Source organism: Equus przewalskii, chromosome 15, assembly GCF_037783145.1.
Source record: "Equus przewalskii isolate Varuska chromosome 15, EquPr2, whole genome shotgun sequence".
NCBI classification, from domain to species: Eukaryota; Metazoa; Chordata; class Mammalia; order Perissodactyla; family Equidae; genus Equus; species Equus przewalskii.
In genome coordinates, this window is record NC_091845.1 from 42265288 (window position 1) to 42477372 (window position 212085).

At 44.2% G+C, this 212085-nt stretch overlaps 4 protein-coding genes, 3 long non-coding RNA genes and 1 other non-coding gene across 10 annotated transcripts; 5 read left to right on the top strand and 3 right to left on the bottom strand.

The window, feature by feature from the left end:
• Positions 1 to 10790: 10790 nt before the first annotated feature.
• On the bottom strand, positions 10791 to 27031 carry CCR9 (C-C motif chemokine receptor 9). The gene is made up of 3 exons (XM_008526424.2): positions 26851 to 27031; positions 20491 to 20535; positions 10791 to 13167 (listed from the first exon to the last, which is right to left on the bottom strand). The coding sequence occupies exons 2-3, from the start codon at positions 20509 to 20511 to the stop codon at positions 12079 to 12081; spliced, it is 1110 nt and encodes a 369-aa protein (XP_008524646.1). The 5' UTR covers positions 20512 to 20535; positions 26851 to 27031; the 3' UTR covers positions 10791 to 12078.
• A 1386-nt stretch (positions 27032 to 28417) lies between these two features.
• LZTFL1 (leucine zipper transcription factor like 1) lies at positions 28418 to 80910 on the top strand. Of its 2 annotated transcripts, none has more exons than XM_008526423.2 (10): positions 28418 to 28585; positions 67839 to 67963; positions 70193 to 70387; positions 71537 to 71597; positions 72694 to 72765; positions 74272 to 74337; positions 74424 to 74501; positions 76454 to 76630; positions 77433 to 77536; positions 78588 to 80910. In XM_008526423.2, the coding sequence occupies exons 2-10, from the start codon at positions 67887 to 67889 to the stop codon at positions 78604 to 78606; spliced, it is 849 nt and encodes a 282-aa protein (XP_008524645.1). In that variant the 5' UTR covers positions 28418 to 28585; positions 67839 to 67886; the 3' UTR covers positions 78607 to 80910. The 2 variants fall into 2 exon arrangements, with proteins under 2 accessions (XP_008524645.1, XP_008524644.1); XM_008526422.2 differs by lacking the exon at positions 28418 to 28585 and adding an exon at positions 63083 to 64020.
• A 7142-nt stretch (positions 80911 to 88052) lies between these two features.
• On the top strand, positions 88053 to 90514 carry LOC139076156 (uncharacterized). The gene is made up of 2 exons (XR_011527473.1): positions 88053 to 88225; positions 89807 to 90514. It is a non-coding gene; the product is annotated as an uncharacterized lncRNA (long non-coding RNA).
• A 6916-nt stretch (positions 90515 to 97430) lies between these two features.
• Positions 97431 to 139149, top strand: SLC6A20 (solute carrier family 6 member 20). Of its 2 annotated transcripts, none has more exons than XM_008526421.2 (11): positions 97431 to 97887; positions 113837 to 113977; positions 115734 to 115825; positions 118331 to 118558; positions 121737 to 121847; positions 122824 to 123065; positions 123962 to 124124; positions 128721 to 128925; positions 130852 to 131011; positions 133752 to 133917; positions 135771 to 139149. In XM_008526421.2, the coding sequence occupies exons 1-11, from the start codon at positions 97431 to 97433 to the stop codon at positions 135918 to 135920; spliced, it is 2115 nt and encodes a 704-aa protein (XP_008524643.2). In that variant the 3' UTR covers positions 135921 to 139149. The 2 variants fall into 2 exon arrangements, with proteins under 2 accessions (XP_008524643.2, XP_070433256.1); XM_070577155.1 differs by lacking the exon at positions 97431 to 97887 and adding an exon at positions 111600 to 111856 and having other exon boundaries at positions 112152 to 113977.
• LOC139076158 (uncharacterized) lies at positions 123512 to 131006 on the bottom strand. The gene is made up of 2 exons (XR_011527475.1): positions 130401 to 131006; positions 123512 to 124207 (listed from the first exon to the last, which is right to left on the bottom strand). It is a non-coding gene; the product is annotated as an uncharacterized lncRNA (long non-coding RNA).
• A 5693-nt stretch (positions 139150 to 144842) lies between the features above and the next one.
• SACM1L (SAC1 like phosphatidylinositide phosphatase) lies at positions 144843 to 205917 on the bottom strand. Its single transcript, XM_070577157.1, has 20 exons — positions 205690 to 205917; positions 189513 to 189610; positions 186632 to 186706; positions 185288 to 185415; positions 182332 to 182481; positions 179812 to 179871; positions 178862 to 178895; positions 172932 to 173033; positions 170775 to 170860; positions 169872 to 169958; positions 169288 to 169356; positions 159752 to 159831; positions 156820 to 156918; positions 153908 to 154046; positions 151626 to 151695; positions 151436 to 151508; positions 150575 to 150668; positions 150364 to 150456; positions 149604 to 149661; positions 144843 to 146699 (listed from the first exon to the last, which is right to left on the bottom strand). The coding sequence occupies exons 1-20, from the start codon at positions 205719 to 205721 to the stop codon at positions 146563 to 146565; spliced, it is 1764 nt and encodes a 587-aa protein (XP_070433258.1). The 5' UTR covers positions 205722 to 205917; the 3' UTR covers positions 144843 to 146562.
• On the top strand, positions 205904 to 207886 carry LOC139076157 (uncharacterized). Its single transcript, XR_011527474.1, has 3 exons — positions 205904 to 206211; positions 206554 to 206731; positions 206829 to 207886. It is a non-coding gene; the product is annotated as an uncharacterized lncRNA (long non-coding RNA).
• On the top strand, positions 206137 to 206209 carry TRNAR-ACG (transfer RNA arginine (anticodon ACG)). Its single transcript has one exon. It is a non-coding gene; the product is annotated as a tRNA-Arg (tRNA).
• Positions 207887 to 212085: the final 4199 nt, after the last annotated feature.

Sequence of the window (212085 nt, forward strand, 5' to 3'; positions counted from 1 at the left end):
TCCACCGGATGAGCTGCTGCCCTCAGCTCAAGTGTCCCCAGCCCTCCCACAGTGCTCACGGAGCGCTTTGAGCAAAGAGCAAACTCCACCGGAGTAATGGGGTGGGGGAAGAGGTCATGGATGGCCTAAAACCACAATTAGTGGATCTGTGGTACAAAGCTGGGCAAGACTGCCAGGCCAAGGCAGCTGGCAGAGGGAGGAGTTCACAGTCCCACTGCAGCTTACGCTGCTCGTGCTGGGTCAGCAAAGAGCCTGGACACGGGCCCCAGGGGCATGTCCTAGTCCCTCCTTGAGTGGACAGACTGAGCTGAGGCTGGGCAGTCCACCGCACTCACCCCACACCCTACATCCGGAGATGACAGGGCTCCTTCCCTGGAGTGCCCCCTGCCTCACAGAAAACCTCCCAGCCCGCCTTCCCTCCACCCACCTTCCTGCTCCAACCCTCCCCCTGCCCAGAGATTCCCCTGTGGCTCCTCTTTAATCAGTTACTCAGGAATAATTTATACTTCCTGGAACAGTATTATTCCCTCAAGGGCAGGGACCATGTTGCATTCATCTTCATCTCCTTCCTTTCCGTCACCCCCACAGCATCAAGCACCATGCCCAGATAGGAGAGTACTCAACAGTTACTGAGTCAGCGAGGGCACCGGTCAGGCCCGATGCCTTGGTCAGCTGTAGGCCATGAACAATCCCACTGGCCGGCTTGGTCAGGGACAGAAGCTCCTGAAACTCCCATGGCAGAGAAGGGCAAAGGGCAAGCCTATGGAAGGAGGTTTAGGGAAGATAGAGGGGAGCTGGTATCTCGATCCTAGCCCCCTGCACTCCCTCTTGTGTTAATGACTCCCTCAAATTAAGCCTCATACTGTCCAGTGACCAGGTTAAGTAACGGAAGATCGCTTTATCCAAGTGCCCAACAGCACAGCAGAAGGATTTCTTTGTTAATAGAAGAGTCCCTCCAGAGGCTTGGTGGCCACGTGGGCTGGGGGCTGGAAAGAGAACCGACAGAGACACATGTAGAGGTGAATGCTGCACCTGGAGTTAGGGTCTGGGGACCTCCATGTCAGAATCCCCACTGCACCCCACCCCACCCGCTAAACCACTGAGTAACCCAAGGGGACCAGAGTCTGCTCAAGGTTTTCCAAGCCCCACACTCAACTCCCAAGAATCCTGGCCCAACACAGCGTCTGCAGGCTCTGTGTCACTGAGAGGCGCCACGCCCGTCTGGCCATGTCAGCCCAGGGGTGCTAAAGGATGTAGAGATTCCCCAGATGACTCAGAAGGACACTCTCAGCAGGGTCAGCCCTTTCGGTTTGAAGATGCGTGGGAAAAATCTGGCAAGAGGAACCAGCCACCCACACACATCTGAAAAGCAAATAGATGGTGAAACTTCTTGCCCGAGATGAGAAAACGGACTTTTTTGGAGGGAACAGTTGAAGCTGAAGCCATCAAAACCCAGGGGGAGAGCATAGCTATTATGAAAGCTGTTCAAAGTGGGTTAGGGTTGAAAGAAAGGTCAGCCTTTTACTTTTCCCACACCCGTTTGTTTCTGAAGAAAGATGCTGAAGCCGAACAAAAGTGTGATCGCCAACCTCTGGTCTTTGATGTGTGTATCCTCGTCCCTCCCCCATCCTCTGAGCTCTATGGGAGGACAGAGACTGTTGTGGTTTCCTCACACCTTCTGGCACATAGGTACTGAGGTTATCTCAGAGCTGGTAGCCCCATCTGAAGCCTGGAATGAATTTTCTTCTTAGCTAAAAAATGAACAAAGTGAGACAGGCCTCGCCAAACCTGAGCTGTGTGAGTGTCCTTAACAAAAGGAGAGCCTCGTCGCTAGACCAGGTTTGGCGCTGGGCCCGTAGCTCCATAGAATCTTCAAAGAGGAGGTGATTTCAGGGGGGCCTCGCCAGCTTTCCACTCCCAAGAAGGCCCCTGACTGAGCCACAAGGAGAGAAGGAAGCTGTTCCTGGGAGGCCTAAACATCCATCGGCCAGGTCAGTGGGGCAGGTCAGTGTCTTCTCCCTGGTCTGAGAAAGGAAGGCCGGTGAGGGGAGTGGCTAAAAGGATAGGAGAGCCAAGAAGGGGTGAGGAAGGAGGGACGCAGGGAGGGCCTTCCTGGAGGCTTCGAGGAGGGCTGGACTGGAGGCTAGATTCGCAGAAGCCTCCTTTCTCATTGGAAAAGGGTGCAGTGGGGAAATGGCAGTGTTGGTGGGGCCAAAGCCTACCACCACATCCGGTAGAGGCAACATTGTAGTAGAAGTGAGACCTGGACCGTTTACCGAACAGGCGTCGAAGGCAGTGACTGCAGACATGGAAAAGATATTCCACTTTGTTCCTCTGTCTCTGAAGCTGGCTTCAAGGCCTCACATGCTTTCACAAACAGGCCCTGGGGAGTGGCGGCAGCAGCAGTCCTCCCGAGAGACCTTTTGCACAGGAGACAAGATCCACGTGTGGAATCCAAGGTCTTTGACAAGACAGCTCTTCTCCACCAGCAAGGACCCCACAGAACTGTTGAATGTGCTCAGAAAGTAGACTGCATGTTCATGCCCTGGAAATGACTCTGGAAGAAGGAAAGGGAGCCAGGATCCATCCCGGGTCAGGCCTAGTCTCTTCATTTATCAAGGGTTCAGATATCAAGCTATCAGGAAAAGCCCAAGACTCACTGAGGGCTCAATTTTGCTCCAGAGTCAAACTATTCATTTATCAAGTGTCCATAAATACAAAGCAAGTAGCAAAGAGTTTCTCAGAAGAAAGTCCCCTTATTTTGGTCACCTGGTGGCCTATTACAGTGCAGAGTCATGGACACTACCCATATCAACTCTGGTTCATCAGGTCTGGTTCATTTACAAGTCTGCCAAGTGGTTCTGGTGGAGGTGAGCCATGGACCACGCTGAGAAGGTCCTTGATGATCACTGCTGTGTCACCATTTTGGTTAGAACTTGAGGAAAGGGGTAAAATGAGCTAATGGATCTGTCTCCTACTTTAACTCTACCAGCGACCCTGAGATCTTGGAACCAGGACTTCTCCCTCAACCCACTGGCCCAAGCACTGGGAAGCAGTGATGGAAATTTCATTCTTGGAGAGGAAGATGCTTCTAAATGAATCCCCTGGTATGAAACTATTCTACAGGTAAAATCTTTTTACAACCGCATTTTATGGCTTGTATTTGTATTCAAGGGATATGTTGCTAACTGGGAGACCATTTGTAAATGGAAAAACATCCCGTTCCCCAAATCCAAAGTAGTTCCACACATGTCCAAAATTTAAGAATTAGAGGAAGAAATATCAGTTTGGTACCTACAGATATGGATTGGGGGAGGTCAGGTTAAACATGGATCTCTAAGCTGGTTCATACACAGAATTCAGAAGGTCTGTGCACTTGGATGGGGGAAAAAATGTCATCTCTCCCCTAATGTCTAACTAAAATTTAGATCTTCCTTCAATTACGAAACTAAACAACATGCCACACTAGTATATATTAGCAAGCCCTCTGACTTTGTCACCAATGGAAATGACAGATATTTTCATATTACATGACAGTTGTTGCAGACTCTCAAAATACCTTTTATGTTCATCTCCACTTCAATATGAAGGTTGTCATTAGATCTGCTTGTAGATTGTATTTAATGCATTAATAAAGAGGCTTATATATTACTAGTTCACAAATTTGTTTTAATATTTAGAGAATTGTATTTCAATATAATTTGTTTCCTTTGTAATCCTATATATTTTATTTTATTCATTTTAAAATATTCTGAGAAGGGGACTGTAGACTTTATCAGATTGTCAAAGGGGTGCATGAGGCAAAAAAAAAAAAAGGAACTTTGGGTTCTGGCAAGTCTTTATGGAAAAGAAGAGAAATATCAGTTCATTGTAGCACTGGTTTACTAATAAAAATAGTAGCATATATAATTTAATAGCCTCTTGCCATAAGTCAGGCAGCTTTTACAGATGAGGAAACCAAGACCCAGGGAAGTTGGTAAGTCCGAACCATTTATAGAACCTGTCACTCCTCCTGCACCAAGTGGAGGCGGCTGTGGGAGTGGTCTTCTCTAACGCAGTCTCGTTTCACTGGAACGTAGACTATCCTATGATTTAAAAAAAAAAACCTCTTGCATAAACTGGGATTTTCTATGGCAGCCCTTGACCTTCAAACCCTTACTGTGTATCATCCTCCACACAAAAGGCTGTATCAGTTATTTATTGTCTTAATAACACTGTGTAACAAACAGCCTCAAAACCAGTGGCTTAAACCAGTAAGCATTTATGTAGCTCACAGACCTGCAGGCTGACTAGGGGCCTCTTCTGGACTCACTCACGCTGGGCTCACTGATGTATCTGCTGATCTTGGCTGTCCTCTCTTGCGTGGCTGAGGGTTGGCTGGCTGCTGGCTGATCTTGGCTGGCTCACTCCTCTGTCTATGGTCAGTTGGTTGGTCAAATGAGGGCTGGCTGATCTACCATGGCCTTGGCCAAATGACATCGCTGTGCTCCACTTGGTCTCCCACCCGCAGCAGAATGGCCCAGGCTTGTTCAGGTGACTTCTGGGCAGGACTCCAGTAGAGCGAATGAAGTACACAACCTTGTGATGCCTAGTCTCAGAACCGGCATCACTTCGACTGTGTTCTCTTGGCCAGAGCCGGGCGCGAGGCCAGCCCAGGTCTGAAGTGCAGGAAGCGGGACTCGTCTTGGTGTGAGGAACTGCGAGGCTGCTGTGTAAAGGGTATGAGGACAACAAGGAGTGGAGAATTAGGGCTGTTTCTGCGATCGTTCTACCACAGCATCAGATCATCTTCCCTTCCTGCATTTATCTTTTCACCCCAATTCTCACCGTCCTTCCGGAAAATGCTTGTCTTCTCATCTCCCTGGCTCTTTCTCTCTGCACATTAGTCAGCCAGGCAGGTGGGAGATTGAGTGATTGGGGTCATTGGAAGACAAGCTAACTTACAGAATAGCGGCTTGTGGTGGTTTTAAAACATGACCCCAAAGTTATTTGACACTCTTCCCATAAGAGGTGGGGTCTGTAGCCACTCTCCTGGATTCTGGGCCAGCCTGGCACTGCTCTGACCCATGCGGAACAGACAGAGTGACATCATGTGACTTCTGGTGCCAGATCAAAAAAAGACATGCAACTTCCCCCTGGTTCTCTTGGACCCTTGCTCAGGTGAAACCAGCCATGTAGGAAGTCTGAGTACTGTGAGACCCATGCTGAAGAGGTCGTATGTGGGCGCCCTACTTGGCAGCCAGCATCAACTGCCAGTCATGCGGCCTGACCCTGCCAGTCAAGCTTTCAGGTGACCACAGCCCCGGCCAACATCTGACTACACCACATGAGGGACCCCAAGCTAATGCCCAGCTGAGCCCTTTCCAAAGTTCTGACCCACAAGATGGTAAGCACAGTAAAATGGTTACTGTTTTATCTGCTAGGTTTTGTGGCAACAGTGACTGGGACACAGCTGAACGGAGTATAAGCAAGTTTGTAAAATCGCCTCTTTCGTTTAATTGTGAATGAGCCAAAAAGAGAATGCCATTTCAAAGAAAAACTTGTTTTATTGGATTACCCCTTATGCTTTATCATAGCAGATCTGACTCAAGTGTTGTCTACACATTCTCTTTCCACATTCTCACTTCCCATTTGCTCCTCACCTATGCCTCGGAAGCCGCTTGTATCGAGGCCACCACAAGCCTTCATAGGGCCACAACCAGAAATGCTCCCTGTCCTCATCTTCCTCAGCCTTTCAGTATCTCTCAACAGAAGTGACCACTGCTCCTTCTTGACCTCTCTCTTGCTTGGCTCCCACACTACCCCTCCTCTCCCATTTCTCTTACCTAAATGGTGGCTCCTTGGTCTCCTAAGCAGGCTCCTCCTCTATCCAGCCTCTAATAGGAGGTTCCTAGAGCTGCATCCTGGCACCACCCCCCCGCCTCTATTCTCTCTTGATCTCAGCACTTCCCGTCAGCACAATACCATCTTCATGCGGAAGGCCTGCAGATTTGTCTCCACCCGGGAACTCTCCTCTGAGCTCTCCTCTCGCATGGATAGCTAGGTGCCATCTCCACTTGGCTGGTTCTCAATGGAGCTCTGCAGATGCTTCCTGGGATTCACCCAGAACAGTCACATCATTGTGTTGGAGCTGAAAGACTGAGAACAGGCTTCTTGGTGTTCTGTTTATCAACTGCTGTGTAACAAATTACCCTAAAACTCAGTAGCTTAAAACAATAATAAGCGTTTTGTTACATCTCATGATTTTATGGGTCAGGAATTTGAGCAGGGCGTGGCTGGGTGATTCTTCGGTTCCATGTGGTATTGATGGAGGCCACTTAGTGGTATTCAGCTGATGGATGGGCAGGTCTTGTTTGTGAGAAAGGAGCTAGGGAAGATAGAGGCAGGGGACAAGGTGTGGGTGAGGGGGAAAGCCACCGCCAGGTGTTCTATGGCCCAGAAGTCTGCCCCAGCTTGGGGGCAGTGTCCTTGGACCTGCACACACGCATATACCTACATAGGAATCTGTGACTCCTTCGCAAAGGATTTGAGGCTCCACAGCTGTATGTGTTTGGGGAGGAGCCTAGGAAAGGGAGCAGGTAGGAATCTTCTTGAAACTGTGAGAAGGATGACGTCGTCCTTTGCTAGTGCACCCTCATTGCCCACTTTCGAAGGAGGGGTCAGCAGGGCCTCTGCTGACACCTGTCATCATTTAGAGTTCGCATTTAGTGGTATCTGAGAGAGTGTTGGCCAAGCCTATGCCCGTCCATCTTTGCATCCCCTGGGACTCGGCCTCGTACTTGGCAAATTGTTGATCCAGCCTCCAAAGCAATGGCTGGTTTGTCTGACCGTGGCAGGCAAGGTGGGATGGCATCATGCACAAAAGCCAAGGCTTGAGGACCAGATATACCAGGTTCATGTCCTAGCCTTACCAGTGACTAACTGCGTGACCTCAAGCGACTTACTTAACATCTCTGAGGCTCAGCCCCTTCATCTGTAAAACAGGGTTAATTATAGTTCCTGCCTGGCACAGAATAAACAAGCAGGGGGTGATGGCTGAAAGGTCCTGAGGGGAGACTGTGTCAGTCCTGTATATCACGGGGCCTGGCACGCAATTGTTGTGCAAGATCTCTTATGGTTGATTTAAGACGAGACAGGGCCTGTGCTCCCAGCCTTCTGAGATGAGTTCTGTGACTGATGCTTACCATGCTGCATAGCTGCTGGACACCCCATGCTGTTTACCCATTCAGTCTTAAATGGGCTCTTGGAATTGGCAGCCCCTGGTGAAAAGATTGTTGCCGGCTGACTTCTCTTTAAGCAGACACTGAGCTGGAGTTTGCGGTGCAAGATGTTTACTAGGGATCAACACCCATAAAGGGAAGTGGGAGGAAGCAGGATTGGGCAGAGGGAGATTAAACTGTGATGCAAATCTGACGAACCTCGGGTAGCCTGGCAGGAAGCTCTGGAGCAGACGCTGACTGTCGGAACGCCCCATCAGGCTGATTTTCTCTCTCCCCTGCCTCTCAGGCACTGGGTGCGTGTGGCCTTGGGTGACGAGGCTCTGGCCAGGGCTACTCTCTGCAGCAGAGGCAGACCTTGAAGGAACTGGCAGCTGGAGATTATGTGCTGACCACATTCCCTACAAGTTCTTTCCTAAGGGGCGATCCAGTTGGTGCATCTCCATTTGACCACTGATATTTCTTAGTTAGCTTGTGGTAGCAAAATTGAGTGTGACAAATAAGTAGATCAAGAGTGGAAAGAAACTCATAAAGAGTCACATGTGGGAGAGAGAGATTTGCTTGTGTTTTGTAGGCTTTTATAATATAAAAGTCAAAGAAAGACATTGAATGGGACATTAGCTATTTAGTTTGTCTGTACCAATAATATATAAATGATCAGAGAATACTCGCTGTCCCAAGAGGATGCTGGGCACAGACCTCAACTGTAACAGGAGGGGCAGATGTATGGGGAGGAAGAGACTGTATTGCAGAAGCACCATAACATCTTGGTTGTGATGATAATTCTAAAACCATGGTATTTATTAATCACACACAGTAAACAATTTGTCAAAGGAAGAGAGAGATTACTTTTGAGAATCTAAAATGTGCAAGGTGAGGGTGCTGGAGGCCATGATTATTTCCCTTCTTTCAAAGTCATTTAGAGCCCCTTGACCAAAGTGTCGGAGAAAGAGGAACAGCTCTAGTGGAGCGAGGTCAAATCCACCAAGGGGCAGAGATGCTCAGGCACTCAAGCCGGGGTCAGGATGCCTTTGCCCGTGCTTTGACCTGGACCCCATGGGAAGCTCTGACTTCTGAAGCCAAATCAGAATTAGAAGACCAAGCACACCTGTTCAAAGATTACAAACACAGAAAAACCATCTGGAAACATGTGACAGCTTTTCATTTATTGAAGAAGAAAGTCAATGTCCAGAGGTTTCATGCTGCATGACAGCCTTCGCTGTGTATTTAAGCCCATCATGGAAACACTGCTGGTAACCACCACACTGAGAGGGTGGTAGCCTCCAGTGAAGGGCGACCGGATCAAAATGGAAGGAGCTCACTCGCAGCTGGTTGCCTTTTCACACAGGTCTATTTGTAACAACTACCATGGGCAAATGGAAGAAATGATAACCACACACCCCTCTCACAGGAATGGGCAGGCAGTAATCCGAGCCACTCGCCAGCCATGGGAAGGCATTGGTGTCCAGTCCTACTCCAGCCAGCCCCTCCCTTGACCACAGCTGCATATAGGTCATTACTACCTGATGACATTACTACCCTAAGGACGTAATGTCCCGTTGCTCAAGGTTTCAGATCTTTATTTCTTTGAAGTTTTTTGGCAGCTGATTTTTGATACACAAAGAATAAATTTGAGGAATCACTAATTTTAAATTTTAACAAATTTGTTAGTTCTATATATTGTGTCTGCTACATACAAGGCATTGAGTGCAGGGTGAGTGTATTTGGCACATACCAGATCAGGAACACACACAAATCTGCTTGTCCAAGGGCTCACACAAAGAGGCTGCCATGTGTGCAGCTTATCCTGGGAACTCTCTACAAACCAGTTTATAAGCCACTCAAGGACACCAGTCTCGTGATTCTCAGCCAAGGGGGACCACCTGAGAGAACCTTTCATGCCACCTTCCGATATCTGAGTTCACGTGGCACTTGGCTTTTCCATATTGCTACACTGTAACCATCTTGAGGGAAAGGGCTATTGTATTCCTGTTATAAACTCAATGACTGGAAAAGGACTGGCTCATAGTATATACGCAAATGTTTGCTGAATGAATGAGTGAGTATTCTGTAGGCCTGAAAGACGGTCTCAAAAGACCAAACCTCTAGCCATCCAAGCTGACTACTTCAAAACCACAAAGCCCACTTGAATATGCATGTTGCAATGTGTGGACTTAAAGTTCATTTTTTTAAAAAATTTTTTTATAAAAAAGCTAATTTCTTTCTTGCTAATGAAAGCACATCATATTTCATTCAGTTTCTTAATTTTTCTGATTTATAGAGTTCCAGTAAAATGTTATGATATGCTATAATACTCTTTTTATTTTAAAAAATACTCATGTAGCATATTTTCTAGAAATGTTGGTCAGGTCACAACTTCCTCATGGATATTCCCGTGTCGACTCTCCCAACGTTTTTATCTTAAGATAAACCTGTTACTGAAACCTAGTTTAATTTGAATGTAAAATGGTCCTATTTATGCAGTCATTTAAAAACTAAGACAATTTGCCAACAAAGGTACTGAAAATCTTTAAAATATAGTACGTTGTAGCGCGTCTTTAATCCTACACTGAGTCTGCGTCAGGACTGAGAGGGTCCAAGAACAACAGTTGGACCCTAAAGGAGCTAGGCATGAGCATCGTGCGTTAGTGTGCAACGCAGGGTTCGTAGTTCTTGTGGTGTTCCCACATCTCCTTTCTTAAAAATCAGAGGGGGAAAGGCAGAGTCCCTGGCATTTTTTTTCCAGTAATGTACATTGGCCGAAGTCTTCTTTACCTATAAACCCCACTAAGTCTCCATCACGTGTCCCTGAGCTAACTCTACGCTGAGTGTAGATTCAACAAGTACAATCATGGCTCACCCTTCCTCCTTCCATCCCTCCCCCCATTCTCAGCTCCACTGGGACTCCCATGGCATAGAGTGTCAGAAACACAGGATCCAAAGGGCATAGAATGGAAAAGCCAAACTCAATTGTGTTCTCTCCACCTGACTGCACAGTGTTATTTAGGTTTGGCCCATGCTTATTGCTCATGCTTCCACGTTCCTCAAAAGATATCTGGGTCTTCTCCTGGAATTGGTGACCATATGGACAGCTCTCGCCATAGACCGGCCTAGGAGAAGTCATCCTCCCCTTGAGTGTAAGCGGTGCTTGCTGTCCTGGGGCCCACGCTGATGTGCTGGTCCCAGATCAATGCTTACTTGCCCCCACTGTGCACCACAGGTAGCATGTGAAGGTAGTGAGGCCTTTGTATTCCCCCGGCTCTCCCTGCTGCTGCCCATTTTCTACTCACTTTATTTCTCCCTAACATGTACTCTAGAAGTGGGCAGGGAGAAGGATAATGTGGCGGAGTCCATTACTTTTGTGTCCTCTTTGGAAGGGATGGCCTTGGCACTGAAACCAAAGTAACTGACAGCAACCTGGGAAGGTCAGATGCTTCCTCTGGAGCAAGTGGCAAAGCTGGGGTGGTTGATGGCGCCGCACTGATAGTCATCCCTGGAAATTCCACTGGGCCAACTGGGGACACTTGGGAAGTGAGTTTGACCAGAGGACAGAGAAAAACTGGCCAGCCAAGGTTGTCTTAAGGTATTTTGGAGATTTTATTTCCTTATCACAGTCTCTTATTCTTCATACTCCAATATGGCCATTTGACCTATAATTATACACATTTAAAACACAGAGATGGCAAAGAAAGTGACAAGTCATGGATATTTTTAAATGGTCATTTAAAAGCACTTTTCTAATATATAAAATGTCTTTAAATGTGATAAATTTGCCAAAGGGCTAAAAGAAAGACACAAAGCAAAAGTGAATTATACTACTTTTTTTTTAGCCTAAGATCTAAGTTGAAAGCTTCTCAACATATTAACACTGTACAGTACGAAAGAAGAAGCGTGGAGGCAAATATCACTCCAGCAGCCTCAGAAACAAGAAGGCCAAGAGGCCAGCCCGTTTTACAGGGAGCAGACAGAGCAGACCGATACAAAAGGCACCCGACGGAGTGAGCCCAAAACAGAGCCAGGGCCGGTCCCACCAACTCAGCTCTTAGTCTGCCAGCACCGACTGAGAGGACTACTTCCACGACACCGGTGGATGGGCTGAATCCTTGCCCAGGTCAACCCCGGAGCCGGGTGTGGAATCACAGAACCTCCAGCAGGACTCAGAAACGGGTTGAAGCCAACAGAATCCAGATGACTTGCTGGCATGGTCAGTTGCCCCAGGGACTCACTGATCAGTCCTGTCAATAGGTTCAAAACAGGAAAAAGGACCCTCGCTGGCCCAGAACAGATCAAGGAGACCAGAGGGGAATTAAATCTCAGGTTGTTTGGAAAGATTCTAGATCAAGAATCTATAAAGCCTGGCCTGAGTATCAGGCCCCAAAACCAGAAATTCTCCAAGATGGAAGTTTCCATGAAACCTTGTGCTTTCATGGACTATGGCAGTGGCCAGTGCTTCTGTGTCCCCTCTTGTAAGGGGTGGCATCAGAACTGAACCCACAGCAATTCGCAGTGCACTGAGAAAATCAAAGACCCCTCCAGAGGTCAACCATGTTAACACTCAGGCAAATGGCAGAGCCAGGATAGTCTGCAATGCTGTTCGTTAGTCCTCCTTTGAAAATTGCAGTTATTACAGTTGGGAGCCAATCAGCAGTCTCCTGGGATGGCCGGTCAATTTTGAAAACTCTGGCTTGGCACATTCTGACCAAAAGTAATAATGTTGTCCAAATTCATCTCTTTCTGATTTTTTTTTTCTTTTTCTCACTTCCTTTTCCTTCTTTGGTTTCCCTTTGGTCCTGTCAGTGGGGAAGCTGTATCCGTATTTCTAATTACTTCCGAAAGGACCACCCACCTCATAGACAACCCCTCAGAGGGAGAGAGCTCCCGAGGTTGTCTCCAGCAACATAGAAGACAGCTTCAAGCTTCCCTCTCTCCTTGTAAACGAAACCCACTGAGCCTGGCTGATGCAACCAAAGTTCTTCAGGGTTTTCACAAGATCCCGGCGGAATCTCTCACCCACAAAAACATAGAGAACAGGGTTCAGGCAACTGTGGAAAAAGGCAATGGTTTGAGTGACCTGGAAGCAGATGTCAATGTTGGTGGAAATGGCACAACTGGAAATGAACATGGCATAGGCGTCAATGGTCTGCACCAACAGAACACAGTTATAGGGGAACTGAGATAAGATGAAGACAGTAAGGACAGTGATGGTCACCCTCAGGGCCTTGTGCTTGGATGACTTCTTGGCTTGAATGAGAGTGTGAATAATGATGGTGTAGCAGCAAGCCATGACTACAAAGGGAAGGAAGAACCCCAGGATCACCTTCAGGGTCAAGACAGTCGACTTCAGTTTGGTACTCTCATCACTAGGGTAAACCATGGTGCAGATGGTAATGTCAGATTCCTCCTTGATTTGGCTGTACAGGATTTCTGGGATGCAGAGCATGGCTGCTACCACCCAGACAGTAAAGCAAACCATTTTGCTGTACAGAAGCCTTTTCTGCCTCCAGGTCTGCGCTTTCATGGCCTGAGCAATGGCGATGTACCTGTCCACGCTGATGCACATGATCAGCAGCACACAGCTGTAGAAGTTCATCTTGTACATGCTGTTTACCACTTTGCACATGAAGGTCTGGAATTTCCACTGGTCAGCAGCAGCAATGGCCCAGAAGGGAAGAGTGACAAGGAAGAGAAGGTCAGCGATGGCCAAATTCAAAAGGAACATGTCAGTCATGGTCTTCACTCTTGTGCAGTACCAGTAGACAAGGATGACCAGACTGTTGCCCAAGGCACCCACGATGAACACGAGCCAGTACAAGGGTGGGAGGAAGTAGCTGGCGAACTGCCTGACGTTGTTCTTCTTACAGAATAAGTCAGTGAAGTTGAAGTTTGCATAGTCATCCACAGAATATGTGGAGTGATAGATGTAGTCTTCGGACATATCAAGGTTAAGCATCTACAAGGAGACACAAAACGGCATTAGGTCAAGGACAATCTTAGAGGTCCTGTCTGATGGCAGAGGCATGGAGCACTTGACCCTTCCAATCCTAAATGGCTATGATAGGACAAAAGAAATATGTCTGTAGAAAGTGGGAATTCTGAGAGCATCCGCTTAGATCATAATGGATATATTTATTCCACAAATATTTGTTAAGCACCTACGATATATCAGGTGCTGTATACATGCTAAAGTTACGGTGGTGAATGAGTCAGACGTGGTTCCTGCTCTCATGGAACTTACCTACTCGTAGAGGGGGCATACAAACAAGTGACCAATTACAGGATGCGTGATGAATGCTCTGACAGGGTAGGAAAGAGTGCTTCAGGACCACTGATGGGCACGAACTTTTATCAAACTAAGAGAAGGAATCTGATCATCCCTCTCCCCTCTATACCACCCTCCCAAAAAGATCCTCAGGGCTCTTAAACTTTTCTGGGTCCAGATCCCTCTGAGTCTTCTAAAAGCCCTCTACTCCAGAAGCACCAACATACATGTACACACATGCGCACATCCACACGTACACACTCACATTCGTACACTCTCACATCCATGCACATACACAAGCATCAGAACAGGATACATGATTTTCAGAGTCCCTTATTCAAAATTTGTTAAGAATTTCAAGAAAGCAGAGGAGTAAGTCAGGCAAGTGGCACTTCTAAGCACGGAGACCTGTGCAACTGTACAAGTCGAACACCCATGAAGCCAACCCTCACAAGTACACATACGTACACACAAACACACAATGAACACACGCATTTACAGACACACCCACATGCGCACAAACATGCCTACACTAACGCTGACATGCACACATGTGTACACTCACACATATTCACACTCACGTATACCCACACTTTCAGACACATGAGCACACACCTTCACAATGAGCGTGTGCACACGCACGCGCACACACACACACACACCCTCATTACAATTTCAGTGGGTTCCGGCCCCGGAAGCCATCCTAGAACCCCTGCTAGGGGAGGAGGAAATAAGGGCTGGAGATGAGAACTCAGACAGGAGCCCTTGAGACAAGCCTGGGATGGGAGGGAATGGAGGAGAGGGCTTCGACATGGAGTGGAGACTCGGTCCTGCATCTGCCACTTCCCAAAGCGGTGCTCACAGCTCCTCAGACGCCCTCACTCCCCACCCAGAGCTCCCCGTAGGGCTCCCACATTCCCCCAGGGACCACCAGCTCTAGCTCCCTCGCCCTGAGGCACACTCCTTGCCAAATCTCATCTCTACCTTTATTTCTCTTCAGGCAAATGCAACAGTTGTTCAATTCGTCTGGATGCATTTGGACTAGAAGTAACCTCAAATCCACAATCGATTTTTATTCTGTTTTACATATTAAATATTTAAGTATAAATATTTAGTTTACATATTTAACTATTCATAGCGAAATAATACAATATCCTCTGCCAGCTTTCTGTTAGCTGGGTTCTCCCCATCTATATAAGTTATAATTTCCATCTGTTTCTAATAGCTTCAACCAGCATTTCCCAAACCATGTTTGGGGTGGAATATGAATGGTTAAATAGTTGAGAATCTCTGCATATCGCCTTCTTTGAAATTCACAATGCCTGTGAGCGCATCCAAGCCTCTGAAAAGGCCTGCAGAACTTGTTTTATTTTAATGGCACATTAGAGTAGCAAAGATTCTGCTAAGTCCTTCAGAAACTTTTGAATTTTGTTCAACAATGTTTCCTAAACGTATTTGAGCATGGGACCTCTTGCGTATGTTTGTTGAGTGCTTATTAAAATATCAGGACACACTGAGTTGACTGTTAAACGGCAGTAGGTGTCAAGAGGCTGTTGTCTCCTGACTTCTGAAGCTCTCATCAAGACCTGAGGGGCTGAGTCCATTCCATTTGGGCCCTGGCTGGTAGGAAGTACCAGGAGGACCCCAGGGAGGACACCCAAGTTGACTTGGACTACAACTAGGAAAATCTGGAATCTAGTCCAGACTCTGCCTGTAGCGTGTGACCAAGAGATACTTCTATTGCAAAGAGGGGGACCCTTGGGGACTGGATCTAGGAGATGGCTCTTTAGGACCAGGCAGCTAGAAATGGCCCGCTGCTGGAAGAGCTGAGCAAAACTCTCCCTGTTTTCTGTGTGCTTCATCCTCAGGCCTGATTCATCCGTTCTCAGTTTACATTTAAAGATTTCCCTTCCAGCCTTGGCCATTGTCTGGAAAGCGAGTCTGTTGGAAGGACAGAGCTCATGGGTGATACATATTTTAGTGAAGATGCCAGGAGAATTTGGCCAAAGCTGGACGTGGGTGCCAGGCATGGTCATGGCCCCCTGGGAAGGTCATCCCCTAAGAGGTGGGGTCTGAGTAGACTTTGAGCAAAAAGAAGCACTCTTAGGGCGGAAAGAAGAATATGAAGGGCGCGGAGACCCAAAAATGGGGATCACTGTAGATGTAAGAGGTTGGGAGGATGACATTTTGGAGAAAGTCAGTAAAACCATGCAGACGAGCAGGTGTCAACTGTGAATCCACATGATGAGTAGGCATGAAACTGCTTTCATAGGGGTTTGTTTTTTCACTTTTTTTTTTGGTCAGATAGCTTTAATAGACTCTCACATGAGACTGAGCCCAAGGCTGTGAGGTAGGGAGGCAAACAGCATCCCCATTCACAGATGCAGCCCAAAGGGTCTCACAGAGGGGACCTCAGGCAGTCCCAGTGTCCCGAGAGACCCCACTGTCTCCACAGCCTGGTGGAGGTCACCGCATCCCGCCTGAAGCACAAGGAGTGTGTTTTCTTGTTGGGGGAGGGTTGGAGGACCCAGTGCTTCAGCATAGAATTACATTTAGTTAGGAACTCCCCAGACATGTTTTAAAAGTGGTTTTATTTACTCACAAAAAAACTGAATTTGTATAAATTTTGCCAAGACCGCATTTGTTGAGAAGACCAAGGTGAGCCTATACCATCTTTACAAGTTCAAAGCTTTGGCCATCTTAATGAGGCTAACAGAGCAAGAGTTCACGTCCCAGGCTAGAGGAATCCTGGATAAACATGTCCCACTCCTGTCAGGACTCATGGTCATAGCTTTGTACATGCCTGCTGGGTAAATGTCCTCTGGATCTTAGACACAGAATCCTTTGAAAATCTCCCAGGAGATGCACATGTCAATATTTACCAATGTGTCTTATTCACTACCTTTGGAATACCTGCTGCTATATTTAACCCTTGAGCTTCCAGGTCAGGGCAGGTCCCTTTTTCGCATGACGGACACCAGGCTTCCAGGAGGAATTCGGAGGTTGCAAAGCCAGTCCTTCCAGCCTCCTTGCTCTCGGTGTTGTGTCCTAGAGACACTGCTCTTGCTGGAGAAGCTACCTACCAAGGCTGTTCTCACAGCCTGGGCCAGGAAAAGATCTGGAGAGAGGATGAGCAAAAGACCTGAAATCCACACACTTTCTACCCCATGTTCCCTCCGAGAGCACACGCTGGAGCCATCTAGCGTGAGCACTTCATAGAGTGACTTCCCGCACGCTGCCCTGGCTTTATTCCCAGGGTCTGCAGTGAGGTGAGATCTAAGGTGCTGCCCTGTGCAGCCCACTCTCTCTGCTGAGGGGGAGGGGTCTCAAGGGTCTTGTCCGTATAGCCCTGCGTCCTGCACATTAAGACCTACCCTAGACCTTTATTTGGCATTTAAATCCACAGAAGGTATAAAGAAAGACTTTTATCTCTCTTGAAGAACAGGTGAGGGTTTTTTTTCTCATGAACCATATGAATTTTATGACTGATCTGGATTCCCTTTTTAAATTGGGAAGCTCAGCCAAATTTATAGCCCAATTACAGTAACCAGACAAGACCTTTTAGACCAGCACCGTCTACTAGAAATATAAGGCAAACCACAGGTTAAGTTTGCATTTTCTAGTAGCCACATTAAAGAAGTAAAAAGAAACAAGTGGAACTCATTTTAATAATGTATTTTATTGAAACCTAACATAGCTAAAATATTATCCTTTTATTATATAAGCAATATAAAAATTATTGGGCTATTTTACATCCTTGTGTGTAAACTGAGTGTATTTTACATGACAGCACATAGCAACTGGAGCAGCCACATTTCAGGTGCTCAACAGGCCACATGGCTGGTGGCTGCCTCACCAGACAGCACAGCTTTAGGATGGAACCCCAGCTCTAACTCCTCTCGGTCTTTTCTCCCTATTCAATCAATTTCCTCTGACCCCATTTTAATTTACTTTTTTTTTCCTGTTCTGTTGTACGTGTCCTCCTAAAGTGCCTCCAGTCTGTGATGGAACATGAAGTGGGCAGGGATAGGGTTATACAGGGCCCTCTTGTTCCTAGAAAATGTCCTGGCCCTCCTCTCTGAAGGGGCTGACCAATTCTCATTCATATCTTATTGAAATGTCTAGAAATATCCTTACCGAAGGTTTCTCTTACTGTGTTTCTTACCAAACTATGTCGTTCTCAGACCTTCTTAAAAACATGAAGTCTTTACCAAAGCTACACCACTATTCACAGATGTCTGAGCAGGATGTCAATTCTTCTTTCGCGTGAGGAGTGATCAGTGTTAGGGGAAGGAGAGGCCCGGACCTGGCCAGGACGGCGTCTTTGTGAAAATGTGACTGTCTCATTCCTGCCTGGACTGAGACAATGGCACGTTTACAGTGTAATTGTTCATTCATCCCACAAATACTTACTGAGCGCAGTCTATGTGTCAGGCAAGGAAATGACTTCCAAAGGACCCCATTCGTGTGGATGATGGACACAGAAATGGAGCAGGACACTGGCAAGCTCCCCAGCCCCGGGCCGGGCCCTCCCGTGAGGCCGGCAGATGGGCCGGGGTGAGGTGGGCCGGGAGAGCGCGAGGCCTGTTTGCTGCTCGCAGGTCTTGACGGCAGCTCCACAGCTCAGAGCCAGGGCAGCACCGAGCCAGGGCGCATTGTGGGACAGCCGTACCACTCCTAAGGAGTAGTAGGGGCTACTTAATTTGGGGATTTATTTCATTTATTTTGGATGATTTTTAGCATTTTGATCAAGGGAAAAAAATTCGTGCACAGCAGTCATAGATTTGAGTAAAGAAGGGAATGTGTGCAGCAGCGTGCCAAGTGGCCAGCCCAGGACTCGGCTACGGGGGCTGCCTCCTCCTTCTCACACAGGCTTTTGTTTCTGCTCGGGATAAAAAATTTTGAAACCTCAACAGGTTTAGAATGATTTTGAGATCTTAAAGACCACCAGGTCCAACCCCCTTGTCTTAGAGAAGATGAGACAGAGGAGAGGAATAGAAATGTTCTGCACGAAGCCCTCAGCCGCTGGGGGGAGGTCAAGGTCAGGCCAACCCCCACCCTCTCAGTCTTAACCTGGGGCACTTTTAACCCCTTCGAACCCAAAGCCCTGCTCTCCATGTTCTGATGTTGTCGAAGTGGCCAGGACAAATCTGAGCTGCAGCATCTGGGTGCCCAGCACTCGGGGCGCCCAGACAGAGCAGCTGTCAAGTGCCATTCCCCCCCACCTCCCCCGAAGACTATGGAGCAGCAGAGGACACCTGGCGCCTTCCTCAGCCCAGAGCAGCCAGGAGCTGCCTTTCGCTGGGGGCAAACCTCAGTGCACAGCCAGGGCAAGGGGCCTGCCTGTCCACTGATGGCCCTGGCAGGCTCTACCCAGTACCACAGGCCCTGGCTCCCATGCAGGTGTGTCCTCCTCCCCTAGGGAACCCTTGGACTCGGAAGCAACAGCCCAAGCATCCAGGGTTGTGCAGCTACTGGAGGAGGAAGAAGGTCTCCAGAGCTTTCTGAGGCCTTCCTCACTGACTCCTGTTATCTCTGGAAACCTCCACCAGCTCCAGGCCCCCTCATTCCCACCTCTGAGAAGAGGACAGGGCAGAGGGCAAAGGCTGTGTCCCCCATTCTTGCCTAGCAGCAAGGTGGGTCCCTGGGTAGAGGGATGGGATAAGAGGGAAGATGGGGGCAGGGCAGGAAGTGAATTCCTTAGGAGCAGTGGCAGTTGGCGTTGGCAGGAGCTGCTGCCAGGACACTCTACCCTACACTTGGGGAAGTATTAAACCCAACAGTGAGACTTGATTCTCGGTGCCTTTGACATTCATCCACAGGAAGCCACCCAGTGAAGCCGAGAGCGCTGAGAGCACCCTCATAGCCATTTCCCAAAGAATGTGGGAGTCGGGGCCACAGTGGTCCCATCTTTTCTGCATTTAAATGGTGCTGGGCGCCTCTGACCACAGAAGGTCATTATTGGGGTGCATTTTTTTCCTCCATGGGGCTGCCTTGCAGAGTTTGGATATTTTCCAAGATCCCAAATGAGAAGACCGAATGACGGACAGTCTCCAGAGCTGCCCCGGCTCTGCCGCCCCAACCTGGCTGTTTCCACCGCATCAGGGATGAAGGGCAAGTTCTAACTAAGGAGAACGGAGGGGTCTAAGTCCGGTCAGGAAAATAGACTTACCTCATTGCCTCACCAGGACTAAATTCATTATCTTTTTTTGTTGTTATGGATATGCGACTGTACATATGCAATTCTAAACATCATTAGCATAGCATGAATGATTTACTTGAGGTCAACCATTCCAACCACAGCTCTCCACAGACCAGGGAAACCTATAATGTACTGAGAGGGCAGTTTGTTAGCTCCGCTAAGATGGCTTGATTCCAGTTATCTACATGTAAAACTCAGATTTCCCTTTGAGAAAAGCAAAATTAAAACCTTTCAATATTTTTGTGAGGCATTTATGAATATAGCAAAAGCATAAGAATTTTATTTGATTCTATAATTGATTACATTTGGCTATAAAACCACAAATGATTCTCTGGGTAATGACTTCACTAAATTTTGTTAGCCTCTTTGTCTCTTTCTGAAAAATATATACCATTATGTGTTTTTTGTAAAGCCTTCGTAATGTTACGTAAGAAATACAACTAAGGTGCCCACCATCGGTCTTTTAAAAACAAATTAAATGGATGCTCTCTTGCCCTCTTTTGTCTGAATTTCAGAACAGGCACATGGAACTAAGCACATCCTAGTTAAAGATCATAAAAATCCTTACATATTAATAAAATGCAAAATAGCATTTTCCTCTGCCTTCACAACATACCCCTAAGCACATCTGGCGCTCGGCGTGTGCAAAGCCCTCTACACAGCGCATTGACCAGCCCTGTATGGAACACTGCTGAGCAGAGATCTTACCCTGGGAAACCACACAGAGAAATCCTCCCCCACAGTGGATTCCTTCCCACACCCCCAAATGAGGCCAGAAGAGAGTGCATTTTGAGGAGCGTGGCTGTACTCACTGTGAATTCTGTGGGGGCCATGGTGGGTCAGATGCAAACTTGCTTCTGGAAAGAGAGGACAGAAATAAAAAAGAGGATTGACTTGTCAATGAATAGTAATAAACACCTAAGATGGAGATTCAATGTTAAATCTGTTTGTTCTCATGAAAAAAAAAAAAAAATCTCAAGCAAGAGTTACAGTCTCTGTCATAGTGATGTCAAGTCAAGTGGTCTAGATTGCAAAATCATCTTGTTTGTTTCCATAGAAATAAAAGACCCCTCCTCTGAGAACCCTGGGGGCTTTACCATTTGCCCAGCACGTCCGTTTCCATTAGTTCATTTTCTCTTGACTCAACTTCTCTATCAGGGTCTGTTTTGCTGAATGCCCCCAGCCCCCCATTTTATCAAGCAGGGATTCCTAAAGATCACAGGGCAGCAGTTGATTTGAGAATGCTCTGGGCCTGGACTCCACAGGGGAAGGGCGTCTGGGTAACCAGGTACAGGAACACGGGGGTGGGGTGGCTTCTGCCAGCATTGGGGTCCCTCTTCCAGAGGGGCCCAGCACCCAGCGCCTACCTGCACGCTCGTTTACAAGCTCAGGGCAGGAAAATGGGCCATATGTTCTCTGTACCCCTGACTCCAGCAGGAGAAGGAAGATCCAGGTCTGTTTACCAAAGCAAAGGTAGTGCCCAAAGCAAGGGGCCCCGAGCTGACTGAAATAACGCTTGCTGTTGTCTCCACGTGTTTCGAATCTCTGTAAAACCCACTCCTATTGGACCAAGGGAACAACAGCCTGACTCTCTTCAAGGAAGGGGTCTGTGCCTGAGCCAAGCATTTCCTTTTACCCCTCTAGGAAGTATATGTCAAAGAAAGATGTCCAGCACTACACTCCGAGGTTCTAGAAGAAACTACACTCCTTCATAAATCCGTTCCTAACCTGTTGTTGTCCTTTCCGTAACACAAGGTCACGGCTCACCCTGCTTTCTGAAAGTGCAGTGGTTTTCAACACATCACTTGTGTTGAACGTGTGGTACAGCCAAGTTGGGAAACCGTTTTTCAGTTTCTTAAAAAGTTAAATATAAACCTACCCTGTGATCTAATCATCCCACTCCTAAATATTTACCTAAGAAAAGCGCAATCGTATGTCCACACAAAGACGGACTTACGAGTGTTCCAAGCAGCTTTATTTGTAATAACCAACTACTGGAAACCAGCGAGATGTCCATCGGGTGTCGTGAATGGATAAGAAACTGTAACATCCATACAATGGAACAGGAATGAGCGACGGATACACACGGCAACGTGCATGAATCTCAAAATCATTATGCTAAGTGAAGAAGCCAGACAAAAAAAAAGTACATACTGTGTGATTCTACTTATATAAAATTCCAGAAAACACAAACTCATCTACAGTGACAGAAAGCAGCTGAGTGGTTTCCTGGCAGAAGGGAGAAGGGGAGGGCAGGGCAGGAGTCCAGGAGGGGTGCCAGGGCGCAAAGGAGGCTTCGGAAGGCTCACTGTATGCAGTGTGATGGCTTTACAGGTGTGGATGTACGTCAGAGCTTAGATTCTGCACTTCAGATATTTGCAGTTTATTGTAGTTGGACCTCAATAAAGTGGTTGAAGTGAAGAAAGAGAAAAAAGCGACATCTGATGAAAACCTTCTGGGTTTCTTCTCTCCTCAGAATCATATGTAGCTGTTAGCAGGCAAGGGGAAAGGCAGCCAGAGCTGCCTCCTGCAGCCTTCCTGCCAGCAGCTTCTCAGAAGTGCCTTGTGCTGTTCTACAGAAACTGAGGGCTCAGGATGAACCCGTGGTTTCTTGTTTTGGTTTTCGTTTTTGTGAGGAAGATTGACCCTGAGCTAACATCCGTGCCAGTGTTCCTCTATTTTGTAGGTGGGACGCTGCCACAGCATTCCTTGATGAGCAGTGTGTAGGTCCACGCCCAGGATCTGAACCCACAAACCCCAGGCCGCTGAAGCAGAGCATGTAAACTTAACCACTACACCACCAGGCTTGCCCCTGAACTTGTGTTTTTTAAGAGTAGATTAGATGAGATTGATGGATGGCTAGATAGATAGGTAGACAGCTAGGTAATCTGTGTGTAAATGTGTATGCGTTTGTGTCTCACGTACGTATTTCCTGGCTCTGTCTGCGGAGAGGGCCTAATAGCAATGACACAGTAGAATGAGCACCTAGTGCCCAGATCTTGGTTTCTAAATACCTTTCTCCACCAAAAGGAACCAGGACTCCTTGGAGAAATGTCTGATTCCAGAGCTAGGCAGGGAAATGACAAGACTAACCTGAGCAAGAACATGCTCAAAGGATCATGAAGACTTATCAAAAAGACAGAGGAGCCAACTTGACAAGGCTCCTACTAGCCAAACTGAGGCGATATGAGCATCAACTTAAATAATGATAGCAATAATTATAGCACAGTCAATGAAATGAAGATTCATGAACCCATATTGAGGAACATAAATGAATAAATAAATAAATGAGCAGAGAAAGCTCTTCTTATAGTGCCAATTAATAAATATAGAAGGAATGATGGAATTAGAAAAGTCACCAATGGACGCTGAAGTCAGTGGGTGAACATTTGATGAGGAACATGATATTTACCTCATCTCAAAGGATTTCCCCCCACATACATATTGTCCCATTGACTTTATCATTGTCTCTCTCCCTATTTTTTTTTTCTGAATCATGCTCTAAAAAAATGAAATATTTTTTTAAATGCCCAGTTAAGTTTGGAAGATCTCAACTCAGCTAATTTACTACAGCTTGGGGAGAAGGGGGTATGGGTTTGGAGACATTGATCAGAAAACATTTCATGTATTTCTAGTACCTGTGGCTTATGTCACCTCCTTTTTACTTACATGAAGAGACTGAACATTAATCAGATAATATCTGAGAAAACGAATTCCCAAAGAAAGAAGCCGCATAAAGAAGAAAGAATGGCTTTGGCTGTGGTTAGTTATAACTAGTTTTAGGTTGAAAATAGGGATTGCTGATAATGATAAGGATAAGTTTGGGAAAAGACCTCTACACTGCTGTGGGGAGTATAAATGTTTGTGACCTTTTTTGGAGGATTAATCCAAATCTGGCAAAATTTACCAAACATAACAGCTCTGACCTAGCAGTGCACCTGCTGGGAACGTGCCCGACTGGCATTCTCACAAAAGAACGTAAAGGTACATGTACAGGCATATGTTGCAGCCTCTTTTTTTTTTTGCAGAACAAAAAAACGGGAAACAACCTAAATATCCAGCAACTGGCAATCTTCTGATACATCCATTCAATAAACCACATATAACCAGTAAATAGAATAACATAGATCTCACACCAATACAAGCAGGTCACCAAGATAATTAGGTAAAAATGCAAGGTGTCGAAGTTATGTTGCATGATCTTTTAAAACATATATAACAGGTTACACACTTCGCTGCTGGTCAATACCGAAATATTTTCTGGAAGGAACTTGAACAACAATGACCAGTGGAAAGTGAGACTTTCATTTTTTCTTTTAGGTTTTGTAAACTATTTAAATATTTTACTTTGTGCATGAAATTTTATTTTAAGAACTATCATAAAAATAACTTCTCTGCTTTTTTGTTTTTTTAAAAAAATTAAGTCCCAGTGCTCTTTTGTTCCTTATACCTGTTTGCAGAACTTGTCCAAAGGAGGAACTCACAGCCTCCTCCAGCCAGCCTGGAAAGCAACTAGCACCAAAAAAACAAGTCTAGTCATTAAATTCGCTGAGGCTAATTTTTGAAATGTGAAATACAAAGTTGATCTTCCTTCCATTATCAATGTGTTCCTAGCTCAGAAAATTTGGAGACAGCCAAAGAATAAAAATGAAACCTGTTCCTCCCTAGACGCCCCCCGACAAAGACACTGCTGGCGGCCTTTCTATTTCTCTCTACTCTTTGTCAGAATACTTTTCAAATATTTTCTTCCACAAACCCCAAAGTCTCAGAGAGTTTCGTTTTCTTCTTGCCCCTGAGAAGGAGGGAAAAACACAGGGTTGGGGGGGAACCCACATATGACAGAATATACTGAAAGCAAGGCACCTCTCAACGGTCTGTTGGGAGCACACTGGTGTTTGACTCAGCTCTGCCCCAAATCTCTCCCCTCACCACTCAGTGTGGCCTCATTATGGGCCCTGCGGCTGCTCAAATCTGAAAAGCCTGCCCCTGTTTTGCAGCAAAGTGGGGTGAGGTGGGAGGAAGCACAATGGACAGAAGTGAAAGCCCCCGTCTGTCCCTTGGTCCATCCCTTTCTGCCTGTGGGACCTTGGCAAGAAGTGGCATGCCCTCCCTGAGCCTGGGTCTCCTCGTCTGTAAGTGGAGGGGATAGCCCCGCTGACTGCAAGGGCTTGTGTCGAGGGTCTAGTGCCGTGCTGTGCTTGACTGCTCTTTGCAGAAGTCAGAAAGCTACGTGAGAAGGAGGGAACACTCTTCATCCCACAGCTCACTTACTCAGAGTGCCTTGACACCTGATACACTTGCTTGGCTTAAACACTGTAGAAGACAGGAGCCATGTCCTCAAGAAGCTTGCGCTCAGGTACAGTAGATACGTCATGGCTGCAAATACCAACAATGGTAAATGCTATGAAATGCTTTGGGAATTGGGAGAAGGAAGTCGTGTCACCAGCACTGGGGAAACCCAGGAGTGCGTCATTGAGGAGGTGACATTTTTACTGGCCCTTGAAGGCTGGAGAGCATGGGGACATGCAATGAAGGGAGAGAACACTGTTCCAGGGCAGGGAAACATATCAACGAAGGCAGAAAGGCCAGAAAGCGTGAAGTGTGTACAGGGGCCTTGGAGGAAGAGGAAAGGGAGACAGCTGCAAATTCTCCAAAAATGGAAAGTCCCTATTAGAAAGTTAGCCTGGAACCCGTTACTATCCAATCGTCATTTTTCTATTCTCTACTGTCCTTAAGTAAGCAACCTGAAATCAGGATGGAGCCACTGTGGATGCAGCAACTTCCCACATCCACAGCCCCCACTGCTCAAAGTAGCCCTGTGAATGGGATACAGATACCACTGTGAGTCAGAAGCGCGGGGCCTTACTTTGGTCTTTATCCAACTGGCTACACAGAGACTGAACCATCCCTTGCATTTTTTGGTAGCTCTGCTTTCTTCACCCTGCACAAAAGCGGGGGCTCTGAGCTGTCTATGAGACCATCAGCTCACCAAGCTTGGGTCAGGTGCCCCCATCCCACCTCTCAGTAGTCACAGCTCTGGGCTGGGGGGCTTCCCAGTGCGAGCCTGTGAGTGGGATGCACACAGGGGGCTTCAGAGCAGATAGACAGATATTGGAAGAGAGAGGCTGTGGAACTCCAGGTGTTGAAATGGCAGGTTAACTTTGGTTTGTTCAGTGAAGGGAGGGAGGAGACGGGCTCTCACAGACCGGTTGCTGGACCCGATTTCCAGTTCAGCGCTCACACCAACTCACCTGACACGCCAGCCGTCCAGGCAGCAACGGTTAATTGAGGACTAAAGAGGGGGCATGTTTAAAGGACGAACAGTACTCCCTGATGAGTCATTTAAAGTTAAGTAGCTTTGCTTTGTTCTGATTAGAAAGGAGCATTTTTACAACGTACCAAAAAAAATCCCGAAAAAGCAAACATATGTAATGAAGAAAATAAAACTCCTTAAACACCCCTTTACCTGGGTTAGCCATCGTTAACTTTCTGAGATACATCCTTTTAGACTTTTACTCTGCGACACAACCTCACACACACACACACACACACGCACGCACACACTCGTAATGGTAAGGGAATCAGACCCCACAAGCAATTTTCCATCTTGCTTTCTAGGGACCAGCCTTTCGTGGACCGCTTTTAATGCTAGTTCCACATGGAGCTGTGTCGTCAGATTGGATGGCTGCTGAGTATTCCATTGTCTGCATATGTCCCAGTTCATTTAACCAGTCAGCTCTTGCTACAAAGTTTGCTAGTTTCTAATCTTTTCACTGCGACAAAGAATGCTGCCCCATACATCCTTTCCATGGGGCAATCTCTCAGACCCAAGGACCTCATGGGGACTTCACTCTCCCAACCCATGGCCACTTTCTTCTCACCTGTCCCTAGCACCTGCTTCTCCCTCCATGAAGGTACAAATCGCAGACCAGGCTGCCTTGAACCTAAGCTTCACGTGTGTGGGTGGGAGGGAGGCTCATTACTCACCCTGGAAGCCCGGGAGGGCACCAGCTGATCCGCCTTTGCCTCCCTCGCCATTTCTAGCAAAGCACCTGATGCTCATGACCACTGAACAAATGAGTGAAAGCTTGGATTCTAGGAGCCGTCGTGGCAGCACACAACTGAGGGCACAAGTGACACCGGGACAGAAGAGGAGGGAGGGAGATACTCACGGCGGAGGGCAGCGTGAGAGGCTCCGGGAGAAGGCGGCCCCACCAGCTGTGTGTCTTGGGGAGACGGCTGGCTTGCTCTCTGCCTGGGATGAGGGATAAGCCTTCTATGAGTTCTGAACAAACAGCTACCCAGTAAAAACACCAGAAAGGAAGCCAGGCCACCCCTGCCTGTGCTGTCACTGGTGGGGTGGCTCAGGAGGGTGGGGAGTAGGGAGTCACCAGCTGCAGCTTCTAGCAATCAGCAGAGTTGATGATTTGCAACTAGAAATGGAAAGCTGAGAATTGCAGGGCTAAGGGAAACCATCCTCTCTGAAGATGCATGTAGAGACTGATAATGTAAGAACAATTTCTTTTCCTAGACAGCACAGCTACTTACAGCGAAAGCCTTGTCAGGCTTGCTAAAAGTGTGCATTCATAAGCTTTCTTTGAGTGGTGGTGTCTGAACAGGCCTGTGAGGGATTAGCATCCCCAGCACTGTCCGTCACAGTGTAACCTTTTTGGCCATGACAGATGTACCTAAATCCTGGAGCCGTGCCATCCAATACAGTAGCAACTAGCCATGTGTGCCTATTTAAGTTAAATAAAATGTAACTGGTTTCTTAGTCACACTAACCGCATTTCAGGTGCTCAACAGCCACATGTAGCTAGTGGCTACCACAGGTATAGACTATGCCCATCATCTGTGAAAGCTCTATTAAATGGTTACTTTAGAAAGTCATGTATGTGACACGTATGTAGGGACATGGAGTGCTGGAGAGGCACAAACGCCTTAAAATTGGCATCAAATATAGTCAGATTGTATTTTGACATGACCACTATACATCAGATACATTAACACTGATAATACATTTCATCTTATGAATCATGGGTGTTTAGATGAAATTTTGAAAAAGCCTAAACATACAAAATGTTATATTTTTCATGAAGCTCACAGGTGAAGTCTTCCTAGCCAAGACTATGGGGGGGGCCCGCGATGACAACGGCACCCCCTGCGTCTCAGGGCCAGGGGCTGTGCCTGGCAATTGAAGGGCATTTAGGGAATGGTTGTGGGGTAGAAGCTCCAGTCCACAACCTGCACCGTGGACGACAGCAAACACCCAAGTTGATCCTCGTCGTCATTATGACGAAGGTTTCTTTTTTATATTTGTTCTGGGGGAAAATCACAACAACACTCCAGTGGAGACGGATTTCTTCTTTTTAGTGTATTGATTGTCCTGTGGACTCAGCGTGGCTCTCCCGCAGAGCGGCCCTCCCCATCAAACAGAACAAAGTGATACCTAAGATGCAGTTGGATTTATTTTCTAAATAGGACAGGCCAATGAATGGCCCCTAAGAAAGGCACAGACTGTGGGCAGTAAGAACGAAAGTGAGGGTTGATTCAGCAGCCTTGAGAGAGCTGTGAATTCCCTTACCTTGTCCCACATTCGCTGAGCATTGTGTCTAAAATGGTACATAACTGAGAATCAGCCAAATGCTCTGGCCTTTCACTTCTCCCTCTAAGTTAGCAATTATTGACAGAACAGGAAGCGGCAATGGAGGGGAAAAAAATGCTCCGTTAACTGATTTCTGGCTGTCTTTGGCCAGGGAAAGCCGTGAATTTTCTCCTTCTTTGTATTTGATTGGGACCTGGGAAAGTTTTCAGGAGGCTGGGACACACACGATAGTTGCAAGAGGCCTGGGCAAGGAAGATGCTGTACTTTCTACCTTCTCTTGGCTTAAGCTGTGTCATCACCAGGTAAGGGCATTCCGAGTAGATACTGTTTGTCCATCAAATGGTTGGGTGAGGTGGGTGGGAGGAAGGGAAGCAGGGGAGGAGGTCAGGGAAGAAGGGAAGGAGTAAATGCGCCGTTGTGGGAAGACCCTCTCCGCCATGTGGTCCCCCGTGGTCCAGGTGGGGATGCTTAGGCAGCATCAAGTTCTGGAAGAGCTGCTTTAGAACTCCCAAGTCCCCTCCCCTGGGATGCAGAGAGGCAGCACGAGGCTGGGGAGGCAGGAAGATATGACGAAACAGTAGAGAGAACTTCTGATTTCTCAAAGAAGCCTAGGATAAATGTGATCCTTTTTGCTGTCATCCAGTAGAAATTCATTCCTTGGAGGGAACTCCCATTCTTTGTTTTCTGTGCTGTGTTTCTTTGCAGGTAGAATTCAGATCAGGGTGATTGTAAGAGGTTGCAGGTTCCCTTTTATAATGGGTATTTCCCTCTGCATTCTCACCCTACCAAAGGTGAGTTCCAGAGGGCAGGGTAGTGTGTGTGTCCCCTCTGGGTCCCAGGGCCAGGTGCTGTGCTTGGAGTTGAGGGGCGTTAGGGAATAATTGTGGAATGAAGCTGCAGTCCACAACCTCTGACATGCACAACAAAGGAAAAGACCCCAGATTTGTCGGAGGGGCCAATGGGAAGTGCCGTGTCTGAATTCCCTCTTGCTCGTTCCCACGTTCCAAGTGTCTGACATAGTCTCTGGCAGAGAATAAGAGTTTTGCTTCTATCTGCTTCTTTTCAGATTCTCCATGTTTAAGACTAGATTTGTAATCTTGTTCTCCTCCTTCCTGAGCCTTTTGTACACATTGGGAAAGTCATATTCCAAAAACATGTTGGCATCTTGGAAGAGGACGATGTTAGATTTCTACTCTTCATTGAGTGATGCCTTATCTTCACTTGGGAAGTCCAGCATGTCTTGAAGGAGTTCAGGGTAGCTTGGTGGGAGGGTCTGATAGAGTCAGGTACAAGGAGTCCCAGGGTCAAACTTCCAAGGAGTAAAATCCATAAGGACTCTTCTTTGCCCACTAACTCCATGAGGACAGGGGTCATGGGGACTTGGCCATGGTTGCAGCCCAGCAGAACGTTCTGAGAGTTTATTAATAATCTTTTGACTAAATTAATGGAAAAAAACAAACCTCCCTTAAGTCCTGGGAATCTAGAGTAGTGCTATTCACTAGAACTTTCTACAATGGTGGAAATGTTCCACGTCTGCACTGTTCGATGCACAGCCACCAGCCACAGGTAGCTAATGAACACCTAGACTGTGGTTAGTGTGACTGAGAAACTGATTTTCAAGAAATTTTATTTAATTGCAATTGGTTTACATTTAAATATAAATAGCTACATATGGCTGATGGCCACCATAGTGGACAGTACAGATCTAGACTGATCCATTTTGAGCAGCTAATATTTCTACCTTAGCAAGAGTAGCTAGGATGGCTCAGTCTATGACACGAACCAAGGGCAGCTGGCCCATAGCAGAAACACTCTCCTCTCCTCCAGGGCAGAGGGGCTTGAATGGGGAGCTCCTCCCTCCCCAGGAGGCTTAAAGCCAGCACAGGATTTCACTCCACTGGTTTTCTAGGACACCTCTAGATTCTTTAAATTTCTCGTGTTTTGTGGTTAGCAGTAAAAATGATTAAAGGTCAAGAATGAACAGAAAGGAGTCATTTTTGCTAAATTCATTTACAATGAATAGCCATCGAAGGTTGGGAGGCCAGTTAGGAGGCAATTGTCAAGAGAAGGAGAAGGGGAGAGCATGAGTGTCCACCCCCTGCAGCAGCATCAGGAATGGAAGGCGGGGGGAGAGCGTGGCCACGTGACCTGTGAGAGCTGGCAAATGAGGTGCTGCAGGAGCGGGAGAGCAAGGCCATTTGGAGGCTCCGGGAAGACTTGGGCACTTTACTAGAGAGGGGAGGTGAGAGGAAATGTTGATTTTGGCAGAGAGTGATGCATTGAGCATTGGTTGTGATGTGCTTGAGGTGCTGAAGTGAAGGTATCTGAAGCTCAGAGGGGAGGTCAAGAGTTCACCGTGCAGCCACCAAGCTCTTGCAGACATGAGCTATTTATAAGGGAAACAAGTGTCCTCCACACCTCCTGAGGTTTTGTGCTCGCAGCATGTGAATCGTTAGGCTCGTTGCGGGATTTGTAATTTTATTTGCCTCCCCTATTAATGATAGAAATCTTCCTTCTGCCCTGACACACTTTATCTCACTGGAAGATCTTATTCGAGTTCTTCATTCAACATGTAGCTGTCAAGTTTCTACTATGTGCCAGCCCCGATCTAAGAGATAGGGATGTGGCAGGAGACAAGACAGGTGGTATGAAATTAAATGACAGAGAATTAAAGCAGAGAGAGATGAAGGAGTGACTGAGGGGCCTCCTTCGCACTGGGTGGTTAGGGGAGGGCTCACTAAAGAGGTCACATTTAGGACCTGAATTACAAGAAATTCCCATAAAGGTGACGGCTGGAGGGCCGGCTCCGTGGCCGAGTGGTTAAGTTCGCGCGCTCCGCTGCGGCGGCCCAGGGTTTGGATTCTGGGCGCGGACATGGCACCATTCATCAGGCCACGTTGAGGCAGTGTCCCACATCCCACAGCTAGAAGGACCTGCAACTAAGATATACAACTGTGTACAGAGGGGGTTTGGGGACATAAAGCAGGAAAAAAAAAAAAAAAAGGACTGGCAACAGTTGTTAGCCCAGGTGCCAATCTTTAAAAAAAAAAGGCGACGGTGGGGATCACCATTCCCAGCAGAGGGAACAGGCGGCAGAAAGAGCTTGACGTGTCCAAGGATGAGAAGACCAACATGCTGGGGGACAGAGAGGTGTGAGGAGTCACCAGAGAAATGGGAGGGGCTGGAGGCCGGGGTCCGTAGCTTTGATCTGATGCCAGGTGCGATGGAAAGCCACTGAGGGATTTATGTAGACTAGGACATGATCCAGTTTCCATTTCTAGTAGATCCTGGGCTGCCGTGTGGGGAAACTTCAGGGAAAACAGCCAACCCTCATGGTTTCTCTGCAGCGGGGGCTCCCACTGGCCGGGACCAGCTGACTGAATTAGAGCTTCCCCTTGCCTGGGCCACCGCGGGAGCCAGAACCCTCAGCCCTTCCTGCCACTGTCCCTTCTCCCACTTCCGCCTCTAGGGAGGCATCAGGGTGGGTTCAGAGCGCTCGGATCCCTCCCTCCTGCCACCCTACATGGAGCGAGAGCACCATGCTAACTGCCGGGAAACTTTTAGTGATGATGACAGCTAGACAGCAAGAGGTGCTGACAGGCTTTTTTTTCCTTTCTTATAAATAGACTTCATTTTTTAGAACAGTTTTAGGTTCACAGCAAAATTGAGTAGAAGCTACAGAGAGTTCCCACATAACCCGTGTTGCCTCATACATGCCACCCCCTCCACTATCAAGATCCCGCACCAGAGTGGTACTTTTGTTACAATCAGTACACCTAAATAGACATGCCGTTATCACCCAGAGTGCATAGGTTACTTTCGGGTTCTCTTTTGGTGGTGTACATTCTATGATTTTTGACAAATGTGTAAGGCCATATACGCACATTATAGCATCATACAGAGTAGTTTCACTGCCCTAAAAGTCCTCTGTGCTCTGCCCATTCATCCCTCCCTCCCTCCCTGCTAACCCCTGACAACCACTGATCCATAGTTTTGCCTTTTCCAGAATGTCATATAGTTGGAATGATACAATATGTAGCCTTCTCAGATTGGCTTCCTTCATTTAGTAATATGCATTTAAGGTTCCTCTATGTCTTTTCATGGCTTGATAGCTCCTTTCTTTTTCAGTGCTGAATAATATTCCATTGTCTGGATGTACCACAGTTTATTGATCCGTTCACCTCCTGAAGGACAACTCAGTTGCTTCCAAGTTTTGGCAATTATGAATAAAGCTGCTATAAACATTTTTTTTAAAAGATTGCACCTGAGCTACCAACTGTTGCCTGTCTTCCTTTTTTTCTTCTTCTTCTCCCCAAAGCGCCCCCCTGTACATAGTCGTATATTGTAGTTGTGAGTGCCTCTGGTTGTGCTATGCGGGACACTGCCTCAACATGGCCTGAAGAGCGGTGCCATGTCCGCACCCAGGATCTGAACTGGTGAAACCCTGGGCTGCCAAAATGGAGTGGGAGAACTTAACCACTTGGCCATGGGCCGGCCCCTGCTATAAAAATTTATGTGCCAATTTTTTTGTGAACATAAGTTTTGAACTCCTTTGGGCAAATACCAAGGACCGTGAATGTTGGATCACATGATAAGACTATGATTAGTTTTGTAAGAAAGCACCAAACTGTCTTCCAAAGTGGCTGCACCATGTTGCATTCCCACCAGCAATGAATGAGAGTTCCTGTGGCTCCACGTCCTCACCAGCATTTGGTGTTGTCAGTGTTCCAGATTTGGGCCATTCTAACAGATGCGTGGTAGTATCTCACTGTTTTTTTAATTTACATTTCCCTGATGACATAAGATATGGCGCATCTTTTCATATGATTATTTGTCATCTGTATATCTTCTTTAGTGAGGTGTTTATTAGGACATTTGACCCATTTTTTCCATCAGGTTGTTTGTTTTCTTATTGGTGAGTTTTAAGAGTTCTTTGCATATTTCAGATAACAGTCACTTAGCTGATGTGTCTTTTGCAAATATTTTCTCCCAGTCTGTGGCTTATCTTCTCATTCTCTTGACATTGTCTTTTGCAGAGCAGTTTTTAATTTTAATGATGTCCAGCTTACCACTTATTTATTTCATGGATTGTGCCCTTGACGTTGTGTCTAAAAAATCATCACCATTCCCCAGGTCATAGTTTTTCTCCTGTGTTATCTTCTAGGAGTTTTATAGTTTTGTGTTTTACATTTAGTCTATGATCCATTTTGAGTTAGTTTTTGTAAAAGGTGTGAGGTCTGTGTCTTGATTCATTCTTTTGCATGTGGATTTCCAGTTGTTCCAGCATCATGTGTTGTAAAGACTATCTTTGCTCCACTGTATTGCCTTTGCTCCTTTGTCAAAGATCAGTTGACTATATTTATGCGGGTCTATTTCTGGGCTCTATTCTGTTCCATTGATCTCTTTGTCTATTCTTTCACCAATACCACACTGTCTTGATTACAGACAGGTTTTTAACTTGAGGACTTTGAATGACCCTAAAAATGAGACCATTAAACTTTTAACTCTTCTCTTCTTTTCCTATACAAAATGTAAATAAAAAATGGACCCCCATCCATAGCCTCACTCTGCCCCCAGTTTTCTCCATCATGTTGACCATTTTACCCTGCCCCTGGTCCCATACTTGATAATTTTTTCAAAACATGGAAGTTCAATGACTGGTGTTTTCAAAAAGTCAGAAAATTTCCACAGCATTAAAATAGCTGTATCAAAATGTCCTCAGTTTCAAAATGGCCACATCAAAACAACCACAACAAAAGGTCAGGTGCCTACAGTGGAGGCCCAGAGAAAGGCTTCTTGCAGAGGGGCAGTTGACCTGAGACCTCTGGGCTAGTGTCTCCTCTTTGTAGTCACACACCCGCCGAGCACACAGACCCTTATAGAGTTCCTGCCTGCTGGGTGCAGGGAAACACGAATTAAGACCCCAGCACAGCCTTCAGATTGTCACAGGGTTCTACCTTAGAAATAACAATGCAGTTTCCAATATTAACCACATTTGGAAAAAATATGCCCACAAAAACAACATATAACAGCCTTCCCAAGCTGAGTGCTGCGGCCCAGCAATGTGGGTAGGTCTTAGCAAAGGGTGAAATTCTTTGAAAACAGTCAAAGCAGCATATCGAAGGTTCTGAGAAGTCCTGCAGCAAAGATGTCTACTTCCTATTTTTTAAACTGGGAATTCATTTTTCAGTAGCGTCAAGCATTTTATTCGGTATATCTCAGGCTGTCGGAGTTGGGACCCCCATTCTTTTCCCTTTCTCTGACATGTCTTGCTGAACCTTTGCCCCTTGTGTTTGTGATGACAGAGAGGGAGGCAACTGCTGTCTTGGCTTCTACCTCTGCTGCGTGGATCCAGGGGGCTCTGAGGAGAGGCCGGGGCACAGTCCCCCTTCCACTGCTCAGTCTTGCCTCTACCTCTGAGACGGCCCGTCCTTCCTTTCTGTTGGCCTCCGACATTGATCTCATTTCTCTGTCTGGTTTAAGCCTCCTACTATCTACCCAGTTTCTCAAACTTTCCCCCCCACCCCGGGAATGGCCAAGGAAGAGAGTGAAAGGTCCAGTTGGGCAGAACGTGCTGGATGACTGCCACTTCCTGTGTGACCCTGGGCAAGGCACTTTCCCTACCTGTAAGATGTGGGGATGGCACCCCCTCAAAGGGTTGCTGTGAGGGCACAAAGGGGTAACATGGGGAAGAGCCATGCCGGGGATCTGGCGCTCAGCACGTGCTCCTGAGCGGTACTTTCTATTGAAGGGTGTCGTCATGATGTCATGGTGATATCTGGGGTCTGTCCAATTCTGCACTTACCTACACGGTGGCCTCTGTTGCAGAGCCTCAGTTTCCTCTTTTGTAAAACAGGACATTAACAGCTATTCCCCAGGGTTGCTGTCAGAGTTGCTATCTGAGAGTTCGGCACTCAGGAGGTGCCAAAGCAACAATGCTGTCCTTGTTTTGTTAAAAGATTTCATTTCTAAACACAGAGAACTTCAGTAAATGACAATGCGGGAACATGATTCAAATCCAGCACATTTACAGGCTTGCGCCCTGGGGCCTCCTTTCTGACAATCTTTATACCTCATGCTTCCAAAGCCCCTTGCTTACGGCTTTCTCTCCTGTTCCTGAGGGTCAGCAGCTGAGACTTCCTCTTCACTGTGATCCCCACTCTTCTCCAGGGATAGAGAGGATAAATAAATGTCCTGAGCACCCATTTTGTGCCAGGAGCTTTACAAACATCATCTCATTTAAACCCCATAATAACTATAAGATAGAGAGTGTGTCCTTTCTGAAGATGAGGAAACCGTCTTTGAGCAGCAGCTAACTGAACTGCCTAAGATCACAGAGTGAGTGGTAGCCGGGATTCAAATCCAAGTGTGGCTGATTGCAAAGGCCATTCTCTTTTCTCTTCCCCTTCCTGCCTACGGTACGCATCCTCCAAGGAGACATTTTGTTCCACAAATTTAAATTTTTACACTAAAGCTTTTCTTCACCCAGAGAATCAAAAAGTAGAAGAATAAAAAGCCTTCTTCTCTGAGTCACACTAAAAACAACAAAATATCATCAGTACGATATTTTACAATTTGCAAAATAATTTTTACACATTTAATCCTTACCACCACCATGGGAGATAGATATGATTTTCATATTTATATTGTACAGATAATAAAATTGAAACTCATAGAAGTCAAGGGATTTGCCCAAGGTCACACACCTGATAAGTGGTGGATCAAGATTTGCATCCAGGCCTAATTCAAAATTCTGCTCCTCTCCCTTTGCCTCAGTTGCTGGGTTTCCCCCAGATACACAGCAACACAGTCAGCATTTGCAAATAGCGTGTTCGTTCGTTCATTCATTTACCCAAAACTGATTTAGTACCTACTATAGCCAGACGGTATTCTAGGTACAGGGAATCCAGTAGGAGACAAAACAGGCAAGGGGCAACTCCCACAGAGCTCACATTCAAGTGCAGAGAGACAGGAAACAAACAACATAAAGTGAGATAAGTGATGCGTGCTCTAAAGGAGACAAGCAGGCTGCACCCCTTGCCTGTTGCTGCATAACAACCCACTCCACAATGTAGTGACTTCAAACAATGATTATTATTTAGCTCATGATTCTGTAAGTTGCCATTTAAGCTGGTTTCAGCTGGGAAGTTCTTCTGGTCTCAACCAGCCTCAGCTGACCGCAGCTGGGTCTGCTCAGGTGTCTGTGGTCACCTAACAAGTTGGCGAGGGGCTGGCTTTCTCACATGGCCTTTGCTCTGGTCCACATGGTCTCCCATTCTCCAGTTGGCTGGCCGAGGTTTGTACACATGGTGATGGTAAGGTTCCAAGAGAGAGCAGAAGTACACAAGGCCTCTCAAGGCTCTGGGCTCAGAACTGGCACACTGTCACTCTGTCACATTCTTTTGGTCAAAGCAAGGCACGGGTCAGCCCGGATTCAAGGAGTGGGGAAACAGACTCCACCTCTTGATGGGAAGAGCTGCCAAGTCCATTTGAAAAGGAGTGGATAGAGGGGGACTGTTAATTGGGGACATCAGTGAAATTAACCTACCACGCAGGGTGATGTGATAGAGAGTTAAGGGAAGGGAGAGGATGGAGCTGCTTCAGAGGAGGGGAGAGGGAAGGCCTCTCTGAGGAGGTGACATTTATGCTGAAGTATGAAAAGGAAGAGCCATTCCAAGAGACAGGAAAGAGCCTCCCCTAAGAAGAAGTTGTATACAAGACACAATCCCCGTAGCAAAAGGGCCACACCCTGCACACAGACCTACTAGACAGACATGTATTAAACAGAAGACAGCAGGTGCACAGGAGAGCAATGCAACACAAGCATAGCATCAAAATGCTCATCCCTTTGCCTCCCTCCACCCCAGTGGCCCCAAATGGCTGCCAAAAGCCTTTTTTCAGTGGCCATTTTCATGAAATAGTTTTGGTTCCTTAGAGAAAGATGCCTCCTAAAGTAGGGATGTGGGAGAGAGGAGGAAGAAAAAGGATTACAATGAAGAATGAAGACAGAGGAGAATGCTAATAAGAAAGGGGGAGGAGCTGGAGAGAGAAGGGTAGAAACACGTCCAGCATGTGGTGAGCCCTTGATAAACACCTGTAGAATCCATGAACGGACAAGGTTACCATCCACTGCGTAAGATAAAGCAAATACCAAACAATTAATATAAGACAGAATAAGAAACTTCATGAGGTAAATATATAGATACATTCATATGTATATGTACATACACATAGGGGTGTGTGTGTGTGTGTGTGCACATACGTGCACAATGAAGGAAAAAGGGAGATAAAAGGAAGCAGAAGGAGACATCTCTACTGAGGGGAGCAGAGAAGCTAAATGGCTTCAGAAGCTTGTGTTACGATTTGAGCAATGAGTAATACTTCAACAGGTTGCATGTAAACCTATGGTGAGAAGATTGTAGGACAGAGGCAATGGTATTCTAGGAGGAGTAAATGGCTTGGGGAATGCTCATAGGCAGGAATGGTTTGTTTTTGTTTGAATTTGGGGAAGGATTAAGTGAGTGGGTGTAGGGACGTCTTCCAGAGAAAAGAGTATTTCATAGAATAGCTGTTATGGTGAACTTCTGGAGGAGAAACAGAGGATTATTTTGAGCAAGACATTGTGGGAAGAAAAGAAAGATAATTCAAAACTCCAGGAAAAACAAAAGGCTGTGTAAGAAGTGAAATATAATAACAGTTCACTACTTGGTCTTGATAAAAATTCTAAATAAAATGATATTGTAAAGATGGGAAAGTAAGTGAGGCTGATGTGGGAACGAAATCTTCATCTATTATAACAAGAAGTAGGTGAATAATGTCTAAGATGGATTACCAAAACATACAGCTCAAAGAATGATTTAAAAACTTCCAATACAAAGTGTGGTCCGCAGACCAACAGCAGTATCACCCGGGAGTTTGTCAGAAATGCAGAATCTCAGGCCAGCCCCAGACCCAGTGAGTCAAATCTGCATGTCACAAGACCCCCAAGGGATGGGTGTACTCAGTAAAGTTTGAGAAGCACTGAAAAGTTGGTTTGGGGGATGGAACTGAGAGTGGGGAAAAAAAGAGCTAGGAATTTCTTGTCTTAAGCCTTCAAAGTATTATTCCTTTACTTAGCCATGTGCATGTTATTTATTACTTTAATTTTACAAGTTTTTAATGGTTAAAAGAATAAATACCTGGGTAGAATGCGGTCCCTTTCTCACTAATATTTATTCTCCCTCACAACTTAATCTAATCCTGGCTCTGGCCCTCAGCTTTGACTAGGGTGACCTTTCTAAGACATCACAGCTAGTACCACCCAGGACTTCAGTCTCACTTGCCTCTAGAAGCTCCCTGGACAGAGGTGGTCCCTCATCTGCCATCTGCAGACTTTGCCATTAGAGCACTTCTCAGAGTTTTCTCTAACTCTCAGCACTCCCCTCCCCCAGCAACCTGAGAAGAGACCACAGCCACAAACCGTCTTCAACACCTCCCAGCATCTGTTTTTTCTCCAATTAAAGGTTTCTCTGGCAACTTATCTCTAGTCCAGTGGTTCTCAAAGTCTGTTCCCCAGACTAGCAGTGGCCGCAGCAGCATCACCTGCACCTTTGTGAGAGCCGTGGGGTGCCTCAGACCCATGGAATCAGAAACTCTGGGCACAGGCCCAGCAATGTGTGCTTTAACAAGCCCTCCAGGGGGCCTGCTGCTCACCAAACCATCCCCTGTTCTACTGCTGGGTTGGTTGGTTTCAAATCTCGCCTGGGCTCCCCAGGAGCATCTCAGTGATAGCTTCGGCTTCCCAGCCACTTTCACAAAGGATGGAAACACAACCTACTCCAAGCCTGTTTTCTAAAAATGGCTGGAGCCCTTCCCTGTCAAATCTTTTTAGACAGTATTTTAAAACCGAGGGTTAAAGGGATTATATCACACATATCCCGCTCTTTGCTCCATACCACACCCCATCTTTGAGGTTTATCCTTGTGTTTGCTCCATGGCCTCATCCGCATACACGTCAGAATCAATTACAAAGTTGACGGCTCTCCGCCAACTACAGACGGACGGTTCTCCTGCCCCCTTCCTTCTCGGCTCCTCTGCAGCCCATACGTGCCCATGCTCTCAAGCCCCCAGACTTCAGCTGTCACCCAGGAAGATGCCCTGTGGAGATAAGTTCCCTTGTGGTTGAAGATGAGTCAGTGAGCCTGGGCCTGCCACTCCGTGCCACCACCTGGCTGCTCCCCTGTCTCTGTCACTACCATGAGCGATGAGCCCTTCAGATAACCCCAGACGAGGGCTACAGACTTACATCACTTCTTGATGAGCAACCAATGAGAGCGAGCTCAGATCCTAAGCTCCCACTGTAGGAAAGATTTCTACAGGAATGAGTTGACCTGGGATTGCAAACCAAGCCTTCTGCAGAATAGGAAAGCCAGATTTCAGCTGTTGGCTGGAGATGGCCCTTCTTGTTACTAAGCATCTGGTGGAACTACTTTTCCTTTCTTTGTCTTTCATCTTTGCTGCTGCAATTTTCGGGGGCTTCACTCCATTTACTAAAGGTGTGTGGGCGTTAAAGTCACGCTATGGAAAAAACATCACATACACACACCACAGGCTTTTTTTCTCCATTTCTCTGCAAGCAGATGCTTTTATGACTTTCTGAAATAAAGAAAACTGGCTGTTACTACTTGCTTTTTGCAGTTTCTCTTAGAAGTTCTGCTCCTACAAACTCAAAAGAAAAAGACGAGTAACTCCAATTTTTAAATCTGCAGAAGTATGAAGAGGCGGTACCCAGATGGGGGAAGAAAAACATCTGAAAAGATGCTCTATCTAACTAGTCATCAGTGAAATGCACGTTAAACAAGATTTTCACCCTTCAATAGACAAATCTTTACGGGTTTGAAATTGGACATTGGGGTGAGGAACCAGGAACTCTCACACTCATGAGAGTGTCTGAACTGGTTCATCCACTTTGGGAGGGGATGATGGCAGGATCTGTTAACATATAAGGCTTGCATCCCTATGTCGCAAACATTTTCCAATAGTATTCCCTTTAGAGAATATTCATGTATACCCTCAAGGAGGTATGGCAACAATGGTGCTTGTGTCGGTGAAAAAGGAAAAGAACTTACATGTCCATTAATAAGACGATGATTTCATAAAGGATGGTATATCCAATCTATGAAATACTATGCAGCAGTGAAAAAGAATGAGGTGGATCTATGTGAACTAACAGGAAAAGATTTCCGGGGTATTTCCCTAAATGAACAAAGCAAATTGTAGATGATATATTCAACATAATGGTATTTCTGATGGAAACAACCAAGTGACATTATCTGTCTAGCCACAAATGCACATTTATAATAGCAGACAAAAGACTTTAGAGAGATTTATACCCAAATGGCCACACTGCTTATCTCCAGGAAGAAGTCAGGGGTTGGTGGTAATCATTGAATATTCTACTATGAGAGTATATTCAGGAATAAATTGCATAATTGTGTAATTAACGTTAAACATTTTAGGATTCTAATAAAAGTGTTTCTATCTGTTAAATACATAAAAAACGTGTAACTTCTCTTGAATGTTAAGTAGACTTGTATTTGTGCAAGTATATGACTACTTCTTTTTAGAAAGTTACTATAAAACCATCCCATTTGTCCAGATCTCTCATTGTTCGTCTGATAGTTAAGAGCAAAGATAGATCCTCTGTAGGTTCAACCACAAACACACATATACACACACACACACATAACACACACACACACATACCATCACTCATCCTGGGCATAGCAATTTCCACCCCATGCCACATTGTGCTAACTTTCAGGATGTCTAAACCACATCCAAGCAGGCCTTTCTGATTAGCTGATAGCTTTGTTTCCAGGCTTCCGTGCCATCTGATTGTCAACTCATAATTTCAGAGCTGCCAAAACCAAGAGACACCTGACGTGGTGGTGGTGCCTGGGTCTGTGGGTGTAGCCTGACAGCCAGGCACCTGGTTTCCTGACCCCAAACCACACAGCTCCCCATGTGGCCTCACAGGCACCTTTGTATCATGCTGCCCTGTCCCTCCCACCAGCCTGAGCTTCAGAGCAGGCACCGGGGAGATGGGGAGAGGCCTAGAAGGCTGCTGATCTGACAGAAGTTACCTCAGGAACGTCTTCCTTACGACCTTCTGATCTATACTCCATTTAATGAGACAACATTATATGATGGGGAGACATGGAGATTTGGAGGAAAATGTAAAACCAGATGTCACAGGGACTCAAATACTTTTCTTGGCATAACCACTCTCCCTCTCTCTCCATGGGCAGACCCACTGAAGAAGCCAAATGACAAGGCTAGAGGAAATGGCTTTAGACGAGAGGTTAGAAGATGATGTAAATGTCATCTTAGGTTCTCCCAGACTTTGGGGTGAACTTTCCTCTCTGGATCAGACATAGCTGAATTCCTTTTTATTTCAATGAGATGAAGATTTTAGGGCACCAAAATCAAAGCTTTCCTGGGGTCTTCATTCCCTGCCAAAGCTGTGCCAAGCCCCCTCCAGACACTACCCACGCTGCTTCCAGCCACTTTCCACAAAGGAGGGGCTCCCCGATGAGGCGAGCAATTGTAGGCTCAGAGTTGGCCACATTTCTTAAAAATTCGAGGTGGCCCAGAGGAGATATGCTTCTTTTTATGGCTCTGTTCCCTCCCAGAGGAGGACAGAACTTGTCAGCACAGGGTAACATCCAGCCACTTACTTGATCTGGTACAGTGACCACATTCTCCAAGAGAAACATAAAGAAGTAAAAAAAACATGATGTGTAAATGAAGAGGAACTTTAAACTGATACCACAGACATGGCCTCTTCTTTGCCCTGTCTTCCAGGAAGGTCCTCATGAAGCTTGGACAATAAAAATGGATTGCAGTCTGCCCATCCTATGATCTTGAGGGTCTCCCCTGACAAACATACCATGTCAGCGGGCATGGCTGCCTAATGCATCCCTCACACAGCAGGGCTGACCTTGCCACTGGCCTTTAGCCAAACCCCTCGATCCGCGAGCAATGCTGGGATTGCCTGTCACGGTCACCTGTGTAACACTCCCTTCTCCATGCCTCCCTGCCTGACCAGCCCGTTTCAATGCACACGTGCTTTCTTTAGCTCTTCAGTCAGTGTCACACAAGACTGCTGGCCTGGGGCCCACTCTGTGTCTTCTCAGTGACTCTGTGTAGCTCCGCTCTGGCCATGATGTGTACATTTGATGGCTGACTTGATGGCAGTGCTTTTCAAACTTTGATGGGCCTACAAGTCACCTGGTGATCTTGCTAAAATATGGATTCTGAGTCAGCGGGTCTGCCTGGAGCCTGAGAGTCTGCATCTCTAACAGGCTTCCAGGCGATGCCCGTGCTGCTGAACCAGTACCGCACACTGAGTAGCACGATGTCAAGTTTGGGAGATGCGGGGAGAAGCCTTGCGTCATCAGAGCCTCTCGAACAGAGAAGGGTTGTCAGGGCCCGAAGAGAGAGTGCACCTGACAGGCCTTGTACGCTGTGGTGTGCAGGGAAAATGGTGGCTGTAATTATTACTTTATATTATATAAATTCTATGCTTACTTTGGATTCAGCGAGAGCTGGATTTATCCCTCTCACCACTTATTAAGCAGGGGTTGAGCACGTCACTCAGTCTCAGTTTCCTTAGCTATAAAATGGGAGGTTAGCATTTAAATAAAGGGATTTTTGCAGAAATTCTGAGTCAATGTATAGTTACATATTCACCTTCTTTTGTTAATCTAAATGAACAAAAGCTGTTGTGTGTGTGTGTGTGTGTGTGTTTAACTCACTAAACATTTCTGCTAGGTGCTGAGAATCTGGAACCAGAACTTGGCTGAAAATCCACTCCAAAACTATTAAATCAAACAGCTCTGTTAAAAGTCATCTTGATTTTCTAAGGTTTACAGAGCTTCTTAAGAAACCCTGAATGATTTATGGTTTGCTACCACAACTATATGAAGCTCGTGGTTTCAACCAAGTTTCACTCACTCAACCCTGAAATTCAGCAGAAAGCTGGGGAAAATCCACTGGAGAGAAAATTGCTCCTCTGAATCCTTCTGATCACCAGAACTATCCAGGGCCAGAACTTGGAATCCACTCCATTGGGCCAACATTTATCTTTGGCTCTGATGAGTATTCTAAGGAGGTTTAACTAGGAACAATGTAAACCCCAGTGCTTAGTATTTAATTCCAACCCACTCAAAAGATTCTTCAAGCCAGGCCGACGCATAGATTCAAACTGGCAGATCACAAGAAAAGGTTTTTGAATTGAGGGAATTTAGAGGGAGCCATGGGCAATTCTGGCACAAGAATGGCCCATAAGTACCCGTCATTACAATTTGCTCCCTGCCCAGGATGTTGCAAGTTCTCCTTTGGCATTGTCTCCATTAATCCTCACCACCACCTTGAGATGTGGAGACTACTATTACTCCCATTTTACAAAAGAGGAAACTGAGGGAAAGAGAAGTTAATTAACAAATGGATTTAAATGATGGAAAATTTAACTATCTTATTTTTATCTGCACGATGTAAAATTAAGTTGTTAACCTGCTTAATTGGATCCATTCATTGTTTTGGAATTGCCCGGTCATAGCCACAAGTCTTCCATGATATACCCAAGGGTTTATACACAAAGCTGAATATCACGGTGCTATTGATTATATTAAAAAATTGTAAACAACCAAGTCTAAAATCAATTACTGTAGATCCAGACAGTGGAAGGGTGTGCAGCCACAAATATATTTTCAAAGAATTTTTAGTGACATGAAAAATTCTAATGACATAATATGCAATAAAGAGGGTATGGTATTTACACATTCATTTATTGATTCAAAATAGTTACGGAGCACTTGCTTTTCTGGCAGAGGGCTGGGAATACAGCCGGCACATCTGGCAGACTTGTCCTTGTAGAACATACAGGCTGGTGGGTATGAAAACTTCTTGGAAGAAAAAGACCCCAAAATGTCAGCAGTGGTCTCTCAAGGGAGTAAAGGTGCTATTTATTTTTCTTCTTCATTCGTACGGAATTTCCAAATTTTCTATAATAAACATGTATTACTTTTTTTCCCACAGATTCATTGAGGTATAATTGGTGCACAATGAACCATGCCTATTAAAACATGCAACTGGATAAACTTTGATACAGTACACAGCAGTGAGACATCACAACAGTGACCATAGTGAGCATAGCCATCACCTCCAGAAGCTTCCTGTGCCCCTTTGTAATCCTTTCCTCTCCCCCTACCTCTACTCCCCATTCAACCACCAATTTGCTTTCTGTCCCTGTAGTTTGGTTTGCATTTCTAGAATTTTATATAAATTGAAATATATACCATGTACTCTTTTTTATTTGGCTTCTTTCACTCAGCATCACTATTTTGAGATTCACCCAAGTTGTTGTGTGTATCAATAGTTGTTCCTTATTATTGCTGAGTAATTATCTGGCTGTCCCACAGTCTGTTACCGTTCTGCATCTGGTGAACATTTTGGTTGCTTTCAGCTTTTGGCTATTACAAATAATGCTTCTCCAAACATCCATGCCTTTACACACACATGTATTTCTTTTTCTCTTAGGTAAACACCTTGGAGTGGAATGGCTGGGTCATGTGGTCACTCTAAGTTTAATTTTTAAGGAACTGCCAAACCGTTTTCAAGTAACTATTGTTTTTACATTTCTACCAGGAGTGTGTGAGTTCATATTGCCTTCTTTTTAAAAGTTACATAAAATAAATGAATATTTGCTGCTGTAAAAAGAAAATACGAAAAATTAGGCAATACATAGAGTAAGAAAAGCTAAAGTTTCATTTTCTTCCGTTCCTTTCCTAGTTCCTCATACATATTTATTATTAAACGTTTGGTGTGTGTTCATCCAGAGGCTTTCCTTTGGTTGTGTGTGCACATGTGTGTGTTTGCATGCACATGCATGTGCGTGTCTGTACGTCGGGTTCTGTGATGCCTCTGGCTCTGGCTTACTCTCTGCACAGTGAGACCTGGAGAGCTTGCCTTGCCTGGAGCTCTACCCCCACCTCCTGAACTGCTGCTGAGTATCCTACTTCAATAATCAGGGGAGAAAGTGATGTTTAACATGGTTAGAATTTTATTTACCCATCCCATGAAGAAGCAGCTTTCTTCAAAATTTTAAATTAACATGACACTTGATGAAGGTCCTTGTTCTCCCCGTCACTGAGGAAATGCTGCCCATGAGAAAGGATCGCATTTCCTTCGGTTGATCCCAGGCTCCTGGTCGCACCACAGGCTTGACCGCCCTTCCAGAGAGGGAGACAATATTCCATGACAATGTGATGGGCGACCATAAGGTTTACACGGCTCTGCCATCACGTTCCGTGTGTGCCTCTCCCATGTCTCAGGGAGCAGAACTGCCTTTTCCGGTCTACCGTCTGCTCCGGCACTTGGTGAGGAGGCTCATGCAGTTTAGTCATTCTGAAAAGGGCAAAAGGGCTTCAACTCTTCAACTTTCAGTTTTGGAGGGGAATAAAATTAGAGGTTTCTTTTTATCATGTCAGAAAATTTACCACATCTACCCAATATGGAGAGAGAAACTACTCTCTTGTTTAAAACAGACAATGATATAATCCATGCCTGGAGAGCTCTACAATTTTCTGCTGTCTCCTCTACCGTGTTTTTCCTCTTATTTTCTTTTGGCGGTCACAAAGCTACCGGGACTGCGTTAGATGGCACCTCCTTATCCCTCTCTCAGCCATTCTCTGGGGGCTAAATCATTTACAGTTACATAAAATTGGGACCATATGTGAGACCATTATATATCCTGCACTTAACATTATACCATAAACATGTTTTCATGTTATTAAATATTAATCCAAAAGTTAAATTAAATCCAAATCTCATCTGTTAATGACTTCACAATATTTCAGATATGGACATACCATAATTTATCTAACTATTCCGTTATAGTGGATCAATTTTTACTAGTAGACGAAGATTTTGAGTAGTACTTAGTGAAGAAAAGTTATAAAAATCATAAATTGTGATCAGTGGAAATTAGATTCTGGTGGCAATATTAAAATTAAGTTAGTTATCAGGTCTTGAATTTTTTTTTACTTATTGTCTTATGGTAATGCCTGCCCCATTATTTTGAACTGTTTTCTGCTACTCTTTTTCACTTTACTCACTTTAAAGACTTTAATCTTTAGAAAATGTACAGAATTTTTACTCATATCTGATAGCACATTACTGATAATTACACATGTATAATCTAATAATTACACTTTACTTCCTAATCTCTGAAAGTGTGGTTGGTTAAAAGTCTAGGTATGTTCAGCCATTCCATAGGGGACATGAATGACACAGTCTATTTCACACAGAACATCCCACTGTGTGTCATCTGCAAAGAATAAATTGGAGACATCATGACATTATCCTTACATACCTCAAAATGCATTTCTAAAAAGTAACACTTCCCTATGTGGCAAAAAATAACACTATCATACCTAAAAATAATAATCATTCTTTAACATCATCTAATAGCCAGTATAGAGTCAAATTCCCCAAATGTTCCTCAAAATGTCCTTTATAGCCTTTTTGTCCAAACCAGGAACCAGTCCCAGACCACTCCTTGCACCTGGTTGTTACATGCCCTCAGTGTCTTTTATTCTAGCCTCTAGTCTCTTCCTTCATGGAATCTTCTTATTGTAGCCACTAGACGTATAAAACCCCCCTGCCTCGTGGTATCATTTTTCTTGTTCCTCTCTCCCATGTATTTTCCAGAAGTTACATCTACAGGTTGATTAGATCCCAGGTAAATATCTTTGGTTAGACTGCATCTCAGGTGATGCTGTGACATCAGAAGGCATGACACCTGAAGACGTGTAATATCTGGTTGTCCCATCATTTCTGAGGCTAAGATCAGCCATTAGGTTAGGGTGATGGCAGTCTGATCCATCTGTTGTACAATTATGTTTTTCTCCTGATGACCAGAACCATATCGTTGTGGTGTTACTTTGGTTCCATATGAATGTCCAGGTCCCATTGACCATTCACCTAATATCTTTAACACAAGTTGGTAGTCCTTTCTTGGGTCTGCATTCTCATTGGAATTGCAAGATTATGATTTTCTTTTTTGTGTGTAAGGAAGATTGTCCCTGAGCTAACATCTGTGCCAACCTTCCTCTATTTTGTATGTGGGATCCCACCACAGCATGGCTTGATGAGCGGTGTGCAGGTCCACACCCAAGATCCAAACCCACAAACCCTGGGCCGCCAAAGTACAGTGTGTGAACTTAACCACTACACCACTGGGTCAGCCCCTAGATTATGATTTTCTATCATCCTTCTACATCTAGCTGGCATTCTTCTGTTAAATAATTTTATCTCATCAACTGGAGCTATTTGGTTACCCTGAAATAAAGTTCCTACTGGAAAGACAGTAAATGTATTTTCTCTTTAATTACACAGTTTCCAAATAAAGAATTGGTACTAGCAGCCTCAAAGGAGTTTCTTCTGACTTTCTCCTTTTTGAATATCATTATAGACTCATAACTTTTCATATATTCAATGGATGTGTTTTTACTGAATTTTTCTTGGCTCCCATGATAATACTGTTTTCATCAGAACCCAACGCAGCCAAAACTGAGTTTAATTTAAAACCAAGTTTCAAAACAAGAGTGGTTCTAAATATAGCCTTCACACATTGGAAAGAGGAAGCACTACTTTCTAAGAGAACAACAGCAAGATAATCTAATACATTATTGTTATCATTCTCATTCTCATTCGTGTTCTCTCCTCATCTTCACCATGTGGGAGAATTCCAAACATGCACCTGAACGAAGGCTGCAAGCTGTGCTGGTTATGCTCACTGACTGCCAGCAGTTTAGATGTGTTGCTACTAATGCAGCATGGATGTACCCATATTCAAGGTCAAGAGCTAGTTGATTGACCCATGCTTGAAGATGCTTCCAAGCCACAATAGGCAACTTAAATTTTTTTTCTTAACGTGCAGCAAGAACCCAGTCTAAGTTCTCTTTCTTCCTCACATAACAGATAGTAGAAACAAGAGCATCAGAGCCCAGTCTCAGACGGCCCCCTCAGTCCATCATGGTTTCCCCACCACGGTTTGTGGGAGAAATGATGCGGAGACCAGGCATTGTTGTTGTTGTTGTTGTTGTTAAAATAACTGTTGAGGGGGGCATGTATGCAGAATCCCCTCTCCTCAACACCCTCCATGGTCTGCAGGTCTGCGTTTTGATTGTGCTGTTCTGTGTCACTCCTGGCCCCTTCTCTGGGGAGCAGATCCGTCTGCAGAGAGGCCACCACATCTCTGCTCCTCACCCGGTGCATGACGGTGCTTCGTTCTCCTTCAGCAAAGGCTGGAGCGTTCCCCCAGGCTGCTGCACACGTCCCAGCAGTTCCAAATGGAGGATGCACAGGCTGCAAGTCATCTGTAAGTTTCTCCAAAGGAAGAACAGAATTTTAGAACCAATTCACACAGTTGTAAGACTCACTTTACCTCACAAGAGCAGAGACCGTATCTGTTTTCCTCACCAGTGTGACCCCCAGAGCCTAAGACAGTGCCTGACATATATATCTATCAAGTCTCAATATACATTTGATGAACAAATAAATGAACTTGATTATGAAAAGTCCTTAACTGGGTATAAATAATTTTTATTCTTTCAGGAAAAATGAACTCCATAAAATGATAATGCTGGGGCCTACCCAGTGGTATAGCAGTTAAGTTCACGCACTCCACTTCAGTGGCCTGGGGTTCACAGGTTCGGATTCTGGGTCTGGACCTATACACCGCTCATCAAGCCATGCTGTGATGGCATCCCACATACAACCTAGAGGAAGATTGGCATGGATGTTAGCTCAGGGACAATCTTCCTCAAGCAAAAAGAGGAAGATTGGCAACAGATGTTAGCTCAGGGACAATCTTCCTCACAAAAAAAAAAAAAAAAAAGAAAGAAAAGAAAGAAAGAAATGAAACTGATAATAACTGCCAGATAGGAAACACGATGCTTTGATGGTGGCTTGGTACCTTAGCAAGCCACATGGCTGTTTTGGATCTCAGTTGCCTCCAAGATGGGTTTCTAATAAATGATATGAATGTCCCTCACAGCTTTTAGCTTCTACAAATAGATTTCCTTTTTAGGTAGAAAGTGAGTAAATTCTTCCCCTAAGTTCCACGGAGAGGTGTAGTTGGTGAAGCCTGAGAAAGGGGTAGACTTCAATCAGTCGTATGCTGCAGCTTGTAAGAAAATCCAGTAGCGCTGGGTTACCATCTCACCTAGGGTCTTACTCATCTGCGTGTATCTGCAAATAAGCAGGCTTGACAACACACACACACACCCCTTTGCAAATACAATTCACTCATTGGGAGGGTCAACCTACTCACAGGACTTTTTAAAATAGCCTCTGCCCCCTCCTCTGCACGTGTTGGAGCTGTAGTAAACGGTTTTTATCTGAGACTAGAGCCAGTTGGACAGACCTTTCAGGAATAAGGCAGATGTGTTTGACTGGCTTCTGGCTCAGAAAAAACAAACACTCAGCAAACCAAATAGCACTTCTGGGCTTTCTGAGCTTTTGCATTTTAATCAGTGTTCTTGATTTTGCTCACAAGCCATCTTCCCTTTTAACATTAAAAATAAATCTTCCCTTGAACTTTTGCCCTCTGAAGTTTTGATCTCTGAAGGGTTGTGTTTTTTTTCCCTTTTTGCTTCTTTGCATTCTTTCAGAATAACTACAATACCCGCAGGGGGTATCTGTACTGAGATGAAGCGGGTTTGGAATAAATGCTACCCCCAGCCTCTCTCTGGTTTCCCGGAAATGCAGCCGCCTCTCTGCCTGAAGCTCGTTCCTGCCAGGCCAGTACTTGGACCCTGTGCTGAATAGTGGCGCATTTTGTTTCTTATCTTCTCTAAAAAATAACCCCAAATAAAAGACCCAGAAGAAATACGCTCAAATGACAGCCAAGCAGTAAACTTTTGGCAATGAACTGGACCAGAAGTTGGGGGGCAGGGGGTCATTTAAGCTGAAAATCTCCTGGCAGCAGGAAAAAAAGTGGTTTTTAAAATTAAGGTGGGAAAAGATGAAACTGCTTCGCGTGTTGTAACTAGCTCAGCTACTCCGTATCTATTACGTAAACCCCTCGAGCTGAGTTTCCTTGTTGTGCCAGCCTTTACGAGACCAGAGACCTATGGTCCACAGCCCCCCTAGAGCTTTATCAGGCCTTTGTGATCCATTTTCAACATGACTTGTATGTTCCATGTGCACGGAAAGTCTCATAGTGAACTTTTACTGAAACAGATGAGCCTGGCCTAAGTATTTTGACAAAATCTAAAATAATAAAAGATTAATTTCAGGCAAAGAAGTTCTTTGCCTGCCTAAGAGAATTATTGAAAAGTAGATTATTTGAGTTTGCTGATGCTACTGTTCTCGTCACCTACAAAAAGCATTTATTAAGATAAGCTCGTGATAAATGCCCATCCACCATCTGAATTACCTTAGGATTGCAAAGTCCTTTCCTTTTTCATTTCTGCTCTTCAAAAACACACACACACACATTCGTGCACATGCATATACACATACACACATGCAACCATTCACACATGCCCATACACTTGTACACACATAGACATGCCCATGCACATAGCCACATGCATATGCACACACATACATGCGCACACATACACTCATGGACACACACTCTTCTTCCATTCTCTTGGCACAGTTTCTTGAATAAATTATTACTTGTAGGTGAAAATTTTAAAATCTACATTAGATCTTTATTTTTTGCCTCTAAAATAACAGTGGCTATTCATCATGCTGTGATCATTAGAGACTATTAGAGCCATTTTCTGTGACTAGTATATAATTAATATATCATTCTATTTCAAGTTTCCAAAATTCTTATTTTTCGCAAAGGAAGTGAATTTTATTTCAATTCTTTATGTTATTTAATAGGTACCGCATGTACTGTTCTTTGTGAAAGATCCACATTCATTCATTTATTACTTTTTGCCCTCTGAAGATGAGAACTAGTCCATTGGTATTTTTTGGTGGTGAAAGATAAAAGTACCAGCATAAATTAGAGGCCCAGAGAGCAAAGACAACCTTCTGATGGGTGTGAGCGAAGTAGAAAATGTACACGAGAATTTTAGGTTAATTAAAAGTTGAAAAACTATCTCTGCCTAGCAAATTTTTAAAAAGTACAGGAAGAGAATAGTTCCTATTTCTGCCCCGCGTGTTGCGTCATTAACTCGCACTGTCCAGAGAAGCAAGATCTTGCATTTTCTTTTTAAGTTCAACTCTTAGAGCCATTTTTACTTTTTCCTGTAAAATAACTCTTACAAGGAGCAGTACCTCCGAGTGCATCCCTCTCTCTCGGAGAGCTTGCTAGAGGCCAGTCAGTGGGTTTGTCACAAGTTTGGTGAAGCAAACCAACCACCTCGGAAAACCACGATTTGTAACTTTGTGAGCAAACACCGATTTCCATAGTAAACATCCCAGAACACATATTTGCAACCTCAAGATTCAAATCAACAATTCTTAGAATTATTTTTTCAGTGATGACGTTACAGGGAAACTATTTGCTCTTTTAGTAAAGACAGTCAAGTTTTTGGCGATGAGATAAAATAGGAGTCCAGATTTAACAAAGTTTGCTGTCCTTTTCCTTCGGATCTAGACAAAGGCACTTTCAATGCCATCGTGTCTATAGCTTCTCCTCTCCATTCGCTTTGATTTTTAATTGTTTTAAATTAAGATTTTTTTTTTAGTTTTTGTTATTATAGTATACATAGCATGTAAGTACAGTTTACAAAATATGGCATCTGATTTTAACTTTAATGAAGGACAAAAAAAAACATATTAGTGGTATTAATAAGTTATCTCCATAACACTAGGTGAAAATGTAAACAAGTGTATTATTTGGTTCACCTGTCACTTTGAATAATTCTCTGTCACCATGTGTATACCCCAGTGGTCCTGTACACTAGAGTCCCCCAGATGGTCCCTTGACTTTGGAGGTGATGTTGAAGGGCTAATTCATATTTGGCTAAAGTACTTACAAGCACAAGTCTCATGGGATCTTTCAGAGTACAGAAGAGCAACACAAAGTAATTTTATTGTGAAACATCAGGTGTTTTTTTCTTGGCAACACACTCTGAGAGTTGGTAAAAGAGCCAAATACAGTAGCGTTTATTTTTAGTCTGCTATTCATATACTTATTCTTGGAAATGGACAAAAATTAGCTGGTATTTTTTTCCTGAAAATTGAGTGCGTAAAAGTGTGAGATCCCTGGACAGGCTTTTAAAAAAAAATTATGGCACATTAATTTAATCCATTTCATAAGAAAAATGCAAAATTAGTGGGCATTAACTGAACCTATTGTGTCAATTATCTTACAATATATGTAAATCAAACCATCACGCTGCATGCCTTAAGCTTGTATCGTGATGTATGCCAATTATTCCTCCATGAAACTGAAAAGAATTTTTTTTAAAACAGCAGTTCCTTGGTAAAACGATCATTATGATTAACCAATTTGAAAAAATCACAAAACACTGTTTTTTACATGTCAGAAATGAAAACTAAAATCAAATAGCCTTTCAGCCTATTTGCGCAATAACATCTCTAGCAGGGTTGGGTTTTTTTAACTTTCACTTTAAATATTTAAATATGAGTTTTAGCCCACTGGGCAATTTTGTTGGCTTGATTAACTTACAGGTTGGTGTAATTGATATACTTCTCAATTCACAAAGTCAGGTGTGCAAGAACCATCACTTTGATTTTCCAGGATACAATTACATTTTTATTTTGAACTCTCATTTCATGGGGAAGGAGGAGAATATCCAACAATTTGGACCCACCCACCCAAAATTCTGCAATTTTCCATGAAGCTAGTTTAAACTCCAGTAAGAGAAAGCTCTGTAAATTGACAAGTGCTTTAGACACGTCAGAATTATGGCTTGTTTGCTGTTGATATTGCATTTTTTTATTATTATTCCAGTTAGGAGGAATGGGATCAGGGAGAAAATATTAGAATGAAGAAGAGGGGAGTGGTGATTTTGAAAGCTATTTCAGGAGATGTAATCCCAAGATAACCAAAACCAGCAGGAGAGAAAGGAGAACTCATGGAGGACCCTGATCATCTTATTGGTGGATGGCGATAGAAGGATTGGTGATAGAATGGGACCAAGACAGACTGGTGGATTATCAGTTCTCCTTGCATATGTTGAATTTAAGTAGCTTTGGGGACACCCAATTGGAGAAAACCAGAAATCTCCTAGAAATATTAGTTGGGTATGCAAGTGAGAAGCATGGCTTGAAGGTGTAGATTTTTTTCCCCCTGAGGAAGATTTGCCCTACGCAAACATCTGTTGACAAATTTCCTTTTTTGTTTTTTGGGTTTTTTTTTGTCTGAGGAGGATTAGCCCTGAGCTAACATCTCTGCCAATCTTCTACTTTGTATGTAGGATGCTGCCACAACATGACTGACAAGTGGTGTAGGTCATGCCCACGATCCGAACCCACGAACCCATTGAACTCCAACCACTCGGCCACAGGGCTGGCCCCTTGAAGATGCAGATTTAGTGGTCATCCTCATATGTGACAGATGAAACCCTGGGAATGAATGAAATTACACAGATAAGGAGAGTACAGTGGTAAGACAAAGCAGCTGAGGAGAGACTTTGAAGGGACACCAGTTTTCAGGGGTGGGCAGAACAGCAATCAACCATGGAGAGTGGGAAGGGACAGAAAGGAGAGAGCAGAGTAGCAAAAGCCCAGGAAGGTGTCATGAAGGAGGTGGTTCATCCTGTGAGATGCTGCAAGGCTGACTGAGATGCGGTATTAGATTTAGCAACCAGACCACTTGATGGCTTTGAGAAGTCTGTTTCAGCAGGGAGGAGAAGGAAAGTGCCAGACTGTGGGGTAACTGACAGGTGAAGTGTGAGCAGTCAACAGGGAGCACTCTCTCAAGGAGTTCAGCGATAGAGAGAAGGACAAAGTTAGGGCAGCCAATTATAGGAAACATTTGGACAAAGGCAGGGCTGGTTTGGGGTTAATATTTGTCATAGTTCTCTTTCGTTTTTAATGTGGAGGAGACTTGAGCATGATTTTAACTGAGGAAGGATCAAAGAGAGGAAGAAAATGAAGATATAAGAGCTAAAAAAAATGTCTGAAGGGATAAGTAATGGAGTCGGGTCCCAGCAGAGGTGGAAGGGCTTGGATGGGGTCATAGCTGGCCCTGGACAAGAGTTCCTCCTGAGAATCAGTAGGACAAGGAGAAGAAGGGACAGGGGTGTCTAAGAGATAAGACAGGAACCTAGAGTCTCTGTGTAGTCCCCAAGATACTTACCATCCGTTTAATAATGTTGTCCTCTATTTCTGGAAGGAAGGTGGCAATAATAAACTGTGATAATCATTGTTCTCAGAGTAAGTCACACCAAAATTGATAGACACCTTTCCCATAAAAGACGCCCCATAATGCAGTAAAGAAAATTAGCCTAATGCGTGTAAGGTTCCCGTGTGATGTATTTTTGTGACCAAAAACATATGCCAGCTTCCCGTTTAATTTTGCTAAAATATCAGCATCGGACCTGCCCAGTGAACCTAATTCAGATCGGATAGAAATTTTGACAGGACCTCACCAAGGCCAAGCATTCCTGCTCACTCAAACAGAGGTCAGGAACGGGATTAGGAAACAATCGCAAACAAGCAAAGTCCTCCCATTGGCTCCACCCACCCTATCTCCAGCGGGGAAGGCCTGGGTCTGTTCGGCCATCTGGAGAAAAAGGAAGCGAGCTAACAACAGAGGGCTGCAAGCAAAGTGAAAACATCTGAATGCTGGCAGCAGCGTTCGGAGTGAAGAATAAAGAGGAAAGGGGATGTTCCCTTGGGTAGTCTCCATCCAGGTCTCTGGGTGACCTGAAATTTCTGCCCCATTTCTTATTTAAAGAGAACAGAAATGAGGCCCGGCCCTTAGAAGGACAGTGCCTTGATTGTGGTGACCACATAAAACAATGGCAAATGTAACAAAGGGTGTTTTCATATCGGCTTTTATTTTCTCTTTCTATCGTTAAATTACAGAAGTAGTGCCCGCTTAATAACGAAATTCAAATTACAGACACATATAGAAATCCATCCCCCCACCAACGCTGCCTGTTGCCATCTATTACCCCTGCCTGGATCCGGGTAAAGAAATTTATTGCTTTGCCTTTCTGAATTTGTCTGTATGTGCATTTCTAAGTAAGTAAGTGCCGTCTTACTATGACTACTATTCTCCGACTTGATTTGTCATTTTATTATATATTATGGACATCTTTCTATGTAAATGCACATGGAGTTTTCTTTGTTCCTTTTGACAGCTGCAGAAAATTCCACTTTATTGCAGCATAATCTATTTAGTCATTCCCCCAAAAGAGAAACATTTAAACTATCTCAAGATTTTCACCACTCAAAGCCACAGTAAACATCTCTGTACACACTTCTTTGCGCTCTTTTTTTTCTTAAATAAATTCTGACGAGTGAAGACAAATCACTGGGCCAAAGGGTGTGTGCCTTTTCAGTTTTGAAACTAATTTCCAGTTTGTCCTCCAAAAAAGCCATACCACTTTATCCTCCTAGCTACATTGTTAAGGTCTTTCTCCTCGTGCCCTAGGCAATACTGGGTGTTAATAATCTTTAAGTATTTCCTCACTTATGATGAAAGGACTCACTTTGAGCAGAAATGCAGGAGCATCAAGGGAGCTTATCCTAAAAAAGCAGAAGGGGAATCATCTGTTGGGATTGAAGAGGAGGAAGAAGGATGAATGCTTGAGGACTAGGAAAACTTTAGGAGACAGCCACTTGGATGAAGTGGAACAGGAGCTGACCCTGAATGTCTAGGCAGCTGTGAAGCTCAGAGAAAATAGAAAAAAAATTCAAAAAGTTTTTATGAAGCCAATACAGTTCATTATGTGACTTTTCTGGCTTGGGAGCAAGACCGAAAAAATGGATGGCTGGATGGATTTAAGGTTGCAATTGATCAAGTTGGTGTTGTAACAGAGAGTCAACTGGTGAGAAGTAGAAACTTCTCATGGTTGAGTGACGACGTGGAGGACCAAGAGCAGTGACTCAAGGAGAAGGGATGATGGAGCAGAAGAAAATAGGTCACAGTTAGGTCACAATCAGGTCAGAAGCAAAGTTTAAGGAAAGTGAAGGAGCTGAAGCAGTGTTCAGATAGTCAGTGATGATCAGAGAGGGTCATTTCTGAGTTTAAGATTTCAGCAGTGCAATGGAGCTAAAGTGAAATAGGGCTAAAGGTTGCTGGCGGCAGCAGGCAGAGCCAAGACAAAGTGGTGCTAGATGGGTGATCATGAGGGATGGCAAGACAGAAGTCATAGGCCTCAATGAGTATGTTTGAATGAGTGAATGATCCAGAAGTTGGTGGAAGATGGTTGATGGAAGACAGGCAGCAGTGGGTAACTAGAGACAAAAGTGGTTGAGGGAAGAGTCAGTAAGTGACTATGAAGGATGACTACCGGTCCCACCATGGGTATGCGCATTGAGGGGAGGAGTGGTAGGAAGAAGGAAGCTCCCTCTTGGATAAGGAGTGTCCAAGGAAGAAGCGGAGGCTCTTAAGACATCAAGCAATAGAATGTATATTCCACAAGGCACGGAGGAAGCTGGAGAAGGTAAGTGTTGATTAGGATTGCTAACAAGCAATTTAGGGACCCTGAAAGGATTGAATGTGGATTAGCGAGTTTGGGAATCAGGGCATCAGAAGATGGCTAGAAGGATGGAATGGTCCATGTGGAGCTTCCAGGTGAAGGTGTACTGCTGCCCCGCCATGGCTGTGCTGCCAGGAGCTATGAGAGTTAGATGACTGAGCCTGTCCATTCTGTAGGGGCTGGGAGACCAGGCAGCTGGCTGCTGGCCTCTACATATGCATCTTTCCCCACTGCTCTAGCAACTAGCCACATGACCTTGCAAAAGTTACCTACACTCACTAAGCCTCTATTTTGTCCCTTCAAAAATAAGAGTAATCACAGTACTCATCTTGTGGGGTTGTTTTGAGAATTAAATTAAATATTGCATTTTAAACATGAAGCATTTGTTACTGAAATACAGTAAGGATGCATTAAATGACAGCTATAATGACTCACATCACAGAGAGTTTAAAAATATATATCCATTTTGAAGAAATGGATATACATTTTAAATTCTAAGTAAAAAATACACTGGGTATATGGACAGTCTCTCAAACATACACAGAACCTTCTTATGGGGATACAAGCAGAGATCCTAGTAGAAAACTAACCCCATGGTTTTAATGGTTTCTCTCACACAAAATCAAATGTAGAAATTCATACTTTACTTTAAATCTCTTAAAATGAAAAATTATTTCTGTTCTATACATGCAGATATTAAAGTTTGGTTTGTCTTCTGGTTTACACTCAGGTCTCACTATTTTTAAATAAGACCAAATTATATCAGATAAGAACAATTAGGGACCTTTTATCTCCAATTGAATTACTAAAGGTATTGAATCTGTGAGTATTAGCAGTTCAAATTTATCTTGCACAAGTTTGTTCGTGGTTGATTGAACAAAGCTGTCCCCACCACCTTTCTCTAGCTGTACTTGACGGTACTGGGTAAGCTTTGCAGGCTGATCAAGTATGGGCCAAATAGAGTCGCTCCACTCCTGGAAAGACATGCTCCCCTTAGGTTATCACCAGAGCCTTCGGTGGATGTCTTAGCCTCAGTGGTAGCAGTAAACCAGATGTGTGACTTATCTTTATATCTCCTTGGTTTTTAGTGTGGGGTTGGGTTATTTTTTCCCTTTAAAGGTGGTTTGTTTTTCTACTCGTGACTTATTCACCAACATTTTGAGCAAAGCGTTGACATTTTTGGCAAGATTAACTCCTAAAAGTAGATGCTAACCTAATATTTAAGCTCACGCCAGGCTGCTTCAGTTTGTTATGTTCCCTCTGCCCTTTGTACCTTGCGTTCCCAGCTGACTCTTAACAACCCTTCAAGATTCAGTTCAGGGATCTTCCCTAGTGCTTTCCTTGAAGCCCTAGATTAAGCTAAGAGCCCCTTCTCTAGTTTCCCCAAAGGTGACCACATTATGTGGACATGACCTTCTAATGGGTCTGTCTCTCCTTCTCCAGAGTTAGAAACCTTGAGAGCAGGGACGTTGTTTCAATCATCCTTGTTCTCCCAACATCCAATAGGCATTTAAGACGAAGGGCCTAAGGCCTATAAAATGTTTGACATCTGAAATACAATATTTCAGATATACTGTAATATACACTAAAATATTGTGGGCCCACCATATGAAAAGAAAACTACAAAATCTAAATTAGTAATTGTTTTATGGGATATCTCAAAATGTGATATTAAGTCAACTAATCAACTAGCATTCAACTCATAGTTATATAAAAACATAAAGATTAAGTCACAAGAACTAAACAATTTATTCTCAAAAACTCATAATTATAAAAGTTATATAAACGATCCAGAAATTACATTTAACATGGGAAATAGGGATAGCTGAATGTGTTTGACATCATATGATACACTTTCCAAGAGAAGGCATGCCCAGGGCCAAAAACAACCCACAAACCAGTGTCTGGAACTCAGCAGGAATTCACAAATGTTTGCTGAAATGTTCTTGTTTATCTTCAATTCAGTTCTTCAAGCATTGCTCAGAGCTTATTACGGCCCAGCCCTTGCTGGGGGAGCTCAGGTTGATCATATAATAAAGATTCCTTCCTTCAAGGAGCTTGAAATGTAGTAGTAGGAAAGGCAAACAGCTCAAACTGACTAAGAGTGATATTTCCTTTTGCCTTCGTTCTATTTAACCATCCCATTAAGAAAACTTCCATTCATGAAGACAGCTTACACTGGGCCATTCAGACTTTCCAAAGGGACTACCACCCCACCTTTGTAAGCAAAACTTGCTCAGCAAATTTAAGTCTGTTTTCCATTTTCTAAGATGGGATGCAGTTGGTGAACGTCTTTACATTGACAGTAGTCCAGGTACACATTTAGCAAAGATCACAGATCTAGGAAGGCCCACATTCCTGAATAAGACACTAGTACAGGTACTCCATCATTGTATACCTCTTTTTGAAATTTGACCCTTGAAATAAAAACATGTCTAAATGTACATCTCTGGCCACTTCTACTGCCTCACCTAATGAAAATTCTGGTTCCTTGCTCAGGACAACCTTCTTTCCCTCACAATCATCATGCCCACCCACAACTCTTCCACACACCTTTGAAAACCTATCCCAAATTCCATTGCCGTGGGGAAGACTCTCCTGAACGTCTCCTCTCCACCTTCAGTAGAGGCGACCTTTCCCTTCTCTGAACTCCCATGCTACTTATTGTCTGCTTCGAGATTGTTTTGCGAGCTTGCATTTTCCCTTGACTCGATTATAAGGCCATGTTTGAAAGGGACAAATCACATCTTGCTCATTGTTCCCTTCCCATAGTGTCTTTCATGCATTCAGTTTTCCATGAACAATTGCTGCACAGAAGGACTGAGCTTGTGGGTCTAACTCAAACCCATTTGTACACACGAGCGTGTGGAATAAGCATTCGGCAGACATCACCATATTTACAATAAAGTCTTCTTGTACTTCACAAGAAGGTACTTCTCACAACCAATTCCTAACTTTTTTTAGGTAGACTTCACTTTTTGATGACTTTAGTGTTTGTTTCCTTTGGGGTGTTTTAATGTATGGAGATTTATCAGTAAAACTAATCTACATTTGGGCTAAGAAATTACTGTCATCCACACAATCTTAAAGGGGGTTGTAGTATTTTATGGTGAACCACTTCCTTGCCTGACCTCCTTTAATGCATGTGATAGTGATTTCACTAATAAAATTTGTCAGCACCCTCCAGTACTCTGCCGATCACTGGAGCATTGTGAAACCAACCGACTGAGGGAGCAAACAGCAGAAGAACTGAAAATAGCCTCCTGCTCACTAGAGACCCACTCAAATGCCACAGCTCCTACAAAGACACTTTCAATCCTGGGTCCTTCCCTTTATTTTAAAGTCTTGGCTACTTTCTTACTTGTAACGGGGCAGGGTGGGGGAAGTTGGAGGGGACCCTGGTAGTATTACATGCGAGAAGCCATACTCCAAAGGCTCTGCCTTCTTCAAGATAATCCCCCCAAATGATTTTCCCCTAACCATTGCCCACCTACTACCAGTTCAGTGTTTCTCAAACTTTCCTCTTTCCCATATCACCTTCAAGGTTCTTGCCTTTTCTGTGCACCGCCTGAGCTATTTTTCACCCAATCATTTTCTTTGTTATTTTCTCTTTTTACTTAAGGAAAGTTTCACCTTAGTCCCCTCAACCTCACACAAAGATCTATAGAGTAGGGGAAGGTGGGGCCTCCTGAATCCTTCCCCTTCTCCCCCAAGATGCTCACTCTTGGCCACAGAACCTTGCACACAAATCGGGCTCTGTAAATAGTGGCAGAATGAGTGAATCTGTCAAAAGTGCTAAGGAGACCATGATCACCTCCCATTCCTCCTTTTTCCTCGTCTTCATTGTAAACACCCCGAAACTAGTGCTCCCAGTGTTGACTGGTAATTTATAAACTCATAAGAGTCTCATTTTGTAATAACCTAAAAGGACAGAGTTGATCCTCATTTTATTTATGTTGAATTATGCTAAAAGATATATAATGGCCTTGTCTGTATGCCTCTCATCTAGTCCTTCCAAACTGACAGACACACATACATTTTTAAAATTGTCACAGCGATTAAAAAAAAAAAATAGCTCACTACTAAAGTAGGGTGGAGCTGTTCTCCCTCACAGCTCGAGCTGTTTACTTTGGTAATCAACCCAAGCTAGTAAACAACCTGAAGCACAAGTTCAGCCTTTTCCTGAGCCAAATTCATCAATGTAAGACCAAAATACATGTTCATATTTGCTGACACTGTTTAGACAGCTTATGTAACAATATTCAACTCAGCTGGGTAGATTGGCTAACAGTGATATTATAAAATCCTTGGAACAGAAGATTTTAGATTTAAAACAGAATTTTAAATTAAAATAACTAGCTGATGCAGCTTTTCAGAACAACTTTAAAAATCCCAAGCCACAAACATACTCACAAATGAAATATTCACATTATTCACCCACTGCTTTGCTCCCCCTGCATTAATAATACCAAACGAGGAGTTTGACTGTGGGAAAATACACTTAAGATTCCTAGAAATGCAAAGTGATGAACAACTTTGTTTACTTAAATGGCTTAAAAATGTTTACAAAATCCCTTCATCTTGTATCCACAACACCTAGTAAAGTGACCTTCTCTTTATGTGAATTCAGCAAAGGTCTGGTAGTGAGAAAGAACCAAAGGTTGTGAGGATTAACTATTGGAATGGAATATGTCTAGTCCACAGTGGGCACTAAACAGTGGCAACTATGGTCAAAGTCCGCAAACACTCACTGAACAGAAATGTGAGAGATGGCATCAGAAAGTAGAAATTTACCTGAGCTTGGAGGGAGTGATGCTGGGGGGGAGCATTGAGGACCATCCCTCCATGCCTGGGAGGGCTCCAGGCTACACACAGGGGAGACTTCTCAGCTGATCTCGTCCCTGAGGCTTGAGATCCTTCCAAGGGCAGCTGCCTGCCTGTCATCCCTGGATTATCCCAGTGAAGGACTCCCGACTGTGCCCCAAGACTCTGCCGAGCCAAGTGCAAACTGAGGAACTACCCCTTGTCCCTCTGCTTCTCAACAGTCATGGGACACTCACAAGCTCCTCTAAACAGAGGGTGAGGGGCCTTACATCCAGAAGGGTGGGGATAAATTTGGAAGAGAAAGCCCTGTCAGCTCTATTTGGGTGGGACTAAGTCATCAAGAAACTCTTGCCGATAATCATGAGGTTTGGATCCCGGACGTGGCCTGGTGCTTCTGTTACTGGGCAAGACGATATACTCTTCTGAGCTGCCTTTCTTCATCTGACAACACTATTTCCTTCCAGCTCTTACTTTGTCTGAATTAAAAATTATCCGTTTAAATTATTTCCGTTTTACTGTGTTGACCGTTTAACTGACAAACAGGTTTTCCTTGCTGTACTTCCTTTTCTAAAGACATCATCGCTTCATAAGTTAGCTTTATTCTACAGAACTTATCTTCTACCACTTTGTTCTGGCAATGAAAGTTTCAAATTTACAAAGTATTGAGCTCAGTTCTTCGGATAACTCCTCAGCTTTGTGCATAATTCTGCATATCATTTACATTGAATAAAATGAATGTGGCAAGAAATGAAAAGAAAAATGAAATTCTTGAAACCAGAATACGATTTAAGACCCAGTGTCCCAGAATAGTTCACACCTGCTTTCTGGTTTTGCTCTTGAAAACATATTTGTATTAGTTTCATCACAGACTTAAGGGTCAGATGCCCGCACGCAGCCCTCTGAGGTCTTGCACACGTGGCTTTGGCTTTCAGTCTCTTCATCCATAAACCAAACAGGTGGAACCAGGTCTCTAAAATCCTTTCTAGGCTTTTAGGTCCCAATTGTGATCCACTTTAAGTCGCACTGCGTAGCGGCCAAAATCAACAAAAATCCAAAAAGCCTTATCTAAGTTAGGTACCTGTTCATGAGTCGGGGCCAACGCCAAATTTCTCTTCTCAGTTTTAAGTTTCCCAGATTCCCAGAAAGCTCCCCAGTCTGTACTCCTTTTCAGTGTCTATCGAGCTAAGCTCACTTTTTAGCTTCTCGCTGCCTCCCCAGTGACTGTATCTGGCTCGTGTTTCTGTTCTCTGAGCCTGCTGAAATGCCCACTTAACCGCCTGTGCTTTCACCCATCCAGCGCCAAGCCCCCGGCATTCGGAATAATCTATCTCCTCCTCCACCTTTGCCTCTTCTAGGACAGTGTTTTTCAGAGTGGTCCGTGATCACTCCTGGAGTGTCAGTAAAAACTGCAGCTTCCAAGGACCCAAGTTAGACTTCCTGATTCAGAATTTCTGGGGGTGAGGCCAGGGAAGCATCTATTCCACAAGCTTCCCTGGGGATTCTAGGCATAACAGTTTGAAATTCACCTCTCTTTTACCGACTCCGTTTGCAATTATTTTTAAGGGAAAAGGTGCTGTATTAGGGATTTTTCCAGGAATATCAGAGAAAAAGGGACAGAGTGAGGCGAGAATCATTCAAAGCTCTATCCAGGGACCTGGCAGCGCTGGCGCTGGCGGCCTATCTAGGCCAAGAAGGAACTCCCGGAGAGAAGAGAAATAAGTCTGGGGCCCGCGCAGCTGATGCCACGTGAGACTGGTGAGAGGTCGGGAGTCAGCGTCCAGGCCACAGCCCTCTGGGCCGCCAAGGCGCGGGAATTGAGGGACAAGCCCTTCGCAGCAACCCAGACTCCGCGACTCCGCCGCGCGCTGGAGGTTGGGGGGCCCCCAGCGGCCACTGCCCTCTGGTTGCCATTAGCAACGGCGACCGGCCCCAAAGACAGCGTGGCGCGAAAAGGCGGGACTTCCTGGCTCTGGCAGTCAACGCGCATGCGGCGGTCGGCCAGTCACACTGCACTTCCTGTCGCGTGATCTTGAGGACCAATAAAAGTGCATGGCTCCGGAGTCACGTGCCTCCGTTCCCAATAGCAACCGGAGGCTTCTAAACAACGTGCCCTGGCGCCCCAGCCTCCAGGTCCGACTGCCCTCGGTGATCCGGGCCTGGCGAGTCTCCGCCTGGGTTCTCCCGCTCCCCTGGGCTGCTGACGCCTGCCTGCCGCCATGGTGAGTAGCCGGCCCGCTGGCGCTGCACCGCGCCGAGGAGAGGGCCGCGGCGGCGGCTGGAGACACGGAGCGGGGGCCCGGAATGATGGCGTGGCCTGCAGCGGATCTGAGGCCGCTGTTGGGCCTCCCTGAGAAGGGGAGGCTGCGCAGGATGCAGAGGCTCGGTTAACCTCGGCCGAAGCCCTTCCGGGATAATCCTAGGTGAAGCCCTCTCCTAGCTGCTTCGCTCCGCCGCGTCGCTTCATTCCTCGCCTCGGCCTGGAGTGCCCGGGCCAAGTCACACCTCGCAGGTGGCTGGTGGAGAGAGCTGGAGGGAGCTCGCTGCCAGCAGAAGGCGCAGGGCGGGATTCTCGTTCGATTCCCCCAAAACCAAGTTTTTACACACACACACACACCACCCCCACCTCGTTTGGCAGCATAAACAATGACGTGTTAACGGGCCGGGGAGGAGAATGTGATCGAATCCAGCTTTCTGATGTGAGAGGGACTTTAAGAACCCAAGCCCCCCATTTTACAGCTGAGGAAACTTGGATGGCATTTCTTTTGGCCTGTTCAAAAGAGGCCACATTTTCTTGTCTGCTGAAACATATCCCATTTATCTCTCCAGCAGATTTAGCATGCCGACTTAAATAGCAACCGTACTTAGAACAGTGCGCAGTGCTGAAGCGTTCGGGAAAAGGGATGAAACCAGGGTTGGGGGCACCACCGAAATGGGCCACTGAAATACCTCAGCAACCGGAATTCCTATTTAGCCCACACTGTGTTCCAAGCACTCTCTTGCAGCTGAGGTTACAACTGTGCACACCACAGACCATTCCCTACCCTTCTTGAGCTTAGAGCTGGTCCCACTCATTCTCTTGATTGCCCTAAAGTATCACGAACAAGAGGAAAAAATGATGATGGTAATCTTACCCCAAAATTGACATCTGTTCCCATTCTAGCTTCTGTCATTCCTTTCTGTCAGTTTGCTTAACAACTGAGGCTTTGGAGTCAGGCTCAGGTTCTTCATTAGTAAATGCAGATAACAATAATTATGCTAAGGTTGTTAAAATGATAAATGAGAATGCATATAAAATAAATAGCACAGTACCTGTTAAAATATTAAACACTCATTATATGATAGGTTTTATTAGGTTGTGCTCATTTTTATCATTACATTTCCTTATACTCTGCCCTCCCCCTCAGTGTATGGCACAATTTCAGGACACTGACTTGGCCATGCTCTGGTAGGATTCTTGCTCTATGTTTTTAGCTCTTTTTATTATTTTAATAGAATATTTCTGCCATAAAATTTAAACAAATTCTGATTTCCCTATTTGGATGCCTCCATTGTTTCTAAGTATCTTAGAGCTGATCATCATATCTACCTGTCTCATTTAACAGATGGCAAAACTGGTGTCAATGAGGTTAAGTGAGTTGGTAACAGATGGTTGCATAGCTAGATTTAAACTTGGTTTTTAATCCAGTGCCTGTCTGCTTATCCCACACATCAACCTCTTCCTTTATTTCTCGAATGATTTGGCGCGTGTAAATGGAGGGTACGTGTGTGCAGACGGGGAAGCACAGGTTTGTGAATGCCATCTCCTGAGCTGCTGAACTCAGCTGGCCCATTTCTGCCTCCTTTCTCCACTCCCATCCATTTTAGAGGAACTTTGCTGTCTTTTGTCCTAATGTTCATCCTTCTCAGTTTCAGTAATTTTTTTTCTTGGTCTTAGGACAGTCTTAATTCTTCTTGAGAGGAGAGAAAATAATTAACGGATATGAATCGGCCACTTACTCTACCTAAGGCACTATACTAGGAGCAGTGTGGTGTAAGAAGTGATTCATACCCTCACGAGCTTAGTCTAGTTGGAGGAGCAACACCTGAGGAAAAAAAAAGACAACTGATAGTACAAGGTAGTAATCAGCCTGTGGTAGTGCCAGATAAGTAGCAGAGATATGTGCCAGTTTTTGGAGGAAGGCATGAGTAGAATTACTGAGGGTATCTTGGGAGGCTTCACAGAATAGGTAAAACAGGTTTGGCCTTGAAGGATGGGTAGGAATTCAGTGATGAGCTAGAGCATGCTTGTACGGGCTGGTGAGAGCCAACTGTGTGCATTTCTTCTCACCTCTGCGTTCAGTGATATTATGTTGGTGGCTTGAAATCAGTCATGGTGGGAGTATTTATGCCAAGGAAATCAGCACGGGCTACAAATCAGAGTTTTATATCCTACCTCCCATCCCCAGAAAGCATGTTGCTAAACATTTACCAGCATACCACTGGGTAGGATTCCGATTCCGGAGTAGGAATGGAGAGGTACTTTTAGTCACGATCGGGGTAAAGGGAGTGACAGTCTAGGTGGGCAATGTGAAGTCACGCTTCAAGGCTGAGGAGCAGACCAGTCTGACGAAAGTCAAGTGTTCTTACAGTAGAGTCCTGGGAGACAGTGGTAGAGAAAGAGTTTGGGGAGTTTGGAAGGCTTATGAGTACAGATTTAATGGGTACTATAAACAATGAAGAATGATTGAGGATTTGTGTTTATGGGGATTTTTTTTAGCAAGTTGTGACGTTGTTTTGAGATATTTGCAAGTGGTGGGAGATTTTTGCCCATACTTATGTGACTGTAAGAGATGACATTGTTTCTCAAGTAGGTGTTCCGTTTTTGGTTTTTCAATGCCTGGTGGAAATCTGCCTCGTTGTGAGTTACCCTTTAAGTTCGTTTGTCGGGCACACGTTTATTGTGTGCCAGGCACTGTGAGGAGTCCTGGGGATTCCTCAGGGAACCAGAAATGGCAAAGTCCTGCCCTTATAGACTTACGTTCTAAGGAACTTGAGACTGCCGAGGGGAGGTGAGGATGTGGATGCGGAAAAGCTGTGGTGAGGGAGATCATGCCTGAGGACCTTGGGGTCGGCCTCCGCTGTACTGGAGACAGCCCTGTGTGCTGAGCGTGAGAGGTAAGCCTGACAAAGAGGCTAGGAAGTTAGCCCTTTGTCTCCCATAAGAAGGCTATGAGAGACCGAGTTATTCTAAAATAAAGGTAATTCTGACTCATTTAGCCCTACATCAGATGTTCAGTTTTACAATTTCCTTCTTTAATTTTCAGAATAGCTACAAAATGAAAAAGAACTTCATTAATCTCCAGCACAGAATTGTCAAGCTCTCACCTGGTTTACAATCAAGACCAATTAATGGCTATTTCAAAAGCAAATAGATTTTTTAAAGCTGTATTAAGTAGGGTAAGGTTAAGGTGCTTTAATAGATATCCAAAAACAGTAGCTTAAAGAATACTGGAGTTGATTTCTCTCTCACTGGACAGCCATGTCACTGCTCATCTCAGAGGAGTGGGTTGGTGCTGCTCCACGACGTCGTTTAGATACAGGTCCCTCCCATCTTGCTGCTCCCCCAACCCCCAGGTTTCAGAGAAACAGGGTGTGGCAAAGGTGTGCCCCATGTCTGAAGGCTCAGGCTTAGGAAATAGCACTCATCTCTTCCGCTTACCTCCATTGCTGAGAAGCAGTCATGTGGCCACACCTGACTGCAAGGAGGGCTGGGGAATGCCCTCTAGATGGGCAGCCATGCACCCGGGAAGAAGGGAATGCCCTCTAGACGGGCAGCCATGTACCCGGGAAGAAGGGAATGCCCTCTAGACGGGCAGCCATGCACCCGGGAAGAAGGGAATGCCCTCTAGACGGGCAGCCATGCACCCGGGAAGAAGGGAAGAGCAGAATTTAGTGGACATCTAGCAGTCTCCACGACAGGATGTCCTGGATGTTGTCATTGTTGGTCCCTTTATTACATCTGCAAGACTAACAATTACATTACTTTTCTCTCTTTCAGGCAGAATTGGGCCTAAATGAGCACCATCAAAATGAAGTTATTAATTATATGCGTTTTGCTCGTTCAAAGAGGGGCTTGAGACTCAAAACTGTAGATTCCTGCTTCCAAGACCTCCAGGAGAGCAGGTACCAGAGGGCTCCAGAGGACTCCAGTGAGGACATGGGTCCTCTCTGCTAGCCCGTTAGGGGGATGCCGTAGCAGAGGCCGTACAACCCATTGCCGGGATTGTCATGATCAGTCATTCACAGAGGGCAGCTACACCAAGCCTCGTGGATTGTGAACCTCAAGAAACCGGATTGTGGTGGGAGCACTCTATTAGCAGACACGCACATATGATAATTATGGGATTACAAAGTTTCCGAAGGGCAGTGAGGAAATTGTGAAGTGCTTGTGGGTTAATGATTGACTTGGTGTATTAAAGATTCTAGAACTTTATTTACTTGAGTTATTATTTAAAAGATTAGAGCCATATGACATGACAACTAGCAAGAAAACACCTATGCAGTTCATATTGAAGAATTGGGGGAGGGGAACACAGGGGGAAACCGTGGAAAGGTTCCTGACGAGTACCAAGATTGTTAGTTGATTTGTAGCAAAAGATGATAATTAGTTTGGTTGGACCAATAATGGAAGATAATTAAAGTCCACAGAAAATTTATGTTTGATCTAGAGGATAATAGGGAAACCAAAGAAAAGGACTGAAAGAGACCTCAAATTCCTTGGGGATCAGACTTCAGCACACTTAAATGTCAAGTAAGACATAAATGAAAGAGAGCAACAACTGCCCTAAAGCCGTGAACTTCACTCAGTAGCAGACCAGCTACTGGAGACCGTTATCTGTTCAGCCCATTGATCTAACCTGGTAATCTGGTTTCCCAGCCCCAGCAGATGTCAGCGACAGTTTAACTGGCGAGGCTGTGGGACAGCCAGAGAGGGTACTTCATTACTCACTTATGCATCTGGGTACCTTAACTGCTGTTCATAATAATGAACTTGGGTTGCCCAAAGAAAGCATATTTTTTAAGCAGATTTGGTATGTTCTATTAAAGAATATAAAAAGATTGTTAATATATTTAATAAGGACTTTCATCAAAAATATAGTTTTGGGGGCCTGCTCCATGGCCTAGTAGTTAAGTTTGGCACACTCTGCTTCAGCTGCCCAGGTTCAGATCACAGGCGCAGACCTACACCACTTGTCAGCCATGCTGTGACCCACATATAAAATAGAAGAAGATTGACACAGATGTTAGCTCAGGGCGAATCTTCCTCAGCAAAAGAAGTAAAAGTACAGTTTTGATTTTTTTAGAATAGCTAAATTCTGCTGGCTAAGTGAAACATTAAAGAATGGTAAATCAAATAATATTAACTGAGTGTAACTGTGATAAGACTTTGGTGCAGTTCCCGTTTGTCCTTTTGGGCATGAAGAGGAAGATAAAGCTGAGGCAGTCGCTCCTCCTCTGCTGAGTGTCTGATGGCTAAGAGACGGTGAGGGTGGAGGAGGGGAGAGGAAAGGACTGTGTTACTGTGAAACTGTCATTGAAAGTAGGCGCGCACAGAAGCTTCCCCCAGGATTCCGCTGTTGGGCGTGTTGCCGAGATTGCTGGAAATGATTGTGGGGTTGAGTCACCCCCAGTGGGACCATGGGCATGTCACCTCCACCCTCCAAGCCTTTGTTCCATCTGCAAAGTGAGGGGATTGAGGAAGACGGTGCTGACATTCCCTTCCAGCCCAACCTTCTCTCTGTGAGAGCGGCTTTTTAACATTGTTGTTGATGATGTTCATTTTTGTGGAATGGTTAGTGGTCAGTGGAGCTTTGACTCCATTAACGATAAGTTAGGTTTTTTCTTTCGGGTCTCAAGAATGCTAAGAGAAGCAGTATATAATTACCATTGATTTTCTCGTAGGCATTTACTAACATATAAATAGTTCATACAATTATTGAAATCCTAGACAAATAATAGAAAGGAGAAATTACACTTTTCAGGTGACTTTTGAAATTACTAAAAGTGATAAGACTAATTTTAGGGGAGATTAAAGTAAAAAAAAATTTTAACTGAAAAACTAAAGAAAAAACCAGATAAATTGGGGAATGTTTCTGAGCATGTGCTTGTATTAAAGGATGTGCACATTTGAAGAATGAGCCACAATTTAATTGTTTAGATAGACATCAAAAATTAATTGAGCTTAAATTATTTTCAATCTGTTTTATTAATAAAGAAGCTGGTTCCCAGAGGGATTTTCACTATAACCCTTTAATCCTTTAGATGACACGAACGTGGGTTTCTAAGTTGTGTTTTATTTTGTAAATGGTGTTTGTGGTTTATCCTGAATTTTTGGATCACGGTTCTCTCCAGGCTGGTGGAGGAGACCTTCACCGCAGACGAAGTCTCGGAAGTCCTGAACGGGTTGCAGGCTGTGGTCCACAGCGAGGTGGAGTCTGAGCTCATCAACACAGCCTATACCAATGTGCTGCTCCTGCGGCAGCTGTTCTCACAGGCTGAGAAGTGGTACCTCAAGCTACAAACAGATATCTCTGAACTTGAAAACAGGTAATAAAATTTGTACCTGAAGTTATGACTGTAGAGGCGCAAGCTTGATCACAGAAGTTAGCAAATGCCTTTGCTGCTGCTTTTCTTGGGGCAGGTACGTGAGAAAGTTCGGGTAGGGTGGTGGCAGAGCATCCAGTTACTGAGTGATTTCTTAGGTGCCACTCACATCCTCTTCCAAGTTCTGTTTCTACTGCTCCTGGGTGTTTTAAAGGCCTTTCAGATGTAGGAAATTGCTTTTCAGGCCTTTATTAATAATTCCTTACAGTATCTTTATCCTGATCAGTATTATAATTAACTCTTTAGAGATAAATCAACTAAGAAATAAAGACTATGGAACAGTTGAAAAATTAATTCAAATTTATCAGTCCAGTAGTATTGGAAGTTTATAGCTAAATATTTGCATTTAAAAGTATACACATCTTTTAAAGATGAAATAGGAAGTGAAGGAGTATGGAAGGAAACTCTATAATTCACCAACTGTCAGGAGGTGATTGGTGAGAAAACTTTGAGAAACTGACCTATGCAGAAGCTTAGAGGAGCAGTTACGCCATTCACTTTATAAGCTTTCGTACAGTCAGCTCTCGTTTACCTTCGCAAACAGAAGGAAATGATCGGGTGGATCACCCCCAAACCATCTGTCTTTCTTGAGAATTTATCATACTCTTTTTCAGTAGGTATCATGAACTAATTCCATTTTTCCAAGACTACTCTATTAAAATCAGTTTGTCTTTCTTGAACATTTTTTCGCTAACAATTATATTATATAATAGAGCAAGCGCCCTATAGCACCTCAAAAATAGAGTTGACTACAACTTTCCAACACATTTGTATTAACATTGTGGTTCAGTTCTAGCAATTATATTGTATACTCAGTAGGTACAAAATACCAGGTGCTGTGATGTTCAAATTTGAGTCCACGTGGTTTGGATTCTCAGCTATAACTAAATATCCTATGTAGTTATATCAGTAAAGATATATCAATGACATCCTTGATAATAACTAAATACCACTTTTGATATGAAGTTTTGTTCATCTTGCTCTGCTCTCTCTGGTGTGTAATAGATTGGTACTAGTGATTTTATTTTTCTTATGTGTGATACAAATCTATTTCAAATAAATATCTTCTCATATTTGCTTTTTATCTTCAAGAGAATTATTAGAACAAGTTGCAGAATTTGAAAAAGCAGAATTTACATCTTCAAATAAAAAGGTAATCTTTGGTCATTCTAAGTCCATATCTCAATAGCCTGTATTTAAAATCTTGAAGTCACTCAGAGCATTGAGAGGCTGAAATGAGAACTCTCAAGGAAAAGCAGTTAACTCAAGAGCAGAATTCAAAGACTGCCTCTCAGATTTTTAGAAAAAAGAAGAAAACCTTTGGGAGTAACTATGAAAAACTGTTTTTGTCTGCTATCTCACACACACACGTAGGCGAAATCCTTGTAGTCCGTCTGACTCCCAGATAAAGTCTTCATTCAGATGATGCAGAGCACAGGCCGTTGGGTCAGCCAAAGCTGGGTGGACATCCCGGCTCTGTGACGCCCTAACTATGTGATCTTGAGCAGGTCACCTGAGACGGCTGAGCCTCGTCTTCCTCATCAGTCAAGTGGAGACAATACTAGTGGTTACCTACTTCTTTTCTTAATCATTCTCCTTTTTGCAGTGACTACTTAACATTCCATTGTCTAGATGTCCCATAAATACTCCGTGGTGTTGGACAGTAATACTGCTGGGATGAATCCATGAACATGCACTTACAAAATAATTTCCCACTTATTCCTTTGGTACATATTTCTGGCTAAGAAATCTCTAGGTCAGACAGCGTGGATTCTTTTGTTTTTAATACATATTGCTAAACTGACAGAATATTTGTGCCAAGTTATTCATCTATAATATAATTGCCTAAATCCTCATCAATATTACAGCTTCCCCAGAGTCTGGGGTTTAGGCAGAAATGTCTGTTCCAGCTCCCAGAGGTGAAAATCCCAGTGCCTAGATACTAGGATCTATATCTGCTCTGGGTCTGAGCGCCTTCCCTCCCTCCTGTTTCTTCCACCTCTACTTTTTAAAAAACATATAAGGATGAATTTCATTTTTATCTCTAACTTATATTGGGCCCTGTGGGCCAGGCACTGTCCCAGGCGCTGGGACGTAGCAGAGACGCAGACAGTGAAAATCCCCACACTGTGGAGCTGCCATCCAGTGGACATATTGACAGTGCCTTCCATTAGAAAGTACAAGTGTCCACTGATTACACATGATTTATTCTATGGCGATTTCAGTTTTGTTTCTTTATTTCATTTCAGCCCATCATAGATATCATAAAGCCAAAACTTGCTCCACTTAATGAAGGTGGAACAGCAGAACTCCTAAACAAGGTAATTTTGTCATCGTTTTGAGAAATGGCAAACTCTCTAATTACGTATTCTCATTGCCTGCACAACTCTAGGGTAGAGAACCTGAGGTGGAAGGAGGTTGATTCAGGCTTTGGTCCACTGAGGGTAATTAATCCATCGTAGTAGTGTTACTTTATGTTACCCACTGGGCCAGAGGAGGGCATACTTACCTTCCAGAGAGTCCGAAACTGCTCCTGATTGCGTCTTTTCATGGTGAAGTGAAGAGCATGAAATTTTTGCAGTGTTTACTGATGGATGTTTGAAGTTTATGATCTATGATAACAATGAAGAGATTTTTTTTATTAGGAGGTTTATAAAAATTAATTACCAATATACAAATATTTTTCATGACTCCTGTATTCTCAACACTATGGTAGATATTGTTAGATAAAAAGAAGAGCAATACCTGGTCCTTTGCCCTCAAAAACCTTATAGTCTCATTGGGAAGGGAAAACTAATATTCTAAAAATGGAGACAGGGGCTGGCCCTATAGCCGAGTGGTTAAGTTCATGGGCTCTGCTTCAGCAGCCCAGGGTTTCACTGGTTCAGATCCTGGGCGTGGACATGGCACTGCTCATCAGGCCACGCTGAGGCAGTGTCCCACATGCCACAACTAGAAGGACCCACAACTAAAATATACAACTATGTACTGGGGGGATTTGGGGAGAAAAAGCAGGAAAAAAAAAGAAGATTGGCAACAGCTGTTAGCTCAGGTGCCAATCTTTAAAAAAAAAAAAAAAAAACGGAGACAGGGGAATGTTAACCTGTGGGCCAGGTGCCACAGGGTGGCAGAGAGGACACGTTCCATGTGGGTAAGAGTGGTTGAGGACAGCCTCTTGGGAAGGCAGTGCCTGAGCTAGGCTGAAAGGCAGAGACATGAAATTGTGAGAGGGAAGAGAAGGGCCCATGGCAGGCAGGGGGACAGAATGGGCAACAGTCAGAGGCAGAAAGAAGGCTGGCATGATTTGAAACAGTGCACTGCTCTCTGACCAGGCCAATGTGTGTACTGGAATGTAGTGAAAGGTAAGACAGGACTGACAGGTGACTCTCATGATGGAGCTGCGTAAGAGCAAACGCGTTGGTGTCAGCTCAGTCAGAATCCTTTAGGCCTTGGACACAGAGTATTGGAATGATGACGATCGTGTTTTTAGGATAAGTGGTAAGTGGTGTGCGATATGGGCCAAGACTAGACGCCAGAGTTGCAGGATCAGCTAGGTGAGAGATGGCAGGGGAGGGGGAGTTTAGAGAAAGACTGAGAACAAAGGGCTAAAGAGTCTGAGAGACTGTGGGAGAAGAAACTAGAAGTCTTAGACCCAAAGAAGACACAGGTGTTGAGGCTGGTGGGCTGGTGAAATCGGGATATTACCAATGACCAGGGCATTTTGAGTTGTTATATAATTTTAAGATTAAGTTTTTAAGTGAAACAAGTAATTTCAAGTCTTAAAAATACTTTGGCTAAAATAATAAAACTTGAATTTACTCACAAAGGAAATCTTAAGACTTCAAGAAGAGAATGAGAAATTGAAGTCAAGGCTGAAGACTATTGAAATACAGGTAACTGCGCAATACTTTAACAAAATTATTGAAAGAGTTACTTACAGACTAAATACCGAATGTGTTTTGTTTAACCTTGATTATAGGCAACAGAGGCATTGAATGAGAAGTCAAAACTAGAAAAAGCACTGCAAGATTTACAGCTTGATCAAGGAAACCAAAAGGTAAAATAAGTCGTAGCTATCTTTTTCACATTTTCTAATAGAATAAGGTTATACTTAACATTGTCTTAATTACTGTTCATTATGCCCCACCCCCTGCCACTCCCTGAGAGGGATGCCACTGTTGTCCTGCATCGGGACATCCTTGCCCAGGAAAGGTCAGGTGAGGGCCGGGGAAGGGCCCAGTGGCAGCTAAACGGCTCACGTGCCTCACATGTTCCGAGAGCCCATCGGCATACAAGATATTCTTAAGTTTATTTTTTAAAAGTTCTTCCCCCTTTCACTTTGGCATTCCAATTACAATGGGCAAAAAGGCAATAAAGGAAGTGTTTTCAGTTAATTGAATTTGTATTTTGGTTTTATCAGAACTTATTATTACTTAAGTTTGCCTTCGGTGAGTATGACAAAATGGAATGAATTTACTGGTTGTGCATCTTCCAGCCATCAGTGTCTAGCAGTACCTGTGTACTGCACTGAAATCCAGTGGTGAAGTTCCCCAGGCTTGTCTGAGGGGAATCACTGACTGAGTATCGCTCCCCCTGCTGGAAGTTATTGTGTGCACAGTTCTGCCTCCTGTGGCCTTTCCATTAAGGGTGGATCCTGTACTAGGATTTCATGTCAGCGGGACCACTGCGATTTTCAGTGCAGCACTGGCTTTTCTGATAGTTGTATTGTCATTGTAAATGTCTATTAAACAATCCCCAAACCTACTTCATTGGACTTTTGTTACGCTTTCTCTATGGAAAATTTCAAACATAAACAAAACTAGAGATAATAGTATAAGGCACCCCCAGGACTTATCACTCCACTTTATCATCAGGCATGGCTAATCTGGTTTCATAGTTACCTTTCCTTTCCTCTCCCCTCCCCTGTTTTTTTTTTTGGCAGCAAATCTCAGACATTACATCACTTTGTCTGTATTTTTAAAATAGGAGGATACTTCTTATATGGCTTTAAAAAAAAGGAAAATATATATGATTTTCAATCATTATATACCAAGGACCATAGAGTTATAAAACAAAGAGCTAAATATTCCAGAACAGCTTTATAATTTCTCATAAGCAAAACAATTGCAAACATTTTTGGATGATGAATTTGTTTTAAAAGCCATTTTGGACTTTGCTCCAATTTTACTTTTAAGATTTTGGCACGAGCAAAATGCATACACAACTTCACTAGTTGCAATGAAATAAAATCTTTTTTAAAGACCAAATTTCAAAAATGAGAAAGGAATTTTTCTTTTATTGATAATACTGCTTCATCTTCATATTTAGCAATTATAGACCATTTTCCTGTCTTATTAATACAACTCTTCTGTTACAAATTTTATCCACTCAAAAACAAGACCCAGGTGGGGAGAAGATCCAGCTGTTGTGTTATACTGACAAAGGGTGCAAACGTGCATATCACTAGTTAATATGAAAAACTTAGAACCTTGTAAATTTAGCAAACCATATAATCAGTAAGCATTAATTAGGTTCTCATATTTATTGAAAATGAGTAAAACATATGACTGTTACGTTTTTTATGTAGATTATATTAATGTTATTATTTTTCCATCTGTATCATTTAAAATTCTTCACCAGGATTTTTTTTTAACTTGACTTTTCAAAAATGAAACCTAATTGCCATCCTAACCTATTTGACGCGCAACCTTGTCAAATTTAGAATCTCACCTCTCTCCTGTTCCTCTTCAGAATTCCAGCAGTTTGTAAATCACATTTTACGTCCTTGGAAATCAGTGACTGCTGAGTGTCTGCCGTGTGCAGGACACCCTGTGCACTGAGGGCTGAGGGCACGCTGGGCATGCTGGCGACCCTCGCGAAGCTAGAGCTTTCCCAGGCTGGCAAGGGACGCTAACGTGCTTTCATCTCATGATGTTGAATTACCACACTAAAACAGTTACTGTTTAGGATGTTAACATGAATTTATGTTAATGTATGTATTTTTCATAGGATTTTATAAAGGCCCAAGACTTGAGTGACTTAGAAAACACCGTTGCTACCTTGAAGAGTGAGTTTGAGAAGACACTGAATGACAAGACAGAAAACCAGAAGTCCTTGGAGGAGAAGCTCGTGACAGCCAAGCATGACCTACTCAGAGTTCAGGAGCAGCTGAGCCTGGCTGAGAAGGTCGCATTCGTTTGTTCCTGTCCAGTTGAAGGATGAGTGCAGTGTAGAGGGACAAGAGTACCTCAGGGAGAGGCTGGACGGCTGCAGGTTCACCTTGTTTTGTCAAGGATTAGCCAATATGTGTTCTAAAGGTTTATCATTTCTGGGCACCAAGAATCTTCCATCTTTGGCACTAAAATATCTGTGATAATAAAAAATCTCCACTCCTTCCTATGCCATGATCAGATGCTCCTCCCCAGGTGGCTTACAACTGCTGGCCCGCACCCCACGTTGCCCTCCTGCCCATCCCTGCTGCAGCCCAGCAGAGGGAGGGTGACCTTTTTTTTTTTAAAGGATCCTATACTTTTTTCTTAACTTATGTGAAATGCATAGAGAACGGGTTCTTCACTTTAGAAATGAGACTCTTAAGAACATGGGAGCTAAAATTTAACTAAATTGAAAGTCCTCCTCCTAAAACACTGACACTGCTCTGGATTTGGAAAAAAGATCCTGGTTCTTTTACCTGAAAATCAATTTACTATTTCAAATGTATTTCCCACGTCTAGGGCTTAGTATGTTTGAGTTATTTGCTAGCATTGCCCTTGGGAAAATGTTACTATTTTACTGGCTTCTCATTTGAAAGAATGTATTTTTAAAGTTTCAATAGTCTTAATTTTATAGAAGTATTTTTTTAAAAGAAATTAGAAATGAAGATAAGCAGAATATTAGTAAAATTAGAGCAAAAAATAGACATTTTCATCAGATTCATTATTTCTTTCCTTAACTGTTTCTTAGTAATGGGCTGACATTTTTCACTACGCAGGAATTAGAGAAGAAATTCCAACAAACAGCAGCTTATCGAAACATGAAAGAGATTCTGACCAGGAAGAACGACCAAATCAAAGACCTGAGGAAAAGACTGGCAAAGTAAGCCATGCCGACCCCACCCCTCGGGTTTGTCTCTCCACTGGGCTGATGTTTGTCCTTCATTGAATCTAAGCTGGCGTCAGAGAGGTCGGGCCAGTGGCCGTTGCTCTGCCATCGAGTCCAGAAGCCTGCGTCTGAGGGAGCAGAGGGGCTCTGGCCAGGCCTCGTCCGCAGTGCCCACCAGGGCTGCTTTTGAGGTCCAGCTGGAGCTTCAGACTCACACGTGACTACAGTAGGCTACTCTCGGCAGTGGAGTCACTTAGCAGCATCAGACAGGAAACGCAGCAAGCTAGCCAGACAGCTTTAGGCATTTCTCCTCAGTGGTGTCCTTGCAGCAGTCCAACACCTGGTCATATGTGTCCTCGAGTGACAGTTTAGGTGCTAGAGAATGAGGTCCATGCAGATGGGTGCCATAGCCAGCGTGGCTTAGACGTCTGTGCTCCACATGGGACCAGTATCTCTAGTACAACCACGTGATGCCCAGGGAGGAACATGGCTGTTACCAGAGCTCACCGCGGAGACAGGAGCCTAAAGCTGCGACTCCCACCGGGTAGTCATGGTTTGTTCACAGTTCTGTCCACATGTGGTCATTTTTGTCATTAGCAGTTTTGCCTGGAAACTCAGCTGACATTTTACCTTGATCAGGGTTCCAGGGCCACAGAGCTAGAAAGTGAATCTGAGATCACATTTGTCCTTAGAGAAGGAGGTTTGCTAACCTTTTACTCACACAGCCATTCAGCTATTTGTGTCCATCTGACCATTTAGATAATTAGTGAATTTCTCTTCTAAGCTGTCATGGATCTAAGTGCCAGATACAGACTCAGAGTCTGCAGGTATCTGGCAGTTACCGGGTCCATCCTCCCACCTGCTGCAGGAATCCCGAGTCACCAGCTAGGTGCCGGGAGGTGTCTGATGTCTGCGCTAGCAGTGCTCTCACGGGAGAATCGCGGTGCTGCTGGTTTAGTCACTGGAGAGGTTTCAAGGAAACTCATTTGGTAACAACAAACAAAAGTCTCTCGATATTATGTTCTTAATTTCTCTCTCTTTCCAGGTATGAATCTGAAGACTGAAAAGATTTCACCTGGAAGCTGCCACAGCATGACAGGACAAGCTGTTGTCACCTCAGGCATGTATTCCGAAGCAGTTTATTAATTCCCTCTCTTATTTTTCTAATATTTAGACTTTGCTTCTAAAATTTAGAACTAGAGTTTCTATTTCGGTTACCTAACTGAGAAGATAGAAAGCCTGCTGACTGATTCTGGCCGCTCACCCCACACTCCTCTCTGCCGCGTGTCGCAGTCTCGGTTCAGACGCAGTGAGGGTTCTTCATAGTGAGAAGAGCGCCAGTGGGGAGAACAGTCATAGTCTTTGGCGTTAGTATCAAGAGTATACGTTTGTAATAAGTGTTAAAGCTGGCATTGTCTACACTTGTGCATTCCCCAGGGTAAAAATAAATGTACTGTTATTAAAGATAGTTACTATGAATAAACCTTATTTTTAAAAATGAAATCTCATTCATTTTCACTATTTGATCACCAAAAAAGATATGAATTCATTGAAAATATGAATACCATCTACTATAGGCAGCATTTTTACCAATTATAGGGAAAATTAACAGTGAGCATGAGGACTCAGTTAACTTCTTTGGTCTCTCGAGCTAAGTGCTGTGTTTATCCGAAGAGGGTCAGACACTTTTTGCAACATGACTTATTATGAGTCTATATTACTGATGGAGAAGTCAGATCCGTCCTGTAGTTCTCCAGTTGAGAAAATGTCTGGACTCAGAATAAATGTAATCTTTGTACTTCAGTTTCGACAATATTCTTTTAAATTACATGTTAAATAGGAAAACTTTTAAAAAGACTTACATTCAACATAAAATCGGTTCCCAGACCTCAGATTCAACTTTTGATTATAGTTTATTTATATACATCTACAGTAACTGCATTTTTGAGAGGTTTTGATTGTAGTTTCATTGGTCCTGCTTTTTCTTGAGTGATTTTGGAGAGAGCCTTAGGAATTAGGAGCCACATCTGCAGTTGTATAATGCAACTAAACACCATAAGGATAAGAAGTGAAATGCGCTTCATGAAGCCGTAATGCCTCAGAAGGAAGGTACTTACTTTTAACACATTATTTAGAAAGTGATTATTCCCACCTCCAAAAGCAGAGTATTGTCCCCTAAGTGAACACTGTCTAGTAACAGAGGCCGCTCTGCTTCCACAAATGAGGATTTTATTCACCAAAAAGAGTTTACTGGTCAGAGGATAAAGCTCGTTGTTATTTGTATTCAAGTTTTTAATACTAGCCTTGAATTTGTCATTTTTATTATAGAATCTATGTTAAAATATTGAAGGAACAAATGATAAAGGGCAAGATAATTTCCTCCCAAAAGGACACAGAAGACAGTCTTAAAAAGATGAATGAATCAGAGGGAGGGAAAAAATCCGGTAACAAGCCAGCACTTACCACATATTCTTTCCCACCTGTGTCTCACTATTCAGGCCGCTTATCAGCTTCCGTGTCCTTTCAGAGCTGTCACTGAGGGTTCCAGTCTCACCCCTTATTTCTTTAGCCCCAAAACTGATAGTCTCTCCAAAAATCTGTTACATTGTTTATGGACCAGGATATTCTATATAATTCAGAAACAGAACTCTTGATGAAATGGCTAGTGTATCCTTCAGAAACCGTTTAATTATTTTCTCCCTACACCTTTCTTAGTTTGATGCCCAAAGGGAAGATAAGTATGTTGAGAAACCTGTATTGCCAAGTACAATTTCAACTTGCTTTTTGGTAGCAACTTTGAAATATTCTGTGTAGTATGTTTCAGTTCAATAATAAATTCAAAAGGATTTCTGATACCTTAAAACCTAACTATGATCCACATTAAGATAAACAAATATGATGTTCTTTGACGTAAATCCACATGATTCTTTCACATATAAATACTTTCTGTGCTTTGGCTTGTCACTGTTTTGTATGTGTGTGCATTTTTTAACTCATGCCCTTAGCAAAACGCAATTTAAAATTTTTATTTTTGAATATTTTCCTAGTTTTAAGATTTATCTGATTTAACTAAGAAAGCAAGCCCTTTTAGTCTACTTATTTCGGGTTTCTAAGAATGTTGGCTCAAGCCCTAATTGAACTTTCAGTGTGCTGAGCTGTGTAGACTGCACTGGTGGCTGTCATAACGCAGCTGTGGTTTAACTTAAATATTCAAGGCTCCTGCTAAATTAGGACTCAGACCTTTTGTTGACAAAAATCAAATGTAAGTGGTGTTTGTTACTAATTTCTTCTGTTCAACATTTAAGTGTTTATTTTTTCTCATTATGTATTACATTTTGTGTCTATATTAAATAAATGTTTCATGATTATTTGCTTGTCCTATATAACTCATTATAAGGAAAATATTGCTCTCCATTGAAGTTGTAATCCTATTTGATAAAACCTTTGCTATTTGCTATTTCTAGTCTGATGAACTGAAAAGGGTTTATAAAGATGTTTACATTTTTAAATGCTCGGTGCTGGGGCTGGTCTGGTGGTGCAGCAGTTAAGTTCACACATTCTGTTTCTCGGTGGCCCAGGGTTCACCGGTTCGGATCCCAGGTGCGGACACGGCACCACTTGGCAAAAGCCATGCTGTGGTAGGCGTTCCACATATAAAGTAGAGAAAATGGGCATAGATGTTAGCTCAGGGCCAGTCTTTCTCAGCAAAAAGACGAGGATTGGCAGTAGTTAGCTAGGGCTAATCTGCCTAAAATAAATAAATAAATAAATAAATGCTTGGTGCTTTTAGATATATTGGACTGCAAACATTCGGCATTAATGATTTCCTTTTACTTATGTGTAAATGCTTATATTCTAAAGCTTTGCCATTAGAAATTCAAGACATGATTTCTCTCATGTGAACAAGTCTTTCAGAAATAAAAGCCATCTCAGCAAAATATTATTTAATATTTAGACAAAATAGTAATACTTAGGCAATAAAATATTTAAACAAAATTTTCAACACTGCTTAGAGAAAAATGTTTCAGTATTTTACAGATAAAAAACTACCAATGTTAGACAAAACAAAATTGGAATTTGAAAGTCCTTCATAATTTTTTAAAAGTAACAGTTGACCTGCTATCAAATTAATAGCTTATTAAATGGATTTTCATGAGCACTTAGAAAAGAAACTTATAATCACCAGGAGCCAACATGGGTCTCCATAGCAAGAAATCATGGCAGACTAAACTCTTTTCTGTTTTAGGAGAGAGAGAGAGACAGTATATCAGGATGTCAGCAAGATGCTTGACAGACTTCATGATAACCTTGGTGAACAGGGTCTTACTTGGGTTCTCCCAAATGCAGACTTTTAGATAAGGACTGGGGAGGTGATTCTAGGAAGTCTAGGGAGTCTAGAGATTCTAGGAAGTCTAGTCTCTAGGGAGACTGAGGAATTGAGACAAATTGCGAGAGTCACCACTATGGGCACCTGGGGCTCAGTCCTGCTGGGGACACCCTGAGGCACTGTATGGAAAACATCTCCAGATTCTTCCACTGTCTAGTCTAGATTTCCCCTTGCCCTCAACTAGCATTTCTGCTGGTCAACATTGCTTGTGTACTGAGATGAGCCAGACCTTCCTTTCTTAGACATCTGAGCCCCTGATTCTTTTGCCCTTGTCATGCTGTCGTTGTGAAATTTCCCATTTATTGTTATCCCCAAGTATCACCAACAAGCACCCCATGAATCCTAAGTCCAGATTCACACTATATAATCCAGGTTCAGATCCTGGGCGTGGACATGGCACCGCTCGTAAGGCCATGCTGAGGTGGTGTCCCACATGCCACAACTAGAAGGACCCACAACTAAAAAAATATATCTATACAGCTATACACTGGGGGGATTTGAAGAGAAAAAGCAGAAAAAAAAAAGATTGGCAACAGTTGTTAGCTCAGGTGCCAATCTTTAAAAGAAAATAAGAATAGTCAACACTATTGAAGAAGAACGAAGTAGGCGGACCTACATTACCTGATGTGAAGACTTACTGTAAAACTGTGGTAATAAAGATGGTGTGGTACTGCTGAAAGAAGAGACAACCAGATCAATGGAATGAAGAGCCCAGAAATAGACCCACATGAATATAGTCAACTGATGTTTGACAAAGGAGCAAAGGTGGTACAATGGAGCAAAGATACTTTTTCAGCAAAGGGTGCTAGAACAACTGGCCATCCACATGCAGCAAAATGAATCTTGACACAGACCTTACACCTTCACAAAAAGCAGCTCAAGGGGGCCGGCCTGTGGCCGAGTGGTTGAGTTTGCGCGCTCCGCTGCGGTGGCCCAGGGTTTCATGGGTTTGAATCCTGGGCGCGGATGTGGCACCGCTCATCGAACCATGCTGAGGCGGCATCCCACATGCCACAACTAGAGGGACCCACAACTAAAAATACACAACTATGTACCAGGGGGCTTTGGGGAGAAAAAGGAAAAATAAAATCTTAAAAAAAAAAAAAGTAACTCAAAATGGATCATAGACCTAAGTACAAAATGCCAAACTATAAAACCCCTAGAAGTTAACATAGGAGAATAACCTTGGTGACCTTGGGTATGGCAATGACTTTTCAGATACAAGACCAAAGGCACAATCCATGAAAGAAAGAATTGAGAAGCTGAACTTCATTAAAATTAAAAACTTATGCTCTGAAAAAGACAACGTCAAGAGAGTGAGAAGATAAGCCACGGACTGGGAGAAAATATTTGCAGAAGACACATCTGGTAAAGGGCTGTTATCCAAAATATACAAAGAACGCTTAAAACCCACCAGTAAGAAAACAACCTGATTTAAAAATGGGCCAAAGATTTTAACAGACACCTCACCAAAAAAGACACACAGTTGGCAAATAAGCATATGAAAAGATGCTCTACATCATGTGTCATCAAGGAAACAAATTAAAACAATAAGACACCACTGCACATCTATTAGAATGGCCAAAATCCAGAACACTGACAACACCAAATGCTGGCAAGGATGTGGAGCAACAGGAACTCTCATTTATTGCTGGTGGAAACACAAAATGGTACAGCCACTTTAGAAGACATTTGCGCACTTTATTACAAAACTAAACATACTCTTACCATATGATCCAGCAATCACGTTGCTTGGTATTTACCCAAAGGAACTGAAAACTTATGTCCACACAAAAACCCACACATAGATGTTTATAGCAGCTTTATTCATAATTGCGGGAAACTTGGAAGCAACTAAGATGCCCTTCAGTAGGTGAATGGATCAATACACTGTGGTCCAGCCAGACACTCTGCCCCCGGGGAACTTCAGCTGCTGAGTGGGACTGTAGAGCAACGGCAAGCCACTTTGGGCTTGTACCCAGATAGTGAGCATCATCGGAGGAGAGAAACTTGAAGATGGAGTAAGTATAGACATCTCTTGATGAGTTTTGCTATTAAACAGAGGAGAAAAAAAAAACAGGGCAGAAGCCAGAGGGTTGAGATCTGGGGTCGTCTTGTTTACTGCTGCATCCCCCATGCCCAGAACAGGCCCAGTACATAGGCACATTCAATCACTATCTCTTAAATAAATGAATGAATCAGACCTGATAAACAAGAAACTCACCTTAGATGCTAAATAGGGCTCTAGTTACTTGCCTTGTAAGCATTTTCACCGCAAACATTTTCACCACATAACTTAATTCGCCAGTTAGGCAATTTTGCCATATAAGGTAAAATAACAAAAAATAAAAGAGGGACATTTAAAGGACATAATGAAATGTGCCGTACACATCTGGACTAAATTTAAATGTTCTATCGCATGTCCAGTCCTTATATTTCACCAAATCATCTAAGCCAGATTCTGTGCCAAATACCAAAATTCTGTCCACATCATGTTGTCCACTGTTAAGAAGCAAAAAATTTTCACCACTTGCAAGAAACTTACAAGGAATCACGTAACCACGTCCTTCTTTGGAAGGAATAGGAGGAGCTTGATTCTTCTTTTGCCTCGAACTTCTAATATTGGGTGACAAGTTTGGTAAAGACGCATTAGAGAACAAGTGTTGTGTCTACTTTGGCTAAAGCATCGGTGACTAGCACCCTCGAACGCTGCTGGGAATGATAGCCGCCTCCTTCACGTTTGCCGTAGCTTGGGCAACTTTGGGTTTTGAAGGTGGGAGGGATGACCGCTCACCGAAGGATTTGTAAACTATGTTATCGTTTTCTAGTGTAGTATGCAATCTAGCTTTACACTGTCTTATTTCACACCTCCAGGCAGTTTTATCCCTGTATTTTCTAGTTGAAACCGAACTATCAACCAGTTGTTTTATCTTTTATGGCAAAATTGCCTCACTGACCAGTTAGTTATGCAGAGAAAATGTTTGCGGCAAAATGCTTGTGGCAAAGATGTCTACAGCAAAGATGCTTATGGCAAAAATAAACAGTGATGAGTGCCAAGGAGCTAAAACAAAGCAGGAAAGAGGATGTAAAATGTTGCAGTAGTTGACATTTTAGATAAGGTTATTACTAAGGCCTCATGAGAAGGGGACTTTTGAGCAAAGATCTGAAGTAAGTGAGGAAGCTGGCCATGGGATATCTGAGAGAAAAGCATTCCAGGCAGAGGAAATGGCCGGTGCAAAGGCCCTGAGGCAGGACCAAGCCAGAGGACTGAATAAACAGCAGAGAGTGCAATGCCTGGAGTAGTTTGAACCAGGGAGAGCAGTAAGAGAGGCAGTCGTAGGAACAGTGGGGCTCAGGTCCTGCAGAGCCGAGTAGATCACTGCAAGAACTTTGCCTCTTGGACTTAGTGAGACGGGGAAACCACTTGAGGGGTTGAGCAGAGGAGTGAACTGACGATTTATATTTGATAAAATACAACATCCATACTTAGTGGCGATATGTGGAATGCTTACCCTTTGATCTTAGGAACACAGTAAGGTCTCCCACCATCCCCACTTCTATTCAACGTTGTGCTGGAGGTTCAAACCAAAGCCAGAGGCCACGAAAAAAAACCCAATCCTGTCCTTATCTATAAATGACGTGATCGTGTACAGAGAAGATACACAACAATCCGCAGGTAAGTTATTCACATGGAAAGAGAATTTAACACTGCTAAAGATAAACAGAGTCATCCCATAAGATAAAAGTTTTAATCTTCCAGGAAGATATAATGATTTAAAGTTTTGATGGCCCCTAATAGCTTCAAATTCTATAATGTAAACATTGACAAAATTAAAAGAAGAAATAGACAAATTCACAATCGTAGTGGAAGATATTAACACTTCTCAGTGATTGACAAGGCAAGCAGAGAAAAGATCGGTGGAGATGTAAAAGGTAGGAACATGCAATAGCAAATCTGCCCGTCGGACACATACATCTCTTCTAAACCGCAGCGCCCACTTTCTTGTCAAGCACACACAGAATACTGGTGAAAATTGGCCGTACACCATACGTAAGGCAAGTCTCAAGAAAGTTCAACAAGCTGAATCACACGAAGTATGTTCTCCTGAAAATCCCCGTATGGTATAATCATAAAATTGACTGTCTACAGCAACGAAAATGCACAAACGACAGCTACACACAACACGAACGTGTCCCACAAATACGACGTTAAAAAAAGTAAAATGCGAAACAGCAGACATTATGATTCCATTTATATGAAGATTTACATAAATGACTCCATTTATATAAAGTTCCAAACCAAGCTGCATTTTTTAGAGTGCATGGATAGATGTAAAATCACAAAGAAGAGCTAAGAAATAGCCTTACCACAAAATTAGGGTAGTGGTCATCTCTCAGGGGGTGTTGAACTGGAAAGGGCAGGGGCTGGGGCATGCTCTTGAGCGCTGGAAATATTTTTTCTTCACATGGGTGGTAGCTACACGGCCGTGTTGTAATTATTTGTTACACTACACACGTGTATGTATTTTTCTATATGTATGCTACATGTCGTAATTTTGAAAGTACTAGTACTGAGCAAATGAAGACAGAGCCAATTTGGGGTAGGTTGTACATTAGGGATGGAAACCAGGAAGTCCGAAGGGCGGTTGTGGAAGCGTGCAGGTCCTTGCAATGCAGGAGGCAACTGATTTAGCAAAAGCCCTGGCAGAGAGTGCTGGAGCTATTTCCAGGCAACGTGGCACCTTGGCAAGCAGGGAAAAGATTTCGGGCTCCTCAATTCTTGAGAAGAAAGTTTTGTTGCATATATAACAAAATTATCTTTAAGATCTTTTTTTCTGTTGACTCTGATTGTATTTTAGAGAAGAAATTTAAAAGGTGGGGAAAAGCAGGCAGAAGTAGACCATAAACAAGGGGCACTGGGGACAATGGGAAATGGCAAACGAAGGGGGATTCTGCGGGGAGGAGATCTGTGGATGTTAATAAAATGGGGGGCGGGGGATACAGTGCTTCACTGGGACCCGTGTGTCTGTGTTTTAAAGCTCCACAGATGATCCTGATGTGCAGCCAGTTTAAGAACCCAGTGTGCTCCTGAGGCTTTAGTGTGCCTACAAATCCCCTGGGGGTCCTGCTAAAACTAGATTCTGATTCAGGAGGCTGGGAGAGGGGCCTGAGAGCCTGCATTCTCAAAGTTCCCTGGTGGGGCCCATGCTCCGCCATAGACCTCCTTTTGACTATTGATAGGCAAAAGAAATCCAATAGAATCTGAACTATTGAGCTTGTGAAATGAAGCGTGTGTGTTTTCTGGCAGAGGGAGATTGACAGGGCTTCTCCTGTTATGAAATGAAGGAACAAGCACAAAGCAGCCCAGCAGGACATAGTGAACGGCCTTAGGGGGCCACTAATGGAGACAGCGCGGCCCAGGTGTACCCTGACCCTTGAAAATATTTTCACAGTGCTCCGTCTGTTTTTCTCCATCAGATTATGCCTTCTAGTTGGTCTTGATTCCTTGTTCCCAACAAAAATGTTTGAAGTAAAAAAGTAAATTTAGCCAACACCAACAAAAAGCATGGAAGGATTCATCCCGGCTCCCTGGGCCACGTGTGTTCAGAGCACATGCCTGGACCTTACTAACAGGCGGTCAGCTGGGAGGTCGTGGTGAGAAGCCACAGTGCTTTCCAGATAAGCTCTTTTCTGCATCTGTTCTCTCTGACCTGAAAAATGCCTATTAGTTCCATTGGGGCCTTTCTAAACGATGTCCAATTGGTGATGTTTACCCAAATTACTTACTTCAGACAACATAAGCTTCAATTCACAGAAAATCCTTTCAGGTTACTCTGTTGAAACAGTTGTCCTTTGGAAGTGGCATATGGACAAATGGACTCAGTTTATTACATTTATTGTTTTCTTTAACCTTACTCCGACTCTGAGGAAGCCCTGAGTTTTCACCAGTAGTACTGGTAAACTGTACAAATTGAAACATTTATTTTAGCATCTCGCTACATTATTTTAGGTTAAGGTTTCTTTACTTTCAAGCCTTGGACTTCTTTTCATTTTCTTTTCTCTCATTTTTAAGGCTGCCACTAAAGTCATCTGTGTCCCATTAGTTTTTTTCATATCTCACAGCCAAAGCCGGTCCAGAAACAGAGCTGTGGCCTCCCGCTGCCACCCCAGTCCCGGTTCTGTGCAGCCACCCTGCCTTCGGGCCTGGCCAGAATTCCTCACCACCTCACCACCTCTCTGCTGCTTGTCAGAGTTGCCGGAGGGTCTAAATTTCTTTGGAGTGTTCAGTGAAGAAGGTCAGTACTGTCTCCCATCTTGCAGATGTGAAGTGGAAACTCAGAGAGGACATACGCTGTTTCCCAAAGTCCCTCAATAAGAGACACTGTTAATGCCTAAGTGTATATACAATGCTATAATAGATGCAATATGTATTTCTATTTATTTACACACATAAATATTTATATACACACCCCCCATAAAAGACTAAATTGAACACGTTCTCTGCAAGTTACAGGGGGGAAGCCAGTGTTAAACCACCTCCAGTGAAATAGTCAGACAAATCCTGAATGTAGGACATTCTGCATTTAAACAATTAGCCTGGCCTCTTCAGAAAGTTAATGTCATAAAAACAAAAAGGTGGGAACAGTGTCCTAAAAGCAACTCTATTCATAACAACTAAATGCAACGTATGAACCCTAATTAGATGCTAGAATGCTATGGAAAGCGTTTGGGGACCACTCCCTGAAATTTTTCCTTTGTATACCTTCGCAAAGTCTAGTTAGTTACCTCCTTAGAACATTTTAGCTCATCCCTCTCCTAAGTGACATGCTATTCCACCTGCCCAAGATTTAAGCTCTACCTTTTTATTTTTTCAAAATCCCACAAATTAAATATCCCTCTGCACTGAGACCTGTGTCATGGGGTAAGGGCTCACCATGACGTTCTGGAGCATCATGGTGATGTGTCTTGAACATGTTTCTTTTTTTAAATCCTACAAAGCAATCGTTGGGCTGCATAGATCTGTAGTGGAAAATGCTGAGCTCTTAGTACTTTAAATATTGCTCTGTCTTAGTCTCGCTGTCTTTTCCTTCTAGATTCTAGGTAGGTGTATGTTACTTACTGCCCTATATGTCTTAACTTTGTAAATATTTTTTTACCTCTCTGTGCAATGTTCCAGAAAATTTCTTCGGACATATCTTTGAGTTCACCAGATCTTCCCTCAGCTGTGTCTAATCCACTTTTAAACCCATCCATTGAGTTTCTAATTTCAATTATTGCATTTTTCATTTCTAGAAGTTCCATTTGATTTTTATTCTAATTATCTGCATTATTTTTCATTCCCTGTTCTTTACTTTTTATTTTCTACTTTACCAGTAATGGAGAGAGGAGTACAGAAATCTCCATCATGATGGCAGTTATGTCAATTTCTCTTTGTAGTCCTATCAATTTTTGCTTTCTGTTCTTAAAGGCTATTTTATTGATTATATTTAACTTTGAAAATGTTATATCTTTCTAGTGATAGATGTCCTTTCTATCACTAATAATAACACTTTTTGGGTTAAAGTCTATTTTATCTGGGGTAATAGAGCTCTCCTTAGCTTTCCTTTGGGTAACATTTTCATGCTGTATCCTTTTCATCATTTCACTGTAAATTTTTCTGTGATCTTATGTTTGGTATCTCATAAATGGCATGTAACTGTATGTGTGAATTTTTTACTCCAGTTTTATAGTCTCTGTCTTTCACCTGGTTCATTTAATCCATCCACATTTATTGTAATTACTGATATATTTGGATTTATTTCCCCATCTCACTTTGTGCTTTCTATTTGTCAAGAATTTTCAATAACTCTTTTTTCCCCCTTTTTTGCTTTCATCAGACTGTGGAACAATATAAAGCAACTAGAACTCTCAGGCTGCTATGGAATTATTGGTACATATATATGAATTGATATAACCACTTTAGGAGTCATCTACCAAAGCTGAAACTACATACACACTATGTTTCAGCAATTCCACCCTTAGAAATGCTTGCATATGTGTACCAGGACACACATACCAGAATATCCCTATCAGCATTCTTCATAACAGCCAAAAACTGTAAATAATCCAAATGTCCATCAGTAAAATGGATGAACAATATGTAGTTATAATCATATAGGGAATACAATAGAGTGGCAAAAAAAAATCAACTACATTTACATATACCAACTTGGATGAAACTTTAAAATAATAATAATGATAATGTGAGGCAAAAAAAGTCAGACACCAAAGAACAGCCACTATATTTTTCCATAATATAAAGTTCAAACACAGACAAAACTAAAGGAAAGTGTTTAGAGATTCATGCTCAGGCGATAAAACCATAGTGCCTAAGAAGAGAAAGGAAGGGACTGTTGGCAGAGTGCTTCCTTCTGCAGGGAGAAGGTTGGGATCCAAGAGGCAGGAGCAGCTGAGGGGCCTTCTGGGGTGCTAGCATCCCTTTCATGACCTGGGTGAGATGATAATCTTTGAGCTGTAGATTTTTTGTGTGCAATTTTCTATATGCATATTATATTTCACTATGAAAAAAAGGAATATAGTTAATATATATGGGTTTTAATACTCATTAACATCATTTTCCAAATTTCTCTATTCACTAATAATGTTGGTATCCTTGGGTTAAGTCCTCTAACCTTTACTTAAAGTTATTGTATACCTAGTATTGGCCTGGGTATGAGGACACAGAGGAAGTTGGAGGCGCACATGGTCCTGGCGTTGGAGGGGGGTTAGCAAGGAAGAGGGGCCCTTCCCTGCCCCCTGTATTGTAACAGAAGGTGAAAAAAGGGTGGCTTATGTTTCTGGGTACATTTGACAGAGTGGATTCATTATAATTTAGGTCTACGTGCCACATTACTCTCTTATAAGAGGTAAGGGAGTGAAAGGTGTGATGAGGCACGGAGGCAAAGAATGCAGGCCACACATTTGGATAAAGATTGGTGGTGAGCAGAGCTAGAAGGTTTTAAGAGATGCTCTTAGTGGGACCTAAGGATGTTTTTAAGCCAAAAAAGGAAAAAGGAGAAGCTATCAGCAATGCCAGGGAGAGCAGGGATGGCTGGTAGGAGAGACACGGGAGCCCCGGGAGGGAGTGGGAGCCCACACCCGGCGAGGCTGGCAGGGAGAGAGAACTGCAGGGGCGCCCAGCCTGGAGGGAGTGCCCTTCGGCTGTCTGTGGGGCTCTCAGGACCTTTGTTAAGTCATCAGTGGAAGGAGAAGGATGGAAAGAGAGATTTGAGGCACACAGAGAAGATCCGGAACGTTGGCCCAGGGTTGCAAGACTCCAACCAGAGAGGGATCTCAAAGAAGCAAACAGCAGCAAGGCCCTGCTGAGGTCTCAGACCTGTGTTTGCAGCAGACCCAATCACAGCTCCGTGAGATTTTTCCAGAAGGCCCTAACAGCAGTCTGGGGAGCCCAGAGATCCTTGAGTTTGGGTGGAACAGGGCTGAGAGACGGTGAAAGGACCAAGGGCAAGGGTGGGGAGGAGGGAAGTATGTGGAACTGGCTGACGGTGAGGTGCAGGCCAGAGAGGGAGGCTCTGAGGAAACAGGGAGGACCAGAGACAGGGCCCCGGCGGGCAGAGAGCAGGAAAGGCTTGGGGCTCAGGTCTGGAAGACGGAACTGGGGTTTCCCACATTGCAGGTGTAGTGGCTACAAGGGATGGACCCGCCTAGGATGCATCTGGCCTCCTTGCAGAGGAGGTAGAGGAGCAGAGAGAGGGAAGGTCCCATCTCTCCTCTTCTGAGGACAAAGAGACAGCATCTGTGCTGGGGCTTTGTCTCAAGCAGGTGCTCACACTCTAGGCCTGGAAGAGGTAAAGCCCCATGGCAGGAATTACCACTAAACCGCCCGCCCACACCCACCCAAGTCAGGACCATCCAATGCAGCTTCCTGCAGTGATGGAAACATTCTACATCTGCGCTGGCCAGCACAGCAGCCACTAGCCACAGGGGCTGCCATGCTCTTGACATGCCACTAGTGTGACTGAGGAGCTGAAGTTTTAATTCAACTTTGATTAATTTAAAATTCAGTAACTGCATGTGGCCAGCAGCTGCCATACTGGACAGCACAACTCCAGGCCCTCTCCTGTCAGACAGAGATGTGGGCTCGGCAGTGGGCTTCTGCTATGTTTTTGGGATCTGAACTCTTTTGTCAAATAAAATTCCATACAGAAACATAACATATAGAGACATCATGGTGGGGCTACCCTGCTTGGGCTCCCAGCACCCCTTGCCAAGCCGTGGGCACGTCTTTGAAATTCCAGGGCTCTGTGGGAACGGTTTGTGGGCAAGGTCTGTGGTGCCCAACAGGGTGCACATACCACTGGGGGACATACGGTGGTTCGAGGCAGCACCACAGACAGACATTTTAAAACTTGAATATTTATCAATTTATCTTAAAATGCATTAGAAAAATGTTAGCTTTACATGTATGGTAGTGATAGAAGCTTTCATTTTTAAATGTATTCAAGTGAAAAGATTAATTAATTTAAAGGAAAAAATAAATCATGGTCCCTGCACACAAATACATACATATGCACATGCACACGTGCACACACCATTCTCAGGCACACAATCACACACTCCCGGCCCCAAGGCAGGGGCTCCCCGGCTCCTGGAAGGACTCTCCTCTTCGCTGCCTGAGCTGGGCCAGGGCCCACAGCAGCCCCAGTGCTCCCGCTGCAGAATCTCCTCCCCGCGCTTCCCCAGTTGCACCGCGGGTGTCTGTGCTCCCAGAAGGAGAGCAAGCAGGCACCTCAGATAGCTCGGAGGGGAGGACAGTCATTTCCAGAGGTTTTGCCTCGACTCCCTGAGCCTAGCAGGCTCCTGGCACATAGTAGGTGGGCAATAAAAACTCGAATGTCTGAAGAAACGTTCTGCAATGCAGGCGTCTCAGGCTCATTGATGCTGTGGACAGCAGGGATGAGCTTATACTGAAGTGCTTAGAGTCCACAGCACACTTGTCATTTACCAACTGAGACTCAACTATGAGCCTGGCCCTAGGGAGAAAGGATGCACAGGACACGATACTGGCCACAGCCCAGTGGGGACACACATCTTGCACTCTTCGTGACAAGGCAGCACTGGAAGTGTTGGAAACATGATATGCACCCCGGGCTTGGGGGCAGGAAAGAGGGACAGTGTATTCTGGCTGGGGATATGGGGATGGTGCTGCCTTTTTTTTTTTTAAAGATATGCTTTTTGGTGAGGAAGATTAGCCCTGAGCTAATATCTGTTGCCAATCTTCCTCTTATTTTTTTCTCCCCAAAAGCTCAGTACATAGTTGTATATCCTAGTTGTAGGTCATTCTAGTTCTGCTATGTGGGACGTCGCCACAGCACAGCCTGATGAGTGGTGTAGGTGCTCTCCCGGGATTCAAACCGGTGAACCCAGGGCTGCCAAAGCAGAGCACACAAACTTAAGCACTCGGCCACGGCCCTGCCCCTGGGGCTTCTTAAAAAGGGTGCTATTTCATTGGGGTCAAGAAGAATGGATAGACTTTTCCTGAGTCGAGTAGGGAGAGGGTGTTCCTGGCTGACGGAACTGCCCAGAAGTATGAACATGCACAGCATTTTCCAGAAGGTGAAAAGTCTAGCTTCTCCTGGAACCTAGGTGAGCAAGGGTCAAATTCCTCAAGGCCTAATTAAAAAAAAAATCCTCAAGGCCGTACAGACCAGGCTGAGGAGTTTGGACTTTATCTTGCGGGGAACCAGGAGCCACTGATGGGGGTTAAGTAACAGCGGATCACTGGGCCGAACACATCATTGGAAGCGGTGTGGCCGTGGCCATAACTTGGGGGCGGTGGTAAGAATCTGGAATCCTGGCCCAGGCGTGCCACACCCATGCACCTGAGCCAGGCCCTTCCCTCTGCCTCCACCCTGTTCCAGAAATAAGATAACTCCAGGAGGCTGGCCTGCGATCCCTGGGAATTGTCTTGATTGACATGTGGCACTGGGAGACCGGACAGGCCAGGCCACAGAAGCTCTCTTCCCTGCTGGTACTGGAGGCGCCCTGGGAGCACTCAGGCTGGGGCTCAGCTCAGCTGAAACCCTGTACCCTCGGCGCCAGCCCACTGAGAGCTGAACTCGCCCCCCCTGGCCCCTGCTGCACAGAAGCTGCTCCCCCAGCCCCAGGCGCCCGTGGAGCGCTGGAGCCAGCTCCCAGAAGCTCGTGAGTGCCAGGTGGTACATTTTCAGGAATTTTGTGAGTCGGTTGTTAAACACAGCCATTATTAAAAATTGTTATACAAACTAACAAATAAGTGATTTAAAACAGAGGCAATAAATACTCAAAACCCATCACTTCCTAATTATTTACTCCACTACTATCTACGCTCTTGAGGTTATGTCTACTGCTTATGTGTGATGGAAATTTAATATAACGATGTGCTACTGCACGTCTCTCCCTAACTCCCCGTTCCAGACATCATGTTGCTGGCTTGGGATCGGCCATAGTGGGAGTATTTACACCGTAGAAATTGGTAAATGCTACAAATCAGAGCTTTTTCTGCAGAGAGCTGGTTGTTAACCATTTACCACCACACCACTAACCTCCACCCCTGCTTTCCCGCTCCCTGTGGAGCCCACCCACCATCCCAGGCCTCTTCTTCCCACGTCTAGCAGCCACACAGCACGACTGGCCCATCAGGTTAAAGCTATCAGATGGATTTCAGGAAGGTGTGGGGACCTTATCAGGAGCCCTGAGCACCTGCCCCCGAGGATACCCTCAGTCCTGTTATGGGGCTGTCTCCTTGTGCTGCCCACAGCCCCTACCCAGGCCTCATGCCCTGGACGGGCTCCCAGGGAGTCCCGCAGTGTGACTGGAGGGAGTGCCGGCCTGATCCCTGGGGCAGGGAATTGAAGAGGGGCCTTGCCTGGGTCAAACCAACAAATGCCCAGCACCCCAGGTGCAGGCAACTGCACTGGCCTCTCTCCGGGGGCCCAGTTCCTGAGAGCCACCACATAGCCAGGTGCCCTCTAGGGAAAATCCATTTATGAGAAGAAGAACACGCCAAGTGGCTGGCTGGAGGCAGCAGCATGCCTTCTGTCTATACTATTCAACAACATTAAAAAGGCAGCCCTCTCCATGGATCGCTGAGACTTGATTTGCCATAAATTTAAATTCTCAGAAATATCTTCATGACCTTGGGTTGACAAGGGAGAGATTTCTGAAAAGGACATTCCAAAAAAAGAGTCACTAAAGGAATAGATTGGTAAATTGAACTGTTAAGAACACCTGTTCATCAGAAGACACCACTAATAGAATAAAAAGGTGACCACAGACGGAGAGAAGAAATTTGTAGTACATAAAACTGACAAAGAGGGGCCAGCCCCATGGCCCAGTGGTTAGGTTTGCGCCCTCTGCCTCAGTGGCCCAGGGTTCACAGGTTCGGATCCTGGGGGCAGACATGGCACCGCTCATCAAGCCACGCTCTGGTGTCCCACATAGAAGAACTAGAATGACCTGCAACTAGGATATACAACTATGTACTGGGGCTTTGGGGAGAAAAGAAAAACTGACAAAGAGCTCATATCTAGGGTATATAAAGAACTGTAAATCAGCAAACAAAGAAAGACACGCCAATTAGCAACTGGCAAAAGACTTGACCAGGCACTTCATGCCATAGGATGTCTGGTGACCCAATTAGCCTATGGAAAGGTAGGCAGCCTTATTAATATTAGGGAAATTAAAGTGAAAAGCCACAGTGAACTATCACTACACACCCACAAGACTGGGCAGAACTTCAAAAAGAGAATGACAAGCCTTCGTGAGGATGTAGGGCAACCGAAACTCTCGTGGGAGTGTGGCCCGTGCTCCCTCCTGGAAGACAGTGTGGCAATCTGTCCTGCAGCTGATCACACACCCACCTACCGCCCAGAAGTTCCAGCAACAGAGCGCTCATCCACCCAAGCACACACACGAGGAGGCTCATTCAGAACCGCGTTATTCAGAAGAGCCCCAGACTGGAGACAGCACGGGCACCCATCAGTGGTAGACGAGAGCATGTTCACGCCCCGGGCCGCTCCGCAGCAGCAGAGCCAGAGCCTGAGTGAGTCCCACACCCGCAACCAGGACCCGAGAGCGCAGACCGCACGCAGGGAGTCCCTTCTGTCAAGGTCAACGCAGCTGAAACTAACCTACAGCGAGAGAAACCAGGGGAGTGGGCTCCTGTGGGAGGAGGCGAGGGGCAGGAAAAACACTCGAGAACCCAAAGTTTAAAAATCCAAAGTGTCTCCTGCCGTACTGCAGACTTTGTCTGCTTTTTGGAGGTAGAAAGTTCAAGGACGGGTGGTACGTCTGAGGGCTCTCCCCCTCCTCCCCACACCCCCATTCTCCCCTGCCACCAGCCAGGTGGGGGCTCCAGGGAAAGCCCAAGGAGGGACCGTCCCAGAGGGGGGGTTGCATTCCAGCTTCTAGTAAGATTTCCACCAGCAACCAGGCTTCTCCTCTCTTTTTAACTTTATGTATCTTTTTATTTATCAAGCATTTTCTTAGCTCTTGCTGTGTACCAGGCCCCGTTCAAAGGGTGTCACTAATACTCACTGATTTAGTGCCTGACGTATCCATTCATTCATCCTGTTGGGGCCTTATGAGAATGGCCTCTTGACTGAGCCCTTATTGTGTGCCAGGTGCTAAGCTAAGTCATCAATTAATTCTCACATGAGCCTTGGGAGGGAAAAACTATTTGTTCCCATTACAGGTGAGGAAACAGAGGCTCAGAGAGGTTAGTTAAGTGACTTGTCCAAGGTCACACAGCTAAGTCAGTGGCAGAATGAGATTCAAAGCCAGACCCTGAATTACTCCAAAGCACCTGGCTTAGTCGTGTCTAGCGACCACCCTGAACCAAATCACCTTTCCGGACTAATAGAAATACGAGGTTTCTCAGGCCCCAACCCTAATGAATCAGAATCGCTGGTCCCTAGACTGGGCTGAGCAGTAGAGTCTCCCACAGCGGTTGTTCAAAACCCGCTTCTTGGCCGCACCGACACTGCAGAGCCAGACTCCAGACCCTGCACACAGCAGGCGCCGAGGGCCCACCTGTAGACCCAAGGAAACCCCGCGCCTGGGTGCTCTTCCTCTGCCTAGGGGGGACGTGCTGGGGGTGCGGGTGAATGGGAGGGGTGAAGGGGGTGGGAGGTAGGGGTGGTAAGGGGGTGTCCCCCACTTCCTTCCGGTCTCTAGGAAGCCCCTGCGACCACCCAGCCCACCACCCGGGACTGCTAACCCCCTGGCTTTGCCTCAGTTGCCTTTCTTGCGTCTCTCCGTCGTATATATGGATTAGGATGAACCATATGAAACTGGTAGGTTTCTGTAGGTCAAAATAGTTGAAAATGGGACATTTGACCCAGTCCAGTGTGAGCATTTCCCTCTACCAGAATGTCAGCTCCAGGAGAGTTGGGGATGGTTGCGTTGTTCACAGCCCTGTCCCCAGACAAAGCCTAGCACACAGCAGGCACTCAGTCAATGATGGGCAGGGGGTTGAGGGAACCAGACCACTCCAAGGAGCTCCGCACACGACACACGGGCCCGACGTCGAGCCAGAGGGACCGGGGCGCCGCCCTGTACCTCGCAATCTCGGGCGCCTTCCCGGCGGCGGTGGCCAGGCGGGGTGGGGCTCGTCGTCATCCATTTACCAGCCTCGCCCCTCCGACGGGCGCGCCGTTAACGAGATTAGCAATTAAAAAGCGGGCGAGCGGCAGCGACGCGGGGCACCCCAGGCCGAGCCGGACGGGACGGGGCGCCTGGCGGCCGCGCAGCAAAGCAGCAGAGCGCGGCGCCCGAGCGGGAGCGAGCTCCGCGGCCATGGAGAAGGCGCGGCCGCTGTGGGACAACCCGCTGCAGTTCGTGTTCGCCTGCATCTCGTACGCCGTGGGCCTGGGCAACGTGTGGCGCTTCCCCTACCTGTGCCAGATGTACGGCGGAGGTGAGTGCGCCCGGCTCGGCTCGGCCCCGCGGGACCTGCTGGGCGACTTCGCGCCGGAGGGCATTCACGCCCACGCGCCTGGGCATGCGCGCTGGGTGGTCCCATATTCCAGACCAGTAAACCGAGGCTAGAGAGCGTCAGTGATTTGCCCAAAGTTACAGAGCCGGGAGTCGGATCCCGGACACCTGGGTCCTCAGCCTGGGCTCTGATCCAAATCTGCCTCCCGGAGCCTTCTGTAACCCCCAACCCCATCCCACGGGCAGCCAGCCCCCCACCACACCCTTCCCGGCCAGAGGCTGGCAGACACGGTTTTCCTGCCTCAGGAGGAGGAGAGGTGGCAATGGTCTGACTTCTAGTGAATAAACTTTACGTTCAAGTGTAAAATGTGAGCAGGAAATTTTCTTGTTCACCAGAAGCTTGCATATTGCAACTTTCAGATCAGAAACTTAGATTCCCGGCAGCACGATTTGAAACTCAGGTTAAAGGGATCTTGAGCCATTTCTTTAAAATTTTTATAGAAAGTTTGGTTTGGATTTGGAACCACGAAGGCAAGAAAAGCAAATCCTTCTGTTCTGTCTGTGTGTCTGTGTGTTTTTACAAATTTTCCTCTCAAGCATCATATCACTCTCACTGAATAGACGGACAGCAACACATTCACACTGCATCCCCTTAACGTTCCAGAGCTGGGGACCCCCTTCTGTGATATGCCACAGAGCCTCTGTGGAGGCCAAGTGTCTTTTTGGAAGGCAGTATGACAATAGAAATTGAAGTTTCAGCATTGAAAAAAAATTTTTTTAGTTGTTCAATTTCTAAAATTCTACCTAAAGGAAATCATCAGAGTTCTGACAGAAGGTAGAAAATAGAAGAATGATCTCGATCTTTTAATAAGAGCAAAACATTGGAAACTTCCTAAGCCCTCAACTAAAGGGGGTCGGATCAATGAATTATGCAACATCCATGCAATGGGGCTCTTTGCAGCTGTTAAGATGGAGTTTTCAAGCAATTTTCTGTGAGCATTTTCTCATATCATATATTAAGTGGAGGGAGGGGAAGTCAGACTCAAAGCTGTATAAAATGGATGATCTCAATTATGTTTAAAAATATGCAGAGAAAAGAGAATGGGAAAAAAATACACCAAAGTGTTAACACTAGTTATCTCTGGGCGATTTTTGTGTATTTGTACTCTGTGTGTGTGTGTGTGTGTGTGTGTTATGTCTTCCATAATCAGCAGGAATGGTTTTTTCACCATAAAGAACAATGAAAGATATTAGACCAAAGTATTTACAAAATTTAACCCATTTAAGAAGACCATGACCTAAAACTCTGCTCCCCCATCCTCACCCCCACCAGCTCAAAAAACTCCCCAAAAAGGTTAATCCACAGAGGTTTTTTTTAACTAGTGCATTTTTAATTCTCTGACTGTTTTTTTCATTTGAAGGGCATGAATACATGAGAATTGTGGAGGGGCGAGTGCTGCCCCGTGCTCTAACAGCCTCGTACCTGACTTTGAGGGAATTCTTTGTCAGGGGGAGATTTCCTTGTCATTCTGTGTTCAGCACACCTACCCCTGATACCCTTATCCTGGTACACATTTCCCAACCATCAGACCAGGTGAGCCTTGCTGTCACGTGACTATTTAATGCCTTGTTTCTAACAACACCATCACCTGCATAGTCTGTAGGTGGAGACAGGTAGGGTGGAGTCATTCTGAAGTGAATATGTGTAAGGAGTTGCTAGGGGAACCACAAGACCTTCAGGACCCAGAAAATATCTTGTGCCTGGTACAGAGTGTGCTTAGGCTGGATGAGTAGATGGATGGATGGATGGAGGATGGTTGATGGGTGGATGGACACTGAGGAGAGGATGGATTGGTGGGGGGGAAGGATGAATGATGGTTGACGGATGGATGGACACTGAGAGGGTGGATTGGTGGGCGGGTGCGTGGAAGGATGGATGATGGTTGACAGGTGGATGGACACTGAGGAGAGGGTGGATTGGTGGGCGGGTGCGTGGAAGGATGGATGATGGTTGACAGGTGGATGGACACTGAGGAGAGGGTGGATTGGTGGGCGGGTGCGTGGAAGGATGGATGATGGTTGACAGGTGGATGGACACTGAGGAGAGGATGGATTGGTGGGTGGGTGGATGAATGGATGGATGATGGTTGACAGGTGGATGGACACTGAGGAGAGGGTGGATTGGTGGGTGGGTGGATGAATGGATGGATGATGGTTGGCAGGTGGATGGACACTGAGGAGAGGATGGATTGGTGGGTGGGTGGATGAATGGATGGATGATGGTTGACAGGTGGATGGACACTGAGGAGAGGGTGGATTGGTGGGTGGGTGGGTGGGTGGATGGATGGTGGTTGGCAGGTGGATGGACACTGAGGGGAGGGTGGATTGGTGGGTGGGTGGAAGGATGGATGGTGGTTGACAGGTGGATGGACCCCGAGGGGAGGGTGGACTGGTGGGTGGGTGAGCTGATGGATGGATGAGATGGGAGTAGATGGATGTAGGTTGGGTGGATGGTGCCCCCTCAAGAGTAAGTGCAGAACAAAGACAAACAGCTTATCGTGGCATAGTGAGGACTTGACACCTAACACCTGTCCCTAGTGCCACCTCATTTCCTGCCACTCATCTTCCAGCACCCCCACGCCCCGGAAATATTCTGAACCACTCTCCATCAGTAAATGCCTACTTTCTGCCTCCACACTTTGCACAAGATATTTCCTCCCTCTGGGATGCTGTTGGCCTGGAGCTCTCCACTTCTCCCTCAAGGCCAGGCCAAACATTGCCTTCTTGCAGTTGCTCTCCCTTCCTGTCCCCACTGACTGTCAGGCCAAGTGAGCACCTGGTCAGAAGATTGCACATTGTTCTAGAGTTTCTCTGTCTCCCACTGGCCCCATCTCTTGAAGTGACGGGGTCAGAGGAGGCACCCAATAAATATTTGTTGGATGAATGAGCAAGGTCTGTTATGAAAAGCTACAAGGTACCTGAGAGGGGGATGCTGGTTTCCCGGAGCCTTTCACTGCCCCGTGGTGTCACCGATTAATAAGTGATTCATATTACCCGAAACCCAGGCAGTTTACAGACCCATTCTTTACCTAAAGCTAAAGGGTAAACAAGCCACATCATGAAAGGCTTCCTTCTAAACAGAGTTGTGACTGCCTCACCCCCAGCCAACAAAGTGCTTGTTTATAAGCCATGGAGCCAAGCTGTGTCAAAATACTTCCCAGAACAAAACGGATTAGGGCCCCTGCTCCTTTCCATGGGGCCCTGCCCCTGACCAAGAGGCTTGTTTGGCTCCTGCCCTCCGGGCCAGGCCCAGCACGAGGAATGTTAATTCTGAAGATTACGTTCCAGGTACCAACCGCGTCTGTACAGCATGCCAGCGCTGGAGAAAAACAAAAGGCAGCCAAGGGAACGGCACCAAATCTCTTCTTAAAAAACTCAGCAGGTCTTGGCGACCATGTCAAAGTCTGAGGCACTGGCTGTTCAGGAAGAAATTGGGATGCAAACGTGCCACACACTAATGTGTGGAAAACAAATGCACCAGCAATTGATCTTGATATAAATAGGATCAAATTATGGAAGAAAGGCAGAGAAACGAGAATACTTGTGTGGCTGGTGGAAATATGGATTTTTTTCTCTAAATTTTCTCTATATGATATTTGAACCATAAAGAGGGGAAATCAGAGGACACCTGACTGTGCAGTGGGACAGTGACACTCTAAGACTGGATGTCCCACTTCCCCTCTCAAACCCCTTCTGCTCCTCCCAGGCGCTTAGCCTCTCAGGCTTTAGCCTTCCTGAGGATCTTGATGAATACAGCCTGCTGGACGCCAGCCCCGGGGAGTCTGATTCAGAGACCCGCGGGAGGGTAGGGTTCTGCATTTCTACCAATTCCTAAGTGATGCCAATCGATGCTGCTGGTCCATGGAGCACACTTTAGAGGAAGGGCCTCCTGAGGCCACCAGCTGCTGGGAGCCACAAAGTGGGGTGCTGTTAATGCTGAACAGCTGGCTTTTGGTGGGAGGAGCAGGACGTAATTTGTAGCATTTGCTGATTACTGTGGTGTAAATACTCTCACCATGGTCGATTTCCAACTACCAACGTAATATCCCGGAATGTGGGGTTGGGAGAGATGTGCACAGCCGGCTCTTGTGAGCTGGTGGGAGCCAGCCCTGGCACAGCGCTGGAGCCACAGCCCTCAGGCCAGCACCCAGCCTGGGCCTGAGCCACACCAGCTCAGTCCATGGTGGACCGGCGGACAGCACTACCACTACTCACCTGTACAGCGTGTATGTGTGTATGTGTGTGCACACGTGTGCATGCGTGCACTCAGTCTGTGGCTCATGGTGTTTCTACAGTACTCCTGCGTGGGACAGGAACCCGAGCTTCAAAGGTTGTAAAGTATCAAACACATAAAATTTCCAAAGATGCTGGGCCCAAGCCATCAGAAATTGCAGCCAAGGAGTCCCTTGAGAAGCCAGGTCCGCTGCTTATCCTGGGGTTTCCAGACAGTCCTGGCAACAAGCACGCTGTAGGGCTCCTAGCGCGTGCCAGACACAGGGCCGAGCATCTTCTGCAGCGATTCAGTCTGCTCTTCACAACACTCCTGGAGTCTGTCCTGTCACCCCCACTTAGAGATGGGAAACAAGCCAGGGCTCTCTGCCCAGACCCTCCAGCATCTACTTTAATCTGATAAAGGCAGGACAGGAGTGGCTGCGCAGAGGTCCAGGCTTTCTCCGGGACCTCTGCCGGACCGCCTTGGCTCAGGGCATTTCGTCACGCGGTTCTAATGGGACATTCAAACCAGCTGCACCTCCACGCGGGAGGCGTGTGGCCAGGCGCCTTGGGTCTGCAATGCGAGAAGCCGTGTGGTTCCAGGCCCCCTCTCCACCTCTTCCCCTCCCCAAAATGTCGGGGGTCCTCCCTCTGCCGGGTGCTCTGCCTGTTCCTCACCCTCCCCCAGAAACCTCCTCCCTAAATTAAAGGCGACCTCTTCCAGGTAACCTTAGGCTAAAGCCGTCCCTCCCTGGCGCTGCTCCCTGAGGTCTGATGCATCCCCCTCCCGCCCCCAGGGTTGAGGAGAAGCACCCAGTCAGAGTGGCAGTGTCCGCCGGCTGGTGGAGAAGCCTCTAGCCTGTCTGCACGTTAGAATCCTCTGGGGAGCTTTGGAAAACACTGATGCCTGTGTCCCACCCACAGAAATCCCGATTGCAATGGTCTCAGGTGTGGCCTGAACAGTAGGAGTGTTAAAGATCCTTCTGTGCACCGGGGTTGAGAACCACTGTCTTATATCCTTTTTCAAACAGGAAGGACTGCCTAAAATTAAGCAATCAATAATATAAACCTGCTAGGCACTTAATTTCAGTCATTCAATAAATACTCACTGAGTATCTGCTGTAAGCCAGGGACTGTGCTGAGGGGGCAGTTTGCAAAGATGGTGATTTCATTTAAGCTCAGAGCAGGAAGAGCTTTACCAGAGGGCTGTTCAGAGGCTTTATTGAAATAACTCAAGAGGAAGGACTAACTGCCCTAGAGAACCCAGAAAGGCTTCTGGCGGTGGCAACATTTAATCTGGGCCCTGACAGATGAGTCAGAGCTCATCAGGTAGATTTAGGGGTAAAAACATTCCAGGCAGAAGAAACCGTGTGTGCAAAAGGCGTAGAAGGGTGTGCATTTGAGGGGAATGGCCAGAAACTCTATGTGGCGGTGATGTATGGAGTAGGGGCAAGAGCAATGGTGGGAGAGGAAGCTGGAGGTTGGAAGGATCCAGCGTGAATCCAGACTGAAGGGCCTTGAATAAGAGGCTAAGAAGATGGCGTAGTCAGAGCCGTGGTCTACAGACATTGCCAAGATGGAGGCCAGGGATGTGTTGGGTAGCTGGTGAAGTGATGATGCTGGCTGAGGAGATGGGTGAGGAGAGGAGGGGACAGATAGGATGGGAGTCTCCAAGTTTTAGACCAAGGGGTCAGGGAGAGTAACGGTGACTTTCATTTTTCTCACCTGTGTCTTTGTTCTTTGTTTCCCAAAAGTTGACTGGGTTTGACTCTGAATGGGAAACTTTTTTAGGAAAGCCAAGATGGAAGGGAGTGAGTGAGGAGAAGGAAGGCAGTGGGGTGGAGAGTGGCAGAGTGTAGAACAGTGCTTCTCAAAATGTGGTCCGCAGACCAGCAGCTTCAACATCACCTGGGAACTTGTGCTTTGTGCTCCTTAAATTAAACACACACACACATGCACCAAAAAGGAAAAATCAGGTTAAAAAGTCCCTGTGTGGTTTTTGTAGAGGGCAAAGGTGCGTAAGTGGAGGGAGAGCAAGAGTTTGGAAGTCTGAGTAAATTTACCCCTGAAAATGGCTGAATCTGATTAATTTGCCTCCTTATGGGTCTCAGAGGAGACGGAGCAAGACGTGAGGGCTTGCAGAGATTATGTTCATACAGAAAGGAATTTCTCTTGTAGTGAGATATTTGGGTTTCACAAACAGACAAGATAGTGGCTATGATAATTAGAAAAATAAGTAGCAACATGCTGTAGAATAACATATTTGTGTGTGTTTTGGGGTTATAAATGTAATACATGTTCATAATAGAAAATTTGGAAAAGAGATAAATGTACCAAAAAAAACACACCAAATTCCAGCACCCAAGGGTCATGACTATTAACACTCTTTTTATTCTTTAAAAAGTTATAACCGGGGCCAGCCTGGTGGCACAGCGGTTAAGTTCGCACATTCTGCTTCAGCTGCCCGGGGTTCGCCAGTTTGGATCCCAGGTGCAGACCTACGCACCCCTTGTCAAACCATGCTGTGGTAGGCGTCCCACATACAAAGTAGAGGAAGATAGGCATGGATGTTAGCTCAGGGCCAGTCTTCCTCAGCAAAAAGAAGGGGCTTGGCGGCAGATGTTGGCTCAGGGCTAAACTTCCTCAAAAAAAAAACAAAAACAAAACCATATTTTATATGTACTTTAGTGTCTTGTGTTTTTGTTTTACTTAATCTATTATAATCTTTTCCAAAGTCACTTAATATTCTTTGAAAATACGAACTTCAACAGCTCCATAATATTCCATTTACAGATATAAAGTAACTTCTTTACTCATTCTCCAATGTGGAATTTTAAATGGTTTACATTTTTACACTATTATAACCCAAATGATTATTCACTTTTTGTGGAAGAATTTGATCCATTTATATTTATTGTCATGTTATGTTTGCTGTTATTCTTCATCATATTTGTACGGCCTTGCTGTTTTCTCTTTGTTGCTGTTGTTGTATACAATATGAAGTATATTTATTTTGCCTTTTTTCTCAAGTAATTTTTAAGGTATAAATCCTATTTTTGTTCTACTACAAGTTAATTTAAACTTTTGAACAAAAAGTGTGCTTATTTTCCCTAATTATCAGCATAAAGAATGAAATGTTATTTGTCAACATCACCCTATGAAAGTTTAAAAATTTAACACACTTGTACTTCTTGCTCCTTTCCTCCTCTTTTCCACTTTCCAGTATTTCCAATATTTCCAGACACGTGATGATGACTATTTTACCACTTATGTTACCTCTGTTCTCATTCGAGAATTACATTTTTCATCTGTGTTATTTTACAATGATATTAACAATATTGTTAGAATGAATCCTGATTCATGTGTTTCTTCACCACTAGTTAGTCCTGTTATAACACAGCTTCATAGTTGAGGCCTTTGCCTTGATCCAATGCTGACTGGCTTCAGTTCATCTCCAAGTAATTTTTTTCAGGAATAATAAATAAATGGTTCAGTTTCTAAGCATATCTGAGAATATCTTTTTTTTTTTTTGTATCCCACATGAATAAGCCACAGTCGTTTTTCCTCGAAACTCTACAGATGCTTTTCTGTTCGGTGAAGATTTTTCAGATTTTGGTTCTGTGAAGGAGAACTCTGCAGCCAGATTTATTTTTTATTAGTTCTTAGGTATCCTATATAGCTAAGATATGATATAAATTTTTATGATGTTATATGAAATTTTTACCTCAAATAATTTGCAAGCTCTATATCTAGGTATTAAGAATGTTTTCATCAATTTTACCTAGGCTTGGTTTGGCTCCTGGCGTGAAGGGACAGGGCCAGGTGGAGACCCTTCCCCATAGCCTTTGCTGACCACAAATGTCTTGAGCCAGCTCTTGACCTGCTGGAGGGTGTTCCCGAGTTCTTTCCAGGAAGTATGCACTTTTTGTAGATATTAGCCAACGGTTTCTTGTGAATGGGTTGCTGGGGCTGCCCAGTGGGATGCACAACAAGGTGAAACCCTCAGGGGTGGGCTCCCCTAGCAAGAAGTGCAGGAATCCTCCCCAGCAGAAAGGGCTGCTCTGCCCTGGGGTCCCCTTTTCCTCTCAGGGCGCCTCTCTTCTCCCCCTGTCCAGTTGTCCCTGGGCTTGCAGGAGACAGAGTAAACTTCCTCACAATTTGGCACTTGGTCAGCTCTAACTTGGCCTGCTGCAGATGGGGCTGAATGACCACGGTTTTCAGTGGGGAGAATCTTGTAGCCTGGAACACACAGACCTAAAGTTCTGGCCTCGGGAGAGCACACCCACCGTGTGTCCCTGGCACATGGGACGTGGTAACTCAAAGAAAACAGAAAAAATTCACCTAGGACTAGTGAGCCCTTCCGGTGACACACCAGAGAAGCGTCTTGTAGAATTCGTTACTGTGCATGTTCCGGCTGCTGCGTCTGCCCCGTTCTCTCCTCCTTCCTTCTTATGAGAGATGGAGTAAATGCTTGGGCTTACTGTCCAGTCTTATCTCTTCTCTTATAATTTCCACTTCTTTATCTTCTTCCCCTGGGCCACAGGATAATTTCTCAAGGTTCTGTTTCTGTTTCGCTTACTGCCTCCATTGGCTTTAAATTCAACAGTCCTATTTTTTTCATCTTCATAAAATCTTTTTTCTTCTTAAATTGTCCTTTCTTTGTCGTTGCCTGATGCTGTTCCATAAATACAGTGTCCTCTTGACTCTTAGAGACCATGTACTAGAAATTTGCTACAAATTTCTTGTTTCTCTCAGCACATTTGTTTCAGAGGAAGACGTTTCCTCCGATACGTTAGAGCGCTCCTTTTCTTTTGATCTACGGTGTGTTATCATAGGTCCAAAGTCTTCCTCCTGATTGCTCATCCTTTCTGAGGAAGGTGCAGGCCAATATAGACTTGCCCACTGTACATCGTACCTAATACAAGAATGAAATAAAGTGAGAGTAATCTTAAAGTAATAAAGTAATTTTATATGAAATTTTTAAAAACACTGTTTTTAGCAACATGATGAACTTTACCAGACCACTCTGTCATCTCTGTAATAGCTTCCCAACCCACGCATCCAAGTAGAACCACTGCTGTAGAACCATTTACCACCAAGCAGTCATTCAACAAACACTTATTGAGCACCTACTCTGTGCCAGGCCTTGTGTTAGGAGCCAGAGATTCAACTGTGAGCCAGTCAGACCGCATTGCTGCCCTCAGGAGCTGTTTAGGGAAGGAGGGGTCGACAGAGCAGTAGATACTCAGCAGAGGCTGGGAGACTGAGACCAGAGAGGGGGACCCCGACTTAGTTCTGGGTGATCTGAGAGGTTCCAGAAGGAAGTGATGTGTATGGAAGGTCCGGTGAGACCTGAAAGATTCCTTCCTGCATTCAACAAATATTCACTATGCTCTGCTCTCCACCCAGCTCTGTTCTGCGCAGAGGAGGGAGCCGTGCTGGTGGAGACGGACACCAAACAGACAACTAAAATTACAGCGTAATTTCACACAAGCAACGGCTCTGAGGGGAAGTCCAGCAGGGGAAGAAGCTAGAGGGGCACTCTGGCGCGGGGCAGACCAGGAAGGCCGCTCTGAGTAAGGCAGGTGTGGCAAAGAACCCAAAGAAGGGAGAGAGCATTCGGGCAGAGGGAACAGCAAGGGCAAGCATGCAGAGGCCGGCCCAGCAGGAGGGGCCGGTGGCTGCGGTGGAGCGAGGGAGGTGAACAGCTCGGAGAGGAAGACAGAGCCCTCTCCCACAGAGCCTGAGGCTGCGGGAGGGCGTGCGGATGCCACTCTAGGGGGAAGGAGAAGCCGAGAGGGTTTTGACCAGGTGGAAGGACAGAGGGTGACGTGATCTGAGAAGAAACTGAAGGGGGCAGCTGTAGGGTGGACGCAGGAGAGAAGACCAGCAGGAGGGGAGGGTGGCCGCGTACGATGGCGGGTGCCGGGCAGGTGGTGCCGAGTAAGAATTAACTAGGCTAAGAGCTGGCTTTGTACTCTCCGAATAATTCTGTGACTGTACACATCCCACTCACTTCGACCCCGGGTGGGGTCACCCCCACAGGGCGGGAGGGGTGCCTCCATCATCTACGTCCGCGTCACAGACCACTCGAAACCTGAGGACTCAGAAGGAATGATGGAATTAGAAAAATCTCCCTTTGGCAGCCAACACGGTCATCATGGTTTCAGGCAAGAATCTTCAGTGGATGCTAAAACTAGTGGGCAGAGTCTGATGAGAAGTAGTTACCTCGTCTCAGAATGTCTCCCTCCAAGGTACTTGATAATGTCAAAAGGGAACTAGTAACTCTCAGCAGAGAAACCTGGAAGAGCCCACCTTAACCAAGGAAACAGAGTTCGCACTGCCAAGAACCGGGTGAATCGACCCCGTGTGCCTCTGGACAAAGACCAGGTCACCCTAGTGTTCCTGCCAAACCCCAAATGAGGGACATTCCACAAAATAACTGGCTACATTCAGGGTCACGGGAGACTAAGCCTGAGGAGGTGCTCCGGACCAAGGAGACTAACGAGACGTGACAGTCGGATGCCGTGCATGACGGTGAGCTGGATCTGAGACCAGAGAGAAGATGCCTGTGGAATAATTGGTAAAATTACTGTAAGGTCTGTAGCTACAATAACAGTACTGTATCAGCATTAACTTTCTGATTTTGCTCATTGGGATTATGTAAGAGAACACCCTTGTTTTTAGGAAATACACAGAGAAGTATTGAGAGGTAAAAAGAAAAAAAGTAGTGGCTGAAACAGTTATTTCTCACAGTTTTGTGGGTGGCTGGGCATTTCTCTGCTGGTCTCATCCGGCCTGGCTGCGTTCACCGATAGATGGGCTGAGCTGGAGGGCCCTCACACGTTGGGAGCTGGTGCCTGGGTTCCTCCACGTGGCCTTCCACCCTCCCGTAGCCGGGACTGGCTTCCGCTCGAGGTGGTCTCAGGGCTGCGCTCCAAGAGGACCAAGGTGAAGCTGCATCCTATTGGGCAAAGCAAGTCCCAGAGCCAGCCCAGATTCACGGGTGGGGAAATAGACTCCACCTCTTCACAGGAGCAAAGAAAGTGTGACAGTATTTCATCTCCCACAATATGCCCATCAAGATTTGTTGTTAGTGCCGTCGAGTTGATTCTGACTCCTAGCCACCCCGGGTACAGCACAGAGGAACCCTGCCCAGTGTTTCTGCACCATTCTCTCTGGCACTGGATCAGACATTCACAGGGTTTTCATGGCTAATTTTTTTGGAAGTGGGTGGCCAGTCCTTCTTCCTAGTCTGGAACTGCATGGAAACCTGTCCACCACGGGTGACACTACTGGTGTTTGAAATACCAGTGACATAGCTTGCAGCAACACCCAGCTGCCACAGTAGGACAGCTGACAGATGGGTGGTGTGTTTCGCTGACTGGGAAACGAGCCGGGCCATGGCAGTAAGAGCACCGAATCTTAACCACTAGATCACTAGGCCATCAAGATACATGGGAGCAAATGACTCTCTTACAGGCCTCTGTCGGCCTCGCCCTGACACCAGGTCCTCCTCACACAGAGCCAGTGTCAGCATGTTTACATAGAAGGAGCATGGGGAACAGTCCAGTTGGAAGAGGGTTGATTAGTGGACTTGTTTTCAAACTGATCAAAAACAATGTTTTTTTATTGAGGTATATTTACATGCAGAAAAATTCACTTTTTTTGTGTACACTTCTATGAATATTGACAAATGCATGCAGTTCTGTTTCCACCACCACAGTCATGCCCCTCTCGTCGGCCCCTCCTCACTCTCAGCCCCTGGGAACCATAGATCTGTTTTCTGTCCCTACAGTTCTGCCTTTTCCAGAATGTCATTGAAATGAAATCATAGAGTATGTAGCCTTTTAATCTGGCATCTTTCCTTGGCATATTGCTTTTGAGATTCTCCTATATTGTTGCATGAATCGGTAACTTATTCCTTTTTTGTTTTTTAAAGATTGGCACCTGAGCTAACAACTGTTGCCAATCTTTTTTTTTTTCACTTTTTCTCCCCAAATCCCCCAGTACATAGTTGTATATTTTAGTTGTGAGTCCTTCTAGTTGTGGCATGTGGGACGACACCTCAACATGGCCTGATGAGTGGTGCCATGTCTGTACCCAGGATCCGAACCGTTGAAACCCTGGGCCACTGAAGCAGAGCACACGAACTTAACCACTCAGCCACGGGGCCGGCCCCAGCTTATTCCTTTTTATTGGCTGAGTAATATTTCATTGTATGGATGTACCAGATTTGTTTATCCATTCCCTCATTGGCGGACGGTTGGGTTGTTTCTAGTTTTTGACAACTCTAAATAGAACCGCTATAAACATTCGTGTAGAGGCTTTTGTGTGAACGTAAGTTTTCATTTCTCTAGTGTAAATACCCAGGAGTACAGTTGCCAGGTCATACAGTAAGTGTATGCTTAGCTTTATAAGAAACTGCCAAACCCCTTTCCAGAGTGGCTGCCCTGTTTTACTTTCCACTAGGAACGAATGGGAGTCCCTCCGAATCCTCGTCAGCACTTGGTATTGTCAGCGTTTCTTATTTTAGCCATTCTAATAGGTGTGTAGTGGCCTCTCGTGGTTTGAATTTGCATTTTCCTAATGAACACTGATGCTGAGCAGCTTTTCAGGTGCTAATTCGCCATTCGTATATTTTCTTTGGTGAAATGTCTGTTCAAATTTTTTGTGCATTTTTTGAATAGATTCTCTGTTTTGTCATTATTGAGTTTTGAGAGTTCTTTATATGTTCTAGATACAGAGTCTTTGGCAGATATGTGTTTTGCAAATGTTTTCTCCCAGTCTGTAGCTCGTCTTTTTATTGTGCTAACACTATCTTTCACAGAGCACAATTTTAAAATAAAGTCCAATTTATCAATATTTTCTTTCACAGATAGTGCTTTTGATGTTGTATTTAGGAAACCTGTTCCTAACCTAAGGTTAGAAAGATTTTCTCCCATGTTTTCTCCTCGAGGTTTTGTAGTTTTGAGTGGTACATATAGACCTATAACCCATTTTGAGATTTTTTTTTTTTTTGGTATACAACTGAGATAGGGGTTGAGGTTCATTTTTTCTGCATATGGATGTTCAATTGTTCTAGCATCATTGTTGAGAAAATGATTGCAGAGCAAATTCACTGGGATTGTGTGTTTGTCTGGATGGCTGGGGGGGCAGGAGGAGTGATGGAAGTCACTTGGGGGGTGCTGAAGAGCCGCCATGCCCCCACCTGGGCACCAGGCCTGGGGCTCCCAGCCTTCCCACGGGCAGTGGGCCATCAGGCAGGGCCTGTCGAAAAGCCTTCTGTGGACTTCCCAGGACTCATGGGGTTACTGTTTAACACCTTGGGAGAAAATGAGCTTTTCTTATAACCACTGAGGGTTGGCATGTTGCTCCAAGCAGGTGGTGCCAACACAGCCTTTTTTTTTTTTTCTGAGGAAGATTAGCCCTGAGCTAACATCCGTGCCCATCTTCCTCTACTTTATATGGGGGACGCCTGCCACAGCCTGGTGTGCCAAGCAGTGCCATGTCCGCACCCGGGATCCGAACCAGCGAACCCTGGGCCACTGAGAAGCGGAACATGCGAACTTAACCGTTGTGCCACCGAGCCGGCCCCTAACACAGCATTTATTGTTAGGTGTAAGGTGGCTGAGAGCCCCTGCCGGCCTCTCGGACTCCTTGCTATTGAGAGGAACGAGGTGAGACGCTGAAACACATTTCTGCAGGGCAGGGAGGGGGCAGGCCCAGCACAACCTTCAAAGCAGAGTCCAGAAAGGAGCCAGCAGGCTCTGTGGGCCCCGACCCAAGCAGGGGGGATGAGGCTGGGAACGCGGAGGCCAGCGGTGTGGACCCACTCCCCTGGGCACACAGCTGTGCCCTTCTCTCTGTGGTGAGGGGGCCCCATGGGGCTCTGCTTGGTCTTGGGGCCATTCTACTTCTGGGCTTTCTGTCCTGAGGAAATAACCGAAGACGTGGACAGGCTTTGTCCCACAGCTTTGTTTAGGATGGCAGAAAACTGGCCACAGCCTGAGTGTCCCAGGACTGATGAAATGAATTCCAGGCTCCTTGTCCTAGAGGAATGTTACGCGGCTACTTAAGGGGTGACGTGAAGGTACATGGTGTGGTGGGGAGAGTTCTCGTGCGATCCCGATGCGGGAGAAGTGGAGGTGACAGCACTAGCTACGACGGAGGCATTTTTGTAAAGATTCGATGTTTACGTAAGCATCTGTATTTCGTTGTTTACCCTAACACGTTCACAGCCACTTCCTCTGTAACCAGCCCTTCATCCCTGCACCTGTTGTGTCGGGGTTTTATTTTAATCAGAAGGCCTGCCCTCTTCTCCCACTGGACCTTTTTTCAGGTCCACTGCCATAGAGCCAGGAGCCAGGGGAGGGATGGCTGAGGGGCCACGGAGAGGGCGGGGGCAGGCCCAACACGAGAAGCAATGGCTCAGCCGTCCACAGGGGCGGGTGTGGTGGGCAGCCCTGCAGCAGGCTGTCTGCCTCTGTCCGTGTGTCTGGCAGGGGCAGGGGAGGGCTCCATTCACACTGTAGCTCCATTCACACTCCTTGGCTGCCCACTATCCCTAGGACACTTGTCTGCAGAGGCTTCCTTGGGAACTAATGGGCTTAAAATGTTATTAGTCATAGTACACTTTATTAAAATGACATTTGAGGCTGAAGGCTACTATATAAAACAGGTTTGCACAGAGGTGCTCTGTAAAGAGGTGGTAGCCTGGCTCATATGTTGGGGAACCCCTTGTCTCCCCACACATGCGCACCACATCCCTGCCTCATCTCGGGAGATCTGGGGCCTTAAGGGCTCTGTGGCCCGGGACACTTAGGAGGTAGCTGGGCTTCTGCCCAGGTGACCCCTCAGGGCAGGGGCTGCTGATCTCCCATCCAGCCCACACCCAGCGGGGGCCAGACCTGGCCCAGAGGAAGCACTTAGTCGAAAGGTTGATTAGTACACCCCCTCCCATGGGGCACCATCGGGGCTGCTCGAAATGGCCAAAGCGAGTGTGTGGAGCTGGGCAGCTGGCTGGATGGATTCAGGGGTGACGTTCAAAAGATGTAACAACTCAGTGGTCCTGGCGCTGATCAATCATTAGTTGCCACAATAGAAGATGGGATGGGGGTTTCTGGCAGAGGGGCTGGGGCAGCTGAGGCAGTGAGGGAGGCACTCAAGGGGCTTGGGACAGTGGCAATTCATCACCCAGGATGGAAGTGTTTGAAGATTTTAACTGACATGGCTGCACGTCGTCCATAGATAGATGTACGAATGAGAGATGGATGGATGAATAGAAAAATAAAAAGATAGCAGGAAGGAAGGAAAGAGAGAAGACTGGGTGGGTGGGAGAGTAGGAGAGTGGGTGGGCGGAAGGATGGAGAATGGACATATGGGGAAAGGTAAAAGAATAGAAGGAAGGATGGAGGATGGACGGGTGGAAGAAAATGGATGCATGAATGAGATGGATGAGAGGAATGACAGGAAGATGCGCAAAGGCAGAGAGTGAGAAGGCAGAAGGATGGATGGATGGAAGGGAGAAGAATGAATAGACAATGGAAAGACTGAAGGCAGGAAGGGAGGATGGATGAAGGACGTTTGCCCAGAGGGTGGGTGGATTACAGCAGAAAGCCCATTGGTGATGGGCTGGTCTTGGTTCTGGATGCCTACAGGTAGTTTCCTGGTGCCCTACCTCATCATGCTCATCGTAGAGGGAATACCGCTCCTGTACCTGGAACTGGCGGTGGGACAGCGCATGCGGCAGGGCAGCATAGGTGCCTGGAGGACCATCAGCCCCTACCTCAGTGGTGTCGGTACGTGGGTCCTCTCCAGCCCTCTCCCACCTGGAGACCCCCATCCTGTATCCTGGGCAGCGTGGGGTGGGGTTGGGAGCCCACTGGCAAAGCTGCTGAACAAAAGGCAAGCGTGAAGCCCAGGAGAGAGCCCTCGGCCCAGGTGGACAGATGGCCCAGGAGGGGGTGCCACAGAGTGTAGGCTGAGGGGGCTGGGCTTCTTACCCTCAGGGCAGTGAGAAAGCAAGGATGCACACATCCCGGGAACTGACCCCACGTTGCTTCTCCTCTCTGGGCCTCAGTTTGCTCATCTGTGAAAGGGAGATGCTTCCCAGCGGTAACTCAGCGTCCCAGCTAGCAACCATCTGGGAATCCTGTAATGGCTCCCTGCTAAGTATTAAGAACAACATCTCTCTCTTTAGTGGACTCCTCCTCTGTGCCAGGTGCCAGCCTGCACAAGAGATGAATAGAGCTCATTTCATCTTCACCCCACCGAGCAGCTGGGAGGTGGTGGTGGGCACTAACGTCTCCAGGGTCTGGAAGCTGAGGCACACGTGGATATCAGAGGGCGCTGCTTGACGTCCTGCCTCCCCTGAGTCACTCTGCGCCAGTGTCCGGGAGATTGTTAACCTGCCCCATGCAGCCCTCACGTTCCAGGGCCGCCTCCCCAGGCAGGGGGAACTTTGACCAGCGGGGGCCGAGATCTTTTCTGCTCATGCCTCCCACCCCTAGATAAGAAGGCAGGCAGGAAAGCAGAGTGACACTTCAGGAGCAAGGAGGGCGTAAACTTGTAGATGGCAGTCTCAAATGCAGAAGAAATGTGTCTAGTGGCCTCAGAAATCATCTCCAAACCCAAACTGCCTCCTCATCTTGGATGGCAGCTAATTTTTAACCTGGAGGAGTGTGGTTTTACAATCTGCCCGAGTAAGCAATCCCAGAAGGCTTCTCTGAGGCAGCATTTGCTGTGCAATAGGAAAGTTACTAGATGTTTGTGCCAGTCGGGGGTGCTGGTAAATGTTTAACCACCAGCTCTCGAGGTGGGGTGGTCTGGTTGTAGCATTTACTGATACTGGTGGTGTAAATACTCCCACCGTGGCCAGTTTCAAACTACTAATGGGATCTCCCAGAGTGTGGGGTTAGGCGGTGGGGCATGCGTGGGCTGGCTCTGGAACACCACTGGTTGCCACCCCTCTCTCTGTCCGGAGCCCCCCAACCCCGATTCCCCGCAGGCCTCACCAGGTGGGGTAACCCCTGTCCCCTCCACTCCTCACACCCCTGTCCCTGCCACCACAGGGCAGGTGTGGCCCCAGTGAGCCAACTTCAGGTGAACCAGGAAGGGAGCAGCGGTGTCTGGCATCAGGGTGGCGCTTGGCAGGGACGAAGGCTTCTCACACTAGGTTTGAATCCTAGTTCTGCCACCTAACAGCCTGGTGGCCTGGCCTCAGTTCTCTCCTCTGTGAAATGGGGATTATAACACCCACTTCACAACATTGCTGTGAGGACCTAAAGTACTTAGCACAGCGGGGGGCTCTTAGATCTCAAAAAAAGTCATCAGCCTCCTGTCCCAGGGGTTGGGGAGACAAGTGTGGGGAAGAGACTAACCCATAGAAGGCGCTCGCTGGGGCCTGGTCAAGGTTGACGGGCTCACAAGCCCGCAGAAGGAAGTTTTGCCATCCGGGCAGGCACTGCAGGGCGTCCTGGGGTCACGGAGCCCGGCTGTGCAGCCTTGTCGAGCCGGGTGGGGAAGGCACTGCTCAGCCGCCCCCCTTCCTCGCAGGCGTGGCCAGCGTGGTGGTCTCCTTCTTCCTCTCCATGTACTACAACGTCATCAACGCGTGGGGCTTCTGGTACCTCTTCCACTCCTTCCAGGTGAGCGGAGCCTGCGCCCGAGCAGCAAAAGGAGAAGGGGATGGGGCTTCCCACGAGGGACCACGCGGGGCGCGGAGGTTGAGGGCGGCAGCCTCAGGGGGGCCGGGAAGTGGTGCACAGGGCTGGGGGAGGCGGAGCACCCCCAACCAGGGGGAAGGCTTCTGACCCTGGGATCCATGGACCCCTGCAGCCATATGTCAGGCTGTGCGCATGTATGTGCACCTTTCTAGGGAGGGGTACATGGCTTTCATGGGGTTCTCTCTGAAGGATGTGACCCCCAAAATATTAGGAACCACTGCAAAGTAGGCCCCCCGGGGAAAATCTGTGGAGAGAGCCATGAGGAGGGATTCCGCTGATCTGGCCTTCCTCCTCCTTTTCGGTCCCCTCCTCCCCCTCCTGCCTCTGTCACTTGTCCTTCCAGGTTTCTGACTCCAGGCTGAGCTCCTCCTCTTCCCTGCAGACCAGAAGTCCCTGCAGACGGCCCACTGTGACCGCTGTAACACAGAAGGGGCTAGTCCCAAAGATAAACGTTTCAAACATGCATTTCTGATTACAACCTCAGCTGACACTCGTAGGAAATGTGGAGTGGGTGGGGGCTGACAATCTTGGAGAAGAAAGAGCCCTAATTCCTCGCTGAGAGGCAGTCTTTGGATCCAGGCCCTGAGGACAGTCCCCTCTGCTGCCTACGTCCATTTCTGTTCCTGGGTGCCTGCCACTTGTGCTCAGGGACCCCACTCCCCACTGCCCCAACTCGCCCTCCAGCGGCCTCCTCCATCTCAGCCTCTCCCCAGATGGGACAGTGTGGGGAGACAGGAGCAACCCTTTGTGCTGAGCTGGGCTAGCCACGCATTGTGGACCAACCCCGACTTGTGGGGCCTCTCTCTGGAGCGCTTGGGCACAGCCTCGAATCTTTGGGGCCCCAAAGAATGCCTGGGTGAATGACTTCAGCACCAGGACTTGGCATCTACACTTGGAAGGTGCTACCTCCACGCCCCACTCTGGCTACCCCATCAGCCCTACCCAGGTCACCCATTGGAAAACGCCCTGTGTACATCTTTGATGGGAAGGACTCTCTGCCCCGAACTTTGCTGCCCCCCCCCCCATCATCTCCCTGGCCCAGCCTAGAGTTCCATGAAGACTGGCCACAACCCTGCCTCTCCTCCACCTTCTGGGTAGAAACAGGACAGCTCCTCTTACACTCCAGCATGGTAACCATTTCCCCTCCTCTGTTCAGGGCTGTCATAGTATAGTTGGACAGGTTGTGCACTGCACAATGCCACTCCAACTAAGGGGTTGCCATACACGTTGCAGGCATTATAGATCTGTATACTTAAGACAGTTTTCCAAAGGTGGAAGCAACGTGTGCTGTTCTAACAAAATCAGAATAACTTGACCATCTTTCAAAGGTGAAAATAACGTGTCTCAAGAAAAGGGGCACCTTTATTTAACCCTCAGAAGCGTGAGGGCCAGCGATTCCTGAAAATCACTTAACCATTCCTTCCATCCTTCAAGTCGCACGCACTTTAGAAGCGTTCACTCATGTAATCACCGCTACAGCCCTATGATGCTGAAAGCACTGAGTACCTGGGGAAGAGGGGAGTTGAGTGGCTATGACTTCGAGCCTTCCAGCCTCATGTCCAGCTTTTCCCAGCAGGAGCACCAGGGGCTGTTATGAATGCAGATACAGGGACCCCCGCCCGACCGCTGATCCCACCCCTAGTTACAGTGAGGGCAGGACCCAAGGCTTATTCATGCCAGGACTTCCAGGGACTTGTGGAAATAAAGACCACCCAACGAGAACAAGCAGGGGCTGCCTGTTCGGAGCTGCTATGGTGAGGGCGTCAGCACCATCTCTTGCATTTGGCGGAGGCTCCAAGGCAGGCAGGGCAGTGAGAAAGTCATTAGTGGAAGAAGGGAGGACTTCAGGCATGCCCAGGTTGGAGGCCGTGGGCGTGGGGAAGCCACAGGCGGGCTGTCTATGTGATCAGCTAGGGCGACTAGGGGAGTGGATCTGGACCTCTCCAGTTGGTCCTGAGTTGGAGGGAACACAAGCTGAGTAAGCTGGCAGTCTGTGATCCAGCCCTGCCCGTTCTGGGCTGATCACCGCGGAGGCTGTGGTTTGAGGCCCTGGGCTGGCTGCTGCAGAGGCTGTGGGTCAGAGTTCTGCCGCATAGACGGTCTGGCCATTGTCCATTTGTGGATTCAGTCTCAGACCTGCACTCGAGTTCGGCAGTCTTCAACAAACACCTGTAGGATGGCAAGCGTGTGGAATCCTGTCCTCGAGCTCCTCCCCATCCCTGCCTCTGTCTCGTTTCCAAGACCCATCTGTGCCTTGACAAACCCTTGAGTTCCTGTCTACCTTCAGGTGCTCCAGCCACCTGCCCTTCAGGGACCAGTGCCCTTCTCTTCCATGAGCCCCGTATCAGAGCCGCCTCCTGTCCTCCCCACCCCGACCTTTGGTCTCAGCACTCACCTCTCTGAATAATGCCTGTTTTGATCCCAAAGGACCCCCTGCCGTGGTCTGTCTGCCCACTGAATGGCAACCGCACAGGCTACGACGAGGAGTGTGAGGCAGCCTCCTCCACGCAGTACTTCTGGTACAGGAAAACCCTCAACATCTCGCCGTCCATCCAGGAGAATGGGGTCGTGCAGTGGGAGCCGGCGCTGTGCCTCATCCTGGCCTGGCTCCTGGTGTACCTGTGCATCCTGCGGGGCACTGAGTCAACCGGCAAGGTGGGACAGCCCAGCATGGGGCTGGCGCTGTGGGTGGGCAGGCGGGCGGGAGGGCAGCCAGCCACTTCTGCCCCAGCCCTGGGCACTGCCAAGAGCTTGCCTTCTGCCATCAGCTATAAAGATGGCCAGCGGGGCTTGAAGTTGCAACTGTAGATCTCGAGATGAGGACTTTCCCACCACCTTAAAAGATGAGCATTTCTGTACCAGCCAGCCCCAAATCCATACTGCCCAAGTGGCACCAAGCAACTCGAGAGTGAGTTTTCCCTTCTTTAAATTTTAAATGATTGCAGATGGCCCCGAGATACCCTAGCCACTGGCTCTCAAAGTCAGCTGCACGTGGGTAGCACCTGGAGAGCTTTTAAAACTCCCATGTCTCAGTCTTATCCTAGGGGTTCTGGAGTAATGAATGTGGGGTGCAACCTGAGCATTGAGATCTTAAAAGCTCCCCAGGTGACTCGAATGTGCAGCCGAGTTTGAGAACCTTTGCTCTACGCCACTTTCAATGACCGCCCCCAGAGCTGTCAGGCTCGATTTACAAACCTTTTCTCCCTGGTGCATCCCCGGGCTTCTACTCCTGCTAGGGCTGAGATGTTCCTTTAACTCTAATCTGCTCTATGTAGAAGGTTTTCTTGGGGTGTTTCCATCACCCGCCATCTTTCTCAAGCTTCAGCAGATGCCCCAGACCCCCAGCAGACCCCACCTCATGCTCAGTCACTCCTCATGGTAGATCCACCAGGGGTTGGGCAGGCACGTTGCCTCAACCTTGCAACAGCCCTTCCTGGTAGGTTTCATTATCCTACTCACCTGAGACTTTGAAACCTAAAGTGACCTGCCTAAGGGCACCAACTAGTAACGGCAGAGCTGCAGAGCCGGGAGATCCAGCTTTGCCCCAAAGACTCCCCATTGTCTTGGTTTGGTGAGCCACCTCCCATTTGCTCTCTCCACACTTTCCATGATGTAATCAATCCCCACTTTTCCCTTTTGAGGTCACCTGTCCTCACCCTCTTGAGCACCTGAGTTGCCTCCTCCAGCCCCACCCTGTTTTTCTTGAGGCATCAAGACCAGAACTACCCACAGTATTTTAGGTACCCTGTGATGACCCCAGTACCATGCCTGGTAAACATTTTCTTTTGGTTTCCAAGACCCTGTGACAGCCAGCATCTTAGCCCCAAAAGCACCCCATCCCACGGCCAAGCTAAGGAACTAGCGAGTCTGCCCTGGGAGAGCTTAGAGTTGTAGCAACTCACTCTGTCCCATCTGGAAGCTTGGCTGATATTTTATGTTCATAAAAAATGTTTTGTAATTTGTCTTCGCCAGATTATTATGAACATGATCCCAAAAGATCTGAGGGCAACGTTTGCAAACTTGGAGATTTAACGGGGCCATCTCTTTTCTAGATCATTTATATCTTGGTTAAATAAGGTCATGCCATGAAATCTTATTTTTCTTACTATTTCCTCTGCGCGAGCCACACCCTTCTCCATGACAGAAGTGCCCCAACAACTTTGTTTGTGGGGATTAATTTTGTTAAAGCTCTGGGCCGTTTCCTGGCCTCCTCTGTTGGAATCTCCTTTTTTTCCTCCGAGAGTTTCTGTAGATTGGTCGGAAATGGTTTCTCCCAGTGGTGTCGGCTGGGTCGTGTGTCCAGCAATCCTGCCGGCTTCCCTGATGGGGAAGGAGTGAGCCGCCCTGGACGAGACTTCAGAATGCCGCCGGGAAACTCGTCCCCTGAGGGGACGGAGGGCGGTTCCAAGGACTTGCCCTGAGTGTCCTCTGGTTGTGGACATTGGTCACCGTCCCCCGTTCCCTTGATTTGCTTCAGCTCACTGTCCTGATGCCCTCTCTTTCCACTTATCTATCTCCATCTTGAACCTCGTTTATTGTCTTGTAATCTTGGTGGATTTATTACTCTTCTCAAGTTACGATGGCCTCAGTTAAGAATCAATGATAAAAGACACACCCCACCTTAGCCTGCTCTTCCCAGGGCGAGAGGGCACAGAGCCCTCTCAGAGGGCACCCCGCCACCCTGGTGGCCTTGGAAGTTCATGGGAAGGTGGCGCCACGTCTCAGCGAGAATGGAGGGCCATGTGCAATCAGGTCCATCCAGACATGAGTCACCAGCTGTGTTTCTCACAGGAGGACCCGAACTTTAAAGGAACTCCTTTCACAAAAATAAATCTTGCAAAATATTTCTTTGCTTTACATAAGACGCTCTGGTGAACATATGAGTTGATAATACAGAAAAATTCCAGTCCTGCCTGGCCACATGTACACTTTAAGGTCTCTATTTTAAGGCTTTGTGAAAATTAGAATTAGTATAAGAAGCCACTGCTGGAGCCACTGTGAAAACCAAAGATTAGACGTCATTGAACTTGTGACACATCAGCAGGAAAATAAGATTCAGTTGACAAAAAATCCCATTTATGTGTAAATTTAAAGCCCGTGGAAGTGAGGCCTTTCATAAAAATCACATCGTTGCATGTCTGTCGTATTTATTGTAGGGACATTGTCTCCTATATCAAACGTCGCTTCTTTTCCTTTACGAGCGCTCATGGCCAAGCTCCTCGCAGACCCCAGTCCTGGGAAATCCATCCTTCCTCCAAGCCCCTGAGTTTTTTTCCTTTTGAAGACGATATTTATATTGTCTTGTGATTGTACTTCCTGTTTTGCTTGGGCCACTAGGAAGCTCAGCGAGGAATCTGACTCAGAAACTGGATAGAGCCTCATACTCGTGTTCTGTGGGTTCCCTTTTCCTTTGGGCTCATCTTACCGTATTGCCCACATTTTCTTTTTACACTGACTTCTTTTCTAGCAATGAAAAGATGTTAATGCGATCAATGTCTTTTTGTGGGCTCCCTCCTTTCCTTTCTGGAATAAGGTCGGGCTGAAGGGAAGGTGGAGGGCAGAGGCCTCATACCTGTTTCCCTCTTCTCTGCTGACTCAGATTTCCTGGTGGTTACAGACATGGGCAGCTGCATCCGCTCACCCCACTCCCACATCCCAGCCCAAACTCAAAACCTGTGTCTGACCAAGAATCCCAAGGCCTTTTTCAGCTCTCAGCAGCCTGAACACCCAAGACAGTGTGGTGTTTCATGGGGACAGCTGATCTGTCCTGGGCAAAAGGGCCCTGTGGTCACCATATCTCCAAGAGGCTGACTCTGCCCTCTGGTGCCTGCAGGTGGTGTATTTCACTGCATCGCTGCCCTACTGTGTGCTCTTCATCTACCTGATCAGGGGCCTCACGCTCCATGGAGCCACCAATGGCCTGGCCTACATGTTCACTCCCAAGGTACGGGCTAGAAGGAAGGGGGCCCTGAAGGCACCCCCATTCATCCCACCACCTTCCAGGATGGGTGGAAAGAGGGGAAGATGGAGGGTGAAGGGGAAGCTACAGTGTCCCCAGCGAGGTTGGTGTGAGCCTGGCAGCTTGTGGGAGGGCTGTGGATTGCCTGTGGGCACAGGGTCTCCTCAGACAGGCAGTCCCCAAGCCCTGTTAATTCTAGGGCAGTACGTCTGTTGTCCACCTCTCCTCCTCGTCCTCACTGCCCCCAGCTAATTGCTGCCCCAGCCCCACGTCTGGCCTCCTGGCCACGTCTCACCCCACCCCTCCTTACAGCCCGAGGACTAAGTTCTTCACCATGAACATCACTCTAGTCATCTGGCCCTCCTGCAGCCCTTTCCCTGCCGGGACAAATCCACAATTCGCAGGGCTTTCCGCGACCCCTGCCCAGCCCACCCACTCCTCAAGCCCCCACAGCCACTGCTCATCAATGGGGGTGGGGAGGACGACACTGCTGCCTTTGGGACAGGACAAGTTCTCCATTTAGCAAATCTGGCCCCTGGAAACAAAAGGACTGTGGCAGTCCCCCCTCCAAATGCCTACTAATGTCAGGGCTGAGGTTCAACCCAACCTGAGACCTCCACCCCGAGGCCACACCAGCGCCATCCCGGAGGCCCAGACCAGGGCAGTGCCTGGGGCATGGACCAGGGGCCCAGAACCTTTTAAAATGATTTTACCCTACACTTTTCAATTGCACACCTCCTTTGGGTAAGGAGCTGCAGAGGATATGACACAAGGAAAGCGTGTTTTGTCTGCTAGGGAATGGACAGGGCACCAGCCAGGGACCAGGATTGCTGCGCTCCAGCCCCAGGCCTGCCTCTGGCCGACTGTGTGCCATAGGCCAGTTCCCTCCCCTCTCTGGGCCTCCACCCCCTGCTGGTCTGAGAGTTTGGGATCCCCAGCCCTGTCCCTGCTGGCTTTCCAGATGGAGCAGCTGGCCAACCCCAAGGCCTGGATCAATGCAGCCACCCAGATCTTCTTCTCGCTGGGCCTGGGGTTCGGCAGCCTAATCGCCTTCGCCAGCTACAATGAGCCCTCCAACAACTGCCAGAAGCACGCCATCATCGTGTCCCTCATCAACAGCTCCACCTCCATATTCGCCAGCATCGTGACCTTCTCCATCTATGGCTTCAAGGCCACCTTCAACTATGAAACCTGTTTGAACAAGTAAGACTGGGCCGCCCCAGGGAGCCCCAGGCCTCCAGGGGGGAGGTGAGTCTCTGAAGCTCCAAGCAAAAGGGGCACCAGAAAGAGATGGATGCCGAGAAGTCAAGGGCTGTGGGGCAAAGGGCACTGGCTTGAACCCTCAATCCAGAGTTCAAGTTCGGGCTACCCCCAACACCACCAGTAGCTGACGGGCCTGTGGGCAGGTCGGTGTCTGCCTGAACAGATGAGGGAGTTTCCTATATTCAAAGCACTTAGCACCACAGGGCACTCAACAGCCAAACCTTAGTTTCTTCCGCCCCATCTCCCCCACCTCAGAAGTAACCGAGCGCTCTCTAGCTGAGCGTGGACATTACAGAAGCTGCTTTCTGCCGCCCCTTTCCCCAAACACAAGAAAAGTCATCCGGAATGCACACAGTCCAATACAGAAGTCACTAGTCACAAGGGGCTATTTACAAATTTAAATGCGAGTTAATTAAATTTTGATTTAAATTGATTTTCACTTCAATATAAATTAATTTAAATCAGTTCCTCAGGTGCACTAGCCGCATCCGCATGCTCAGTTGCCACATGTGGCTAGTGGGTGCCGGACGGGACAGCACGGATGTGCATCATTTCCATCGTCACAAACGTTCTGTTGGACAGTGCTGGTCCAGAGGTTCAAAGAGCCTGGCTGTGTGGGTTGAGTTCCTTTTGTCCTCTCTGTTTCTATCTGAGGCTTCTTCAAAGCCATTCAGAATCATCCTGCCCTCTAAAAGCTCACCAATCAAAAGATCCCCTTTGTTTGAGTGACCTCACCTAAGAAGAGGCAGAGGGGAGCCCGGGCTTCTAAGAGGGTTTGGCGACGGCGTCCCTTCTAGTCAGTGAAGGGCGATCTGTTGCTCTGCTCTGCTCTGCAGGGTGATTCTGCTGCTGACCAATTCTTTCGACCTTGAAGATGGCTTTGTGACAGCCAGCAACCTGGAGCAGGTGAAGGGCTACCTAGCGTCCGCCTACCCCAGCAAATACAGCGAGGTGTTCCTCCAGATGAAAAACTGCAGCTTAGAGTCGGAGCTGAGCACGGTGAGGCGCTGGCAAGATTGCGGCTCACTTCCCTCCACGTGCTTCCCTGGGGCTCTGAGAGCGGCCTGAGGGGCGTGCACATCCTGTGAAAGTCAAGGAAGATGAGTTCTTAGAGAAGGGCGCCGTGATCTCCACCCTCCCCGGTGCTGCGCAGGCGTCCTAGTTACTGGAAAGCGCGTTTGGGTTCTCCGGGTCCTTTCTTTCTTTTCCTTTTCTCTTTTTAAATTTTAAAAATAAGGAAAGTACAAAGAATAATATAACAAGCACCCGTACATCTACCACCTGAATGAACAATTGTAAACATTTTGCCATCTGGGGCTCAGATTTTTTTACAGAAAACATTTCAGGGACGACGTCAAAGTCCCCTCTGTTACCAGTGCCAAGCTTTCCGTGCTCACCAGAGGCAGGAACCTTCATTCTGACATTTTATTACGCACACATATTCTTAAATAATATTATTGTTTCCTTGGCAGTTTTTACATGGAAATGAGTGGGCCTGGGAGATATCATTCTCATTCAACGTTTTTATTTTTGAGATCTGTCCACAATAATATGTGTGGAATCTCATTCATTCATTTTAAATGCTGCATTTCATTCCATCACACAATTATACCACGATTTATTTATCCATTCTCTTACTAATAGACATTTGGGTTTTTAAAAATTTTTGCTACTGGGGCTGGCCTGGTGGCACAGCAGTTAAGAGCGGATGTTCCGCTTTGGCGGCCCGAGGGTCGCTGGTTCAGATCCCGGGTGCAGACATGGCACCGCTTGGCACGCCATGCTGTGGTAGGTGTCCCACATATAAAGTAGAGGAAGATGGGCACGGATGTTAGCTCAGGGCCACTCTTCTTCAGCAAAAAGAGGAGGACTGGCAGCAGTTAGCTAGGGCTAATCTTCCTCAAAAAAAAAAAAATTTGCTACTAAAATCACCCTTATTTATATTTTACAGAATTATCTTTGCTATGCTAGAACCCTTATTTTTTCACATTAATTTTAGGGTGAGTTTGACAAGTTCCATTGAGGCAAAAAAAAAAAATCCCTTTAGGAATTTTTTAGAATTGCATTGATTTTATAATTTGTAATTTTGTATAATTTGTAAATTTTATTAGAATTGCATTGAGGGCAAGCCCCATGGCCGAGTGATTAAGTTCACGTGTTCTGCTTCGGCGGCCCTGGGGTTTCCCCGGTTCAGACCCTGGGCACGGACATGGCACAGCTTGTCAGGCCCTGCTGAGGTGGTGTCCCACATGGCACAACCAGAGGCACTCACAACCAAAATATATAACTATATACTCGGGGCTTTGGGGAGAAGAAAAAAAAAAGAAGAAAGATTGGCAACCGTTGTTAGCTCAGGTGCCAATATTTAAAGGAAAAAAGAAGAATTGCATTGATTTTATAATTTTGTAATTTGGGGAGAATTAATATCTTTTGAATTGTGATTTTTGATTCAGTAACGTGCTTTATCTCATCATTCACTCAGATCTTCATTTATATAATTCTTCAGCTAATTTTCTCTGTGAATATCTTGGCCCATCTTTCCTCAGCTTTTTTTTTTCCAGGTACCTTACTGTTTTGTTGCATTGTGAATGGTGCCTTTTTTCCCTATTTCTATCATTGTTTATTTTTGTTGCTAAAGATTGTTGTGTGTCGATCTTGGATCTAGCAACTTTGATGAATTCTCTTTTTAATTCTCTTATTTGTCTATATGTTTGCTTCAGTTTCCTATGTAAACTCTTAGATCACCTGCAGATAGAACTTCGTGTTTTTCTTTTCAATCTTTATATCTCATTCCTTTTTCTTATCATATTTGCCAGGACTTCCAGCACAGCAGAAGTGGAAATGAGAGTGGGCGTATCTGTCTAATTCAACTAAATTCAACGTAATTACTTCTAATTCAACGTAAATACTTCCAGACAGTCACTCTAGAGAACACTTTTCAAGAACGGGGAATGGTGAAGGCCCGTAGCTCTGGTTGCCAGCAAGCTTCCTTGGGGGGTTTTGGCACCTTGTTTTATGGGCGGAGCCATTCTAGGTCATCACTGTTCTCCTGGCTCCCTGCTCAGCCGGCCTGTGCCATGACTCTCCCTCCCTGGCAGGCCTTAGATCTCCAATCCCCAGGCCTCAGCCTTCAAAGCCTAGATCCTGTTCAGATGACCCATGAGGCCTTTGGCTTCAGCTCATGTTTGGTGCTCTCATTTCAAATTTCCTTTCTGTCTTTGGCACCTGGGAGTTTTCCTTTTTTCTCTTTTCTTTTCTTTCTTTCTTTTTTTTTTTTTTTGCTGAGGAAGATTCACCCTGAGCTAATATCTGCTGCCAATCTTCCTCTTTCTGTATGTGGGTCACCGGCACAGCATGGCCACTGACAGACAAGTGGTATAAGTCTGTGCCTGGGAACCAAATCTGGGCCACCAAAGTGGAGTGTACCGAACTTAACCACTAGACCACTGGGGCTGGCCCTCCTTGCTTACTTTTGAGCTTGGCTCAATGTCCAAGAATGATGTGGTCACTGATTTATTTAGACTTTTTTTCCTACTGTGTTTGTTCTTTTTTTTCCTCCCTCCCTCCACTTTATTCTCTACTGTTTGGAATTTGCATAGTCAATTTCTCTTCTTGAAATTTTCCTATGCGTATTTAACAAAGTCTAAAGTTAAACAATGTCTTGACTTCCCTCCCAAACAGTACAAGGACTTTAGAACACATTCATCTCATTACTCCCGCTGTAAATTTCATGTTTGTCCAGTTTCGGCTTTTAAACCTGTAGATCAGACGCTGTTGTTACTTTATACGACTGTGTCTGTATTCACCTCCACATCTGCCATTTTTGTGTTCATCATTCCTTCTTGCAGCCTGGCTGTCTTCTGGGGTTGTTTTTTTTCTCCCTTAAAATGCATTCCTCTACAGCAGGTTTCTTGATGGCAAATTTTCTCAGGTTTTGTTTGTATGTAGATCACTATATTTAGACCCCACATTTCAAAGACAGTTTTCCCCTGAGTAGAAAATTGCAGGTTTACAGTTATTTTCTCTCAACACTTTGAAGATAGTTGCCTTGTGATGCTGGCTTCCGTTGAGGCTGTTGAAATATCCCTTCGCTCTTCATAAGCCCCCAGCTCCCCAGTTCTCTCTCTCATTTCTCTCTTCATCTTCCCTCTGTCCTGGGCCTCTGCATGGGTGGATCTTTATTTACCCAGGTCTAGACTGGGATGAGGTCGGGCTTCCAGGATCTGTTTCTTGTCAGCTTTGGAAAATTCATGCCTACTATCTCTTAATCACTGCCTCTCTTTCTCTCTGTTTTCTCCTTTTCAAATTTCATTTAGACCTTCTCGTCGTACCTTCCATGTCTATTAATTTGTCTTTTATTTTTCCCCATCTTTTCTTTTTTGCTTTATTATGGATTCATTCCTGGGATGTATCTCCCAGTTCACTAATTCTCTCTTAAGCTGAAAGTGGTATTTAGCTGTTGATTGAGCCTTTTAAGTCAATAAGTTTTTAGACACTATTTTTTTTTCCAAATATACTTTTTATTCCAATAGTTTCCTGTTTATCTCTGTAGTTTTCTCTTCTGTTTCTGTACACACATCCTCCTCCGTGGCTGTTCCAGTGGTGGCCGTGGGCAAGACAGTGAGAGCAGTCTGCCCTGGAGGGGAGGAGCGTTCTATGCCTGACTCTGTTGCCTCATGATGATAACAAGCAGATCAACTTTAGTAGGTTCTGTCACTGTTTTAAATTCTCTACAAGCCATCACCCTTCTCTTGTCTGTACCCAGGGCTGATGAATTCCACTATCCCCATTGGTGTGCCATTGAGCAAACTTATATTCAGATTCTGACAGCCCAACATCTGCCACAGCTGGGGAAGGGTCTTCTAAATCTTCTCTCTTATTCTGACTCTTCACTCCTGCTGGCTTGTCTTCTTGTGGGTTTATAATTCTCTGTTTGCAAGCTAGCTTCTTGATGGTTCTGGTGGTCCTGGGGATAAGTGGGGGCACGTTCGCCAGAGAGAGTTTGCTTCTGGTCTTCTGCTGTTGGTAGTCAGGGGCACAACTGACCATGACCCCGTTCAACCCCTTCAGGAGATCTGTCTTTAAGCAGCAGTTCCAGGCTCTGTTTCCACAGCTCCGGACCCCACAGCAGCATTACCACCGCAGGGGGCTGAGCAACCCGGCCCTCCTGGTGGCCTCTGCCAGGCCAGCTCCCCACCATTTTGGTTCCTGCTGCACTGTGGCTCCACCATCCCACCTCAGCTCCCGCCCCTGAGGCCTCAGAACACCTACTCAATCATGATACTGGAAGGAGAAATTATCCAAACATTGTTTTATTCTATTTTATCCAGAATTTATATGAGTTGGGGCAGGAGAGGGGAACTCAGTGTTCCAAGCTGACAGAAATGTCTCTCCACACTTTGCAAATATGGACTCCTGACAGCTCACATTTCTGTCCAGCCCGGCTAAGCCTGCGGGGCTGGTGTGCAGATGGAGGATCCAGCCTCAGAAGGTGGCTTCTCACGACCACTTTCAAGGTCCTCCAAGTTGCTCAGCATTGGGGGTGTTTAAGGCTTGTCCCTGGGATGTGTAACTGGTGTCTTCCCGCATGGGCAGGCAGTCCAGGGCACTGGCCTGGCTTTCATCGTCTACTCGGAAGCCATTAAGAACATGGAGGTGTCCCAGCTGTGGTCGGTGCTCTACTTCTTCATGCTGCTGATGCTGGGCATGGGGAGCATGCTGGGGAACACGGCCGCCATCCTCACCCCTCTGACGGACAGCAAGGTCATTTCCAGCCGCCTGCCCAAGGAGGCCATCTCAGGTGAGTGGCCAGCCCGTGGAGGAGGGCCGGGATGTAGGGGCGAGCAGGTGGATGAGTTGCCTCAGAGGCCACATGCTGGTTGGGGTGGCACTGGGGGCTGCGCACCCTCCTGGTGGTCCTGCCGTGGCTTTCTCCTCGTCCTGGGCCGTCAGGACCTGGTACATGTGATTCACTCCATGAATCTGGTTCTCCACATCATGGGGAAGTGACGTGGCCACCCGACTTGGGAAAAGGCCGGACTGCCTGGCCTGGCACTCGAAGCTCTCTAGGCTAGAAAGAACCTGCTTTTTTCTTTGTTTTCATTGAAGTAGAACAATTATAACATGTATATTTCTTAAGCACAAACTCAATGAATTTTACCTATGTATCCACCCAAGTAACCACCACCTGGTCCAGATAAAGAGACAGCATGTCTGCACCTGCTCACCTCTGCTCGCCCCTTCCCAGTCTGTACGCCCCCACCCCCAGAATCACCTCCTTCCGACTACTACCATTTAGGTTGGTTTTTCCTGTTCTTGAACTTCGTATAAATGCAAGCACACAGTATGTACTCTTGTGTCTGTTGTCTTCACTCAAACTCTGTCTGTGAGATCCACCCGCATTGTTGCAAGTAGCAGTCATCGTGCCTTTCCTGCCTGTGCAGGACCATCCATTGTAAGACCATGCAGCACAACTTATCCACCCGTTCTGCTGGTGGTGGACATTCTGGTTGTTAGGGAAGGAACTTGTTCTTCTGATCATACCTCTCCTCACTCCTCTCCACCACCCATGTATGCCACTCCAACCCAGCAGTGTCCGGAAGACCCTGTGGCCACCCGCCCTTGCCTTTGATGACACCATTTCACCACATCCAGGACGTCTCTCCTCCCAGCCTGAATCAAACCCAGCTCCCATCCCAGCTCCTTGAAGTCCTGACTCCCGTGGGAGCTGCCCGCCCTTCATCAGAGCCCCCAGCATGTGGCATCCCGCCTTGCACCTGCTCTCGGTAGCCAGCATTATGTGTGCCGTTAGCTCCCAGCCAGCACATAATTTATTCTGCTTGTGTGTCCCCCTTGGGATGGCAGTGGGGCTCAGTGGCTGGTGGTATATGGTGTGGCAGTGGAAAGGGCAGGTGGGAGCTTTAGATTCAAATACTTCATGGGGTGCCCAAGGAAGGCAGCCAAAGGACACTGAGACAAGCACCCAGGTTCTGGGGGCAGAAGGGCCTGTGTCTGAATCCTGACTCTGCCACTTACATGCTGTGGGACATTGGGAAAGTTACTCAGCATCTCTCAGCCGTGGCTTCCCCATCTGTAAAAGGGGGCTCCTGATACCTGCCTCAGAGGCTTGAGGATCCAATGCACGGCAAGCCTGGGGCACAGTGAGACATTCGTTTCTTCCCCTCCCCTCCCGACTCCCTCTTCTGGTCAGTCAGGAGTCCCCTCCAGGAAGTCCTGAGGGGGTGCCTGTAGCTCAAACCTTCTCCCTCGACTCACCTCCCATGAGCTCAGGGGCTGAGTTGTTGTGATAAACAGCATCACCAGACCCACAGCCTGGTGAGATCTCCCGACAGCAATGCCCACACTTTCTCCTTTCCATTGAGCTTGATGCCCGCTGAAGACAGCTCCGTAAATTAGCATCAGTGAGTCTGCTGACACTCCTTGGGACACCTTGGCCTCCCCAACACAAACACACACACACACACACACAGCATACGCACACACACACACACACACGCACACACACACATGCACACGCACACACACACACACGCACACACACACAGCATACGCATGCAAAGAGGCCAGTCCATGCCAGCTCTTCCAGCCCACGTGGAGGAACCAGTCAGCCAGAGTCCCCTTGAGGCCCGTGGCTCTGCTGCCACCTAGAAAACTGGATGCCCAGGCGGCGACTCAGGCAGGTGAGCAGGTGTTCTCGTGGCCCCAGGTCTCCTGTGCCTCGTCAGCTGTGCCATCGGCATGGTGTTCACCATGGAGTCCGGCAACTACTGGTTCGACATCTTCAACGACTACGCCGCCACGCTGTCCCTGCTGCTCATCGTCCTGGTGGAGACGCTCGCCGTGTGTTACCTGTACGGGCTCAGGAGGTGAGGAGGCCCCGCCCCCGACAACTGCGCCCACTATAGACCACGCCCCACGAGAAACACCACCGTTCCTCAGCGTGGGCTTCACTTTTTCTTTAAGCTTGGCTTTGTTTTTTGCCCCTGGATCTCAGCTAATTCTCTGCCTCACTCACATCCTCAGTTTGCCTTCAACCAGTATCTTCTCTCATTTCCTGTATTTTCACCTTTTATTATAGGCTATTTGCCTGTTGACCCCGCTGGACCCCAGCAGTTTACCCGGGCAGGAAATCGTGCCTCCAGGCACTAGGCACTCTGATCATCGGCCAACATCAGTATTTTTCAAGCAAGCTGAGCAAAGTCCAGTTGATAACACACGCCTTAGAAAGTCTGGCCAGGTCAGGATGTCAGGTTCTCACCCTGGTGCACAGCGCCACACCGGAATGTTTTAAAGCTCCCGAGGCGATGGATGTGCGGCCGGGCTGAGAACCGCTGGTCTAGAGCAGCTTTTGTGCAGCAGAACCGCCTGGGGACGGGTTCACACTCTGACCGCCAGGCCACACCCCTGGGGGGTCTGGGGTAGGATGGGGAGGGGCAAGAATTTACAATGCTAACAAGTTCCCGGAGGAGTCTGGGGACCACCCTCTGGGGACCACTGGTCTAGAGAGCCTTGCTGCTCCGAGTGTGGCCCCAGAGTGGCAGCATCAGCTTCATCAGGGAGCTTGTTAGAAATGCAGGATCCTGGGCCCCCAGACCCGCTGAATCGGATCCTGCACTTCAACGTGCCCCGGGCCGAGGCAATTACACTTGGGGAACCACTGCTCCAATGTGAGCCTGATTAGAAGGGTGTGCCAAGTTGCCATCCCTTCCCCACCTCCCCAGGCTTCTCTGATCCTCCCAACTGTGGGAGAGGGAGGAGGAGGAGGAGGGGGACGACCACCTTTGACCCTCTAGGAGCCAGGCCCCTTGAGCTGCATTCTCCACTGTGTCCCTGGAAGCACTGGGGTCCCATGCCACACTGAGGGACTTCCATGATCAAATAATTTCAGGACATAGCAAGTTAAAGAAAGCCGAAGTTTCTCTCCTGTAGGACTTCTCAGAGCCCAAAGACAATTGTAAATCTCAAAGGGGGGTTATAACTCGCAACATTTCCAGAATTTCTATGGTCATGGAGGGACCAAAGGGCTTCCCGGGATGTGCGACTTTCCATGTTAAACCTGGGAGAGGCTTGGGTGAACTGAGACAGATGGGTCACCCAGGAAATGCCAGTCCAGAGCGCTGGTCACCCGAGCGGGTGGGTGTTTCAGGTAAAGAGAGAAGGTTGGGGGAGGAACAGAAGCTCGGGCCCCTGGGAGGCGCTGGAGAAGGGGCACAAGTCCATCCAAACGGGGTGGTGGTAAGTGGTGACCAAGGAGGGAGAAACAAACGGTGCCCTGGGGATTTTGTGGGCGGCTGAGCGGGAGGGACCAGGAGAGGGGAGTCCCTTCGCTTGCTCAGGGGACAGCGCCATCTAGTGACCACTTAGTGACACTGCCGTGCTACCTTTTTATCTGCAGCCGGCTCTTCCCACCTTCCTCTGTCCAGGAGAGAGGTGTGCAGGGGACGTAAAGGGACAAGCGAACTTGAGAGGAGTCTTGAAAATTCCAGGTGTTCACAGTATGCACAGGAGTCTTCGTGGCCTAGAGCCTAGGGAGCGCTAGGTCAGCAGCAGCGTGGGGGCGGGCAGTGGTCTCTCCGCTCTCATGTGGGAACCCAGGACATACCGCAGGTCCAGGTGAGGCAGGTGGCTGTGGTTGCAGCTGGTGAGAGTCCCAACCCGCCCCGGCCCCACCCCTCCTCCCTGGCTGCCTCTCCTGCCGTGGGGAGCAGCTTTAAAGTCCCTGGGCTGGAGGTAGGGCACCAATCCAGGTTCTGGGCCTGGGTCTGCCACTAGCTGGATGCCCTCAGGCAAGTTACCTCACAGCCCCGGGCCTGGGCCCCTTCCTTGCAAAACGGGGAGATAGCTGGGTGAGCATTTCCCAAAGTGTGGACGATACTCTCCATACTTATTTGTGTGTGTGTTAGAAAAATACATGGTTAGCCTATCAAATCCATGATAAAATGAATGCTGTTGCACTATGGCTAAATTTAGGTGAAAGAGTCAATTTAAAGAAAAGGAAAAAGAGAGGTTTGCAGATATGACTGAACTCACCAGTGGTGGCCTGCGGGCGGCTTTTGCCCTCGCCAGCTCCCGCGGGCCAGGGCCAAGGGCCTTCCAGCCCAGGGCGGCTCCCCTCAGCCCCAGAAAACCTTCTCTGGCTTCAGGGGAGAAAAGAGCTTCCCCTCTGGGAGCGTTTCTAATGGGCAGTAGAGTCGCTGATGGACAGCAGGGCACTGGGGGTTGGGGGGGGCAGAGCTGCCCTTGGGGTCCCCTGGTGTTGACTGGCTTGACAGATGTCCCGCCTGATATCTGTTCCCGCCGCCCCGGGGAGCTGCCCTCTGGCTCCACCAGCAGCCTTCATCTGAAGGCCAGCTCAAGGAAGGTGTCTTCTGGTGTCGACTTATCTGTGAGGTGGTTGTCCCGGCTCTGTGGCAGCCCCAGCCCTTCTCCCCTCCCCACCCCCAACACCCCTCTCCCCAGAAGGAATCAGGGAGGTCCCAGGGGTAGTGTCCAAACCCCAGAGTGCCCAGAACAGAACCTCTCTAAGCAATTAGGGGTGTGCAAGCTGGACCCCCTCACCCCAGCAACATGGATAATCCAGACTTTCTCTGCCTGCTTCCCAAGTAGATTTGAAAGTGACCTTAAGGCAATGACCGGCCGCACCCTGAACTGGTACTGGAAGATCATGTGGGCCGGCGTGAGCCCACTGCTCATCATCAGCCTCTTTGTCTTCTACCTGAGTGACTACATCCTCTCCGAGGCCCTGCAGTACCAAGCCTGGGACGCCTCCCAGGTACCTGCTGTCTCAGGGTCCCCAGGCTCACTCGGGAGCACAGGCCTTTAGTTTTGTGAAACCGAGGAACTATCTCCACGGTGTGGGTGGGCTATTTGTCACAACACGGAAACGTCACCCAGGTTTTTGAAAACACCCAGCCCAGGACAGCAGAGCCGGTCTTGGATGTCTCAGCATGAGCCGCAGGAAGGAGAGTCAGGTCTGCTGTCCTGGGTGTGGTGGAGGCCTCCCCGCTAGGGCGCTGCTTCCCGCCCCCGGGCAGAGCACTCCTCCTCAGCCAGCAGGCCCCTGCCCTCATCCCCTTAGGCCTCCTTCAGAAAGGATGAGGCAGCCTGGAAGGCATGGCCCTGGGCCCTGGCCCCTGACCGCTGGCCCCTGGCTGGGACCCTCCGGGAGCCCAAGTGGAGCAGGGACTTGGTTAACACTTGAGTTGCTGGGTCCTGGGAGGGTCTCGCTCTGGGTGAGGCTGAGACAGAAGGGGCTCCCTCACGGTGCTGGGCTGCGGCTGGTCACCAACCAGAAGCCACAGCCAGGACGGCCACATGGGTGCATTAGGCCTCAGGGTCAACCCCGGCTGTCCTGACAGACACACTTTTGTAGAGAAAACTTACTTTTTGGGGAAAGTGATACTACTGGCCAATGTGGATTTCTTTTCCTGTGGGTAGAAGATGCTGTCCTTTAGCATAGAGTGCGTGGGGCTGTGCAGAGAGGGGCCAGCTCGCAGGGCTCCACGCAGGCGCGGGGCTGATGGAAGTGGAAGGGCCCCCTTGGCTGGTTGCAGCAGCGTGTCGAGCGGGGCGTCTCAGGCTGTGGAGGAGGCCCAGGCTGCTTTCTCCCTCCAGTCCGTCCACAGCAGGCCGATACTTCTGTAAAATGCAATGAAAGTGAATTACTTGAAAAATTAAATGAGAAAAGATATATAAAATATAAGCAACAATTACTTATTCTCTTCGACAGACACAAGATTGTGCTGTCAAATTGCTAAAACACTGTCCTACATGTTTCCTCCCAGTTTCTGTACTTGTCCATACAGAATGAAAAGAGTAGCAGGCGAGTAACAAAAAGTTTGTGGGCTGGTCCCCGCACCACACTTTGAGTGGCATTTTGGTTTACAAACCACACTTGGTTGACAGCAAACACCTACTTCCCTGGGCACAGCTGTCCCATGGCTCCCTCACGGAAAGGGGGCATTTATTGGCTTTTTGGCCTCATTTCTCATCCGTTTTGATGCATTTGCCTTTAGGGAAACATCCATCATCCCGCCAGCTAAGTCCAGAGGTCCATCAAGACTTCTCTTGAGACTGTAGCTGTGCTGTGCCATGTGGTAGCCAATGTGGCTATTTAAATTTAAATTCATTAAAATTAAATAAAATTAAAAAAAAATTCAGTTCCTCGGTCTCACTGGCCACCCGTTTCAAGTGCTCCATAGCCACCTGTGTCTGGTGGCTGCCATATTGGACAGCACCAACACAGCACATTTCTCTCCTCCCCGAGAGTCCTGTTGGACAGTGCGGGCTAAGGTTAGCCCCCTACATTTAGGTGCCCTGAGTGGTGCCTCAAACGTAAGGCTCTTGCTTATCCATGTGGTTACTCTTTACGATGCCTCCGCACAGTGGCACCACTGGTGGACGTTTATGGAAGAGAAAGACGAGGGGAATTAGTCTACCCAGCGTAGACTAGTGAAGTGCAGAGCGAGGTGGCCCCGGTGTAGGGTTGCCCAGGCGCACGTGCTCTCTGCCCACCACACGCGGCCTCTCCTCCGAGCCGGAGGGCCTGGGGCCTGGAGGGCACCGTGCTCTCAGAAGGTGCTGCCTGGGGAGTTCTTTCTGCTGACACTCAGCTTCTCCTTTCAGGGCCAGCTCGTGACCAAGAATTACCCGCCGCATGCGCTGGCCGTCATTGGGCTACTCGTGGCCTCCTCCATCATGTGCATCCCCCTGGTGGCCCTGGGCATGTTCATCATGCGCTGCCTCAGGAGGGCAGACACAGCCTCCGTGGCCTGAGAACTGGCCTTGCGGGAACTGCTGTCAGCTGCTCACGGTTTTACAGCTACGATTTACAGACGGAGCCTCCTCGGCGGCTTTTTAAAATATTTACTCCAGAAGTGCTCTGCCCATCATCCTCCTGAGTCTGTCCAGAAGAATTAGGAAGGCGTGGAGGAGGAAGATCCCCACCCCCCATCCCCGAAGCAGCCTCTTGCCCCCTCTGCCTTCCCCCAAGGTTATTGTCACCAAAGAGGCAGGTTTTTCAGGACCAGTCTTGAAGATATTTGCTTTCTTGATTCTAGGAAAGTCCCAGAATTAGGGCACACTGTGAGATGAAATTTGACTATAATTTTTATGGAATAAAATTTAAGCTTTTTTTTTTTTTCTGAAGAGATCTCAAAATATTAGAGGGCAATCATTTTTAGATCAGTTTGAAAAGGAGTTTTGTAAGTGCCTGACATACTTGCATGTCATTGGTACAAAATTAGTTCTGTTTTTAGTCACAGTAAGTATGCCATTGCTGTGTTCTCCTTCACTAATAGGATTGACTGGCCGTAAAGAAAGAAGGCCTTTGTTTGGGGCCTGCGAGGGAACTCACTTTTCTCTAATCTGAGGTCTCTCACAGAGGCTCCAGGACCACTCCTCTTTACAAAAATTGCCCCAACTACAGTTTGCAACCCCAAACCACCTTGGGCATGGTGACGTGAGGAGTCGATGCCCCCGGCCCCGCCCCTAGTGTCTCAGCGCACTGGAAAACGTGCGAGCCACCGCGAGGAGGAAATGAGTCTAGCTTTCCCAGAGGCTTCATGTTATATTTGGACGTGACAGCCAATTCTTTCTAGGAGAGACCACGAACATTACTTACAATCACTTATAAATTATTTATCTGTACAGAAGTTTTCTAAATATACATAACTTATACAGAGCACCTTATAAGTGAAGACAAGCTGTTTTTTTTTAGTTAAGATTATGATAGTTAACAACCTTGTGAAATTACAGTTGTACATCATTATTAGTCATGTTGTAGGTGCACCACTTCACCCCTAGTGCCCTCCCCCCAGCCCCCCTTTCCCCTGGTGACCACCGATCAGTTCTCTTTGTCCATATGTTAACTTCTACCTATGAGTGGAGTCATACAGAGTCCATCTTTCTCTGTCTGGCTTATTTCACTTAACGTAATACCCTCAAGGTCCATCCATGTTGTTGTGAATGGGACGACTTTGTCCTTTTTTATGGCTGAGTAGTATTCCATTGTATATATATACCATATCTTCTTTATCCAATCATCAGTTGCTGGGCACTTAGGTTGGTTCCATGACTTGGCTATTGTAAATAATGCTGCGATGAACATAGGGGTGCATGGGACTCTTGGGATTGCTGATTTCAGGTTCTTAGGATAGATACCCAGTAGTGGGATGGCTGGGTCATAAGGTATTTCTATTTTTAACTTTTTGAGGAATCTTCATGCTGTTTTCCATAGTGGCTGCACCAGTTTGCATTCCCACCAACAGTGTATGAGGGTTCCTTTTTCTCCACAGCCTCTCCAACATTTAAGACACACTGTTTTTATGATACAGCAATAGTCCGTCACGCAAACGTCTCCTGTCTTTCTTTGATTGTAATCAGTAGATCAGGGTTATCCCGAAAGTGAGAGCGTCCTCCTGCTCTAACAGTCTGTGCTTTGCTGCGGTCAGGACTCAGGAGAGTTCCTTTGGGCTGATTTGTACAGACATCTGTGAAGACACTAACACTCACTTGGTACATCAGCTGGAGATGTCGATTTTTTTTACTTCTTTCTCATGCTATAAACTTCCCTATAGCAATAACAGGCATTAGAAAGTTCTTACTGTCTTGAACTACCATCTTATCAATACTTCCAGCTTCGCCTGATGGCTAGTTATAAAGATCACTTGCCTTTAAAATACATGAACCAGCATTTATTTACCACAAATAGTCCCCTGATTTCTCATCAGAGGGTCCTTTAATGTCAAAAAGCCTCAGAAAGCCAGGCTTGAAGAGTGGGCACACTCAGTGGCAAATGCCAGCACAGAGCCCGGTCCTGAATCCTCACAGATCAGCCCCCACGCCAGCGGGGTCATGGTTACAGTCACTGTCTTACAAAATGGGCCGCCCTCCTGGGGTCAGTTGTCATGAGGGTGTTTCAGAATCAAATGCCAGGTACCCTCAGAAGCATAGAGACCAGTGCTGTCCTAGATCATTACTTTATTCACAGTCACTGTGCATCAGTGGTCCTCCCCTCCCCACCCACTCGAACCACCCTGGGACCAGCCAAATCCGAGAACCGGGGCCCCACTTAAGAAAGACGGAAAATGTGCTGGACATTTAGGAATATTTACAACACAAATGACCTTTAAAAGTTTGAAAGCATTTCTGAGCATTTCCAGTTGTATGGAAAAGTCGCATCTACAGAAGTTTTCCTCACAAAAGTCAGATAGATGAAGTCACACTATTAGAGAATAATGTGCTCCCGATGACAATGTCTCAAGATTCGGTTCTGTTTTATTCTGGTTTCTGTGAACTTCATGAAGAGCAGAATATATCTCTATAATCCTCTTGAATCAGTAATAAGTGCTATTAAGTGTTGACAGTTTTCTAGGTGCTGCACAAACGTGGTTGTCTTGACATTTGTCCACCCCTCCTGCAGTAAGCTGGAGAGAAAAAGGGACATTCCATCCCTGTACTTTTTTTTTGTTTTTTGAGGAAGATTAGCCCTGAGCTAACATCTGCTTCCAATCCTCCTCTTTTTGCTGAGGAAGGCTGGCCCTGAACGAACATCCATGCCCATCTTCCTCTACTTTATACGTGGGACGCTTGCCACAGCATGGCTTGCCAAGCGGTGCCATGTCCACACCTGGGATCCCAACTGGTGAACCCTGGGCCACCGAAGCAGAATGTGTGCACTTAACTGCTGCACCACCAGGCCGGCCCCATCCCTGTACTCTTAACAATAACCACAACATTACGGCCAGATCATGGACTCCAGAAAGCTTTGTGTTTATACTGGAAACAGAACGACCCTTGAGCTAGCTCTGAGAAGTCAGGTAGGGAAATATTTGGTTTTTTAGCAATTGTTGTCACAAAGAAAGCCGTAAAAGTGTTTCTACAGGTTTTTTGTCATTTACTGGCTCTAGTTTTAAGACCTCTCTTTTAACACAAGATTTCCCCTCTTTATGTAAACACACAAGCTAATTTTGAAAAAATGAAAAATAAACGAGGGGCGAATCCATTCAGTCTTTCTTCCTCTCAGCTTCTCCACGTTTCCCTCCTCACGTAACCTGTGGAACCACACCAGCGCAGCGTATGAAGGCCGTCACATGGGAGAACGAAGGGTAGATTCCACAAGAAAAATTAGGAAAACAATTCTGACTTTCTGGATTTAAAACAGAATATAAGCTCTTCTGAATCGCTGCAGAATCTTCGCAAGCCTTTTGAGAGGTGTCCCGAGCGGTCTGTCCATCTCTGTTTGGCTGAGGCCACGAGAAACCACAGCAGCTTTCACTGTGACCTCAGAACTGTCCTGAGGGGGACAGAGTAGGTAAACAGTTGTATTAGATTTTTGTATGAGTATTTTGTATTCTCTAACTCACCCGCCATTTTCTCCTTGACATCTGTCAGAGGAAGGGAAAAAAACAGATTTAAACATCTCCTTGCGAGACAAAAAGTGCATCTACAAATATGAAATTATTAACCAGAATTTCTTGACCAGTCTCCTACATGTGAATCACTTTTCTCTCTGGCATTGCCCACCTCCATAGTGTCAGCCTTTAGTGAGATCGTCAACTGGTATTTTACATATCAGTCCCGGGGAGGCACTGGGGACAGTGCTGAATAGGACAGACATGGTCTCTGGCCTTTATGGCACTTACATTCTGGAAGGGAAGAGAGACAATGATAGCTAACAAATGAGATGATTACAGACTGTGATGGTTTCTAAGAAAGAAAGAAATGGGCCAAGACATAGTGTGAGAGGGACAGTAAAGGAGGAGCTTTGTAGACTGAATTTTGAAGGAGAATAATGAACCAGTTATTGGAATTGCTGGAAGGTCTATCCAGGCAGAGGCAGCAGCAAGTGCAAAGGCCCTGAGGTGAGAAAGAGGCCTGTGGTTGGAATGCGGAGGAAAGCAATCACAGGTGAGCTTGGAGGAGTGGGCAAAGGCCAGGCCATATGAAGCTTTGTAGGCCACGGCAAGGAGCTTAGATTTTCTTCAAAGAGCAACAGAACCCCACTGAGGGTTTAATGTGGGACCCTGCACAATCTGATTTACACTTGAGAGATCACTGGTAGCTGTAGAGAATGGATTGGACAGCAGTGCAGATGGGGAAGTTGGAAAATCACTCTGGGAGCTGCTTCAGTAAGTCCATGGGAAAGATGGGTGGTGTGGACTTGGAAATAGATGGAGAGAAATGGGTTTGAGTTATATTTTGGGGAAGAGAGTCACCAAGACTTGCTTACACACTGAATGCACGGTTCAGGGAAGGAGAGGAATGAAATGCTGGACTTCGCGGGTGGAGGCTCGTGGCAATTTCTGGGATGGGGAAAACTGGGGGCGGAACTAGTCTGCAGAGTATGAATCAAGAGCTCTGTCTGACTGTTAAGTTTGAGCTGTCTGTGAATCAGATGGGAGTATCCAGTAAGCAGCTGGAACATAAGAATCTGGAGCTTTGAGAATGGTCTGGGCTGCAGATATAAATTTGGGAGTCATCAGCATAGAGATGTTATTTAAAGCCACAGGTCTAACGGACGTCACCCAGGGTAAGTGTGTACATGGAGAAGAGGGCTTGGGACCAAGTCCTACAAAAATTTCAACATGTGTTCAGACGTAGCCCCAACTTCTTCTCCATCTATCCCATTGAGAGATGGGGTCTGTGTCCCCTCCTCCTGAATCTGAGTGGGCTTGTGACTGCTTCAACCAACAGAACATGGCAGAAGGAACACATTTGACACCCGAGGCTAGGTCGTAAAAGGTCATGCAGCTTCCACCTGGTTTGCTGGAACACTCGCTCTGGCAGCCCTGAGCCACCATGTGTGAAGTCTAACTACCCTGAGGCTGCCATGCTGCAAAGCCAGAGGAGTCCACCTCCCAGCCATCCTTGTAACGTACCAGTGCAAACCAGACAGACCAGCCCATCTGTCAACTGAATACCACTAGTAACATTATATCAGTGCCATTTGGAGCAGAAGAATCACCCGACTGAGCCATGTCCAGTTCCTGACTCATAACATTGTGAGATGATTTTCAGAAACAGATAACTAGAACAGGGTAAAGAATGAAGCTGTGAATAAAATCGGACAGAATCCAGAAGAATGTGTGGTCCCAGAAGCTCAGAGAAGACATCTTAAATTCTCTTAAACATGTCTTAGAATCTGTACTTTCTCCTTTTCCTAACCTCAGAATCTATGTTTAAACTCAACTCTAATAGGAGCTTAATTTAGGACATAAAATGTCCTGTGATGTTTTAATGGGTGATACTTTAGCTTTGTGCAGCTAGAATAGTCAACAGGCAAGAGGCAGACATCACTGAAAGTGGTGAAGGAAGAAGTTGAACACCTGGATCTTTGGCTAAAACAAACAAAAACTCATGCTCAGAATAATTTATCAAGGGAAGTGCTGAGAACAGGCCATCTAGCTACTTCTCCTGGGACCAGGGCATTCACTGTAACAATTAAACATGTCACAACTCCTTAATTGCACCCTCCCCTCCAGTGAAATCACATTCATGGAGCCTCTGCACAACGCCCAGCACAGAGGATGAGAGCTGGACATCAGGGAAGAGCTCCACCTACGGATCTACCTGGGGGTCTCAGCAGGTGTGTGCATGGATCTCAGGGAATTGCCATATGGATGAGAATTTCTAGTTAGGAGACCATCAGGTGCAACACTCAACTGAGGTTCAATAGATTAGAGCCCATGTTTTCCAGCTGCGATGCTGTAGTGTTCATTTCCAAGTTAGCTTTATCCAAAATGAATTCCAAAGAAGACTGGTCCTGTGAGATGCTCCAGGAATAAAAAACTCCATAGATGAAAAAGTTTGGGTGCTACCGCACTCCGTCTACCCCCTCTAAGAAAGTCACTTTTCAAACCTCTGATGAGAATTAGTTTAGACAACCTTTTCACTTTGTTTGACCCAATATTTCCACACAGTTCTTACCACAGATCCTTGTCAAAAAACAACTACGAACATACAGGAGAACTCATGCTAATCGAAAACACACTCAGGAAAATGCTTTGGTGAACAGACTGAGGAGCTCATGGCAGAGCCAGGGCCATCCTGCAAGATGTGGCTGCGTGAGGATGAGTTCTGGGCAGTGAAAACACTCAGGCCAGTGGGACCGAAGAGAAAGCCCAAACGCCCACGAGTGGAGGGGAACTTGTTGTGCGACAGCGGTGGCACCGCAGATCAGGAGCGAGGGCTTCAGGAAGGTTCTCAGCAACCCATTAACCATATGAGCAAAAGGAAAACTGGACTGTGTCAGATGCTATCAGACACTGCCACCCCTCAGGGGAGGAGTACATTCTCTTGCCTCAATTACTTCAAGTTTGGCCACACAACTTGCTTTGACCAATGAAATGTGAACTTCTCTTGTCACCAGGGCAACTCGCAATGCTCCAGAGAAGCTGTTCCATCACACGGGGTCCCAGAATGCAGACGGCATGTAACAGAGCTGCAGCCAACCCTTCGAGGATATACACAATTGCCAAATGAGTGAGAAATAAGCCTTTTTTTTTAAGCTGTTTAGATTTGGGGATCATTTGTTACCACAGCATAATCTGACCTTTCTTGATTGATACAGAGCTTTTCCTTACTCCAAAGTCAGTCTTAGATGGAAACAAGACCTAAAAGTGAAAAAGCAAAACTATGTGGAAATGTGTTCTGTAGAGTTGCAGTAGAAATGGTGCTAGGAAAATACTAGTAATTCAACACCTTTGAAATTATACACTCCTTTATCAACGCTACAAGAAAATGCAAAGACAAGCCCAAAACTGGGAGAAATACTTGTAGACCTATCCAGCACACTCCTCCCAGAGGGCAGGCTCCACTCCTCCCAGAGGGCAGGGAGCCGGGAGCTGGTTTTGGGTAGAGCAGCACGGCCCCAGGGCACTCAGGGAGCTGCCTGGATGGGGAGTTTGTTGCATACTTGCTCTCTCTTCTCCCCATCCTGTTCCTGCTTCGTCTTCCTCTCTCCCCGCTCTCTCACATGCGTGAGCAAGTTTCTGTTGATCCTAGGCCCCAGCCTTTAGCCACACAGCTGATGTCGAGGAGCAGAGATGAGCAATGCCTACTGGGCCCTGCCCAAACGGCATTATTTTTTGTGAGCAAAACAAATCATTGTTCTATGCACTTCTGGGGCTAATTTGCTACACAGCATTAGAGAACCAGCTACACAGCATTAGAGAACCAGAGCGCCTGGGTCCTAGCGTGAGCCCCGCTCCTGCAGAAGGCCCCGATTCCCTCCAGCACTAGCTCAGAATCATGCCTTTGGATTCTTCTCTTACTGGTCGTATAGCCGACTTCTAAGACGACCCCCAGAGATCCCCTCCCTCCTGGTTTTCATGCCCCCAGGGTAATCCCCTCTCCCCTTGAATGAGCTGAATCTAGTAACTTGTTTTTAATGCACAGAATATGGCAAAAGTGATGGAATGACATTTCTGAGATTAGGTTATAAAAGACTATGACTTCCATCTTGCTGGCTTTGAGGAACCAAGCTGCCATATTGGAGACGCCCACGTGGCAAGGAACATAATATTTTTAAGATTTATCATAATTTATCTGTCTTAGGGCAATTTCTCCTGACATCAGGACTCTGAGGCAAGCTGTAGGAAAAAACCCCAAAACCCTTATTTATTTAAGCCACTTCCCCCAATGACACCCCTCCCTACCACACACTTCCTTCCCTCTTATTTGGGCTTTGGGTTTGTCACATTCAGCCAACTCTAGTCCTAACAAAAAAAGTGAATCCTACTCCCTCAGGACTGTTAAATCTGCATCAAATGACTTTGGGGATCATCCCTACCATTAACCCTCTCCCCTACTCCCACCCCTGGGCACTGAACCCTGAATGGGACAAAGCTTTTCATTTTGTAGCTACACATAAAAGACTAAGAGCACAAAGAGATGACTTAGATAACATATTGACTAAATCTCATTCATACTAAAGTATTATCAGGCCATCAGAAGCATAGTTTATCTTTTACGCAAGAAAGAAGGGGTTAGAGATCGCCAGGCACAGAACACTTGTTAGTGTATCCAGGGGGAAGGACAGACGGTCACGAGGAGGGGTGGTGGCAGAGAATTACTGAAAACCCCTTTGCAGGAAGACTCGGCCAGCGCCTCTGTGCCAGTGCATGTAAGGGGTGGGTGCTGTGTGGCTACAAGCAGACAGCCAACAGCAGACGAGCATGATGCGGTCCAGGGCAGTTCTGCACAGCTCGTGAGGGGAGGACATGCCCTGGCTGCCACTTCCAAGGAATTGCACCTCACCTCCCATGCGCATGAGGGTCTCCAAGGTGCCAGGCCGTCTACATCAGCACTTTCCACACGCTGACACCCTCCCATGGTCTGAGAGAACATTCCCAAACAAGCAATACTGTCTCTCTTCTCAGTTGAGACCTGTATCATTTTGAAAAACAAATTATACTTTGGAGGTGGGAGGGCAGGGGACATCTTTTAATGGACATTATACTTTACTGAATATTTCCCTGGTTTTATTTATAACTAACAAATAATTACAAGGATAAACACAATTTCTTAAGTGATCATAACCAAAGAAGATGATTTCAGAAACTATTAATTTTCCTGCTTACTTATATTGTCTAATTTTTCTGTAATGATCAGGCAATGCTTTGCACGATTTTTAAAATTCTAAAATAAAAATGAACATCCTTTTCAAACAAAGTACAGGAATGACACCAACAGCAGTTAGAAAAGAATATGACATTTTATTTTCACTTATGAATGTACAGTACATGAATTCAGAAATAAAATCATTGCAGGGTCTGAAATATTGATACTTTAAGATCTAACATACAACATTAGTCCATTCACTGCAAAGCAGCCGCATCAGCAGTTCAGATTTGGTCTTTGTTGTAGTTGTTGAAATAAGTTCTTAATGTGAAATGCCCAGTAGCATCTGAGTAATACAATACAGCAGACATGAACTAAGTTTCAATATTTCATCTTTGGAACAAATTATGCTTATTTACATGTTAAGAACAGGTAGTTCTAATTACTTACCCTATTGTGAGTTTTAATGACTGGTTTTAAGCTACAGAGGGTTTTCCATCTATTATTTCGTTTGAAGTTTCTAAAAGCAACAACTCTTATTGTTTATAAAAGATAATGTTGAAAAAACGGTAATGTTGAAATAAAGGCGCTTTTAGAGATATTTAAGGACAACATATGGTATTACTATCGAAAAAAACTGTACATATTTTCAAGCACAACACCAATATTGTAGCAGTATTTAATTGAACTGTTTTAAAATAGTGGCAATTATACTACCTTACATACTTCTCTACTATTTAAACCTCATAATTACAATTTGAATATACAGTCCGACTTAGAACTATGCACAGCTTCTACAGCATATTTCTCAGGTTTTTGCACATAAATTAAAGTTGAAGTTGGTCCTTGATTTGGAGAACTGTAACTACCTGGAAGCACTAAATTTCAGACACACTTACTGACAGCTAACAAAACCTTCACCGCGCGAAGAGCATCAACAGAGCCACGCGGGGAAGAGCAGCTGCTGCCTCCAGGTGCAGTCCCAGATCCAGCACGGCCCCTCTCGGGGGTCTGCGGGCTCCAGGAACGACCCCTAAAGACGCCAAAACGTCTGGGAGGACGCAGCTGACCACCCAAGGGTGCGAAATTCCCACATGGGGCAATCCCTAAAACAGAGGCGGCTTTGGACCTTTAGCATAAGAGATAGGCTTTACATTCTTTGATTCCATTTATATCTTTTAAAAAAGATAAAGTATATTTAACCTCTTCCTCACACTTCAACTGCTGGTCTGACTGCAGCAGTTCCAGCTGCCCCAACTCCTAAGGCCGCCCACACGGACCTTCAGAAGCACACCAGCTCCCATTCGCCTCCTCCCGAGCGTGAAGTCACAGACTTTCGTCAAACTTCTGGATGTCTGTAAAGACTTACATTTTACAAACAGAGTAGAGTTAGCTTAACATTAAACTTTTAAGAAAAGTCCAAAGATGTGTGGGAAAGTATGCTTGCTGACAGCGATTGCTTCTTCATCAACAATAACGAAACTGAGCTAGAAAAATAATTCTACTGTTTCAAATAATGAAAGAAGCTAGATTTTTTAAATATATTACTTATTCTGCAACCGTTGATTAAACTGACAATGAATAGATAGATTTCTTCCATTCTGTGAGATGAACTCAGGTTACACTTTAATTATAGAACAGCTTCAAATTATAAATATGACCATCCCAATAGTGAAGAGATCACCAAGACAGTAACATCAGATCAATTCTAAGTCATCACCCCACACAGCACAAAATGTGCTTTTGGATAAAGGCTTTAAGAAGACCTCAGGCTGATGTGGAAAGCGGGTCAGTAAAGACTCCAGTTCTGCATAATGGAATCTTCCAAGCCAAGCCGCTTTCCACAGACACAAATTCAGTCTATCTTTTCTTTCTGGACCAATTTAGGAGCATCAACAAAATCTTTGCCATTGTAAAGAATAATAAAAAATGTTCCAATGCTTGCAACTCCCCAGAAGAGCACATAGGCCAGTGTTTCTGTCCAAGTGTCACCTGTTGATATAAAAAAAGAGTTGATAAATAAAAGTCATTTTGTTGATACCAGATTCAATTTCAGCCATTGAGCACATCTTCACAACATTAAAGTTTACTAGCACATCTGTAGGAAAAATACAAGAACCTCTCAACTGAGATTCAAACCAGCAGTTCTCAAACTCTGGCTAGCATCAGAATCCTCTCCTGGGCTTGCTTGATAAAGCACCAAGTGCTGGGCCCAACCCCAGAGTTTCTGATTCAGCAAGTCTGGGGTGGGGCCCAAGAATGTGCATTTCTAACAAGTTCCCAGATAATGCTGAGGCTACTGGTCCAGAGGCCACACTCTGAGAACAACCTGACAACACTATTTCATGCTTTATCACACAAACAATAATTGCTACTTTTAGATTGTATACTTTAATATTATAAGAAACTATTACTAATAGTTTAGTTCACAGTCCTATCTATGACAGATATTAGCTACATAAAATACCTACACAAAAAACAACTTTGCAAAATATACATGCTTCAGAAAAGTTATGTATTAAAGTCAAGAGTATAAAACAAAACTCAATAATATATTTTAATAACACAGCACAGCTCTCCTGATAGGCATTTGTTTCAAAGTCTAGAGTTCATGAAGGTTAGCAGGCCAGTGGGAAAAGATCTATTTTGTTCTGCTCCTTGAATAGTTGAACCCAGTGTGGCTGCTCTCCTGCAACAGTACTGGCCTCAACTGCAGACAGGGAAAACGTGCAGAGGCCAAGAGGCAACAAGAGAGCGTGCTAGGAAAGACATCAGGTCTAGACTCTTTCCTAAGCAGCTGTCAGAGATCATGCTGCATTTATTTCCTATTCCTTTAAACACTAAAGTTGGGGCTAGAAATCAGACATTATCATATCTAAATATCACAAAGCTCATTATTTTACAATTAACTGATATGTTCCCATCCACAGCATCTAATCTCTTTCTACTCAAAAACACACCCAAATTTGCATAATTATTACTTTTCACAGCTCTGAGTTTTAAAATTCTTCTTGGGCAAAGAAGAGAGGCAGTTGCTCGCAAGCCTGCCCTGGGAAGCCCCCTAAAGGAATCGTCCATCTGTCAGGGCTGAGCTCTCTGTCTTGACGTTCCTGCCTCTCCAGAGGTTCTACAGGGAAATGTGAGTCTACAGTCAAGAAAACACAGAACAGGTCACAACAACAAAACTAACCAATTCAATAGTGGAGCGGCTCCCAGAAAACGGCATCCCCTGGGCAGTGTTTTAAAGAAAGAAGTCAGAGGATCTAGGGAGTGAAGTGACCAGCGTGGCCTCTGAGTAGTCATGAGAAGCACATGCTGGCTAGCCCTGTCCTCTTCTTTCCTGCCCCAGAGCTGCCACGGGACCCGCAGTCATGCCACACAGCAATTCCTGTACTCTGGAGCCCTCAGCTTGTTTTTGTACTGTGAGGTAAAAATGGTCCTAACGTTTTTAAAAAGTTGTTAACAAAACCAAACAAATAATGTGCAACAGAGGCTATATGTAGTTTGCAAAGTCTAAAATATTTATTACCTGGCTCTTTATAGAAAAAGTTTGCTACGCCCCTGCTCTAGAGTAACAATAGGATGGCTCCTTGCCCCCTGTCATGACAGTGTACAGTGCTGAACACCGAGGGGATGACAGACCTGAACAGTACTGAGCCTCCCCTCAAGAAGCGGCAGAAGTAGTGTGGGGGTGTGGGGGTGGAATAAGAGTCCTTAATTCAGCAAGATTTTGCTGAGCGCTTACTATGTCCCAGACACAGGAGATAAAAAAGTGGGTAAGACACAGTCTCTGCCCTCAAAAAGCTGCTGATTCAGTGAGAAAGACAAATGAGTATGCAAATCATTACCACACACAGAGAAATACACACTGGGTATGTCGGGGATACCAAAGAAGTACACTGCCTCTGAAAAAGAAATCCCTAGGTGTTCATGAGGTTACAAGAGGAAGTGCTATAGGTACAGGAAGTGCCCTGGAGATCAGAAACGGGGAGAGGACGTCTGTGTGGGAGAAGAAAGGGACACGTTGTGAGAGGGGAGGAGCTGCACGGCGCCCTGAGGATGGGTGGAATTCACACAGGCAGAGAAATGTCAGCCCAAGGAATTCAGGACAGAGGATGGAGAAAGGCGCCCCTCCCTCCACAGTGCCTAAGGCTGCCCCTCGAAAGCAGCACAACCAAGTCACAGACTCAAGCTCCCAGGGCTGGACGGTAAGTCACGGAGACACTTTAATCTTAAACGTTCACTAACTTAGGAACAGGAAAACACAGAGAGAAAAAAGAAAACCAGTAAAGATCTTAATAGCTCAGGTCCTTAGGCAATTTTGCTCTCAATCTATTAAAATTTAATAAGTAACGTATCATTCTATTAATAACATTTATTTGTCCAAAAATAGGTGGTTGTTTAAGTAAACTGAAGATCTCATAAAAGGAATACTTTGCAGCCATTAAAAATAAAGAACATGAGAAAATGTTTATATTGCTCAGCAAAAAAAAGAGATTACAAAAAAATGTATAATATCTCACTTTTGAAAAAATCACACACACTTATAAAGATTAAAACATCAAAATGTTAAGAGTAGTTAGCTTATCTCTGGAAGACAGGATGAAAATATTTTCTTCTTTTTTGCCTAACTGTATTTTCTATAATTACTATGAATTACTTTGGTAATAAGAAAAAACATTTTTAAATCTTAAGTGAAGAAAAAGAATATTCATCAAGCTACCGGGTGTACTTTTTCCTCTTGTTACCTCTGGCTAACTTCTTCTGCTCACTATACTCATTAAATTTAATAGGGAAACGTCAAGTAGTGAGTAGACGCAAAAACTCAAGATGTTGTAGAAGAAAGTGCCACATTCTAAGAAATGAACGTAAGAAGTAAAATCAGAGCAGACTCACCAGCCATCAGCAGACAGATAATGCACATGGAAAAGGCGACCACCATGATAATGGGCAACTGGAAAAGAAAATGGGAAGAGAAACCATCGTTTAAGAAGGCTAATCAGTGGTTACAGAATCAGTTGTGCATGCTTTGCTTGAAAAAGAATAAAACTCTTCTGCAATCTAATACTTTTTGCAACAAAACATCACCCTTTAGGGGTTCAATCATGACTACCCAATCTTCAGATTGGTTAAGTGGTAAGAGCTGAAATAGCATGGCTGTGCTCCAAACCAAGGAGGGCTGAGTGTAGGGAGAGCACCCAGATGAGAACCCAGAACACTAAGCCCCACTTGCATTCCAGGACACTTTGCCCACTGGAACGAGACCCCAGAGAGGCTCCTGCAAAGTCTTATCAACAGAGGAGTCAAAAAGAAGAGAAGTGTCAAAAATATATTCGCCTTCCACGTTACAAGTTTGCCTCTAGCAATCCCGGAACGTAAGGGCAGTGGAGTCTTACTGAAATGAGAAACCTTCCATATTCCCATTGCTTTCGTGTTCACACATAAAAAGGATGTGTGAAAGAGAGTGAAGTGTGAAAGAAAACAAACCTCCAAAGTTACCTCACTCCTCTCCCTGAACGAGAGTCTCCTTGGGGAAACAAGTATTTATATTCCATTTAGAACAACATACAATGTTTTAAAATCAAGGGGAGTTGGCACCATCTATACCTTTAGACACAAGGATTTTAACAACTTGAAAAACATAAAGGTTTCTTACAGCCAGGAACTTCAAATCCCTTGGAACACTTAAAGGACTATGAGATTCTAATTCATCCACAGAATAGTTCCCAAGAAATAAGTCTATTGAATCCTAGAAAAGAAAGAGGAAAATTACTAACTCCCCAAACTAGAGGTGATTACATTACTGAGGAACAGTGCAAAGATACAGCCACCTAATGACCGAAAATTAGCATCAAATACAAACTTACTTGTCTAAATCCATCAGAAAAGTTGTTCTTGTAATACCGTATTAGTGAGTTCCATCCATCCATTATAAGTCCCAACTGAGTTCTCTTCCCAGTTCTGGTTAAAAGAGGTTAAGTCTTGAGTTACATCTTTGATATTGAATTCTCACACTGGTTTATGGCCAATAAGTATGTGCTACGAGGATAAGTGAGTTACAAAGATTTTCTTAAAACCATCCCTGAAAATATAAAGGAGACACTTCACAAAAGACACCACTAGTAGATCCAAGGAACACATATTTTCTTCGTAAAATATTACCAAAGAAGGTACAAAGAAGAAAAACACTCAGTTTCAGTTGCAAAGACAAGAAATAAGAAGAGAAGCACATAGCCCACGTTAAGTGGTATGAAACAGCAAAAAGACTAGAAATCTTATTCTGCATCCAAGGCACCCATATAGCAGAAAAAGACCCAATCACATCTGTAACACATGCAAAACAGTCTAACCTCTCACTACCCAGTGTGGTCCTTGAAAGCAGCATCAGCACCACCCGGGCGCTTTTTGGAGCTGCAGACTCTCAGGCTCTGCCCCAGACCTGCTCGATCTGCCTGGGGTGAGTCAGGCGCACAGTACGTTTTGAGAAGAACAGAAGAGCTGTGGTTCTCTACCCTCACTGTGCGTCACAATCACCCAGGGAGACTAAAAACCCACCGGTGCCTGGGCCTCATCTCCCAGCAATCCGGACTTCACTGGTCTGAAATGATGCCCAGATGCTGGTGTTTGCTGTTACTGTTGCTGCTGAATGAAAGCTTCCCAAGTGATTCTGCCATGCACCACAACTGTGAACCACCGGTCTGGAATGCTATTTTGAAAGCATGGCTTGCCTGGTAAAGTCCGTCTTCAAGGCACCAGTCCCCGCGTACTGTTTGGCACAAGCATTTGCGTTGTCAGCCCAGGCTGTGAAAAAAGCAAAAATCAGCTGATAATGATTAAAATGACAACCAGCGATCTAAATACAAAATATTAATTTGTTTCAAAATTTGAGTAACTTTGCCCTTTTAAGAAATTACCTACCATTTTTGTAAATCTTCTCAAATTCATCTTGTTCTTCAAGCTTTTGTCCCACATGCAAAACTCCTAGTCTCTGGAATAAGAAGCACACCCATGTTGGTGTGTAATAGATTTCAGCGCACGTGATTTAAGGCAAAAGAGCAGACAGCCCCCAAGTCGTACCCTGTGGTTCCCAGCTGCCGGCTGCAGGCAGGAGACATGTTCTCGTATACAGGGGCTCCTAGCTCACCTCACCCTTCGCCCACCCAGGCCTGACTGCAAATCCTTCCTGAGGGCCCCCTTCCTGACAGCCCCTTCTCTCCCTTGAGCCCAGCACCCGAGGAACAGGTAGGTATGTCTGTACTCAGGGAGAGGGGCAGAGGGGAAGGAAAAGGGCAGAGGTGGAAGCTGCTGCAGGATTCCAGCCATGACTCCCTCCTCCCCTGCCACCCCCAAAGCCTCCACTGCCTTCAGCCCTCAACTACTTCACAGTTCAGCATCCCCAGACTTCCTCGCCCCCAAACTTACTCCCTATCCCGGGGCCCTTTGAGAATAGGATGAATGCTACATATCTACCGCCACATAAGCTGTGTGTGTGCACAGCCCTTTGCATGTAATCTCAGAAGATTCCTGGGCATCTTCAATCACCCTATGGACCCCTCTTTGGGGTTCACTGATCAGATTAAGAACTCCTGCCTTGGCCTTTGTCTTAGACCCTCAATCCTCTCAGAACCATCATTTTCACTGCTCACCTCAGGTGATACCACACTCTCTCGACCTCAGAATGGGGCACTCCTACCCTCAGACACAGCACAGGATCCACTCTCAACGACCTTTGGCTGCGAAAAACTGTCCTCCTCGGAGGCAGAAAGGCACAACTGGAGTCCCCACACTAGCTGGCACTGATGCTAGAGAGGTTCCTGCCCAAAGACTCTCTGAAGGTTGGTTCAGTTTTATACTATATTTAGCATGTAAAACAGATACAGATTACAGAACCTACTTAAATAGGTTTTTGTTAATCAACAAACTTGGAAACAACCATTCCTAATAGTGTGTCTACTGAAAAATACACTCAAGTAAATCCAGCAGATTGACAAGGACACAGTACAATACAAACTGGAGAACGCTCACACAGGGAACATGCTTCAGCATGTGCCACTTTAGGATTCCAGGACAATTCATTCTAGAGGAGGTATTTCACCTCCATAATTCCTTCCTGGTACCATAAAATTGTCATAAACCACAGTGTATGCTTACTAATTATTTAGGCAGGAAACCACGTGGGGTGCACTTTGTTTGCCTCTCACAACAAATGCCAATGTGCTCTGGAAATCTGGACTCTACATATTTTTATTCCAAGGATAAACAGAAGAAAACATTTGTATCTATTTTTCTTAAGAGCACAATCTTAGCGTAAAGCAAAGCTGCGTCACAAACTTTTTACCTGGGAGTTAATAACCTTTGCCAGTAATAAAAGAGATGCAAATTAAAACAACCTTGAGGTAGTACTTTGTACTACTAAGACAGAAAAAAAAGTCTTAAATAAAAATATCTAATGGGGCAAAAGTTCAATGCAATGGATTGACTTATCACCACTGGCTGGTGTCAGTGTAAACTGGTATGACTCTCTCGGAAAGTAAATATATATTCTCTTTAATCCCGTAATTCTACTTTCAGGAATTAACCCAAAGGAAATAATTCAAGCTAATAATTCTAATATATAATGATATATTCTCTATAGCGTTATTTATAAGCCAAAAACATAGCAACCTACATGGCTTAGTAAATTATAACACAACAATGCAACTCTTAAATACTATAATTATGGGGCTGGCCCAGTGGCACAGCAGTTAGGTTCGCATGTTCCACTTTGGCGGCCTGGAGTTTGCCGGTTCAGATCCTGGGTGCGAACCTAGCACCACTTGTCAAGCCATGCTGTGGTAGGCATCCCATGTATAAAGTAGAGGAAGATGGGCACGGATGTTAGCTCAGGGCCAGACTTCCTCAGCAAAAAAAGAAGAGGATGGGTGGCAGATGTTAGCTCAGGGCTAATCGTCCTCAAAAACAAAACAAAAAACTATGATTATGTATAATGCTAAAGGAAAATGGCAAAATTAAAAACTGTGCATACATGTACTGACCATGGCTATGGAAAAGGAGGACACCCATGGACGGCAAGACACAAAAACAAAGACTTGGGTTAGAGAAGGGGGAATCTGAATGTTTTTTGTTATTGGTTTTTAAGGTGAAGGTTCTTTAACTTTTGTTATACTGTTTGTTTAATATAAAAAAAGAAGAATTTGTACCTGAAGCTGGGCCTGAAGCGAACGACGAGCTAACAGACTCTGGATCACGTTGGTTCTATCTAGACAATCCATGCAATTGCTGCGGAACACACCTTCCTGGTTTGTCACCACCTTGCCAACAGGGTCCACTAGAAAATAACTAAAACATATTTGTTTAAACACTCTCATACCAAACTCATTCAAATCTACTAAGAACACTCCTCTTACAACAGAGGTCTTGTATCAGTAACATTATGAAAACTGGCAAATTAAAAGATCAGACAGGAGGGGCTGGCCCCGTGGCCAAGTGGTTAAGTTCGTGCGCTCCACTTTGGCGTCCCAAGGTTCGGATCCTGGGCACAGACATGGCATCGCTCATTAGGCCATGTTGAGGCGGCGTCCCACATGCCACAACTAGAAGGACCCACAACTAAAATATACAACTATGTACTGGGGGGATTTGGGGAGAAAAAAAAGAAGAAGATGATTGGCAACAGTTGTTAGCTCAGGTGCCAATCTTTAAAAAAAAAAATGTCAGCTAGGAAATGTACGGTCCAAGTATATTTGATTACCATAGGTCAAAAAAGAAGTGTGGGAGGCAAGACAGCCCCCCATCCAAAAACAACTGTAGCATCAGAGGTCACCTGACCCAAGAGACGTGAAAAAGCAGAAGTTAGGATTGTTCTAAGCGTTGCTATGGACAAGAGTCATGTTTCCCTAAGGCCAGAAGAGGACTTCCTTTGAAATAATTATTCCACCTATGTCCCAAATATCAGGATTCCTCCAAGCACAGTCCCTGAACTACCTGTATCAGAACTCCCTGAGCTTTCTGTTACAAATGAGGATGGCTGGCTTTGAGATAAACTGAGAACACTCTGAAGCAAGTGTTGGATATTGTGCAGTAAAAATATTTTTAAATCCTTTCTTAAAATGGGTAACATATGCAAATAATACAAAACTTATAAGGTACAATAGAGTATTATTTGAAAAATCAGTTTCCCTTTCTTCCCTTAACCACCCAGATGTTTGCACTGGAGCCAATCATCGTTTCCAGTTCCCACGTTTCCTTCAGTTTTAACCATCTCCTCAGATAATTCTATGAACACGAAAATCTGACAACACACAGAGTGGCAGTGAAGAGCATGGAATCTGGCAACAAACAATTGGTTTGCTAGCCTCAGCTCCTTAGGCAACTTACCAGCTGCATAACTTTAAATAATTAACCTAACTTCTCAGAGCTTGTTTTTTCATCCACAAAGTAGAGGTGACAGCACCACACTCAGGCTGCTCTAAGCTTTAACTGAGATAACGCATAATACACATAAAGTACTTGGCAGAGAGTATGGGACAGAACATACACAGTGAACAATAGATAATATTAATTTTATTGCAGTTATTCCCCAAAATCAAAAAAAAGGGAGGAAATGCAATAGATTTCACCAAAGGCTAAATAAACATCATGACCTTAAAATAAGGGCCAAAAAAATGTGTTAAGACTAAAAATCTCTATGAGGTTTGTGCAGAATTGGTGACGTTCATTTAGAGTTGGTGTTTATACACGTGTGTGCATGAATGCATGTGGGTGTTGGCCCCCCATTAATATTTATAAAATAAGTAGTAGATAATTTATAAATATCATTTCTTACACTATACAATAAGTCTATGAGGTAGGTATTATTACCATCCCTACTTTACAAATGGAGAAACCAAGGTTTGAAGATAACTAGCCTGCCCCTGGGTCACATGGCTAATAAGAGACAAAAGGAGATTTTAAAATGAGATGTGACAGACCCCCAAAGCCCAGATTCTTTCCACTTCCCCAAAAACTCTTGGGAAAAAATGTCCAGATAGGTCATCTGAAAGTCACTGGTGAAAGCTCTACTTTCCCTGTGGAACACAATGAGAGGCAACAGACACAGATTCTGGTGTCAGTCCTTCCTTCTGACACACTTGTGGGGCAGCAATTAACGGGTGAACCCAAGGAACCAAGCCCTCCGACAGTGTGCCAGGCCCAGCCAATGATGATACAGGTCAAGCCCCTTCACTAGCTATGTTCAGGACAAAACCTCAGAGAAAAACAAAGCAGATTTAACTAACAGTAGCTGATTACTTAATATGTATAAAAACATATTTTACAAAACTGAGCAAATGTCTATAGGAGAAGTTTTACCATGTTACTATGTAACTAAAATTAAAAAGTGCATTTGGCTTGCCAGAGTTATGACCACACACAGGGGGAACACAATGATAGAATAGTTTATAGACTCCTTCTTCTGGCTTTAAAATAAGTAAAACTGACATATGCATAGAGTACAGTAAACCTGTGAACCAATACGGTAGCTAAGTAAACACACAGAGAAAGCACCGTAAAGATATTCAGATCCTGTGATCCATTAATCCTGCTCTCAAGAATTTATTTTATGAACTTTTTTAAAAGAAGTAATAATATATACACCCAGTGATTCACTGCAGCACTTTGACGGTCAGGAGAAAAAAGGAAACAAACCGGATGGTCACTGTGAAGGAGAGCATTTAATTGAAACTCTACTATATCACAACGAATACAGAAAAGCCATTACCCACCATCATTACAAAGACTAGGTAGGCTAATGAGAAAATATCTGTTTAGTGAAAACAACTGAATATAAAACAGTAGCAAACCAACTTCAATTATGTAAAACTTTGTAAACGTGTAGAAGATAATTCATAAAAATATGAAAATACCTGGCCTTGGATAGCTATTAAGAATTTTAAAATATTTTAAAATTACCAAGTCTCATCTTTCCAATAAAAAAAACTTTAAAAATAATAGTATAAAATGTGCTGTCAACCCAATGAACTGTACTTGTAAGTCTGCTAGATAACGAATAAATATGATTAATATACACACATACCTCTTCCCTCGACCTCCATAAGGAAATAATATAGCTTACCTTAATTCATCTTGTGTTTCTGCTACTTGATCCAATAAAATACTTAGTCGATCCCATCTCATATTTTTACATTCCTTATGGAAGTCAAAGGCAACATATCTACGAAAAGAAAAGACTTTCAGAAACTGACCAGATTATTCATTTTCCTTCTATTAATATGTTCATAAGCTGATTTTTCCTGTTTATATCAGAGCATACATATTTCTTGGGAACACCGGAGCGTCCTTCACTCTGAATTTACCACTACACACACCCTCTCCTATCTTCACGTGTTGTTCCAGAAGCCCTCAGACGGGAGTAGAGAAGAGGCCCAGCAAAATGCTAGAGAAGTGAGCTCAGGTACAGCAGTTAGGTATGAATATAAAGCAGCCTTGTCCAATTGACTATCTAGCATATATTTACTCTTTACTCCCCCATGTGCCAAGAACAGGGTCCCTTTTTATTGCTTTTCAAATCAGTTAAAATGTCCAAAATGGTGAAACTTGATTCAGTCCAAGGAGGATTAGATTGAGTGTCTGTTGTGTACTAAGGGTTGTGAGAAGAACAGAGGTAGGATGGTCCCCCTCTGGTTAGTTACTGTCCATCCTGACAAAAAATTCCCTATCTATAGACACTGCACATACACGTGGCAGAAAAATTTTGTTGGTCAATCTGTAATGGGTTGTTTTCAGTTATCTAATATTTCAGAGGCACAAATCCCCAAGTTAGAACACATCTAACAATGAAGATGTCCTATCATGAGTTGAAAAATGTTGCGTCTTAAGAGGGGAAAAGAAATCATGAACCAATTCCTGAAAGTCAAGGAAGGAAGGAAGAATACGGAGAACCTGAGCATCATGGATACATGAAGACTGTCATATATTCCACTCCTGCCCAACTTCCTACTCAGGGATCAAGTCAAGTGGGAGGACTGGAAGGACATTACACTCTCATCTAGAGAGTAAAATTCAGATGAGGCGTCTGCTCTCGTGTGACTCCCTTGGCTCCAAAACACTGAAGGGGCATCAACAGAGTGTGGGCTTCTAAGCAGGCTGAGAGGGGCTCCTACCACCTCAGTGACTATCTCAGGTGAGAATGGTGTCCTAAGAAGTCAGGACAAAAACAGCGGTTAGCCAATGGAGAGGCTGGATGTTGCGGGGACTGGGAGTAGGGGAAGCATTTTCGAAGACAGCGCCAGTAAAAGCGGCCGTGCGGCAGCTATTTCCGCAGTGCTCTGACCAGAACAGCTCTCGACTTATCTCAAGAATTTAAGTAGCTCACTAGCACCTAAATATGCACTTGGATTCTTAAGCTTATATCCTTCTAAAATCACATTTCTTTCTTCTAAGAATGAGCTAGTTATATTTTGATGATAAACGAATTTAAATGTGTTATTTTACTTCTGAACGCCGGCCCAGCAGGTCTACTTCTTCCAAAGTTCAAGGAAGAAACCCTTAGAAGCAGACCACCTTGTACATCTTATTTTTTCATCCAGTTTCCAAAACAGTGACTTTCCATTGCGAACGTGTCCCACCATTCCTCAGAAGTGCAACCAAGTGATTTTTCTCTTTCTGGTCATTCACCAATCCATCAACTTTATTTAATTCACTCAGAGTAACAATGGTTAAAAAACCAAAAAAGTGAATCAGTCCAATGGATATCTGAAAGATGACAATAAATCTACCATTTGATTTCACTTTAACCAACAGACTGATTTTTTTCCCCCTGCCAGAATATATATTAAGTAAAATAGTATTCAAATACACTTTTTAACACGCTCCTCTGTCTGGGGTCTTTAGTGCTCACAGAAGGGAAACAACACTAGCTCTGGGGTGTTCACGCCCTGGTAGTAGGTGTCCCCCAAGTCCCCTGGAACACAAAGGGCACACCTGTAGACTCTGACTTACGCCTCAAGTTCTCGAAGTTAACTGCTGCTGCAAACTTGAGACAACCTGGAGGCAAGCACACCTAAGGAAACCCTCAGGGGCAGAGGGTCACAGGGGTGTACAGAGAAGCCAGCAAACTTCCTCCAGAATATACACACCAGACTCCAAACCCAGGCATTCTGATTTTTCGGTCTGAGGTATATTCTAAGTAAGCTCCTCTGAGGATTCTGAGGCACACCCTGCTTAGGAATCTGTTCTCCGAGTCCTCCAAAGTTGTGTGTGGGCAGGTTCCACTGTGAGAAGGTGGAAATGTTCATGAAGTGAGCATCAGAGGAATTTGCCAGAGCTTTTGAGCTGGACAAAAAGAGACTTAAATTCCTCCTCAAAGGTTCATTATAATCATCCTATTTGTTGTGTACGTTTAAAATTGTCCATAGGTTAAAAAAATTTCTCCCAAAATAACCCAGTACCACTTCTTTAGAAAGTTTTCCCCCAATGCCTGTGGCCACTTCCTACCACAGTACACCCCAACCTCCTGCCCCAGTTTCCTGCTGCAGAAAGCTCCAAATGGGCTGACTCATTACCTTGCACCTTTCCACAGGGCCACTGTTGATATTTTAGACACCCCTCTTCTGACAAGGCTATACAGAACTTACAACTGTTGCCTGGTGACCACAGGACAGGCAAAGTTGCTCCAGACAAGGCCACCAGGCAACATTAAATTGCTCCAGCTCATGTGGTGATCGGGACCACAGACACTACACCAAACAATCAAGAGGAACTGAAACGTGTGACCTAATGGCCAGAGCGACACAAAGCCTCAAGGAGGAGGTTTTAATCAAGGACTAAACCTTGACAAAATTTGAATTAAAACTGACTGTTCAGAAGTTATTCTGCAATATAAATTATGCCAGAGAAAATTTCAAGCCAACAAAATCATGTTTTGATCTAGTACTGAAATAAACAAACAAGCTGACGTATAATGCCTAGCTAGATCTACGAACTCATGTATGCATCTAAATGCACATCTGATCTGAAAAGACCTGCACAGATTCCCAGTGACATACCTGATCATTCCACTTGCCAAGGAAGACACCATTGTTGCAAAGGCCTGTTCAAGTGGCTTCTCTGAGCCCTTCTGGTTAACCTGTGAAAAATTAAAAACACCAGAGCTTTCTTTTAAGTTTATTTAAAAGGTGAGAGTGACATCAGTAAAATGGCAGACCAGGAAGCTCCAAGCTCTTGTTCCCTTACAAAAACATCAAGAAAACCAGAAGCTGTCTGAACCAATTCTGTAGAAGCTCTGGAAAACAATCAAAGGTTCACAGCAACCAAGCAAATGCCCAACCAAGAAGAAGCCATCTTCAAAACCGCAGGGCAGAGTTGCAGCATTTTTACTTGCCCTCACTCCTCTCCCTCCCAGCACAGTGCCCTCTTAGTCTCAAGCAGCAACCTGGTTCAGTTCCCCTCCTCAAACCAGAGGGAACAGACTAGACCTTATTTGCAAATTACTGTGTATGTTTTGTTCTGACCTGAAGGACTGACTCATTTGTCTCTATTTTGCGTAACTCTGAACACAGGCAGGAAAAGTGGTGGACACTGCTCGTAAAAGCCGCAACAAGACTACAAACCAACAGATGTGTAGAGCAAGAGATTCCAGGTGCAGACATAAACCAGACCATCTAAAGCCTGCAGAAGTAGGGTGATCAGGGAAATCAGGACATTCAAAAGCAGAAACGTGTAAGGAAGATTTCAGAAAGCCTTGTGCATACCCAGGCAAGATGCATGCTCAGAAAAGTCCTGAGAAGACCTTAAGTCTTCACCTCAGGCTGATGCCTGGGGGTTGCTTTCTTTTGTTTTTTTCTTTGTTTCAGTTCCTGGCATTCAAGAAAATCTGTCAAAACATTAGCTGAACACGAGCTAAGAGAACAGACACTTTAGTGAGCATGCACAACAAGGAATAGCTTGGAAAAGTCTCAAAACAAATGGATTACTACGGCCTTCAACAAGCAAAACAAACAGAAAAAACAGCAAACACCTGGGAAAGCAGAATCTGACTTTCAGAGTTACCATATTATAACCATCCAACGCCCAATTTTGAACAAAAAATCACAAGGCATACAATACCAAAAAATGGGGAAAACAAGGCTTATTCAAGAGAAAAGGATAAATGGACAGAAACCATCCCTGCAGAAGGCTTATTAGAAAACGGTTTTAAAACAATTGTCTTTAGCCCAGCCCTGGTGGCCTAGTGGTTAAGTTTGGCACACTCTGCTTTGGTAGTCCAGGTTCAGTTCCCAGGTACGGACCTGCACCACTTGCCTGTCAGTGGCCATGTTGTGGTGGCAGCTCACATACAAAAGGAGGAACACTGGCAGCAGATGTTAGCTCAGAGTGAATCTTCCTCAGCAAAAAAGAAACAAAAATAAAAAGTAAACCAAGTGTCTTAAATGTGCTCAGAGCTAAAGGAAAACACAGAGAACTGAAGGAAATCAGGAAAAGAGTCTATGAACAAAATGAGAATATCAACAAAGAAACAGAAATTGTGCAAAGAACCAAATAGTAAGTCTGGAGCTGAAAAGTACAAAACAGAAATTAAAAATTCACTAGAGTAGTTTAAAAGCACACTTGAGCAGGAAGAATGAATCAGTAAACTTGAAGATAGGACAAATGATATATAGGCACACCTTGTGTTATTACACTTCACAGACAGATACTGTATTTTTTACAAATTGAAGGCTTGTGGCAACCCTGTGTCAAGCAAGTCTATCGGCGCCATTTTTCCAACAGTGTTTACTCACTTTGTGTCTCTGTGTCACATTTTGGTAATTCTCACAATATTTCAAACTTTTTCATTATTATTGCTTGTGGTGATCTGTGATCAGTGATCTGTGATGTTACTATTGTAATTGTTTTGGGGTGCCACGAATTGTGCCCATATAAAATGGCACACAATAAATAAATGTGTGTGTTCTGACTGCTCCACTGACCAGTCATTCCACATCTTTCTCCCTCTACTCGGGCCTCCCTATTCCCCAAGACACAACAATATTGAAAGTAGGCCAATAAGTAATCCCACAGTGGCCTCTAAGTGTTCAAGTGAAAGGAAGAGTCTCAAGTCTCTCATTCTAAAACAAAAGCTAGAAATGATTAAGTTTAGTGAGGAAGGCACGTCAAAAGCTGACACAGGCTGAAAGCTAGGCCTCTTGCACCAAACAGTTGGCCAAGCTGTGAATGCAAAGGGAAAGTCTTGAAGGAAATTAAAAGTGCTACCCCAGTGAACACATGAATGATAAGAAAGCAAAACAGCTTCATTGCTGATATGGAGAAAGTTCTAGTAGTCTAGATAGAAGATCAAACAAGCCATAACACTCCCTTAAGCCAAAGCCTAATCCAGAGCAAGGCCCTAAGTCTCTTCAATTCTATGAAGGCTCAGAGGTGAGGAAGCTGCAGAAGAAAAGTGTGAAACTAGCAGAGGTTGGTTCAGGGGGTTAAGGAAGGGAGGGTCTCCATAACATAAAAGTGCACAGTGAAGCAGCAAGTGCTAATGTAGAAGCTGCAGCAAGATATCCAGAAGATCTGGCTAAGATAATTAATGAAGGAGGCTACACTAAACAACAGATTTTCAATGTCCCCAAAACAGCCTTCTATTGGAAGAACACACCATCTAGGACTCTCATACCTAGAGAGGAGCCAATGCCTGGCTTCAAAGCTTCAAAGGACAGGCAGACCCTCTTGTTAGGGGCTAATGAAGCTGGCAACTTTAAGTTGGAGTCAAAGCTCATTTACCATTCCAAAAATCTTAGGGCCCTTAAGAATAATGCTAAATCTACTCTGCCTGTGCTCTATAAATGGAACAGCAAAGCCTGGATGACAGCACATCTGTTTACAACATGGTTTACTAAATATTTTAAGCCCACTGTTAAGATCTACTGCTCAGAAAAAAGATTCCTTTCAAAATATTACTGCTCATTGACAATGCACTGGGCCACCTAAGAGCTCTAATGGAGATGGACAATGAGGTTAATGTTGTTTTCATGCCTGTTAACACAACATCCATTCTGCAGCCCATGGAGTAATTCAAGGAGTAATCAAGGAGTAATTTTGACTTTTAAGTCTTATTATTTAAGAAATACATTTCATGAGGCTATAGGTGCCATAGACAGTGATTCCTCTGATGGATCTGGGCAAAGTAAACTGAAAACTTTCTGGAAAGGATTCAGCATTCTCGATGCCATTAAAAACATTGATGATTCATGGAAAGGGGTCAGAATGTCAACATTAACAGGAGTTTGGAAGAAGCAGATTCCAACCCATAGGGATGACTTTGATGGATTCAAGACTTTAGTGGAGGAAGTAACTGCAAATGTAATAGAAATAGCAAGAATACTCAAATTAGAAGCGGAGCCTGAAGACGTGACTGAACTGCCACGATCTCATGATAGAACTTTAACAGATGAGGAGTTGCTTCTTATGGATGAGCAAAGAAAGTGGTTTCTTGACATGCAATCTACTCCTGGTGAAGACTATTGAAATGACAACAAAGGATTTAGAATATTACATAAACTTAGTTGATAAAGCAGCAGCAGGATATGAGAGGACTGACTTCAATTTTGAAAGAAGTTTTACTGTGGGTAAAATGCTATCAAACAGCATCGCACGCTACAGAGAAATCATTCCTGAAAAGAAGAGTCAAGTGGTATGGCAAACTTCACTCTTGCCTTATTTTAAGAAATTGCCACAGCCATCCCAACCTTCAGCAGCCACCACCCTGATCAGTCAGCAGTTATCAACACTGAGGCAAGACCTTTCACCAGCAAGAAGATCACGACTTGCTGAAGGCTCATATGAGGGTTAGCATTTTTTAGCAATAAAGTATTTTTTATTAAAGTATGTACATTTTTTTTAGACATAATGCTATTGCACACTTAATAGACTACAGTATAACGTAAACATAATTTTTATATACACTGGGAAACCAAAAACTTAGTGTGACTCGTTTTCTTGTGATATTCGCTTTATTGTGGTGGTCTAGAACCAAATCCGCAATATCTCCAAGGCATGCCTGTGATCAAGTCTGAGGAGGAGAAAGAAAACAAACGAAGAAAAGTGAGCAGAACCTGGGGGACTTCTGGGACCATCAAATACTCATTTTAAGATTCTCAGAAGGCAACAGAGAAGGGGGCAGAGAGATTATTTAAAAAAAAAGGTCCCCAAACTCCCCAAATTTGATAAAAGACATAAATCTTCAAACTCAAGAAGTACACTAACCTCCAAGTAGAATAAACCCAAAAAAACACACACCAAACACATTATGATCAAACTACTGAAAGACAAAGACAAGAGAGGATATTGAAAGTAGCAAGAGAGAAGAGACTCTCATGTGCAAAGGGCTCTCAATAGATTATATGCCAATTTCTCTTCAGAAACCTTGGAGGCCAGAAGGCAATGGGATGATATATTTAAAGTGCTGAAAGAAAAGAACTGTCAACCAAGAAGTCTGTGTCTGACAAAACCAGCCTTCAAAAACAAGAAATTAAGACATTCTTAGATAAACAAAAGCTAAAGGAGTTCATTATCACAAGACCTACCCTAAAAGAAATGCTAAAAGGAGCCTTTTGGGTTGAGATTTCAGGATGCTACAAAGTAACTCAAAGCCACATGAAGATATTCAGATCTCAAGTAAAGGCAAATTCAAGGGCATATATAAAAGGCAGCATTATTGTAGTCATGGTCTGTAACTCCACTTTTTATTTTCTACAGGACTTAAAAGTCAAATGCATAAAAAAAAATATAAATCTACGTTATTGGGAAAAAATGTGTAAAGATGTAATTTGTGGTATCACTAACATAAAGGGGATGGACAAAGCTTTATAAGAGTAGAATTTTTGTATCAACTGAAGTTAAGTTGGTATCAATTAAAATTAGATATTATAACTTTAGGATGTTATATGTGATCCTCATGGTAACCACAAAGAAAATATCTGTAGAATATACGCAAAAGGAAATGAGAAGGTAATCAAAATGCGTCACTACAAAAACATCAACTAAACACAAAAGAAGATACAAATGGAAGAAATGAGGGACAAAATGCTATAAGATGTACTGAAAACAAACAGCAATATGGCAGAAATAACTCTTTATAAATCAGAAATTACTTTAAAAATGAATGGATTAACTCTCCAATCAAAAGGCATAGATTGGCAGAATGGATTAAAAAAACACGACCCAACCATATGCTATATAAGACATCCACTTTAGATCTAAAGACACAAACAGGCTGAAAGTAAAAGGATGGAAAAAGATATCCATGCAAATAGTAATCAAAAGAGAGCTAGGGTGGCTATATTGGGATCAGACAAAAAAGACTTTAAGTGAAAAACTGTTATAAGGACATTATATATTGATAACAGAGTCAATTCACCAAAAAGATATAACAATTAAGATATATATGTGCCAAATATCAGAGCCCCAAATATATGAAGCAACACTGAAAGAACTGAAGGGAGAAATAGACAATTCTACAATAATACTTGGAGACGTCAACAGCTCACTTTCAATAATGGATAGAACAACTAAACAAAAGATCAGAAAGAAAACAGAATCTGAGCACCAAAAACTAGTTAGGCCTAACAGATAGAACACTCCACCTAACAAGAGCAGAATATACATTTTTCTCAAGTGTGCATGGACAGTCTCCAGGACAGATTACATGTTAGGAGACAAAATAAGTCTTAACAAATTTTAAGTAACAGAAGCCATACAAAGTATCTTTTCTGATCACAATGGAATGAAGCTAACAATCAATAAGAGAAGGAAAACTAGAAATTTCACAAATATGTAGAAATTAAACAACATATTCAAACAACCACTGGGTTAAGGAAGAAATCACAAAAGAAATTAGAAAATGTCTTGAGACAAATGTAAAGAAAAACACAATATACCAAAGCCTATGACATAAAGCAAAAGCAGTGCTTAGGGAAATTTATAGCTATAAACATATACATTAAAAGATAAAACCTTAAATCAATGATTTCACATTACACTTAAGGAACCAGAGAAAGAAGAGCAAATGAAACTCAAAGCTAGCAAAGGGAAGGAAATAATAAAAGACCGGAGCAAAGATAAATAGAATAAAGAATAAAAGAAGAATAGAGAAGGGGGCAGGCCCAGTGACACAGCAGTTAAGTTCGCATGTTCTGCTTCTTGGCGGCCCAGGGTTCGCCGGTTTGGATTCCAGGTGTGGACATGGAACCGCTTGGCAAAAGCCATGCTGTGGTAGGTGTCCCACGTATAAAGTAGAGGAAGATGGGCATGGATGTTAGCTTGGGGCCAGTCTTCCTCAGCAAAAGGAGAAGGATTGGCAGGAGTTAGCTCAGGGCTAATCTTCCTCAAAAATCAATAAAACCAAAAGTTGGTTCTTTGGAAAGAGCAACAAAACTGACAAACTTTTAGCTATAATGACTGAGCAAAAAAGAGAGAAGACGCAAATTAGTAAAATCAGGAATTAGAGTGGAGACATTACTACTGACTTTGGAGAAATAAAACGTATTATAAGAGAATACTATGAATATCTGTAAGTCAACGATTTGGATAAATGAGATGAAATGGACAAATTCCTAGGAACACACAATGTACGAAAACTGAATCATGAAAAAACAGAAAATCTGAATAGACCCTATAAATAATAAAGAGATCGAATCCGTAACAAAGCAAAGCCCTGAACCAGATGGCTTCACTGTGATGATGGTTCACAAATTTTCTAACAAAAATGTAAAGAATTAACATCAATCCTCCTCAAACTCTTTCAAAAATTGAAGAAGAGGGAAGGCTTTCTAACTCTTTCTATGAGGTATTACCCTGGTATCAAAACCAGACAAAGACACTATAAAAAAAGAAAACTAAAGATCAATATCTCTTATGAGTATTAATGATTTGAAAATTCTCCAACAAAATACTAGCTGAATTCAGGAGCTTTTTTTTTTTTTTTGAGGAAGATGAGCCCTGAGCTAACATCTGCTGCCAATCCTCCTCTTTTTGCTGAGGAAGACTGGCCCTGAGCTAACATCCATGCCTATCTTCCTCCACTTTATATGTGGGATGCCTACCACAGCATGGCTTGCCAAGTCGTGCCATGTCCACACCCAGGATCCAAACTGGCGAACCCCAGGCCACGGAAGCGGAAGGTGCGAACTTAACTGCTGTGCCACCGGGCCGGCCCCTCAAGAGCATATTAAAATAATTATACAACAAGACCAAGTGGGATTTATTCTCAAAATGCAAGGATGGTTCAACATACAAAAATTAATACATGTAACACACAACATTAATAGACTAAAGGAAAAAAAAACCCATATAATCATCCTGATTGATCCAGAAAGAGCATTTGACAAAATCTTTCTTGATAAAAAACTCAAATCAATAATCTAGAAACAGAAGGAAACTTCCTCAACATGATAAAGGTCATATATGAAAAACCCATAGCTAACATCATACTTAATGGTGAAAGACTGAAAGCTTTTTCCCTAAGATCATCAACAAGACATGATGCCCATTTTTGACACTTCATTTCAACACAGTACTGGAAATCCTAGGCATAGCAATTAGGTACGAAAAAGAAACAAAAGGCATCCAAATTGGAAGGGAAGCAGTAAAATTATGTTTGCCGATGACATGATCTTATATGTAGAAAACCCTAAAGATCCCATGAACACCTGTTAGAGATAATAAATGAATTCAGTAAGTTGCAGCATACAAAATCAACACATGACAATCAGTTGCACTTCTATACACTAACAATGAACAAGCCAATAAATTTAACCAAGAAAGGGAAAAACTACTGAAAACAATAAACCATTTCTGAAAGAAATTAAAGAAAACATAAATAAGACATATGGAAAGACATATGTATTCATGGACTTAAAGGTTTAACACTGTTATGATGACAAGACTACCCAAAGTGATCTCCACTTTCAACGCAATCCCTATTAAAATCCCAATGGCATTTTTTTTGAAAAATAGAAAAACCCACCCTAAAATTCATATGGAAGCTCGAGCAACCACAAATAGCCAAAACAATCTTAAAATAGAAGAACAGTGTTGGAAGTCTCACATTTGATGATTCTAAAACTTATGACACAAAGCCACAGTAATCAAAACAGCGTCATACTGGCATAAGAACAGACATAAACACCAATGGAAAGAAGAGCCCAGAAATAAACTCTTGCATATATGTTCAATTGACTTTTGACAAGGGTGTCAAAATCATTCAATGGGGAAAACACAGTCTTTTCAACAAACGGTTAATGGGCAAGTTGGATATCTACATGCAAAAGAATGAAGTTGGACCCATCCCTTACACCATATACAAAAATTAACTCAAAATGGATCAAAAACCTAAGATCGAAAACTATAAAACTCTTAGAAGAAAACATAGGAGAAATTCTTCACAGCATTGGTTTGGTGATGATTTCTTGAATACGACAGCAAGAAGACAGGCAACAAAGGAAAAGATAAAATGGATTTCGTCAAAATAAAAAAAACTTTTGTACATCAATGGACATTATGAAAAGACAACTCAAAAATGGGAGAAAATATTTGCAAAGTATATATCTGATAAGAGATTAATTCCAGAAAGTATAAAGAGCTACTATAATTCAACAACAGAAACAACAAAAAACCTAATTAAAAATGGGCAAAATACTTGAGTAGATATTTCTCCAAAGATATACACATGGCCAATAAGCACATGAAAAGATACTCAATATCACTAGTCATTAGAGAAATGCAAATCAAAACCACAATGAGCCACCCATAAGGATGGCTACAATCAAAAAACAAAACAAATACAGAAAATAACAAGTATTGGCAAGGATGTGGAGAACTGGAACCCTGATGCATTGTTGGTGGGAAGGTAATGTAGTAGTCACTGTGAAGAACAGCACGGTAGTTCCTTAAAAATTTAAACATAATCACCATAAGATCCAGCAATTCCACTTCTAGGTGTCTATCTAAAAGAACTGAAAGCAGGGACTCAAACAGATACTTGCACACCAATGTTTATAGCAGCATTGTTCACAAGAGGTAAAATGTGGAAACAACCCAAGGTCCATCGATGGATAAATGGATAAACAAAATGTGGTATATACATACAACAGAATATTACTCAGTCTTAAAAAGGAATGAAATTTTGATACATGAACGGAGCTTAAATACGGAGCTTAAATGTTTTTAACATTATTGCTAAATGAAATAAGCAAGACTCATTATTGCTAAATGAAATAAGCAAGACACAAAGGAACACATACTATATGATCCTACTTAAAATGGGATACCTAGAACAGGCAAATTTACAGAGACAGAAAGAGAACAAAGTTACCAGGGGCTGAAGGGAGAGGGATAATAGTAAGTTATTGTTTAATAGATACTGAATTTGTTTGGTATGATGAAAAGTTCTGGAAATGGTCAGTGGTGATGGTTGCACAACATTGTGAAACGCTTAATGCCACTGATCTGCATGCTTAAAAATGGTAAACTTTATGTCATGAAAAAAAAAGTTAAATTTTTTTGCTTTTGTTCCCTAAGAAACATGTAAGAAACATACCAGATTGATTATGACTTGTTTTCCATAAATAATTACTTGTGAATCAAAATGCCTTTGGAAACCATCCATCTAGAGAGGAAAAAAGAGTTATATACCTTACCAGATTACATTATAAGACTATTTACAAGATCTTTAAAGTATCTCCTTAAATGTCCTATCTCTATATTCAAAAGAATGACATTAGGATGGGAACCATGCCTTCTAGATATTCTAAATACCATGCAGTAAATAGTAATTATAAGCCTTTCTACTCTGAGCTGAAATACTACAATTTTAATTCTGAGCACAATCTCAAATAGAATATACTAAATACTCAAATAGAATATACTTAATAAAGCTGCAAATCTTACTGAGATCTCTAAAATCTAAATTTGCCACGCCATTCAGTTTGTTTTTTCACATTTCTAACATGCCATCTCTACAACCTTTTGGTTTAGAGGTTTACTACGTGCCAGAACCAAGGAGAAAGGCCTCAAAGATGTTGAATTCTGACTTATGAAGAATAAATATATGCTCTATATGAAAACTATAATGCCATTAAGCTTCTATCTCTAGCCAATGGAAAAAGCATGAAAGATACACACATGATTCGCTACTTTGTTGATCTGTGGCAATGGTTTGTACTTGAGGTTTGGTCTCTGAGACCAGAAAACTGGTATTGATCCTCGAGTCTAAAAAGAAAAGAGAGCATTGTTAAAAGAAACATACAGACACACAAACTTGTTTTTCTCAGCTTACTTACTGTCAGATATATATATGTATGTATATAAATATATATCAATGGCTGCAAAGGAAAAAGTATAAATACAACCTACCAACTACAAAAGAAGTCCATACGTACCAGTTCCTCAAGTTACCATTTTGTGGGAGCACATCTGCAAACAACCCTCTCCCTTCTGATTTTATACACATGGCACTAGTATAGTAGACAGTTCTGTGTTTCTCCTAAATTCTAAAATAAATCAATTTATCTACCAGTAAAAATTAACAAGTTACGTCTGTTATATAATTTGGCATAAAAATAAAACTAGAAAATTGTCTTATTCCTTCTCAAATGACTATGTCCATGAACTTATAATTATGTTTAACCACTAATGCTCTGGAGCAGCAAGGGATCCACAGCTCCAAAGAAGGCAACAGAAGAGAGCGATCACCTGCCAGTGAAGTGCCAGGCAGCAAAGTCAGCCGGGAGCCAGCGGCTTGTGCTATCATCACTGCCCTGAAGCAGACAGGCGGCTCCTCTCCAGAACCCCTGCACCTCCTACTCCACCCTCCCCTTTGGGGATTTAATTCAAGGTCAGGAAATGTCAGCAAGTGAGTGCCAGATTAATGGAATTTATCCTTGTATTGGGTGAACTTTTTCCACATTAGCAGACAATGATATTACTTTAAAAAAAGGAGAGAGGAGGGAAATTTCAACAACAGAAATTTGTGATCCAAGCAGAAAAGGCCAACTGGCTAGTTGCCTAACAGACATATTAACTTGCCTGTACGAAAGAAGCCTTGCTCCCATTGTAGTGCACAATTTGTTCTGTTTCTACAAAGTTAGCTGCGTGACCTTCAGAATCAATTCCTAAATTGAAAAAAAGTTAAAATTAACTACATTTATTACATAAGAAATACATCAGAAACTCAGGAGAGAGTTAAGTCAGTTTGAATTAGTGAAGTACTTATAAAAATAAGTGTCAAACAAATGCACAGTACATGATCAGAAAGCTAATAGAAGCTCACCCATTTAAACAGGCTTACAGTGGAGTATTAAGGACCTATTAATAAACAGATGAAACTGATTGCTATTTAATATATCAATTGTTTATAAATACAAAATTCCTCTAAAACAGTGTTTCTCAAACTTGACACATATTTTAAAGAAAAAACAAATTCTCGAGGACCTCTGAGAGTATGTCCACAGATGCCAATTTGAAAAATACTATTTTGAAAGTCATAAAACTATTAAACACAATATTAAATGCAAATGTGGGCTATTGTGTTAACAGTATTTCATTACATTAATAGTATTTCATAATAATAATCCAAATTGTCCAACAGATGCTTATAATAATTTTAATTATCAAAATGAAAGCACAAAAATTGTATATGGTCCTAAAATTTCTATAAATCCAGGAATATACTCACAAAACCTAGTTTGAAAAGCACTGTTCTACAACGCTTAGTCTTGATACTGGTTAGTCCTCTCAAATATTTGAAGTATTCCTTTTCTTGTTTACGTGATTTATTTTTACTAAGAAAAGCTTGCTATCCAAAGGCAACTTTCAAGCTGGTCCCTAACTCAAGTTACCAAATTATCAGAAAGAAATCGGAGGATCTTTAACTGTCTCAAATATTTCTCAACATTCTTTCTGTCATATTCCACAAGGTATGAGCTATCCGTGTTTTGACTAATATATTATCAGAAGGGGACAAAATTATTGAGGCAAATCATCAATGAAACGCCTTCTACAATTACTCGTCAGAGGCATGGGCTATACTTGGTTCTTTCCATAGTTTCCATTAAGGAATAACATCTCGTTATTTTAAAAAGTGAGAATGAGAATGAAAGTGAGATTGTGTGTGGGGTAGGGAGAGAAAGAGAATTTTTATGAAAAGACATCCAAGATACATTAAGTTTAAAAAAAAAAAAGACAAAACCAAGGTGCAAGAAAATGTGCCCAGCATCCAACCACGGTCTATATGAGGAGAAGAACGCACATACCTGTAACAGCATAAAAACTATCTGGAAGGATAAATAAACTGACAATTGATTAACTGGTTAGGGGAGTAAGATCCAACAGATGGGGTTGGAAATGAGAAATATTTTTTTATTGCATATCTTTTTATACTTTTTGATACCTGAACTACATGAATGCATTACCTATTTGAAAAACTTAGTTAAAAAATATGTCTCCATCCAAGAAAATCTAGTGACAAGCGAGCTGCTTAGTCTAGTTCTCTCCTGTGATCTTGGCCAGGTCACTCACTAAACGTCTTTCTTCCTCTACTCTATCACCTGTAATAAGGGAGATTAATCAGATAACTTTTACAGCTCCCTGGCCCAAACTTCTCCGATTTATCTAATGGCCCATTGGATTTTATTCTGATACATTCTGGCTTAAAAAAAAAAAAAACCCAGAAAGAGTTAGAGAAACTCCTTTTCATAATGACAGTAACTTTTAATACATATTTTAAAAGCTTGGTTCAAGCAAATTAGCATGTTGCTAGTACACAGCCTAGAGAACGCTCAAAATGTAAATCTTTAAAGTTGACAGCAGAAAGTCAAATGTGTAGCTTTACACATGCAAAGACACCATGAGCAATAAAATACTTCCTGGTATGAGTTTAGGTTACTGAAAACTACATCGAGTTCAGTTGTGCTTTCAGACATCGAGCAAATAACATAATTCCTCTTAAAGCAGGAAGAAGCAGCCTACAGTATCTCATTAATATCTGCAATGTAACTACAGAAGCTGGAGTAAAGCAAAGACGACCTACCTAATTAGAATAATGAAGTAGGAGATAAATACTTAGGGAGGCTATCAAATGATAATGAAAATAAAATACAAAAGGTTACATTCATGTCACCGTACGACAAATGTTAGTGATAGATATAACCCAGTAGTGAATCATGCTGACAAAATTAATCTCACCTCTTACATAATAGCGCACACCAGCTCTGAAACAACTTCTCCTCGAGATGAGAATCCAATCAAAGTATTTTCCATTAATAGAACACGAGTGCATAGTAATAACTTAACTACATTAAGAAAAATATATATAGAAATCATATGTATTATTTTCAGATTAAATTTGAACCTGTTTACCCTAGTAAGAGTGATTCAGTCTTTAAGCGAAAAAAAGAGAATACACAAATCTTTTTTGATTCTTCATCAATATTCACAAGCCTTTAGTACTGTAATTATTCAATTGTGAAATACTGTCAAGTCAGCGACTCTATAATGACATACAGACCGTATGTTTAAGTGATTCTATAGTGTTTCTATTTAAATAATATAATTTCCTTTCCCTGATATCCTCAACCACTTTCTAAAAGTAAAGAATTAAGTATTAACCATATCACCAAAAAACCTACTTTGAATGAAAAACATAAATTTAAAATAGATTAACCTTCAAATAAGTAGTGGGGAAAAAGGCTAGGCTACCACAGTTTAAAAAAAAACACAACTGATGGGCTGGCCCAGTGGCCCAGCAGTTAAGTTCGCACGTTCTGCTTCTCAGCGGCCCAGGGTTCGCTGGTTTGGATCCCAGGTGCAGACATGGCACTGCTTGGAAAAAGCCATGCTATGGCAGGCGTCCCTCGTATAAAGTGGAGGAAGATAGGCATGGATGTTAGCTCAGGGCCAGTCTTCCACAGCAAAAAAGAGGAGGATTGGCAGTAGTTAGCTCAGAGCTAATCTTCCTCAAAAAAAAAAAAAAAGAAAGAAAGAAAACACCACAACTGAATCATATGCATAACTACAAATGTAAATTAGCCATAACAGTTGATAAACATATGAAGATTTACATAACAAACTGTGAATAAAAGATTATGCAGAAACAGAAATTTTAACTCTTCTTCCATGAAACGGAAAAATGAACCAGAATATTAAAAAAAGAATGCATCTCCCCAAAAACTTTTCTTAACATAAAACTCTTTTTCTAACTACTGGTAATAGTATATGCTACATGATAACTCACTCAGTAATGTAGAAAAGCTGCAGAAGCCTTTGGAGATGGCAAACCTCTTACATTAAAATAATGTTATTACGAAATACAATAAATAGAAAGAATATATAATGTATATAAATATTTACAAAAACACTCAGGAATGGAGAGTTATGGCTTAATAGATACAGAATTTCTGATTGGGGTGAGGGAAAGGTTTTGCTGCTGTTTGTACAACGCTGTGAATGCAATTAACACCACTTACTAAATTGTACACTTAAAAATGGCTAAAATGGGAAATCTCATGTTAAATATATCTGACCATAATAAAAAATACTAAACAAATACACACCTACATGTGTACCCACCAACACCTCAGGAGCACCCAGAACACGTGCTCCTCTCTGCCGAGCTCCCTTGCCCGCCTCCAGGAAGTAACCCCACCCACGCAGTTCATCGTTCCCTTGCTTGTCTTTCTAGTTTTGCCACTCCACTTATTGTTCAGTCGGAATAGTTTCTGACCTTCTTTTACATAAAAGGAATGACAGTCATGTGCTGCATAATGACATTTTAATCAAGGTAACAACAAACTGCATATGCGACGGTGTTCCCATAAGATTAGCACCATTTAGCCCAGGTGTGTAGCAGGCTATACCATCTAGGTTTGTGTAAGTACACTCTATGATGTTCACACAACGACAAAATTGCCTAACGATGCATTTCTCAGAATGTGTCCCGATCATTAAGTGATGCATGCCTGTTACTGCAAATATTCTTTCGGCTTGCTTTATTTCTTCACTATTATGTTCATGAGGTTCATTTGCTGCTATGGCTGTATGAATATACTACAGTTTATCCATTCTCCTGTCCAGGTTGTTTCCAACTTTGCTGTCATCACAGTGCTGCAACATACATCTCTACACGGACATGTGGGGGTGGTTTCTAAGGAGCAGTACTGCTGGGCACAGAGTATATTCATCATCTGACTTTATCGGGAAACACAAAAGTGTTTCAAGAATTGCTTTGACTCTTCATTTTTACTGACACTTGATACTGTCTCCTTTTTAAACATGCACCAGACCTGGTGGGCGTAACAGAAAGACAGGCTTCTTTTATTGTTTCAATGGCCTTACCTTTTTTCCTCCCTCATCTGTTTGGGTTTGCCCTATGGTTATTTTCTACACGTAACATTCTTTTCTTAATATAATTTGATTCATTCATTATAAAGTATAATAGTACAATAAAATAAAAATTATGAATCTACCATCCAACTTCAGAACAGTGCCAAAACCCTGAATCTAATTATCTGTTCCTTCTCCATCCCACCCATCTGCCTTCTCACCCAGAAGTAAAAACTATTCTCATGCTTGCAGAGACAATTCTCCTGCCTTTTTAGTTTCATCCATGCAACCATGACTTAATAACACAGTTTGCTTTGAGTTTTATAAAAATGGTACCGCTCTTTATAAACTTCAAGTCCTTGTTTATTTCTCCAAGTAAGTTCCTAAGATTCATCCTTTTACTGCCTGAAGCAGTTCATTTCTCTTCAGTGTTGTGAGCGATCTACAAGGACAATACCACAAGAAGTCTAATCCTTCTGCTGATGAAATTCATGGCATTCATAGTCTCTGACAGTGGTGCTGTAACCTTCTTGTAAATACTTCCTGGTATAAATGTATCAGGTACCCATGGAGGAAGCGCTGGTAAATTCACAAGAGAATGCCAAATAATGTTCAAAATCATGGGACCGAATGACACTAGCAATACGAATTTCTAATGATTCATCCCCTATTACCGGGTATCATCAAACTTACTAACAACTCATCCTGACCTCCTAATATGCTCTCCTTTAAAACCCACAGCACTAGAGAAGAATCTAAGGCAGTATTAATTCATTTATTCACCCAAATTATCAAAATAGAGCCAGGGCACAAGGTTGAGAAATCCAAGAGCCTTCCCTTAAGGAGCTAAGTGTAGCATGGAATGTGACTGTTTTATAAATCATTTTCCTGATTACAAGACACATATACATACATTTCAGAGTATCCAGAAAGCACAGAAGGAGCAAGAGGAAAATAAAAATCATACAGAAGCACATCACTATGATATAACTTTTTACAGGTGAATGTCTCGTCTTGTATCAATCAGTTACCCCCAGAGCCATCCTCCCACTCAGCATGCCCATTTCACACTTTCTCCTCCAACACTCCACCCTCATCCCACTCATAGCTAAGGACATTGCTTCCTACTTCACCATGAAAATAAAAGCTATTCACATGCTCCCACCACATCTATCTACCCAGCATCCACATCCACATAGCCGCTTCCCTTCTACAATGGAAGATGAGCTGCCCGTGCCAGGCCTTCGACCTGTGCACTAGACCCCACCCTCCTCACACACTCAGGGACATCACTCCAGCATATGACTGTGCTTTCACCTTCTCCAATTTTCCCATTCTCCAAAATCTTCGTCATCAGCATTTGGTAATATCCCCCATTTGGGGAAGAGAGTGGAGGGAGCAGGAACATAACCTCCCTCCCTAATGTTCATAGCTAACTAACCAGCAACATATCAGATTACACCCTCAGCTTGGAAATACGATTTGCATTTGCTTCTGAGACACTACTCTCACTTGGTTAGTTCTCCTCTTCCTCACTGCCCTTCGCTGATTCATCTTCATGTCTTCAACTTCTAAATCTCAGAGGAATCCTACGACCTGTCCTTTCAGTTCACTCACTTTGGCTCCTCCACTTCAGATGTCTTTTGTCCTCAGAGGCCTACAACGTGCGGCTCTGGCATTGTTTCACCATCTGGAGTCCTCTTCAGGTTATCTTCTCTTTCTCCAGACCTTTTCTCTTCTCTATATGCATTCCTTCCTTTGAGGATCTCATCCAGCTTCCTGGCTTGAAATGTCACCTATGCCTTGAAGACTCAAACTTGTGTCTCCAACACGAACTTCTCTCCTAAACTCCAGCCCCATTAATCCATCTCTTCCCTGGATTTCTCTACTTGAACATCTATAGAAATCTCAAGCTTAACATGTCCAAATGGAACTCCGGGGACTCTCTGGCCTCCCTCCCAACTGCAGACTCTTTCCCACCTCAGTGGATGGCCTCTTTCCACTTACTCTGGCCAAATACCTTAGATTCATACTAAACTTCTCTCTTCCACACCCCATGTACAATTTGTCAGAAAGACCTGTTAGCTCTACCTTCAAAACATATCTAGAACCTGACCATTTCCCACCACCATCACTGCTACCATCCTGGTCCCAGGCAACATCACCTCTCACCTGAATTATTGTAACTGCCTCCTACTTAGTCCTCATATCCTCCCTTGCCCACCTGCAGCCTATTCTCTACATCACTGTCAGAGTGGTCCTGCCTTATCATGCCAATCCTCTACTCACATCCTGACAGCTTCTCGTCACAGTTAAAGTAAAGACAAAGCCCATAAGACCCTGCATAATCTGGGCCCAGCTACTTCTCTAAACACAGCTCCCACCTTTGCCTGTCCACTGTCACTGCTGTAGTCATACTCCTGCCTTCGGGCCTTTGCTCTTGCTCACTTGTCTGTATGTATGTGAAACATATGACTATAGTTCAAGTCAAGACACTACACTAAACAAAAGCTAATTTAAAGCTTTACATTTAAACTAAATGGAGGGGCTGGCCCGGTGGCACAGCGGTTGAGTTTGCATGTTGCACTTCTCGGCAGCCCGGGGTTTGCCGGTTCGGATCCCCAGTGCGGACATGGCACTGCTTGGCAAGCCATGCTGTGGTAGGCATCCCACATACAAAGTAGAGGAAGATGGGCAGAGATGTTAGCTCAGGGCCAGCCTTCCTCAGCAAAAAGAGGAGGACAGGCAGTAGTTAGCTCAGGGCTAATCCTCCTCAATAAATAAATAAATAAACAAATAAATAAACTGAATGGATAAGCTGTTCCAAAATTGCCTAGGAAAGACTTCCATAATCTCATTTGATATTATTTGTCCATTCACAATCTCAAACCCCTTAAAGCACCATCTGAATACATCTATTCTTATTATGTCCTGAGGGGAAGCTTGGAAAGCTCCAGGGAGGGGAGGGGAAAAAACTAGAGTAAACAAAAACTTTTATCCTGAGATTTTCTGATTTTTATTCTCCCACAACTGTGGGAAATGTTTCCTCCATTAATTTTCTGCTTTAAGTATAACAAGCATAATAACAAAGGAAATCATATGGACGGAACGAACAAATAAATGACAGACTGTTGTGTTAATAAGCATCTTGGGAGAACGTGAGAGAAAGATCCGCTCAGTTTCTGCAGGGTGTAGTCCCCATCACAGGCACCCACCAGCATTTACCAGCCAGCTCGCTTTGCTTCCCTATTTTTATTATCACGTCGACGATAAAGATAAGTTTTTAAAATGAACTTACAGTAAGATAATCATTACTCACTTCACATTTGTACTTACTCCCCCTCCCCAAGCATTACTCTTCGCATACCGTTCATTTTTCTGTGGCTATTGCAAATACAATTATTAGCTGTAATTCTCTCCAAGTTGCTGGTCACCCTAGTTCCTGAGTCTAACTTTATACTAAGGAACGTTTTCACTTCAACAGCCAGGTTCAAACCACTCGTTTATTGCTACAAAGTCTAACAAAGGCAAACAGTACACAGTCCTTCTTTAAGATCATCACCCCCAGACCTCTCGAACAGAAAGAGAATAATTCAGTCTAAAGAGTTCATTCTTCAAAAAAAAATAGTCATTTACAACCATTATTCTAAGATTTTATGTTAATGGATTTGATTTTATCAAAAGCAATTTCTACTAATTCTAAAATATCTTCTTATGCAATATTTGAGACTGTCTCTAAATCTGCCTTATATTTAAAAAAAGACTGTTAGAAAATTACTACTATGTAAGGATACAGCCATGTAATACTGGAAGAGCAAACCGATGGACCTGAAATGAAGATACACATTACATTTAGGAATAAATATACTTTAAAAATAAACAAAAAGCACTATATAAAAAATACTTACACATGGGGAGGTAATATACAAATATCACAAGGTAGTAAGCTTATGGGTAACTTTTCATTTTAAAGAAATTTTTCTAATGTAACATTGTCTTTTCAATTAAAAAATTTAAGTATGTGCTACAATCATGTGGGCCTGAATATGCACAGATTTTGGAACTCTAATAAAACTGCCTGATGTTGCAGGACGTTTACCTCCCTCCTTTTCAGTCTTTGCAAACAACTTCACTCCTCCAGGGAAAAGACAGACCCAAGCTAAGTGTTTGCAGCCCAAGCTACTTTTCCCCAAAAAGCAAAACAAATGACAAGAAATAAAGCCATGAGGCAAATCTATTTACCTATGTTCAACATACTATCCTTCCTGGCCGGGCCTCCTCGTTTACACCTCATTTGTATAAACTAAGGACAGAGGAAGGTGACATCTGTGCACGTTTCTCCTGGGTGACTGAAGGGAATCACATCCCCATCGGAAGACAAATGCAAAGCTCTCCACTGGCCTGGGACTTAGCCCTAGCCCCTCATTTCTCCATCATTCATCCACCAAGACCCACTGTGTCTCTCTTCTTTATAAAAAGCAAAGTATCTCTGGGTCTACTTAAGTACTTTTTCTTTACTTAAGGCTTCTATAGGGAGATTAGAGTAAAACAAGTGGGCCTCTTCAACCTAGAACAATGTGAGAGGGTAGACGTGATCAAAGTTTATAAGCTATAAACAGAGTTAAATTACAATTATTTATCAAACTCCTTGGTGATTAGGTAGCCATTTTATAATATATATTCAATTAAAACTTGTACTGTAACAAATAAGCAGGTTAAAATCTGCTTATTTAGTGTTTGTTACCTCTGGCTGAGCAGAAAGTTCTCTTAGAAGATGACCATTCCATACAAACCGCTGATCTGCCTAAGAGAGAAGTTGTAAAATTAATAAAATATCTCCCGCCAAGTTGAGCTTCTACAGAAACAAAACTAACAACCAATGTCTCCACCTGGTCGCTAGAAGCAGGTCTCTTTGACACGCTCCAAACAGAACTCTTCCCCTCAAGCCTCCCCCTCCTCTGGGTACTCCTGTCTTACTGCCAGACAGAAACCTGGGAGTCCTCTCAGTCTTTCTTTCTCTTATATTGAGTCAATTGTTAAGTCCTAGATCCCCTTCCAAATTCCTCCTTTCTTCTACATCTCTACTCTCACCACCGTCAGAAACATCTGACTCCAGCCTAACTACTAAAACAGCATCTGCCTCAAGTCTTGGCCGTGGCCTTCCCAGCCATTCCTCCACATGCTGTCAACAGGAGTTCTCCGACATGACAGGTCTCCTGTCTGCTGGAAAGGCCCCACTGCCTCTCTGTTATCTCAAGAACCAAATCTTCGCATGGCTGAACCAGTCCTGGGATCTGGCAGCCCCTACTTAACTCTCTGGTCTCATCTCTGGTCACTCTGACCTTCAAACTATAAACACAGAAGGTCCCTCAACAACTCAGGAGATTAACCAATTCTCTCCATTCTCTTTATAAAACACACCATCTGACATTCCCCCTACCGGCCCCTCCACAGCGGAACGTCACAGGGAGAGGCTCCTGCCCTTAGCCAGAGATTCAGATGTGCATTCCCAATCGGTTTGTGCCGTACTTGTTATTCACCATTACAGAATTTAACTAAATATTTTATAAATCAATAAAATATGACTTAAAAAACAAACTGCTATCTCTAGAAAGTTGAATGATTTGAATTTAACTTGATAAAAGGGAAGTTGCTAAACAAAACTGCTATTGAATTAAGAGTGGGAGTGGCAGCTATAAAAGATTAGAGAAACAGTAAAAATCTACGGGACTCTGCAAACAGACTGCTCTGTAAGTGTCAAAATCTTTAAAGAGACTCCACTGGAAAGCATTACGGATGTAATTATAAGGGAAAGACAATTAGCAATCAAGGAACCAAAAACAAAGAAAAGCCTTCGGTCCTACATTAAAAAACAGACCTGTCAATATAAATTTTAAGTTGAGATAAAATTTTAAGGTATACATGGTTCATTTATCATTTTTATGATTCCCTACGTTAACTGTAACTGACTCTTCTGATTAGCTGACAAAAGATTCCCTTCCCATTTGAACAGATGTGATGGCTTTTGTTTAACCTAATATTGCCACCATCTCTGCCTAGAACCCTCCCTCTCCCACTGCCACCTGACCAATAAGGCCTACTCATCATTAAGTCTCAGCTCAAAAGTTACTTTCCTTTGTAATGTCGTCCCTGACGCTCCCCTAGACAGAGTGAGATGCACCTTCCTTCAGGATCCTACCACATTTTGTTACCTATCTCCATGACGGCAACTGTCTCTTGTTTTGTGATTGCCTGGATTGGCGCTTCCCCAGCACACTGCAGGCTCCCACAAGGCAAGGGCTGTCTCTTTTCATTCTGTGTCCCCAGTGGCTAGTACAGTGCCTGGTACACAGCAGGCATTTGAGAGACAGTTGATAAACAAATGGAAAATGCAGCAACTGCTTTTAAAAGCAACAGTCTTTTCGTAGTTAAAAGCCAAGTTTCTTGATTGCTTAGCTTACAGCTAAATTTACATCTAAGCCTACCTACAATTTTACTAGATTAGCATGTGAAATCTTAAAAGAGCCAGTCAACTAAAATACTGACTTAGGCTAAACTACATGAAATTATCACTTTTATTGGTCAAAACTAGCCAATTACTGGCAATTTCATATGGTCCAACCTAATAAATAACTGACAGCAAACTTTTAAATTCTGTCTCCCTCCTAAACATAGCTACTATGTTTGCTAATTAAAAAAAAATGAAGGCAACAATTATCCAGGTTCCTGAACATCAGAAATTTTAAGTTTTGATCATCCCTAGTTGATCAGGCCTAAGTTCTAAAGATACAGTCATCTTAAAAAAAAGCAAAATAATCAAAAAAACCCACTTAAAAGGATATTCTTCAAGTTCTCAAATCAATAAGTTGTTACTTTTCTAGCTTCAAAAACTGTAAATAACACCACTGCAGAAAGGACATCATCTGTTAGAATATTAATTTTATAACTATAATTATGTTGCTAATGCTAATAATTGTTATACTACAGAATACTGAGAGCTAGGAAATAACCAGCGTGTGTTTAGACTGGATTTCTGAATACCTACACCAGTGGTCCTCAATCCTGTCTGTGTAACATACAGACTCCGGGGTCCTGAATTTGGGATTGTGATACACATTTGAAAGATGGTATGTTTTCAAAGCCCCACACAAGATGCTGGTATAGCCAGGATTAAGAAAAATCAACATACATTTTTATGGATGAAACAGACATGTCCCTTAAAAAAATAAGTAAATAAGTAAAAATAAGTGAAGATTAAGCTTACCCTTTCCAAGAGACTCATTTCTTGGAATTCTGGACTAGTATTGGAGAGCCGCTGCAAAGTATGGGTCAAATCATAGGTCGTTGAAAAGTAAAACCCATCCACACTCAAGACATGGTTTATCATCGCTAGGAAAGTTTTATTATCTTGTAACTGTAAACAAAGGGGAGGAACAAAATCAGTCTATCTCATACTCGAAAAGGAATCTGTCAATATGAAAAAAGAATGAAAATAAAAACCTGTAAGTCCAGCCCTGTTAAATACCACTGGCACAAGGACCGGGCCAGGGAGGGGCATGCTCACCCGTTCCCAGGACCAAGGACAGTTCCTGACACACACCCAATGCTCAATAAATGGTGTACGGTATTATTATACTAATTGATCATATAGAACTCCTTCCCTCTGGTATCCTTCACAAATTTTACTCTAACGGGCAGAAGAGTTATCTTCACAAAACATCATCACCTTATGTCATGACCTACTGTGGCCAAAGGCTTTACATAGATTCTCTTTCATCTTCACAACAACCTGGCTAGGTTAGCGTAATTATCCACATTCAACAAATAAAAAACATAAACTCATGAGGGGCCCAGTACCATAGAGAGTAAATAACAAGAGAATAATACCATCCTCGTTCTTAAGAAACTTTACTGGTTTGGGCTAGATGGGAAATAAAATCCAATTTTTTTTAAAAAAAAACAAAGATTAAAAAGAAAAGTCCAGTAAAAGTAAAATTTATCTTTATTTGCTAATATTCATTTTAGTTGGCTTTCCCAAAGAATACCAAAACTGACATTTGTTTTTATTTTTGTTCTAAAAAATAATTGTTGGGGGTTGGCCTGGTGGTGTAGTAGTTAAGTTTGTGCACTCTGCTCCGGCAGCCTGGGGTTCACAAGTTCAGATCCCAGGCACGGACCTAGCACCACTCGTCAAGCCATGCTGTGGCAGCATCCCACACAAAATAGAGGAAGACTGGCACAAACGTTAGCTCAGGGCCAATCTTCCTGACCAAAAAAGAATTTTTTTTAATAAAATAAAATAATTGTTAATGTTTGGTAATGTTTAATGATTACCAAATGATTAACATGCTAATCTACATGTTACAAATCTACCTACTACAAAATTTTTAATTTGGGCTCAGAAATATTTTTTTTAAAACAAAAGGCACAAGCAAAGCATAAATAGTGAGCAATGCTAAAATCAGTTACATGGCCTGACAATAAAATGTAACAGTCAAGAAGAAACTGTTCAAGTCAATATTACTGAGCTATTAAATGAATATAACCATTTTTATTGCCTTAAAATATCGTGTGTCATAGAGAGTGAATACATTAATACATATTGATTGACATACATATAGTAAAAGAGAAATTTTAAGTTTAAACCAAAGTATAAAAAGCACATCCTGGGGCCCGGCCTGGTGGCGTAGTGGTTAAGTTCGCATGCTCTGCTTTGACAGCCTGGGGTTCGTGAGTTCAGATCCCAGGTGTGGACCTACACACCGCTCATCAAGCCATGCTGTGGCAGTGTCCCATAGCAAAATAGAGGAAGACTGGCACAGATATTATCTCAGGGACAATCTTCCTCAAGCAAAAAGAGGAAGACTGGCAACAGATGTTAGCTCAGAGTCAATCTTCCCCATCCAAAAAAAAGGCATATTTATTACTGTAAGTTATAAATGTACAGGGAAATTTAAAGATAGCAAAATTAATATTTATTTAGTATACTGTAATTTAAAACAGAAGCAGTGAGAATTAAAATATTTTATTTCTTGTAAAAAATTGACCAAGAGTAGCTTGAACAGTGTTTGCCTTCTTATCATGTAACTTATGATACAGAGTACCTTTTCTACACCTTGGTGAATTGCCATACACCTTTCTAAGTCTGACCTAGCTTCTAACACTTTATCCTTTGCACTTTCAAAGTCATGAAACCCCTCTGAGAGAGCCTTTAATGTGAAGTCTGTCGCTGGCATCACTTCCCTAGGACATCGTCACCCTTTACATCACAACCACTTCACCATTAACGTCAATAAATTCACCTTCACTAAGACTTCTTGCTGCGTATCTAGACTCTCTTGTATAGGGACTGCATCAGTATTCCCACAGTCAGCCATTTCTTCTAGACTCGATTAATGTTCAATTCAAATTTCACTTCTGGAGTTGTCACTTTTTGTTTCTTTGTACTTTCATCTTTGGTGGGCTAATTCTTTAGTCAATAAACCATGGTAACTGAAATTTAAACCATGTTGTTGGGGGACTGGTATTAACTAAACTATGGTAAATGAAATCCGTGGATATAGGAATCGTACAAAAGGAGGACTTTTTGAACATATATACACACATATACACACTCATATTCACATGTGGTAAAAGTAAAAAAATTTTTCCTCTGCAGAAAAAGGGATGAGTGGAACTTCAAAGGTATCTAATATTTTATTACTATTTTTTTTTCCTGAGGAAGATTAGCCCTGATCTAACATCTGTGCCAATCTTCTCTACCTTGTATGTGGGTCACGGCCACAGCATGGCTGACCACGCCTGGGATCTGAACCTGTGAACCCAGGCCACCAAAGCAGAGCATGCCAAACTTAATCACTATGCCACAGGGCTGGCCCCCTAATATTTTATTTCTTTACAAAAAGGTTATAAAGCTAAATCTGGGCATTGAGTACATATGCATTTTCTATTTCTCCTTTTTTCTCCATATGAAATTTCATAATTTAAGAACTAAGTCAGTTTTTAAAAAACAAAACAAAAGCAATAAAATATATGAAGGATTTTTAAAAAAATACATTTTATGGTTAGGTATAAAGGTAGGTAGAGTGACCTTGCTCTATGAGTTGCTTAAATAACCAGGCTTAAAAGACACCCATCAAACATTCTTGGTATTCCACCTCCCTCCCCCACCCCCCATGGTACCATTTTGGGTTTTGCAATTAAGTGCTTCTACTTCTTACCTGAATATCAGTTAAGTGCAACATGGTCTTCTTATAAGAAAGGACATCAAAATCTGTTGCTTTCCAGATTACATGATTGAAAAATTCACCTATTTTTGTCTTTTTGGTAATGACAATTAGATAATTACCTACAAAAAGCAAAGCCAAACATTCATAAATATAAATAAGGCAATTCTTAAGCCAAAAGTAGCAGTCCTCATTGTTTAAACTCTAAAGGCTAGCACAATGAGACTGTACTGTGCTATTTAATAAAAGGCCCATACTTTATTTTAAAGCAATTTTAGAATTGACAAATAGAAAGACGAGCTTATTATTTGGAAAAATTCCTATTGAAAGGTCAAATTTTTTCTCAAAAAGATAAAAGCAAAAACTTTTGATAAGCAAAAAATGATCTTAGCAGATGAAAAGCAGAGATAGAAAACACTTCTCTCTCTCTGTCAAGCCCAAGGATACAGGCCTCTGCTCATGCGTTTCCCAGTGTGCAGCTTAGGTCATCACAAGTCATGAGACGTGACCATTGCAGGACAATGTCCGGTCTACACCACTCCTATGTCCTTCATGTCATTCTCAATGGTAGAGAAATGTGCTGGGGCAGTATAACTAACTGGTTTCTACAACATTACAAAGATAAGTGGTCAGGAATCAGAGCGCCAGCACAGCCCCATGCACAATATACCCACCCTGATCCTGGCCACCTCCTCCCCTACAAATACAGCAGGGTAAGCCTTTACCACTAAGTTAATTCTTAAACTCTGCCCACAAGTGCCTACGTACAACTCTCTCCTAGAACTTGTCACACTGTACTGCAGTAATTTACTATTCAAACGCCTCTCTCATTAGACTGTAAACTGCAGGACAAAAGGGACTTGCATCTTTTATAACTCAGCATCTAGCACAGTGCCTAATGCAACAGGAATTTTTTAAAAGTTCAATGAAATGAAACTTAGACCAACAAAATCACTTTCCTAATAACTCAGAACCAGGTAACATTCTCTAACATGCACTATGTCATATTCAACCCTATAATGGGGTTGAAGGTGTAGAATATTCTGGTCCATCAGTGCATTAAAATTTTTATTTAAATACTCTTAGAATTTATGAAAAATGTCTAGGTGACTAGGGGTTTCAACTCAAGTTGAAATAAAACCAAAAACAAAACTTTTTTTTAATAGAACCTCAGGCTGATAAATTTCACCACTTGCCATTTGAGGTACATTACCTTTAGAAATTAATGACAAATAGCTCACCTAAAGATTTATTGCCTAAAGCATGATATGAAGTATGCCTTCATCTTATACTCTACTAGTGTCAATTTAATTACCTTCTTTACCCATCTTAGCTTACCTGCCACCAGATGGATTGTGCCCAGTATACCAAATATTGGTCTTGTGACAGCTGACGGAGGAATATCTTTCTTAACTTTAAAAGAAAAAAAGAAAAAGCACATAGAAAAAGCTCATCAATAGAAAGAAATTTAGTTTGATTTAAATAGTTACTTCAACTAAATCAATACGTATGATTTGCTCTAAGAAAGCAATATTCCTTCATTAGTGTTAGACCTACATTTTGGCAGAATATAAAATAAAGATGTCCACGTTACATATAACCGTCTCTGCCTGTCTAGAATACGGTGCCAAAAGTAACATGCTTCAGCAGCCTCATCAAGTAAATTGCAGATTATTTCTAATGTCAATTTTCAACCAAATTTATTCAATGTTTTCCCAGAAACTAAGTCCCTATCCCTTTAAGAGAATTAGAAAGTAAACGAAAGGGAGGGTTGAGACAAGATTTTAATCTCTACATGCTACTACTGCAATGCAAAAAACTACTTCCTATCCAGTCTAAGAATGTGGGAAATGCAGGCAAATATCCTAGGGAGGAAGGAGCAAGGAAAGGCCTCCTCCTAGTGTCTAACAGTGATCTACACAGGTATGCAGTGAGGCATCACCATCAACTGTGATTTTATCAATACTGCCCTTAATAACAAGAGTAGCTTAGATTACAGCGGTCCTTTCTCAATTGTTAAACTTTAAGCCACTGTATTTCACAAAACTTACTTTGTAGAACTTTAGTTTAGGGAATAAGGCCTCAAAAAGGGGGGAGGTAGGGTTTCCCAGTCAAATGAGCTTATTTTGCTACATCCCTATTACCTCTGTTCCTTCTCCCAGAAAGAGTCACAACAGAGTGGAAAATAAAGGCTCTGAGAAGGCCTACAGTAAAAGAAAGTTGTTCCACTGTTTAATTCAAGGTTTCCCAAACTTACGTGGCTATAAATTTTTCTTTCAGTCACAGTTTAATTATCATCTGGAACCCATTTTGAAACACTGCTGTAAACCCAAGTCTTATTTCTTTTTCTTTGCTTCCCCAAAGCCTCAGTACGTAGTTGTATATTCTAGTTGTAAGTCCTTCTAGTTCTTCTATGTGAGCCACTGCCACAGCACAGCTACTGACAGATGAGTGGTGTGGTTCCACAATCAGGAACCAAACTCAGGCCGCCAAAGCTGAATATGCCGAACATTCTAGGCCGTCAGGGCTGGCTCAACCCAAGGTCTATTTCTTAAAACAGTCCTGTTATTCTGGATTAATTAATTCTGAACTATGTCTAAAATTCACTTCTGTTTCTCTCAATAATTCATTTTACTTAGCAATGCTATGTCACAATTAATTAACATGAAATATGGGAATACCAGTGCAGTGAAAAAGCTCAGAGAAAATCCTGAATATACTGAGATCATTTGATAAACTTAAATGTAATAATGATCAAGCTTTAAGTTATATTAACTGGAGTGTAATGGCAATAAAAGTACAATAATTCCTAAGAAAATATATTAGTTTTTCATGGGGAAAAAAATCCCTCTTTCTGTGGCAATGGTCTGTATTCCCAACGGTAAAAAGAAACTGGTAGAGAAACTGCGAGGGAGGCAGCCCCTCATCCTCACTGGCTTCAGTCCCACTATCTCTTCATGTCTCTCCTGTTGACTGCTTGGTAGCATCTTCACATCCAAACTATCCAGGACTTTTAGCTTTGTCCATTCAAATGGGTCTGCAATCTCTACCTACAAATAAAATGTCACTAAAAGACCAAAAATAACTGAAAATACTGCATCCATACAAAGATTTTATAAGACACTAGGTTGTATCAATACAAGACAAAGGAGGGTGATTAAAATCGAGGAAAAGTGCACTAACATCAGGTAAAAACAGGCTACCTTGAGAGAGCAGCCACCAAGCAACAGACACAGGCAACGCCAAATTATCAAACTAAAACAGAGCTCTAATTCCATTTGGTCAAAGGAAAACTATATATGGTTCTGACCAGAATAACCACATAACCAAGGAAGTGGAAATTTAGTCATATCTTTCTAACACTTTACTATCCTCTGCAAAATATGTTCACATTTCACTTTACCCCTTCAAAGGATATTTACTGTTTACTGAATGTCTACTCTATGGTTACTCAAATATTGTACTTAAGAAAAAAATACAGAACTCTCTCTAGAGGTAAATTTTTAAACAAATGAAATACGAAATTCTAAATGTGATATCACATGGCACATTAATTTGTCACTAAAACTATTTTATGTTAAGCTGGTCAGAAATCAGTGTTCCACACAATTGAAAAAAAATTGTTTTTCATACTCCAGAGAAGCAAAACCAAACTATAACTGGACAGATAGATAAGATAGATAGATAAAGCTTAGGAACATCATTTGCCTAAACCACAAGTTTTAGTCAGTGATGTATACATTATTTTTCATTTATTAAATTATCCTCCACTGATGCATATACTATTTTCATTTATTAAATTATCCTCACAGTCATGAATATTTTCAAAAACAAAAGCTGCTGCTAAAATTCCACACGATGCTAAAACAACTTTCTTACATTCAAATACCTTAAATCTTACGGCTAGAAAGGAACTCAGACATCAACAAAATCAATCATGATAGAATACAGATAAGGGAACAAATAAAGAAATAATTATGTTTTTAAATCCTCAGATAGTAAAATGCTACCTAAAATTGTCAAGATCATTTCTCCTTTTCATAAAAAGGAGAAAACATAAAATTAGTGCACAAAAATCAAACAAGGTAGCAAGAATTAAATTTTACAAAAAGACCCCCAGAGATCCACACACTGACATAGTTCTGATAAATTTATTTTAATCACTGCAACTTAGGTATAAAATCTTGCTCAGGCACTTCCGAATCTGGCTGTAAAATACCTGAGAGGGTGACCTCTGTGGACACGCGGTCGATGATAAGCACGTCATCTGCTCCATCATCACAAGCTTCCACATAAAATTTTTCAGGTGTGATATGCCTAAGAAGAAATTTAAAACCATAAATAACCAAACCAAGTGAAATGAAAACTTCTGAAATATTTATTAACACAATTTCAGCAGTGTTTAAATCTGACATCCTTTTCCCAGCTTCTGAACAGATGAAGCTGTTGTGTCGTCCTCACACATTCACTGCAACTCTTTTCACTTATATATTTAATGCTGACAAGGTTTTAATTTGTGTAAAACCACCAATTTGACTTACACAAGAAGATCATAACAAAATCTAATCTTTATATCCAACATGGTGGAGAAGGGAATGTAGCATAGTATTCAGGGGCACAGTCTACACAACCAGACTATCTGTGTGGTGTGACCTTGGGCGAGTTACTCATTCTCTCAGTCCTTCGGTTCTCTTAGCCATGAAATAAAGATAATACCAGACTCATCAAACTGCACTGTTGTGAGGATAAAGTGAGCTAATCTTTGATAAGTACTCGGAACATCTGATACTTGGTAAGCAAGATCTAAGTATTAGCTAAAAATACTAAGAAACATATTTTTAATAAAACATTTTCAGAAAATGGTTCAAAGTAAACTACTTGAACATTCAGGTGCTTTTTGGTTAGAATGTCACATACGTGTTCCTGAAAAAAACTTCACATTCTGCAAAATAAAAAATAAAGGAAGTAAAGTTCGCGTCGGGACAGACTACTCAAAATTTATGCAACTTTGTAACCAGAGTCCGACAAAAACAAGACGTGGTTCCACCGGAGGTAACTTGGACAACCCAGACAGGCAGTTTAGCATGGTTAGGGGCTGCTGCTGGAAATATTAACAACTAACAGAAATAATAAAGTACAAATGCAGATTTACAAGTGCTAAAACAATGCAGACTGAGGCTGTGAAGGTGGGCGCAGGAGAAAGTACAACACTCCAGAAGCTGACCAAGGCTGGGGCGGGAACTAGTTTTTTCCCCAGGAACTCATCTTAATTGTTCTTAAACCACACTTGAAAGAATTTCTGTCTGTGCAGCAGTCAACCTGAGGGCTTGTTCCTTTCCTTCTTAATTCTACTCCCTCTTTCCACTCCCCTTGCCTATGAAAAATCTTATCTGAACCCACACAACCATCACTGACATCACTTCTTAGGTACCAATCGTGAATAGGCAATTCAATTTATAGAAACAAGTCCTGTAGCAGAACAAACTGTATGGACCATTTTTGACTATAAGTTTTCAGAGGAATAATCAACCCTTAATTATCCAAACATAACTTACATCTTTTTATAGTTCATCTATAACTAACTTTTTTTTTTTTAGATTTTTTTTATTTTTTTTCCCCTTTTTCTCCCCAAAGCCCCCCAGTACATAGTTGTATATTCTTTGTTGTGGGTCCTTCTAGTTGTGGCATGTGGGACGCTGCCTCAGCGTGGCTTGATGAGCAGTGCCATGTCCGCGCCCAGGATTCGAACCGACGAAACACTGGGCCGCCTGCAGCGGAGCACGCGAACTTAACCACTCGGCCACGGGGCCAGCCCCTATAACTAACTTCTTAATATTACACTAGTTTCCTCCATTTGGGGGGAGATGCTAAGATAATGAAAATCAATTTTAATACAAATCAAGAAAAATGCAACAAAGAAGACAAATCTGTTTCAAATACTCCAATTCAAACTAAATACAATGGTTCACTCCTTTTTATTGCTGAATAGTATTCCATTTTATGGATACACCATAATTTGTTTATCCATTCACTCGTTGATGGACATCTGGGTCGTTTCCAGTTTGGGATATTCTGAATGAAGGTTCTATGAACACTCTCATACAAGGCTTAAGGCAGACACACGCATTCATTTCTCTGGGGTGACTATTGAGAAGTAGAATGGCTGGATCATACAGTAGTTACATGTTTAACTTGTGCAGAAGGGAAAAAAGGGAGGGATTACAGGCACAAGGAAACTATCAGGGGTGATGGATGTGTTCACTACCTTGATACTGCTGATGATGTTTCATGGAGTAAAAATATGTCAAAATGTATCAAACTGTACATTTTCTTTTTTTTTTCTGCTTTATCTTCCTAAACCCCCCCTGTACATAGTTGTATATCTTAGTTGCAGGTCCTTCAAGTTGTGGGATGTGGGACGCTGCCTCAACGTGGCCTGACGAGCGGTGCCATGTCTGCGCCCAGGATCTGAACCCTGGGCCACCGCAGCGGAGTGCATGAACTTAACCACTCGGCCATGGAGCCGGCCCCTAAACTGCACATTTTAAATACCTGCAGTTTACTGTATGTGAACTATACTTCAATAAAGCTATAAAAAGAAAACAAAGTGGGAGGTCCTAAAACAAACAAAAAGAAATACAACAAACTTCTGGACAGTCTACTCATACAGTAGTTATCTCTAGCCTTAAATCATTCAAAAAAAATCCAACATATCAACCATATCTGCAGAGGATGCTTTCTGCAAGCATAAGTTACACTCTAAGGGTAAGTCATATGCTAAACATTACACAAGCACTAGGGACTAGGAGGTAGGTGATAAATAAAAAACAAACAACAAATAAAAAAAGTTTTTTAAAATACAAAGCAGACCTAAAAAACAAGACTTTATAAAACCTTTTGAAAAAAGTGCTGTCTCTAAATCAGATGGCATTTTGATAAGCCTCATTCTTTAAAGTCCCTCCACACGCCCAATCTTAAAGGCTGTCTAAGTGTCTGTGCTGCAGGAGATGTCCCACTTCATTCTTTGGGGCTTACAGAGGCTCAAGAGGTGAAAGAGTCACATGAAATGCTTTCATACAATGGCTGGTGCTATCACAGAACATCCTGTCCTACCTGTAATATCCTAAGAAACTTCGTGAGTTCTTTTTATAAGGTTCACAGGAATAATAAAGAATCTCTCTTCTGTTATCTTACTTCTAAAATAATGATTACAGCATTGATAAGAAACAGTCTATTGCCAATGCTGCTTTAGTGTTCTAGTCTCAGTAATGTCAAAGCAACCATCCAGAATCACAATCAACAAACACACGTAGGCCCTGTTTACAGGGGAAATCAAAACCCAAGGCTCACATAACTGATCATAAGCCTCTAGTCAAAACACTACTTTAACAAATTATAAGAGCACTGCATTAGGAGTAGTTACACTCACAAGGCCTCAGGCTTTGCTGTAAAAAATACAGAGGTGCTAATTCTGACTTTACTAATTACCAGCTATGTAACGCTCGCCAAGTTCTGAGTGCCTCTTCCATGCCGTGCCTTGTTCTAGGTACTGGTGGTATAAAGTCCCTGGATCACAGAGCTTACATTCTAATGGGAAAGAAATCAGTGCACAAGCAAGTAATCAGTGATTTCAGACAATGGTGAACACCAGAAAAAAAATAAAGGTAGGGTCGGGAGATTTGGGGGAGGGGGCAGTAGTCAATCCTCTTGAAGATTAAATGAAACAACCTTTAAAACCTCCTGGCACAACCGTGAACCAAGAGGAGACATCTCTGCCCTTCACTACGCCTGGGGATGAGGATGCTTACCTAACACCCCAGGAGCAGTGAGAAGCCGTGAGCACTTATGAAGTACTTCGGCAGAGCATACAAAGGCTGACTCATAAGTATAACTTTTTGTCATTAACGAAAACATTCTTTAACAGAGAAGGGAGAAAAGCTGCAAATTGTCATGACAGGACTCTGAACACAGGACCAGAACGTTATTCAATTCATGCTTTAAACAAATAACATAACGGAAGGTATCGATATCACACAGACAATATCTGAGCAATTTAGTTTTGACAGGAAGATTCTGAAATCAAATTATATCCTAATTTAAATATATTGTTTGAACATAGGTAACTAGGATACCTGAACAGCAACATATTAGCTATATAACTGTAATTCATATCTATTCTCAATTGTATTAAGCTAATAATTATATATGTTTAATTAGGTATAATTATTCCAATAGTGCTATTCCAAAAAGTAAAAATACTCAGGTTGCACATTTTGGCTCCAGAATTGCAATGAGAAGTCTGCTTTCCTCAACATAATTCCAAGTTTCTTAATACTTAAAGAACTAAGATAATTATTTTCCAACATATGTGGATAGAATTCACACCAATGTAAATTTGCATGTTTACAAGAAATATATTCTTCAAATCATAACATGACAAAAGCAAATCTGAGAGAAAATTACATTCCAAAATAAGAAACCAGAGTTGCGTATTAGGAGTAAATCCTCACCCAAAATATCAAGACTATATAAAACAGAGCTCTGATTTATCAAACACAAATATCCCGGAATAAAAAAAAATTTGAATAAAAATTATAAATGAATGTCTTCCATGATTTATTTGTAGAGTTATAAGTCTATAACAAGAAAAAAGCTTTTAGGATAAAGGACAATGTCAGCTTTAAAAAGACAGCATGAGATCTTGGTTACACCCTGCCACTTCTTCCAGAAATCATTTTCACTTTGCATAGCTAAAAGTTTGAACAATTAAACTGCAGACATTAAGTTTCATTTTAGAAGTGATTGTGATAAGCAGAATTCTAACAATGTCCCCCCAAGATCCCCATCTCCTGATTATTCATTCAACTGAGGCACTGTCCTGCAGATGGAATTAAGGTTACTGATCTACTGGCCCTAAAATATGGAGATTATCTTGGATGGTCAGGGTGGGCCCGATGTAATCACATGAGTCCTTAAAAGCAGAAGAGGACAGAAGCGTCAGTCAGAGCTGTGGCAGAAGGGGAAGGGGAGATTTCAATCATGAAAAGCATTTGACAAGCTGTTGATAGCTCCTGAGATAACAGGGCCACATGCAAGGATAGAAGAGGTCTCCAGAAGCTAAGGGTGGACCCAAGCAGACAGCAAGGAAACAGGGACCTTGGTCCCATAACTACAAGGAAGTGGATTCAGTCAACACCCTAAATGAGCTTGTAAGTGGATTCTTCCCCAGAGCCTCCGGTATGGAATGCAGCTCTGCTGACACCTTGATCTTAGCCCAGTGAGACTCCTGGTGGGACTTTCGACCTACAGAAAGTATGAGATAATACATTTGTGTTGTTTTAAATCTCCAAGTTTATGGTAATATGGTAGAGCAGCAGTAGAAAACTAATACAGTGATCAAATCCCCTGTAGAATGAAATAACTTTCACATTAACCCCTGGCCAAAACACATCCACCAACAGAAACACTTTATCTTCCTGGCATTAAGGAATGAGATGCTTCCCTCATTCAATATCTCAACGAGATACTGAATTTTTTTTTTTAAGATTGACACCTGATATAACATCTGTTGCCAATCATTTTTTTCTTCTTTTTCTCCCCAAAGCCCCCCAGTACGTAGTTATATATTCTAGTTATAGGTCCTTCTAGTTCTGCTATGTGGGATGCCACCTCAGCATGGCTTGAGGAGCAGTGCTAGGTCCCCACCCAGCATCCAAACTGGGAAAACCCCAGGCCGCTGAAGTAGAGTGCGTGAACCTAACTGTTTGGCCACAGAGCCAACCCCTCAACTGAATTTTTTGATACCTGGTGTTTGGGTTTCCAAGTGATAAAACTTATTAAAAACTTTACTTTTTGTTGTTGTTGTTGTTAAGAAGATTAGCCCTGAGCTAACATCTGTGCCAACATTCCTCTACTTTGTATGTGGGCTGCTGCACAGCATGGCTTGAGAAGTGGTGTATATCCACAGCCAGGATCCGAACCCATGAACCAGGGCCACTGAGGTGGAGTGTGCCAAACTTAACCACTACGCCACAGGGCCAGCCCCTTAAAAACCATTTTTAATGAAAAGTCTTAAATTTTATTAAACCAAGGTTTTTCCTAGTTTCTTAATCTAAGTAACAATGTTTCCTTGACTGACTAGGGTCTATTTTGAACACACCATTTCTGTGCCATCCTACCAAAAGATGATGCCTTCAAATTCTAGTAATATAGTATCATGAAAAAATTACAGAATTTAAACTCTTATAAACCTGGTGTGAATTCCAACTCCATGCTTACTATCATGAGTCGCTAAACAAACCACTGAACTTCCCAGCTCAGCCTCCTCTCCATTAGAAAGAGGTAAGTGATAGCAGAGGGTAAACAAGAGAACACATGTGATATGCCCAGCACTAACGGGCTCCAGAGAACAGCAGCAGTGTTCTATTACTAAACGACCTCAGACCACTGGGCTTTGTTTAACTCTTCTGCTGTCTTTAGTCTCTGGACAAAGCCATCATTTTTGCCCCTTCTCAGCTGCTTTAGTCTTACATCTGAGACAAGTTAACAGGCTTCAGATAAAATGCGAGGATGGCTACACAGTCCTGAGCAGAGTGGAGTCCACAGTTATTATACTCCTCTTCATACTGCTCAGGGGTCTATGTTCTTCTAAGCTCACAGCTATAATTGGGGAGACAGAGTTAGCACAATTTACTTCTCCACACAAATAGTATGTTACTTCTTTAATAACTAATGTTATTCTTAATATAAAAAGATGATTAGAGCATCACAGCTGAGTGAGCTTCCCCAGTAATCTCTCCCCTCCAACATACAATGGACAGGACATTCATACTCCAACAGAGGACATCCAAACACAACACAAAAAACATCTGAGAGACCCACGCGGCCATACGATGCAGGGCAGAGAGGCTAGAGCCCCCCTCAGAGGAGGTGGAACAGGGTAAGAGAAAACTTCACTCCCTCCCATACAGGCTGCAATCTGGGACAGGGGGAGGCCTCCTAGAGGGAAGAAACAGGGAAGGAGACACAGGAACATCAAGGACCCCCCGAGGGCCCTTGCAGCCTAGAGGGAAGACCTCTACCCGGGCAAAAGCTTTCGTGGTGTGGTGACCTTATCAAGCCAACACCCCAGGAGAGCAGATAGTGAGAGCAGAGCGAGAAAACCCTGAAAGCATGCAGGAGAAAGAGTCCCTCCCCCTCAGCCACCCAGCGCAGCTCCAGCCCCTGGGATCTCAGCTGCAGGGAGAGGGCTCAGAACATGGGGCTCTTGACCCCCACCCAGTGGTGAGAGGCGGTAATGTGATCAAATAACACCAGGATGCAAAAAAACAGAGCCACTCCCTCTAGCAATATCAAACATTATATTAGTTCTCCAGACCAGAGAAAAAATGACAAGTACCTAAGGACACAAAAATATGTAATCTAAATGACAAAGAATTCAAAATAGCTATCATCAAAAAACTCAAGTTAAAAGAGAATGTAGAGAAACAATTCAATGAGTTCAGAAGCTACTTCATGAGAGATTGAAACTATAAAGGAGAATCAATCAGAAATATTAGAGATGAAAGACACGATGGAAGAAATAAACAAAATACAGATTCCCTGAATGCTCACACAGACATCATAGAGGGGTGTATCAGCATAATTGAAGACAGACATGTTGAAATGCTCCAGGTAGAGGAGGAGAGAGAACTAAGACTAAAAAGAAATTTTAAAAGTCTCCAAGAAATATCCAACTCAATTAGGAAATGCAACATAAGAATTATAGGTATACAGAAGGAGAAGAGAAGAAGAATGGAGCAGAAACTGTGTTCAAAGAAATACTAGCAGAGAACTTCCCAAACCTAGGGAAGGAGATGAAAAGCCATGTGGAAGAGGCTGCCAGATCTCCTAAATATGTCAATGTAAAAAGACCGACTACAAGGCATATAGTAGTGAAAGTGGCAAAAGCGAATGCAAAGAAAGAATACTAAGGGCAGCAAGGCAGAAGAAAATAACCTACAAAGGCTTTCAGTGGATTTCTCTGCAGAAGCCTTACAATCTAGGAGAGACTGGAATGACATATTCAAATCTTTGAAAGACAAAAACTTTCAGCCAAGAATACTCTATCCAGTGAAAATATCCTTCAGATATGATGGATAAATGAAAACTTTCCCAGACAAACATAAGCTAAGGGAGTTTATAGCCATGAGACTGCCCCACACACAAAAAATCCTCAAGAAGGCCCTTAATACCTGAAAAAAAAAGGGGAGACAGGGGTTACAAGCATGGAGTAAGGAGATAAATAGGTAGAATCACAGCAGGAGAGCAAATACTCAAGTATAGCATTAAAGACAAAGGGAAGGGAAAATACCAAAAACAAACATAATCAGGTCATTTCAACCACGAACTCATAACACAAGATGGAATAAGATGTGAGAAAAACAACTTAGTGAGGGAAGAGGAAAGGGACTGAATCGGTTTAATCTTGGTTGGTTGTCTTTTTGTTTTGATCCTAGTTTCTTGCCTTGCAGAAGCTCTTTAGTCTGAGGAAGTCTCACTTGTTTATTTTTTCTTTTGTTTCCCTTGTCTGAGAAGACATGGTTTTCAAAAAGATCCTTTATGTTCAATGTCAAAGAGTCTTCCAGGGGTTTTATGGTTTCAGGACTTATCTTCAAGTCCTTGATCCATTTTGAGTTTATTTTTGTGTATGGCATGAGATAATGGTCTACTTTCATTCTTTTGCATGTGGCTGTCCAGTTTTCCCAACACCATTTATTGAAGAGACTGTCTTTTCTCCATTGTATGTTCTTTGCACCTTTGTCGAAGATTAACTGTCCATATACGTGCAGTTTTATTTCTGGGCTTTCAGTTCTGTTCCATTGATCTGTGTGTCTGTTTCTGTATCAGCACCATGCTGTTTTGATCACTATGGCTTTGTAGTACATTTTGAAGTCAGGGATTGTGATGCCTCCAGCTTTTTTCTTTTTTCCTCAGGACTGCTTTAGCACTTCGGGGTCTTTGGTTGCCCCAAATGAATTTTAGGATTCTTTGTTCATGAAGAATGTCATTGGGAAAGATTAGGAAAATCATGCAACCCTCTTCCTGTCAGGTTCCCAGAATGCTGGTGGCCAAGTTTACATCATCCCCCTCCCGCACCCCCACAGGAGCTTTGAAAACTGTCTCTGAAGAAACCTATTGGCCCAAAAGAAAAGATCTGCAACTGCCGACCTTTAGCCCTCACTCACCCCAATGAAAGAGCTGAGTTCCCGCACAATCACCTAGAATGAAGGCCACCACTGACAAGTCCTGACCCACGAACAGACCTTCCAGTCAATTTTTTAGTGACTCATTATTAAACATGAAATGACAACCAAGGAGTACCAGATATTTGAAAAAAGGTTCCATCACAGAAGATAAAGCTCAAAACAAACAGAAAAATAACTTTGGGTAAACAAACTATGCTGAGAACAGAACAAAATTTCAAAATACATTTATAATTGATAACCTCAGAGAGAAGACATTGTATTCATGAAACAAGAACAGAGCGCTACAAAAAAAGAACATTCAGAAAGCAAGAACATGTTCTCGGACTGACAGCAGAAATAATAATTTGAATATTCAACAAAAGGATTGAAAAGATGAAAGTGAAGAAGTCTCCTTGAGAACAGAATAAAAAGATAAGAGCTGTAAAACAGGAAGGCATAGGAAGGAAGAAGGCTGGGGGAAGAAGGAAAGAGGAGGAGGAGGGGGAAGGGGGAAGGTGGGGATGAAGGAGGAGAGAAAGAAAGAGAAGTGGGGAAGGAGGAGAGAGAAAGGGGCTCGATTAAGGATGTTTAACATCTATTTAGCAGGAATTCCAGAAGCCCACGCAAAAAAGGAAAGAAATTATCAAAGAAATAGTGCAAAAAGCACAAAACATCAAAAAAACTCAAGCCAAAGGACAAATTTCCGGATGGAAAAAGCCCATCAAATAAATGGAAAAGACAAACACCAGGCACATTAAGTATAAAACTTCAAAACACCATATAGAGACAATCCTACAATTTCCAGGGGGAAAAAATCAAGAGAAAGAAGCATTGAAATATTCAACAGACACACTACTGGACTGTTCAACAGCAAGGAGTTTAAAATTCCAAAGGATGATAATTTCTAAGTGAGAATTCTAGACTCCGCCACACTATCAAACAAGTGTGAGGATAGAATGAAAATATTTTCAGATGTGCGATGTCTCAAAAGATACCTCTCTTTCCCTCTTTCTTAGAAGGAAAGAGCGTTTCATTAAAATGTAGTAAATCAACAGAGTTAGACTTGGAGTCCAAAACTAGAGAGAAGTGAAAGAAATTCTCATGACAGTGGTTCCAGGACAACAGCTATGCAACAGGCCTAAAGAACGGCAAGTCCAGACCAAAGCGGGGGGGGGGGGGGGGGGGGGGGGCAGAGAGCTCCAGAGGGAGAGCTCAGAGAAAACAATGAGTCCACAGCTACCTGAGACATCTGAGAGGAGTTTTACTGCTGTCACAGAAACTGAAGATGAATCAGTGACAGGTACATTAAAAAAAGTCAAGTAAATAAGAAGAAAAAAGGCACTTCTTAATTCCAAGGAAAAACAAACGTTTTTATAGAGAAATGTAATAATAATATACTACTGACTTCATCTGAACCATATCTACAAGATCATAACAATGTGAACACTGAATATCTTACCATAACTACATTGAGGGGATAGGCAAGGAAAAGAGAGACAGGTACTAAGTTAAATTGTCATCTTCTGAAGTAAGAAGTCATCACTAAAACTGAAAACAAATCAAGAAACAGCAGTACACGTAACCATGTTGTTTAGAAATGCGGAGTAAAATACCAGAAGAAAATGCTCAAAAAGTTGAAAGTAGATGTCTCTGGGACAGTGGCAACTGGGAGTACAGAAGGGTGCTCTTTTAGTATAAGCATTGTTTACTTTCAAACCATATACAGGTATTAGACTAAACATTAAGTTTTTAAAAATGTGTTAAAACAACAGAAACAAAAATAAGAGTAATTGTGGATCAAGGTAGAGTTCTAGCCCAAGGGCTATGGGACCTTTGCCAGGTGTTACCTTTCAGAGACAGATAGAAAGTAGAATGAGGGTTGCCAGAGGCTGGGTAGAGAGGGAATGGCAGATTGTTTTAATGGGTACAGAGTTTTAGTTTTGCAAAATGAAAACACTTCTAGATATGGATGGTGGTAATGGTTGCACAGCAATGTGAATGTACTTAATGTCAATGAACTGTACACTTAAAAATGGCTAAGATGATAAATTTTATGTTATATGTTTCTACAATTTAAAATAAAATTACTATTTGCATAGCCATGTCACAAAACTGTAGCAAGTTTTTTCCTCAAAAATCTTACAAAATTAAAGGCTAAATGATCAAATTTACCATATCTCTCGTTGAAAACATATAGGCACAACAGTTTACTAGATTTGACGAGAAAAGGAAAAAATAAGTAAAGAAAAGTCCTCGGAGCCCACTATGCCCATACCCAGATGGTGCTCCTCTCATCACCCCTCATCCATCCTCCTTTTGGGTCCCAGCAGTCTCCCCATCACTGAGCCACTGCCTGGGCACGTCTCCCACAGCCCAGGTTCATCTCAGACAACGCAGGAGTCCAACTTGATGCCAAACCCAGCCAATATTTCTAGGAAGTCAATTCATTTTGATTCCATCTTCTTCCTCAAAACCCCAAGGTCCCACCCACTTCCTATTCTCTGTACATCCTAAAACTCTCTCTAAAAATAAGACTTCTTTGGGGCTGGCCTGGTGGCACAGCGGTTAAGTTCATGCACTCCACTTAAGCAGCCCAGGGTTCACCGGTTCAGATCCCAGGCACGGACCTATGCACCACTCATGAGCCATGCTGTGGCAGGCGTCTCACATATAAAGTAGAGGAGGATGGGCACAGATGTTAGCTCAGGGCCAGTCTTCCTCAGAAAAAACAGGAGGGTTGACAGCAGATGTTACCTCATGGCTAATCTTCCTCAAATAAAAAAATAAGCAAAAACGAAAAAGAAATCTAAAAAAATAAATAAAAATAAAAGTAAGACTCCATCATAGGACCAAGCCTGAACACCACCTAATTTGAAACTCTAATCCACAGCAAAATCTTCCAGAGCCCCAGGCCCTCCAAAGAATGTTTTCTACTAGTATGCTCTGGCCTCACTCAGCTTGGCCCAGCCCTAACGCACCCTGCAGAGTGCTTAAGAACTATCCGGACAGCTAAACTTGCAGATACCCAGGCCCCACTCTGAGAGATTTTCACTCAGCAGGCCTAACATGGGGCTTCAGAACACGCATTTAAAACAAGCACCGCAAGTGATCTAATGCAGCCTGGCGCTAACCAAGACCCTGAAGCCCCAAACCAACTAATGCCTTGGATACAAACTCCATATCATCTGTGCCTAAATTTATGAGGATACTCTTAGCTTCCCTCCATCATTCCTTACAGAGAGATGCGTGAATAATGTGAACATTCACTCTACTGGATAGATTAACGTCTTCATCACAGTGCAGCTTAGTTTACACCTGTCCTCAGGGCTGCACCGCATCTGCCCCCACTGACCTCACAGCTATGACAATCTTGTAAGAAGAAAGGAGACTTCCTAACAGAGGAAAAAAGGTTTCTTCAGAGGCAAGCTGCAGCCTGATTCACTTTCTAAAGGATTTCCTGCCATACACCTCTTTCAGCTAACCTTTTAAAAGAAAAAAACAGGCTTTAAATGTTTCCAATAACGGATTTCTGTTCTAATTGTTTTGTCATTTCAAATTTATCATTGTCTGACATTATCCACGCCTACTTGACTGGTTTAAAAAGAAAAAAGGAGTCGTAAAACAGTATATTTAGAACTTCCTGGATGTTTAAAAAGTATGAATTTTAAATTCTGAACAAATCAATATTGTTTTCTGTATTCAAAATGCATATGAACACGCCAACTATTTTCAATTACAAGTGACTCATTTCTGCACCAGACATGTCCAAGGACTAAGGCAAGAGCAATCTGATAAGAGGAAAAAAAGGTAATTTGAATAATGCAGTGTAATGGAAAGATCAGTGGACACTGGGCCTGCCGTGTTCCAAGGCCGGTTCTGCCATGGCTTGGCTGTGTGACCCGCTGGTGGGGCCAAGGGCAATTACTTCCCTGTCTGTAACAATGATGGAGGATATACATCAACCTATGACTTCACAGAGGCATTGGAAAGACAACACTGTGCACGAAATGACTTAAGCTGCTGCCACTTCAAAAGAATACATTCCAAATTGCCCCAGATTGTGTTCTTTTTGAAGTACTGGCCGGTGTTCTACACTGCCAAGTTCTTTCCATGTACTCAGGTGATTCACTGAGGACCTGCTCTGCACAAGCCTTTATGCTAGGAACTGAGGACTAGAGGAGAAAGCAAAGTGTTAAGCTATGTCTAATGTGTTCTACATATTTGCAACCTAGCTGGAGAAACAAAGTCTATATAATGATTTCACCATTTCTAGGCGGCAGAGTGAGTGGTTCAAACAGTGCTATGGATCGATGATTCTTTCAGTCCTCTTGTCCACGAGACAGTAAATACACCGTTTATCAATCCGAAGACAAAATGAGCAAACATGTGGATGTCTGGTGCCTAGTCCCTGTGACAGTAGACTGTTATGGGAGCTCAGTAAAGGGAAAGATGTGGGAAAAAAAAAAGCTTCTCAGAGAAGGTATCTGTTAAGTATGCTAGATATCTCACTGACACTCTCTTTCAATCCTTAAAACAATCTTGTGAAGTAGTAAATTCTCATTTACAGATGAAAAACTGATTCAGAGATACTAAGTAACATGGCCAGGACACAAAGCAACCAGCAAGGTCAGGATTTGAATCTAAGTCTGTTCTGACTAAAAAAGCCTGAGGGCTCTCAGCTCTACCATGGATGTGATCAGCGTGTAAAGAGGGGGAGAGGGGAGGAAGGCATTCTGGGTAGAAGGATCAAAAGAAGTCCAAGCTTGAAGTTAAAAGAGGGTGGCCAACTCTGGTAGAGTAGGGGAAAAAAGCATTGGGCAGTTACGTGAAATAAAGTTAGGGATAGATTGTGAAGCAGCTAGAATACAGATGGCTAAGAAATGTGAGCTTAATTCTATCGGTCAGTAAGATGAAATTGTAAACAGAGGAGCAGAGGATGAAACCAGGGCATTAGGAAGGTGAACTTGATAGCAGGACAGAGATGAACTGGAGAAAACGCATGTGATAATATAGAAAAATTATTATTTAAAATTCCAAGCAGTTTGATATTTGAATAAACCCAGTAGTAATACTAAATCTCTTGTATGGATCTTTGTTAAAACACACATCTAGGCACATTTTAAAAAATGGCTATTATGTCCTACTAATTCTTATATGGATCAGAAACCACTTCCACCTCCAAATGCATCTAAGAAAAGAATACTCCTTAGGTGAGAGGCCCTATCTAAAAACCCGTCAGAGCAGGAAGGGCCAGAAAGAAGGAAGAAGAGCAGAGGCTCCAACTCACAAACTCCTTACTAAAGAAAAACAAAGTTGCACAAAAGTTGTGTCTTCACATTTACAGAAGTGCTCAACACTTTTTTCCAGGAGAAAAAAGGGAAGGACTGACAAATTAGAGAAGGACTTTCATATAACCCCACATTTCCTTTTTCATCTAAACAAATGTAGAGTTTCCACTTCTCACAAAAATCAATACAAAAGCATCAGCCTCACCACTTAAGGGCCAAATTTCCTTTCTCTTTTACAGATATAGAGCTCTTTTTTTTATTTTCGGTCTGGACTGGTGAATTTAGTGCCTCTTTGGCAGCTCATAAACAATCGTAACTCTCAAATTCTCCATCCCATTCAATCTTTGCCACAGGAAAATTCAATTGCATTCCGTAACCTAATGCTGAGCTGCATCAAGCCAGGGCTGCATACTGCTTAAACACACCTGAGACCTGGGGTAGGATCATATTAAACTCTTTAGTGACTATCAGATAGACCACAATAACCTAATTAGCAAGCAGAGCACAGGAAACACTTGCCCAGCCATTATCTTAGTCAAAAACACTTTGTGGGACTCATTCACCAACAAAGTGATCACCTTGCAAAGGGAAACTGGGAGAGAATAAGGAAACTTGGCGAGGAAAATGTGGAGGGAAGCATGCAGCTGGGGTTTTTCAAAGAGAATTACGGTACACAGAAGTGGCAAAGGTAAAAAGTAATCATCATCCTTCCTGCAAAATATCTGATGTTGAGCAGAGCACCTCACTTCCAATTCTGCACCCCTAACTTTAAACTGAACCTTCCAGAAAGTTAAGTGAGCTTGCGCTTCTGGGGAGCACAGGAAGTGCCCAAACCACACTGTGAGATCCTCATATCCCTACAAAGGAAATGTGATACCAATGCCTAAGTACGAAGACATTTTAACTTATTCAGGGAGGAATAAGTTTCTCAAGAATTACATTTGCTTCCGCTGCCAAAGACATTCTTGGTCTACGGCCACTGGATTTTCAAACAGTCCCGAGGTAAAGCATTAAAACCAAAGTGAGGAGAAGAAAGTTATTCACAGGTAAGAAAAGTGTAAGGGCTGAGGGTCATGCTAAGGGAAATACATGTTTTTTATTTATCCAGGACAAGCCGAAACCCCTACAAATACCTAACTTACAACTCTAACGACCAAAGCCTTTTTATTTCTCAAAGCCTCAAGAACTTGGTTTTACCGAAAAGTCAATCTGCGGTGCCAAAACTACCGCGATTAGCCTCTGGCTGTCAATGCGGACTGAAGAACCTACTTTACGCTTGCGCTGTGTAAAATTTAAAGCCAAGTAAATCTTCCAGGATCTTACGAGTACTGACTGTACTTTCCATTTCCCCTGCATCCTAAAGACTGGTCAGGCAGGCTTCGATGCCCAGCGAGAGAAAGGTGTGTCAATTTGTGCGTGGACTCAAAGGTGCAGCCGCTCTGGGCCCATTAAAATAAGAAAAAAACTTCCCTTCCAGCTCAGCTAAACTGTAAGGATAAATTTAGCCGCCACCTCTCCAAAAAAAAGTGGGGAGGAGCGCGCCTCGAAGGGCTGCACCCAAACGCCGACCCCGGCGCGCCGGGAGCCGGTCGGCAGCTTCGCCGTCCCGCCGGGGGCGCCGAGGCCGGGCGGGGCGGGGAAGGGCTGGCGGGACCGTCGCTCCCCGGCCCGCGGCGACGCGGGCGGGGCCTCGGGGCGGCCGCAGCCCACACGCTCCCGGAAGGGCCGCGCCGGGCGAGGAAGGCGGGGAGGGCGCGGGGCTCGCACCCGGCCCGCCGACCGGACTCGGGAGTCCTCCCGCAGGCCGGCGGCCCGCACCTGCCGCCCCGCCCGCCGCCCCTCGGGCCGTCTCGGTCAACGGCCTCCGGCCCGCGGGACTCACAGCTTCAGCTGCTCGTAGGTCGTCGCCGCCATCCTGCACCAGCACCTCCTTCCTCCTCTTTCCGCCCGCCCCGCGCCGCCACCTGGGCCACGGCGCCCCCAGTCACCAGGGCACGGCGGCTGCAGCGCTCGGCCTCGTCCCGCCCCTCTGCCCGCCCCGCCCGGCCTGCTAGCGAACGGGAGGCGGCGGTGGACAAACTTAGTGCGCGCGCACTAGTGAATGCAAGACGTGCTGCCCCAGGCGGTGCATTGGAGCGCAGGGGAGAGCGCGAGACGTCGCCGCGGCGGATTGGCGGAGCGCGTTTGCTGGGGAAAGGCGGAGCATGGGCAGCCGTGGGCCCGCGCCGCGGCGGCTCGCGCAGGGGCAGAGATGTCGTGGTTGTGTCGACGAGCGTGTTGAAGCTGTGTAAGAGGTGATCTACATTACAGTGCAAGTTGTGCCAGCACGGGGCCAGTGGCGCAATGGATAACGCGTCTGACTACGGATCAGAAGATTCTAGGTTCGACTCCTGGCTGGCTCGAGGTGTGCTTTTTGCCACATCTCTTTTTGAGACTACAGGATCTCCTTGGAAAGGACTATGGCTAAAGTGTAGAAGTTGAATATCTTTAATTTTAACCCTACTTAGCCCGAAATGTCAACTTTTAAGCTGTGTTTGGAACCCGAAGTTGTGTGAGGTGGTTTGTAAATTGCAAAGCGCCTTATTAACGATGTACAGTACATGAGGAGTCTCTGTAAATGGGGTACATATAGGAAAACACCTGGAAAGGTGGCTCTTTGGAGTCGGGGTGTACTGTGGCCCGAGGTTAGCTAGCAGATGACACAAAAGCGCATTTTAGGCAGCAGTTCTGGCCTTTTTTCCCGTAGAGCGGAAGCCCCTGTGGTGAAATGGAAAGCGGCGCAGTCCCAGTTTCCCAGGATGGGGTGGGCTCCCGCTCTACCCCTCTGCGGAGAAGGAAACCCTGCAGCGCGCCTGCGCGCGTTAGAGGGGGTCCGCAAAGTGCCAGGAGTCTACAACCCCGTCCTCGGAGCTCCGGGTCCAGAGGTAACCTGGCCACCCAATTCCGTCGGGAAACCTTAAAACAGCGGTGTTTTTACAGTAAGAAGGCCCTAGATAATCTAGTATATTACCCATTTTCTAGGTGCCTGGCTCGAAGAACTGAGGCGGCCCGAAATGTCTACCGCAGACGGGACTCGAACCTAAGGAATGGCTGAGACGTCGAACACTGTCCGTTAACCAACCAATCGATCAATCAATTATCTCTCCAATATGTTTTTTCCTCCTGAAGAAATTTTAGAAAATTTGTAAAATACGGAAAGTTATTGGGAATAAAAATAACGCGAATTCCCATCCCGAGATTATTACATCCCATCATTTTTTTCCCATAGACTTTTTTTTCTTCCACACTTTTTAAAATATGGGTATACCTATACCCATATTTTTCCAAATTTGGGGTTGTGCTAGAAATGCCTTTGTGTCCTCATTTTGTCCCCGTAGCTTTTTGTCTGAGATTTAAGGTCATTAAATATTGTCTGCAGATATCCCATTGGAGAACTAGGTATTTTAAGCACTACCCTTTTGTTGGGAATCTGGGTTATTGTCAGTTTAACACTTTATAAAAATAACCCTCTGTGGAATTATTTCTGAATGTCTTATAAATTTCTAGATGTGGAATGATCAGATGGACATTTTTAACGTCCATTTCATGGACATTTTAAAGACTTTTGGTACATATTTTCAAATTGCCCCCCCCAAAAATTAAACCAATACACACTTCCATCAACAGCATGTTTCCTTGCATGCTAACCCACACTGAGTATTATAAATTTCATTATGATTTCTTTGCAATTTTCATAATTGAAAAACAGAACTTCCTTTTACTTATTACTTGATGTATATATTTTCTCTTGATGTGTGTACTCCATTTTTTCTTATCCATTTGTTAGACTTTTTAATATATTAAGGATATGAATTCTGGCTATCAAACACATTACAATCTTTTTCCAGTTTATCATTTACCTTTTCCTTATAATACTTTTGAACCTAGGGTAATTTTCACTTTTATATATTCCAATTTACCAAGATTTACTTTACGGTTTCTTCTATTGCCTATGTACTCTTTTGAAAATGTTTTTTGTTTGTATTGTTTTTTCCATTTACTTTAATTCATTTGTAAATAAATTTTGTTAGTCGTCCCAATGGAAAGATCAATTAAGGGTTAAAGCCTGTCGCTCTTATTGAGCAATCATGGGCTCTAAGCTCTTTACTTGCACTAATTGAATCAATCTTATAACAATCCCTTAAGGGAAGTTTGGTTGTTATCCCCATTTTTGCATGTGAGGGAACTAAGTTTGCTTAAGATCATTGAGCAATTAGGAGGCAGAGCCTGAGTTACAACCTGAGTCTAGGCTCTTGATCCCAAAGCCGTCCCACCTGTGGATAATGCATGTCAGAGTGGACTCAGGCCCACTTCCCTGTCCGGGCATGAATGGCGATCACATACGCACCTCACCCCTTTCTCCCCTGCTAGTTAGCAATCAGAAGACCTCATCTCTAGTCCTATGATGATTCTACTCACCAGACCTTTCCTCTCCTTTAATAAAACAGGGATTTAAGTTGCAGCCTATCTCGTAAGGCTTTAAGGAAAGAATGTTTCCAGCTGGACAGCCACCTCCCTGCAGAGAGCTCCCACCTGTGCTCTCTGAACACGTCACCATGTAGAAATTCTGTCACCGCAGAACTAAGAGACACAAAGCCTGACCTTTCTTTGCCAATTGTGTAACACAAGCCAAGGCCTCTGTCAACATCAGTGAGACTGAAAAACAGAAACTGATCCAGGCAGAAACAGGCATTCTTTTGGGGTTTTTAAATGCTAAACAAGCCAAAATCGAATTCTAGGGAAAGCAACATTCAGGAGAAGAAATCAGCCAAGGATAGGTAATATAAATTGACCTCTTTACCAAGTTTTTTCTATAGCAAAATTATGTTACCTATGTAAATAGAAATATTTTACAAAATCTGCAGAGGCTTCCCATGGAAACAATCCCAGCTACAGATGAAGCTTGTTGGTACCATCCAAATGCTCTCTGCAGCCCACTTTTACATCCATACTTCTACAGGAGAGTGTGGCTCCCGAATGCTGCGCCCACGCATGGACTTTTATTCATTCTGCCTGTTGTGGGGTCTGCATTCCTGCTAAGTCTCCAAACTGGGTGTGTTCCCTCTCTCTCTCCATCATAGGCCTGCTGTGGGCCAGGTCCCATGGGCAACACAGGGCCCACAGCAGCCTGTCCTTGCGGACTTGGATCAGTTGGAGGAATATGTGTGTAACCAAGTGGTGGGTTGCGTTAGGCTGCCTTACACACCTGGGGGTATCTACATAACCAGGACTTCTGAAAGTGTTGCACACTTGGGCTGTCACATACCTGGGATCTTCTCCTGGACCAGATCTCTCTGGCTTCTTTTTCTCTCAGAGTATGATGTACTCTAAATATTTTTTTACACTTAGAGTCCAAGGTCCAAATCACTTTTACGTATGAACCACTACTGTTTTCAACCCAGGAAAAATGCAAACCCTACTTTTAGCAATGCCTGAAGAAAATGCACTTAATATCCCCAGGATATTCTTTCATTTCCACCCAAAAAGTTTGTTGGCCTCTGTGGTAGGCTGAATAGTGCCCACCTCCCAAGATGTCTTGTCCTACTCCCCAGGGCCTGTGTGTGTCTTCTCTTACAAGGTATGAGAGACTTGGCAGATGTGCTTAAGGGTCATGAGACAAAGGGATTATCCTAGATTATGTGGGCGTGCCCAGTGTAATTGCAACAGTCCTTAACGAAGCAAGGTTGGAGAGGAGGTGTGCCAACCAAAGTCAGAGTGATGCAGCTGAGGAATGTGGGCAGCCTCTAGAAGCGAGAAAAGAGCAAGGAATGGCTTCTCCCCTGGCACCTCCAGAAGCAATGCAGCTCTGCTAACATCCCTGTAAGGCCTGTCTCTCTGGAACTGTAGGATAATAAATTTGTGTTGTTTTAAGTCATTAAGTTTGGTTATTTGTTAAGGAAGTAGTAGGAAACCAACACAGTCTCCAAACAGAGAGCAGCGAGAAGCCCTTCCTCATCCTCACAATGAGTCTGTTAGGCTAAGTAGCTGTAATGAACAAATACACTGAAGGACAAGTTATGGCCCCCAGCAGCCAGAGGGTCAAACAGCTCCCTCTGCGTGAGACTGCCCAGGATGGAATCTCTGCTCTATTTACTGGGTACTTATCGTCTAGAAAGTTATTTCACCCTTCTGTGTCTCAGCTGCCGTGTCGGTAAAACGAGGGATTATAAGGAATATGGTCCTTGGAACAGTATCTAGTATTTGAGGAGCACCCAATAAATGTCAGCTGTTACTGTTGCTCCTGCTTCAATCCTGGAATTTCAAACCAAACCAGATTCCCCACTGCTTCAGCCCAAATGGCCCAAAGACCTGAGCCAGCTAGCATTTGTCATGACTGTGCCATCTCTTGCCAGCTCCAAGTTCAGGGGTGTCATTTTGATAGCCTGAAAATTGGCCATCCTGGGAGTGTTTACGTCATAGAAGCCAGCAAACACTCCCAATCAGGGCTTAATTTTTTTCCCCCCAAAAGCTGATTTACTAGCACACCATGGCACAGACCACCCTTTTACCTGACTGAATTTTTTCCTCGCTTGTAGCACCAGGGTCATAGAAAACAGCAGCCTATGTTTATAAAATCAGAAGAACTTCTCTCCTCACTTAAAAAGATGTTTTATTTTCAAGTAAGACAACCACAACAATCAGCATCCTCACTCTCAGCTCTCCCATGTCTTTGGTACATGGGACCTGGCAACCACCGGAACGAAACTGAAGCCTAAAACAAGCCCATGGAGCAGTGAAAGGCAAGTAGCCGACCATCTCCCTCACCCCAAGGATTCTAACCACACGCTCAACCCCTTCACTCTGCAAGTCCTGCCTTCCTGCCCGTGCTTGCCTCAAATCTAGAGGGCCACTCACCTCTCAGATTCTTTGGTCATAACCTCATTAGAAAAAATCAACATACACAAAAGGGAAGGAGACACTGCATGCCACTGCAGCATGACCTTAAGAGTCTCAGTATTAAGGACTCGGTTGAAGAAACTGCCGATTCTTGGAAAATGATTCTCCAAGGGTCTCTCACATTCCTACACAACTGCCTTAGTTCCAGACTATCTTTTCAAAGATGTCTGTGAACAGTCTTGGATGGTAGAGACAGTGTCTCTCTCTGGAGCAAAAGTCAGGCAGGCTTATCACCCATCATAAAAGACTGTGGTTCACTAGGGTTGGGTTTCCTCTTGCAACGCAGGCCACTGCGTGTGCAGGTATCACCTGGCCCTCTTCATGGGGCCCTGCAGGAACCGGAGCTCAGGGAACAACTGCAAATGCTGATAAACTGAAATGCTACTGCTGTTGCTGTGAGTAATAAACTGTCCTTTGTCTCTGACTCAGGAGTCTCATAACTTCTGCCAGTGTAAGTGAACATAAGTGAGGCCATCTTGTTACACTAAATAACCCTTTCCTAGTTACAACCTTTCTAACATGTGATCATTATAAATTGCTGCAGGCTTTCAGAATTTTCCGGCCCTGATCCTGTGCATGTACCCCTGCTGAGATAAGAAGGCCTCCAGGAAGAACGAACACCTGTAGGAACAATGGGAGATCTGGAGCCTGTCACGTACATTTCTAAACCCCCTCCTTACTGCCCATTTTCCCTATATAACTGCCTCAAGATTCTGTAATCCTTGAAGATGGGTTTTTAGACATTAGTCAGCTGTCTTCTAATTAGCTGGCTAATCTAATCTAATTAAAACTTCCTTTCTTGATCCCTAACTCGTTGCGATTAATTGGCTCAGACCACAGTGAGCAGAGCAAGCCCACTGCTTGATATCACCAGGATCCATGAAACCATGGCATACTAGCTTATTTAGCTTACAAGTAGGGTAAACTCTGAAACCCTTCACAGTTTTGGTTTTTTTTTTAAGGTTTTATTTTTCCTTTTTCTCCCAAACCCTGCCTGGTACATAACTGTGTATATTTTTTTTAGTTGTGGGTCTTTCTAGTTGTGGCATGTGGGATGCCGCCTCAGCATGGCCGGACGAGCAGTGTCATGTCTATGCCCAGGATTCGAACCAGCGAAATCCTGGGCCGCCAAAGCAGAGAATGCGAACTTAACCACTCGGGCCCAGGTCTGCCCCCTCTTCACAGTTTTGTGGGGGGTTTTTTGTTTTTTTTGAGGAAGATTAGCCCTGAGCTAACATCTGTTGCCAATCCTCCTCTTTTTGCTGAGGAAGACAGGCCCTGAGCTAACATCCGTGCCCATCTTCCTCTACTTTATATGTGGGATGCCTACCACAGCATGGTG

Bases quoted from the DNA above. Each gene is read 5' to 3' on its own strand.
- CCR9 (XM_008526424.2), bottom strand. From the start codon at position 20,511: ATGGCCCCCACAGAATTCACA. The intron at 13,168-20,490 runs GTGAGTACAGCC...GTCTCCTTGTAG, and splicing joins TGGCCCCCACAGAATTCACA to ATGCTTAACCTTGATATGTC.
- SACM1L (XM_070577157.1), bottom strand. From the start codon at position 205,721: ATGGCGGCGACGACCTACGAGCAGCTGAAGCT. The intron at 179,872-182,331 runs GTAAGCTTAATC...CTTCTCTCTTAG, and splicing joins AAATGAGTCTCTTGGAAAGG to GCAGATCAGCGGTTTGTATG. The intron at 151,696-153,907 runs GTACAAATTCTT...TTCTTATTCCAG, and splicing joins CGCTTCAGGCCCAGCTTCAG to AGACTAGGAGTTTTGCATGT.
- LZTFL1 (XM_008526422.2), top strand. The intron at 70,388-71,536 runs GTAATAAAATTT...TTTATCTTCAAG, and splicing joins ATCTCTGAACTTGAAAACAG to AGAATTATTAGAACAAGTTG. The intron at 74,502-76,453 runs GTAAAATAAGTC...TATTTTTCATAG, and splicing joins TTGATCAAGGAAACCAAAAG to GATTTTATAAAGGCCCAAGA.
- SLC6A20 (XM_008526421.2), top strand. From the start codon at position 97,431: ATGGGCAGGGGGTTGAGGGAACCAGACCACTCCAAGGAGCTCCGCACA. The intron at 118,559-121,736 runs GTGGGACAGCCC...TGGTGCCTGCAG, and splicing joins GCACTGAGTCAACCGGCAAG to GTGGTGTATTTCACTGCATC. The intron at 128,926-130,851 runs GTGAGTGGCCAG...TCGTGGCCCCAG, and splicing joins GCCCAAGGAGGCCATCTCAG to GTCTCCTGTGCCTCGTCAGC.